General features: G+C 50.3%; 12 protein-coding genes and 1 long non-coding RNA gene across 38 annotated transcripts; 7 read left to right on the top strand and 6 right to left on the bottom strand.

Moving 5' to 3' along the window:
* The first annotated feature begins 118 nt into the window (after positions 1-118).
* Positions 119-6,133, top strand: Kiaa2013 (KIAA2013 ortholog). The gene is made up of 3 exons (XM_034503252.2): positions 119-1,284; positions 3,403-4,256; positions 5,418-6,133. The coding sequence occupies exons 1-3, from the start codon at positions 252-254 to the stop codon at positions 5,433-5,435; spliced, it is 1,905 nt and encodes a 634-aa protein (XP_034359143.1). The 5' UTR covers positions 119-251; the 3' UTR covers positions 5,436-6,133.
* Positions 6,134-44,604: 38,471 nt separating this feature from the next.
* Positions 44,605-46,049, top strand: Nppb (natriuretic peptide B). The gene is made up of 3 exons (XM_034503982.2): positions 44,605-44,842; positions 45,069-45,291; positions 45,813-46,049. Exons 1-3 carry the CDS (start codon positions 44,717-44,719, stop codon positions 45,827-45,829), a joined length of 366 nt encoding a protein of 121 aa, XP_034359873.1. The 5' UTR covers positions 44,605-44,716; the 3' UTR covers positions 45,830-46,049.
* Positions 46,050-59,706: 13,657 nt separating this feature from the next.
* On the top strand, positions 59,707-61,034 carry Nppa (natriuretic peptide A). Its single transcript, XM_034503570.2, has 3 exons — positions 59,707-59,917; positions 60,026-60,352; positions 60,740-61,034. The coding sequence occupies exons 1-3, from the start codon at positions 59,798-59,800 to the stop codon at positions 60,749-60,751; spliced, it is 459 nt and encodes a 152-aa protein (XP_034359461.1). The 5' UTR covers positions 59,707-59,797; the 3' UTR covers positions 60,752-61,034.
* Positions 61,035-63,083: 2,049 nt separating this feature from the next.
* Clcn6 (chloride voltage-gated channel 6) lies at positions 63,084-94,564 on the bottom strand. Of its 2 annotated transcripts, XM_034503037.2 has the most exons (23): positions 94,407-94,564; positions 93,606-93,665; positions 87,909-87,974; positions 87,251-87,316; positions 85,474-85,540; positions 83,136-83,242; positions 82,269-82,395; positions 80,270-80,337; positions 79,074-79,132; positions 78,174-78,306; positions 77,246-77,359; positions 76,839-77,005; positions 76,182-76,308; positions 73,746-73,872; positions 73,387-73,540; positions 73,126-73,285; positions 72,935-73,041; positions 71,495-71,681; positions 69,868-70,025; positions 69,549-69,705; positions 67,851-67,958; positions 67,634-67,759; positions 63,084-65,715 (listed from the first exon to the last, which is right to left on the bottom strand). In XM_034503037.2, the coding sequence occupies exons 1-23, from the start codon at positions 94,494-94,496 to the stop codon at positions 65,635-65,637; spliced, it is 2,616 nt and encodes an 871-aa protein (XP_034358928.1). In that variant the 5' UTR covers positions 94,497-94,564; the 3' UTR covers positions 63,084-65,634. The 2 variants fall into 2 exon arrangements, 1 of the variants encoding a protein (XP_034358928.1); XR_013110326.1 differs by lacking the exons at positions 63,084-65,715; positions 67,634-67,759 and having other exon boundaries at positions 69,549-69,671.
* Positions 94,565-94,782: 218 nt separating this feature from the next.
* Mthfr (methylenetetrahydrofolate reductase) lies at positions 94,783-114,080 on the top strand. 7 transcript variants are annotated; one of them, XM_076933766.1, is made up of 12 exons: positions 94,783-94,965; positions 97,120-97,359; positions 98,987-99,225; positions 99,988-100,098; positions 102,921-103,114; positions 106,363-106,613; positions 106,853-106,987; positions 107,086-107,266; positions 107,468-107,650; positions 108,537-108,638; positions 109,939-110,058; positions 110,299-114,080. In XM_076933766.1, exons 2-12 carry the CDS (start codon positions 97,130-97,132, stop codon positions 110,512-110,514), a joined length of 1,962 nt encoding a protein of 653 aa, XP_076789881.1. In that variant the 5' UTR covers positions 94,783-94,965; positions 97,120-97,129; the 3' UTR covers positions 110,515-114,080. The 7 variants fall into 7 exon arrangements, with proteins under 7 accessions (XP_076789881.1, XP_076789879.1, XP_076789880.1 ...); XM_076933764.1 differs by having other exon boundaries at positions 94,783-95,168; XM_076933765.1 differs by having other exon boundaries at positions 94,784-94,965; positions 97,117-97,359.
* Positions 114,081-115,233: 1,153 nt separating this feature from the next.
* On the bottom strand, positions 115,234-126,575 carry C5H1orf167 (chromosome 5 C1orf167 homolog). The gene is made up of 8 exons (XM_076933761.1): positions 126,393-126,575; positions 124,825-124,965; positions 122,369-123,694; positions 122,215-122,258; positions 121,660-121,867; positions 121,159-121,286; positions 119,654-119,823; positions 115,234-115,482 (listed from the first exon to the last, which is right to left on the bottom strand). Exons 3-7 carry the CDS (start codon positions 123,452-123,454, stop codon positions 119,682-119,684), a joined length of 1,608 nt encoding a protein of 535 aa, XP_076789876.1. The 5' UTR covers positions 123,455-123,694; positions 124,825-124,965; positions 126,393-126,575; the 3' UTR covers positions 115,234-115,482; positions 119,654-119,681.
* A 1,542-nt stretch (positions 126,576-128,117) lies between these two features.
* On the bottom strand, positions 128,118-140,509 carry Agtrap (angiotensin II receptor associated protein). 2 transcript variants are annotated; one of them, XM_034503358.2, is made up of 5 exons: positions 140,349-140,509; positions 134,856-134,890; positions 133,239-133,344; positions 132,533-132,728; positions 128,118-131,554 (listed from the first exon to the last, which is right to left on the bottom strand). In XM_034503358.2, exons 1-5 carry the CDS (start codon positions 140,373-140,375, stop codon positions 131,436-131,438), a joined length of 483 nt encoding a protein of 160 aa, XP_034359249.1. In that variant the 5' UTR covers positions 140,376-140,509; the 3' UTR covers positions 128,118-131,435. The 2 variants fall into 2 exon arrangements, with proteins under 2 accessions (XP_034359249.1, XP_076789875.1); XM_076933760.1 differs by having other exon boundaries at positions 140,396-140,462.
* A 28-nt stretch (positions 140,510-140,537) lies between these two features.
* Positions 140,538-155,119, top strand: LOC143442284 (uncharacterized). Of its 2 annotated transcripts, XR_013110324.1 has the most exons (5): positions 140,538-140,674; positions 140,920-141,038; positions 145,361-145,496; positions 152,645-152,849; positions 154,980-155,119. It is a non-coding gene; the product is annotated as an uncharacterized LOC143442284 (long non-coding RNA). The 2 variants fall into 2 exon arrangements; XR_013110325.1 differs by lacking the exon at positions 145,361-145,496 and having other exon boundaries at positions 140,539-140,674.
* Positions 155,120-155,678: 559 nt separating this feature from the next.
* Positions 155,679-182,374, bottom strand: Draxin (dorsal inhibitory axon guidance protein). 3 transcript variants are annotated; one of them, XM_034501772.2, is made up of 8 exons: positions 182,270-182,374; positions 170,590-170,688; positions 168,469-168,910; positions 165,591-165,784; positions 163,560-163,671; positions 163,147-163,236; positions 161,440-161,529; positions 155,679-155,815 (listed from the first exon to the last, which is right to left on the bottom strand). In XM_034501772.2, exons 3-8 carry the CDS (start codon positions 168,899-168,901, stop codon positions 155,703-155,705), a joined length of 1,032 nt encoding a protein of 343 aa, XP_034357663.1. In that variant the 5' UTR covers positions 168,902-168,910; positions 170,590-170,688; positions 182,270-182,374; the 3' UTR covers positions 155,679-155,702. The 3 variants fall into 3 exon arrangements, with proteins under 3 accessions (XP_034357663.1, XP_076789874.1, XP_076789873.1); XM_076933759.1 differs by lacking the exon at positions 182,270-182,374 and adding an exon at positions 171,714-171,865; XM_076933758.1 differs by lacking the exons at positions 170,590-170,688; positions 182,270-182,374 and adding an exon at positions 171,714-171,873.
* A 145-nt stretch (positions 182,375-182,519) lies between these two features.
* On the top strand, positions 182,520-196,385 carry Mad2l2 (mitotic arrest deficient 2 like 2). 5 transcript variants are annotated; one of them, XM_076933756.1, is made up of 11 exons: positions 182,520-182,663; positions 189,507-189,616; positions 190,505-190,685; positions 191,449-191,498; positions 191,577-191,695; positions 193,643-193,714; positions 194,194-194,294; positions 194,946-195,040; positions 195,346-195,419; positions 195,783-195,875; positions 196,039-196,385. In XM_076933756.1, the coding sequence occupies exons 4-11, from the start codon at positions 191,459-191,461 to the stop codon at positions 196,078-196,080; spliced, it is 636 nt and encodes a 211-aa protein (XP_076789871.1). In that variant the 5' UTR covers positions 182,520-182,663; positions 189,507-189,616; positions 190,505-190,685; positions 191,449-191,458; the 3' UTR covers positions 196,081-196,385. The 5 variants fall into 5 exon arrangements, with proteins under 5 accessions (XP_076789871.1, XP_034358206.1, XP_034358205.1 ...); XM_034502315.2 differs by having other exon boundaries at positions 190,496-190,685; XM_034502314.2 differs by having other exon boundaries at positions 190,291-190,685.
* Positions 196,386-196,479: 94 nt separating this feature from the next.
* Positions 196,480-203,319, bottom strand: LOC117708538 (F-box only protein 6). 5 transcript variants are annotated; one of them, XM_076933753.1, is made up of 6 exons: positions 203,145-203,319; positions 200,459-200,746; positions 198,360-198,486; positions 197,885-197,980; positions 196,948-197,083; positions 196,480-196,839 (listed from the first exon to the last, which is right to left on the bottom strand). In XM_076933753.1, the coding sequence occupies exons 2-6, from the start codon at positions 200,715-200,717 to the stop codon at positions 196,588-196,590; spliced, it is 870 nt and encodes a 289-aa protein (XP_076789868.1). In that variant the 5' UTR covers positions 200,718-200,746; positions 203,145-203,319; the 3' UTR covers positions 196,480-196,587. The 5 variants fall into 5 exon arrangements, with proteins under 5 accessions (XP_076789868.1, XP_034358203.1, XP_034358201.1 ...); XM_034502312.1 differs by having other exon boundaries at positions 200,459-200,913; positions 203,033-203,150; XM_034502310.2 differs by lacking the exon at positions 203,145-203,319 and adding an exon at positions 202,735-202,960 and having other exon boundaries at positions 200,459-200,913.
* A 733-nt stretch (positions 203,320-204,052) lies between these two features.
* On the bottom strand, positions 204,053-212,830 carry LOC117708783 (F-box only protein 44). 7 transcript variants are annotated; one of them, XM_034502635.2, is made up of 6 exons: positions 212,670-212,825; positions 211,206-211,492; positions 209,343-209,469; positions 209,157-209,252; positions 208,913-209,048; positions 204,053-204,858 (listed from the first exon to the last, which is right to left on the bottom strand). In XM_034502635.2, the coding sequence occupies exons 2-6, from the start codon at positions 211,468-211,470 to the stop codon at positions 204,715-204,717; spliced, it is 768 nt and encodes a 255-aa protein (XP_034358526.1). In that variant the 5' UTR covers positions 211,471-211,492; positions 212,670-212,825; the 3' UTR covers positions 204,053-204,714. The 7 variants fall into 7 exon arrangements, with proteins under 7 accessions (XP_034358526.1, XP_034358524.1, XP_034358521.1 ...); XM_034502633.1 differs by having other exon boundaries at positions 212,388-212,680; XM_034502630.2 differs by lacking the exon at positions 212,670-212,825 and adding an exon at positions 212,388-212,604 and having other exon boundaries at positions 211,206-211,557.
* A 7-nt stretch (positions 212,831-212,837) lies between these two features.
* Positions 212,838-218,895, top strand: Fbxo2 (F-box protein 2). Its single transcript, XM_034502640.2, has 7 exons — positions 212,838-212,945; positions 213,303-213,334; positions 216,485-216,862; positions 217,218-217,347; positions 217,427-217,522; positions 218,070-218,199; positions 218,431-218,895. The coding sequence occupies exons 2-7, from the start codon at positions 213,313-213,315 to the stop codon at positions 218,563-218,565; spliced, it is 891 nt and encodes a 296-aa protein (XP_034358531.1). The 5' UTR covers positions 212,838-212,945; positions 213,303-213,312; the 3' UTR covers positions 218,566-218,895.
* Positions 218,896-247,025: the final 28,130 nt, after the last annotated feature.

Here is a 247,025-nt window from a genome sequence, read left to right as displayed (position 1 = left end):
CCGACCACGCCCCCAAAGAGACCCCGCCTCCTCTCCAAATCCCGCCCCTGGCCGCTTTTCCACATCGTCGCAAAAGACTCAGCGACGCTTTACGGCCGGCGGCATTTGACGTCTAGGAGACAACCAAGAAGAAGGAGGAAGCGGTGAAGGTGGCTGCTGGAGTGGCTGCGGTGGGCGTCGAGGTGGGCGCGGCGACGCGGCCCGGGGAGTGAGCGGCGGCGGCCGGGCGGGCGGGCTGGGCGGCGGGCCCGATGTGGCTGCAGCAGCGCCTGAAGGGGCTGCCGGGGCTGCTGTCGAGCAGCTGGGCCCGCCGCCTCCTCTGCCTGCTCGGCCTCTTGCTGCTGCTCCTGTGGTTCGCGAGCTCCGGGGCGCGGCGGGCGGCGGGTGGCCTGCACCTGCCGTCCTGGGCCCGCAGCGAACCGGGCGCCGCTGAGCCGTCCGCCTGCCTGGAGGCGGCCACCCGCGCGTGGCGCGGCCTGCGTGATCGCGGCGAGGCGGTGCCGCTTGGCCCCGGGGTGCCAGCCCTGGTGGCCAACGGCTTTCTGGCTCTGGACGCCTCCAACAACCGGCTGTGGGTGACGCCCGGAGAGCGGGAGCCTGCCGTGACGCCGGACTTCGTGCCCTTCGTGCAGCTACGCCCGCTGAATGTGGTGGCTGAGGCTGGAGAGGCGGTGCTCCTGCTGCGGGAGGGCCTGCTGCGCCGAGTGCGCTGCCTGCAGCTGGGGACCCCGGGCTCGGGCCCTGCCGCTGGTGTCCCGGGGCCCGCCTCAGCCTCCGGGCTGTCCGCGGGGTCGGGCCGTGACTGCGTGCTACTGCAGGAGGACTTCCTGGCGCACCGAGGCCGACCCCACGTCTATCTGCAGCGCATCCAGCTCAACAATCCCACGGAGCGCGTGGCCGCGCTGCAGACTGTGGGGCCCACCGCGGGCCCAGTCCCCAAGTCCTTCACCAGCACTCTGGAGAAGGTCGGAGATCACCAGTTTCTCCTCTACTCGGGCCGGTCCACACCCCTTCCATCGGGGCTGGTGCACTTGGTAGTGGTGACCTCTAAGAAGTTAGTGAACAGGCTCCAGGTGGCTCCCAAGACACAGCTGGACGAGACGGTGCTGTGGGTGGTGCATGTCTCTGGTCCCATTCACCCCCAGGTGCTCAAAAGCAAAGGAACCAAGGAGCTCAAGGCGCTGCAGGACTTGGCAAGGAAGGAAATGCTGGAGCTACTGGAGATGCCGGCCTCGGAGCTGCTTCAGGATCACCAGTATCTCTGGGCTCAGCTGTTCAGTCCCGGTGAGGCCTTGGTGTGGGCTTGGTGCACAGTCACCACTTGGCACCAGTGTGCACACGGTCCACTTTAGAGATGTCCCCCATGCTCGGTGGTGGTCACACAGAGGGTTGCAACTTGTCTTGGATGTTGAAGGGTTGAGTCTTCTTAACCACTTTGAAGCTGTATGATCTTAGCTCTGTGGTCTTAGCTTTTTGAGCCTTAACAGTAAGTTTTAAGGGGTTTGAATGCAGATTTGAGGGTAAAGGTTCAGTTCTATTGTCTGTTCTTGGCCCTGAGGCCTGACCTGAGCAGGTGGAGGGTTTTGTTTTGTGAGGGGTAGGTGCACAGACTCTGCTTCAGTACAACCTGCTTGGGGCTGGCGTCAGCGTCCGACATTTGAGGCTGAGATTCATCTGCCATTGTGGCTGCAGCTCCTGTACCAGAAGCTGGAGGCTTCTTCCAGTGGGTTGGAATGTGCAGGCCAAACGAAAACTTTCCTTTTTAAAAAAACAAAAACCAAACAACAACAACAAAAAAACCCTTTTATTATTCTTTGGAAATGAAAACCTTTCCTGTCAGCTGTTGAAGAAAAGAAATGCAATCCACAGTACTGAGTTTTGGTTTTCAGGGTTACTGATACCAGCGCTCCTGTGTGGTTGTGCAGAGAGAGTTTAGTTCATTCAAGAGGTATCTATCCGTTCATCAAGTGCATTTGCCAGAGGCTGGTAGACAAGTGGGCAGATGAGTTTTGTCCACGCAGTGCTTGCTTTAGTCTGGTTTGGGGAAGCCAGCAACGTGAACATTTTTAGTGCTGTGGAAAAGACTGAATTGTGGAGCGCTGGTGAGGTATGGAGTGAGAGGGCCACCCCTCTGCTCCCTGGATGGAGAGCCACTTAGGTCTGAGTGGCAAGAAGCAGACAGTCATGTGACCAGTAAGAGGGCATTCAAGGCTGGAGACTGCCCTAAGCAGGTTAAGCCTGGTGATGAGCAGGAACGGGGCAGTGTGAACTTGAAGCCTTGAGGAAGGACAAAGAGTTTTATTCTGAGATGGGAAAATGGGAATGAGCAGAGTATAGACTAAGGGGACAAGTGGGGGTATAGACAGGGTAAGAGGTTCTTGGGGAGCCCAAGGGCAGGAGGAGACATCGTGACATGGATATAGGAGTGGTGAGTCTTGGTGTTTTTGCAGGGAGGACTGTTGGGCTGTGGGAAGTGAGACCTGGAGGGCAGCTCCCTGATTTGGGGTTGTGAACAGTTCACACTGGGTCAGTTGTGCCTGTCAGTGCCCAGGGGGAGATGCTGAGAGGGGTGGTTGGCCATGTGAGTCTAGAATCATTTTAATAGGAGGCTGTGTCATTTAAAGCCACAGTACTGAACCAGGTTAGGGTGCTTTTAGGCTATAATGTAGCTCTCCAGAAGAGTGAGGCAGAAGGATGACTGAGTTCAAGGCCAGCCTGTGCTACATAGAGATAGACTGCCTCCAAAAAGAAGAAAAAAAGTTGAATAAAATCCAATATGAAGATAGTTATAGTAGGGACTGGAGAAATAGCTCAGTGGTTGAGAGCACTTGCTCCTCTTCCACAGGATCTGGGTTTAATTCCCAGCATCCACGCGGTGGCACACAGTTAGATGTCCCGTTAACTCGTCATTGCTGTGTCATCAAAAGCAGTTTCCTGAAGAAAGTTTCTTTTGACTTAGAGTTCACAAAGGTGCAGCTCATCATGGTGGGAAAGACACAGTAGCAGAAGTCGGAGGTGGCTGGTCACACGGCATCTGCAAGTCAGGAAGTAGGGAGAGATGGATGCTGGTCCCCAGCCTGATGTTCCTTGTAATTGTCTTGGAACCCAGTCCACCAACATTTAAGGTGGATCTTCCCACCTCAATCTAATGTAGAAAATCTTTTATAGACATGTCCAGAGGTATATTTCTGTGGTGATTTAAGTCCTACCACATTGAATCAAGATTGGCCATCTCAGGAAGTAAGGATCGCTCTACCACACCCAGGGCACCAAACCACTGTCTTTTACTACTGGACCCAAAGCTCCACCTTCTGTAGCCCTCACCTTTGTTCTGTCTCCTCTGGTCTCCTCTGCCTCCAGCCAGGCCTTCCTCCCCAATGTGCAACCTTTGTGGTGTTACAGGTGTGGAGATGAAGAGGATCACAGATGCTCACACGCCGTCTGGCCTGACCGTGAACCTGACCCTGTACTACATGCTCTCCTGCTCACCAGCCCCACTGCTTAGCCCTTCTCTGAGCCACAGGGAACGCGAACAGATGGAGGCAACACTCAACTATGAAGATCACTGCTTCAGCGGCCATGCCACCATGCACGCCGAGAACCTGTGGCCTGGCCAGCTCTCCTCGGTGCAGCAGATCCTGCAGCTGGCTGACCTGTGGAAGTTGACCCTCCAGAAGCGCGGCTGCAAGGGGCTGGTGAAGGTTGGAGCTCCGGGCATCCTGCAAGGCATGGTGCTCAGCTTTGGCGGGCTACAGTTCACAGAAAACCACCTGCAGTTCCAGGCCGACCCCGAGGTGCTCCATAACAGCTATGCACTTCATGGCATTCGCTACAAGAACGACCACATCAACCTGGCTGTGCTGGTGGATGCTGAGGGCAAGCCCTACCTGCATGTGTCCTTGGAGTCCCGAGGCCAACCTGTCAAGATCTACGCCTGTGAGGCAGGCTGTCTCCATGACCCGGTGGAGCTGACCTCAGAGCCTGGGGGCCACACCTTCTCTGTGATGGTGACACAGCCTATCACACCACTGTTGTACATCTCCACTGACCTCACACATCTCCAGGACCTGCGACACACGCTGCACCTTAAGGCCATCCTGGCCCATGATGAGCACATGGCCCAGCAGGATCCTGGCCTGCCCTTCCTCTTCTGGTTCAGCGTGGCCTCCCTCATCGCCCTCTTCCACTTGTTCCTCTTTAAGCTCATCTATAATGAGTACTGCGGGCCTGGAGCCAAGCCCCTCTTCAGGAGCAAGGTAGGCACCTCAGCTCCTAAAGCCCCGAGCCACTCTGTCCAAAAGGTAGCCTGGCCAGGAGACAATCTGGGCAGTAATGAGAAACCCTTCCAGGCCAGTGCTCTCAATGTATTCTCCATTATATCAATATCAAGTATCAGTATCAAATGTCTGTTTGACAGCAAGCTGGTTGTAGTAGTGTACTGTTAACCCAGCACTGACAGTGCTGAAGCAGGAAGGTGGTGAGCTACATATCAAAAACATTCTAAAAAAACAAACAAAACCCATGCCCTTGGAGGTCAGGCCATCAGTGTGTTAGGGCGATACAGTTAATCTTGTCAGCCTGCAACAGCAGGAGAGCCAGCTCCTCCCTGACCCTCCTCTCTTCCCAAGCCATGGAGCTGCAGAGGTAGACTAGACAGTAGATCTGTGCCCCAGGATTTAGGAAGCCCTGATCCCACGCAGGGGATAGGCCCATCCCCTCCACCAAGAAGCTCTGTGGCATCTGGTTTCTGGTTCAAGGCCAGGCTCTCAGGGAAAGCAGTCCTTGGCCCTCAGGAGCAGGCAGCAGACAGAGGCAGGTCTGAGTTCCTCACGATGGGGGAACCAGTGGAGACTTGGGTCGGAAAGCAGTGTGGAGAAGGCCTTCCAAGTAGCCAGCTTTTGGCCAGCTATATAGAAAAGGTGGGTCCTGCAGCCTCTAGAGCCAGGAGGCTCTTCCCCATACTGGCCACTGCCCTCCTGCCCTTGCACTTGTTTGTCATGTATGTTCCTATATGTCCAGCGTACAACTGGGAAGACAATTCAAACGGCCTCCCAGAGGAACCGCCCATGCCCCTCACCGCAATGCCAGAGAGAGCCCAGCCAACATGGCACATCAACCCAAGGCCCTGGGCCAGGAGCTGTCTGTTTGGCTAGATCTAAGACATTATCCCTGTGGTCTGGTTCCCTGCCAGTGTGTATATTTGTCTATTTTGAGATGGCCTCATGTAGCCTAGGCTGGCCATGAACTTGCTATGTAGTAGAGGCTGGTATGAACTCTGATCCTCCTGCCTCTACTTCCCAAGTGCTGGTATTGTGGGGGGTGTTCACCACCATGCGTGGCTCCCCTGCCTCCCCCTAGCTTTCTGCAGCTTGCCTGTGGGTTGGTGGTAAACAGTGTTCTCTTGTTTCATTGAGCAGGAAGATCCCAGTGTCTGAGTGAACCTCGAGTCCTGCTCTCGGCCACCGTTTGCACAAGACACCCAGCACTGAGCATCCTGCTGCCGCATGAACAGGGAGCCTTTGGAAGCACCAACCCTTTGTGCCTTGTGGGGGAGTGACTCAGGAGCGCTTGTGGGTACAAGAGTTTGCACTGGAGGGGAAGGAGGGCCGAGGACTTGTATAAGTTTTCCAGTCAATAAAACAAACCCGTAGGGAGAATACTTGAAGTTGAGCGCACCCCCTCCACTTCCCCCATTTCTTCTATCCCAGGAAATAGATCCTCTTTAAAGACGTGTTTAGGAAAAATTGTGTTCTTTTCCTAATTTAATGTGTTCTTTCTCGAATGGATTTCTAATTTATTTTTGTTGAAGTTTTGCTGGGTGGCTTTTCTTCCACCTTAGATCAGGACTGTTGGTGACAACAACCGATCCCTGCCACCTCATTGGCACCCAGAGCCCCACAAAGTCTGAAGGCTGGGCCTGAGCCCCAGATGGCCACCCAGCCTGGGGAAGGCATGGTTCCCTGCCCTCCGCTGGTTTGCACATTGCCTCTTTCTTACTTTGAGCCAGCGGGGTCTGTGCTTTTGTACTTTGGGTCCCTGGGAGAGGTGTTTAACTTTCTAGTGATGATGGTTGTTGGGTTTTGAAATACCAAAGCTTTTTTGTTCTTTTTTAAATAAATATCTTTCAAACTTCCATGACTGGTTTGTGTGTGGTTAAACCCTTGGGCACATTCATCACATTCTTGCCTTCACTAGATTTTTGGGGTGGTCTCCTGTGGTACACTCGACCTCAGCAAGCTGCTTTCTCTTGTGGCTGTGAGATGCACTGCTTCAAGGCCTGGAACATCTCCCCTGCTTTGCCGCAGGCATCTCCTCCCTTACAAGGGATCTGAACCCTCCAGCCCTGGGCTTTTCTAGCTAGAGAGATGAGGCAACAGGTAGTGATGGGCAGGCTTTTGCTCATGGGAGGACAGGGAAGTGTCTACCCCAGGGGTCAGAAAGGGACTCAATGGGAGCTGTCACCCTTGGAGGTTGGTGTCTCCAAACACCCCACCCCACCCCCTCCTCGGGTTCCCTGACTTTGTAACTCACCAGGAAGCCTGGCCTGATTTCCAAGGATTTGTGTGTCTGTACCACAACAGGTGTTCAAGAGTAAACATGGAGATAGGACTTTGTTATAGGCAGCCCTGGTTCTTATTGCTTTACTCTACAGCACTGCTTGTGTGTCATGTCAGGAGCCATCGAGGAAAGGCTAATGCTAGCAGGTGACCTTCCTGGAGGTGACCTACCTTTTTGCATGGACTAAGATGGGTGAGCTCTGGGAGGCAAGGCCTCAAGAGGCTTCATCCCAGGATTGTTTCCTGCTATTGATATGCCTTTCCGGTCATTATTAAATTAATATAACAACTCCTGGGCATTAGTCCACCCTATTGGGCAGATTTTCTGCAGATCAAGAGAGATGTACTGTCTTGTTGTGATGCTGTGTGGATAAACGATTTCTTAATTGCTAACACTAATTCTATAGAATTCCTAAGTTTACACTGGTAATTATTGAACCCTTTACAGAAAGGGTTGCAATTAAGGTTCGGCAACTCAGTACAAGTCACAGGCTAATTGCACTAAGATAGAAAGCAGGCATGTTACGATTTACAATCAAAATTTCTTTCTGGGCTGGTTGTTAAAGTATTATCTGGTAACCAAAGGTAGTAAAAGGGAATAAATTACTGTAGGTGCGAGGACAGAAAATAAAATATTGACTGGATTTATCCATATAAAACTTCAGTACTAATGAACCACTAGGCAGATGATTTGTTAACTTAGACCTAAGAATTATAGTTTTAATCTCAGTGAACCTGTGGAGCTAGTGGCAGAAAATGAATGCTTAGTTAGATAGCTAGTCTTAATGGAAACGTGTAAACATCTTAATAGTTACTTCTTATTCAATTTATGATTTGAGTTTATGTTTGAACGTAATGGACTTTTGTAAAAAGAGGTTTGGAATACCATGTGATCTCTTCTAAGAAAGTACAAAACCTGTTGATGACGACATTAAATAAGCAGAAGGAGAGTAGACGAGAGGCAGCAGAAAATAGCAGCAGAAGAGACAGCAGAGTATGATAGAGCTGACCAGAAAGAAAAGAGACAAACGAAGAATTTAACAGCTAAAGAGCTAGGAGAAAACAGCAAGCCAGGATAGAACACAGCAGAGGCTGCAGAGAACAGACAGCAGGCTTCTCCTTAACATGGGACAGGTTTTTCTTAACAGCAAGGCAGGCTTCTCCTTACTAAAAAGGACAAAGCCTGTTCCTTACAGTCTTGGGTTTCATCATTTAGCAAAGGAAAGGTAGGAGCTTTTTCTTTCTCTATGCAATAAAGGTTGGAGCTTATTTTTCATCCGGAATGAGTGAGTTCTTTCTGTGCTGGCACTTGGACTTTTGCCCCATCCACCTAATATATATGCGTATGTAAGTATAGGTGTGTCTGTTTAAGTATGTAAGTTGATGAGACAGATTGTTGGGCCCAACAAAAAGGTGAATGTGTTAAAAAAAAAAAAAAAAAGTATGTGTGTTTCTGTATGTGTGTTGCTGTATGTGTGTTTCTATGCACATTTGCTTGTGCAAAAGTGCTTCATTCTGGAAGCCTGACTCTTTCTAGTTCAATAAGTTTAATTGTTCTAAGCCTCCCTCTAGAGGGTAGAGAAAGGAGACCTAGCAATAAATCTGCTGACCCCCCGCTGCTGTACAGCAGATGCCAACTGCCAGAGAATTGTACAGTAAGTCTGTAAAGTAAGAGTTCATTTTTCAAATGTTTAATGAAGCACAAAACAGCAATAAACAGTTATGTTTTTAGCACAGAATGGTAAGAAAGAATTAAAAAGCCAGAGATCATCAGAGTTTGGGCCAGCAATCCATGCTGTGTCCTGCTTCAACCCATTTCCAGGTCTGTCTCTGTCTCTCTGTCTCTCTGTCTCTCTCTCTCTCTCTCTCTCTCTCTCTCTCTCTGTGTGTGTGTGTGTGTGTGTGTAAGAGAGACATAATATATATATATATATGACATATATATATAATATAGGCCAGCTTGCTTCGTCCAGAAGGTAAGGAATGCTTAGTAAGGGTATCATTTATAGTGTGACAAATCCTGCAGTTTTATTGAACTGGAGGCTGCTCGTAGCTAGGTATAGCATGCAAGCCTGTAATCCCAGCCTTTGGGAAGCGGTGGCAGGAAACCCAGGAGCTCAAAGTGTTCCTGATGATAGAGTGAGGTTGAGGCCTGCAAACATTGTGACCTACGTTTAACCTCACTATGGAAAGAGAGAACCAACTCCCAAAAGTTACCCTCTGACCCCCAAGTATATACTGTGGCCCATCCAAACCATCACACACATGTAATACACACTACAAATCTTAAACTGGCCTCAAATTAAAATAGAACCTCTAAATTACAGCTTTCATTTCCAAACTTGTATGCCAGGTACAGTGCGTATGCCTGTAACTGCATCTGCATCCTCAATGGCTGTAACTGCAGCATTCTGAGGATGCAGATTTCTGCAGGATTGAAGCAAGGTTGAAGCCAGCCTCAATACCAGGCCAGCCACAGCTACAGAGGAAGACACTATCAATGGCCCCACACCTACAGCCCTTCACTAACTGTGTCAGGTATTTTATATCAGTGTGGCTTCATGTGGGAAGAGGTTACTGGCAGGTTCAGATCTCAAATGCAAGCCAGGTTTGGTAGTGCACACCTGTAATCTTGGCACTCAGATACTGAGACAAGGAGTGTGGACGGTAGTTCAAGTCTAGTGTGGGCTATGTAGCAAGATGGTCTTAAAACTCAGTTGCAGCCTGGTCTACATATTGAGTTCCAGGACAGCTAGGACTGTAATTAGCTAAGGGTGGCCGGGCAGGTTGTGGAGAATGCTTTTAATTCCAGCACTCAGGAGGCAGAGGTAGGCAGATCTTTCAATTTGAGGCCAGCATGGTCTACAGAGTGAGTTCCAGGGCAGCCAGGGCTACACAGAGAAACCTTGTCTCAGGGTGTGTTGGGGGGAACAAAACAAACCCTCAATTGTCTAGATAAGGAATTGGGCCTCAGACAGTAAAAATGCAAGTCCATGCGGCTTTCTAGTGTCAGGTTGAAAACAAAGGGGTTGAGGCTATCTCTCTATCCCTCCTCCCCAGGGCACCCTCAATGGCTTCAGTGGCATAGATTCTGCAGTGCACCCTCCAACTGTCACCAAGGGAGCCACCCCTCTGAAGGGTCTCTGTGGGATTGGGTTTATTAGTGTATTGGGAGTGGGTGGGTGTTTATATGTGTAGGTACATGCAGAGACCAGAAGAGACATTAGCTGTCTGCCTCATCACTCTTTGCTTGTTCCTCTCAGTCAGTGTCTCTTCCCAACCCTGGAACTTGCATCATCACATGGAAACTAGAAGCCAGCAAGCCTGTCTCCACCACCCTCAGAGCTGGGGTTGTCTGCTGCTTCCTTGGACATGCAGTTTGCTGGGATCTGAAATCCAGTCCTCACTGGCTGGAAAGCAAGCATTTAAATCACTGCACTATCATCTCTCCAGCCCATATTTCTTCCTTTTTTTCTTTCTTTCTTTCTTTCTTTCTTTCTTTCTTTCTTTTTCTTTTTTTTTTTTTTTGACATGTTCCATGTGTCTCAAACCTTGAATTTGGTATGTAGCCAAGGATGGCTTTTAGATTTATAATCCTGCTCATACCGCCCAAGTGCTGAGATCATAGGCATATGACATTATGCCTAGCTTGACTTGTGATTTTAAATATTTTTTATTTTTTTAAATTATTAAATTTATTTTCTTAAATTCTTTTTATTTTCTTAAATTATGCCTATATCCACACACCAGTATGTGGATATATGCATGTAAGAATAAGTGTCCTCAGAGACCAGAGGCATCTCTGGAGCTCTCTGGAGCTGAAGTTGAGCTAAAGTTACTACAGTTATAACTCAACTCATGTAGGTGCTGGGAATCAAACCTGGGCCCTCTGCAAAAGTAGCATGTGCTTTCAACTGCTGAGCCATCGCCTGAGCCGATCAGAAGATGGGGGGTGGGGGAGGGTCGGGAGGGGGTTTGTTTTGTTTAAATGATCTTTCTATGTAGCTCAGGCTACTCTCCCACTCTTGCTGGTTGTTTTGAAAGGTCTCAGACTCCCCAGAAGGGGACCCCACTCAAGTCTCAGGACAGCACGCACCCAAAGACCGACTTGATGCAAGTACATGAGGCGGTTTAATCAGAGCTCTGGGCCAGTCCATATCTCCATATCTCACATAGGGGATAGAGGGACAGACCCCTCAGCTCAGGGGTCTAGGGTTTATATATGGGCGGGGTGGGGAAAAGGGGGAACTTTCGCATGGGTGCACATGATTGGTTGTTTTACTTTTTTGAACATCAGCAGGCTATACCGGTCCATGGGGGCAGGGTGTAGTTCCTCTCTTGGCCAGTCAGTTTCTGGGATGTTTTAACAGGCCTTTGTCTTGTAACTCCACCTCCTCTGTATCTAATTAACTGGGCCCAAACCTGCTGGCAGTCACTTTTAACTATTTAGGTTAGGGAAAAGGAATGGAATCACAGGGCCCTGTTCTTTTTATTAGTTTGGGCCTATTTCAAAATTCTCTTTCAGTTTCTGGTCCCAGCCCAGGCCTAGGACAGGAGAAATGTTAATCACCCCACCCCCATCACAATCATTAAAACAGTTTTAACCAATCTTCACAGTTCCCTCCAAAGCCAAAGGAAGAAAACCCCACCCCCAATCCCACCCGGGAAAGATTGAGACCAAAGGAAAGAGAGTGACTTGCTAAAGGTCACAGAGAGGCCAGCAAGAAAGCCTGGCCCGGGCTGGAAGACAGGCGCTCTCCCACTCAGCCTCACATTAATGATTGTCTTGCTCTTTATGAAGAATACTGTAAACCCTGACTCCCAGATGCCCCGGAGCCACAGGGATCAATGTGACCACTGGGGAGAGGGGACAGCAAACAGGACTGGCCAGCAGCTGGGAAAGGAGCCTGAGGTCACTAGGCTGCATTCCCAGGGAACTGTGTGGGGGAGGGCAGTGGGCTGGTGGAGTGGGGCATGGATCCACTTCCCAAGTCTGTCATTAGGTAACCTTATACATGTGACCACACAGTGTGAGTTTAGCTTTTACACTCTACACACACCCCCAGCCCCCATAAAATGGGTCTAATAGCATCTCCCCACTTGTAAGATGGCTGGGAAGCGCTGCTGAATAAATGACCATGGAGGAATGGGCGTGCTATGATGAACATCCACCCAGTCGGGGTAATCCTTACATACCATGGGGGCAGGTCAGCACTATTTTACTCCAAGTCCAAGGACAGAGCTCAGGAGTTCTGTGAACTCGAGTCTGAGAACCATCTTTTGTTGTATTAATTAACTTCCAACTGAAAACTAACATCTCCTCCGATTCTTTATATTTTATTATTGCCTTTATTTTTGATACTACAGGATCTCATGTATACTAGATTGGCTTCAAACACACAAGCAAACGGTGAGCTTGAAGTAAACAGTTATCTTACGGTTTTTATTTAATGTGTACGTGTGTGGAGCTGAGTATATGTTTAAGCACCACATGTATGCAGAGGCCACAAAGAGGGCATTAGGTCCCCCTGGAACTGCAGTTAACAGGCAGTTATAGCCAACCCAGGCCTCTGTCCAAAGGAACCCAAGAAGTCCAAAGGGTTTCTTACATGTTTGGCAGGCACTCTGTTGACTGAGCTATATATCCCCAGCCATAAATAGGGATATTTTTTTCTTTTTCTTTCTCTCCTTTCTTTTTTTTTGTTTTTTGTTTTTTGTTTTTTTTTTTTTTGTTTTTGTTTTTTGTTTGTTTGTTTTTTGAGACAGGGTTTCTCTGTGTAGTCCTAGCTGCCCTGGAACTCACTCTGTAGACCAGGCTGGCCTCAAACTCAGAAATCCACCTGCCTCTGCCTCCCAAGTGCTGGGATTAAAGGCATGAGCCACCACTGCCCGTCCAGCATCTTTCTCCCCTTTCATGGTGGTTTGAATGAGAATTCCCTCAGGGGCTCAGATGTTGTTTGGATTCTGTCTGGTTGGTGACATTGTTTGGTTAGGTTTAGGAGGAAGTATGTCACTAGGGGGCAGTCTCTGAGAGCTTATGGCCTCACCCCACTCCTCGTTCACTTCTGAGCCCCTAGCTACAGCTCCAGCCACCAAGCCCACTGCTTGCTGTCATGATTCCCTGGCGTGACAGAACTTCTTTAGGAGGCCATGTTCTGAGACAGGGTTTCTCTCTGTAGCCTTGACTGTCCTAGACTGGCTTTGTAGACCAGGCTGGCTTCAAACTCACAGAGCTCCACCTGCCTCTGCCTCTGAGTGCTAGGATTAAAGGTGTCCACCACTATGTCTGGCCTCCATGACAGATTTTTATCCCAATAGAAAAGTACTATACAGCCAGAACACAGCTGACTCTCTTCCTCAGCACTCAACTTCTCCCTCACAGAATCTCCTGTTGACGTAGGGCTCATGGCCTCCCTGAGAAGCACAACCTTCCCAACCCTCCATGCAGCTCTGTGGACTACACTCTGGCCACCTGACCTTGGTGCTGGGCAACCAAACTCCAGCCGTCCTAAAGTGCTCCTAACCACGGAGCTATTTCTCTAGCCTAAGAGCTAGTGAATTCTACTTTTTCTTGGATAAGTCTAAAATAGAATTCTTTAAAATTGTATTTATTTGTCTGTTTATGTGTGTGTTGGCCCCCAGATGCCATAACGCATACATGGAGGTCAGAGGACCACATGGAGTTAGTTCTTTCCTTCTGTCACGTGGTCCTGGGGATCAGTCTCAGCCATCCGGCTCAGGGATAAGCACCACCATACTGGTTCTTGTTTTTACTGTTGGGGTGTTGGGGGCCATTTGAGACAGTTTCATGCAGCCTATGCTGGTCTCACGCTCATGGCAATCCTTCTTCTTGAGTCCTGGGATTATAATAAGTGCCAGCCACCACACCTGGCTCAACAGTTTTTGTTTCATTTATTTGTTTGAGGAGAAATCTTACATTGAAGCCCAGGATGTCCTAAAGTCACAGTGATCCTCCTGCCTCAAACTCTCAAGTACTGGGATTCAGGCATGAGCCATTACACCCACATAAATAGTTTGTTTTAAGATCTATCTATCTATCTATCTATCTATCTATCTATCTATCTATCTATCTGTAGATGAGTGCTCTACTTTCACATGTCTCCATGCCAGAAGAGGGCATCAGATCCCAGTATAGACGGTTGTGAGCCACCATGTGGGTGCTGGGAATTGAACTCAGGACCTCTAGAAGAACAGCCAGCACTCTTAACCACTGAGTCATCTCTCCAGACCCTGAACAGTTATTTTTATAGAAGGAGAACAATTACACTGACAGTGGAGAGAAATGAGGATATAAGGAGATGTGGAGACCAGGGAACTCACGTCAGAGTCAAGAGAGCTGAGAGCTTAGAGGAGAAGAAGACCAGATGGAGAGCATGATACTCCTGGGCCCTCAGATACAGTGATCTTGTAGTTACTGGGGAGGAAGGAGATGCCTCAACCCCAGAGCACCACACCTCACAGTTCTCTTCTCTCCCATGGCTGTTAGCTACTTCTGTTCCCTCATGAGATCCTGCCAGATGTGGGCCATTGCAGTGACACTCACCAACCTCAGTAGCTGGTTCTCAAAAGAAAAGTAAGGAGTGAGAGAGAAAAGGGAGAGTTTTCCAGAAACAGTTGAGGGTAAAAGTCAGGAATTCTGAAATGTGTTGAGGGTGGGAACAGATCGATCACTTTAAAAATAATACAGTGGGATTCAGAGTCTAAGCATAAGATTTGGGGACGCACAGTGACCAAATGGGCCGTCCTACAGGCCGAGAGTGGTGGCATGTACCTTGAATCCAGTGCTTTGGAGGTAGTAGCAGAAAGATCTGTGGATTAGACAGTAAAACAAAAGACAAAACAAACAAACAAACAAAACAGCCTTTGTTGTCTACTCAAGGAAGCATCCAGAATGCATTCGAGACAGTTTTGTGGGGCAGAAGGCAGTATTTGAACATGCAAGTACAGAGGCTAAAGGAAGAGATATTTGCCCATTGAGCCACTGAAACAAATCCTTCCAAGAGGAAGCTTCTTGTAGAGGGTGTTTCTCCCAGAGCTGGGAGCTGAGCACCAGTGTGAACAACGATTTTCAGCACCACGGACAGGGCTGTTCTCCCATCCAGTGTATCCTCCAAATTGTCTTCATCTGGAGCATGTGAGGCCTGCACTACCAGTGAACCACACCCTTAGCCTCAGCCGCTATACACACACGAACTACATCAGGCTCATAAGCCAGACTGGAGAACTGTCAAGATGAGTTTGTGGCTGCACACCCAGTCATGCAGCTCCCAGAGAGATGCATCTCGAAGGCTCTTGGGTTCTCTGTGGCCCTGGGTCATTCTGCCTTTTGTTTCTATGCAGGATGGAGATTACTAAGTGCCCAATAAGTTTACTCATTGATTCCAGAAATACATCCCTAATGTTGACTCCATCATGATCCCTGAAATACCTCAGGATCTCCACTCTCAGGAGTAGGTAGCATGGGCTTCCTCTTCTCCAATCGCAAAGAAACCAGGAAAACATTCTGGCTCCTTGAGAGCAGGCACTCTGGGATCCAAAGGACAGCCTTGTGTGCTGCAGGTGACCAGTCCAAGCCTACACTCCATCCCTTGCGGGGCACTCACTAATTGGTCAGCAAATCAGGATAGGTGGCCAGGGAAGCCCAGGAGGGAGAGCTAGGAGCTGCCGCCATGAAACAGACTGAAGGTGGAGAGGTGTAGAAGCTGCCTTTGACACCGAGGAAGAGAAGCAAGCATGCACACATTAATGTAAGACACATCCCAATCCTGGGTTGTGGACAGGAAGGGGTGGTACCATTTATAGGCTGTCGGGAGCCATAATGGGACAAGCTAATAATGAGCAGATGATCATCCTGAAATGCTTGCCTCGGATTATTATATAATCTGCGACGAGTGTGCCCCATTAGCAAGGCTGTGGTGGACGTGATTTTAGGAAAGATTCCTGCTATTAATATGCTTTTCCCATTATTACTATTATTAGACATACGCTACTATCACCAAGCAATAGCACACCCCTTTGTAGCAGATCTCTGCAGATCCACGAAGATGTACTGCCTTGTAGTGATGCTATATAGACAAATAGATGACTTCTTAAGTCTTAATGATGATCCTATAAGAATTCCTAAAATTATATCAGTGATTACTAAGCTCTTTTATATTGGGACTGCTATTAAGTCCCTTAGGCATAGTCAAACTGCAATGAGAACTCTGCCAGTCTCCTGAGTGTTATCAGTTAATTGCCCCAAGAGAGATAGTAACTGGACCTTCTCCTGCCCAGAGCACATTCCAAGAGGTCATAAAACCATTAGCCTAGGTTACTAGAGGGAATCCACAATTTATTATAGGTACCAGGACAGAAGAGAAAATATTGCCTGGGTTTATCTATACAAAACCTCACTAATTTCTTAAGTTATAGTTTCAAACTTTCTGCGAACCTGTGGAGCTAGACAGGTGATGAATGTCTAGCTAGATAATTACTCCTAATGGATATTCATGTAAACATTCTGTGTTGTAAACTTCTATTTCAATTTATGACTTGAAATTTGATGTGAACTTGTGATGAACCTTGTAACATGTGACCATGTACTCTGAAAGATGTATAAGTTCTGAGGACAAAGAGATGAGAGAGTTAGTTAGAATGGTGAGTTAGACTAGTCAGTTAGTTAGGACCCCATCGCCCTTTCCTTTCCCCCTGCCTAGAATTTTTCTCCCTTAGAATTTTACTTTGTTAGAATCTTTTCTTCTTCCCCACTCAGGACCTTTCCACGTTTTCCCCTCAGATAGCTTTCATAGGATACTTTTTACACTTAATAAACTCTATAGTAACTTTTCTAAAGTGTCTTTTCTTCCTACAGTTAGAGCCCAGCAGTTCCTGCTGAGATAGAACAAAGGCCATGTTACCTAATCCTCTGCTGTAAGGCTACAGGTGTTAATCACCCTAGCCTGCAGTCCCATTATCCTCAGAAGTTTTTAGGATAGTACAAGGCTATTTACTTAACTCCTTGCTGGTCTTAGGGCCAGGATGCTGACTGCAGGTCAGCTACAGTAGCATAGGGGCTGCCTCGGAGAAGAACCTGACGGTGGGAGGAGGAGAAGAAAGAAGAAGCAGCTGCATCTCTCTCTCCCCTTCTCTCACCCCCCAGCTGGGGGCGAGGGGGTTGGCTCCCGGCAATAGGCACCACAGTTCTAGTCAGAACCCCAGTTCAGTGTGGCATAAGCAGAAAAGAGGATATCTTAGCTCCTGCTCCTGAAAAATGCTATGCAGCTCCGGGCATGACTGGATCTCAAATGCTATCATTGGGAGTCCATTTCTCTCCCTCCACCTCAGAGATACACTTCCATCCTACAGGTTCCTCCACAACAGAGGAGAATGGCTTCCAGAGAGCCTTTGATCCCACGTATTGCAGAAGAAAGAAAACATGTATTGCTATGATATGGATGGGGCCACACACTTAAACCACGGAGACAGGAGCCGGGATATGGATAGGACCACACACTTAAACCACGGAGACAGGAGCCGGGATATGGATGGGGCCACCACGGAGACAGGAGCCGGGATATGGATAGGGCCACACACTTAAACCACGGAGACAGGAGCCGGGATATGGATGGGGCCACACACTTAAACCACGGAGACAGGAGCCGGGATATGGATGGGGCCACACACTTAAACCACGGAGACAGGAGCCGGGATATGGATGGGGCCACACACTTAAACCACGGAGACAGGAGCCGGGATATGGATGGGGCCACACACTTAAACCACGGAGACAGGAGCCAGGATATGGATGGGGCCACCACGGAGACAGGAGCCAGGATATGGATGGGGCCACACACTTAAACCACGGAGACAGGAGCCGGGATATGGATAGGGCCACACACTTAAACCACAGAGACAGGAGCTGGGATGGAGGGGTGAGCTCCTTGGAGGAAAAGTAAAGTATAGCTTTATCTTTTAATGATTTAATTTTTTATGGGTATGAGTGGTGTGTGCGTGTGCGTGTGTGTGTTATGAGGTGGGGTTTCTCTGTGTAGCTCTAGCTGTCCTGAAATTCACTTCATAGACTCAGCTGGTCTCTAAGCTAATATTTTTCAAATGATGATCAGTAAACAGTGGCAAAGTGAATCAATACCACACAGTGCCGTCCACTGTCTGCTGGGTTACACCTTTTCCAAACATCACCTGTTCTCTCAAGCATCTGCTCTAGTGAAACATCACATGCCCTTTCTTCCAGGCAGCTTCCAGAAAACACACCATGTGTCTGTTCTCAGCAAAACACCCTCTCATAAGACAGTCTTCAGGAAAACATCACATGACACAACTGAGTCTCCAAAGAAACCAGAAATTTCCACTTCAGAGATCCACCTGTCTCTGCCTCCCAATGCTGGTAGTAAAGGTGTGTGCTACAAGCATGGGCATGTATGAGTGTTTGCCTGCATGTATACCTATGCATCACATGCATGCCTGGTATCTGCAGAGTCCAGAAAAGGGTGTCAGACCCTGGAATTGGGGTTATGGGTTATGGATGGTTTTAAGCCATAATGTGGGTACAGGGAATTGAACCGGAGTCTTCTGTAGAGAGTAGAAATCTTCCTGTCATATGAAGCAAAGAGGTTGTACCTGGTGGTCTCCAGTTCCAGGGTATGTTTGTTAGTCGTTAACTAAACTAATTTGACACAACCTAAAACCACTTGGGCACAGATTCTCAGTGAGGGATTGTCTAGATCAGGTTGGCCTGTGGGCACTGCAGTCTTGACTGCCTTACCTGACGCGGGAGGACAGAGCTTGAAAGTGGGCAGCACAATTCCATGGTTTGAGGCCCTGGGTTGTGTGTATAAGGAACTATGCCTCTATTTCTCTCTGTTCTGGACTGTGAATGTGACAGGGCTAGCTGGTTCACCTTTCTAGATGTCCCTGTTACAGTGGGCTGCAAGCTGGAACTGTCAGCCAAGACTAGCCCTTTCTCCACCGAAGTGGTTTTTGTCTGATTACTTTTTCACAGTAACAGAAATGAAGCTAGGACATAGACTTCCCACATGCCGGCTACCAACTAACTATATCTTCATCCTTATAATAATTTTTATAATAAAAAGTCTAGGGATGCAGATGATTGTGGCACATGGCCTGCCATGATCCCTTGTACAGTCTTAGCCCAGTAAATTTACTGACATATTTAAAACAAGTCATGGGATCTAAGTTTGTATATACTGCCACCAAAGATTTAATTTTTTGTATTTATTTGTCTTATATGTATGTGTGTTTTGCCTTCATGTATGTCTGTGCACCTAGTGTCCTCAGAGGCTAGAAGAATATGTCAGATCCCTTGGGACTGAACTTACAAGCAGTGATGAGCCACCATGTGGTTGTTGGGAATTAAACTCAGGTCCTCTGGAAGAATGGCCAGTACTCTTAACTGCCACATGGTGGCTCACAACTGTCCATAAGCCCACTTCTAGGAAATCCTACATCCTCTCTCACCTCCACAGGCACCAGGCATGTACCTGATGCACATACATATGTGCAGGCAAAACACTCATGCACATAAAAAATAAAATAAAAATAGATTTTAAAGTTATGGCTGCAAGCACACAGCCCAGTCTCCAGAGCAAACTAACAATGGCTGTTATTTGGCTTGAGCAATATGTTACCAGCCCATACCACAGATGAGGAGACTAGTCCGTTCTTCCATCTGTCCATCTAACCATGCCTACATCCACCTGTCCATCCAACCATGCATCCATCCATCTTACCCACCTATCCTTGTAAGGCCAGGCTCAGGCTTTGAGCTTTCCAGCTTCAGATTCCCGAGGTTACTACAAGAAGGATGTTCATGCCTATTTATTGTCAAGTATAGGCCTTCAGAGAGGCCCCTGATAACCTCCTTATCCCTACCCAAATCTTGCTTCAGTCTCACAAGACATCCTTGGGATGTCCCCTATAGAATGCTGCTACTATATCTCCAGCAGGTGGCGCTGAAGGCCTTTTCCTTACCTTGATGACATGACCAGTTTCCCTGCTGGATGGCACTGAACAGATAGAGGTCGCACAGCTTCCCGGGTATGCCGGTATGCGGAAGTGAGATCCTGCCTCAGCCCATGGCCAAGTGGGCAAAGGCTGTGTTTGGTTCCACTGAGCTTCTTTGGGGGCTACATTAAAGGGTCCATTTGGCTCCCAGAGTCTGCAACAAGCCAGATTACTGTCCAGGAAGAAAGGAATCTGATTGGAGGCCTCTGAGCTGTCCTTCCTCTGTGGGAAGTCCCATGTATCAGGACCCTTGGGGCAGTGGTGACACTGTGGTTTAGAGGGTTAGGAATCTCATGGATGGGGTGAGGGGCCACAGGAAGCTTGTGAATGGGGTATGATCTCAGAGGCAGGCAGTCTCAGCTTGGACACTGGAATCCACCCATCACTGACACCTGCTGGCCATTCCTTTCTGCATTCCACAGTGGCCCTGCAGGGTGGGAACCATCTGCAGAGCTACAGAGATGTCTGTCACGAGCCCCATCAGCACCTCAGACACTTAATCTCCACTCTTTTTTTTTTTTTTTTTTTTTTTGTGAGGATGCTGAGAGCAGGGAGTATGGATGATGGGGGTGGGTCAGCACTCCTGGGAAAAGTAGGTCTTGGTACTGTTGGCCCACCCGCCCCTCTGCTTGACCCCATAGCTTTGGCAGAGTAGATGGGAGGGAGCACCCACTTTGGAATAAATGACATCATAACTTAAATCTCAACTCCGCTGATGCTGCATGACACTTTCCAAGTGCTTCAGTTAGCAGGCCTCGGTGTCCCTAGTCAGATGGATTCCATCTAGTTAGGTTGTGAGGCTGACATATCCAGGCTAGCTTACAAGGTCAGAGTGACAGATAAGACAATATGATTTCTTTGAGGGATAAGGGAGCAGAATCCTGTATACCAGGCTGGTCTCAAACTTACTGTGTGGTTGAGAATAACCTTGAACTTCTGATCCTCCTGTTTCCACCTATTAAGTCATGGGTTACAAGTTTGCACCACCATGCTGCCTGGTTTATGTAGAGTTGGGACTGAACCCAGTGTAGTCATGCACACTAGGCAAGGACTCTATTAACTGTGCCATATCCCAAACCCAGGACAATGTACTTTTTTTTGGGGGGGGGGGTGTTTCAAGACAGGGTTTCTCTGTGTAGCCCTGGCAGTCCTGTGTAGTCCTGGCAGCTGTAGACCAGGCTGGCCTCGAACTCAGAAATCCACCTGCCTCTGCCTCCCAAGTACTGGGATTAAAGGCGTGTGCCACCACTGCCCAGCAAAAATGTACTTTTAAAAAAATATTATATATATATATATATATATATATATATATATATATATATATGTTTATATTTATGTGAATGAGTACACTGTAGATGTCTTCAGACACACCAAAAGAGGACATCAGTGAGCCACCATGTGGTTGCTGGGAATTGAACTCAGGACCTCTGAAAGAGCAATCAGCGCTCTTAACCTCTGAGCCATCTCTCCAGCCCAACAATATACTTTTTTTTTTTAAATGTTTATATCATGTATGCTAAATCCTTTAGTAGTGTTGTTTTTTTTTCAAAGATTTTATTTACTTATTTTATATACATGATGAATACACTGTAGCTGTCTTCAGACACACCAGAAGAGATCATCAGATCCCATGACAGATGGTTGTGAGCCACCATGTGGTTGCTGGGAATTGAACTCAGGACCTCTGGAAGAGCAGTCAGCGCTCTTAACTTCTGAGCCATCTCTCCAGCTCAACAATATACTTTTTAAACAAGAAAAGTGTAACTTTCATTTGCGCTGCCCCCCATTGCTTGCCACAGCTGGGCACAGTTGCAGACCTCTTTATTTGGAAAATTTAACATTTAAATTTCTGCCGTTGCTTTCATCGTCCTAGTGGTGGAGAGGGAACCTAGGGCCTTGTATGCTAGGTTAAGTGTTCTCCCATAGAGCCACACCCAGACCTCAACCTTTTAGTATCATTTCAAAATCAGAATTTTTCCAGAAAACCATTTTAAGTGTTCCATAATATCTAGTTCTGCTTCTGTATCTGGCACAACAGCCCCATTCCCCTGAGAGACACTCCTCCTGGCTTCTGAGCACTCTGGGCCCCAGTGTCCTGTTATGCCTGCAATATCCCCAGCCGGCTGTCAGGTGCTATTTGTCACTGGCTGGCATCACTCACTGCAGGATCCCTGCAGGTATGTTTGGGCTGCAGTCTCATAGAGCTAGGCTCTTGCCTTGCCATGGTTCCCAGGTCACCCCCCCCCCACACACACACACACACCTCTGTGCTTCAGTGTTTGCTTGCTTTCTTTGACCCTCCTGGTGCCGAGATCCAGCTCAGGAGACTGGGAAGCACTGTGGATTGACTGGGCTCTGACTTCTTGCAAAAGAGCCATTATCCTCTCTAATAATACACTTCATGGTCTGTCCTGGGGGCCAAAAGCCAATGGCTTGAAATGAAGGAGCATCCTAAAGGCTAGAGTCATACTTTTCTCTGGTGAAGTAAAATGGGCCAGCAGGCCAGCAGGGACAGGATAGTGACTTTCCTAGCCCTCTCCTCTCATTCTCTTCCAGTCTGTCTTTCCATACTCTGTTTATCATGACCCTGAGGTCAGTCTCCTGGGTGGCAAGGCGGGAGCCTTACTGCAGGGGCCCCAGGAGGGTGCTCCACTGCCCACTGTCTACTGGGGAGCCCTTCCAAGTGGGATTTGGCCTCTGATTGCAGAAGAAGAACATGCAAGGCCTGGTCTAGCTTTTCTTCTTTGTAATGTATCCACTGCCTAGAAGAACTTGAGTCCTACGTAATCCTAGGCTGTGATCCTGGGAGCTGCTGAATCACGTTTCCAGCAGCCAATGATTGGATTCAGGGAGCTTTTCCTGGGCTACACATGTGTCTCGGTGGTGAAGCGTTTGTCTCGCCTGCTCACGGTGTCTGTTTCTATTCCCAGGACTGTAAAAGCGGGGGTGGGGAGGTGGGTGGGGTTCTTGATTACCTGGGGATCAGGGCCGCTCCCCACTAGCCACCTCCTGGAAGCACCTCCTTTGCCTGGATGTGACTGGCCTTGCACATGACTATCTCTCAGATCTGTCACTTCCTGGCTAAGCCACTCCTTTCTTCTGGAAATGCCACTTTAGCTTATAACTGTGCAGCTGAGTGTCTGGGCTATGACCTCAGGCCACCCTTCTGGGCAGCTTTGTGCTATAGAGTGCTCTGTGGAGGGGCTGAGACAAAGACAGCTGGAAGAAAATTGCAAGGATTAAAAAAAACAAAATCGGTCCCACGTGACCCACAAATGGCTGGGAGCCATATTTCCTGAATTTAGATCCATCCCTTGGCTTCTGGATGACCTTGGGGACAATTTTAAGTGCTTGAGAGAATTGAACTAAATCATATACAGGAAGCAATTGGCACCTTAGCAAGGACCCAGGCTAGGTGAACCACTGTGTGGGAGATAGAAAAAAAAAGCACAGAAAAAGACAGAGAAGGGGCAGGATGCCTTCTCCCTAGTTCAAGTGGTCCATTCACCCCCAACTCCTACAGGCTGATATGGGTTTGTTTAGGCAGCCCTGTTGTCTAGGGTCCGGGGACCTGAATTTGTGTCTTGCCTGACCGTGGAGATTGGCAGGGAGGAAGGAGGTCGGGAGGCGCACTCACTGAGGCCAGGCCAAGATGGCTGGAGGAGATCTTCTTATGGTGCCAGTTGCTGCCCTTGGCCAAAGACAGGTCCTCTTCATCCAGCTTCATAAACACAGCAGGGACAGAACCTGCTACACCAAAACCCATACAAGGTCTGGAGATTGCACACCAGCTGGATCACGGGGATGCAGGGGGTTCACATCCTCCAAGGAAGAGGCAGGGATGGGAGTGAAACCAGGGAGCTATTTTGAGAAGGTGTCAAAGGCCGGAACACTAAAATTAGAGCCTTGGTTCCTAAAAAGACATTGGCGCCAACCAAGGTCTGAGAGAGGGGCTCTTCAGCGCGGAATGTGACCCCAGGAAGCGCTCCGGCGATCCTGGGCAATGAGGTCAGCAGGACCAATGGGACCCTCCACCTCCCTTATGGTCACGTGGTGGTCACGGGGCCCTCTCCCCTGGCCAGCTCTGGGGCTGTTTCCAACCACTTCCCGTGTACGCCAAGCCAGGAAAGGCGAGCGAGCGGGCAGAGCTGCTGTCGGTGTAGGACTGACCTTCTGGGCTATGACTTTCCTTTTTTGACTGTCCTCTGTGCTTTCTGTTCCATTCTCGGTTTCCCAGTAGAAGAGGCAGATGCTTGGAAGAGGCAGCCATTTTGGAACCTGGTTATTTGACCAGGGAGGTAAACCAGGAAGGGCTTAGGATCCCTAGCCTGTCTGGCCTAGGTCTTCACCTCTGTCACACAAGAGTCCTTAGTTCATCTCTTCTCCATTCAGGTTCACGGTACAGACACCCCAGAGATCTGGCTGCAGAAGAGGACGGTGCAGAAGTCCTTATGAGGGCTGGAGAGATGGCTCAGCGGTTAAGAGCACTGACTGCTCTTCCAGAAGTCTTGAGTTCAATTCCCAGCAACCACTTGATGACTCACAACCATCTGTAATGGGGTCTGATGGCCTCTTCTGGTGTGTCTGAAGACAGCAACAGTGTACTTATATACATTAAATTTTTTTTTTTAAAGAAGTCCTTATGAAGCCACCTTCCACCTGAAACCGCTCTTCTCAGCCTACCCAGGCCCAGAACCATAGACAGTTCTGATTACCAGCCCACCTTTGATCAGGGAATGTCTGTAACTCTCCACTTCCCATCTTACCCTGTTTTACTCAACTAAAATATAACATCAGCTCATAATTGTCCTTAACTCTAGTTTTATGCAGTTCCAGAGATCTAGGGTACTCTGCTGGCCTCTATGACCACTAAAAGTATGTGGTACCCATACATACATGCAGGCAAAACACTCATACCCATAAAACAAGTAAATATATACTTTTAAAGTTCAACCTCCTTTTTCAGTACAATCACTAGAAGGCAGCTCTCTGTAGCCAGCTAGTAGCCTGCCTCTTCTAGAGACAACTTTTTGTTTTCTTTGTGACATGCCTTAGGGCTTTTTACTTTACTGCTTTTGGGGTTATTTTTATTTTCTACCACTGGTTTCTGGGTTTTGGGTGGTCGGGTGTGAGAGCCAATCTTTACCGTCATCATAGTAACAAAACACCACCAACAAGAATTATTGGTCTTTTCTGTGTGTACATGGGGGGGGGGTTGTAAATAATCCATGCCTGAACTCACTCTATAGCTCAAGCTGACCAGCCACTTCTCTTTATACTCTTGAGTGCAGGGATCACCACATACCTTGTGGTCTTTCCTGACTTAGAGATTCCTGGAGAGCAGGGACCTCTTGAGTCCCCTTCTTCCCATAGGGTACAGAACTCCTGTGGGTGTCTGTAGTTTCTGCTCAGCTCAGCCCTCAGAGCAGGGACAAGCCCTTGCCTAGCATCTCCCAGGGACCCTCACCCCCAGGGGCACGATTTACCTACCAGGGCTGGCAAACACAGTGACTTTGCCCTGCGCTGCAACGTGGGGTGGGTTGAGGACTACTCCAGGCTCCATGGGTGGTGTTTGCCTAAGCAGGACATGGGGGAGTGGCAATGCCAGTGTGAGCACGTACCTGTCCCCAGCACGGAGCAGTTTGCCTGTTCGTCTTTCCTCCCTGCCTGCCTGTGGCTGCAGCGCTGGCTTTTGTCCAAGCACTTGCAGGCTCCACATGGGTAGTGGGCTGAAGAATTCCAAGAACTTGTTACAGCTGCCGACAACACTTCAGTCTCTGCCTGTGACCTGTCCATGTGACTTCCTCCAGAACTATGTGTTGAGGAGCATTGAGGGTGGGCAGCAGCACCCTGACTGAGTATCTAAAGACTCCTGGATGCCAGCTATGCTCCTGAGAAGCAAAATAATAAAGGAGCTCGGGGTGGATCCACAGATGAAAGCCAGTGGTCACGGCTGGCTATCAGTAACCAAGCCCCTTAGGCTTCCAGTGGCCAGTAAAGACATCCACATAGGAATGCCCCATATAGGAGGATGTTCCCAGAAGTTCACGTTTCATCTCATTTAACCATGACTGGGAGCTGGGAGTGCAGCTCAGTGGGCAGAGTGCTTGCCTACCACACACAAAGCTCTGTGTTCCAGCCTCGGCACTTCAGTGTAAGACTGAACGTGATGATGGTACATGCCTGTGACCCCAGTGCTTGGAATGTAGAAGCAGTAGGATCTGAAGTTCAAGGTCAGCATCAGCTACATTATGAGTTTGAGACAAGCCTGGGCTACATGAACTCTTGTCTCGGAAACAGAATCCAAAAAAATCCATAGCTTTTATTTTCATCTTACCGAGTGGGATGCTCTAAACAAGAAGCCCCCGAGGGATCTACCCCAAAGCACACAGCTGTTGGGCGGTAGAGGCAGGGTCTGAATCCAGGTTTGCTCAGAGTCTGAATCCTATCTCCAACCACGCACTTGTCAGACTCTATTGACTGCAGGGCCACGCAAGTTCCCTTTCCTCTGTCGGTGACTGGTGTGTGCTGCACCTGCCTGGCTTGCGGTTGAGCAGATTTGTGTGGGCGCAGGAGGGAGGCCTCGGCTATGCACAGTGACCTTAGCAGGACATAGCCTTGCCTGAAGGGAGCTCCTGCACCGAAAGAATGAGAGATCCCTGCGGAGCCTGAGCTCCTGAACCAGGCAGATCTGGTTCTGCCCTGGCCCACCCTGGTAGCTGTTCAGTTGTATTGTTAATAGGAGCATTGTGATGAAGTCTGAGGGCCTGGCTGAAGTCTGTCTGTCCCAGTGAGGGAGTATTTACTATTTCAGATGCTCTGATACCTCAGCCTGACCTGGTCACAGGCCTGACCTGGTCACAGGCCTGACCTCGGTCACAGGCTTGTTTCCTGTTTACTTGCATTTCTTTCTGTCCAAATGTCCCTTTTAAGTTAGTTTATTGTTGCCTTTAATAGCCTTGTTGTTTAAATATTTATTTTAATTTTTGTTAAGTGTATTAGGGGGGCAGTTCTGTACATGTGTGAATGCAGTTGCCCTTGGAGGCCAGAGGAGAACACCAGATCCCCCTGGATTGGAGGTACACACAGTTGTGAGGTACCATGTGGGAGCTAGGAATTGAACCTGGGTCTTCTGGAAGAGCAGCCAGTGCTTTTAACCAGTGAGCCAGCCCCTTGTTTGTCAGTGTCTCATGTAGGCTAAGCTTGCCTCAAACTGCCTATGGTAGCAGAGGCTGGCCTTGAACTCCTAATCTTCCCAGCTCTACCTCCTGAGTGTTGATATGTCAAGTACGCAAAACTATTCAGTGTGACAAGTTATCGTGCATGCACATATATGTGTGCACATGTCTGTGTGCCTGCCGGCCTGAGCCCATGCATGTACACATGGAGACTGTAAGGCTATCTTTCTCTATAATCCTCCACCTTTGGGATCTTTCACTGAAACAGGAGTTCATAGATTGGCTAGACTTTCAGGCCAGCATTCTTGGAGATCCTCTTGCCCCAGCTTCCTCAGCTCTGGGGTTATAAGCACACACTGCCATGCCTGGACTTTTATATTCATTCAGTGCACCCAAACTCCGGCCCTTGTGTGGTAAGCACGGTACACACTTAACTATTTCCCTAGCCCTGAAGCCACGGGTTTTTTTTGGTTTGGTTTTGTGTTTGTTTGTTTGTTTAAATAAACTCCTTTTAAAAAAAAAGATTTATTTATGTTATGTATGTGAGTAAACTGTTATTGTCTTCAGACACATCAGAAGAGAATATCAGATCCTATTACAGATGGTTATGAGCCACCATGTGGTTGCTGGGAATTGAACTCAGGACCTCTGGAAGATCAGTCAGTGAGTGCTCTTAACCACTGAGCCATCTCTCCAGCCCCTGCCCTGTTTGTTTGTTTGTTTGTTTGTTTTTAATGAAAGTTAAATGAGTCAAAAACTGCAAATTGTTTGGCACAATTCTTGCTACTCTGAAGTCCCACAGGGGCTTGCTGGCCTTTTGTGATCTCTGGAAGGCTGAGGAACAGCTTTCGAGTCCAGGTGTGTGTCATTACACCCAGGACCCAAATGCTCGTCTCATAGAATGCTGGTCACATTGGGTTGGGTCACCTCTAATGATTTCACTCTACTTTAATGATTCTTTAGAGACTCTGTTTCTAGATGAGGTCACATCCTATGGCCCTGGAGCTTGGAACTTCAACAAGCTCCTTTTCTAAGGGACATGGTTCAACCTGTAGCAGGGACTACAGGAACCAGGCAACAGCCCCGAGAATCACTCTCCTGTCCTCCCAGGATGCTAAGTAGGAATACCCCCAAAACCTGCACTGTACTCAGGAAGGGACTGGCACCTTTCCTACAATGGTCATGGTCTTGAGGCAGCAAGGTTAGGAAGCTCCTGTACTTGCTACTAAAGGTGGGAAAGGAGCTGGCCCTGGTCCATGCCAGGCTCCCTTGTGTGGACTGGCATCTTTAGCCCAGGCATTTTCTATCAGAGGAGAGTGGAGAGTTGGGACTGATTAGTCATTTTGTAGTGGAGGGTTACCCTGTACACAGTAGGTTGTTTAGTAATTTCTTTTGCCTCTACCTACTAGGTGTAGGTGGCACCCCCTCTTCCATAGTGATAGGAAAAAGCCTGGGTGTGCTGCCCTGAAGCTGCTGAGCCTCCCCTCCCCCAACAGTCAGCAAAAGTACCTGCTAAGAACAGAGGGAATGGGTGGGTGGGCTCTCCATGTTGGGGTCTCTACCATCGTGGACCCCTTGCGAGAAGCGCCAAAGAAAATCCCCCACTCCTTTTTCCTGCTCTTGTGACTGGCTCACCCGGGTCACCTCAAGGTGTCCAGCAGTGGCCATAAACAGGCAGCCTGGAGCCCAGAATGGATGCCAAGGGAGGCTGCAAGAACACAGAAGTATGGACATTTGCTGACACTTGCTGACAACCGGGACTTATCAGGGTGGGAGGCCCCGGCTCCAGACCTGCAGGCTGTGGGGCTTTATCAGCTGCTAAAGTGATAGAGTTCACAGCAACACTGTGGCTTCCACAGGCGCTGACAGCCGGTAGCTCTGGGAAGGCAACTTCTCCACACCACCAGCTCCCAGCCACCAAGGAGGCAAGGCAAGCCAGGCCCAAGAGGGAGGTGTATACCCCCAGGGACACAAGAGGAGAAGAGCTAGTGTTCACCAACTGGGGGTGGGGGGGGGCAGAGGCTGTGAGCATGAGCTGAGGGACTGATTTTTCTCTTGTTTCCTTTTCAGAGATTTTATAATATGATCACAGTCTCACAAAGCTATAAAATTTAAGCCATGGAAGTAGGAGGTTATCCTGGACTACCCTAGGTAGTTCAAGGCCAACCTGGGCTATATGAGACACTTTCCTATGAGCAAACAAATCACAGAGGGATGAGGAATGCTTGCCAGCAGCTGTGGAGCAGAGGAAAAAAGTGTGGCTAGACAGGTAAAGAAATAAAACTCTCTTTCTTCCCCTGATCCTATGTACACACACACACACACACACACACACACACACACACACACACACAAACCCCTCACTGCCTTCTCCATGTTCCTCTCCATTGCTGTCTCCTCCAACCCTCTGGATTAGTGTCTTACAGCTGATATGGTTAATTGACCAAGTGTGGTGGCTGGAGATATCACAAATATTTATTAAGTGCCCATCTATTTATTTAGAGACAGTGTCTCAATGTATATCTAGGGTGGTCTCGAACTTGCAGTGATCCTCTTGTCTCAACATCCCTGAGTGCTGGGACCGTTGGAATGGTTTTTGCCCCAGTCACCCAGAGAGAAGGGCTTTTTTTTTTTTTATTTTTTATTTTTTATTTTTTATTTTTTTCTTTTTTAAAGATTTATTGCCGGGCAGTGGTGGCACACACCTTTAATCCCAGCACTTGGGAGGCAGAGGCAGGCGGATTTCTGAGTTTGAGGCCAGCCTGGTCTACAGAGTGAGTTCCAGGACAGCCAGGGCTACACAGAGAGACCCTGTCTCCAAAAACCAAAAACCAAAATAAATAAATAAATAAATAAATAAATAAATAAATAAATAAATAAAAATAAAAAAAAATAAAGATTTTTTTTTTATATGAATACACTGGAACCCTCTGCAGACACACCAGAAGAGGGCATCTTATCCTGTAACAGATGGTTGTAAGCTACCATGTGGTTGCGGGGAATTGAACTCAGGACCTCTGGAAGAGCAGTTAGTGCTCTTAACCGCTGAGCCACCGCTACAACCCAAGAACTTCTTTTTCTTGCCATGTCTCTTTAATCTTCCTTCTCTCCCTTCTGTCTCCACATGGCTACCCATTACTAAGAAAATATCTTACATGCTAGGAGAGGGACCTCACAGCCAAGTTAATAACACATCTGGGGCCCCTTATGAGTCAAGATCAATATCCCACTGTGTACTTAGCCTGTTTGTTTAACCTGCCTTTAAAACAATGTAACAGTCAACCTTACTTGCCTTGTTTCCCCACACAGTCAGCATAACAAAATGCATAGCTTTAATCTTAAGTTGTATATTCTTCCATGCCCTGACCCAGAGTAATGCACATGTCTATACATGTGTTATGCCAATAATTTCCTGAAAATATGAAATGAGTTGAAAGCAATCTTGTACAATAAATACCCACCATGGATGTTGAGAGCAGCGTGGAGTTTGTCGTCTGGGTCAGTTGGAGTTAGTAAATTTCATCCATCCTAATACTGCTAAAGATTTCTATAAAGTATCGCCCATTCTTTCCTCATGTAATGCTTTCTGGGCTGTTCAATAAAAATAGAGAGCAAAGCCCTTTGTAAGGGACAGACAGCATTCAGGTGGGCACAGATTCAGACGCATACAACAGACAGACTACAGATGAGCCAGACGCCAGATGTTCTAAACAAACTGAAGACTCAGGAAGAGAAGTGGAGAATTCAGTGTGCCTAGCTCTTGGTCAAACTATTCCATGAGAAAATGTGTGGTTTCTTTTCTTCTGTAATGCCCATGGAGTGTGGTGCCTTTGTGGCTATCTTTAATGTATCTACCCAATGATGCTTAGAATATAAGACCCTTCTGAACTCCTGCCAGGTTTGAGGGGATTCTGGACTTCCTTCCATGCTCAGAGTCCTTTGTTGCCTTTAAGCTTCCACATCTGGACAGATGGCCTCCAGCTCTTAAGACACCAATGATACATTGTTTGTGTGACCAGAGGGCAAGGTATATGCCTGTCTTGATGTCTCTCTAGGGAAACAGATCTGGCCTTTTCTCTACGAAAGCCAGAGACTGGGTGTCTAGACAGAGAGGTGAGAGATTAATCAGGGTCATATGTGTCTTAGTTACTTTTCTATCATTGTGAAGAGACACTATGATACAAGCCAATTTATAAAACAGCTGGGCAGTAGTGGCATACACCTCTAATCCTAGCACTTGGAATGCAGAGGCAGGTAGATCTCTGTGAGTTTGAGGCCAACTTGGTCTACAGAGCAAGTTTCAGGACAACCAGAGCTATACAGAGAAACCCTGTCTCAAAAAAACAAAGAACAGGAGGAGGAGGAAGAAGAAGAGGAAGAAGAGAAGGAAAAAGGGAAGAGAAAGACAGACAAATAGACAGACAGATAGATAATAGAGATATATAGGTAGGTAGGTAAGTAGATAGATAGATAGATAGATAGATAGATAGATAGATAGATAGATAGATAGATAGATAGACAGACAGACAGACAGTTTACTGAGAACTTGCTTAGTTTCAGGGGGCTTGTCCAAGACCTTCTTGTGGGGAGCATGGCAGGCGGCAGGCAAGCATGGTGCTGGAGTCGTAGCTGAGAGCTTACACTTTGAGATGAAAATAGCAACAAGGCATAGAGAAAGAGAGTGAGGGAGGGGAGGGGAGGGGAGGGGGAGAGAGGAGGCAAGGGGGGAGAGAAAGAGAGAGAGAAAGAGAAAAAGAAGAAAGGAGGGAGGGAGGGAGGGAGGGAGGGAGGGAGGGAGGGAGAGTCTATAAGACTATTTGGGAATGCTTTGGACTTTTGAAAACTCAAAGCCCACTCCCACTGACACACCTCCTCCAAGAGGTCCACATCTACTAATCCTTCCCAGTTTCACCCGTTTTAAACCAAACATTTGAACATATTCACTCCCGAACTCCCATAGGCTTGTAGCTATAATGTCCCCATGGTCTTTCAAAAATTGTTTATCAATCTTCAAAGTCTCTTCTGAGCTTGCTTTTTTTTTTTTTTTTTAAACAGGGTCTTTCTACATAGCCCTGGCTTTTCCGGAGCTATGTAGACCAGGGTGGCCTCAACTTATAGAGATTCACTTGCCTTTGCCTCCTCAGTGCTGGAGCTAAAGGTGTGAGCCACCACGTTTGGCTCAAGGCAGTCTCTTAACTGTGACCCATGTAAAAGCAAAAAGCAAATTACATACTTCTAACATATAGTAGCACAGAATATACATTACCATCCCAAAGTGGGGTAGATGGGGCAGAGTGAGGAGATACTGGATCAAAAGTGCAGCAGGGAAACTCCAAATCCTGTGGTAGTTCTGTGCCTGATGTCCAAGGGCTTAGATGGCTCTCCCCTTCCAGCTTTGCTGACTGCAGTGCACTTCTCTCTCTTGGGGTGGCTCCACTCTGTGTCTGCAGTTCTCCTTGGCAAGTATTCGGCACCTCCAACACCCTGGGGTGGCCAACACAATCCAGGCTTCACAACTTTCACAACTTCATGCAATGGCCTTTCGGGGCCTTGAAGCAAGGACTCCCCTGCCACACACCTGGTGGCAGCATCTTTCTTTAACCACAGCCCCTTTCCTCTTATATCCTTCATGAATCTCAATCAGATCCACATGGATGCTGCTGCCAAGGTCTCCACCCGTTAAGATGGAACCTGGCCCTCCCCTTGACTTCCTGACTGTACCCCTTCTCCCCTGCTTTAGGATGGTGATGTATATTCTGTGCCACTGTATGTTAGAAGTATGCAATTTGCTTTCTGACTCTACATAAGCTTTGCTTGGCTGACACTTTGCCTTTGTTGATTACGTTTTCTTTTTAAAAGTTAGAAGCTCGAGATATTCCGCTGAGGGTGCCGTTCCCTTGTTCCATCTCACATGAGACCTTTCTTTAAATTTCTCCTTTCTCTAAGTATGAAACTTCACGCTAACACTCATTTCATGGTGCTTTTTTTTTTCTCCTCAAACTGTACATTTTCTATTTCCTTTTGCTCTACTTGCTCAGTTTCATTGTAGGTCAGCATAAGACTGATGACTAACAGCCACAAGACAGAGTCAACACTGGGCTGTTTTTGAAACCCAAGAAAATGAGTCCAAAACACGTCAATTTAGCTCCAGGCAGATTCTTAGGACAAGGACAAAAACCAGCCACATTCTTTTCCAAAATGTCATCAGAATGGTCTCTAACTCAGTTGCTTATATGTTTTGTCCTCTTTTAAGTTGGGCCTCCATAGTCCACATTGCTCTCAGAGCCATTGTCTTTTAAGACCCAACTATAATGGTTCATTAATACCCATTTACAGATTTCAATAGCTTTTCTAGTCCAGAGTCCCAAAGTCTTTCACATTTCTTCAAAACCCAGCACGGTCAGACCTGCCACAACAAAACCCCACTCCTGGTACCAATTTCTTAACTACTTTTATATTGCTATGAAGAGACACTGTGACCAAGGCAACTTACAAGATGAAGAGTTTAATGAGAGTTTGTTTACAGTTCCAGAGAGTTAGTCTATATGACCTTTTTGATGGAAAGAATGGCAGCAGGCAGGCAGAAATGGTGCTGGAACAGTAGCTGAAAATATACTTGTTGAGACAACAACCATGAGGTGGAAGGAGAGAGAGAATTAACTGGGAATAGTTTGGATTTTTGAAACCTCAAAGCCCACTTCCAGTGATGTACCTTCTCCAAGAGGTCCACATCTCCCAATCCTTCCCAACCAGTTCTACCAACATTGGCTCAAGGATTCAAATATAAGAGCCTAAGGGGGCATTTCTCACTCAAACCATCTGTCCAGGCTTCACTGAATGCCTGGAGAGGAGACATCACCAAATGCTCCTGTCAGCAGGACCTACTAGCCCAGGGTCCTCTGCCTGACATGTCCCAGCAACTCTGAGGATCAATATTGGGCCAGAGTGCCAAGCCACCTGTTGGAGGCCTTAGACAAAGGAACTGCTTTACTCTGTCCTAATATAATAAAAAATAAGAATGATTTCTGGGTACTGATCCTTCAATCCTCATAGGAAGTGAGTGCTCACAGCTATCATGTGCATTAGCTAGTTTCTGGGGTCTTTCCAAGTATTCTTGCTGTGGATCTGCACCAGAGGAAGATGGAAACGAAGTGCAGAGAAAGAGAAGCTTTGCATACTGTGGGAGAGACGTTCACCTCCCTGGGTTTTAAAAGGCTTTTGTTCTGAATGAATTTTAAAATCCCCTTCACTTTTTTGTTTGTTTGCTTTTGTCTCTTATTTTTCTTTCTTTTTTTTTTTTTTTAAAGATTTATTTATTTATTTTATTTATGAGTACACTGTAGCTGTCTTTAGACACTCAAGAAGAGGGCATCAGATCCCATTACAGATGGTTGTGAGCTACCATGTGGTTGCTGGGAATTGAACTCAGGACCTCTGGAAGAGCAGTCAGTGCTCCTAACCGCTGAGCCATCTCACCAGCCCCTTATTTTTCATTTTATATAAAAAATGTATAAATAGGGGAATAAAGAATAGACTTAGCAGCTAATTCCCAATTCCTAGTGTCCTCCCAGTGGCAGCTCACAACTGGGTAACTCTTGTCCCAGGGGTCCAGTGCTCTCCCCAGCCTCTATGGGCACCAGACACTCACATGGTCTACGTATATATGTACAGACATACACATAAACGGGGTTGTGTGGGTACAGTCAGTACATTGTTAGAAGGGAGAACAAATAAGGATAACTCCAGGTGATTTGGGAGAGTGGAGCATGGGCAAAAGGTCTGAGTCATAAAAACATATATAAAGCTAATTGTTTTTGTAATTTCAACTCCTGTCAGTGTTGTGTAATGGATAGGTGAATAAAGACATAATTAATAGTGTAAGTGTTGACCCTAAGTGAAGGTCACTGAAATATATTCATTCAGTTTATGATTGTACAAGGGTTCGAATGGCTTCCTTAATCTGTGTGATGATTGATTGTCACAGCCACAGGTAAATACGTCTTTCAATCCTCACCAGAGATGCTCCTATTTGCAGCAGACGATGATGATTAATACACAGACCCGCAGCCAGTCAAGGTACGGCAAATAAGACACTGCAGAACGCTCAGTCCTAAACGGGACATCTGTATTGTGCTTCCTCCTTCCAAGGCTCGGATTATTGTAGAAAAGGAGACTGGAAGAGTGCACACCCCAGAGGCTAAAGTTCAAGGAAAGTATTTTCCAGTTGCAACAGGGCAGCTGCACATATAGGCCCATTGTAGTTATGACTGCATGTAAAAGGCCTGTACAAGCTCAAGCCAAATGACATCCCAGGCAGGCTGGTGAGGATGGGCAGGCATGAAGTCCCGCCCCAACTGAGGAACCTCTAGTAATTGATAGCTGCTGGGAGAGAAAGAGTCGGTTTTGTTTGATAGTGAATCTCCTGATAAGTTGGCCATACCCTATTGGAAAATCGTATATCCAAGAATATATAGGCACACATATATTGGACGTGCCGGGCATTAAAAAAAGAAAAGGAAAAGGAGAGAGACAGACAGACATACATACAGACAGAGAGAGACAGAGACAGAGACAGAGACAGAGACAGAGACAGAGACAGAGACAGAGAGAGAGAGAGAGAGAGAGAGAGAGAGAGAGGAAGAGAGGGAGAGAGAGAGAGAGAACACACAGTGGAATGGCTAAAAAGGAATGGTGGTCTGGAGGGGTTGGGGGAGGGGTAACCATGCTCAATTCACACTGCACAAAGCTCTCACTAATCATGCTGTTTTAAAGATCTACTGTTCAGATGTGTGTATGTATGCTGTGCAGGTGTCCCAGGAAGCGATATGGGAACATCTAATCCCTTGGAACTAGAGTTACAAGTGGTTGTGAACTGTCTGGTATAGGTGCTGGGAACCGAACTTGGGTCCTCTGCCAGAGTGGTGTTTGTTCTTAACCACTGAGCCATCTTTCCAGCACTCAAAATAACATCCTTTAAACACTAGCCATGATGATGGCTTAAGCCTTCATTGAAGGTTGTATACAACCTTCTTTAAAAGAATAGACCTGGGGCCTGGAGAGATTGCTCAGTGGTTAAGAGTACTGTCTGCTTTTTCCAGAGGTTCTGAGTTCAATTCCCAGCAACCATATGGTGGCTCACAGCTGTCTCTAATGGGATCTGATGCCTTCTTCTGGTGTGGCTGAAGACAGCTACAGTGTACTCATATGCATAAAATAAATAAATAAATCTTTAAAAAGAATAGATCTCTCTTCAGGGAGACTCAGAAACGAAACAGACCCCTGTGTGCTATAACTGTTACGTCAGCTTGATACAAACTAGAGTCATCCGAGAGGAGGCAGCCCCAAGTGAGAAACTGTCTCTATGACATTGGGCTATAGGCAAGTCTGTAGGGCATTTCCCTAACTAGTGATTGATGAGGTAGGTCACAGATCACTGTGGGTGGTGCCACTGTGGGTGATCCTGGGTGCTATAAGAAAGCAGGCTGAGCAAACTATGGGGAGCAAGCCAGTAAGCAGCACCCCTCCATGGCCTCTGCTTTAGTTCCTGCCTCCAGGGCCCTGCCCTGACTTCCTTACCATGATGTGAAAGTGCAAGTGAAATACTTTTTTTCTCCCCAAGTTCATTTTGGTCATGGTGTTTTATTGCAGCTGTAGAAATTTAACTAAGACACCCACTTTGGCATTCACAATGCAAAAGGGATACTACTGTAAGCCTTGATTTTTTATTTTATTTTATTTTTTTTACTTATAAAGTTGCATAGTTGTCTCCCTAACTCTGTGCTTATACCTTTAAAATGTTCACAGTGATTTCCAGGAGAGCATTCTGGATCCTATCACAAAGACATGTTTAACCCCCTTAGAGCCCTGTAGGTACTGTTGCTGTGTTTTTTGTTTTTGTTTGGTTTAGCTCATCTCAAGAGGACATTAGGTATCCCAGTAAAACCCCATGAAGTCTGCCAGTGTCCACTCCTCATGTAGAGTTTGATCTTTTTCTGAACTTCTTGATATAAAGGTAAATAATCCAGGAGTTTGGGACAAGTGGTTCTGGTACAGGCTGTTTTGTAGGAAAGCCAACAACAGTGTCAACTGTGGGTCCTCAGAACCTCTAAGCACTGTCACCGAAGAGCATGGTCATGTTTATTATGTCCCATCCACCTTTTTCTTTCAATCTGTTTTCTTACAAGGACGCCAGTCTGATTGGCCTTAGGGGCCACTCACATTCTTCTGAAAGAACTTAAGGTCACTCATGGTCATGTGACAGGATGGAAGGGTCACTCACATTCATCTGACCGGACTGAGGTCAGTCATGGTCTTCTGACAGGTAGGACAACTCACATTGAGTAGGACTTCATCTTAACTAATGGCAGAGATCTGATTTCTGAGCAAGGCAGTATTCTGAGATTCTGGGTGGACATGAATTGGGGGGAGGCATTACTTTTCTCCATATGATACCCCTTTCTTTTCTTCCAATGGTGTTTCTTCATTCTTCCCGACTGTGTGCATGTGTACATGTGGAACACAGAGGACAACTCGTGTTAGTCGGTTCTCTTCATCCTCCCTGTGAGTCCTGGGGATCAAACCTTTCTTATTAGGCTTCACAGTCAGCACTTTTACCCACTCGTCCATCTCACCAGCTCCACCCCTTTCTGGTCTCATATTCCTCCTGGCTTTCCCAGCCCCTTACATTGTCCCACACGGCCTTTTAAATGAGAAGTGGACAGGGCCACCCCCTGGATATCAAGTGCTCAGGAAGATGGAGCTAGCTTGGTACTCTGGGTGTGAACCATGAGTCCTGCCTTCACAGGGGAATAGGTTGTGGGAAAAGAGGCAGCTGAAAGGTCTTTGGAGCCTTGCCATCACCTCCCCTGTCACAGGGCTCCTTTTGGTACAGCAGCCCTATTCCGATGTCATCTCTCTCCAGCACAGTGTGTTCTCACTCCAAGGACTCTATCAATATACCTCATGTGTAAGCCACTCAGCATCTCTGTCCTCACACGTTCTCCCAGTCCAAGTGATTCATGAATGTGGCTCCTCCAGTGTGGCTCACACTCTCCTTCTCTGCCATACCGCCTCTCTGCTTTTCTCCTTCCCTCCAACACCCATGGTTGGCTTGCCATCGTGGACCTCACACTTGCATTGGGTGGTAGCCTCCAAGGAGATACAGTCGTGTTTTTAACTGATGGGACTCAAACATAGTACTTAACTGTATTTGAAAGAAATGTCCTCACAGACACAATGAAATACATTACAAGATAAGGTCACCCTGGATATAAGGTGGGCCCTAAACTCAATGAAGATTATTGTGCCTTGCCATCACCTCCCCTTCCTGTGATGGAGCTGTCACAGGGCTCCTTTTGGTACAGCAGCCCTATTCTGATGTCATCTCTCTCCAGCACAGTATGCTCTCACTCCAAGGACTCTATCAATATACCTCATATGTAACTCCTGGGATTATCTCGCTAGGGACCAAACCCAGTGCCTCATGTATTCAGCAAGGACCCTGCTAACTAAGCTACAACACCAGGCTTTATGGGGAGACGAGGTTGAGATAGTCTCACTATGTAGACCAGGACGACCTTGAACTTGCTTTGCAGACCAAGTTGGCCTTAGCCTCCTGAGTGTTGAGATTGTAGACATGTGCCTCTATACTTATCTCAATGATGAGTGTGCTTATGAAAGAAACAGGGCGTTTTGAGACACAGACAGAGAATGCTACCTGAAGACAAAGAGGGGAGTGAGGTGTCTACAAGCCAAAGACAACCTGGAGCCACCAGTGCCTGGAAGAGGCAAAGAAGTGTTCTCTAGAGCTGGACAGGTGGTGACAGCTGAACATCTTGAATTTGGGTTTTTGGCACAGCACAGAACCTTTGCACTGGCCATTTCCTTTGCCCGAGACACTATCTGCTCATCCCCACCAAGTGTTGGTTCAATACCACCCTAGTCAGCTGTTGCTCTAGCCTCCGGCTTATATCTCCTCAGCCCCCAGCAGCCCCCTCTTCTCTGCTTTATCATATCTAATACCTGAACCGATTTCAGTATTTGGCCAATCACTACCTCCTCCATCCCGGAAGGAAAGTCACTCTGAGACCAGGATTTCATCTCTTTTGTACACAACCATCTTCACAGCCCAGACAACAGAGCGGGCATTGATACATGTTTGTTGAATGAAAAAATGAGAGCCTTTCTAGTATAAGTACAGTTATTACGCAGACATCCGTTGGGGTGCTCATTTCTGAGTGACCATGTCTGCCCTTTTTGTCCCTGTAGGGAGACAAGCTGCTGGGGTTTTGAACTGGAGGGACCTGGAGGCCAGCTAGTCACTTCCTGACCAAGATCCTTTTACAGCCCCCAGGTCCCCTCTGACCTCTCCAGTGGGAAGAGATTGTGGACTCCTCATGGCCACAGCCAGACTCTTCAGGCCAGGGGCAAGAGACAGTCACATGTGAGTCATCTCTTATGCTCCTGGCTGCTATGTCCTAGAGTTCTCCACAGAGATAGTAGCCAGGGATGTATGATGCCCTAAGATAAACGCCTAGCTGGATCACATGACTCCCTTGGCTCTTTCTTGCCCCATTTCTGTGCCCCAAAGCACTGTCTTATTTCCTAAGTAGAGGGCCATCTCAGCTACCCTGTCCTGGAGTCAGTGAGAGAATTGTCTCGGGGCAGGCATGGCAGCTGCAACAAGAGAGACATTGACGTTCAAAAGCGGTATGGCTGGCTTAAGGATGTGGCTCGGTTGGCAGAGTGCTTACTTGGTATACGTCAGGCTCTTGGAATGGAACCCAGGACTTTTACAGGCTAAGCAGACAGTCTGTTAATTTAGCTATAGCCCCAGCTTGTCAAATGCAGGGCCTCAGATCCCCTAGAACAGGAAATACAGATGCTTGTATCAGGTCCTCAGCATCATATAAACCAAGAGGAATGGTGCATGGTTGTGACAGCACTGGGAAGGTAGAGTCTAAAGATCAGGCAGCCAAGGTCATCTTTGACTACACAGGGAATTCAAGGCCAGCCTGGGTACTTCCCTATGGGAAAGAAGGAAGTGGGGGGGGCATATTAAATGAAGCTTTTTATTAACTTCTAGGATAAGGGTATCCTGTTTGAATGTGTTCCCATATATTAGAGGCTTAGTCCTAAATGCACCTGTGAATGGAGGGAAAGCTTTGGGAGGTTAATTCATTCATAGATTCATTGGTGAATGCCTTATCTCTGCAGAAGTTTGATCTTAAGACTAAGTTTTCAGCTGGACACAGTGGTGCATGTTTTTAATCTCAGCACTTGGAAGGCAGAGACAGATGAATCTCTATGAGTTTGAGTCCAGCCTGGTCTACAGAGCTAGTTCCAGAACAGCCATGAAGAACAGGGAAATCCTGTCTTAGAAGAAGAAGAAGAAGAAGAAGAAGAAGAAGAAGAAGAAGAAGAAGAAGAAGAAGAAGAAGAAGAAGAAGAAGAAAAGATGGCTCAGTGGTTAAGAGCACTGGCTGCTCCTCCAAAGGACCCTGGTTCAATTCCCAGCACCCACAAGGCAGCTCACAGCTGCCCATAACTCCTGTTCTGGGGAATCTCACTGACATACATGCAGGTAAAACACCAATGCACATAAAAATAAATTTAAAAAAATATTAAAACAGAAAAAGAAAGAAGAAAGAAAGAAGAAAGTGATGTTCTTTATCCTCCACACACCATAGTACAGGGAGAAGCCTCCCCTCAGATGCAAACACCATGGTCTTCAATGCCCAGTCTCCAGAACTGCAAGAAGTATCCTGCCTCTGACATTTTGCTATAGCAACCAACAGAAAACAGGATACCATGCTAGGAGGCAGAGAAAACAACAGCGAGTGTTGCTTGGAGACTGTCTGCTGTCACTGCAGGTATATGAATAAAAGACAGTCAGGGAAGGCAAGCTTAAGATTCAGTGGAAGGCAGGAGAGGTGCCTCAGCAGTTAAGAACACTGGTTGTTCTTCTTGAGGACCCAGGTTCAATTCCCAGCACCACATCATGGCTTACAACTGCCTGTAACTCCTGTTCCAGGGGACTTGGTGCCCTCTCTGACTTCTGGGGGCACACAGTATACATGTGGTGCACAGACATACACACAGGCATTCACACACACACACACACACACACACACACACACACACACACACACACACACGACTCAAGTGGAAAGGCCAGAGGGGTGGCTCACTGGCAGTGTGCAGCCAGTGTGAGTCCCTGAATTCGACATTTAGGCTGGGGCTAGAGTTCAGTGGATAGAGTGCTTGCTGAGCATGAGAAAGTCTTGGGTTCCATCCCCAGCGCTGCTACCCTGCGTTAAAATGAGTTTAGTGTTACACACCTGTAATCTCAACACTTGGGAGATAGAGGCAAGTGGGTAAGAAGTAAAGGTTATCCTCAGCTACACAGCGAGTTCAAGGCCAGCCTGGGCTACATGAGACCCTGTCTTAAAAAAAAAAAAAGAGAAAAAAGAAAGAAATTTCACCATGTGGCACACACACAGCACACATAGATGTACATAAAAAATAACACTAAATACATCTTTACAAACAAAGATAACAAAGGGGACAGAGTTCATAGGCAAGACAGACAAAGTTGAGAACCCAGACTCTCCAGGTGCTGCTGAAAGTAGGTTAGGAACACAACCAGCCCCCCCTTGCTGCCCAGGGTTCACAGTAGTCTGACTGCATCACAGATCACACAAGCCCCACCCATTGGCTTGTCTCATGTAGTTCAAAGTCTCCTTCCCCTACTTCTGTTACAAAGCATAGGCCATGTGTTAACTAAGCCTGCTTCCTAGAGGTCTCAGACTGGCCCATCCTTCAGAAACCTTGAAGTCCGGATGCCTTGCTTGGTCTAGGAAGAATGAAATACTCTGCTTTCAGACCCCTGCCCCTGCACACTTGGCATTTCCAAAGGCTTTTTGCCTAAAAAGATGACCTAACTAGTGTGTCCCTCTCAGACTGGATTTTTTAAACACAGCCTGGGATTTGACAACACCAGCTGCAGGAAGGGCTTGAAGGCAAGTGGTCAAAAATGAGGAGGTCAGAGGCCATCTCCGTAAACTGCTTTGTCTGAAGATCTAATGTCTAGACAAAGACACTGAAGACTCCTTTCTGGTCAGCTTCCATGGCTGCACAGAGGTGGGATCTACTTCTAGTTTCTTTGGAGTCACCGGGGTCTGTTTTAAACAATGGAAAAGGGTGGAGCAGACCCCACATTGGTGCTAAGCCCAGACCATACAGCTGTGAGCTGCCTTGTTGGTGTTAGAAGCTGAACCTTGATCTGCACTTGTCACCACAGACAACTGTCCTAACAGCCTGCCACCTCTGCACAGAGAGTGCCAAAAAAATGTCTTCAAGAGATTCCAGAAGCTGGCACCAGGCTACACTCTGAGGAGGGACACCAAGTAAGAGTCCCACAGCAGAGGTCTGCCAATCACCATGACTGGAGGATGCAGCTGAAAGATGGTCGCTATAAGCCACCAAACTATGTGGGCCTCATGGTACCGTGAGTATGTCTCATGGACAGAGCTTGTGGTACAGTGTTTGCCCAACATGCACAAAGCCCGGCGTTCATTTTTCAGCCAGCATAAAACAGGCATGGTGGTACACACCTGTAATCTAGGTGCTTGAGAAGTACAGGCAGGAAGATTTGGTAGTTTAGGCTAGCCTGGGCTGTGAGATAATATGTCTCAAAATATGTACAGTCCATTAAACACAGTATTCAGGAGGCAGGGACAGGCAGATCTCTGTGAGTTCAAGGTCAGCCTGACCTATAAAGTGAGTTCCAGGTCAGCTAAGGACCACACAGTAAAACCCTGTCTCAAACAAGCAACAACAAAATAAGTAGATGCTGAAAGAAGTTGTCAGATCCCCTGGAACTGGAGTTATAAGTAGTTGTGAGCCACCATGTGGGCCCAGGAACTGAACCTGGGTCCTCTGGAAGAGTGGCCCGTGCTCTAAAGCACCTCAGCCACCTCTCCAGCACAGAGGATTATTTTTATTGTGTTAGTTGAGGTGAGAAGACCCACTGTGGGTGGGCCCATTTCATGGTTGGAGTCCTGGACCATATAAGAGAGAGAGAGAGAGAGAGAGAGAGAGAGAGAGAGAGAGAGAGAGAGAGAGGAATTCACTGCTCTCTGCTTCCTGATTGTGGATGTTACGTGACCAATGGCTTCAAGCTCCTTCCATATGCACACTGGGTGACAAGAATGCTGATGGAAATGTGGATAGTGGCTATCTCAGAGGAGCTGTCGGCTCTATCAGGAACTTGGCTGGGAGCCATTTGTATGACACATTGGCCAAGAATCTGGCTTTATTCTGCCTGTGTCCTGAGAATTTACTGAAGCTGAGTGTGGGGATGGTAGACTAATTTCGTTCTCAGAGGGCAACTGTGTGAGAAGGATTAGGGACCGTGTGCGTTGCACTCGGACAGTAGGAGGGATGCCTTGAGGTTAAAGACTCCAACCCTTAAAAATGTAAATTTGTGTACAAGGAGAAGACTTGAACTAAGAATGGCGCTGGAGGGGTTCTCTGCCCCCTAAAAACAATTGCTTAGGAGAGAGAGTGTTTCCCTTGGGTCAGAACACAGAAACACAGGCAAACATGGGTCCACGAGGCCCAGAAGCTTGCAGAAGAACCTGACAGCTTTCTCTAAATGTGACTGGTTTTGAACTTATGGTCTATCCCCTTTCTTCATCTCTGCCTTAACCCACTGCCTGGTCATTGTCCTCAACCAACCTGACATTTGTTAACACACATTCTGCAGAAGGGATAGTGACATTGGACACACACCTGGGTGTATAGCCCATGGCTTCATTTCCTCAGAGTCTTATTTCTCATCTGAGTGGGAGGCTGGGTGTGTGATGGAGAAGTCACTCGTGACTGATCAGGTAAGAGAGCTGGGAAGAGGCCCTTCCCACACGGCTAGTGTCTAGACACCCTTTCTCTTCCACTCATGGTGAAGGAGGAGACCTTGGCACCCAGAGATGCCCCAGAAGACATTGCTACGTGACCTAATCTTTGGGTCATGCTCAAAACCCTATCCTAATCAGTTCTCCTTGTTAAGGGGCAGAAAGGAGGGCTGAAATTCCAGAAGTTCCTTGTCATTACCCAGCTTTTAATCAGTTGACATTGGAGATTGAGCATCCTCGAGCTGAAATCTCCACAAGGTTTTGAGGCACGGGGTGGGGGTGGGGTTGTTGGAAGGTGGGGCCGGGTATCAGAGCAGTTGTGTGAGCCACATAGCTCCTTCTGGCCTGGAAATCAGTTGAGGAGAGAACTTGAAAGTTTGTGTGACGTTCACATGTGGCGATCAGAACCACGGACAGCTACCAGAGTGCCCGGAAGTGGTGCAGCCCAGCCTTCCAGCTAGGTGCTTGGAAGCTAGGCAGGGCCTGGATTACAGGTTCGGAGGACACTCTCTCCCCGAGGCTGGTGATGGTGGGTGTAGTCTGGGAGTGTTTTCGATGAGTCACTCCATAAGCCCCAGACTTGCCGCAGGCTGGGAAAGCTGGGGTTCTCCTTGCCGTTTCCAACAGGGGTGGGGCAGGATGTTAAAGGCCCTCTCAGGTTTTGCATGAAAGAAGGGAGCAGGAAACAAGGACAAGTTAGTGTCCCCCCGCACACTCCCACCATAGCCCAGCCCATTTCTATACAAGGCCTGCTCTCCACAGCCTCCACCCACAGCGAGTACTCCACACAGGCACAGAGGGGTGAATTCTCAGGTCCTGAGCTCAGCAGGCAGGAATGTGGTTGATAAATCAGAGATAACCCCACCCCTACTCCGTAAGAAGGGTTGGCTGGACACCCAGCCCCGGGGATAAAAGGCAGAGGCACCGCTGCTGAAGACACCAGTGCACAAGCTGCTTGAGGAGGGGAGACAAGAGAGAACAAGGCAGGCACCACTGCAGCAGCCTGACCCATCGCTTCTGCAGCATGGATCTCCAGAAGGTGATGTCCCAGATGATTCTGCTCCTGCTTTTCCTTTATCTGTCGCCGCTGGGAGGTCGCTCTCATCCTCTGGGAAGTCCTAGCCAGTCTCCAGAACAATTCAAGATGCAGGTGAGCACGGGGGGGGGGGGGGGGGGGGGTCTGCATAGAGAGGTGGAGTCTGCCTGAAGGGTTTGGGCAGAGGCAATGGAAAGACCTTGTGTCCTTTGGGAATTAGCCATGTGAGAGTCAGAAAACCGAAAGATTGGGCAGCAGATCCCTTAACCGATGAGCACCACGGAAGGGCAGGGAAGTCAGGTGCATGTGTCTGAGGTCTGGGCTCCTCAATCCATCACAGAAGCTACTGGAGCTGATAAGTGAAAAGTCAGAGGAAATGGCTCAGAGACAGCTCTCCACGGACCACGGCCTCACAAAAGAACCTCTCAAAAGAGTCCTTCGGTCTCAAGACAGCACCCTCCGGGTCCAGCAGAGACCTCGAAATTCCAAGGCGATGCATACTTCAAGCTGCTTTGGGCACAGGATAGACCGGATCGGCTCTGTCAGTCGTTTGGGCTGTAATGGTGAGCACCTACCCTGCCACTTCCCTGTAAAACTGCACACCCATCCCCCACCCCCACCTCCACCCCCATGTATGCTGCCCTCAGAGGCCCCTAGGTTTGCTGTCTGGCATACTTGTACAGCATGTCTCCACCTTGCTGACAGTCTTCAAGGCAACCTGTCAGGAAATATCATATGGGTACTTCATGACATCCTCACAGGTCAGCACCTACCTTCCATCAAAGGGGTCACATGCTCTTCAGGGAGCAGATTGCCTGATAGCTGACCACCCCTTCACAGGGCAGAAAGGGTTCTGACCATTTCTCTTCCCTCTTCTCCAAGCTGAATTATCAAAGGCAAAAGGCATGTTTTGTTTCCACTTTACAGTAGAAACAGAGGCCCACTGAGATAGCCTTTCCCAGAGCCTTAGGCTTCGTCATCATCTGGGGACTGCAGATGGGGGTGTGGTGTGGCAGGGGGAAGCTCAGCTCCTGCCTCAGTTTCACTCCCAAGTCTTACATTGCCCTGTCTCTCCTCCCCACAGTGCTGAAGTTTTATTAGGAAGACCTCCTGACTGCAGGAAAACCTCGTGGCTGCAGACTCCGGCTTCTGACTCTACCTGGGGCTCTTTTCCCCAGCTCTGGGACCACCTTGAAGTGATCCTATTTATTTATTTATTTATTTATTTATTTATTTTTATTTATTTTGTTGTTTTTCTGCAAGACTGTTTCTTATCTCGGAGCACAAAATCGCCACAGTGTAATAAACAGTGTTGTTGCTTTTGAAAAGGATTTGTGTGTCCATGAGTTTAAATCCAACCTTAATCTCTTTACTTTGCTTTTTGTTTATTTCGGTTTAAGACAGGACCTTTCTACATAGACCTGGCTGTCCTGGTAACTTACTCTGTAGACCAGGCTGGCCTCAGACTCACAGAGACCCACTTGCCTCTCCCATCTGAGTGCAGGGATTAAGGGCATGTGCTGCTGCTGCCATGTATTGAATGCCATGTATTATCTAAGCTTAGCTGAGGGCCAAAGGTCCTCGTGACCAGCAATGCCGTGATTATCACCGCTCCCGTTGTATGGGTGAGAAAACTGAAATTCAGAAAAGCCAGGCATCCTGGGACATGAGGGGAGAGCTGAATGGCTGGCACATCTGCCCTGGCTGGCTTGAACAGAGCTCTGGAGAGTGTCTAATGGAGTGGGAGGGGACCGAGAGGTAGCTCTTTGTGTGATTTGTCATTTCAATCCCATGTGCACTCAAGGTTGTGGATATCTAATGACAGCAATGAAGTTTTTTTTTTTTTAAAGTGAGGTTTAAAGAGTAGTCTTTTTCCCCCCAAGCATCCATGAGTCATCTTCTGATGCTTCTGATGCAGAGACGACGAGCAGCTAGAACAGTTGGTGTAGACAAAGCCCTCGTTAACAAGGCAGGCAGAGTTCCTGCAACCTGGACAGTCCCTCGTGACTCTGAGAAGAAGCTGAGCACCCTCCTTTGGCGGGCAGGGAAAACAAGGCACAGAGAGGTCCTGTGATTTGCTCAGGGTCATGAAGTTAGCAAGCAGGAGAGTCATGCTCTGACCCAGGCTCTCTTCCAAGCCGGGGACTTAGGCTTACCGCTGGAGTAGACACTCTAACCCACTCATGAGCCATCCTACAGATCCACATATGGGCCATCACCTGCTTGCAGCCTGCTCCTCTCTTCAGGGGAGAGTACACACCCATTTCACCAGGAGACCAGGTACATCTATCTGTAAATAGGAGTCTGTTGCTTGGGTGTGGCTCATGCTGTACCCAGTACTTGGCTTTCTTTCTCCAAGCAAAGTCCTGGAAAGGCAGCCCAGAGGGACACCTCGCTGGGCTCCCAGGAGGATATTGCTAGCAGAAAGCACTGCAGGGCACATCCCTTAAAACCAGTCTCCTGGCTGGGCATGAGGCTCAGTCTCAGAGCACTTGCCTTGCATGGGTCTCATGCCCAACACTCCCCACTCTCCCACCAATAACACTAAATACACTTTTAGAATCAAATTTAAAAAGATCTGGGTGATGGTGGCACATGCCTTTAATCCCAGCATTTGAGAAGCAGGGGCAGGAGATCTATGAGTTCCAGGTCAGCCTGGTGTTCAGAGTAAGTTCTAGGAAAGCCAAGGCTACACAGAGAAACCCTGTTTTGAAAAACAAAAAAATTATAAAGAAATCATAAAAGGAAGGCTGAGGCAATATATAGCTTAGTTGGGAAAGTGCCTGTCATATTAATATAAGGACCTGGGTTTGGATTCTCAGCATCCACATGAAAGCTGGGCACAGCAGCACGGATCTGTAATCCTAGCTTTGAGGTGGCAGAGACAGAAGGCTTAGTTCTCTGCAGCCAGCATAGCTGAATCGGTGAGCTCCAGGTTCAGCAAGAGAGCACTGGAGGAAGGCACATGGATCTCTGGTCTTCACATGCATGTTCATACATGCAAACACACACACACACATATATATGTTTTATATATATATATATATATATATATATATATATATATATATATATATATATATCACTCATAAAAATAACATACAAATAATTGGAGCAGAGCCTGTGATGTAGCTGTTACTGAAGAGCTTGTCTAGTGTGCAGAAGCCCTGAGTTCCATCCCTGGTACCACATAAACCTGGCTTGCTACATGTGCTTATAACTTCAGAACCTAGGAGGTAGAGGACCAGTTATGGGCCTTCCTCAGCTACATGCTAAGTACGCTGGTTAGGTCTTTTTGTTTGTTTGTTTGGTTAGTTGGGTTGGTTGGCTTTTGTTTTCAATTTTGGGTTTTGTTTTGTTTTGTTTTGACAAGGGGCAGGGTCATCTGGGAAAAAGGACTTCAAGGGAGGGGAGTATGCCTCTATCAGATGATTGACTTGCAGGAAAGTCTGTGGAGAATTTTCTTGATTCATAATTGATGTGGGAATGCCTAAGCCACTGTAGGCAGTGCCACTCTGGGCAGGTAGTCTTGAGTGTTGTTATAAGAAAGCAGGAGGCAGGCAAACCATGGGAAGCAAGGCAATTAGCAGGGTTCCTCTATGGCCTCTGCTTCAGTTCCTACCTTGAATTCCTGCCCTGATTTCCCCTCAGTGATGGAGGGCAACCTGAGAGTTTTATTTATTTATTTATTTATTTATTTATTTATTTATTTATATTTTTTTGAGGTTTCGAGACAGGGTTTCTCTGTATAGCCCTGGCTGTCCTGGAACTCACTCTGTAGACCAGGCTGGCCTCGAACTCAGAAATCCGCCTGCCTCTGCCTCCCAAGTGCTGGGATTAAAGGCGTGCGCCACCACCGCCTGGCGACCTGAGAGTTGTAAGACGAAATAAACCCTTTCCTCTTCATGCTGGTTTTGGTCATGGTGTTTATCACAGCAGTAAACAGCAAACTAGGATAGAAGCTAGTGACCCACCATGACAGTGGGCTAGGCCCTTCCCCATCGACGATTAACTAAGAAAATATTCCACAGACTTGCCTGCGAGTCAACCTGATGGAGGCAGTTTCTAGACTGAAGTTCTTCTTCCCAGATGACCCTGCCCCATGTCAAGTTGACAAGAAAAACCCTAGCCAACATTCTCACCATGCTGTTTTGGGGGAGGCTGTTCAAGCATTTGCAACTTTTTGGCTGGAAAAGTCATTATAAGTGTTGTGGATGGCTCGGCCAGAGAAATGGAGGTCCCCAAGCCCTTTGGAACCTAGAAAATCATGAGCGAGTCCCAGATATCACATATGGAGTTGTTTACACTGTTGGATTTTTTTTTTTTTAGCTCAGCTTTGATCTGCTTGTAACCATCCCCTGGGTTTTTGTTGTTGTTTGTTTGTTTTCTGTTGTTTCTTTTGTTTAAACAGGAGCCCATAGTTGAGAGACTTTGGGATTTTAAAGAGAATAGATGGTTTAAAAAAAAAAAAAAAAAAAAGGTCGAACTTTCAAAGTATTTGAAAGATTGGGGCTTTTAAAGTTATACCTTGCTTTGTACTAACCGCTAACACAATCTTGAGGATAAACCAGAAAAGAAAGGTTATAATTTAATAATGATGTATTTGGGTGTCAAGTTGACAAAGGGCCAGTTTTGACAGTGTTTGGTGATGGTTTTTTGGTTCTTTGTACTTGCAGTTTGAGATGGGCTCAAGTTGATTTGGGAGAGAGAACTTGAATTGAGAAAACTCATCAATCCAGTTGTTCTGTAGCAAAGCGGGGGCATTTTCCTAACTAGTTAGTGTGTGATGTGGAAAGCTTAGCCCACTGTGGGTGGAGCTAACCCTTAGGTCGGTGGTTCTGGGTTGAATGAGAAAGCTGACTAAGTAAGCCATGAAGAGCAGGCCAGTAAGCAACACTCCTCCATGGTCTCCACTGCAGTTTCTGCCTCCAGGTTCCTGCCTTCATTAAGTTCTTGCTTTGGCTTCCCACAGAGATGAACTATGACTGGGATATGTCAGATAAGCTCTTCTCTCCCCTCCCCCCAAGTTGCTTTCAATCATGGTGAGTTAGCACAGCAATAGAAAACAAACTAAGACTGAGTTCAAGGCCAGCCTGAGGTAGTGACTCTTTCTCAAAAATGAATAAAAGAACAGAGTGAGCAAATAAAAAGCTTCCTAATCAGGGGCACACTTAATTGCACACACACACACACCATGTACACTCACACACACACATATGCATACGAACACCACACACACACACACACACACACACACACACACACACACACACACACACCTCCAGCCTCCCTAATGCTTCCTCTTGGAGCCACAGCAGACCTGTTTCTCAGGATGCTTGTCATTAACAATGGTCCCCTCAAAAAGCTGCCATGACCTCTATCTCCACAAATGCTTATCATTTGAATCCCTCCTGTCTTTGGAGGAGAACTGTCTTTAGAACAGACCAGAGGAGGCTCGGTCCACAGCGTCAGAGCTGAATATCCTTAAAGAGGATGTGCAAGGCAAGCCAGCTTTGTCCAGCTTTGAGTGCTAAGGGTACAGAGCATTGGCTGTATGCGCTGGTTATATCAGCCATTTGGCATTTGTGACTCTCAAGGACACAGAGTCCCTTTCTGTGTCCCCTTGTGGCAGCTTCATCTGAGGATGAGAGTGGCAAAGAAAAATATGTGTTTCTCTCCTAACCAAGTCAGCTCTGAACTAATAACTTGGCGTCTGGTCTCCATTCATGGTGGGACTCTTGCTTTCCATCTTCTAAGTCTTTCCATCCACTGACTTACTTTAGCCCATCAGTCCCATCCACTTGTGATTCACCATCCTATGGAGATGGATGTCAGAAATGCTTAAAATCAAATCCTAGTCTGTGTACATCACTGAGTTCCCTGTCTCTCTTCCTTGACACTGCTGTGTGTGCTGGGAGCTGACCCTAAGCTTGTGGTGTGTGTGTGGTGTGTGTGTGGTGTGTGTGTGGTGTGTGTGTGGTGTGTGTGTATGATGTGTCAATGTGTGTGCATGTATGTAGTATGAGTGTGTTGTGGTATGTGTGTTGTGGTGTGTGTGTATGTGGTGTGTGTGCATGATATGTGAGTGTGTGTGCACATGTGCGTTGTGTATGTGGCATTGTATGTGTGTTGTATGTGGTATGTGTGTGTTGTGTGTGTGGTATGTGTATTTTGCGTGTAGTATGTGTGTATTGTGTGTGGTATATGTGTGTTGTGTGTGGTATGTGTGTGTTGTATGTATGTATGTGGGGTGTGTGTGTGTGGTATATGGTATGTGTGTGTGTATACAGGCTTAGATTTTTCAAAACCTACTTTAAGAAGGGTTCTCATACTCTTTGACCCCCCGATTCTAGCCCATTTTCCAAAGGTAGGAGAGAAAGATGGTAAATAGGACAGTGGAGATGTAGGCCTGTTTACAAGTAGGTCTTTGGGGCGATTCCAGTCTCTGTTGTCAGGCTACCAGCAGTCCATTCTAAAAAGTGTCACCAAACATGAATGAGTTTGTGAGTTGTGAGCAGCAGCGGCACAATCAGGCAAAGCCAGCCAAGCCTCCACCAAATTGGCACGTCAGCCGGAACGTACAGAGCCAGGTAGAACACCAGGAGCGTTTCTCTGCCATGCCTCTCTCAGCGAAGTGAAGATGAGAGACCAACAAAGCATTGCACAGCCAGCTACGCAAGCGCACTGTCACTGTCCGTTGGCTCCAACTTATACTCTCTCCAAACATCACATGCGTCTGCTTCAGGAAAGGATGACATGACACAACCAGAAACTTCCACTTCGGTGGTATGTGTGTGGTGTGCATGCGGTGTGTGGTGTGTGTGTGCTGCATCTGTGTTTTGTGTTTGGGGGGTATGGGGGGTGTGGTGTGCCTGTGTTCTATGTGTGTATGTATGTGTGGTGTGTGTGGTGTGTGTATGTGTGTGTGGTGTGGGATGTGTATGGTATGCATGTGGTGTATGTGCAGTGTATGTGGTATGTGTGTGTGTATGTGGTGTGTGTCATGTATCTGTGTGTTGTGTATATGTGTGTGATGTGTGTATATGTAGATTTGTGGAATGTGGGGTATATGCAGTGTGCATGTGGTATATGTACATGTTGTATGTGTGGTGTATGTGTATGCGGTGTGTGTGTGTGTGCTGGAGGTCAATGTTAGGTACCTTCCTCTATCACTCAGTTCTATTTGTTTTAGACAGGGTTGTTGATGAACCAGAAGCTTGCTGACTCAGTCAGACTGGCCAGCCAGTACCTACCGGAAGTCCTTCTTCTCCATTCCCTTTCTAGTGTGTAGAAGTGTTTTGCCTGTAGATATGTTTGTGTAATGCTTGCAAGCCTGGTTCTCATGGAGTCTAAAGAAGGCATCATGTCCTTTAATACTGGAGTTATGGATGGTTATGAGTCACTAAGTAGCTGCTGGGAACCAAACCCAGGTCCTCTGCAAATATTCATAACTACTGGACCCATTCCAGCCCTGAACCCGTTCTTTAGTGTGGGTATCTCCTCAGGCTCTGCCCACAAGCACTTTTACCATCTGATGTTCTGTCCAAACCCCATTTGGGGAAAGCTACAGGGTCTCATGTAGCCCAGGCAGGGTTCAAGTTCCCTATGCAGTTGAGGATGATTTTGAAATCCCAATTTACTTATTTATTTATTTTTTGCCTCTGCCTGTTTGAGTGTGGTGGTTATAGACATGTGTCGTCCGGCCTGGTTTATGTTGCAGTGGAGACTGAACCAGGATTTTGTGCTCGCTAGACGGACAGTCCACCAACTGAGTTGTATCCCTAACCCCAGCCTTGCACTTCTTGTAGGAGGATTCCCTGGTGTTCAGAGCACACAGGGCTCCCCAGAAGTGACAGGAATCACAGGGCAGCAGACGTACTAGGAGCTGAGCTCATCAGAGGCAGCACCGTTTTCCTGTGCTGGTGTCTACGGTTCTCTGTGGGAAGGGGGCTGGAGCAGCCGCTGTCCTCCGCAGTCTTTGGCTGTGCTTTCCCTCTGGTACAACCTTCCTCTCCTGTTGCTGTTGCCTGTGCTCATCTCCAAAATAAAGCACTTGCGTTTGAGTCCGTTTCCTGTTTGGGAAAGCCTAAGTGGGATTCTCCCTAATGACTAAGCCTTTGCCCAGGACCACACCCTGGATGAGGCAATCCTTAGAATCCTTCTTGGCTGGACCACCTAAGCAGGTATCACACCCACTGGTTCTCTCCTTCCTCCTTCCAGGACCTTTTGGTTCTGTCCCTGGTTCATGTACTAGGACCAGTTAGCTGGACCAGTTTCCTACATATCCTGCCCTTCCTACGTTCCCAGGCATCAGGGTGTAGGTCATAACTTTCATGCTCCATCCAAAAGTGACTTCACCTCTAGGGAGGCATTGGAGGATATATGGGGTGGGGCCTGGATAGGGGAGTTAAACAGCAAGCACATTGACCCAGTCATCCCAAAAGTATTTTTCTAAAGAATCAGTGTATATCTACATAGTGGTGTCCTGAAGCTGAATTCTACCGGCTTCATCTGCCCAAACTTCTGGTTTTCCAGCAAATGCTGAGACTGATTGATGATACTCAGGCTGCTATGTCAAAATCCTGCATTACCCAAAAGATCTGCTCAGTTAGCTCTGCCTGGTGAGAAGAAATCCACAAACCGGCTCACAAAAAGACGAGACCCAGCCACCACCTGGACGACACAGACCAGGATATGGAAACATTCATGGCCATAGGTAGAGATGAGGCACCTACCAGCAAGAGACACAAGATGGGAAAGGCCCTCTTTATCCAGTGTCCATTGGGGGTCAATTGTGCCCCCTAAAAGACACATAGCCTAATACTCTGAGCCTCTGAATGTGACCATACCAGGCAAAGAACTAGTGGCATAGGGTGGGGTCCCGATGTGCAACTGATCGTGACGGCCTGAGCCTGTGACTGAGCACTGAGGTGGCACAGGCAAGGGGGTAAGGAGTGCAGGAGCTCAAGGTCGTCCTTAGCTACATCATGAGCGCAAAGGCCAACCTGGGCTAGATAGAAGACACAGAGGGATGGTGGCAGCGTCAGAGGCTGGCCCAATACAGCCAGAAGCCAGGAAATACCCAGTGTGTCCACAGAGCCGCTAAGGATATTTTTCAAAGCCACGGCCAGCTGGATCACATGTGATTGTTACATTAACTCTTCCTTCTTCATCCCCGAGGCGCTCCCCTCCCCCAGGATCCTTCTCCTTCTGGCCAGGCCTTGCAGTTCCTCTTCCCTTAGCGGGTAAGCAGGACCTAGGGACATCGATGGAACACAGCCCAAGGTGACAGGCACCACTTCCGGGACGAGGTGGCAAAGGGGTTGTGTCTTCCATGACTCATTTCTCCCTCATCTTTTCTCTCTCTTGGTTGACGTAAACAGAGTCCATTGCTTCTCTACAGAGAGGCCTCAGGAAGCAGGGAGCTGATACCTCCTGGCCACTGCCAGAGGACGGCAAGGAGCTGAGGCCTCAAAAGCCACAGGCCAGAGTTTGAGAAAAGACATTCCCCCAGCAGGCTTGCAGTGACAGCAGCCTGAGTCAGTGCCTCCACTCATTGCAACTATGCAGTACTAAGCCAGTGACACCCAGCCATCCAGAGCAGACTCAGCTCCTTGTCGCAGTTACGTAACAATGACGAACTTGCTCACGATGTACTTCTTCCTCTCACCCCCTCACTCCTGCTTCATGTAAATAGTGCTGCTATGAAGTCATCTCAAGTCAACTCCTGCCTTGGGAAACTGTCCCTACTGCCAACTTCCAGTTACCTGAATATTCTAACAAAGAGATAAAATATTGTCTTCCTTCCTTCCTTCCTTCCTTCCTTCCATCCATCCATCCATCCATCCATATTGTGTGTGTGCTCCTGTGCGCACGAATGAACATATGAACATGTGTGTGGAGGTCAGAGGTTGACATGATTACTGTCCATTTCACTTACTTTTAAATATTATTGCTTCTGTGCGTGGTGGTACATTCCCCTACCCCTTTTGGTGTTTTCAAGACACTACGGAGCAGTGGCTGTCCTGGAACTCAGTAGACCAGGCTGGCCTTGAACTCATAGAGAACCACCTGCCTCTGCCTTCCGAGTGCTGAGGTTAAAGACACCTGTCACAATCCCCCACTAATGGTGGTGGCGCACACCTTTAATCCCAGTACTTGGAAGGTAGAGGCAGGCAGATCTCTATGGGTTCAAGTCCAACCTGGTCTACATAGTGATTCAGGCTAACCAGGGCTATAGAGTGAGGCCTTGTCTCAAAAAGACAAAACAAACAACCTTGAATTAAATAATATTTTAAAAAAGATGTATTGATTTATTTAATGTATGAGCACTCTATCTGCGTGAATGCCTGTGTACCAGAAGAGAGCATCAGACCCCATTGCAGATGGTTGTGAGCCACCATGTGGTTGCTGGGAATTGAACTCAGGACCCCTGGAAGAGCAGCCAGTGCTCTTAACTGCTGAGCCATCTATCTAGCCCTGAATAAAATAACCTTTGTGTATGCATCATATGTATATGCATGTCCTGATGCTTGAATAGAGGTCAAGGGACAACTTTGTGGCTTCACTTCTCTCCTTCCACTTTTCTGTGGATTTCACGGATCAAACTCATGCTGTCAGGCTTCTGTAGCAAGCACACTTACTGACTGAGCCATCTCACCAGCCTCTGCTTGCTTGCTTGCTTTCTTTTTTTTTTTTGGTTTTTCAAGACAGGGTTTCTCTGTATAGCCTTGGCTGTCCTGGAACTCACTCGGTAGACCAGGCTGGCCTCGAACTCAGAAATCCGCCTGCCTCTGCCTCCCAAGTGCTGGGATTAAAGGCGTGCACCACCACTGCCCGGCTCTTTCTTTCTTTCTTGAGACAAGGTCTGTTGGAGTTGGTTTAGTGTTGCTATGTGCTCAAATGCTAAATACTGACCCCCGCAAGATCTGGTTACACCTGACAAGGAAAGCCTCACATACACCAAGTGATGCTATGTAACCTTGCTTCCCAAATTACTCGGTCAAGAAAAGGCTATAAAGCCTGTGACTGGGCAGTAGATAGAGGTAAGCAGGTTTTCAGTACCTGGCTTGATGTTGGGGGGGGGAGGAGCTAAGAAGAAAGGACACAGAGAGAGGAGGAAGCTGCCATGAGAGGAGGTGGACCGTGAGCACGTGGCCAGGAGAAATCACAAGTATCGAGGGTCATATGGCTGGGATGTAAGTTAGAATACTTTAAATCTGCCCAATCTAGGCTTCCAGCTTGTAAATAAAATATCCAAATTGTGTGTCTTTTTATATGAGCTTGCTAGAATAAGTAAGTCCTTTTACAAACATCTCTCGATCAATCTCACTTTTATGTAGATGCTGGGGACCCAAACTCAAGTTCTCATACTTTCAAAGTAGGCATTTCACTGACTGAGATCTCTCTCCAGCCCTGGTTCTTTTTATTTTGGAGACAGGGTCTCATATAGCCTGGGCTGGCTTTGAACTTGATATGTAGCTGCTTAAACTCCTGATTCTTCTAGCTGAGCTTCAAAGAGTTAGTATCACTAAGGCCAAACAAGACATTGATTCCTTGTTTGAAACAGCCATGCCTGAATGTTCCACAATATCTTATCTGCCCAGCCTGAGAGTCATACTGCTGCTATGCCAGCCTTTTGGATGTGTGGCTTTAGGGACATCAAGCCTCCCTGCAGCAGCACACAGTGTCCCCAGGGATAGTTATGAAATCAAATCCGAGACTACAAACTGTACAGACCAAAATTGTAGACTCTGGATTCCCATACAGAAGGTTCGTTCTGCCCACCATTGGCTGAGGTGACTTCTTCCCTGAGGTGAGCATGGAGAGGCTTTGGGCCCGAGAGGGTGGGCCTTCCCATGTCTTTTATTTTTCTTTTTTAATATAATTTTTATTTCTTGTGTGTATGTGTACATGATGTATGTGCACATGTGTGTACACCCAACACACAGGGAGGCCAGAAAAGGACATTAAGTGTCCTGTTCTAACACTCTGCAATGTCCTCATAAGGCCATGGGCCAACCCCTTTGATGTCATGACCCCTTTGATCAATGGGTTGAATGACCCTTTCACAGGGATCACATGTCAGATATCCTACATATCAGCTATTTATGTTGTGACTCACAACAGTAGCAAAGTTAGTGGTGAAGTAGCAGCAAGGTAATTTTGAGGTTGGGGGGAGGGGTCACCGCAACCCGAGGAACTGTATTGAAGGCTGAGAACCATTGCTAAGAGGTGAGGTCTCACTGAACTTGAAGTTAGTTTTTTGTTTGTTGTTTGTTTGTTTGGGCTAAGCTGGCAGCCAGCAAGTTCCGGAGAGCTTCATGTCTCCATCTCCATCACCCAGCACCATGTACCATGCATCCCTGCTTGGGTGTGTGAATGATGCTAAGGATGGGAGATCAAGCACATACCCAGGCCTACCTATTGCTTTTCTTTTTATCATTCCTAAAGCTAAGGCTGGCTGGCTTCTGGACATCTCAAGGAGTATTAGCCCCTCTGCACCCCAAAGCATAGCAGAGCTAGAGATACAGAAAGAAACTACACATTGGGCTGCCTTCCAATTGGCGCTCAAATCAAAGGCTTCTTAAGGACTGGGCTCAGTGTGTGATGGGCTCCACCACTTGTCAGACACAGAGTATACACAGTGTTGGACAGGGGGGCATTGAGGCATGGAGAGAGAGCACGCAGAACATCAGAGCAGGGCATTCTTTGCCCCTGCCCCTCAATGTAACCCTGAGGTCCCAGAGTCTCAGTAGATGACACTCATGCCCCCTTCAGTTCCACTCTGCAAAGTTGACTCTAACCAAAGTTGACTCAAACCTTTAAATTGTCCTCCTGGGGCACTGGTCAGGACCATAGCTCTCCCAGGGCCACCTATAGATTTCAGATGTGGCTCAGGACAGAAAAGCAGTCATCCGAGGCCACCTGCCATAACTGTTCTTCAAGTCTATGCTTGATTTAAAGACCATCTCCAGGCGATAGACCATGTGACACACACAGCAAGGTGTTGTAGTAATTATTTTAAAAAGTGGCCACCAGTCAAGCAACTGTCTAGGCTGCAGCAGCTCTGGCTAGCTCAGCCGCCATGTTCAGTGGCCGGAGGCCACGTGGGCGCTGCAGCTAGAAACAGCCAGCTAGAGACACCAGCCCTGCCACCCACAAGACGCCAGCGTGGGAGATGGCTCTGCCAATCTTCTACACTGTCTCCGCAAGGTTGGACAGTGCCCGAACCATCCTGCCAACCACATGGGCTCAGTACAGATGAGATTCTAATGCTCAGATTAACCAAAGGCTTATATATTTAGTAATGATCAATAATAAGATGGATACTTTTACAATCAGAGGTGTAACCCAATACCCAACCTAGATATACCAACTACCTTTGACTGCTACAGACAAGTGGACATCAGCCTCCATGTCCACTTCTCTCCTTCTCCCTCTCCCCTAGCTCCTCCTCTTCCTCTCCTTAGCTCCTCCCACCTCCTTAGCTCCTCCTACAGCAAGGAGCCTGAGCTCCCCCAGTAGGGCTGCTCGCTGAGGCCTCTTTGCTAATAATCGCGGCCATGCAATTAAGCAGTCAGCACATGCCAGGGACTCCTCTGGAGGTGACTTTAGATTTCAAGTAGAGATTGGCCAACCCAATTTGGTTGCCTACAACCCCTAGCTTTCTCAAAGGGCTCTTTTTTCTTCTATGTTAGAGAAAACATCATCACAGACCCCTTTTGTGACTTCCAGCCAGCCACGTGACAATTTCACTAGGCAGCCACAGGTTCGGCACAGCTGAGGATGGGACTAGCCATCCGGAAACAGCCATCCAATACAAGAATGCCAGAGTGGACTGATGTATGTGGGTGTGGAAGTCTTCCAATAGTCCATAGACAGTCAGAAAAGAGAGAGCAGCAGAAAGTGCACACACTTACAAGACACACAAAGCATACATGTGTTGAATATGGTGATGCTGAGGAATGAAGACCACTCATTAAAGGTGGACTGCCCGTTCCTGCTCCCGAGGATGCCAGAGGAATCCTGGCCTTCATGACTCACTTCCTTGGTCTCAGAGGTCATGAAGGACATTACGGAGAATGGTCTATGCCCCCTTCAATCCCTTCCCTCCTTCCTCTATTTCCCTGGGAAGGGTGGGACCACCACACATTTCACACTCAGAGTCTGAGCTTCTGAAAGCAGCAAGGCCAAGAGAGAAAAGTGGTTTCATCCTCCAGGTCTGTTCCGTCGGCACCTTGGACATGGGAGACGGTAAAAATAAGCTTCAGAGGAAACATGCTCCTCTAACGTCCCTTGGTGTTTACACGTGTAGCTGAATTCCTTAGAGCCTGTATCATGTTGGCTTCCTGGCTGACTTCATACTCTAAAAAAAAAATAATAGCTCTTTCACCTGACTGCTACCAGGAACATCTAGGGCGGGGGTGGGCTGTCTGGGGCAGAGGTCTACCCACGAGCCGATGAATCAGGTGTGAAGCCAGCTTCAGCATGCGCAGTCCCCAGCCAGCCTAGCTGGCCTCACAGCTGCCTGTCATTGCCTCCTCTCCCGCCCTTATTTGGAGCCCCTGACAGCTGAGCTGCAAGCAGGGGGAGCTGGGTGCAGGCCAGCCGCCACCCTCTGCTTCCCTGCATGGGTCCCGTTGCCAGGGAGAAAGAATCCTGAGGCGAGCGCCCAGGAAGATAACCAAGGACTCTTTTCTGCTCTTCTCACACCTTTGAAGTGGGGGCCTCTTGAGGCAAATCAGCAAGAATGTGACTCTTGCAGCTGAGGGTCTGGGGAGGGGGGGCTACTGGAGCTGCTCAAGGCAAAGGGGCTGTGACAAGCTTTGCCGAACTGATAACTTTAAAAGGGCATCTTCTGCTGGCTCCTCACTCCATTGCTTTATCGCTGCGAGTGACAGAATGGGGAGGGTTCCAGCCCTCCTGCGTTCTCAGAGAGCTGGGGGGCTATAAAAACAGGAGATGCTGGGCAGCTGGGAGACAGTGACAGACAAAGGCTGAGAGAGGAGAAACCAGAGAGTGAGCAGAAGGCAGCAAACATCAGAGCATTCCCTGACCCACGCCAGCATGGGCTCCTTCTCCATCACCATGGGCTTCTTCCTCTTCCTGGCCTTTTGGCTTCCAGGCCATATTGGAGCAAATCCTGTGTACAGTGCGGTGTCCAACACAGATCTGATGGATTTCAAGGTAGGGCCAGGAAGTGGGACACAGATTGGGACTGGGGTCTATTTGGTGCTGGGTCCACTCCTGAGACGCCCCCCCCCCCTTCTCTGCATTTATTTTCCCTTTATAAAGAACCTGCTAGACCATCTGGAGGAGAAGATGCCTGTAGAAGATGAAGTCATGCCCCCACAGGCCCTGAGTGAGCAGACTGATGAAGCAGGGGCGGCACTTAGCTCCCTCCCTGAGGTGCCTCCCTGGACTGGGGAGGTCAACCCACCTCAGAGAGATGGCAACGCTCTGGGGCGCAGCCCCTGGGACCCCTCTGATAGATCTGCCCTCTTGAAAAGCAAACTGAGGGCTCTGCTCGCTGGCCCTCGGAGTCTACGAAGGTCCAGTTGCTTCGGGGGTAGGATTGACAGGATTGGAGCCCAGAGTGGACTAGGCTGCAACAGCTTCCGGGTAAGAGGAGCTGTGGGTGGAAATGGGTAGAGGTCACGTGGGGTCTTGTTAGGGCTCAAAGTTTGCCAAGGAATAGTGACCAGGAAGCATCTTTGGCAGTAGAGAGTCCAGTGCATGTATCTGTTTCCTCTGAGAGTTCTACCTCATTATGATGGATGTCCCTTGAGTTTCAAGACAATGACAACAGCTGCTACAAGGTCTGAGCCACGAGCTCTAGGAAATTAGAACACAGGGCCAAGACTTTCCACATTAATGCTTACCAGTGTCTTGCTTGCGAGTTTATCACAGAGGCTGGACCGTATCTGGTGGGAAATAGTCACTGGTCAAGTTGAGCAGTTTAGCCCAGTAAAGGCAGATTATCAAGACAGTATATTTTTCTCTTTGTAGTACCGGAGATAACAGCCAAGGAGGAAAAGGCATCCAAACCTGCTTGAGCAGATCTCAAAAGACCCTAAGCCCTGGAGGTGCGTCACGCAGCCCGGTTACACTGCTGCTGAGGTGTGGTGAACACCCTCCTGGAGCTCCGGCTTCCTGTCTTCATCTATCACGGTTGATATTAAATGTAGATGAATGGTTTAGTGGGGCCTCGCCTCTCCCACTCTGCATAGTAAAGTAGATCCTCACCCCTTTCAGAAAGCAGTTGGAAAAAAAAATTGAATAAACTTCAGCACCAAGGACAGATGCTGAGGCCTGGATGTGCTTCTTTGGCTTCTGCCCCCAGTTCCTTGCTGTCCCCAACCTTGGTCTTTCATCTTTCCCTCCGTCTTCCTGCTGAGTGTGTGGGGGCTTCACGCCATGGTCCTCAACATGCTTTGCCTCCATCACAGAACCCGGGAAAGCCCGCCCAGACTGAAAGGGGCATTTATTTTTAATTCATGAAAAAGGAACACAAACACACCTTTTCCTGAGGACAGGTGGCTTTAAGGGGCATTTAGAGAACCAGAGACTGTCTAGATCTATCAGAGTGCTGGCTGCTGCAACCATGTGGATTACACTCTGAGTTTGGACAAGCCTGAGAGGAGGGTGGGTTCCGCAGCTGGGAAGAGGGAGGTTTCCAGGCCAATGGGTGGCAAGTGCAAACGCTTTGTGAACTACCTCACTGGTGCATCACCACCTACCCGTGTCTATCAGTCAGTGTTCAAGATCAAATTCAGGGAGCCAAACGCATTTAAAAACAGCCACAATCTCCCTAACCCAGGGCGGTAGAGCTTGAACTTGTATGTTGCCTAGGAGAGAGCCAACAGGAAACATGCAGTACTTTATTTCATTTTGGTCTCACTATGTAGCTTTGGCTGGCCTCGAACTTAGGGAGATCTGCCTGCCTCTGCCTCACTGCATTACCAAATCTGTAAGGTGCAGTATTTTTATATCTGCTTGTGAAAGGACTCAAACTTCCTTTTAAATGAGGGACTCTTTTTCTTACCTGTGGCCCTGTCCATCCACCAGACTCAGTCTCACACCCTCTGCCACCCACACACTCACCTTGCTGCGGTCAGGTCTGCTGCCTCCATGCTGAGATACCACCATCCTGTGCTCTCCATACCCTACACATTCAAGGCTGATACTGAACACTGCTTCCTCCAAGATCACAGAGGCCATCTTGTAACTCCAATAGGACATAGTTTGCCACACCTTCCTGTCTATGTGTGTGTGTGTACACAACATGCGTATGTGTGCGTGCACACCTGTGTGCTTCTGTCCCTAACCTGTACTGGGCATGTTGTACAAAATGGGGAGAAGATACCAAGTAGTATTGTGCATACCTGTTGAGGGGTGGCAAGGCCAGGAGCAGACAGTGATGGGCTGGAGGGGGAGGAAGAACTTCAACCACTTCCAATCAGAATGTTCCTATCTGAGCCATGATCACATATGCCTTAGCCCCAGCACTGGGGACAAGGGGTAGGCAGATCACTGTGAGGTCAAGGCTAGCCTGGTCTACACAGAGTGTTCCAGAACAGCCAGTGCTTTGCAGTGAGACGCTGGTTCAATTTAAAAAAGAAACAAAACAAAAAACCCACTTCCTGTCTGGATCTCAGATTAGAAGGTGCGGAGAGCCAGTCAATGCACACAGAGTATGAATGGGACAAGCACCAGGCCTGCACCAGCAGTCCTAATTGCTAAGGAAAGAATGAGTTGCTGGGGGTATCCCCCAGATGTCATGGTAACAAAGAGACAGAAGGGTGACAGAGTAGGAGCCTGGCAGGCTGTCTGTGACTGGTGGCATGCCAGCACAGCCATGGACACAGCAAGTGGTATTCCTTGTAAAACAAGTGAACAGAGAGCAGACAGATGTGCATGTGCACGTGCACCAGGAGAGCTGAGGGTTTGCTCTCTTCTGGCTGCTGTTAGGCTCTTGTCTGTGGGGTGAGTCCCCAGACAGGCAGCTGAGAACCCACTGTCCACTGTTGCCCTGGTGCAGCTGGCAGGAAGAAAGATCAACAGACCAAATGGACCCCTGTACACAGGTGACAGGTGCCACATAAGAAAGAGCTTACAAAAACAGTAGACAGACAGGGGTGGGGCCAGCAGACTACTTTTCCTGGCTGGGTCTGATGGCACAGACCTAGAATCCCAGCACATGAAAGGTAGGGGCAGGGCAGCTCAGGTCATCTTTGGTTAAAGTGAGTCTGAAGATCGCCTGGGTTACATCAGACCTTGTCTCAGAAACAGACTGCTTTCCTCTAGCACCTTAACTTTCCCTACTTGAGAAGAGCATCATGGAGAAAAGCTCTACAGAGAAGGTGCGAACATTTTATTCTGACTTAAGAGTGACCACAAGAGTGTCCACCTTCCAAAGGACCAAATAAAAATAGATTTTTACAAATTAAAAAAGATACCATTTATGTACACAGTGGAATCAGCTATTGTTATCATATAAACAGACAGTATGAACAAAAGGCAGAAGGAAGCTGCAGCTGGACAGTCACCGAGGTCCACAGGGCAACACGCCACATCATCAACACGGCTGGGCCAGGAGGGCTGTGCTGGCCTCTCCGGAAGCTTTCTTGTCACCAAGGTCTGCATCACCCTGTCACATGACTGAGTCAAGCTAATGTCCATTCCAGCTGGAACTGCTTTAACAAGGTCACATGCAGACATGTCATAAAGTACCACCAAACTCCCACAGCAGTACCGGGGAGCCACACGAAAGCCAAGGCGTAGGAGCCAGCCAGGAAAACTGCCTCAAGCCAACCTCAGTGTCCCTCCATGGAGCTGTGTTTGACAAGGTGCTATGGCATTGGGGGTGGGGGGGACCAAGTCACCAGTTCCAAGGGACTGCCATGGGAGGAGGGTGCAGGGCTTACAGGTCTGGTTCACAGGGGAAAGGCTGTTGTCTTTGGGCTTCTCTGGAAAGGCAGGTTCAGTGGGGAGGGACAGAGAGAACTGGGTGTCCTAGAGGAGCATGGGCTCATGGGTCCAGGGTGGAAATGTCTGGACCCTGTTTATTCTGGGCTAAACTGATGGACACATACATGATGCACAAACCACAATAGGTCCCTAGGACTGGCTGGGAGGCAGGAAACTGTGGACTAAGGTCCCCTACAGGCTACAATTCTGCAAACCCTCCAGGCTAGGAAGACAGTTCTGTGATGTGTCACACTTTCTTAGTGTGAGCAACTGGTTTTCTTCTTGATGGAGCACACAGCAGGGCAGGCACTGCAATCAGCCATAAAATGAAGCTGGCAGCAGGCCAAACACAACCCTGCTTAGCAATTTTCCCAAGTACGTGTGGGGTGTTTCAACCCTCACCCCATCCCCATCCCCCCCCCCCTCCAAGTCAGAAGCTGGAAACAGATTAAATCAAGCTCATTCTGGTAAAAAGATAAGCAAATGGGGAAAACAGGGTGAGGGTCACTGTCAGCCCTAAAGATCCAAGGTAGCTCCCCCAAGACTGTGGAACAATTTCCCAAATGCTGGTCAGAGGACTCTGCCAGGCCGGGCAGCCTCACTACTAGAAGCCAGGCCCAGCACAGATGCCCTCCAGCAAGTTCCATGATTTTAAAAGTATCTAACACAAACGAATGCCACCTATATCCAAACAACAACTACCACAGGGGCTGTGGGTTGCCGGAGGATGAGTGCAAATATCCCTACCCAGATGTTCACTGAGGTGCCGACTCAGAGAGGACCAGCAGCCGGGCGAGAAAGAAGCCATGAGGCAGAGAGGCACAAGCACAGGAGCCTCCTGCTCCCTTCCCGCCCCGAGACCAGCAGCTGCACAGGTTCCTCGCCAAGTCCTGGGGAAGAGGGCCGAGTCTGGAGTGGACTGGAAAGCCAGGCTCCAGCAGTGACCCTGACAGGAGCCAGTGGCTTCCTCCTAAGGTCGTACCTTTGATAGGCCCTGGCTCATGACAGCTTGCTTACTAGTTTGTAGAGTAACCCCAAATTCATTAGGGCTCTGAATAGTAGTTTCTGTCTAGGGGTTCCTCAATTTTGGTTGACTTAGGGAATGAATCGAAGATGAAGCTGTGGCAGCCACACCAGGAAGACAGATGAAGGCTTAGAAAGTTGAGCAGTTGTGGAGAGGAAAGGAATGACAATGGGAGGAGAGCATGTGTCACTGGGAGAACAGATGTAATCAGTGAGTGGGGACTACTGAATGTTCACAGAGGAGAGAAGCTGTAGTTCGACCCCCTACGGTGGAATTTAATGCTTCTAAGACTGTTAGCTGGAATTTTAGTGCATCAGGGTCTGGTCAGGAATGACTCTAAGGACAATCAAGCCACAGGGTCAAGAGCATGAACTCACTCCTAGGAAACAGAATAAGAAAAATGGACCAATGAAGAGGCAGAGTGTATCTCAGGTCCTGGTTCTGATCCCAGGACTCCCCAAACATGGGGAGCAGTTCTTGGCGCCCAAACATGGGGAGCAGTTCCTGGCGCCCAATCCTAAACTTGGTAATGAACATGGTATGTAAATAACATCCTCAGTGTTTGCCTCGGTCCAACTTCTTTCTAGAAGGGTCTGGGCGACAGCTGGGCTCTCCAAGAAACAGCAACAGGGAGTTACCAAGCGTCCACCTAGGATCCAGCCTGACAGCACCCTGATGTCTCTCCAAGGGAGCTGGGGAATGGAAGATTCTTACAGAGGAAGCTAGTAAAACCCCAACTTCCTGCTCAACACATCCCCAAAAACCTCTGACCCCCATCTTCCAGGACTCCAGGCATCTGAGCAAATGGGTGGCTGGGAGCCTTCGGGCCGGCTGTGGGGGCCAGCAAGTGTGCGGGCCACCTGCAGAGGCACCTCTGGGAGAGTGGGCTGGCTTCAGCAGGGCTCAACTGTCAGAGGGTCTGGTAATGCTGTCGTAGCCGGGCCTGCAGGAACTCATTCGTCAGGTTGTGTCGTGTAATGATCCCCACGATCTAGGACAAGGAGAAAACACACAAGTCACCACAGGGTTAAACCCAGCAGTAAGACTGTGAAAAGAGAGCTGGTCTCGTCAATGTACCACAGGATGTAGAAAGAGAAAGACAGAATCATGACCTGGACAGTGTAAGGCAATGACAGGAGTTTTGTGCTCATGGCACAGACTTCCTCCTCTCAGCAGGTTAGGCGTCCAAAGCTGAAGACCTGAGGACAGATGGACAAACAGAGCTGCACCAGAGGAATCAGTGGGCCCTGAATTGAGAGTAAACTGGGGGCAGGGAGAGGGAGAGGGACTAGAAGGGGACTCTGAGCCACCTGCTTTCTCCCAACACAGATCTCTGTGTGGCCCAGGCATTCTTTTATTGTTTTTGGTTTAGGTACGGACAGGGTTTCATTCACAACACAGCCCAGGCTAGCCTTGAACTTTCCTGTGTGCTGGGATCACAGGTGTGTGCCACATGCCTGGCATAACTAGCCTGTGTTTTATCTTGTGTACTTGTTTATGAAGAAACCTAGGCTCATGGTCTATCATCTAGCTACACCCCAAGTCAAGCCATGTCGTGTGTCAGGTTTCTACTGCTGTGATGGAGCACCATGACCAAAAGCAACTTGGGGAGAAGATTTATGTCAGTACTTCATAGTCTATCACTAAGCAAAGTCAGGCAGGAGCCCAAACAGGGCAGGAACCTGGAGGCAGAGCTGATGCACAGGCCATGGAGGGTGCTGCTGACTGGCTTGCTCTTCCTGAGTTGCTTAGCCTGCTTTGGTATAGCGTCCAAGACCACCAGCTCAGGGATGGCGCTCTGGGCCCTTCCACACCAACCACTAATCACAAACTGTGCTTCAGCTCTGCTCGCGGCCTTTTCTTGACAACCCTTGTTCCCAAACGACTCCAGCTTGTGTCGAGCTGACATAAAACTGGCTAGAGTATGTCCTTAAACAGGGCACACGCTACCTACATATACCAGCAGTTGGGAGGCTGAGTCAAGAGGACTGCTCAAGTTCAAGGCCAGTCTGGGCTACTTAATGAGTATCGGGCCAGCAAGGGAGGATGCAGGGAAGGCAGGCTGTCCCTTAATCGGGAACCACTTCCTGAAGCGTCATTCTGGTGAAAAAGGACTGGTTCAAAAGGGAACTGAAAAGTAACTAACTGAGAAAGGTGGGGAAATGGACCACGCAGCCATGCTGCTCGGCTGTCAGAGGAGGGGTGGGGTGTCGTAGCTTAGTGGGAGAGCCTGCCTAGCATGCCTAAGACTAAACGACACCCCGCAGAGATGGGTACCTGCAAGAAAATCCACTATGAGTGCCACCTCGGGGCATGCAGAACCTGCACAGCAGAGCTGACAAGGTGATGCTCTCAGCAGAGCAGGAGTCAGGGCTTATTTTTGTTTATTTGTATTTTCTTATTTTGCTACAATATAGTAAGATAGTACAGCAATAACTGTATAATAAAAAATTAAGTTGGGCTGCCAACGTGGCCCAGTGGATAAATACGCTTGCCATGCAAGCTTGGTGACCAGAGTAGAAGACCCAGAACTCACTCAAGTGGAAGGAGAGAACCAACTCCACAGAGCTGGGCTCACACAGCACACACAAACAGCTTTTTTAAAAAAGTAACCCTGAACTGATGGGAAAGCCTACAAAAATAATTACTGGGGTGCTGTCTTAAAGCCCTCTGAGCATCCTACCTTACCTGCTACTAGTGCTACAAATGCCCGTAAGCGGCAGAGCCAAGAGACACAGGGTGGGGGAGTGAGGAGACACCTGGAGCCAGGACAAGAACAGGCATGAAGAATGGAAGGCAGGACACGGGCGCCCCCTGCTGGACGGATGAGTGCATGGACAAGCAGCATCCAAAGGGTAGACAGATGAGAGGCCGCCAGGGCCACTGCTTCCTCCACCCAACCCACTCACCTCGCCCACTGCATTCACCACTGGCAAGTGGCGCAGGCCCATGGTTCTGAACAGGTTGAACACTTGAGAAACATGGGTGTTGGGGGAGACAGTAAATGGTGAAGGATTCATATACGGGGTGACATCCTGCAGCAGAAAATCAAGAATCATCCACAGCCTGGGATAAACATGGCACACAGCAGCATATGCAACAGCCCCAAGGAACAGCCCTGCTCACCACAATCATTCGGGGATTCAGCAGTGTGAGGTCCAGGTCATGGATGTCTGGATAGCGCGGGTAGTCCTCGGCCATCTCAGCATATGAAAGACGCGGTTGGCTGGCACTCTGCAATTCCCACCAAGACAATGTCCTTGCAACAAACTGCAGCTGCTTAGAGGGTCACTCTGACAGCCCCCTCCCCAGTTATGACAGTATCTTCCAGTCACAAGCTACTAGGGGTGGGGGTGACAGTACAGGAGCCATAGCAGGTACTGAGGAGGGAGACAACCTGATACCAAACCAGTTCTAATGAAAGATAAGACTGCTAATAGGGGTTATGGGTTGTGTCCCCCCAAAAGAGAGCCAACTTGTAAATCCTAGTACCTATCAAGTGCCTTTGCTGAAAACAGGGCTCTGCAGATTTACTTACAGTGAGCTCATACTGGACTAGGGGCCTAATTCCAACATCAGGCATCCTTACAAAGTGAAGAGAGGAAGCAGAGTGAGCACTGTGTGTCAACAGAAGTAATACGGAAGTGATGTTACAATCAGCAAGGCCTGGAACTATTGGCAACTGTTGGGACTAAGAGGAGGGCAGGAAGGACCCCTCCTAGCTCCTTCAGAGAGCCAGCCTGTGCACCCTGGATCTTGTACTTATGGTCTTGAACTATGGAAGACCCTGCTTCAAACTCCCAGGCCGATGGCAATCTGCAACAATGGCTACAGACAGTGTCACAGGAGTGTTGTCACTGTCCCTCAGATGTCACTGCAGTGTGACAGGTCAGGGAGGCCAGTGCAAGGGCTCACAAGACAGCACAGTGGCTACAAGTGCTAGCCAGGAACTGCTATCTGAATGGGCTCCTGCACCCTAACTGCACTCTGTGCACCTCACCTGCTGGCCCACTGCCAGACAGCCCCAGAATCAACCTGCTCTGTCAGGGCAGGCCAGGTACTTCAGGATCTAAGTTGTCATCACTCCAATGTCCTTTCCCCTAAACTCCCCATCAGTCTCTAACCACTCCAACCAGGCTGGTCACCTACACTCCACACAGGTCCCTGTGCCAGGGCAACTGTTCTTCTGCAGGCTTATCAGACCACAGATGGGCTCAGGGGTCTACAATGGGAGAAACCTGCAGCTGCTGACATCAGCAGATTCTGCTAAAAAGCAGGGATCTGGGTGATTTGCTGAGTCTCTTGCCAAAAAGGTATGAGGGGTATGGCCTTGGGTGCCATGTGGACACCCTAAAACCAAATGGAAGAGAAAAGGTGTCTTCAGTGGAGCTGGCGGGGGAGGGGCACTTCTTCCACTAACACATGCGGAAGAGTCCACTTGCACCAGAACTCAAATCCTGCAGTATTAAAGTCAAGCATGGTGGCCAAGGCCTGGGATGCCTGGGATCTCAGCACATGAGCGCTGGAGACAGCAGGATCAGGCATTCAGCCTCAGCTATCCAGTGAGGTAAAGACCAGCTTGGGCTACACGAGACCCTGTCTCAACAACAGAAGAAAAAAAAAGGAATCCCCCCTACCCCCCCAGGATATGAAAAGCTCACAGGCCAGCAGGCAGGAGACACTGGACAAAATGTGGCAGAGGATAGACAAGGGACAGGTGGAGTCAGCTTGCCCTCACCTCCCTCATGACCTGGGGTCTCCCGAACAATAGGGTCTGTCCCTGGCACCGTCCTGCCTTCCAGAACACCAGAACCCAAGACTTACGGACTGACTTTCTGAGTAACACACTCCTCGGACAAGCAGGGTGACGAGCTGAGAGCGCAGGACGAGGCCGTGGAAGGTCAGCGGACGGAAACGTTCCTCCATGGTCCAGTCTTCACTCGGGGACTGGTCAGGGTATAGGTTGGGGTAGGGAGTGTATCTGTTACACAAAAACCAGACGCTGCCTCGTATCCCGCCAGCAGGGCCACTCTCACATTCCCACTGCCTCCTGTAATCTCCAGCACACAAGGCCTCCCTCACATCCTGTGTGCAGGGCGCTCTGCTGGCCGGCCGCTGCAGGCAGCCAGTGTGAGGCCCTCACCTCCTCTCCAGCATCTGCTGTAGCAAGTCCTCCTTCTCTGCTGGCTCCTCAGAAGCCACGTGCTCATCACACACGTTTCGTAGCTCGCTGGAAGGGTAAGACTTCATGGACTGGCCCCGCTTGCGCTGCTCACCAGCACGGGTGAGGATACTGGATTTCTATGGATGGAGGTGGGGGCAATGAGAGTCTGTACAAGTGCCAAGATGGTGGTGCTGGGCATACAGATACAGGCGCATCTCTAGTGCTGTGGGGATGGGAACAGTACTTTCTATGGAGGTCTGCAAGACACTCAGAGTGCAGGCCAGTCAGGCCTTAGACTTGAACATGAATCTGAGGCCTCGCCCAAGAGAGGTATGACTCTACCGCTACACTACATCTCGTGACCCTGCCCAGCCCAAGTGTGTCACTTGATTTTGATGGTGAGTTTGACTGGGTGATACTGAAGCAGTCTGGGTGTCTGTCTGTTTTCATAGGACCAGAACCCAAGGGTTTGACCTCAGACAGATGAAGAGAAGGAGCTGGGGTCTAGATGGGGAAGTCGGTCACAGCTGTATGTGCACACACGTGTGCTGTGTCCTCAGGGACTTTATCTTGCCCTGACCCCTTCCTGGACTCTTTTGTGTGCTTTCTCCCTCCGTGCTTCGAGATATTCCGCTCTGTATATTTTTGGCCCTGATGGATGGGAGTTACATCTGAAACACAGGACAAAAGAAATCCTTCTTCTAAGTGCTAATTTTTGTTATTTTTCCTCTGTGTAGCAGGGCTGTCTACCTCTGCCTCCTGAGTGCAGGGGCTAATGGCTAGCGTCACCACCGCCCAGCTTGGTTTGTCTAAGTGCGCTCACACCACATATTTTGTCACAGTGATGTGAAGTTATCTGCTACAACAAATCTCATGTTTTTACTGGCCTAAGACTTTACTTGCTCTCATCTGGGGAGCTACACCTCAATTCTGCAGAGGGAAAACAACCTTTCTCTTACATCCTGTCTTGGAGGGACTGTCAGTGTTTATGTCTGCTCTTCCCAAAGCCACCAAAGCCAACTGGTGGCCACATAGCCTGTGTGAGGTGATGGACCTACCCTCCCTGGACTGAGAGTTGGGAGCTACCCAAAGTCAGAGACCAGTCAATGCCCATCCCACCTGTGTATATCACATGGCATCATGAGGCCAGTGTCTGCATCCCTAGAACTCGCAGCCGGCCCGGGTCTGCAGCTTCTACTCAATTTCTTCCAGCCCCCTCCCCCCCAATCTGTGGTTTCTTAAGACAAAAGTTTCTCTATGGAGCGCAAGCTAGCTCAGAGCTCACAGTGATCCTCCTGCCTGGGCCCCCACTTTCCTAAGTTGGCCACAATCTATTTGTGTCAGCAATTCTAGAATCCTCCCTGATGCCTGTATATGGTAAATAGTTAATACCAAGTCTGCTGAGTTTTCCAAAAGGACCCATCCACCCCCTTCCTGCTGCCCAGATGAGCACACATTCTCCATGAAACCCACTGAGCCATGCGGGAAGATTCTGCAGACTTTCCCTAGTGCAGCCCAGCTTCAGAGGCAGCATTATACAGCCTGAGTGTTGGGCCAGAGGGTCCTGCCTGCCTCACCAGCCTCCCTTTTGGGCTATTTTCTTTACCTTGAACTTGATGTTGTTGCTTATGAGCTGGTTGCCCTTCATGAACTCCTTCTCGTTGCCCCTGTTCTCTGTGACCACGGGGAAGGCGTGGTGGACCGTAGTGCGCAGGATGCTCACCAGAGACTGGATGCGAGTGTGCGGGTACACATACGTCAAGTTGGGCTCCATGATGTCACTGGCTCTCAGCCTGCAGAGGGGGAAGCTGTAACAGCCTCAACGACACCACAGCCACTGGGGACAGGCTAGGTTGGGCAACAGTGCTCATCTCCATCTGGGTCACTGGAGCCTCTTTTCTGAATCATCCCCAGCAACTCCTCCAACTTCTACACTGTGCCTGCTACACTGCTCCTTACTTTATCATGCTAGGGGCTGCTGTGACCTCCCCACAAACCCCACCACCTGCCTTCCCAAGGGTTGGCCAGCCACTCCTTGACACACCACATCACATGCTATGATCGATCACCACTAATCACTAGTTATCTGGAAATTAAAGGGCAATTCTGGAGCCCTGGCTTAGACCAGGATGGCAAGCCAGAGCCCGCAGATCAATCCCAGCCTTGCCCACTCCTTCACGCCTGTTTTCCTGCTGCAGTGGCAGGGCTGTGGGTTGATAGGCTGCTGACCCTGCATTAACTCATAAGGCCTGCCTGATACACAGAGGCTGGACACCTGTGGCTGGTCCCAGCCAAGGGTGGTGCTTGGTTGGAGGTGTGAGTGGGCTGGTGTATTGCCAGGGCTGTGCATGTTCTCAGTGTGAGCATCTAGCAATGTTAAAAGCCTGAAGCAGCTCTCACAGCTGACTTGGCCAGCATGCTAAGGAGCCAACTAACCACAGCAGCCCTGCCTCCCTGTGCCCCACCAGGCTACCCAGTCCTGGGACCTGCTCTCCAGAGTCCTAGCCAACTCAAGCGGCTCAACATCCCTAAACACACAGGGACACAGTGTACCTTCTAATCGGAACAGGGTGGCCTACTGTACCCCACCCGACAGGCCCTGCAGCTTAGAAAGTGGTGCAGAGATGTGGGAGGAGGGAGGTGCGGGAGGAGGGAGGTGCGGGAGGAGGGAGATGCGGGAGGAGGGAGTTGCAGGAGGAGGGAGGTGTGGGAGGAGGGAGTTGCAGGAGGAGGGAGGTGTGGGAGGAGGGAGGTGCAGGAGGAGGGAGGTGCGGGAGGAGGGAGGTACAGGAGGAGGAAGGTGCGGGAGGAGGGAGATGCGGGAGGAGGGAGATGCGGGAGGAGGGAGATGCGGGAGGAGGGAGGTGCGGGAGGAGGGAGATGCGGGAGGAGGGAGGTGCGGGAGGAGGGAGGTACGGGAGGAGGAAGGTGCGGGAGGAGGGAGGTGCGGGAGGAGGGAGGTGCGGGAGGAGGGAGGTGCGGGAGGAGGGAGGTGCGGGAGGAGGGAGATGCGGGAGGAGGGAGATGCGGGAGGAGGCCAGCTTACTTGTCCATCTCCACCTCTGCCTCCCACTCCAGAAGAGGCACGCCTCTCAGCCCAATGTGGATGTCATAAATGCCCTGATTGAAAAAGTCTCCAGTCCACTTGGCCACCTGGAACATAAAGCAGAGGCCTGAAGACAGCCCTTGAAGGGAGCCTGGCCCTCAGCCTGCCGGCAACCAGAGGGACGTGCTCACCATCAAAGTGATCATGATAGGAAGTCCATAGGTGATCTCATTTGTAGACTCAATCAGGATGACCGTGAGGCTGATGGTCATTCTTACAACTCCACCCAAGAAAGCTGCCGCACCAATCAGGGCAAAGGTCCCAGAATAGAGGTGGCCCAGTCCAATGTAGCTGGTGAAGAGAGAAACAGAGTCAGGCTTAGACTCGAAATGGTAGCATGGGCTCACACACTTGTAAACACATGGGCACATGTGCACTCAAGTCCACACTACCTTTTCAGGACATTGGCAACTAAACGTCCAAAAGCTGCTCCACAAAGCAGGGAAGGCACAAAGAGGCCACTGGGGACAGACGTGCCGAAAGTCCAGCATGCGAGCAGGAAATAGAGGATGAAGAATAAGGCCAGGGTGATGGGGCTGAAAGTCCCTGCAGGGTGAGAAGAGACCTGAGTCACACCAGCAGATGCCTAAACTGTGTTGGGTCCTATAGGGTAGCTTTTGCACACCAGCCTGGCCACCAGCCAACACTAGAGGCAGAAATATGAGCCTCTGGCATGAACACTGTGGCAGGGAGATGCCCCAGTGGGAGCTGGCATTGACCCTGGCCGGGGGTGTGCAGCACAGATACTCACCGTCCTGATGGAAGAGCTGCAGGATGGCAGACTCCTGGGAGTTGAAGAAGAGTGTGGCCATGTCATTGTAGGTGTCATTGGGACAAAAAAAAGTCTTGATCGTTGAATTTACATCTTCTGATGTGACCTGAAGAAAGGGGATCAAAAAGTCACCACAAAGGCACCTGATTGGGACATACAGGCCTTCAGTGTCTGGCTGCACAGCTCTGCCTGTGGGAGGAGCTGGGGTCTAGCTGGAGGAGGAAGCAGGCACACATCTGCCATGGGCACTAGATGGCAGCTGACTAATGCCTGTTCCTGCACTTTGACGATGGAGTGAGACAGTATGGGTGAGGGTGAAGCCTCTGCTTATCCACTTTTTATAAAGCATCTGCGTCTGTCTCAGTAGGTACACAACTGCTGTAGCATGAATGCCAAGGTCACATGACATTGAGCTGGGCGATTTAGTCACCACCACACATGCCAGACTGGCCGGCCCTACAAACTGCCCATCTCTACCTCTCATCTTGCCACGGCAGCACGACAATTTCAGACATGAGCTGCCATGTTTAACTTCATAAGGGTCCTAGGGACCTGACTCAGGTCCCAGTCCTCGTCTGGCAAACGCTTTACCTGCTGCGCCGTCTCCTCAGCCCTCACTCCCACTCATCACTGAGCAGAACTACAGCAGGGTTTGCCGTGGACCTGGTTTTCCTCCTTGGTGCAGATTCTGAAGTAACACAGCTAAGGCTCAGTGTGAGAGCCCCAAGGACTACGGGATGATAATGCAGATCAGACATCAGCTGAAACCCCAACTTTGGTTGCAAATGAAACCAACCAAGAAACCAACCTTTCTTTAGTCTGGATTTTCTACAAAAGAAACCAACCTTAACATGAGGCCCAACAGCAAGATCATGCTCTGGGCCACCTTCCTTCCAATCCCACTAGGAGAACACGAGCCAAATGAGAAAGAAAAGCCTCTTTACAGCAAACGAGTGGTGGCGCATGGCTTCGGCGCCCGCCGCCAGTTCGAATTCCCCATGTAACTCTGCCCGAGTCTCATGGGGGGGGGGGGGGGCGGGGGCGGGGGAAGAAAAGCCTCTTTACATTCTCAAAACCCTGTGTGAGTACGGGATTCTGATGCCAGCTGAAGGGCATCTGCAGAGGGGTGGTTCTGGATTTCTGCCTGGCGGTGTACAATGACTGAGCTTCACCGCACTGCTGTCTCTGTGACTATGGACAGTAAGGAGATGGACAGCGCCACCTGTTGGCAGAGAGATGTGAGTGCAGGGGAACAGTGGACAAACTGTTGGCCATGTCAATAACTGACACATGCAGGGTTTCCCAGAAAATGTCTGGAGGAAAGTCGGTCCCACAGAGTCTCTGGGAAAGGCCTTGAGGTCAGCTGCACTACTGAGAGACCACCCGTCTGCTGGCAGAGAACAGACTACAAGTTCAGATGGCTTCATCACTAACTCTGCACTCTCTGGGAAGAACTTTTCCTTTGTAAACTCTGACTTTTCCTTCTCTACAAAATGAAGTAGTACCTTCCCCTTTATGCTACACGTTACCAGCTAAGGGATCTTGGGAAAGTCTTCACTTTGCCTCTGTTTTCTTTCCTGAAAAATGGGGATACTGTTATCAGCCATCACAGTACAAGAAAAAGAATGGAAGTTGTGTGAAGTACTTGTGAAAGATCCGAGACACTGAGAGCCTGAGCGTCTCCTATCAAGGGTCCAGGAGTCCTATAGCCCAGAAAGCCAATCCAGCCCAGAACAGCCACCTTTGTCTGGTTTTAGTTAAATTTTTTTTAAGTTAGTCAACTTGAGCACAGAATGTTTTATGTTTTTTATATTATTAGTGTTCCACAACAAAATACATTTTGAAAACTTTGGTCTGAAAAATAAAGTGGCCTTGGGAATAACAAGGTGTCAGTAAACTTCTACTCTGTGTGATACCTTCTTTTGTCCCAGGCACCCTCTTGCCTGAGGGTTACACAAAAGGTGGCTGCAAGGGCCAGATGTAATGGCTATGGCTGGTTGACCTTTCATCTAAAACACCCTGGACATCACAGTCTGCTTCCCTCCCAAACAAGCTCCTTCCGGCTCTGAGAGCTCTCAGTTACTACTTCGAAACAAGAAAACATGCTAAGGAGAGCAGCCCAGCATGGGACTCTCACATCACAGAAGTGAGGTGGTGGGGCCCCAAGTCAGTGTGCCCCGCAGGCCTGAAGAGGGACAGGGTAAATGGGCCTGGAGAGAGTCGAGCAGTAGGCCAGTGAGCAATGCTTCCCATGTCTACAGCCTGAGCTTTAGACAGTGCAGGAAGGATGCAGGCAAGTGTGCTCATCCTCCCAGGGAAAGGACACAGCACACTCAGCTGCAGGCAGGAGCAGCATGGTTCTAAACAGATACACTGTTCTGGTTGGAGGATAGACACCAAGTTCGCGAGGGTTACCTGGAGCTGGAATGAGCCATTCCCAGTTTGACTCGTGGAAGACATCTGTCGGCATTCTCCTAATACCATGGAGGCCACAAACACCACCACCGTGGTCACCAGGGACACCAAGAGGCTCTCTAAGACTCTGGAAAGCAGAGCACAGCTGTGACAGGGCAATGCAAAGATGCTTAGGCCTCAGCACACACCAGCACTACACCTGCCCCAACACCCCTCCCCCACAGGACAAGCCCAGCAGCCCTGGTCAGAACACACACATCCAGGATTCACTCCCGACTTGCTGTCTAGCTGGCTGCAATGAAGGGCAGGCAGCTGATGAAGGAGGCTGTTGTACACACATCATCTCTTTCTAAAGAGCTAAATGGTTTTTCCTTGCTAAGGCCAGGGCAAGGGTAACTCCTGACAGACAGAATCTGCTGACCCTCCTGACCTTTGGCCATGTGTGCTAGCAACAGGTCAGCAGAAGAGGTGAGCCACCTAGCCACTCAGATATAACTCCGCCTCAGCTTCTCTGGCCTCCATGGGGTACACTTCTGAGTTTGTTTATATGCTTAGTCTCAAAGGAGAAATCACAGTGGGTGTGGGAAGCAGGGTCTATTCACAGGACCATCTTCCTTGGGAGAGACGGCCCGCCCACAAGGGGCTCACTGCAGATACCTGACGAGCTTAGGTTTCGGGTGCACGGTGCGCATACGGTACTTTGCAAGCCTCTTGTTCAGACAGTTGAATGTGGCTCCCAGGAGGCCCCCAATGACCCCCATCACGATGAAGAAACCCAAATCCATAGCTGTCCAGAGATGACATTTTTTATCAGAGTCAGAGCACTGAGAGAAGGGGGAAGGGAGGGAGAGAGAAAAACCAGAGTGGCCATGAGAACAGGAAGGGAAGAAACAGAGACAGAACAAGAGCGGGATGCTTTCCTTCCTTCCCTGACAAGGGTTCAGACTGCCCAGCTCACTGCTCATGGGACCAAGTGTGTGCAGGAGCACGGCCATCTACCCCGCTGCTCTTTTACAAGTTTCATGGGTACAGTGAAATATCCTGGGAGGAAGGATAAGACATACCTTAAATTCACCAAAGTTCAGCAATCCAGGCAGCTGGAAGGAACCCCAACTTCCAAACTGAATCCCAGAGCGGAAGAAGTTGAGGGTGAAGGTGGCAGACATGGAACAGAAGAGCTAGAAGATAGGTAACAAGGACACCGGTGACATCACCCTCTCCTTCACTCCCTCTTACACTTATTCATTCATTTATGCATTTATTTTGTGCATATGTGGTAGTCAAAGGAGAAGTTGCAGGAGTCAGTTCTCTCCTTCCACCATGTAGGGCCAAGGGTTCAACTGGGGTCTGGGGGCATCAAGTGCCTCTGTCCAGAGCCATCTTGGCAGCCTGACAGTCCCCAGGTATGGTGGCACAGCACTCAGGAGGCAGACAGGTAGACTCTGTGAGTTGAGGCTAGCTCCGTCTACATAGTGAGATCTTGTCTCAAAACCGAACCAAACAGTAACAACAATAAACAAAGAAATAAAAACCCACGGCTCCAGAAGAAGCCTTCAGAAGTGGCTGCCTTCAGGACCCCCCCTTGGGGAAAGCAACTGAAGGCAGGCTCTGAGCCAGTGTCTCTCTATGGTCCTCCATAGTGCCTGATGCTGAGAGCTCCTTATGGAGCAGGCCCTGTGCCCAACACAAAGGAGGACAACAGGAGATGATTTCAAGTCACAATCCTGTCATTGAGACTTACACATTCTTCAGGCAGAGGGTTCACAAAGAGAGAGCAGCAGCTGTTTGGCATGGGTGTATAGTTTGGGGTGGGGGTGGGCTCACAGGAAGAGAACAAAAACCTACTGTTTGGAGGCTATGGCTGCTATGATGGGAAGTTCCTTGGAGCCAGTTTGTCAGCTCCAACAAAAGGACAGTTACATGTTTCAAGTTGGGTGCATTCTGGATTCATGCTTGGGTCTAAGAGGTGGTATCCACAGATAGTCTCCTTACCACTTTCCATGTGAGCCCCTGGTTCCAGAAGGATGAGCCTTCCTCCAGACTGAACAAAGTTCCCCCTATAGGGGCCCCAAAAGCTGCAGCAACGCCAGCAGCTGCCCCCGCTGATACAAAGTCACGCTTGTCTCTGTGGAAGAGGAGGGAAGGGAGAGAGGTTTGTTTATTAAGAAAAAGCCTTCAGACTAAAGAGCCAGTTTCTAACTTTACCTATGGCCCTTCTCCCTCACAGCTAGGAGTACCATGCTCCTGGACAGTAGTCGCAGCTGCCTCTGAGCCACACAGACTCCCTCCATGCTTGAGTGTGGATGTGAACTATCCTCCAGGCGCTGCTGGAAGGTGGGAGACCCTGAGCAGTAGGGCCTAGGAGGGGAACTCAGACATTTGGAGTATATTTGTAAAGAGGGTACTGGGAACCATCCCAAGCCACTCCATGAAGGACACTAAAACCTTCAACACTGTGAGGAGAAGACTCTTTTCATTTCAGCTGCCTGCCCCATGTATGTGTTACTGTAACGAAAGCCAACATACTACATCCCATTCACTCGGAGGTAACAGCTCTTCACCTGAAATAAGGAGCTCCCTGACCTGACATGGTTCAGTCTAGGAACATGGAATCAGGCTGGGAGCAGTGCAGGACAGCAACACACAAGCCCACAAGGCTAGAGTCTGCCCAGCAGGGCACCCTTCTCTGGCTGGATTTTCAGTTTGGGACCATCATCAGTGCCTGCAATGGCTCTTACAAGTAGATATTAAAGTCAGGACAACAGCTAGGTTCTTTTGCTTCTCACTCTCAGGAGAAAAGCATAGCATGCTCTATTTTCAGACAGCTTTTGGTCAAAAGAAGTCAGGTTAGTGTGCAGTGAGGCTGGGCTGCGCCGTTCACCACTCCCATACCTGTCGCTGCGAAAGTAGGGGAAGTTAAACTGGATCTTCCGTAAGGAGATGCTCTGAAACTGAAAAAGGAGGAAAACAGTGTCAGAGAAGCCATGAGGGCACAAGACCTCACAGCCCCACTGAGGCCCTGTTCATCTGCACAACTGTCCCAGTGGGCTGCAGAAAGAAAGTCACCTGGGGTGGCAAGCTTCAGGGTTTACCCTGTATAGTGTCAACAAGTCAGGAAAAGAAGGAAAGCAGAGCTAGGGGCTGGAAGGGATGTAGATCTGCTAATATGATGTCACTAGCTGTTTCAGGGGATGTCACTGGCATCCTAGATGCTCACCCAGGCCCCCATGCCATGCTGGCCTCTTTCCTCTTCCAGACTCGTTTCTGGGAGACCCAGCAGTTGAGCAAGACAGCAAGCAAGACAAGCAGATGGGCCTGGAGCAAAGAGCTTTTATCCCTCATCCCAACAACTCACACTCCACCTAAGTCTCCTCCTCGCAACAGGGAACAGGTCCAAAGTGAGTGTTCTTCTGGAACTAAGACTTCTCAAGTGGAAGCCCAGGTATCCAGAGGAGCCTTTAAGCCTAGGAGCTTTGCCCAGGTGTGATGGCCTAGATGTAGGAGGCTGATGGCCTAAGAAGGGTGCTGAGTTCAAAGCCAGCAAAGATATATAGTGACACCCTATCTCTGCCAATCATCAGTGAAGTCTCATTTGTAAAGGAGAATTGAGTTTTGAGCTAGCTCTTTAATATCCTCATCTACACTTAGGGGTCTAATCAGTTCATGACTACAGAGAAGAAAGGAGGTGGGACACACAGTCTAGTGCACAGGGGACACTTGCCTGGCCTGTGACTATCACTGTATCACCTAATGTGGACTGAGCAGAGGTGGGCCTCAGATTGTGCCAGCCAACTCTTCCAGACACATGGCACTTGGTAGCATGTGATAACCTGTCAGCCACACTGACTGGTTTTCCTCTGCTTCCTGTTTCTGTTCCACAGACTCAGCAGCAACACTGTCTTTGAGGAGCAATAGTTATATGCTTTGCTGGGACAGACCACATGGTTTTCACCTCAACTCCAAAAGGCAACAGGTTCTGAAAGTTTATCAGGGATATCACAAAGGATTTTTCCAGCTCTATCCAAAAGATTTTTCCTATCTAAGAGGCCCATTCTGAGGGATGCATCCCCTGGCCCATCAACCCTTACCTGAGGGAGGCCAGCTCCTACCACAGCACCACTGTGGATCATGGGGCCTTCTTTTCCCACAAAGAGCCCTGAGAATGGGGAGAAAGGAAGGGCACAGTCAGCAGAGGGCCTCTGGCCTAGATTTTGCTATGTAAAACTTTCAGCAACTAAAAAAATGCAGGCAAGCATATGACTGACTTTCTAAGGTAAAGACTGAGCCAGGGCTGGGGAGACACTCAGTAAAGAACTTCCTGAACAGATATGAGGATCCAAGATCCATCCTCAGCCCCAACATGGAGAACCCAGAAAAAGTGTCCACCTGTCATCCGGCACTGGGGAACTAGAGGCAGGATTCCTGAGGCTCTGGTCAGCCAGCCTAGCCTAACTGACAAAGTTCCAGGCCAGTGAGAGAGCCCATCTCAAAAAACAAGATGGGTAACTCCTAAAAAGTGACATCTAAAGGTCGCCGTGTGGTTTCCTCTGTGTCTCAGCGCATGCCCCCACACATGGGCTGGGGCAAATTCTCTTCACACAAGCTCCAGTTGTTATCAGAGATAATAGTTCTTATTTTCAAATTCCAGTGTTGGGAAACCACAGGCTGTGGGGCGGGACCACGTTGCCTGTTTCTGTACATCCTGAGAACTAAACTCGTACTCCCTTACTTATTAATGGTGTTGGGAATCAAACCAGGAGCCTTGCATATTCTCAGCAGGTGCTCTACCCATACTCCCAGCCCTTTACCTGTTTAATGTTGGCTTGTGAGGCAGCATCTTACTATGTAGCCACGGCTGTCCTGGAACTTGCTATGTAAAACCAGGCTGGGCTCAAACTTGAAGCTACTCTGCTGCCTTTGCTGGGATTACAGTTATGTGCCAATGTATGGTATGGTTTTATTTATAGGGGCTTACTAAGTTGCCAATGAAGCCCTTGAACTCACTCTGTACCCTAGGCAAGTCTTGAACTTGAAATCTTCCTGCCTCAACCTCAAAAGAAGTAAGGATTACATGCCTGTGCTACTAGGCCCAGTATTTTGTCTCTCCTTCTCTCTTTCTCTTTCTCTCTCCCCCCCCCCTTCTTTCTTTTCCGCCTTTCTACCCTTTTGCTAAGACAGCTCAAGCTGGCCTAGAACTATACATACAGCCCAGGCTGCCTCCAACCTCTGTGATCCCGCTTCCTGAGCCTCCCAAGAGCTGGGATCCTTAAATGTACGGCATGTTGCACGATCCCAAAGTTCCTACACCATGTCCTCAATTATCTCTCCTGGCCTGCAAAGGCTAAACCATCTGCTATTTATACAAAATATGGGCTGACATGTGCCAGAGCCAACCCTACAAACCAACTGCATGACCGTTCCTCTTCAAACAGAATGGTAGTGTCACTGGGCATAACGGAATGACAGTGTACTAACAATGTCTGCATTTGAAAGCCCACAGACCAGTCACCCTGGGCTATATAATGAGACACTATCTCAGGAGGGGGTGGGGGGGCAAGAGAGGAGGACAGGAAAGAAGACAGGTTGGAGAAAGAAACGAGAAAGGTAAGGCAAGGACTAAAGGACAGACTTTGTGGTCATGACCTGCACTGGGACTTGAATCTGAGCTTCTTCCACCTGGCTCATGTTCTGAAGCCCGCAGTGTGTAGAGCTGTTTTGAAGGCTGTGGAACCTCAGGATATGGGGCCTGGCTAGCAAAAGTGGGTTACTTCGAGGTGGTCTTCAAAGGTTATATATCAGCCCTGGTTTCTGCTTCCTGGTGCCCACAACATACCCCCTCCCTCCATCATGAAGTGTCCCTCGTCTTTCCAGGAATGATGGACTGAAACCCTTCTGAAACTGTGAGTACAAGCAAACCTCTTCTCCCTCAAGCTGTTTCTGCCATGTATGCTGTGACAGAGACACAGAGCTAACACAGACAAAACATCATTACCAGATGAGGAGCAGCCATAGCCCAAATCTAATGAATGCACAGGGTGCCTTCAACCCCCCATCCCCCCGTGGGAAGAGTGGAAGGCCTCTCCTCACCTCCAGCCACACTGAACAGCACCCCGAAGACTTTGCAGAGCAGGGTCCGGAGCCGGACGACTCCTGGCACTTTCACACCATTCAGATAGCACTTGATCTCGGGGATTCCAGAACCTGCTGCCACTGGCTGTTGGGGGGAAGGGGGAACACACAAATCAATTGAAAATCCACTCTGCAGCTTCCACACAACAAGCCTGAAAACTAAGCAGGGACGCCCAAATCTTCCTTCCTGAGGACTTGTTCACCCACAGACGCTGGAGCCCAGCCCGAGTCCTAACTCGGCATCTAAGGAGCTCGCTCCTCACTGCATGTGGAGTCTGGTCACATGGGACCATTCAGCATCCCTGCAGAACCACCGGCTCCACATTCTGATGACACACTCTCCAGGCAACTCCAAGGTGTAAGGACGATAAAAAGCACCTTTTCCATCCATATATTCCTCATTAACCTCACCACATCCTGCAGGCTTTACTTCTAGAAAGATCTTCAGGTGAACCATGTAGAGAATTTCTGCAATAACCTACAAGCCTCGTGTACCTGTTTCCCAACACATACAAAGCCGAAGAACATTAAGTTCTTCTGGCTGGGCAGTGGTGGTGCACATCTTTAATCCCGGCAGTCAGGAGGCAGGGGCAGGTGGATCTCTATGAGTTCAAGGCCAGCAAGATGAGTTCCAAGACATCCAGAGCTACACAGAGAAACCCTGTCTCAAAAAACCACACACACACACACACACACACACACACACACACACACACACACACACACACACACACGGGGGTGGGGGGAGGGACACAGACAGGCAGACAGACACACAGACACAGACAGACACACAGACACACACAGTGAGTACTAAAACCACCTTACCTCTATCAAGACAAGAAGGCTTGCCAGGAAGACAAAGGTCAAGTTAAAACCCAGGAGTTCCAGGAGGGACAGGGCAAGGCAGCCTTTCTGACTGCATTCCTCCACCGCTGCAGAGGCCGAGTCAAGGAAAAGGGCTCTCAGCCCCTTGAAATGGGGTAGCCATGGTGGCTGCTCAGTGCCTATCTCCCTGTGTTCCACATACAACAGCTTTTTATAGTGGTTTTTCAAGACAGGGTTGTTCTCTGTAGCCTTGGCTGTCCTGGAACTCACTCTGTAGACCAGGCTAGCCTCAAACTCAGCAATTCACCTGCCTCTGCCTCCCAAGTGCTGGGATTAAAGACATGTATACATCAGCTGGCTACATATAACATCTTTTAAACATTTTATTTGGATGTGTGTGTGTGTGTGTGTGTGTGTGTGTGTATGTATGTGTGTGTGTGTGTGTGTGTGTGTATGTATGTGTGTGTGTGTGTGTGTGTGTGTGTGTGTGTGTGTGTGTGTATGTGTGAAGATAGGTGTATATACACTTGTGTGCTAGGGCCCACAGAAGCCAGGAGAAGGTACTGGGTCCTTGGGGCTGGAGGTCCAGGCAGTGGTGAAGCTGTGAGACTGTGGGCACTGCGAACAAAACTCAGGTCCTCTGGAGGAACAGCGGGGGCTTTTAACTGTTCAGCCATCTTTCCAGCCCCACAATTGCTTTAGTTGGGTGTGGCAGTTCGTATCTCTAGTTCAAGTAAAGGCAGGTGGGTCTCTGTGAGTCCAAGGTCCGTCTGTCTACACAGGATCATTCCAGGTAGTCAGGCCTATAAGAGACTGTCTCTCAAAACAAATGAACAAAAAAGGAGCCACTTTAGGGGCTGGCCAGACAGCTCCATGGGTAAAGGTTCTTGTTGCCATGCCCAACAGCCTAGTTTATCCCTGAGACTCACAGAATGGTAGGAGATGACACGTTGTCCTCTGTCTTCCACACACACTGTGACATGTGCCACACCACCCTCCACACACACACAAAATAAGTAAATTTAAAAAGAACTACTTTAAATTTACAGGATTTCCCACCCCAAACATTACAAAAGTGACCAAAGCACCTTTCGAAGCCCCACCCAGACAAACCTGTACACTGTGCCCTGTACAGTGCCCCGTTTGCTGTACCTCATGTCCCTACAGCTCTACTGTATCATCGCACAGCATCTCTCGGCGCTACCCCGTCTGAGCGTTAGCCGTGTGGATACACACAGCTGTGCTACACGTCCACACACATTACAGTGCTGTGACGGAACCATACTGTCTCCATTCCCTCACCTGCCAACTCAGCCTTCTGCTGTCACAAACTGTCACAACAGCTGCCTTTAATACACCTGAAGTCCATCTGAGAAGGAACTTAAAAGCCACATACAGCGGATGTGCACACTCCTGTTTCTTGCCAGAGCTTTCGAGCCTCTCCATGATTTCCTGAGAACTCAAGGGGTTTGATATTGTTCTGATAAGATGTAGGCATTCTTTCTAGATGCGTGAGGTGAACTGTCTGTCTGTCTCTCTTGTGTGGTAGTAGGGATCGAAAAGATGGCCTCCTATGCTGCAGAGTGCTCTAACACTGTGTTACATCCACAGGCCTATTTTGCTTTTCATTTTGAGACATGGTCTTTGTTGCCCAGGCTGGCCTGGGACTCACTTTGTAGCCCACGTAGGCCTGGAGCTTGCTCATCTCCGGCCTCAGGCTCCCTGGCAGACCACCGAGAGGCCTAGGTTTGTTTTTTAAATACAGGGCAAACCTATCCCAGGCTGTGAACTCAGATTTCCCTTTATTTGTAGAATTTTCTTGTTGTTGTTTGGGTTTCTATTTGTCTTCATAAATGGAGTGTTTACTTAAATGTGGTCAAGCTTTAATAATCAAAGGTCCAGGATGAATGAATGTCTTTGCCTCCAACCCATGTCTCTGGAGTTTCAAGAACTTATACAGTACTCCTGCCGTCATCCACTCTCTCAGTTTTTATATCTTCATCCCAAACCCAGGAGAGGTGATGTAGATTCATAATCCCAGCATTTGGGAGGCTGAGACAGGTCTATCATGAGTTTCAGGCCAGTCTCTGCCACACAATGAGTTTGAGGCCAGCTTGGGCTACATAGCTACTTGTAGGACAACCAAGGCTAGCTTATAGACAGAATCTCAAAAGAAAAAAAAAAGTCTTGCTTTACCATCCTTCAGTGACAATTTACAACCTCTTGCCTGAGTGGCTAACAAATACCCTTTCAAACACCACATTTACTGATAAATTTCTCAATAAGAAAGAGCCTGAGAATCCAAGGGTCTGAAACAAGGGAGCCGTAGAAAGGATACATGTTTGAACCACTCCGAACTTGAGTTGGGTGAAGAGTCGCACAGAGAAGTCCACAAAGAGACCCACCTGCAGAGGATAAGAGAGCGGGCATCTTCATCTCAGGTGAGGTCAGGTCTCTCAGAAGCCTTACCTGACCTCGCTGCACTCCAGTGGTCGCTCGAGGCTGCAGCAGCACAGCAGACAGTGAGCTCTGCTAGTCACGCTGCCTTCGAGAGATCCTGCCCCAGAATGGCCCCACTGACTCTCCAAAGAAAAGAGGAAATGAAGCAGAATAAAGAAAGAAAAAGACGGGAAGAGTCTTGCGGTGAGAGAGGGTGAGACTGAGTCACGTGGGGAGCCACTCAGCAATTTCCAGTTTCCAAAGGAGGATTCACAAGAATGGCCACAATGTCTTCAGTGGTGTCCAGCTGAACAAGCATTCGCCTTAGAATGCTACTTTAAAAGGCATTTAGGTGGGTACTAGTGGTCTCTGGGTTTGGTATTAGCCCTTTTTATTTTCTAAGTCATTATTTCAGTGAGAACCACACCATCGGTTGCTGGCTACCTGGGAATCTACAAGCCACTGTTGCACTCCACAGAGTTTATGGGAGGCCCAGGAAGCCCCCTAATGTGGCAGAGTGGTGATCAAAGGCCTTGCTTTAACTCCAGACTCCCTCTGGCTAATGCCTAGAAGCCTTTTAACTGAAGCAGAAAGTGGAGACAGATCAAAGGGCAGAAAGAAGAGCTAGGACTGTAGCAGCTACGTAAGCAAGGAGGCTGCCTCCTCAGCATGGATGGGATGACGCCATTGATGAGGCCGTTACACACAGAGACACTAACAACTGCATGCAATGATGCTTATTACAGAGCCACAACCAGAAAGACACAGGACAGGTGCTTGTGTTTTTAGTCCCTGGTCCCACCATGGATGCTGAAATTATATAACACAATTAAACCAACTCAAGTTCATTCCCCGATGTCCTCAGAATATTAGCAAATAGGCCTCCTGCCTGCATTACTGCCACCAGATGTTCCCTGTGAATTTACCACAGTGAAACTCTCATGAGTATAATGTGAATGGAAAATGGTTGTCACTTGGGGCTGTGTGACATGAAATATATGTATACACTACCTAGATCTGCCACCAAGAGTTAAGTCTAAGACTTGTGGCCAAGTCCCGAGAAAGGCAGTAAGGAGGCTGAGCCACTCTCTGCCATTTTATTGACAGAAATCAGACTTGGCATGTGTCTTCCAGTTGGGTGCTGACTTTCCCAGCTTCTCTTCTTTGGTTTCAGTGACGTTAAGGCCATAGTTATGGTAGCAGACCCAATTGCTATCATAGTCTTTGGTGATGTGTCCAGCTTTCCCTGTGTGTGATCCATCTGTGAACCTGGGGAATCCAGGAGCCCTGTGCACTCTGGCACACTGCTTCAGTGTGAGCAGGACAGTGTGACCTCAGCATCCACTGGGCTCTGTCTGCTGTGTAACCGGCCACCACAGAGGACTGGCTCGCTCTTCAGAGTTCTGGCCAAGCAAGCCTGGCGTGCTGGGAGAGCTCAGTCTGCAACTCACTCCCTTCTGCAGTACCCAAAGCAAACGCAAAGTCATGTGAGAAACCGGGTCAGAATAATTCATTTTCAAAAGAAGGAGGAAAAAGAAAAGGCAGTCTTGAACACAGTGACAACTAACCCAATGCTCAAATGTCACAGCGGCAAATGACAAGCATCATTCAGCAGGCAAGTCTTTCCCTCTAATCTCAACCCATCCAGCTTCATCTCCCCAGGTTCTATTACTCACCAGCCCCGTACAGACGCCAATGGCAAACACCACCATCCACTTCACCGCCTCATATCTTCGCCCTTTCTGTTCACAAGGGAAAAGAATGGGTCCATTTGTGACAGGGGAAAAAAAAAACGTATCTTGGCTAACCAGTTCTGTGTGATGAGGAGGGACAGCTGCAGGCGTCCCACAATGACACTGATGAACCCTAAAAGACTGAGCTGGGTATAGTGAGCAGGGGCACACTGAATGGCAAGGGGAAGTCTAAGAATTCTGTATATATGGGTGGCATTGCATGTACCAAAACTGTGTGTGTGATAGTGTCCATGTGTCTGTAAGTGAATCTGGATATGTGTTGTCTATGTATGTGTGTGTGTGTGTGTGTGTGTGTGTGTGTGTGTGTGTGTGTGTGTATGTGTGTGTAGGGCAGAGAACAACTTTTGAAGTTAGTTCTCTCCTTTCACCATCTGGGTACAGGGAATCAATTTCATGTTGATATGTCTGGCATCAGATTCCTTTTCCTGCTGAGACATCTCAGCAATAGGGTTTTGGGATTTAAATGCCACTCTTTCATGAAAAGGTTTAAACACAGAAGTGGACACTTATGGAGTCACATGAGGATAGAAAACAAGCTGTTAAGAGTTCAGTGCTAACAGACCAAGAGCTGTGGGCTCACCTTATTATCCATGGTCTCCAATACCTCCAGGTAAGGGTCGTTGATACAGCGGTCATAGTCCAGACTCTGAGAGAACACAGAGTGGTAAGGGTACACATAGAACCTCAACAAAACCTAACCCAAGAAAAGCTCCAGTTTCCTCCTGTTCAGTAGGAGGTGGGCATCAGCAGTGCCCGGGAAAGTTCGGTGCAAATGCAGACTCCGACCCTGTGGCCAGTGGCTTCTGAACCTGTGCATGAATAGGACCCCCAGGTGAATCCTACTTGCAGAAAGAACCAGCAGCACTGCTTGTGAGAAGCCTCATGCTTAGGAAAAAGCTTTTGCTAGCAAATGCTTAGGGTCTGGGAAGTAATGTTCAGTGGGAGGATATCATACCCAGGCCCTGTGTCAAATCCTAGCACTGGCTAAAAATAAGAGACAGATTTTCCTGTTTCTACAAAATAGTTAAAGATCTTCGGCTGTCACCAGTCTTGCCAAACTTACTCCCTTACATGTGAACAAACCTTCAATTAACCAGAACCAAGTTAACCCAGATCAACTAATTGTAATTCTCTTTATAGGAGACCTCCATGAAAATGAGGTTAGCCACAAGACAGACCCAGACGGACTCTATTTTTAAAAGCAATTTCTCATGTCTGTCAGAAGAGGCACAGCTTGAGCCCAGCTCCTCTCGTTCCTATCCCTCAGGCAGTATCACTTCAGCCAGGCTCCAGAGATCACAGACATCCTGCAGGCTGTGTGCAGGTGCACCACGAACAGTCAGTCAAAAGAAATCATCTAAATTCTAGGTCTCCTGAGGGAAGGAGCAGTCTGTCAACAAAGAAAAGGTCCAACCTATGCTCTCCCTTCCCCATAACCAGCTCCACTGCCACGTCTGTTGATAAGCAAGCTGGACATTGGCCTGTGGCCTTATTCCCAAGCACAGGTTTTAAGTCAGTCAAATATACGTGTGACGTGTGACAATTTAATCTACCCATGACTGCTGAGAGCAAGTCCAAATTCCTTTTGTATAAAAGTCCTGGAGTAAATCAGTTATCATATATCTCAACACAATACTAGGTAACAACCAGACTGTTATAGTAAAATCTTTATCACCAGACATAAAAAATGTTCAGATTCATTAAGGGGGAAAAAAATGATACAAAACAAGATGCAGGGGCCAGAGGGATGGCTCAGCAGTTAAGAGTACTTGCTGTTCCTGCAAGGACCTGAGTTCAACTCCCAGTACCCACATCAAGTAGCTCACAACTGCCTCAAGCGGTACTGCTGTCACGTACACAAAGCCCTAATTACACACACACATCACAAAGCCACACTCATACACACACATCACAAATCCACACTCACACATCACAAATCCACACTTACACACACATCACAAATCCATACTCACACACACGTGAATCCACACTTACACACATACACATCTAATTTTTATTTTTATGTAAATTTTTTAGATTTATTTTTATGCATATGCATGTTTTACTTGCCTGTATATATATGCATCACACGTGTGCCTGGTGTGTATGGATGTTGGAAGTTTCAGACGGTTCTGAATCACCATGAGGACATTTAGAACAGAACTTATGTCCTCTGTAAGAGCAACAAGTGCTGTTAACCACTGAGCCATCTCTCCGGCTCCATACACATAATTTAAAAAAAATCTTAAAGCAAGATGCAAGCCAGGTTTGGTAGCACACACCTTTAATCCCAGCACTTGAGAGACAGAGGCAGGCCTGTGAGTTACAGGCCAGCCTGGTCCATATTGTAAGTTCCAGGCCGGCTGGAGCTACACAGTGAGACTCTCTCAAATGACAAAATGAGAAAGCCTGATGCAGAGTAAAATGTATAATGAGGGGCCAAGGATGTACACTAACCTAGCACCACAGATCCCTCTTCTGTGCCTCAGCAGGCACCTGAATTCATGTGTATTCATGCCTACCCACACAGAAACCCACACATATATTAATGAAATTATATTATATATATTATATATAATACATTATATATATAATGTAATATATATATATATATAATCAACAAGCAGAACACAGGGAGAAAATCGAACTCACTGAGTGACTAGACATATAAACACAGATTTCTACACACACACACTCTTTAGAAAGTCAATCAGAGTAACTACTTTCTAGGAACAAACTAGGAAAATGAAAATACTGCAATCTATTGATCTCTTTTTGTGTTTTAAAGAAAAATGAGAAAGGGTACTTATTGAGTCACATGACAACAAACTGTTGTGACTTCTTCAGTCTAAGAGACCAAGAGTTATGGGCTCCTTATTATCTGTGGTCTCTAATACCTCCAGGTGAAGGTCCTTGATGCAGCAGTCATAGTCCAGACTCTAGACTATGGGAATTAAAGGGATTGAAGACATGTGCCACCACATAAGGCTGGTATCTTGCTTTAAGAATTTTTTTTTCTAATTTCTTAAATGGTATGCATCTTTCTATTGCCTGAAAGCCAATTCTTTCAGCGCCTTGGCTCTCCAGGCATGAAGAAAACCTTCTGTATGTTATTGCAATGAGTAGGCTGAGGGCTCCACCACTAAACAGAATCAGGATGTGGTTGGCCACCAGACAGTGATTAGAAAGTTCAATTTTCACTCAGGCGTATGCCTATCACACAACACTCAGAAGAATCTTGAGTTAAAGGCTAACAAGACCCAGACAATCTTTTGTTTAGTTTTCCATTTTTCTCCCTATCCTTCCTCCTTCCTTTGTTGTGCTGGACCTTCCACCTGCTAGAAAAGTGTCCTGCCACTGAGATATAGTCCCAGGTCCTGGACACTGAGTCTCAAACAGAAAAAGTGAAGGAGGGGAAAGAAATTTATTTGTAACTTCTGACCTCTGAGAAGAGAGACAGAAGACTAAGCTGTTCACCAATGGCCAAGGATGCCATCAGTCATACCTATGTAACAAAGCCTGTAAGAAGCTGAGAGGACTAGGTCCCAAGAGCTTCCAGACTGCTGACACAAGAGGGTACTGGAAGGATGGCTTCCCCAGGAGATCAGGGAAGCTCCCACAAACCTTACCTGCATACCTCTATTTGCCTGTACAGCTATACCCTTTAGTAAATGCCTTAGTAATAAACGGGGTACCCCAAATCATGTTTCCCTGAGTGCTGGGAATGGCTCTACCAATGTAGGCAGACTAAGGTGGCAGGACAACCTATCTCTTTCTTTCTTTCTTTCTTTTTTATTTTTATTTTTTGGTTTTTCAAGGCAGGGTCTTACTATGTAGCTCTGGCTGTTCTAAAACTCACTACATAGACCAAGCTGGCCTCAGAGATCTGCCTGCCTCTGTCTCCAAAGTGCTGAGATTGAAGGTGTGTGCAACCACACTCAGCTTCCTACCACTTTCAGCAGGCAAATGCACACCTCAACCTGTACGATCTGTTGGTACCTCCAAATAACCAGCCAGTGTCTGCTGGAGATCTCCTTGGGGTGTGGATAAATAAGCCTCCTGCACTGGTATCAAAAATGGGGTACAGACTGGGGTGAGAGTGAGAGAAAGTGTTTTCTCTAAAGCCTCTGTCTACCTAAGGTCAGGATTTGCCACAGGACAGTCAAATGCTGGGAATCCCTTTCCAGACTTCCTGTCAACAGGGGAAAATAATGGAGACAGAATCCCAAGGCAGGACGGAGATCTAGCAGACAGCCCAAACTCTGTCCCAGGCAACTATTTGTTCCTTAAACTCATTCATCTGTCCACCCTAAAATCCACGTAAAATCCAATAAATATGCCTCTATTTTAAAAGTCAAATTTTTAAAGAGTAAAACCAAGTTCTCTCTTCTGAAGTTGCCTATGCCCATCTGCCCTGAGAAGAATGCTATCCTATCTATCTCTCCTGCCATGCCTGGCTCACAGGTATGTACCTGCCTCTGTTGTCTTAATCCAGCCATGGCTAGTTTATTTCCCATCAGAAAGAAATGGGAATGGTCTTTGTCCCACACCAGGGCTCCACAAACAAGTTTCAGTTGTCCAGAAGAAGCAAATCTACAGAGGCAGAAGGATTAAGGGCTGCCTGCACGGGTGTGGTGCTGATACTAATGCACTGGAGGCCACCTAGGGCTACAGAGAGTTACCCTGTCTTCAAAAACAAAAACAAAAACAAAACAACAACAAAAACTAACTAGATGGGAGAACTGGCCCCACAGAGTTGTTCTCTGACCTCTACATGTGACCCCTTGACAATAACAATAGATTTTATTTTTAACATGCTGTTTTGCCTGCATGCATGTATGTGTGTGTATCATACGCGTGCCTATTTCCCACAAAGGCCAGAAAGGGACACTTAATATCCTGGAATGGAATCGAATCCAGGACCCCTGGAAAAAGCAATCAATGCTCTTAATGGCTGAGCCATCTTTCCAGCCCCTAATAATAAATTTTAAAATTAAAAAAAGAAAAATGTCCTTACCTACTCCCCCATCCCAAATAAATTAAAAAAAAAAAAAAAAAGAGTAAAGAGTCAGGGTCGAAAGGAATGATGTTCAGTGATTGCTAATGAGCATGGGTTTCCTGGAATGAAGGGAATGTTCTAGTATTGATTGGTGGCTGTTGTGTGCTTCTGTAGATATACATGTACGATAATCTACTTGTACTGGGTGAGCTGCACAATCCTGCACCTCGGCCAGGCTGCTGAAGAAGGCATGCAGCAAGGCAACACCAAGGATCCCTATTTGGTTCACATGTGCCAGGTGCTCGGTTACCTTGTCAACCATCCGTTTCCTCTCTTCCACTAAGACAGACCTGTTATTTCTGCTGTATATACTGTTCTTTGGTTTGGGGGATGAGCAACTCCACCCTAACCTCCACAGTTGAAACCTTTGGTATTTTCTAATTTTCACTCATGAAATACAGTTGAAACCTTTAAAATTTTGTAATTTTCATTCATGAAATGTGCCACTCTACCCAACATCTCAACAGAAGGGTTTTCTGGTTGGTCCTTAGATATAAGCTGAGTGTCTTGAATATAATCCTGATTAAGCATCTGAATTAATTTGCTCTTATGAACATAAAACAAACTGCTTTCCACAAGCTTGTATGTGAAGATGGCTAAGTGGAAAATACTAAAGATTTGAATGAAAAGACATTCATAGTTCACATGAACATGCTATCAGCCTAAAGCATGTGGGCTACAAATAGGAGTGATGGAGTTACCCGAAAAGTTGGGTAGGGAGGCTGAGGAGATGGCTCAGCGGTTAAGCACACTGACTGCTCTTGCAGAGGTCCTGAGTTCAAGTCCCAGCAACCACATGGTGGCCCACAACCATTCGTAATGGGAACCAGTGTCTGAAGAGACACAGCACGTGGCCCCCACACTCTTAAAAGTCCCATATCTGAAACTGGAAACTACAAGGCCTCCTAACAGCTCGTGAGCATGGCTGCTGTGAGCACTCACAGCAGAGAGCTTCGACCCTGGGTCTCTGTGAAGGATAAAAGGTCAATATCAAACATGCTCTCTATCTACACAGAACTGGAATGCGTCACCACCAGACCAGACTGTGTCCGGGTTAAGGTGAAGAAAGGACTTCCTACACAGCACTTCCCAAGTCACTTATCTCCCTCCACCCCCATTCCCTGGGGCAGAAGGTCAAAGGGCATCTCTAGTTGGAGGCCTGAAGCATCCAGGCCTCTCACTACTTCAGTTACCCAAGACAGCATCCGAACACCTCACCTCATAGTCTTTCCTTGGAAGGATCTCATCCTCCTCTTCCTGTGTCTCCCCAAGGATGGTCTAGAAAAAGAGATTCGCACAATGGAGAGTTTATTTATTGGTTAAGGGTGGAAGGGGGTAGTATTATTAAAGGCGAAATTAGCTGGAGCCATCTTCAAAGAGGAACAAAATTTCAAAACCACGTTGGGATGGGTATTTAGTCACCAGCTAAGCTCTACATTTCTATTGATCAACGAATTCTCTAAATCATAACGCTCATCTTCGGGACCCCTGAACGACGTCTGATGGCAGCTTAGCCGAGGAGAAAATTCGCGTTTCGTTTGACAACAGACTGAATATGAAATCAGAGGGAATGTAGCAACTCTGAGAACACAACTCAAGTTTTCCCAGGTTGCTTTGCAGGGGGGAGCTGGATCATCAGTGACCCAGAAAGTGTGAAGGGTAGCCTAAGAAAGGACTGGAGAAACTAAACCAACTGCATGAGCATCAAGTCCTGCGAAAGGGCTCGTTCTAAAACGCTTGCTTCATTCAAAACTCCTTTCCGATAGAAGAGACTGTGGATGGCATTAACCCAAGCTGGCCGACATCCTCCCTCAGAGTCCAGAGAGAGGTTATGAGAATAGAACTCCGACTTGGGCACGCCAAGAAAGACGGATGCTTCCAGAGCCCAGGCAGCGGTCCCCAGGCCCCACCCGCAGCCACCTGCAGGCGCAGTTCGGCGCGGCCCCACCCCCGGCAACGCCTCTTGTCATCCTGTCATCCCTCGGCAACTGCCCCTTCCCCAGCCCGGCCGCCGCTCACCAGCTCCTCGGGGGTGCGGCTCTCGCGTTCACCGCAGCAGCAACACCACCTGCAGCAGCAGCAGCACACAGACCCCCTGCACCCCGCCATCTTCCTCCTTTCCTGCCACTCCGGACCACCTAGGCCAACCCCCCTCCCACCCGGGATCCGCGCCTCACGTGACTGGCCCCGGGAGGGTCACGTGGCCCGCTCGAGCTTTGGGTCCGGAGACAGGGAGTGGCTGCAGACGGGTGGGGCGAGAGCTCGCGTCACATGACGCAGTACTCGGCTGGCCTCCCGAGAGACCTCCGGGCGCGACCATGTTGGGGCGGGACTTCCGGACATCGTCTTTTGTGGCTTCCGCCTGTCGCTCGTCCTTGTTTCCCTTAGCAACCGACAGCTACGCCCCGCCTTCTCTGCATGCTCTAGGAAGGTGGCACCGCCGCCGCCAGCGACCGGACGCCGGAGGTAACGCAAGAGGCTTGGGACGCCGCGGAAGGATTCGCGGAGGCCGGAACACCCCCACCGCAGGCTAGACCTCCTGTGGGCGGGCAGTTGGGGGCTGGCCCGCCCTCTGCAGGTGAAGGCTCGGTCGCTCCTAGGGCCTATGAACTCATGGTGGCTGTCACCCCAGCCCCACTACCTGCACGGAGGTATCCCAAAGTTAAAGGAGTCCTGGATTTGGGGCAGAGATCCAGCCCCTGCAGCCGTCTGGGACCCGCATCCCCGCCCCGGCCTGTGACCCATTGACCAGGTGACCCGATTCCCATCCCTCAGACCAAGGTGGCTGCCTGCCATAGAATCTGTCTGTCTAGCTCTCTCGCTCGCTCTCTGGGATTTTGTTTGGTTGTTTTGTTTTTCGAGACAGTATCTCTGTGTAGCCCTAGCTGTTCTGGAACTCTCTGTAGAGCAGGCCTCTAACTCAGAGATCCATTGCTTCTTGAGAGCTGGGATTAAATGTGTGCGCTGTCATGCCTGGGAGCCATAGTCTCTTAAACCTGCCTCCCTGACAAGCATCTGGAAAGGAACAGAAGACCATTAGTTTCAACGCCCAGGTGCCCATGGCTTCCTGCTGTCTACATACACCTGTCGCAATGCTTCTGGGCTCGGTGTTTGCCACAGTCTTAATTAAATGATCAGTAGGTGGCAGCGGGGCATTTTGAGACTGCTCCGGAGGTCTTGGCAGTTTGGGGTCCAGTGAGTACTGCCTGTTACTACACTGCCAGGCGCTGGGGATGCCACGCCTAAGACTAGTCTCTTGTCAGTTCACAGGCTCAACCTTGTGTGATAGGGAGCACAATAATGCATAGGCTGTGAGCGCTGGTTGATGTATAGCACGTGTTAGAAATGATTAAACCTTGGGGCACTGTGCTGTGCCTGAGCCAGCTCCTCAGGTTTTGTTCCAGCGGTGAAAATGAGGCATCTCCCTTGGATGGAGGAGGAAGGTCTTTTCTCACTCTCCATGAGAACCTGGCAGGTTTAGGTCAGAATAGAAGTGGCACAGATAGATTGGGAATAACACTGGCACTGAGTCTGGAATCTGGGAGGGGAAGGAGCAATGGATTTCTTCTGATTCTTGAGGGTGAGACCCAAAATGGTACGTTGACTTAGAGGTGGAAGTTTCTAGAAAGAAATGAACCTGACGCGGCTGTTCCTCTATTGCTCCGCGTCACCACACAGATAGCCACTACTGTGTTTGCCCATCACTGTGCAGTGGTAGTGTTTGCTTGTCTTCTTCTCCAGACTAGACTGCAATATGGCCCTATGCCACGTTAGCCAGGCTGTGGTTGCCGTAACCGGGACTGCATATGTGGTAGACTGTGGTCACTGATCCTTTGGACTTAATTAGCGTGTCTAGGGAGAATGGCTAGCAGGGCAGGCACAGAGGGGACAACCTTTGTTCAGAGTTGGACATAAATCTCTACCCTTGGTGACTTCAGTCCACCCGCTTCTGCAAGCCCAGTCTCCCCCCCAGCCCCCCCCCCCCCCCCCCCCCCCCCCCCCGTCAAGTTCTAGCTCATGACACAACAGTCTTTTTGAAGTAGTGTGGTCTCAGGAGATCAGGCTGCCTAGCCATGCTGCAAAAAGCCTATACTATGTTCCAGGCGGGGCCAGCCACAGTGCGCTATTCTTTCTTTGGAGGGAAAAATCTAGTGATCTACTAGACTAATCTCCACCAACCCCTGCAGTCCTGCCTACTCCTCCCCTCCCCCATTCGTCTTCCTTCTTCACTTGCGCCTGAGCCTTCTCCAGCCTGGAAACCTTACTCCCGCCCCTTTGCGAGGCCCCAGCTTCAGCTCTTTGTCACAGCTCCGCCCAGTTGGACACACCCTCTAGGAAAGGTTCCTTCCCTACTCTGGGTCTAAGCAGATCGGGATGAACCATCAAAAAGCCAAGGTCTTTCCAGCTGGGCACTGCTACCCATCCCTGGGGATGTGGGCCTCAGAGGCTGGCCTCTTGAGGCTTTCTGTGCCACCCTCTATCAGGTAGCTGTCACCAAGGACCCGAGAGCTGAAGGTCCCGAGAGCAGCTCAGTGCTTAGTGGGAGGTGGTCTTACAAAGAGCCAGACGACAGCAGGGGGGCAAAGCGCGGAGCCTCTGGGTAGGAGCTGCAACAACCGTGCTGGCTGACGAAGCAGTGATCGCCACCAGAGCTGCCTACTCAGGTGTTGGGTGTGCGTGGGGTTTGGCTACCAGCCCTCTGATACCCCTGGCCCCCCACCCTCTACAGCAGGAATCCAGCCATGGTGAATGAGGCCAGAGGAAGTGGCAGCCCCAACCCCCGATCTGAGGGCAGCAGCGGCAGTGAGAGCTCCAAGGACAGTTCGAGATGTTCCACCCCCAGCCTGGACCCAGACCGGCACGAGAGACTCCGGGAGAAGATGAGGCGCAGAATGGACTCTGGTGACAAGTGGTTCTCCCTGGAATTCTTCCCTCCTCGGACTGCTGAGGGAGCTGTTAACCTCATCTCAAGGTGAGTAGGGAGATTAATAGTGGGGGTCGGTGCAGGGGAATGCAAGCTGCCCTTTAACCCGGCAGGAAAAGGCATTGGGGAGGGGAGGCAGGAGGAAGCAGAGCGAGGCGGGGACTTTAGTCTGCGACTTAAAACTTCTTGTCTGTGAAAGTCCCTCTAAAGCAGCCGTAGATATGTCTGGGCGCACTCTCAGTAAGCCAAAAACGTTCACTCTCAGGCTGCATTCTTTGGCAGAGCTTGGGGCTGGCTCATGAGGACCTTAGGAAGTCAACAAACCGCACACTCGCAGCTCAGGGAATGTGTTGAGCTAGCTGGACACAGAAAGCGTGCTTTTCCAAATCAGGAAACACCACATGCTTTGTGGTAGCACTTTCTGAATTCCAGTTCCTTTTCGTCAAGTCGGAGAGTGATTTGCTAGACCACAAGACCCCTGTGCTACGTCCTGCAGCAAAGATGAGAGAAAGGAAAGTCAGGCATACTGGTAACGCCTTAATCCCAACACTCAGAGGCAGGAGGATAACTGTGAGTTCAAAGCCAGCCTAGGCTACCTTGAATCCAGGCCAGCCAGCCAGGGTTATGTAATGACACCCTGTCTTAAAAGGGGGGGAGTATAGCCAAGTTGATGGAGTGAGTATATAGCTTATCAGAAACCCTAAATTTGGGAACATGCCTGTAATCCCAGCACTTGGAAACAAAAGCAAGCAGATCTGAGGTCAAGGATAGCCTGGTGGACAGCCACACACCTTTATTCCCAGCACTTGGTAGGCAGAGGTAGGCACTTCTGTGTGTTTGAGGACAGCCTGGTCTACAGAGTGAGTTCTAGGACAGCCAGGGCTACATAGTGGGACCCTTGTCTCGAAAACAAACAGCAAAGAAAGAGCATTCTCAGCAACATAGGGAGTTTGAGGTCAGTCTGGGCTACGTGAGACAGAAACGTTGTCTCAGAAACAACCGCAAACACGAATGCTTTTCAATCTGTATCTGCCATGTGCTGCTCCCTCGGTCCTGACATCAAGGCCCGGATGTGTAAACACACCATGATAGCTTTAACACAGTGCTGGTGCCTGCAGGAGCTTTTGAATGGAGTTCAGGAGCTCAGCCTTCCTCTGCAGGACTGCTGCATGGCTGCTGCAAGAAGGCCATGAGAGCAGTACAAGCCTCTGTTGATTTCTTTCTGCCTTTCCTGAAGTGAGGCTCTCTGCCCACCATTGCTGAGATTCCCAAGCCCTCAGCTGTCAATACTCTTAAAAAAAAAAAAAAAAAAAAAACTAGTGTGCTTGCATTCTGAGAAGCACAGAGCGCTGTTCACATGAAATAGCAGCATTGTCATACATCAGTGTGGTGGTAATCGTAGCGGTACACACTGAGCTCAGGCCCTGCTCCCAGGGCTGCACAATCATCTGACCCAGACCCTTGATGGATGCCGAGTAGGTACTGATATCTGCCGCATCTCACAAACAAGGATACTGCGGCTCAGAGAGACACTTAGGTAAAGCGTCTGGGGAGTGAACACAGTGCTCTGCTACCAACTTGCATTCTCTGCTGCTCCAGCTCCCTTGCCCCAGGGAGGATGAGTGAGCAGGCCGTTTCCCCCAGGAGCACCACTTAAGGAAGAAATCCCTTACAGGTTTGACCGGATGGCAGCAGGGGGCCCCCTCTTCGTAGATGTTACCTGGCACCCAGCTGGAGACCCTGGCTCAGACAAAGAGACCTCCTCCATGATGATTGCCAGCACAGCAGTAAACTACTGTGGCTTAGAAACCATCCTGCACATGACCTGCTGCCAGCAGCGCCAGGAGGAGATTACAGGCCATCTGCACAGAGCCAAGCAGCTCGGCCTGAAGAACATAATGGCGCTCAGGGGAGGTGTGGTGCCAGCACCCCTCCTCTTTGGGTTCTTGCTTTCCTGAAGGCTTTCCTGTCCCCAGAAAAGTCAGGGTCAGCTTGCTGCAGGAGGATCAGTGGCCATTGTGGGTAATGAGTCTGTTGTGGGTTTCACACAGGCGGGATGGCCGCTTCTACAGCTTGACCTGTATACAGTTCAGCTGGGATGTGGCTTGTGCCTGATAACCCTCTTACAATTACACAGGGCCGTCAGTCTGTTGTGGCACTGTCTGACCTAGTCATAGAATCCTGTGTTGGAATTTCCCAGGAGCAACTGAGCGCCTACTATCTTCAGGGCACTTAAGGGTGGGAGGTGGGAGCCTGATGGGGAGGGGGCGGTTTGTGGCTTCTGCTCCCACCACAGAAATCCTTCTCAGGATGAGTAGAAAATACACCCAGAATCCAGGAGCTCTGAGAGAGCAGAGGGTGTCTGACCGCACCCATGGCATCAGGGCGAGGCGAGGCTCAGTGGAAAGCCATGCCTTCCAATACTCCACGCTCAGTGGAGAGCTACACCTTCTCTGGTCCCATCACCAATGGGGCACCTGCAGAGTGAGCCATAGTAGACATCCGACAACTGACCACTGCCCTGCATCTCCTGCTCAGGTGTCAGGCTAGACTCACGTGATAGGAAGTCTCTGCCTTTGAGGGGCCCACAGCCCAGTGTAGGGGTAGGTAGAGGGAACAAGAAGACTCTGGAGGTCAGGGGACACCCAGTGACCATGACCTCCAGCAACCCTGCAGACCCTGTAGGTGACCACTGGGAAGCAGAGGAAGGAGGCTTCAGCTATGCCACAGACCTGGTGAAGCACATCCGGAACGAGTTCGGCGACTATTTTGACATCTGTGTGGCAGGTGAGTGAGGACAGGGAAGGGACAGGATGAGAGGATAGCTAGCGAGCCTTCAGTTCAGGATGTGTTCATTAGGTGGGTACACAGTAGGGGACATAGAGGGGACCTGAATGGCACCAGTCCTGGCCTCCTGCCACCTGCTGCTCTCCCCCACCCCGCACTCCTCCCACTCCCAAAGCTTCCCTCCTCTGCCTGCTGTGCCCCATCTTCTCATGAGAGAGGGAGGGAGAGAGGGAGAGGCTGTGTTATGAAAGACTCTAGGGACAGGACTCACTGGGCCCTGAAAGGCGTCAGGAATTGAGGTCCTTCACTCCCTCTGTACCCACAGGGTCCTGTGTATCTGCTGAATGAGAGGCCCTCGCAGATGTACTGTCTGTGCCTGAGTCCTGTTTCTGTGTGTATATAGTATCAGCTCCAGACAGCCTCTAACTGCTCTCAGTGTTAGCTCTTGGTTTCTAGGAAATGAGACTCACACTGGCTTAGCTCTAGTCCTTGCTCTAAGGAATGAGGAGGTGGGTAGAAGAGAAGGTTACAAGTTCAAAGCCAGCCTGAACTTGTCTTGGAAATCCAGAGCTGGAGTGGGAAGGTAGTAGTGCTGCAAGCCTTTAGTCCCAGCACTCCAGGCCGATCTCTCTTGAGTTTAAGGCCAGCCTGGTCTACTTAGCTAGTTCCAGGACAGCCAAGGCTACACAGGGAAACCCTGTCCAGGAAAAAATTAAAAAATAGAAAAAAATCCAGAGCTGTAATTTGGTGCTAGAGAGATTATGTGTGCCAGGTCCCAGGTTCCATCTCCATCACTGACAAAATAGATAAATGGATAAATGCCTAAGCGGGCGCGCACGTTAACACAAAGTGGAGGTCAGAGGTCAACTTTCAGGAATCAGTTCTCTTTCTACTCTGTCAGTCCTTAACCGCAAGCACCTTTACCTACTGAGAGACTCACTTAAAAAACAAAGTTTGCAGCTGACTTTGGGCTTTCTCCAACGTCCATGTGCATGCATTCTCCTCTCAGCAGGCTATATAACTGGCTAAGACTGGGGAACACTGCTAAGGAACTGGAGGAGCAGGCATAGCTGGCCGCTTTGATTGTCGCTGCTCCTGCTGGCCTGGATGCAGCAATGGGGACTGTGTTCACAGGGCTCTGGCTGTGGGTGTGAGAAGGCGGTAAGGCGAGCCTAGCAGAGCCCTGAGCTCACAGTTGTCAAGTGGCTCTGTGCGTTGCCTGTTGTAAAGTGGATGGTAAAGCTGTGTGGTTAAAGTATCCAGGAGGTAGAGCAATGGTTCAGTGGCTCAGAGTACTTGCTGCTCCACAGAGAACCCTTCTAGCACTCTAGCACTCGTACCCTCAGGCACCCATACCCTGTGGCTCACAAACATCTGTAGCTCCAGCTCTAGGGACCCAGTACCTCTATAGGTACCAGCACACACATATACACAGACACATACGCATAAGACTAAAAGTAAACAAAAAAATAAACTACCAAGCTGGTCATGGCAGAAAAAGATCATAGCAAAAAGATCGAAGCCCAACTGTGGGCACATATGAATTTGCCTGGCAATGCTCAAACTGCTTAGCTGTGTGGTTTCAGAAATTTCCCATTGGAAAGAGCTTTGCTGTTCAAAGTTGAAGTTCTGGTGCCTAATCTCCACACAATAGTTTTTTCTATCATCTATCCTTGGTGACTGTGGTTTTTTAAGAACCAAATGACCTTATCACAGTAAAGCAGCTTGGCTTCCAGACTGCTCTGGCTTCAGGTTGGCTCTCTGCTTCGCTCTGCTCCTGGTGGAGCTCAGGCAGGGGATTATCTCTCCTTCTCTCCCACCCCTCTCTCTCCTTTCCCTCTCCCCCATACCGAGCTTGCCTCAAAGCTGTGACTTCCTACCTTTCTGCCTTCTAATGAGTTTGGTCATTGAGAGGACAAGTTGTAGTTCACAAGCCACCAATGGGATCAGACAGCCTCTGGTCCCAGTCTCTGGATTTGGAAACCCCATCTTCTGCATGGTCAGTTTAAGATTATCCCACTGTCCCCACCCCCACCCCCTTGTGTAATCAGACTGCAATGAAAAAAAATACTTTGTGCCTCGTGTGTGTGTGTGTGTGTGTGTGTGTGTGTGAGTGATTATAAAAGAGTAAGCACTCCTAACTACTGAGCTGTCTCTCCAGCCTCTATTCATTTCTTGAAGCAAAATTTCATTCTTCATGTCTTCATATAGTATGATTTTATATGTATGTTTGTCCTGCCTGCATGTATGTCTGTGTCACATGTACATGCCTGGTGCCCACAGAGGCCAGAAGGGGGTGGTCTGTAAAAGTAGTGAGTGCTCTACCAGCTGAGCTATCTCTCTAGCCCTAATGTGATTCCCAGCCTTTCGGTGTTCAGAGGGATTTTGGTGTCATATGTACTTTAAAATTTTTTTTTAAAAAAATACTGTTAAGATTGGGTGTAGTGCTATTTTAAGCATAGCATTTGGGAGGCAGAAACTGATAATCTCTTTGAATTCAGGTTAGCTTGGTATCCAGAGTTCTAAGCCAGTCAAGGCTACATAGCTATATAATGAGACACTGTCTCAAACGCGCGCGCGCGCACACACACACACACACACACAAGAATGCTTGCCTAACATGGGTAAGATGTTGGGTTCAATCCTCATCCAAAACCAAGAACTCACATGAACCAGCTCCTTAGGTCCAGTGCCCACTGCTTCTGGGAAGAACACTTGCAGTGCCTGAGCTGAGGACTGCTCAGGCCCCCGGCTCTCTGATGTCTTCACTCCTTGAGCAGGTAGGTTAAGACCAGCCTCCCTACTCTCTTCTCCCCTGGTAGGTTACCCAAGAGGCCACCCCGATGCGGAGAGCTTCGAGGATGATCTGAAGCATTTGAAGGAGAAGGTATCCGCAGGCGCCGACTTCATCATCACTCAGCTCTTCTTTGAGGCGAGCACCTTCTTCAGTTTTGTGAAGGCCTGCACAGAGATAGGCATCTCTTGCCCTATCCTGCCTGGGATCTTCCCTATTCAGGTGAGGGGCTCTGGAGGACCTGATTCCCTCATTCCAGTGCACTGTCCTGGGCCAGGGCTCAGGCCCCCGGGTTATGCATAAGTTCTTCCTCGGTGGTGCTCGATGCCCATCGGGAATTCTCCACATGCTGCATTTGGTCACCTCATTTGTCACCCTTGAGACACCAGTGGTGTCTATAAAGGGCTTGTACAGAGAGGGATTATTAACTCTCATCAGAAGTTTGGTTAAGCTTAACCTGATGGCATACACTTGTAATCCCAGCATTCTGGATCTAGAGGGCAAGGAGCAGGAGTTTGAGGCAGCCTTGGCTCCATGAGACTCTTAATCTCAAAGTCAATAAGATTAGTGTTTTCCAGCCTTGACTCTCACCAGATACATTTAATAAGGTAGTCCCACAACTGAGTCTCCAGTCCTCACTTCTAGGGATTTTGATGTGACAACCTGTGATGATTTGTATGCGCTTGGCCCAGAGAATGGCACTATTTGGAGATGTGGCCTTGTTGTAGTAGGTGTGGCCTGATGGAGTAGGTGTGTCACTGTGGATGTGGGCTTAAGACCCTCATCCTAGCTGCCTGGAAGTGAGTATTCTGCTAGCAGCCTTCAGATGAAGATGTAGGACACTCAGTTCCTCCTGCACCATGCCTGCCTGGATACTGCCATGTTCCCACATTGATGATAATGGACTGAACCTCTGAACCTTTATAAGTCTTGCCTTGGTCATGGTGTCTCTTCACAGCATTGGAAACTCTCTCTAAAACAGAAGTTGGTGCCAGGAGTAGGGTACTGCTGTGATAGGCCTGACCATGCTTTTGTTTGGAAGAATGTGGATTTGGGGACTTTGGATTTGGAAAGCAGTGGAATGCTTTAAGCAGAACTTAATGGACTATGCTAGTAGGAATATGGAAGACTTTGTTGCTGAGAGTGATTTCAGTTGTGTGGACCCAAGAGGTTTCAGTGGAGAATTTCAGTGGCCTAGAGACTGCTTTTGTGGTATTTTGGTGGAAAATGTGGCTACTTTTTGCCCTTGTCCAAAGAGTCTGCCTGAGACCAAGGTGAAGAAACTCAGATTAATTGCATTGACAAAGGAAGTCACAAAAATGCCCAACAGAGACTTTGTTCTCTGGTTAAGTCTAATGAAGAGCATTTTAAACAAACACAGAAAGTGGAGAAAGGAAAAATACAAATTATATAGTTTGAGTATTAAAGGGACACCAGGACGTAAAATGGAGCTGAATCCTGTGTTAAAGATATTAAATTGAATTAAGGAAGAAGTGACTTTGGAGCAAGATTCCACGCAGTTAAGTTTAGGTCCAGACATGGTAGTATAAGCCTTTAATCCCAGAAGGCAAAGACAAGCAGATCTTTGAGTTCAAGGCCAGCCTAGTACAGAGCAAGTTATAGGTGAAGAAAGACTTAAATCCAGGGTTGGTGGATCACACCTTTAATCACAGTGCACAGGAGACAGGCATGCAGATCTCTGAGTTCAAAGTCGGTCTATGAAGCTTAGGCAGTGAAGGAGCTGGAAAACAGAAAGCTGGTGATGATGTAATTGAACAAGGGGCCGTGTTCCAGCCCCAGCAAGCAGCAGAACTCGGCAGCTTTGGACACATGGCTCTGCCTTTAGAGTCCAGAATAGAGGGACTACAGGAACAGTTGATGCTGCTTAGCTGGGGCTGAGAAATTAGTGGTGATTAAAAAGAGACCAGCACCACCGAGGTGAAATCTTCTGGGAAGCCTTTTCTGAGAGCACAAAGAAGCTGTGTTCCTAAGGTAGCCAAGGTTGTACCTCGTGCTGCAGCTGGTCTGGGTAATGTGTAAGAGTCACCGAGGTGGTAATGGTTTAAAGGCATGAAGGGGTCATGGAGAGCAGCTGAGGCTTGGCACTGTGAGGGGTCATGGAAGGCCAATGGTGAAGGTGCAGCTTCAGCTGCAGTTGACAGCCCAGGACTGAAGGGGTCATGCAAAGGAGCTGAGGCAGCCTGAAAGGCTATGTGTGAAGCCTAGTTGCAGCAAAAGACCACAGTGTATTGGAGATTCCAGTACCATAGGATGACCATCAAGAACAGTAGCAGCAGTGGAGTGGATCAACCTGAGCTTATTACAGAGGGCAGACTGGAGAAGTGATGCCAGCCATTAGAAGGAGCCTAGAAGATCATGTGTGAATCCCAGACATTGAAAGAAGAAGCTGTAACATTGAAGTTGCATTGGAGACTCCAAGATGTTCGAGATCCTGGAGCCGTGGATACCTGCCAAGGAAAGCTGCTCACAGGCAGTGGAACCAGCCCAGCAGAAAGATGTTTGTTGCAGTCAACAAAGATGAAAAAGAAGTGGAGATCTGAAGACCACTTTGACCAAATCAGACATGGAGATGCAGAGTTTGGAGTTTGCCCAGCTGGTTTCCTGTCTTGCCATGAGGATTACAGTTAAGTGATTGGATGGATCTCAGAAGAGACTTTGAACTGTAGACTTTTAACATTGTTGAGACTGCTATAGACTTTGTGGACTTTGGAAGTTGGACTGAATGTACTTTTTTATTATCCTATATTTAGGTATGGCCCCCATAGACTCATGTGTTTGAACAAGCCTATGGGGGCCAGGGAGTGGAATGTGATGGTTTGTATATGCTTGGCCCAGGGAGTGGCACTATTTGGAGGTGTGGCCTTGTTGAAGTAGGCGTGACCTGGTTGGAGTAAGTGTGTCACTGCGGGCATGGGCTTAAGACCCTACTCTTAGCTGCCTGGAAGTGAGTATTCTGCTAGCAACCTTCAGATGAAGATGTAGAACTCTCAGCTCCTCCTGCACCATGCCTGCCTGGATCCTGCCGTGCTCCCACCTTGATGATAATGGACTGAACCTCTGAACCTGTAAGCCAGCCCCAATTAAACATTGTCCTTTATAAGAGTTGCCTTGGTCATGGTGTCTGTTCACATCAAGTAAAACCCTAAGACACAACCTGAGGTGGGATCTATTATTTAAACCTTAAGTTTGGCAGACAACTGGCTGGTGAGGCTTAGGGGTGACTGAGTTAGATGACTGCTGTGTTGAGCTCAAGGCCTGGCTTGCGCTGCTGGCAGGAACGCAGCAGGCCGCTCCCAGACTCTACAAATGAGAAAGTAGGGTGGGCCAAGCACTGCTTTGCAATACCACCTGCCTTTCTCAGGCCCTTCCTGTGACACTGACTAGCCAAGAGACCAGGAAGGCGATAAAGCGGAACAGAGATGACCACATTCCCCTTGTGTCTTGGACAGGGCTACTCTTCCCTTCGGCAGCTTGTAAAACTGTCCAAGCTGGAGGTGCCACAGAAGATCAAGGATGTAATTGAGCCGATCAAAGACAATGATGCAGCCATCCGAAACTACGGCATTGAGCTGGCTGTGAGCTTGTGCCGGGAGCTGCTGGACAGTGGTTTGGTGCCAGGCCTCCACTTCTATACCCTCAACCGCGAGGTGGCCACCATGGAGGTGCTAAAGCAACTGGGCATGTGGACTGAGGACCCCAGGTGAGAAGTGGAAGCTGGAGCAATATCCCATGGGAGTCAGAGCAGCAGAGGTGCAGTACCAATCCCACACTAAGGATGCCCTTAGGTGCCACAGGCAGCAGGGTCACCCAATTCCACTCTCCACCTAAGAGAGCTTCTACATGCAGTAATGTTCAGAGAGGTTGCAGTAGCCAGGCTTGGTGAGTTACTCTAGCTCAGTCCACCTAAGCCCTTGGCTTTTCCCTCTTCCTTCTCACCAGGCGCCCCCTGCCCTGGGCTGTCAGTGCGCACCCCAAGCGCCGGGAGGAAGATGTGCGTCCCATCTTCTGGGCCTCCAGACCAAAAAGCTACATCTACCGCACACAGGGCTGGGATGAGTTTCCTAACGGCCGATGGTGAGGAGAAAAGCCACTCCCTGTTAGGAACTCTGGTGCCTGGGTGGAATTAGGGGCAGGATTTACAGCAAAGTGCCTTGTGCCCTCTACTCTGACAGGGGTAACTCTTCCTCGCCAGCCTTTGGGGAGCTGAAAGACTACTACCTCTTCTACCTGAAGAGCAAGTCCCCCCGGGAGGAGCTACTGAAGATGTGGGGTGAGGAGCTCACCAGCGAAGAGAGTGTCTTTGAAGTCTTTGAGCACTACCTCTCAGGAGAGCCGAATCGCTATGGCTACAGAGTGAGTGGGGTGAGGAGGAAACCGCACAGCCTCATCTCAGCCTTGGGCTGGACATGGGGCTGAGCTGTTTCCCCTCCTGGAGATGTGCACCTCAGTTGAGGGAAGGGGTAAGAGATCCCACTGAGGAGCCCGTGGAGACAGAGACAGACTGGGTCAGTCCCAACTCAGTGCTGCCCTAGCTCAGCTCAGCGTGGCCTGCAGGTGACCTGCCTGCCCTGGAACGATGAGCCGCTGGCCGCGGAGACCAGCCTGATGAAGGAGGAGCTGCTTCGGGTGAACAGGCTGGGCATCCTCACCATCAACTCCCAGCCCAACATCAACGCAAAGCCATCCTCGGACCCTGTCGTGGGCTGGGGCCCCAGTGGGGGCTATGTCTTCCAGAAGGTACGTCAGGATGCTTGAAGCTCCTCAGCCTCTCCAGGACTCTCCATGTCCCGGAAACTGACATAGACCCCAGGGCCTTCCCCCCCAGCCCTGCATTCTGAATGACTGTAGAGCAGAGCAAATTAACAGGCTCTGTGCATACCAGTTTGGTTGGGGCCAGGGGATATTTTACATTCTGGGGCAAAATATAATAGAGAATATGGCAAGATCTGCCTGGAGGAAGAACAAGGAAACAGTCAGCTCTCAGGAGCTCTGACTGCTAACGAGATTGACTTTAATCCCAGCCCTGCTGGAGCTAAATTACTCTGGAGCAAGGCCTGAGCCTTGGACTTGTAAGTCCTGGATTTAGGTGCCACCCCTGCTGTTCCCCCTGGTATATCCCCAAACCTGGCTTCCTCCTCTGGGTTTTTGTACCCACCCTGCAGTATTCTGAACCTTCTAAAGAATGAAGGCAGAGGCCCTCTGCAGACAGAAGTGCCTTGCCCGGCCCTATGGGTGTTGTTCTCATCCAATAGCTGGGGAGGCTGGCCTGTGCCAGGCTCCTCCCTCATCCTAAGCTTGTCAGAGTGGAGGCCTCTATTTAGCTCCTCACAGGCTTCTCTTTAGTGGCTGGAGAGGTGGCTTTTACCCCCACTTGGACCACTCCACACAGATAAGCCTCTTTCCTTCTGCATTCACCCAACTCCATGGTTCATCCTGGTCCACAGTGCCACCTCTGATCCCGCACTTTTTACGGTCCTCTCCCTGGATGGCTAGGAGGACAGGCATCTGGCTGAAAGACGGAGTGGGCAGATTTAATCAGATGTGGAGCTAGATTGGAGCAGGCTGAGAAGGCAGAGAACCTAGCAAGGAGCAGGGTTGACATGATGGGTGTGTTCTCCCTCAGGCTTACCTAGAGTTCTTCACCTCCCGTGAGACCGTGGAGGCTCTTCTGCAAGTGCTGAAAACGTATGAGCATCGAGTCAACTACCACATCGTGGATGTGAAGGTAAGCCAGCTCCCTGCTCAGATGGCAGCGAGGCTTGAGAAGACCTACATTTATTCTGACAGTCCTCAAATGCCCAGCCCAAACCAGGCATATTGCACAAAACAGACAGACCAGATGGAGGCAGGCCCCCAGACTGTGAGGTAGATGAATATATACCGTGAATCTGTGTAAGTAGGAAAGGCAGCTTCAGTGTAGGATGCCACAGGCTCCAGAGGAGAGATGTCGCTCTGGAGATGTTCAGGGATCTAGAAGGGATCCTGTGTGAGCTGAATCTATGTGCAGGTTGTGTGTGTGTGTGTGTGTGTGTGTGTGTGCGTGTGCGCGCGCGCGTGCGCACATGCATGTGCCCTCACCTGGAGGCCAGAGGAGGATGTCTGATGCCCTGCTGTGTTTCTCTCTGCTTTATTCCCTTGAGAAGGTATCTCTCACTGAACCGGGAGCACTGTTGACAGACAGCGCCCAGCAATCTGCCCATCTACCCCATGCAGTAGAGTGGTGGGCACATGCATAGCCATGCACAGCTTTTTATATGGGTGCTAGGATCCAAACGTGTGTAGCAGGCATCTTACCTACTGTGCCACGTCCCCAGGCCCTGTCTGAATCATTTTAAAGACAAAGACCAAGTAAAGGGCATTCTGGGGAGAAGGCAGAAGGAAAGAAAGGCTCTGCACTGCACTGCACTGCCTGTGGGGAAACTGCAGACTGCCTAAAGCAAAGGGAGCCTTTCTCCCTGGGCAGAGCGGCTTGCCTCTATTTCTTTTTCCTATTTATTTATTTATTTATTTGTTATTTTTTGCTCTTGTTTTTGTGAAACAGGGTTTTTCTGTGTAGCCCTGGTTGTCCTGGAACTCACTCTGCAGACCAAGGTAGCCTTGAACTCAGAGATCTACCTGCCTCTGGGACTAACGGTGTGCACCCCCACTGCCCAGCGCCTCCATTTCTTTTTACAAAGATCACAGCAGTCAACTGTGGGAGTGGCAAGGACCACAGAACCTAGTGGGGACCCTTGTGGCCCAGGTAGAAAGCCGGGCTGCTACTGTAGGTCTAGATAAGAAGCAACTGAAAAGCCGGGGAATGCCAGCTTTGCTCAGCCACTTGCTAGAGAATGTTTGAGGCCAGCCTGGATTATAAGCAAATCCTTGTTTGGTTTTGTTTAAAGAAAAAGTGCAAGGCAGAATAGAAGTCCAGTCAGGATGCCTCTAGGGCTCTGGTTTAAGTAGAGGGTGATGCTGTTTGTGGTGGCAGGCCAGGAGGACATGCAAGCAGGGTGAGGTTGCTGATGCCCTGCCTCTGTTCTCAGGGAGAGAACATCACTAATGCCCCTGAGTTGCAGCCCAACGCTGTGACATGGGGCATCTTCCCTGGTCGAGAGATCATCCAGCCGACTGTGGTGGATCCCATCAGCTTCATGTTCTGGAAGGTACTGAGTGGGAGGGCGTGCACCCTGGCTACCTTGAGAGCCCTGGGCAGAGAATGGTCCCAAACACAAGGCTGAAAACCATACCCCCAGGCACGATAGAGTTGGACTAGGAGGTCCTGTGTTAGTTAGCACATGGTGTTTATTTCTGGGCTGGCTGGAGTGGCACTGTCTTGCTCTTCCAGGGAGACCTGGAAGTCGCAGCCCTGCTGACCCTGCTCGTGTGTCTCTGCCCACACATAGGATGAGGCCTTTGCCCTGTGGATCGAGCAGTGGGGCAAGTTATACGAGGAGGGGTCCCCTTCGCGCATGGTCATCCAGTACATCCATGACAACTACTTCCTGGTCAACCTGGTGGACAACGAGTTCCCGCTGGACAGCTGCCTGTGGCAGGTGGTAGAAGACACGTTCAAGCTGCTCAACAGGCTCACCACGGAGAAAGAGGCACAAGCCCCGTGAGGCTGCATCCCAGGGTCCTCCTCTCCCGGAGCCCATCTCCCTCATCTCTCCATACAGGGTAATGGCAGCTAGACTGGCAGGAAGCATCCAGGCTCTGGCTGGACCTGAGATGCCCCATTGCCTCAGGAGGCTGATGCTCTCTGCTCAAGCCCACAGCCCATGTTCTTACAGTGGCAGGTGCCTCCATCCTCAACACCGGTGCACCAAGGCAGCCAGTAGGAAGTGAACTTTGACCTGGGGCCTATGTGAGACTGGCAGTAGGCACTCGTCCTGAAGGACATAGGAAGAGATGTGGCAAATGAGGGTACAGAAACCTCCTCCCTACTCAGCAGGCTTACACACCAGCTCCCCAGGAGAGGCCTGGCTGCTAACACAAGCTTTCTTGCCATCTTAGGCCAAAGAGTGCAGGAGTTCCATGTCTTCCACGGGGCTTCGGAAGGTTGTGTCTGTTCTGTAGCTGGGAAGAAAGTGCCCCTTAAGGGTTAAAGGCATTCTGGCCTCAGTGGAGGTTTACTCTTGGCCTTGTTTTCTGTCCTCGTAACCAGATTCACTTGGGCAGGGCTGTGTGCAGCCCACTCTCTGCTTCTGAGCAGACTCTCCTGCCAGCTGCTGTCTTCTCTGTTGGGCCTAGACTAGGAGCTGTCTCTGGCACTGCTCCCCAGTCAGCCCTCAGGACTGGCTGCTGGGGCAGTGACTGGCAGCTGCAGATGGCTGCTCCTGATGCCTGCCTCCCAGTCTGCTGGGCTTGCTTGAGTCAGGGAATGGGAGGAAGCTGTCCATAGAGCCACTTAGGTGGAGCAGGCCTAGATGACTGCAGGGGAGAGCAACCTTGGAGGGACTGAGCAGAAGCAGCCAGGATGGGGAGGACCTTTTATTGTCCCAGAGCTCCAGGCGCTGGCTCCTCCAACCGTAGCGGGCCTGTTCCCTCCTCGGAAGGCTGGGCTTGGTTCTGCTTATTTTTCAGGAACATTTCATAGCTGCTGCTGGGCCCTGCTCACTCCATGCCTGCTACATCTGAGCCACCGTCAACTGTTTCCAGGGTCATAGGCTGCTGCTAGTTCTTCTTGTAGGTTCTTGGCTACCAGGCACTGGTGCCACTTTTCAAAGGTCTGGAAGCAGGGCATCAGAAGAAAAGCCACTTGTCTCGGGCTCCCTCCAGGGCCTGTACTGGGCCTGTCAGACTGACACCTAAGCCTTGTTCTGTGTGTCTCAACCAGAGGCCCTTTCCTCTGCCCTGGCAGCCAGCCCACCCTGTCTCTGCCCAAACATCCAGGCTCAGAATAGACTGGACTTGTGACCTAGGAAGCTATGCCCAGTGACCTGCAAATAAGACGGCTGTGCTGGACCCAGGCCCTGCAGGGACCAGCATGAGGAGCCACTGCCACAAACAGCCTGGTTCTCAGACTGAGTGAACTTGACACTGCACTGTACTTAAGGCCACTAGTCAAGAGCTGTAATGTCCCGGCTGTGTGCTCTGTAACCAGTGACCAACTCAGCTGAATGAGGAGAGCCCACAGTGGTGAGCAGGGACACCCCTTCCTCTCCCTGACTCAGCCTGTAGGTGGCACTGGTTTTGGAAGGCAGGCTGGGTGACATGAGGTAAAGTCACCTGGGAAAGGACCCAGCTGTCTTCTCTGTGGCGTAGCTGTTGAGCCACCGGAAGCTGAAGGAACTTTGTCCACCATGTCCTCTGCGCCTGTTCCAGGTGCCATTGTCTGAGCTACAGAGCCCATCCCTACGGCTTTGTATGTGAGATGCAGTTAGTGTCTCCAGTTAGCCGAGGGATCGATAGGATGAATGGGAAGTTGCTCCCAGGGCCTCTGCTTGGTAGAGAGGAAGTAAGCCACCTACCAGGGTCCAAGACCCTGGCTCCACCCAGTGAACATCTACCCAGCGCTGCCGTGCCCTTGCCAGGCAAAACCCGGCTTTGCCAACACTGTAGGTGCCTATTCCTGCAGGCCAAGAGCATCATAGCCTCTTCAGGGGTGAAGAGCAAGAGCCCCAGGCTTGGCCATCCTGCCAGAGTTGAAAAGCCCCTGGCCTGAGCGGGCTGAGCACTCCTCTCCATGCACAGCTGACCCTTCCCTAGCCATCTTTGAGGAGCCTCGCCTGGTCTCAGAGCTGCAGAGCTCACCTGGTCCTGTAGGAGGCCAGCAGAGGGCCATGCAGCCAGTGGTAGCCAGAACTGGAGGATTGGGCAGAGGGTTCTCCCTGTGTCACCTGGAAAGGAGAATTGGGTCGGGAAAAGATGATATGTCGATTTAGAAGAAGCCACCCCTCAAGTCTCCAGACGATGGTCTGGCCCAAGGCTCTAATGAAAAAAGAAGGGGATTCTCCAAACAGCTGGGACACTCAAGAAGAGATGAACAGCAGCATTGTTTCACAGGGCTTGGCCTGAGGGCTGAGACCCAAGCACCCAGCTCCTTAATCAAAGCCCAGGATGTGGTCCTCTGTATGCCTCCTCTGGGTGGCCATGTCAGGCTGGGCAGCAGACTCTAGAACAGGTGACCAGCAGCTGTGAGTCTGAGGGAACAGCAGGGCAAGGGTCAACTGCAGTGGCTTGAGCCTGCTGACCAAAAGCACGCTCCCACCTGTATGCAGAAAGGGGTTCACCTGATACTCGGGAGTCCCAAGACTCCCCCCTAGCAAGGCGAGCCATCAGTACGTGGCACTACTACTCTTGACCATCCTCCCCGTTGGCTGACGACATCTGAGCAGAGGCTGGTCCAATAATAGCTGCTCTGTGGTGGAAGTCAAGCTCAGGAGGCCAGCCCTGAGATTGACATTATGCTCCTGAATTACGCTTTAGGGTGTTGCTGAAGCCTTGTTTCTCCCATGTGGTCTCACACCTAATGCAACATGCCTAGGGACTCCTAGCACCACAGAACAGCTCACCACCTGCACCTGTTGCCAAGGGAAGGTCACCTGGACGTGCAAGTACCTGTGGTAAAGAGCAGGAGCCAGAGTGCCATTCTCAGTGTCTGCTGTGTTTCTAGAAACCTTGGTTTATCAGCGTACCAGCCTTGTCTTCACTAACAAGAGAATGAAAGCATATATACTTGAAATTTCACGATGTTGAGGCAAGACAACCAGAGGCTGCCTCATGAGCTTGAAGCCACCTGGGATATACAAGCTGGGTCTACAAAGCCTATAACATCAACAAGTCAAACAGCATGAGACCCCATGGTGTGCTATCACCCTGAGCCCACACAGAAATTCTAAAACCCAGCAACGCTAGTCTTGCTATTCCATTTCAAAGGCAAAGCCACTTTGATGGTTAACTTTGATGGTTAAGTTAATTCTGTTCTTCCTGGCAATCTGAAGCAAAACTCTTGGTGATGCCAAATCGTCCTTAGGAACAGTGTCTAGCCTGTCAGGAACTTGGGCTGGGTCCCCTAGTTACATCTCCAGACCTGTAGGCAGTGCTGTTTCTTGCACCTGGCATCTGTGATTATCTCTTCCGTCCTGATAGGCCATCAGCCTCTTGCTGTTATGTCAGAGCTAAGGACTTCTGGTCTGAAGATGACATTTTGGTACAAAAAAAAAAAAAAAAAAAAAAAAAAAAAACAAACCTACTTTCTATTTTATTTTCTATAATAAAAACATTTCTTTTTCCAAAAAAAATTAAAAAGTTGCTGTCTTTATATAGCTGTTTTTAAAGACTTGACATGATTTATTTTTGTGTGCCTCTGTGTGTGGACGTGTACATATGTGTGCCCCTGTGGAAGCCAGAACAGGTCACTGAGTCAACAGATCCCCTGGAGCTGGACCTTCACAGGGTTGTAAGCCACCCATGTGAATGTGGGTGCTGGGAACTGAACTCGGGTCCCTCTAGAAAGAGCAGCTAGTTACCATAGAACTATCTCTCCAGCCCCCAGATTGTGGTATAACTGAATTTAAGATCTGGGGTGTAGCTTAGTGAACACTTGTCTATTTTAGTGTTTGTGGTCTATGTGTAGGCAGGGGCATGCATGCCTTGGTACACCCAGCAGCCAGAGGATGACTCTGGGGATTATAATCTCCTTCCACCTTTCCGTAAATTCTGATGATCAAGTCATCGGGTTGGCATGGCAAGCGCCTTTGCCCGCCCAGATACCCTGCTGACCCACAAACACTTTTTTTTTTTTTTTTTTTTTTTTTTTTTGAGATCATTAGGCAGTCCTAGCTAGCTTCAAACTCACAAAGCTCTGTCTTCTGTCTGCCTTCCTAGTACTGGGATTAAAGGCATGTAACACCATGCCCAGCCACAAACACTTAAACAATGTTCATTTCCTTAATAGAGACCCTTTGAAGCCGGGCGGTGGTGGCGCATGCCTTTAATCCCAGCACTTGGGAGGCAGAGGCAGGTGGATTTCTGAGTTCGAGGCCAGCCTGGTCAACAGAGTGAGTTCCAGGACAGCCGGGACTACACAGAGAAACCCTGTCTCAAAACAAAAAAAAAAAAAAAAAAAAAAAGAAAGAAAGAAAGAAAGAAAGAAAGAAAGAGACCCTTTGACACCTGCACGCACAGGGCTGTCACTCAAGAGGTTTGCTGATGGGTCCTCCCTGCCTCTGCCATGTTGGCCACCCTGAGCTGGTTTGTGTGGTGTCTGTCAGTTTGCCTCTGGAGAAGTGTCTAGCCATGATCCCATTGTGGGCAGAAACCAACTGATTTTAAGACTGGGAAAGTTGACTCCCTCAGTACACACAGACACACACACACACACACACACAACTCACCTGCATCCAAAGGTTTAGGGTGTCCATCAGTAGCAGGAGGTGCCTGCCCTCTACTGGCCAGCCTCAGCCAGCGCCCTAAGTCCATTCCCTGTGCCTGGGTCTGTAGCTCCAGCTTCTGTTCCAACAGAGTTGACTGAGACTGAACCAGTTGGGTCCTTAAAGAGACACCAAAGCCTCTGCCAGCATTGGGCGATACCAGCTTGTTGGACATAAGCCTGGGCCGCTAACTGCATCCAGACCCCTGGGACCCTAGAGAAAAAGGAGGAGCCTGTTAGAGCCAAGATTCAAGGGCTCTGCAAAAGGCAAATGCTCAGGCCTGGGCCCCTCCCATCCCGATTCCAGATAATCCACTAAATATGCCTGGGAAGTACCAGAAAGGGAAAAAATATCACACAGCAGAGGCAACCATCCTGTTTCAAGGGACAGAGAGGACAGTCCTAACAGCTACATCCTGTCTCCTCCCCTGGCAAATGTCAGTGCATTGCCCACTTCTGTTGAGTGCATGCATAGACTTGCCCAGACTACAATGCAAGGCTGTTGAAGTCAGGAGCTTTTTCAAGGATGGGTCACACTAGAAAGTGAGAATTGGGATCCACTCCAAAGATCAGGATGTCTCTGTCCTCCTGACAGTCAGACACTCAGACAGGCACCACTAAGCCACCCAATGGGCTCCCCATGACCAAAATCTCAAGTTCAAAACCTAAGCTGGCAGCATGGTGTGAGGCTGCCCGCCAGCCTCAGGCACTCACTGGGTTGTCAGCTCCAGCCCTGAGTGACCCCTCATTGGCAGCCCAATGGGAGAGAAAGAAACAGAGGGGCCTCCCCAAGCCATCGGACTCCCTCTTGCTCCGTTGACACCATGAGATACTAAAAATCTGTGGTTTAAAAGTATAACCTGGCATCCTGAGTTCAATCCCCAGGACTCGTGATGGAGAGACCTGACTTCCACACGAGAGCTATGGCACACACACAACACACTAATTAACTAATTAATTAAAACAAAGCCAGAACAGGGGCTGGGAGTGTGGTAGCCCCAGAACTGAAGTTAATCAGTTACATAAAATGTAATGAGTTAACTATTTGTTGCTCAGGAAGCCGTGGGAACCTCTTGGAGATGTGACTACAACTTGGCTGGTGTCAAACTGAGGACAGAGAAAAGGCTCCTCTTTGTGCTGAGCTGGGGTTCTGGGAAGCTAAAGGGGAGTCATCCCCTTCCTTCCTTCCGTACACAGTACACAGGCTGCTTGCTCAGCAAGCCTCTTTCTTCTACAGCACTCCCACCCCCCACTGCCTAACTTGCATCATGGCCCTGAGAGCACCAGGACTCTGCCTTCCTGGAACTTAGAGCTTAGGCCAGCAACATCTGGAGGCCAGGCAAGGCAAAGGTGACGGGAGAAGAGGGAGGTGCCGATATTCCGGCCCAGAGTTTGCTGTGGACCAGACCATCTGACTGGATCCCCACAGGCACTTAGTACTTAGTGAATCGTGCACCACACCATCTTATTCCTGGTTTACAGATGGCTGAGCACAGACTGAGTGCTTAAGTGGCTTATTCAAGATCCACACAGCAGAAAATGAGAAAGCAGAGACCCGGTCCTGGGTGTACCCTCCGGGATCCAGTCCTGGGCTCTGAGATGGCTCTGGAACTCAGAGCATCACCAAGGGACCCTCCTCTCCCAGGTGTCCCCACCAAGTCCTTGGCTCCCTCTGTTAGCAGGAGAGCTGGTGGCTCAGGGCCACTCACACCAGTCCCTGGCCTCGCTCCCGGACGCTCCTGCACTGTCCACCACCCCGCCAGCCCCTGCCTCCACAAACCCATCACAGTCCTGCAGCTCCGATCCCGGGTCTGGTGAGCAGTTAGCTCTCCCCAGGCCCTTTGAGCTGCAGTTCAGTAGCTCCAGCTGAGGAGGACACTGGGGAAGAAGAGGAATATCCACTCTGAGCACAGCCATGGGCCATCTGCCCCTCTTTCTTCCTCCCCTCAGCAACAGGTAAGGCCTGGGTGGATCTTTTCCTGGCTCTGATGAACAGATTAGAGGGGTCTGGGGCCCTTCCAACAATGACAAGTGACAGGACTACAAAAGGGCCCTCAACTTCCGAGGCCCAGTGCTCAGCCCTCAGGGTTGGTGCTGTAATTGTCCTCATTTTACAGATGGGAAAGCAGAGGCACAGAGAAGTTAGGTAACTTGCCCCAAATCACACAGCCAGAGGAAACAGACACTGCAGACTGCCTTGCCAGACTCACAGCAGGAGAGTGCATGAGATTCTGGGGACCATGCTGACTGGGCTGTGAGCAGGGAGCCCCCTGAATATGCAGACTCTGAGGTGCTGTTGCTAGGAAGACCAAGGATGGGTCAGAGTTGCTGTCAGGAAGGAATGACTCCACTACTCAATGGACAATGGGGTTCCTTCCTTCCTGGGGAGGGGTTCCGTACACCGGTAAAACCTCACGGCATCCAGAGTCTGGTGGAGATGCACCTGCTAGGGAAGAGGTCACAGCCCCTGCTCTGCCACCTGGCTACTCTCAGGATACCCACCAGAAAGGCCTCCAGGAGGGTGGGGGCCTAGGAAACTGGGGAGGAAGGGTCTCCACATCTCCACCCCACTCCAGCCTCTCACCTCCAGCGCCCCTCCTGATATTCTACAGCCCAGCCAGGCCTCCTCCCATCTTGGGCTTCTGCCCCATGCCTCCAGGGATAACATGGTCTTCATGTCGCCTGAGGGACTGTGCCACTGGCTCAGGATGTGCTGCAGAACCCGCTTCTGCATGCCCTGAAAGAAGGAGCTAGGGGAGGGAGGCAGGTGGGTCCCTGGAGCTTCTAGCACCTATGACTGGGACAGGCCTGCAGTGAGAGACTTCAGCTGGCAGACTGTAGCCAGTGGAAACCACGGGATAACTCAGTCATGGACACATGCTTAGGGGATGAGTCTGAGGATCTGATGCCCAGCCCCACAAAAGACACAAACAAGTCCCTCTAGTGACTGCCCATCTCACTGCCCCCTTGTGGGGGACTCAGTTAAAACAAAACAAAACAACTTTTCCTAAAGACAATGCAAAGCAAAACAAAACAAACCCAGAAACAATCAAAACACAAGCCAGGCATTGTAGCTCGTGATTGTAATTCCTCCACTCAGGAAGCTGAGGCAGGAGCGTTGCCAAGAGTGTGTAGTTTTCCTGAACTATGTGCCACAATGCTTGCTAAAACGGAATTGAATTCTTTTTTTTTTTTCACTTTTCCTTTTTTTTCTCTTTCTTGTTTTTTTTTTTTTTTTTTTTTTTTTTTACATTTTTCCCAATCTGCTTTTATACCATTTTAATTACATGCAAGTATTAAAGTCAGTTCTAGGTTGAGGAACTAGCAATACAATAGATACAAATAGTCAAGGAACAAGCAAGGCAATAAAGTCCTGTGATCACTCCCTAGAACAGAATTCTTAACTCAGAAACTGCTGGCTTATTCTCCATGACAGCCTAGTCGAAAAGCTGACCTCTGATGACCCCAGCCTCTCCAGAGCTGACAATCAGCCTGGTCTCAAAAACCTTGCGATGGCAGCTGAGGGAAAGTGGCCCCAGGACCTTTCTGCTTGGTCACTGTCTCAAGGTCCCATGCCACCTCCCAGAGCCTGATATCTGCTGGGCCACACAATGTATCATATCAGGCCCCCTGTCAAGGCCATGGGAAGGTTGGGATTGTTGACCAGGCTCTAAAGGACATGGATCATGGACCCACCATGCCCCAGGCTGACCTTGGGTCATCAGCTTCCAGACATTTACATAGTTTGCTGGTGCTGGTAGAATCGTGACCTCCAGAGCAACAGGGTCTGGTACAGGGCCTACTTTTGGCAGAGTTCTCGTGGGGAGCATTGATCTGGACCCTTGGATAGCTGTTGGGCCTGGGCCTCTCTGTCCCCTGGCAATGAACCATGACAGTTCCTGGGACTAAGCTGCTGAGAACCTCATTCCCTGGGAAGAAGGCAGGAAGTGGTTAAGTTCCTGGTCACAAACATACAGCTGCAGCCTCAGGCCTCCTGGGCCTCCCCATTATGGGCACTACCTTCCTGTGTCCTCCACATGCATCCCACAAAGTTGCCTCAAGACCCCACTTTCCCCAGCCCAGGAAGGGACTGTATGTGTCCTACCTCACACCAGAGGCTTTCTGGAGCAGAGAGCCACACGCGTGACAACCCAGTGCTAAGCCAGAATAGCCCCTGCCCGGAACAGCGTACGTGGAGACAGGAATGCAGCCCAGCCACGGTTTGCTCCCTCTGGCAGCTCCTCTTAGATCTCCAGTACAGGCAAGGTTCCTCCCACCCCCAAAAGGCCCAGCTCAGCAAAGTCCTCTCCCACTGTACTATTTTCCTCCGAGTATCATTGGGCTCTGGTTGGAGAGAAGGGACCCTGTGTTTGCCACAGGCTCACCTGCCCTCTGCCAACCGAGTCACCCTTGTCACATCTGAGGCCCGGAGCGGAGCTGCTTCATCTCCATCCACTGTGCCAGGCATACCCTTAAGGTCCTCAGTCTCCGGTGGGCCAGGTGTCCTCTGTACTGGGCCCCTCTTTGCACCAACTGTTGCCAGGCCCTAAAGCACCTACAGAGTGGAGGGAGACAGCCCTTGGCAGCAGCGGCAGCCAGCTGCCCCTGCCACACACACACTTCAGGAGCCCTGGGCTTTGCCTTTCTCAGCCTCCATTTCCCCTCTATAAGGTGGAAGGAAGGCTGTGAGAGACGGTGGCTCAGGCCACAGATGTCATCCCCGAGTGCCTGGAGGAGTCCAGCATCCACCTGCCCAGCCTCCCACACCCACTCTAGCTTGACTCATTCTGTTGGTTCTGACTCAAAGACCACTGGCATGTTTCCTTCATCTTGAGTCCAGTCGACTTAAGTACCTGCTCAGCCTCGGGGACGTTGTCTCCTCTGCTCCTACAAACTCAGTTCCTCCCCATGGTCCCCAAGGCTAGGTGGAGCCTGACCCCAAACACCTTTCCCAGTCATCTCAGGACATTTCCAGGCCCTTTGAGATGCTCGTATATTTTCTCCTTAATGTCGTTGGTCTTCCTACGTTGCCTAAGATGACCTTGAATTCCTGGACTCAAGCAATGCCCCTGCCTCCACCTCCTTAGTAGCTGGGACTATGAGCTTTTACTACTACACTGGCTCCTGGAGTCACTATGCTCCTGCTGAGGCCTTTGCGCCACTCTGTTCCCTTCCTGTGGTACCCAGGTCCCTTCATCCCCCATGTCACTCATCATATCTAGGTCACTGGGTCACTTCCAGTGTTAAATGTTCTTGCTGGAGGCAGGGGATTAACATGAGGGTATAAAATTAAAAAAAAAAAAAAAATCCCACAGATGTATAGGATCTGGAAAGATGGCTCGGTAGTTAAGAACACTGGCTGCTCTTGTGGTGGACCCAGGTTCAGTTACCAACACTCACATCTATAGGCACACAAACCACCTGGAACTCCAGTTCCCCGGGGATCCACTGCCTCCTTCTGGACTCTGTGGGAATCTGCATGCATGTGGTGTACATACAACCATTCAAGTACACACATAGATAAAAATAAGTATAAAACATAAATAAATAAATAAAACATTATATTGGCTGGGAACACAACAGCTTACCATGTGGTTAGGCAGGCCCTGACTTACTTACTTACTCTTTCTTTCTTTCTTTCTTTCTTTCTTTCTTTCTTTCTTTCTTCCTTCCTTCCTTCCTTCCTTCCTTCCTTCCTTCCTTTCTTTCTTTCTAATTATAAATTGGTGTTGTGACTGGCATATTTTTGTCCAACTCTTTGTCCTCATCCTGGTTCTAGGTGGAAGAAGCTGGTGGGCAGGGGCAGGGGCAGGGCAGACGGCAGCGAGGAAGGCAGGCTACCACATTGCTGCCTAAGACCACATTGTCCAGATTTGGTGTCCAAGCTTACCTGCATCTCCAGGCAAGATCTGCAGCTGCTTTTCTTTCCAAGGAAAGGCTTCCCCTAGAAGCCAGGGATGTTGGCGAAGCCTGGCTATGAGGTTGCCCCAGTCTCTGCTGCAAAGTGACATGTCTCCACTGGGTCAAAAGACAAGGGGCAAAAGGATGCTGGCTGAGGCTTGGAATGAGGTTCCCAAGAGAGCAACAGGGAGGGGCAACTGGGAGTCACAATCCTGTACCAAAGCTCTGTCCTAAACCACACGGCTACCCCATTTCCTTGGGAATGAATGAATGAATGGGTCCCAAGAGGTAGAGCTTTCCTTTGGAGCCAAACCTTCCACCCTTCTAGCTAGCAAATAACCAACAAAAACTAGCAGACAAGGGGGTGGCGAGCTCAGTTGTGAATGGCAACCTCGGCCCGGCAGGCACCCCCTCTCAGTAGAAGTGGTCTCCTCTCAGACATACCAGAGCCATGTCATTCCACCCAAACCACAACCTGGAGAACCCAGACCTCTCGGAAGCTCTGGGCTAGAAGGGCCTTTGCATGCTGGCCCCAAGCTGCCTCCAGTTGGGCCTCCTGGAGCCATAGGACCCAGCGCAGTTCTCTGAGGCTCTTTCGAATCAGCTGCCTGTGTCTCACAGCTGTGGCCTTAGCCATTGCCTGGTGCCTCTGTGACAAGTGCCTCCAGACTCCGAAACTGTTGGACAGCAGCGTCCAGCTGGGGACACAACAGGGCAGATGAGGGGGTGGGGAGTAGGCACAATTCTCAGTTCCCCAAGAGCAAGAGACTCTCAGAGAGAGGTTAAGTTCCCCACTACACTGGTGTCTACAATTCCCAGTGACCCAAACCCAGGGGCAGAGAAATTCTGGGCCTATAATTCTTGGACCCTGGAGGCCCCTGATTTCCCATGAGGGTCAGTGTGAAGATAGTTCTGTCCCCTTGAAATCCTGTCAAGGCTCTGCCATCAAATGCCCAACTTCCTCAGGTTCCTATGATACAGGTGGATGGGTCAGAGGCTGAAGTGGCCCCAACTCTACCCCCACTCCCACAGACCAGGGCCTCACCAAGCTGCCTGGGAGTCCAGCTTCGCAATGCTTTGAGCCTTGTTCTATAGAAACAAAAGCCATGACAGGTCTCAAGCCAAAGAGTAGGAGTGACAACTTCAACCAAGCTCATCTGCTGGGAGTGCCCTGTCCCCCAGCCTCTGGAGGCCTCTACCTGCAGAGTGCTCGGAGCCAGAGCTGTATTTGACAGGCAGGAGGCCTTCCTTTCCCCATCCCTGTCTGTTTGTTCCTGTAGGGCCTTCTCTCTTCCTATCTGCCCAGGCAGGATACTGTTGACAGCTGTAGATTCAAGTCTGGTCTCTTTGCTGCCTGCCTCACATGTGACGCTGAAGTGGCCTCTGTGCCTCTTGTTATATAAAAGGCCTGAGGGATGCCTTTCTCTTGCCCCAAGGTGCTGGGTAGAAGGAACCTCTTGGTCTGAGTCAGAGAAATCCCCATCCAGTGTTCCCAGAGTATCCTCAAGTGACAGGGGCTCATATATAGGGGACTCAGAGAGTCTAGCGTGGACCTCCAGGGTCTCCAGAAAGCTTATACTTTCCCTAGAGTGGCTAGGCCAAGGTTGGGCAGGAGTTGACTGGCTACCACAGGTGTGGGGTCCCCTCTGGGTAAAGCCTGGGTGCTCCCAGGATGTCTGGCTCTGTAAATGGGTTGCCTCAGGTTCTAGTTGTTGGATGGAGTCCAGCAGCCTGGTGGCAGCACTGCAGAAGGAAAGGGTTGGGGCCTGAGACTGATAGTGGGCAGAGACAGACAGGTCCTCCAAGGTGAGGGGCTCCCCCACAAGCCTTGGTGACCAGCTTCCTGAACTACACCAGGGCCTGGGGCCAGGCCATGTGCACCCATCAAGAGGTGCCAAACTCCTAGAGAGTCTCAAGTCCAAGCAGAGGGTGTCTGCGACCTGGAGTGTCTGCTTCTGGTGGGAAGATAGGCCAGTTGGTGGCAGGCAGCTGTTCCGCCGATGGGGGCTACTGGTCCCTCGGAAGCACAGGTTACTCTGCTGTTCAAAGGGCTCTCGGGTCCTCCCCTGGGATCTCCATGCTGGCAGCTGTAGGTTACTCTGTTGCCAGAGCCCTGTGTCACCTAGTCGGCTAGCTATGTCCTTCAGAGCAAGGGCCAGGTGGGGACGTGGGCTGGCCAGGTTACTTTGCACTTGGTAGGGCTTCGGGCATAGCACTGGGCCTTGGGAGTATGTGGTGATCTGGCAAATGGGCATCCTCTGGCCTCCTCCACTACCCAGGTTCATGTCCAGGTTTCTCCAGGGTTTCTTCAGCTCTGTAAGGAACAGAGACAGCAACACCCTGGTGCAAGAACCAGGTGATGTCTTCTCCGGTAGGACAAGCGGGTATGCAGGCCTCAGAGCTGGGGAATGGCAGGGCTCCTGGTAGGAGGAGTCACGACTTCAGCCCTACAAGCCGAAGAGGACCAATGTGCAGACCACAGGGCCTTGGAGCCAGGCAGTGACAAGGTTTGACTTGAGGCCTGGCTACGTGGAACACGGAAGGGGAGGGAACAGAAGGGAACTGGTGAGAGGGTTATCTGTAGGTAGGACCAAGGTACATAGAGGGTTGTGGAAATGGGGGTAACTGGCCGAGATAAAGGGTAAAGAAAGAAAAGGGAAGAGTGAAGGGTGACCAGCTTACAGTTTGCACAGTGGTCTCAGAACACTTCCACCTCTTAACAGCACCCTCTGGCTGCCCTCCAGTGACCCCAACTGTTCCAAGCAGAAAGAATCAGAATCTGAATTTGTTCTTGGGCTCTCTGTAACCTCAGCTGAATCAGCTCTGCAGCCTTTTGTTTGTTTGTTTGTTTTTAAATGTTATGTGCTGTGATGGTTTGTATATGTTTGGCCTAGGGAGTGGCACTATTAGGAGGCGTGGCCTCGTTGGAGTAGGTGTGTCTCTGTGGGTGTGGTCTTTAAGACCCTTACCCTAGCTACCTGAAAGTCACTAGTCTGGTAGCAGCCTTCAGATGAAGATGTAGAACTCTCAGCTCCTCCTGCCCCATGCCTAACTGCATGCTGCCATGTTCCTGCCTTGATGATACTGGAACGAACCTCTGAGCCTGTGAGCCAGCCCCAGTTAAATGTTGTCCTTCTAAGAGTTGCCTTGTTTGTTCACAGCAGTAAAACCCTAACTAAGACATGTGCATTGGTGTTTTGCTTACATGGATATCTCTGTGAGTGTGTCAGAGCCCCCGGAACTGGAGTTACAAGACAGTTGTGAGCTGGCACATGGTTGTTGGGAATTTGAACCAGGATCCTCTGGAAGAGCAGCCAGTGCTCTTAACCTCTGAGCCCTCTCTCCAGCCTTCTGGAACCCTCACTCCCAGAAGCTCACCCTCCAGAGACTCTGGCCCAGAGACTTACATTTCTAAGGCCCTATTCTCCAGGAACTCCACCCTCCAGAGATGCCCCCTCAAGACCCTTCCCTTTGGGACCACTCTGCCTCCCGAGGTCTCAATTTCCATCCTTCTCAAGAGTGCTTCCTTTGGGTGGGTGGTGCTGTACCAATCAAGCCAACCTTAGGAAGCAAAGCTCCAGAGCTACAAAGGTGCTAGGTGGGTGACTGGAAAGTACCTGCTGCCACCGCCGTACAGGCTCAGCGAGCGTCTTACCTGGTCTCAGGACAGCCACCGTCTTTGGGGGTACATTTTCCTTATATCTGGTGGCAGGCCTTGGTTCCATGGGTTTTTGGGACTGCTGTGCATTCAGTTAGATGGGGTGTGCTGAGGTGTAGCTCTGGGTGAAGCACTGACCTGCATATGTGAAGCCCTGGGTTAGATTCTCAGCATAGAAACAGGGAAAGGGCACTGTGGAGAAAGAACAGGATGCCCTGGCCACAGGGCCCTGTTGCCTCTACTACCGTTGGGCCACACCCTCAGCTATTCTGCGCACAGCCCCCTTTGCATAGGTCTCTTGGGGGTCTCTGCTTACTGCTCCACATAGCTTTTCCCCTTTCTGTTTTTCTTCTTCTTGTAGTATTTTCTTCTTTTTTGATTGTTTTGTTTTGTTTGGGGCAGTATTTGTGTGACTGACCCTCATTGCCCTGGAACTATGTAGACTAGGCTAGCCTTAAACTCATAAAAGTTCACCTGCTACTCCTCCCAAGTGCTTAGTTTGCTTAGATTAAAGGCATACACCACCATGACCATCTAAGGATACCAGATCCTCAGAAACTGGAGTTACAGATGCTTATGAGACATCATGTGGGGACTGGGAACCAGAGCTCGGTCCTGGGTTAGCAGCAAGCAGCAATAGAATACTCCTAACCAGTGAGTTGTATCTCTCCAGTCTCTCTTTTGTTTTGAGAGTGTTTTGTTTTCGGTTTTTTTTTTTTTTTTTTTTTTTTTTTTTTTTTTTTTTTTGGTTTTTCGAGACAGGGTTTCTCTGTGTAGCCCTGGCTGTCCTGGAACTGACTTTGTAGACCAGGCTGGCCTCGAACTCAGAAATCCGCCTGCCTCTGCCTCCCAAGTGCTGGGATTAAAGGCGTGCGCCACCACCGCCCGGCATTTGAGAGTGTTTTATGTAGGTCGGGCTGTCCCCAAACTCACTATGTATAGCCAAGGATGATACTGAACTCCCCAAATTCTGGGATTACAGGCTGTGCCGCCACACCTTCTTTGTGCAGCGCTGGAGCTCAAACCCACCACTTTCTTTGTGCCAGACAAAGCACACTACAAACCGAGTTCCAACACCAGCCTTTTTAGTTTACTGTTTTCTCCCACCCTCCTTCCCTCTTCCTCCCTTCCTGTCTTTAAGTCCTGCCTCAGACATCACAGTAAGCTCTTCTATCATCAGTGGCAGCATGCTGCCCACCCTTACTCTCTGTGCCCTGCATGAGCTCCACCTGGCGGGTACCCTAACCGTATCTACTGAAGAGATGATGGTTTCACCTGTACACATACAGCATACAGAACAGCCTGGCACACGGCTGGGCCTTAGACACGTGGTAAGTGACTGAACCACGCTAAACACCAGCTCAGCCATCAGAGGCACTCTGCACCTCGGTCAGTTCTAAGAGTTTGGTTTACTGGTTCTAGAAATGAGGCAGTTGAGGCTTGGAAAGGCCATCAGCTTGCTGGGCAGCTCTGCTGAGAAAGCTGATTTGTAAGCATGGGTCCCTTGCCACTCCCGTATTAAGTCCAGCCCTCTCAACCCCACGTCCACATAAAAACACTCAGACCTCCACTTTCCCACCATGGAAACCTGGGGCCAGTTTCCTGCCCTTTACGACCTGCTCTCACAGGCTTCAGTCTTCCTTGGGATCTTTCCTTTAACCAATCAGGCTTGGGGAACCGCTAACGTTTAGGATAAGTGTGAGGTAAAAGAATTTCAAACACAAGCGCGCGCGTGCTCGCCTAGCTCTGGCCCCATCCCCAGGGTGCCTTGCGCGGTCCCAAGTAAAAGTTGCAGACGTCTGCGCATGCCCAGGTCCGAAAAAGAGGGGGGGGGGGGACAAAAAAACAAACAAAAAACAAAAACAAAACAAAAAAAAAAGTGAGCTGTACTGCTCGGTGCTAAGGTTCAGGCCCTGGACCTGCATCTCACTTATAAGGCATGTGGCTGCCGGCAGACTTATCCCCGCCTGCCCCACCACCACATTGTCTATGGTCTCCAGACCTCAGGTCTCCCCAGAAGATCTGGAAATCACCCAGTCTTTTCCTTGCATGCTTTGATGTTGGTCTATTCACGCTCCCCTCCAAACCTCACACATTTCCCACATTTCATGCCATTGCCTGGGTTGTTCCTTGGTGCACCTTGCCATGTGTGCTCTTCCTGACATCCGTAGGAAGATGAAAAAGCCTGGGCTCAAGTCACAAGGCTCGTGCTGTTGGATGGCTTTAGCCAAATCCCAGACCCGTGACAACTCCCCCCCCCCCCCCCAATCCCGCCAACTCCACTCCCATCCCATTTTTAAAAGTGGTGCTGGGGATTGAACCCTCGACCTGTGCATGCTAGGCAAAATCTTTTCCATTGATTGAGATCTCTAGCCTTCCTCCCACCTCTTTAAAGTCTGTGTCAAGCCAGGTGTGTGGTAGCCCTATGGAGGTAGAGACAGGCAGATCTGTGTGAGTGCCAGGCCAACCTGGTCTACATAAGTGAGTTCCAAGCAGGGCAGCACTGCATAGTGAGCCTGGTCTCAAAAACAAGTTAAAAAAAAAAAAATCCTTGTCGAATATCTTCCTAAACCTGGTGGGTGGGACCTTCGGTCACCTTTCCCCAACCTCAGCTTGTAAACCACACTGAATCTTACATCATCCCTTGGCTGCTCCTCTGAGGGAGTCCTTCAAACCTGTCTTGGGCAGGCTACCAGTCTTCAGGTCTATCTGCTGCACTGAGTTTCTGCTTTAAACTATGCTTGTCATCTGTAGAATGATTGCCCTCTTAAAATTCCCAGTCAGCCCAGCTCCGAGATCAGCTCTACATGTTCCCTTGTCCAAGGATCCTCTGTCCGAGTTGGTGTGTCCCCAGAGCAGTTTCCCCTTAGGGAGCTAGGGAACCCTATGCTCCCTGGTTGTATGTGTAGGGCGGCTGGGGGGGGGGGGTGCGGGGGGTGCGGGAGAGTGCTCCAAAAGACTGGCTCTCTTTCATATTCTGAATCATAGGAAATTCTATTATGTAAAGAATTTAAAATGAAGCCCATTTTCAAGGCACCGGGGCAGGAAAGTGCTTAGCTCTCTCCAAACTCAAATCTGGGATTCTGAGATCCAGTCTCAGGGATGACACTGATTCTGCAGATGGTCTCTGTTTCACATATGTGCTTCACAGAACAAGGCCTCAGAGGACACTTGCAGGCTTCTGATACTGGGTAGAGGTGCCCCATGATGTCTACACTATTGGCAAATAAGAGGTATCTGGATGGGCAGGCTGCTCACCCTTCCCCTGTGATTAATCACACAGCAATGCATACAATAAGCTTTAACATTTATTGACCATTGAGGTTGCACTATTCTCAACCTGCACTAGTCCCTGAGTTGCACGATTCTTATCCTCACTTTAATTTACATTTTTATCGTGTGTGTGTGTGTGTGTGTGTGTGTGTGTGTGTGCCCTGTCATGGTGTTCATATGGAGGCGAGAAGATAGCTTTCAGAAGCTTCTCTTCTTATACATGACCTAGGAATCAAACCCAAGTCTGATATCAGACTTGGCAGTATATATGTACCCTTACCCACTGAGCTATCTCAATAGCCCATCTTATTCCCACTTTTCAGATCAAGAAACTGAGGCACAGTGAGATTTTAAAAACAATTGTTATACAGAAATCTCAGGGTACCTTTAGGATTTAATTACATTTATTTGTGGGGGCATGTGCCACCACACAAACATGGATGGTTCTCCCCTTGGGGCCCAGGGATCAAACTCATATTTTAGTGGCAAAGCCCTGCCCTGGCAGGCCATCTCACTGGCCCACTTTTGAGATTTAAAACAAGGATGTCTGGTTGAAGAGAGGGCTGGACCTGCAGCGTTATTCTGGAGACTGAGGTCAGCTCTGAGTAGGGGCAGACCAGCAGTTTGGCAGGCAAGAACACTGAGTGCCTCTGGGGCAGTTTCTCAGGAAGACTCAACTTAGTACAAACAAGCAATAGATTTACAAACTGGACAAGCAGTTTCAGCTCTGCAGACAACCAAAAAGAGACCTCCCTGAAATGACAGACTCTAGACTAAAACCTGGGGACCAGCCTGTTTCCAAATCACCATCGGAACTTGTGGCACAAAGGCCGGTGCCGGTGAATGACACCTGGTTGAAGACTGTCATTCCACAAGCACAGCCTTCCTGGCCTCCTCTTTGCCCTCCAGTCCGTGTCTACTACAGGGTCCAGCCCCAACCCTGCTGCTAGTGATTCCTGGCTTCTCCCTCTTCAGTGCATCCGCAGATTCTGCTGGCCCACCTTCGGAGTGTGTCCGGGAGTTGACAGCTTGTCACATTCCCACAGTCTGCAAATACAAACTATCCTTCTAAGGTGTGTCAAATTGAGATTCTGATGGCAACGCATGCTCTCTTGAGCTCTCGTGCAGCGGATTCAGATTCCGACACATGCTCTAACACTCTCAATGGAAGCCAGTCCCCACGGTGACTCCCAACCTGCTCTTCTGCTGACACCCAGCGCTCCAGCAACGCCTGTGTCCTAACCACAGGCAGGCCAGTGTTCCAGGTCAGGCTTCCTGGGGGCTGCCCTCCACTTAGACCTTCTCTAGTGCACTACTGCCTCTAGGGCAGGTCTCCTCTCCACCCACCTATTCTGGCCCCATGTTCCTCTTCATGGAGCTATTTTGTAAGGCAGGTGGTCAGCACTGGGCCCCTCCATGCTTGTTTGCCTCAGGGCCTTCCCTCCATCAGCTGGAAGTATGTCACCCACTGTGGAACAGCCTCCGACCAATGAGAAAGCCCAGCCCCCCTCTCTAGTCTGCTTTGAGAGATCTTCCAGAGACTCCTCCTCTACCCTTCCCTAAAGTCAGTCAGACTGGGGGAGGAAGCAGGCTCTGTGACCTGTCTTAGCTACTTAGGCCAAGCCCCTTCCTCACCTTATTAGTCTCTGCCAGCATGACCTATTCCAAGACACACAGGCACTGATACTCCAGGCCTTCCTTCTGCCAAGAATCCTTCCAGAAACAGGAGAAAACACCTTGGGTTTTTCATCTTCTTTGCCTCAGGCCATATTCTCAGGAACTTCTCAAGTGTCCCAGAGCTTTTTGTTTTGTTTTTGTAGATAGGATTTCTCTATGTAACAGCCCTAGCTGTCCTGGATCTCAATCTATAGACCAGGCTGGCCTTGAATTGGGAGATTGACCTGCCTCTGCCTCCCGAGTGCTGGGATTTAACCACCCACCAGGCATGTTTTTAATATTCTGGGTTGTATGCATTTGTTTTTAATGTGTGTGTGTGGGGGGGTGCGCACATGTGCACGTGTGTAAAACCTCATACCATGACAACTTTCTCAAGTTTGTCACGCTCAGTAGTAGACTCCCATTACCTGCTGCTGAGCTGTTTCTCTGGGCCGCAGCTCATGCTTTATACTGTCCTGCACACAGCCTAAACAAAGCTACCACTACCGCCCTCTAGTGGTACATGCTGCTCCTCACTCTGCTCACACTGGGCTCAGGATGCTAACAGGTCTGGGTTATGTGCTGATTATATGGATTGGGATGGTGTTCCACACAGCCGATGGCCCACAGTGACCCCACACAGAAAGGGGGGTGGGATTCACTTTTCACAGATGCTGTCACTCAGCCTCCCTGCCTGTCTACAGGCATGTAGACAATTCTGAGGTGAGGACTCTCACCTCAGCCTGTGGTTCCCCATAAGTCTTCAAGTATCTGTCCCCAGAGATCTGGCAGTAAGAGGGGGAGCCCTGGCACCTCGGGATGCAGTTAACTGTGGTCAGAACGCAGGGGCTAGAGGAAGCCACTCATGCCCTGCCTCATGGCTCAGGATCAGAGGCAGTGAAATTAAGTCACTTAGATTCAGAGGACAGATGTCTGTCTACATGCCACACTGACCAGCACTTCCTCGGTCACCGTGTCTGGCTGGAGCCAGGCTCCTCCAGGTAGGCTCAAAGGGGCCCTTCCTTCTACCAGGCTTGATACAATGGGTGGCTCAGACCATGTTCCACCTGTAACTGATGCAAAGGTGAAATCGCACCAAGACTGCAGGCAGGTCCGAGCCTGGAGCTCAAATATGGCTCAGACACAGTGCAGCCACAGAACCCCTGAATTTTAATGTCAGGGCTCTGAGAGGGGCCTCTGCAGACCTACTGCACATCCAGGCCTGGGGTTCTCAGGTGCCAAGTCATGAGGCAGTGAGAAGCAACAGAACTTTGCTCCTATGCAGAACAGGCTGAGCAGGACCAGAAGCTCACAGCTCACAGAGCTTCCAGGAAGGGCTGGGTCATCTTGGAATAGCCTGAGAGGCACTGACCATTGACCTATAAGGCCTGGCTGGCCCTGAGCACTCGGCATAGCTCGGCAGGAGTGTGTTATAGTTACAGGGTAAGAAGGGAAGAAACCAACTACAGTTCTAGCTCAGGGGTTAACAGGTGTCTTGAAGAAAGGGGCAGGGCAGCCTGGAGAGTTAGAACTCGGCTCCTCTCAGCTGGAAGCAAGGGCCTCTTGACCTCCAAGGGCACATGACTCAGGCCACCTCTGTAGTGGAGGGTGCCCCATTGTAGTCCAGGTAAAGAGGGTGACAAGCATCCTGCTGGGCACTAGGATGGCCAGGGACAGCTTCAGTACCCCCGGGGGACAGCTTGGCCCTTGTTCTCCAGGCTTGCAAAGGGGTCTGCAGGTGAATCTGATGAGTCAATTGTCTGGTAGGCACTATGCTCCTGAGACGGTCCGAAGAAATCTAGACAGGGAACATGTGGATAGAGAAAATGAGATCGGCCGTGGGGCCTTTTGCTAAGCACAGATGAATCTAGTGTCTGCCATGGCTGGTGTTCAGCATCATGATACCACGGGCAGCAGCGGAAGCCCAGACACCAAGTCTTAGGTACGCAGCATCCACTCAATCCTAGCATCTGTATGGGTGGATTTGCAGATGAGAGAAATCTGAGGGTCAGAGAGACAGGCTGATTTGGTGGCTTGAAGCAGACGACACTGGGTTCCAACCTAAACAGCAGGTCCTATGGACAATGGCTCCTGGCTCCTGTGCCATCTCTGCCCCCAGCAGCACACGCTCAGGTATCTGACGAGGGGTGGTTAGTCCTGGGCTCACAGGCTCTCTGCCAGGCACCAGGACCCATATAAATCACCACTTCTAGAAGCCACAGAGCCTGGCACAGTTGCTGTACCCAGAAGGCTGGGGCTGGAGGTACAGGGCAGGACAGAAGGCACCTGTCTCTCACATTTCTTCCTCTGTACATTTGTCCTGAGACCATGAACAAGTCCCAAGGGCAGTGGACCTTCCTTCCTTCCCCCATCTGATCCCCTCACACCCGGGCAGGTCTAGGTTATCAGTGAGCTAAACCAGAGTGCACAGCCATAGCACTGGCTCGGTACTCTCTCATGGGATCCCCAGGCTACCTGGGGTCCATACCCAGCTCCCACAGGAGAACGGGGTCAGAGAGGGCAGGAAAATGGCTTGCCCCACCACCAGAGAGGACAGTGTGGGATGGGCCAGAGGCTAGAAGGCTGGCACACAGGGTTCCCTGGCCTGCCTGCCCAGAAAGGGGTATGCCCCACATGGCAGGAGAGCACACCTCCAGAGCCAGGGCTGGGCGGAAACAGAAGGAAGGCGTTGTCCCTACAGCCCCATCTTCAGGCCCGCAGCAGAGGCTCCCGGCTGCAGCTGGGCCAGGGGGAGGCAGGGTTGGGTGGGACTTACCCGGGCGGAGGGGGAGCTCACCCCCTCGCTCACGGTGCATGTGGTAGACGAGGCAGCAAGAGAAGGGCTTCAGCAGCAAGCTGAGGATGGCCATGCCAGCACTGAAGCGGCCAGTGTCCCCAGTGGCAACACTTGAGTAGAAGATGCTAATGTAGATAATGTCCAGGAAGATGGTGGCCACCAAGCCACCAAGGAACTGCAAGGAACACCATCACAGGATCATGGTCACTGACACCCCACAGACCCCAAGCTTCCCTCACACACACCAGCCTGGTGACTGGCATCTTGTGACTGGCACCAGCATGGCCTAGGATAGGAGTAGGACACAGGAGTCTGGCTCTAGCCTGTTGCCCCAGGATTCCCCACCCCCATCTCCTGCCATTGAAGGGCATGAGGGGTCATGAGGGGCCTGTCTCCAGAATTTCTGAGAGGGAATCCCTTGGAGTCCAGACCATCTGTTTCCACTGCAAGAAAACAAGGGGAAATCCCTTTGCAGCTCTCCTAAGGAGCCATTGGGGTTCTGTGACCTGCCCCCATGTCTGTCTTTGGAGGGACAACAGCAGAGGTGGATTGCTGTGCAGGTGGCCTAGCTAGGCTTGCCATGTGCAGGGCTTTAGAACAGAAAAGGGCGGGGTGTGAGGAAGAGAGAAAACTGGGTCAGATGAGGGGCACACGGATGGGGACAGTCCCCTCCCCCCCAACTCACCATGCCTATGGCATCAATAGAGTCCCGCTGGGCCACAGCCCACACACCCAGGGCCAGGATAGTGAAGTTGCCCCAAGCATAGGAGCCTGAGAACACCAAGCAGCCCCTGCATAGAGAGACACTATCAATCAGCTAGTCACCCCCTTGAGCTGCCCACCCCTCCCACAGTTCCTTCCCCCTGCTCCAGGGTCTTAGCCTCCTCTGAGGATAGAGTCACTCCTGCCCCACTGCAGGCAGTTCTTGAAGTAGTAAGCAGTGTGTGAACCAGATCATGTGACTCCTCAACACCAACCTTTCTAATGGTTTGGAATAAGATACTTTTTTTTTTTTTTTCTGTAGTCTATGGGGTTCCAGTGAGAGCCCCACCCTTACCTCCCGGCTGCTACACCCTGGAGGCTTTTCCTGAGCACACAGACATTTCTTGCCATTTTAGAGCTCAAACGTAGCCTGGGAGATCCACTCCCACATCGACCTGACCAAGGCCTTCCTTGCTGAAGTTTTCATATTATTTCTTATCAACTGACATTACCTACTAATTTGCTTGCTGAGCCGGCTTATCACAGTTAACACAGGGCACTTCCTGGGACCAGGCTCTGCCCAACATGCTCTAAATTCATTCGTTCACAGCTGCTCTTGAAGGGAGGTGTTGTCAATGAACCTCGTTTTACACACTCAAAGTCACAGACTTAATAGGTGACTAGCCAGGTCACACAGCCGCACAGTGAATGAACGTGAGTCCTGACCGCTCCCGGTACGGCTGAGGAGGTTTTATTGTAGATATGAGGAGAGACAGCGGAGGCATCTGCAAGGGTGCAGACTGAGTATGGCCAACAAACTGAACAGGGCCGTGAGAGGTGTGGGGGAGAGCATCAGAGGAAGAGAAAGAGAGAGGAAAGAGGTGAGGGGGCAAAGAGAGGTCCAGGAGAGGAGCCAAGGGCAGAACCAAGCGAGCAGGTAACCTAAACGAATCAGAAGCCAGCCGGGTAAGGGAAGCCCAGCCCGGATCGTTGGCTGGAGAGGTTTAGGCTAGGGGGCGGAGTGAGAAGTGCTGGGCGGGGCCACGGGTACTGTGTGATGCTGGGAGAGCTGGGCGGGGCCACGGATACGGAGGCAATTCGCCTGGTTTCCTTGGGACCCAACCATCAGTAGGGCTGGGGCTGGAACACTGGAATTAGCCATTAGGCCAAGAGGCCCAATGTTTTCCTGTCCTCCTTTCCTCTGTCTCAGGAAAGCAGGTGTGAGCTCAACCTTGTCACCAAAGTGGAGCTTCAGGGAAAGTGACATCCCTCCCCCTGCTGTTTACATTGTTCACAGCTGTTGGACTGCCCTTCAAAGCCCGCAAAGCACACGTGATCTCAGTGGTTTCCTGACTTGTTTTTGGTAGCTCCAGACACATGACTGAAGTGACAGTGAGGTCAAGCTTGGTTGGTGCGCACTGCCACAGGGGCCAATCCAGATCCCGCTGTGCAGAACGGACTGCTAAATGTGATGGGCTGAAACACTGCAGAACAGGGTCAGACCAGGCTGACAGAACCCGGGAGCTCGCACACTGACCCCAGGTGACACAACACACAGCCAGGAGACTGTGAACACAGCCAGACATCCAGAGTCACTTACCAGGTTGTTAACAGCCAGTGAACCAGGAGAATAACCTGTAGTACAAGGATAGGGGTTGGGTAAGTCTGCGAATGCAATGTCACAGGTGGTGCAACGCTTCTGAAACACACGGGAGGCTCCTGCCTGGCACCTACAAGGGTCTCACAAGTGTCTTAAACTCCAGCAACGGTAAAGAGTCTGTGGTAAAGAAAGAGGAGCCTGGCCAGCTGCAGGCACCACTCTCCCTTCCTGTTTCCAAGGGCTGGGGTTCCTCTAGGGAGCCCAGACCTTGAGCCCAGGAATCATTCCCGGATGGGAAAATGGGAGGGGCCTCCAACAAGGGGAGAGTTCCTAGGACCAGGCCAGAGCTATGGGCCAATGGGAAGGCAGCCACAGTGGCTGAGGGTTGCAGGTTGGGGAGCAAGGAGGTGGGGCTGGGACTCAGTTGGTTGACTGCTTGTCTAGGGAGCTTGAAGCCCTGAGTTCAATCCCCAAGTCGAATAAACTGCATAAATCAAGCAGAGTTGTGCATGCCTGGAGTCTCAGCACTAGGAGTGGGTGGGGTGTGGAGGAATTCAAGACTTCCCTCAGCTACATAATGAGTTCAAGACTAACCTAAGCCTGTTTCAAAACACATAAAAACAGTAAGGGGGAAGGTGAGAGGCAGCAGGGGAGGCCCAAAAGCAGCTCGGATTTCAAGTTTAATGACCGAGGGGAGCTTGAGACATCACATGACTCATGTTAAGGACAAAATCCCTCTACCCTGCATGGGTTTCTACACTATCCTTTTACTGTGTCTGACATCCTTGAAATCACATTCCTGGTCTTGGATCTGCCTCGACGGGTAATCCAGAGTGCACTGCCTGGCACCTAAGATAGGAAGGGCGGATGCCCTGAGATCTGGGCACTGTCAGCTACAGTGGGTTACAGGCTTCCAGGACTAGTGCTGAGGGCAACTAAGAAATCAGTCAAGCCAAGGCAGGGAGCCAGGACCAGCCCTCTGAGTGGGAGGAGGGTGTGGCCCAGGCAGAGGCCCCAGTGGGGGCACAGACTTCCTGGGAGACCAAGAACTTCGGGTTAAGCTGAGAGCAGGCAGTGTACTCTACCAGGACAGGCAGGAAGGAAAGGGCCCAGGCGCTGTCAAACCTGCCTACAGGAAGGACCCCTGCAGGAGGATCCCTGTCTCACTGACCAGTTAGTCTAGCCAAAGCAGTTAGCTCCAGGTTCAGTGAGAGCGCCTGTCTCAGGGGCAAATTGCAGAGAGATAGTACAGGACACTAGTGCAAAGAACTATCAAGAAACTGCTTCTGGGCTGGGCATGAGGGCATACACCTTTAATCCCAGCACTCAGGAAGAAGAGGCAGGTGGGTCTCTTTGAGTTTGGGGCCAGCCTGATCTATAGAGTTCCAGGACAGCCAGGGCTGTTACACAGAGAAACCCAGTCTCAAACAACAAACAAACAAAACCAAAACAACAAAACCAAAGAAAAAAAGAAAAGAGACTAAGCTTCTAATACCTCAGTTTCCCTATCTTTGTAATGGGAATATAATCAGTCCTCAGTGATATGACTTCCAAGTAAGCTTCAGGGAGAAACAGCCAAAGGGCCCAGTCCTTCCTGGAAATGCACAGGTAGGGACCAGTGGCCAGGGGTCTGCTAGCTCCTATTCAGGGAAACAGGAGTCTGAGGCTTCTCAGAGAGAAACTGGGAAGGGGCCAGGCCACAGATGGAAGGGTGTTGGGAGCCGACTTTAGTAGAAAGCGGCTAGATCAACTTTGCAGCCATCTGGAACCATATACCCTGATGAAAGACTTGGTTGTCAAAAGCCTATAACAGCTGAAGCACACTCTGATAAATATATTGTTTATCCCACATAGCTTGTTTTGCTGTTTAGTGACCTCAGCTGTATGGTGCACGTGGTAAAGTGTTTTCACCTGTGTTCTCCTGCTTGTGTATATAAATACCTCAGAATTCCCTTCAAAGGAGAGACTTGATAAAAGAGAGACTTGATCACACCCTGTCTTGTCTCCATTCTTCGAGTCACTTGCCCCAAGAGCCCCATTCTCTCTCTTGACCAGAGCACTTAGCCCCAAAAGTGTTGAGGCAAAGTGTTGAGGCAGAATGTGGGCCTCAACAGAAGGGAGCAGAGCCAGAGCTGGGGGACTCTCTTCTCCAAACAAGGCCAACAGGCCAGGGCAGCAGGGGTCACTGGTGCGGGACAGAAAATACAGGACCATCTCTATGGTGGGGATGGTGTGTATCACACAGGGGGCATCTATCCCAATGGGGATCTTGGCTTCAGGGGAAGCAGGTGCTTGCCAGTTCTTGTCATTTGATGTCCCTATGCTTGTCCACCTCATTCCTGGGGGGATCCTCGCTCTGCAGTAATTCCGTCAAAGCCCTACTTCTGGAGCACACTCCACAGAACCTTCTGCCTACGCTGTCTCCAGGGCCAACTGGAGCAGAACTTACTGGGGACTCAGCACACCAGGTCCGATCCGAAAGCCAAAGGACAGCTCAGACGCAAAGCCCAATCAACCACCCCTGTTCTGAGCTTGCTGTCTGCCTGGCTTTGTTTCAGGGGCTTGCAAAGGTAGACCTGTTTTTCTGGTCTGAGGGTTGTTTTTTGTTTGCTTGTTTGACCACGCTGGCTTCGAACTCACAAAGATCCTCGTCTCTTCATACACCATCACTACCCGACATGTGGTCTGAGTTTTTAATCCCCTCATCACCCTAGAAGGCACAGTTTGTTGTCTACAGTTTGTTGTCCACCTCTTGTTACAGGGAGCAAACTGATACACTGAGAGGTCAAGAAACCTCCTCAATGTCACACAGATAACTCTGTCAAAGCCTGGCCTTAAAACCTGGCCTTAAAGCCTGCACTCTCTCCAGTCAGGACCTACAAGGTCAAAGGCAGGACAGAGGAAGTGAAGTTTAACTTAGAAAAGGATGGGCCAGCAGACATCTATAGGCCCTGAGGATTAATTAACCCTTTGTTTGGGGCTATGGACTGTGGTACAGTGGCAGAAAACTTGCCTGGCTTGTAGTACCCAACCACAAGAAAATAAAACAAGCCTTTGTTCACCAATCCCTAAGGAGGAGGGGTTGGGGATGTCCCAGACCTCAACTTAATACATTCCTGTGTGTCCTGTGCAAATATTTGGTTGCTTATTAGACGAGGCGGTAGGATGCCCCCAGGACTGCTAAATTCCAGGTCTACCCAGGAGGAGAGGCAGGTCCTGCCCTGGTCATTTGGTAGACTTTGGAGTCAAACCATGGAACAGATCCTAGCTCCACACATGAACTTGGGCAAGTCTCCTGACATACGATGGTCACCTGCTCTTCAGTGCAGCAGGGACTCCTTGACTCTGGAGGACAGTGTGGTAGAGGTAAATCAAACACCACAGCAGGCCTCACTGCTGGCTGGCTCTGCTGCCCCCCCCCCCCCAAGGGCTTCACAAGTCTAGTCCAACCTGAGCTGCTTCAAGCTTAGCTCCTGCTTAAGACAAGCATGGGTGAAGCCCAATTAGTGACCGACTTCTTTCACAGAGCCTGGGCTACGTGCTGAGAATAGCGGATGTCTTTTTAAAAGACAGAGAGGGTGGACTGAAAGGGGCGGCCATGGCATCCCAGCTGCCCTCCATAGGGTTACCAGATCTTGCAGACAAAACAACAGAACACCCAGGCTCATTCTGAATTTCAGACTGTGAATAATTCAGTGTGTCCCCAATACGGAGGCACATAGTAAAACTTGGTCATTGATGAGAAGCCCAAAAGTGACTGGATGTCTTTCCAAGTTACTTCACAGCCCCTAGCCTCACTTGTTTCTGACAGGCCACCGCTAAGATCCAAGGAGCTTGTCCATCAGACCAAGGGAGGGCCTAGTCTTTGCATTCGGGGCCGAAAAGCCTGCTAGCTCACATTTGTGATGGAGACACTACCTGTCAGGTTTTAAAAGTTGATGTAGGCGATCAAAACGAAAGTTAGCCCTAAGCAACTGATACCAGGAAACACAAAGCACCGGAGCTGCGTCTTCAGGGGTTCAAATCCTGACTGTACCACTTACTTCTTGGGGGAACTCTGGCGATTTACTTGTATGATCTAAGCTGAAGTTTGCACCCCAATAAAAGAACATAACTTCTCTGGTCAGGTATGGTGGTGCACGCCTTTAATCACGGCACTCAGGAGGCAAAAGCAAGCGGATCTCTTGTGAATTCAAAGACAGTCTGATTTATACAGTGAATGCCAGGTCAGCCAGAGCTAGATAACAAGACCCCCACTCTAAACAAAACAACAGAGGACAGCTTCAAGTTTCTCAGTGGAGGGCTGGGATTAATAAAAGCAAAACAAGCTGGGGACATGGCTCAGTTGGTCGAGCGTTTCCTTATCCTGCAAGAAGCCCTGGGTTTCATCCCCAATACTGTACAGTGCTAGCACTGGAGAGGTGGAGGCAGGTGGATCAGAAGTTTGAGGCTATCCTCAGCTACACAATAAGTTCAAGGCTAGCCTGTACCACATGAGACCCTAACTCAAATGAATACAATATATCAGCCTGTGAATACCACATTTTCCTCACCTGTTCCTACGTTTTATTATTATTTGTTAGTGTGCGGTACTGGAATGGAACCCTGATCCCGGTGTGAGTTGCTCATAATTATTTGAGCAGAATAAGGCAGAGCCTGACCTCTAGGCTGCCTCACACCAAGCCCTGCAGTCCCTGTGAATCTCTCCCTAGATAATGGATCCACTCAAGCCCATTCCTTTGATCCAATCTCCTTCCAGCTGCTAGCCAGCAGCTCAGGAATGGGAAACCGGCCAGAGCAAGTCACAGCCCAGCCCATGTGTAAATCACTTAACTGCTCCAAAGCCACCTCTATCTTCAGTCCCTTCGTCTCAGACACCGAAGGGTGGTGCTAAATGGTTTAACACCTGGGAATCTCAGGGTTTCAAGGAGCTTGCACCAAAGGCCCAAGATGGCCGGTTTACTTCCAGGCCCACACCGCTCTGGCCGAAGCTAAGTGGCCAGCACCTCTGTTGCAAATGAGGAGGGCTGAGGGAGAAAAATAACTTAGGAAATGAAGACACCGAAGCACGCCCTGCTGCCCAGAGCCCAGCATAGGCTCTGGGGTTTTTTGCTTTTAGGAAACCTCTGCAGTTTCTACTTAATTACGAAATAAGGACGCTGCATGCGGAAATTAGGGAGAAGCAATTGTTTGGGGACACAGGATTTCTCCTAACTTGTACCAGCACACAGAAGAACCCGCACGGACCGCACTGACCTCTCAGGAGGAAAGGTGTCCCTGTCCTGCTGTAGGGGACACCAGGAGCACAGGCCCGGGCGGTCCGGGACCTATGCCAGCCTGGGTCTATCCGGGAGGGGCGGCCCTATCCGTCTCTGTCCCCAGGTGTCCCTCTCGGTGTCCGCCGCCTCCTCCCCGGGGCTCTGCGCCTTCCCTGCTGCTCCGACTCCGTTCCCTAGGTTCCTGAACCCCCGCCCGCCCTGACCGCGCGGCCACCTTCAAGTTCACGGCAGGCAGCTCCATCCCGACCCGGCGGAAGGCACCTGAGCGACGGCCACGGGGACTCCTGGGCTCCGAACTCGGGAACAAACTTCCTGGCCCCGCCCGTCGCGTTGCGCCAGCTCCAACGGCGTGAGGCCAATCCGCGCGGCCACGTGACTGCAGCCGGTTGCTAGGAGACGGCGTCTAGCAGCTGGCTCTTGTTGCAAGGCTCAGGCTCCTGCTACCACGACTGCCTAGGCCTCACCCAGCTGCCGAGCTTCAAGCAGAAGGTCGGGATTTCTGCAGCCTAGGGCCCAACGGGCTGCCCAGGTGGGATCGAGGTGAGGTGGTGGAACCACCTGCAGCCATAAGAGCCTGGGGCAAACAGGTTGAAACTGTTGGTGTGATAACAGTTGGTTATCGGCGCAGGACATCCTCTCTCCTCCCTTCTTCCCTTGCACAAGAATTAGTACAGTACCTACCTCATCATCTTTGTGAAGCTCAGTGAATTAATTCATGTCCATAAAGAAAAAAGTGAGGGCTGGAGAGGTGATTCCGTGATTAAGAGCACTTGTTACTTTTCCAGATGATCCGGGTTCGGGTCCCAGCAGCCGCGTGGGTGCTCATAATGATATACATGTGATCCAACCACCCTCTTTTGTCCTCAGCAGGCGCCGGACACACAGTGCACACACATACAGGCAGGTAAGGCATTCATATGCATAAGATAAAATAAACAGATCTGAAAAAATTCGAAGCTCGGTTCTTACTGTGTTTGAATTTCCACTTCAAGCTTATTGGATTGCAAGAGAATTTCATAAAATACATTAAGAAAGAAAGAAAGAAAGAAAGAAAGAAAGAAAGAAAGAAAGAAAGAAAGAAAGAAAGAAAGAAAGAAAGAAAGAAAGAAAAGAAAGAAAGGGGCTGGAGAGACGGCTCAGTGGTTAAGAGCACTGACTGCTCTTCCAGAGGTCCTGAGTTCAAGTCTCAGCAATCACATGGTGACTCGCAATCATCTGCAATGGGGTCTTGATGCCCTCTTCTGGTGAGTCTGAAGAGAGCAATGGTGAACACATTAAATAAATACATAAATAAATAAATAAATAAATAAATCTTGAAAAAGAAAGAGGTAAAAGGAGGTGTGGCAGACCAACCCTATAAATAGCAGTTCTTGGGAAGTCAAGGCAAAGGAATACCACAAGATCAAAGCCTGCCTGGCTTATAAAGTGAGAGCATGTTTATTTCTTATTTATCTATTTAGTGGGGTGGGTGGATGCATGCCACACCATGAGTGTGGAGGGGAGAGTGTGGCTGGTTTTCTCTCCTTCCATCCAGGGTTCTGAAGCCTGGGTAAGGAAACGGAGACAGGACCTGAAGTCAAGGAAAGGGCTTTGCAGCTGATGGTTGAATAGCCTCCACTACAAGAGAAGCAGAGGCTGGAGGACTCTAGAGTCCAGCAGTTCAAAGCCAACCTGGGCAACAGAGTGAGAGAAACCTTGTTCAAAAAAGAGGGGGTCAGGGTTCAGTGTTATAGCATCTGTTTACCACAGTATGGACGAGGGACAGTATCATCATAGCCTAAGGAAAGTTCCAAACGATGAGAGCTGTGTCTGGCGGAAGTGGTCAGTGCACACAAGCTTTTGGACCATCAATACACGAGGAGACAGCCACTCAGCATAGCAAAAGTTGGAGAACATTCTGTCTGGACAGTTAGCAGAAACTCTGCCCTGCTAAGCCTTCAGTCCTGCTGAGAGCTCTCAGGAGGAGGAAGCTGCCCTGCCTGGGCTCTTGGGCGTGAATCCTGTCAGGGCACAACTGCAAGAATAGAAGCCATATGGGGACCCTTGAAACTGCCTGAGTGGACACATGATGACATCCAGACCACAGATCCCCAGATAGGATTTTTTTCTAAGTAGATGAGGGGAGTTCTGGGGGGAGGGGGAAGGCCTAGTTTCATACCTCATTTGAAAGGACAACCCTCAGCCCAGAAGGAAGGCCAACTACAAGTCTACCATTGTAATGGACAGCTATTCTGTTTTTGTTTCTAGACAGAGTATTTGTGTGTAGTCCAGGCTGGCCGTGAACTTGAGAGTGCCCTGTTCTATTCTCCTAAGGGCTAGGATCACAGGCATGTGCCTTTACCTGGGTCTAATTATGGTTTATTATATAAGTTTATTTAACTGACATAAAAATTATACACATTAGCCAGGTTGTTGCCACACATGTCTGGCAATACATCCTGTAATATTTATTTCTTAATCATGTTTATTTAGTTTGTATGTTGATATGTAGGCGTGCATGCCATGCCCCAATGTGGAAGAGGACCAACTTCCTTGAGTTGATCTTCACCTTTCTACCTTGTTTTTGAGACAAGGTCTCTCCTTGTTTCTGCCATTCTGAGCATACTATGCTAGAATCTGCGTGGTCCTCCAGTCTCCATCTCCCACTTTCTGTAAGGATGCTAGAATTACAGATGCATGTTACTACATCTGGCATCTTACATGGGTCCTGGGGATCAAACATCAGGCTTGTGTGACAAGTGCCTTTAACCACATAGCCATTTCCCTGGCCCTTTACCCCAAGCTTTTTGAAATATTTATTTATTTAAATATTTCTGGTGTGTGTGTGTGTGTGTGTGTGTGTGCCCGAGTGTATTTATGTGGACATGTAGGAGTCTGCAGAGGTCAGAAGAGGCACTGATCCTCTGGAATCAGAGTTGCAGATGGCTGTGAGCTGCCATGTGGATTCTGGGAACTAAATCCAGGTCCTCTGCAAAATTGCTGAAGCATCTCTCCTGCCCTCTGTACTGTTTTTGATTTTGGTTTTTGTTTTTTGGGTTTTTGTTTGTTTGTGTTTGTTTTTGTTTTTCGAGACAGGGTTTCTCTGTATAGCCCTGGCTGTCCTGGAACTCACTCTGTAGACCAGGCTGGCCTCAAACTCAGAAATCCACCTGCCTCTGCCTCCCAAGTGCTGGGATTAAAGGCGTGCACCACCACCGCCTGGCATCTGTACTGTTTTTAAGGGTTAGGGTGTATAGCTCAGTGGTAGTGCATTTGCCCAGTATGTGTATGTGTGTAGCCATGACTTTTAACAGCACACACACACACACACACACACACACACACACACACACACACACAGAGAGAGAGAGAGAGAGAGAGAGAGAGAGAGAGAGAGAATTGATTTGTTGATTTTGTTCATTTTGTTCCTCTGGTAGAATGCTTGCTCAGCCATGAGGCTCTGGGTGGGATGTCTAGAACTGTATAAACAGGGTGGTAGCATGCATCTATAATCCCAGCACTCACCCAAGGGTAGAAGCAGGAGGATACAGGAGTTCAAGGCCAGCCTAGGCCAAATGAAACCCTGCTCCCTTGAGGTGGTTTGAATGAGAACGGCCCCATAGGCTCATAGGTTTGAATGCTTGGATGCCAGTTGGTGAAACTGTTTGGGGAGGATTAGAAGGCGTGGCCTGGTTGGAAGAGGTGTCACTAGGGCAGGCTTTGATGTTTCAAAGCCTACACCATTCCCAGTTATCTGTCTCTCTGCTTCCAACTAGTCGGTCAAGATATGAGCTCTCAGCTACTGCAGGCTACTGCTATGCTTCCCACTGTAATAATCATGGACTCTTACTCTCTGGAACCATGAGCCCCATTAAACATTTTCTTTTATAAGTTACTGTAGTGGTTTGAATAAAATAGTCCCCACAGGGCCATAGGGAATAGTACTATTCGGAGGTGTGGCTTTCCTGGGGTAGGTGTGGTCTTGTTGGAGGAAGTGTGTCACTCTCTCTTCCTGCTGCCTTCGGGTCAAGAAGCAGGACTCTCAGCTCCTCCTCTAACACCGTGTTTGCCTGTGGACCCTCATTTTTCCCCGCCATGACGATAATGGACTAAACCTTTGAACTGTAAGCCAGCCCCAATTAAATGCTTTTCTTTATAAGATTTGCTGTGGTCATGGTGCTCTTTATAGCAATAGAAAAAGAAATTAGACACCACTCCCCACAAACAAAGCTCCAATGTACTCACAGGGTCCTGCCCCACACTCAGAAGGAACAATGTTGTAGAGAGGTCAAGAAGCATCTAAGCAGATAGACCCTGTAAGGCCTGCTTAGTTTGTAGTCACTAGATCAGATCCTCACACTTCTATATGACTGTGTGCTTTCAAGGTACCTAAGCATAAAAACAGGCAGCTCCCCGGGGTCTTTGGGTCTTTGTTCCTGAAAGCTCCCATGTCATATAGATTTTCTATATATGTCATGCTTTTTCTATGAAATGAAAACATGGTCACTCTATAAAGAGAACAGAACCCAGGCCAAGATGGAAGGGATAGAGCCAGGGCAGGACTGTAGACAGCTGCTGTGGCTCTCCTGGGGACTGTCTTCATCCCAGCAAGCTGGGGCCAGAGGTGGGAGAGGACACATGAAGAACCAGCTAGCTGGGCAGGCTGGGCTGGTGTGCAGTGAGTCCACAGAAGAACAAAGGAGAAAGAAGCTAACTGTTCTCAGAGGAGCCAGGGTTCCTGCCATGACCTGCTCCAGGCAGTGGGAGGATAAAAGGCCCCACATACTGTAAGGTTTCAGAGCCGGCCACTTAGGGAATGTACTTTTGGAATTTAAGTTAAAATTTGTTTTTCTTTCTTTCCTTCTCGCTTTCTTCCTTCTTTCCTTCCTGAGACAGAGTTTCAGGTTGACCTCAAACTCAATATGATGAATTTAAGATTTGTTTTTATTGCATTATATCTATTTATTTATTTATTTGTGTGTGTGTGTGTGTGTGTGTGTGTGTGTATGTGTTGATGTGTCTCTGTGTGTGTGTGTTTAAACACTGGAGCACAGGTGTGTGTGGAGGGGACAACTTGCAGAGGTAATTTCTCTCCTACCATGTGGGTTCCAGGGATTAAGCTCCGGTCTGAGCCTGTCAACAAGGACCTTTCCTCAGAGAGCCGTTTTGCTGGCCCTGAACATCGACCCTCCCGAGTGATGCTAAGCCCCAGGAGTGTTCACAGGATCCCATGTGCTTATTATGCAGGGTTCCCAGCCACACAGCTCTTGGCTTGCAGTAACGGCTCTGTACGGCTGTCCCTCGGCTGTAAGGGAAGCATGCTGTCCATCAGCATCTCAGCAGCCCTGCCACACTGCAACGGCCAGTGAATAGAAGAGGAAGGGTGAGTACCTTCTGGGTGGAGAAGTAGTGCCCAGAGGCTCTTCTATTGGTGAGCCAGGAGGCTGGACTGCCCTGCGGTGGGACCCTGTCGCACTGCAGACTTGTAATTTCTTTTTCTTTTTTCTTTTTTTAAAGATTTATTTATTTATTATATATGAGTACACTGTAGCTGTCTTCAGACACACCAGAAGAGGGCATCAGATCTCATTACAGATGGTTGTGAGCCACCATGTGGTTGCTGGGATTTAAACTCAGGACCTCTGGAAGTGCAGTCAGTGCTCTTAACCACTGAGCCATCTCTCCAGCCCAGACTTGTAATTTCTTAAATTATTGTTTGATAGTTTCATAAGTTTACACAACAAACTTCATTTTTAAAGATTTAGTCTTATTTATATGCATGCATGTGTGTGGTTCGTGTGTGTGTGTGTGTGTGTGTGTGTGTGTGTATGCGTGCGAAAGATGCCGTGTGTGTGCCCACAGAGGCTAGAAGAGGGCATTGGATCCCCTAGAGCGGGAGTTACAGGTCACTGTGAGCCATCTGATATGGATGCTGGAAACTGAACTAAGGTCTTCTGGAAGAGCAGGGTGTGCCCCCAATTTTAGTCATGTCACCCCCTATTCCCTTACCCCACCTCTTCCTTCTCTCAATGAAACCCTTCTTCCCAGCTAGTTCCCCTCCTACTTTCAAGCCTTCTCTTTGTGTGGGACTCTCGCTGGGTTTAATTCAAGTTTCTCACCAGAGCGTGGGTGGGAGATGGTTTCCTGGGGCAGAGCCAGTTATCAGAGGCTACACTTAAGAAGAAAATGAGACCTCCTCCCCCTACAACTGCAAACTGCCAGTGGTCCCTCCTGGAGGGGTGTGGCCTTGCAGATCCTTCCTCCACCCCTGGTGAAATGTCGAGCCCCCCCCCCCCCCACCTCATGTGCAGGTCTTATGCAGATAACCACACCTGCAGTGTGTTCAAAAGTGCAATGGCAGTGTCATATCCAGACCCATACTCTGTCTCTTGCATGCTGCTTGTTGCTTCCTCCCCAGCCCCATTCTGCAGTGCTCCCTGAGCCCAGGAGGGAGTGATCAAGCTGTCTCATTAGTGTCCTCGAGACACTTTGGGTTATTCAGAGGCTTCTGCACTAACTGGCTAACCTCAAGGAGCTTCTCTTGTGGGCTGGGGACAGCACCAGTGAATGGCAAACAAAGGCTGTGTAAAGTGTATCCGAAGACTCTTCTGCACTGGGAATTTTAAGGCCCGAATCCCTGCCAGTTTCCCCAACCTCCACCTCCCCTGCCCCTCTGTCACTGGGTGTCTGTGTCCCTGAGTGAGTCACTGGTCCTAGATGGGGCAGTGACATCAGATCTGAGACATTGTGGGGCTCACAGAAGGCTCGGAATGGGAAAGGACTTTAGAGTGACTCTGTCTGTCCTGTGCTTCCAGAGGTGGGAGATAGCAGTTTTGATGTGAGTCCCAGCCACTTCCTTCCCTAAGAGGACAAGCCACGCTGAAAGAAACAGGACAGAGAATATAGACCCAAACTCTATCTGAAGGGCACACTCTCCTGTGAGGAAGTGAAGACCAGGAAGCCTTTCAGAGATAGGCCTTGAGGGCAGAGCCCTGACCCCTCAACACCTCAGGAAATGTCTTCCGTTTAATTCAATTTGCTCTCCTATGATGCTGATCTTCAGAGATACACTGGCTCTGGGTTTCTTGGCCTTGGGTCTGGCAGGACTGGAGACAGCCTTGATTGCTGGGCAGAGATGTTCTTTGGGTTTTTTGTTTGTTTGTTTGTTTTGTTTTGTTTTGTTTTGTTTTTCGAGACAGGGTTTCTCTGTGTAGCCCTGGCTGTCCTGGAACTCACTCTGTAGACCAGGCTGGCCTCAAACTCAGAAATCCGCCTGCCTCTGCCTCCCAAGCACTGGGATTAAAGGCATGCGCCATCACTGCCCGGCTTTGTTGTTGTTTTTAAGATTTTATTGTTATTTTATGTATGGATGTTTGCCTGCATGTATGTCTGTGTACCATGTATGTGAAGTGCCCAAGAATGCCAGAAGAGGGAGTCAGGTCCCCTAGATGAGACCATTTTTTAGATGCCTTTTAGAGAATCTGGAACAGGACAAAAAGCATAAAAACAGCATAAAAAGCTGGTAGTAGGCCAGCGATGGTCACACACACCTTTAATCCTAGCACTCGGGAGGCAGAGGCAGGTGGATCTCTGAATTGGATGCCAAACTGGTCTACAGAGACAGTTCCAGGATAACTAGGACTACACAGAGAAACACTGTCTTGGGAAGAAAAAAAAAAAAAACTGACTGTCAGGGGCTGGAGAGATGGTCTGGTGGTTAAGAACCTATGTCAGAGAACATAGGTTCAGTGCCCAGCACCCACAAGATAATTTACAACCATCTGTAACTGTAATTCTAAAGGATTCTTTTCTGACTTCCCTGGGCACCAGGCATCCATGCAGTGTATGCACATGTGTGTAGACAAAACACCCAAACACATAAAAGAAAATAAAAGCAGACAAGATACCTGGGTTACTCTTGTCTTCGTGCCATAAGGGAATGAGAGAGATAGGATATCCTGGTATGATTTATGTGCCTTGGGGCAGAAGCAAGCAGGTGAGCCACAGAGAGGAGACATGCAATGTGAAGATGGAAAGGCCAGGCGTTCATCCTGGTGTTAGTTACATTGTGGGTTCAAGTGTGGAGTCAGTGCAGTTTAGGGAAGGCAGTTTCAAATTGCCAGCGGGCAAGGCTTACACTAGTGGGACCTGTCCAGTCACTTAGTGCTAAGACTGGAGTTCCTGGGACTGGAGCATTCAAGTCAGGCAGTGAGGGACCCACCCAAAGGCCTGGAGGAAAAGAAAGGCAGATGGGAAATTGCTTCTATCCTTCTGTGTCTTAGGAAAGTGGCCAGAAGGAAAGCAGACATAGAGACCATTTCCTGGAGAAAGGAGGCCTGCTCTCCAGATCTCTGTTCTGTGGTGCTCCCTTTCACTGTGATGCTCCCTTTCACTGTAGTGCTCCCTTTCATTGTGGTGCTACCTTTCATTAAGTGTGTATGTGTGTGTGTGGGGGGGGGGTAGGTGTTTGTGTGTGACTGCATATGTGCCTGCACATATGTGTGTGAGTACTTGTGTACATGAATATACGCATGTGCTCAGATGTCCTGTTCTCCCTGTGTTTTGTGCTGAACATCTTGTCCAATTGCATTCCTGCGCCTGTGCCAAGCCCTCCCTGAAGGCCTGTTACTGCTCCAACCTCCCATAGCCCATCAAGGCTTCAGGACCTCAGGCCCCAGCCTTCCTTGTATCCGGCTTCCCATCTTTCTGCATGGATGGTGTTGGAATTTCCATTTCTGGGAGCATCTAGGAGCTCTGTCTGTGTACACACAAGAGTAGCTGTGGCCCGGTCCTGCCACCCCCAAGATGCCCATTGGTTACCAGTTTCTCTGGGTGTTTGCTTTTCTTGTATCTGATCCAACAGTCTCTAGGAGGATCACTTCCCTTGCACAGTGTGGTAAGATGATGGAGCCTGAATCTGTACCCAGGCGGCTGTAGCCAGATATAAGAGAGGAATGAAAAGGGGGGGAAGGAGGCATCCATATTTCACCAGGTGGGAAGCACCTTCCGGGAGGCATCCTCATGGTGCAGCCTGTTGGGAAAGATGGGACTCCAGGTGACTGGGGAGAGATGGGTGTGTGTCAATCATCTGATCCTAGTAGGTGCTCTGTGAATTGGTATTATTTGAGAGGGCCAAGGCCTTATGGACACAGGGTCTCGTTTTAGAGTCAGTCATCAGTAGAGCCCCAAGGTCCACCACCAGCTAGCTTAGCAACACTCTGGTGAAGAGATGGGTATTTCTCTGTGTCTTAATTTCTCTTCTCTGTAAAGAAGATCCAAGCATTTTTAGTTACAAGGAGGATGGGGGCTTCTTTCAATAAACAGAAGCCATGGCTGAGTTTGCAAGAATCCTTCCCCTCTCTGTATCAGGGTAATAGGCTAAGGTTGAGGTCACAGGAAGACAGTCAGGACATCATGTACAAGGCTGCACTGGTCAGTCACAAGAACCCAAAGAGCCCAGGCATCCTGTTTCCAGTTCCCTGTGTGCACCTGGGAGCTTCAGGGCATTCTGTTTGTATGTGCAGGAGATAAAGATGGAAAAGGAACAAAATGTTTACTCCTGTCCTACTCACTCGCTCTGCCCTCTCCCCACACCAGCCCTGACTGGGAGTCATGTCCAGGGTGCTCCAGGCACAGGAGAAGCCACCGCTGTCACCCAAAGCTCGGGATGTCCGACAGAGCAAAGAATCCCAGAACTGCACAGGAACTTTGCCCCATGACCAGATGTTGTGATGGGCCAGGGAGCTAAGCAACAGAGCCTCTGAGCTGTGGTGGGCAGTTTTATGTGTTGAAGGCTTTAAGAGCAAAAATGGAGGCCTTGGAGAAGAAATCTTGCCTCGGGCAACAATTTCTGCCTCAGTTTCTGGCCTGCCAGCCTGTTCTGCCGACTGTGGACTTGCTAGTCCACACAGCCTAGACAGCCAAATGCTTGAAATAAAGCAAAGCTGTGTGTGTTGATAGGTACACACAGATACACACATGCACGGTACATAAACACAGAGCTATTTAAAGTAGATGACTATAAATACCTGTTGGGTTTTTTTTTTTCTCTCTTGATTTTTTGTTCTGAGACAGGGTCATTATCTAGCCGAAGGTGACCTCGACCTTCTGGGATTGCAGGCATTGGGCCTCCAGGTCTAGTTTTGCTTCTGTGGCTTTGGCAAGCCAACAGATCTGCCCCCATTGACACTACCTGACCTCTGAGGTCTGTACCCAGGCTACTGACACTCTGCGACCTTGGAATTGTCTGGCCGTGGCCCTTTATCTCAGGACCACTAATACCTAGAAACATATTTTTAAGTTAGCATGCCAGGATGGAAAGGTTATGAGGAAACCACAGGCCTTCGTGCGGCCATTCTCCAGAGGTCAGCTATCCGTCAATAAACTATAACCCACAGATGAAGTCCAGCCCCTTGCTCTTTTATGGCAATACAATTTTACCCAACATCTGCTTCCATGCCACCGAATGGCAGAACTTCACAGTTGGGACAGAGAGGGCATGACCTTTGATGTCTGTAGGAAGGGGACATTCTGGGTTTGGGCTCCTAGAACCACCCTCAGCTGGAGTGCCTTGGTTCACCAGGCAGGGGCACAGGAAGAGAAGTTTGGTGCAGGACTCTACAGTCCTGAAATCAAACAGCCCAAGTCCCAGGAGCACAGAGACAGTGGCCCCCTGGGTTTGGAAACCCAAGACTCTTGGAGGATGCTGGAGCTAGATGAAAGGGTCCATGATTAAGAAACCCCAGGTTTGGAAAGGCTGGTCCCCACCCACTCTGTCCAGCTGGGCAGGGAAGTCTTGCAGGGACACCAGGCTCCAAAGGTGTCTGGCTCTGCCGTGGCTTTGAAACATCAAAGCCATTGCCACCAGGGCCAGGGCTGCTCTCATTAGCTAGATCTGAGGGGACCTGGTAAGCAGACAGGGGTGGTACTGGCAGGAACAGTACCGAGATAAGAGCTGTTCCCTCAGGTGCCAAACCAGGCCACCACAAGCAGTTCACAAGCTTTTGCAAGATGGCATTCGAGCCTTCCCAGACCCTGCCAGGAGTGACAGAGCTTTGTTCGGCACCACATCAAAGCAAGTGGCTGCTGCAGCTGCTGGTGGCCAGCCTGCTGTGACCAGGCCCCCAATCTCTCTGGGGAGCCCAGCTGCTCCAACTCTGCAGACCTAGATACCCAACTGTAAAGAACTATGGGTGAGGTCTAGTCTGGGTGAAGTTTGCCTTACTCGCTCAGAGCAGACCTCAGTCAAACGTGTGGAGTCAATAAACAGGAAATGACAAGAGAAAGAGGGTCCCCTCTCAGGTTCTGGCAATGCTCTCTGCCAGTCAAACGGACTACCTCCTGGAAGAACAGGGTCAAGAAATGGCTTAGCAACTGTCACCTCTTTATTTACAGCTCTGAGAATCCATGCAAGGAGGCATTATAAACCAAGGCGTAACACCCCTTCCCTACAGTGCTCCATTTCAAGGAAGAGCTACAGCCCTCCAAGGAATTATTCAAGACTCCAGAAGTCCAACCATAGAGGCTCCAGTCTAGGAGCCCTACCTGGTGTCCTCTAAAATGTTATTTTATTTTTTATTTTATGTGTGTTGATGTTTTGCCTGTGTGTATGTCTGGGTGAGGGTGTCAGATTATAGACAGTCTACTGAAATTATAGACAGTTGTGAGACCACGTGGGTGCTGGGAATTGAACACGGGTCCTCTGGTAGAGCAGTCAGTGCTCTTAACCACTGAGCCATCTCTCCAGCCCCACCAGTGTCCTCTAAGCAGAGCCAATAGCCCAGGAGGCAGGCCTTGGATGGTAGAGTCTGTCCTCGCTGCTAAGTTGCCTGGAAACAGACCTCAGAGTTGCCAAGCCATAGTGAATGCAAGAGTGCTGAATTGTCCAAATGCCCCAGCCTCAGCATCTGTCCTCCATCTATGTCCTGGACCTGTGATACCTCATCACACCCAAGAGCAACCTGGAGATTTTATTAGAAGCCAGATGCCGTGAGTGGGGGAGGGCCCCCGCCCCCCGTGACTGTGCTTCAGTAGGTGTGGAGTAGGACCCACATTCTTGGCACCAGGGCTCCTGATCCTTTGCTTTCTAAACATAAATTTTTTTTTTTTTTGCGGGATATGTAGATGGTCCTTGTTGGTACCTGCAGAGATAGCCTAGGGCAGGCTGTAGGAGGCTCTGTGATTCCACCAGACACCCAGGTGATGCTGGGCCTTTGCCACAAGAAGGGGCTTGGCCATGGATCTGTCCCAGCTCACCTGCTCTTCCTTGAGATCGGGAAACCACACTCCCTGCAGTATAAACCCTTTGTCCTTCGTGCAGCCAGCTCACCTTGACCTCCTGTTTTCTGTGTCCCAACAGTTGCCATGGCCTGTAAGCATACACTCACTACAGTCTGTCATGGAGGGCCAGAATTAATGTAGTCCAGATCCAAGAATGCTCAAAAAAGAGCCTCAGCTGTTGGCCTCTCAAGACCCCACTTTTCTGGAATCCAGGGCTCCTGGTTCCTTAGTTTCTAAACACGTATCTTGCAGGTTCCATGGATGCTCATTGCAGGAGCTGCAGAGGGAGCCTGGAGAAGACCGGAGGAGGCTTGGGGAAGGACTCCAGTGCAGCTCCTCAGCAGGAGAAGGGGTGTGGCTTTGGAATTTGACCTCCTCAAAGGGCAGGCTAAGCTGTCATTTTTCCTTTGAAGTTTGCACCTGAGGTCACAGGACGGTCAGCTGTTTTCCACCAACGGTGAGAACCACCCTTCTAATCACCAGACAAAGCCCAGAAAAATAGTTCCTGTCTGGAGACAATGGGGATCTGTCAGTGTTCTTGAGGCTTCAGTTCACGTGTCTGTCTAGGCAGCTATTACCCTCCTTTCGCCCCACTCAGTTCTCTCTCCACCAGGGTCCCCTTTTACACACACAAACCCGTTCCTGCATAGCCACAAGCTCCTCCACCCCTGCCTCAGCACGGGAATCTAAATGCTTCTCCAGCACAGCGACTTTGTTTTGTGACATATACTTTGTTTTCTTTTTGTTAGTTTGGTTTTTGGTTTGTTTTTTTGTTTGTTTGTTTTGTTTTGTTTTGTTTTCTTGTTTTTTGTTTTTTTTGAGACAGAATCTCTCTACATAGCCCTGGCTGTCCTGGAACTCTCTATGTAGACCAGCCTGGCTTTGAACTCACAGAGATTCACCTACCTCTGCCTCCCGAGTGCTGGGATTAATTCACTTTGGAGAAACCAAAGAAAGCATCTTGAACTGTGCCTGACGGTGCACATCTTTAACCCCTGCACAGGAAAGGCAGAGGCAGGCAGATCTCTGTGAGTTCCAGGCCAAGCCGAGCCGGTCTCCATTATGAGTTTCAGATCAGCCAGGGCTGTAGAGTGAGACACCATTAAAATAAAATCACTGGCTATGTGATGGGTCACTGTGGCGGGGAAGGCTTGTTGGAGTTTGTTAGCTGGTACTCTAGGTGTGTGTGTTATGGGCCACTGTACTAAACACCTGGTAAGAATCAGGCATTTACATTTCAAAGATGAAAAGTCAAGGCACAGAGACCTTAAGGAACTTCCGTATGGTCAGCAAAGTGTGACGGAGTGAAAGGCAAAGGCGAACAGGCTGCTTACTGCAGCAGGTGAACAGACAGGTGACCAGTGTTATTGGCCTTGGCTGCCAAGGCAGCTCCCTAGAGAGCTTTGGAGACTTTGAAGCCCAGACCAGTTAGCATGTACCTCAGTAGTCAGGGTCGGCACTCGCCTGGACTGTGCAAGGCCCTGGTACTACAAAAAGGAAAAAAACCTCTGCCTTTCCTGTGCAGGGGTCAAAGGTGTGCACCGTCAGGCACAGTTCAAGATGCTTTCTTTGGTTTCTCCAAAGTGAATTAATCCCAGCACTCGGGAGGCAGAGGTAGGTGAATCTCTGTGAGTTCAAAGCCAGGCTGGTCTACATAGAAAGTTCCAGGACAGTCAGGGCTATGTAGAGAGACCCTGTACCAGGACCTGCTTCTCCATTGCTGCCTTGATCCTTCCAGCTCCTGGCCCTGCCTCTCATTCCCAGGCCTATCAGACCCAACTTGGAAAGAAGAACAAGCATATTTGATTTCTTCTAGATCTGCCTGCTTTCCTTGGTGCCTGACCCCTGGATCAGACTGGTTACCCCACAGCAGTCAACAGCCCTGGCATCCCACGGATGTGGTCCAGGCTGGGGAGGGCTTGACCTGGGAATGCTTTTGTCCTTTGCAAAAGTTGAGCAGGAGGGAGATGCCAGGTTCAGGGATCTAAAGGTTTTTTCCTCAAGCCAGATCTGCTGAAACATGTTCTGGGTGGCGACAGAACTGGTGGGCTTGTCACCATGGTTCTAACGTGTCGGGGTGCTTCACCCTGTACCCCAGTCTCAGAGATGGCCCCACTTTTCAAGGAGTATTGCTGTTGACGTGGAGGGATGGAGAGTCAGGGATGATGGGAATCACTAAACAGTATGTGTGGTGAGCACATGGGGACATATATGTATGCCTTTACCGCGGAGTAGAAACTGAGGACAGCTTAGGAGGGAGTGGCCCGGCATCCCAGGATGACCTGGATGATCAGGGCTATGGATGGGCACAGGAGGAAAGTTACTGTTTCCCCTATTCATGACTGTGATTAGCACCTGTCACATGGTAGAACCCAGCCACGGGGAAAGGACATGGAATGGGTCATCCCCGGGGCCTTGTGCACGTTAGGCAAGTAGCTTACTTTGTTTTGCTTGAGATACAGTCTTCTGTAGCCTGGCTTCACACTTACTAATCGGAAGAAGCCCAGCCCAGGCAGGCACTCAGGCATTCGAGGCAAGCATGTTACAAACTTAGCCTCATCCCCGGCCCTGCTGTTTTGTTTTTAAGGAAGAGACACCTCCCAAATATGCTGACCCATGCCTATAATTCCAGCATTTGGAAGACTGAGGAAGGAGGATTGTCTGAGTTGCCAGCTCAGCCAAAGAGTGAGACTCGGTCCATCAAAAAGACGTCTCTCTTGGGGAAAGGCTGAGGGCAGTCAAGTCAAGCTGTATCTGCTGCCAAAACTGGAGGATCATGGATGACGTGAGACCCTGCATGAGGGATCACGCACCTCAAGTGCACATCAGTGGTCCCTTACCACGGTCTCTGTGGGAATTCAGTAAAATACACGTGGTGCTTGGCGTCTGCCTGGGACACAGCATTCCAGATCCACCCCTGTCAGGTGTCCCCTCTGTTTCCAATCCTTTCCAGTGAACCCTGCTGCAATGCTGGTGTCGAGCAGAAGAGGGTGCGCTCCACACAGCCACCGCGTCGAACAGGATCAGTAAGCTGGATGGGATCCCCCGGGGTCCCGCCCTGGTCCTGCCCCTGGTTGCGGGCTGCGGGCTGCGGGCGGGCTGCGGGCTGCGGGCTGCGGGCAGGCGCAGGCGCACTGCTTTCAGCCAAGCAGCCCTCCAGCTTGGCGGTGAGTGTACTGGGCCTGACCTGCAGCCTCAGCTATTGGTTCCCCACTCAGCCCCCAAGCTGAGCTAGTTACTAACACGGTCCTGTTTGTCCTAAACCTTCCTGGCTCAGACCCCGGGCCGGTGGGGAGGCGTCACTAGGGCGCTAGATGTTGATGAAAGATCCCTGGTCCTCGTTGGCTGTCTCAGGTTCCACGCAGCGCCCCTTCCTCCGAGTGACCCTGCGGTTCCGGTGGAATTTGGCATAGCAACGCAGCCCTGAGTGGAAAGAGGCAAGGGAGTCAGAACTGAGGGTGACTGTCCCCTCCCTTTTCTTCCCCTCCAGCCTTCCCGGGCTTCTCATCCTACAGCCCCTACACACACCGAGTCTGAAAAGATTTAAGAAACTGGGCTGGTCCCACAGGTCTGTACAGTATCCCAACACTAAGGAGGCTGAGGCAGTCTAGTCTGAGACTCGCCAGGGCTACACAGCAGACTCAAAGCAAACCAAAACCAAAACATAAATGTTGACTGTGGGGCTTGTGGATATTAAGCGCACACTCATCACTGAACTACACACAACCTCATAAATTTAGAAAAAAAAAGTTGAGCATGATGGCCCATTCTTTAATCCCAGCATTTGGGAGGCAGAGGCAGGCAGATCTCTGATCCTGAGGCTAGCCTTGTGTACAGGCTAGCCAAAACTACACAGTGAGACCCTGTCTCAAAAACAAAACAAAACAAAACAAAACAACCCAAAATACTAAATGAACAAATGAAAGACCAAAGCTGCAGGCCAGTTGTAGAGTACTTCCTGGAAAGCAATAGGTCCAGGAGTCAAGAAAGAAAACCCAGGCTGGAGAGATGGTTCACTGGTTAAGAGCACTGGATGCCCTTCAAGAGGTCATGAGTTCAATTCCTAGCAACCACATGGTGGCTCACAACCATCTGTAATGGGATATAATGCCCTCTTCTGGTGTGTCTGAAGACAGCTACAGTGTACTCACATACATAAAATAAATAAATAAATCTTAAAAAAAAAAAAAAAAGGAAACCCCTCACGATCTGCGCCCTAGTGGGTAAACTGATTGCCCTACAAACATTAGGACCCGTGTTCAGAACCCCTGTAAAGCCAACAGGAACTGCAAAGTTTCCACTGCAAGATGGGAATGCTGGCCAAGACGGCACACACAGCCAGGAGGTGGTGGTGCACACCTCAGTCCGAGCACTCTGGAGCCTGGTCTACAGAGTGAGTTCCAGGACAGCTAGGGATGCACAGAGAAACCTTGTCTCAGGAAAGAGGAAAGGAAAGAGGAAAGGAAAAAGGAAAAAGGGAAAAGGAGAAAAGGAAAGGGAAAAGGCACGCACAGTAGCAAACGAGACACCCTGTCTCCAGCAAGGTAGAAGGCAGGGGACCCTGCCATCTAGGATTGTCCTCTGACTTAACACATGGGCCTGGCACATGCACACCTACACTCATATACAAACACACACATAATCACACATATGTCACATACAAATACCTCAAACATACATCACTCAATCACACAAGCACTCCATACTCACAAACACATGAAGACTCTCCCAAACACCCTAATTAACTTGTGTGGCCCTGCTGACCCCAGTGGGTAGGTGTCCTACCCTGGCTCTGCTTATCAGGGCTTCACTCTGAGATGTGAATACATATTTTTTTTTCATCTAAGATCATAGTACGTCCCATCCTCCTGATAACAAGAAAAATGTCTCTGTGGCCCAAGAACCCCTGGATTTCAGGGTGGGAGTGACCGTAGGGTGAGAGGATACCTCTGCTTTAAGAGCCATTTATGTCATCAGCTGGAGGGCGAAGGGGCTGCTGGGAAGTTTGTGATCAGAAGCCTAGCGTTTGTTATGGTTCTAAGACAAGGTCTCATGTAACCCAGGCTGGCTTCCCACTTTCTACGTAGCTGGGGATAGCCTTGACCTCTTGATCCTCTTGTCCCCATTTCTAAAGCACAGGGGCCACAGGTGTGCACCACCAAGCTTAGTTTTCTGTGGCGCTGGGTGAGTGACCCAAGGCTACTTTGTGCAACTAAGCAAGCACTCTGCTAGCTAAGCCAGATCCTTAGCCACAAAGCCCAGTACTTGGCCAAAGTGACACTAGAGAGCCAGTTGCAGGAGCAGGAATGTTAGGTGGCTACAGAAGCCCTTAGGAGCATCCATACTCTGCTGACCTGGCCTACTCTGGTCCCCCTCAGGTCCTCCCTGTGTGGCATCCGGGTGAACCCCCTTACTTTCTGACCATGTTTCATGTTTAAACAGCTGTCCAGGCTTCCGTTCTCCCCTTTGTCCCTGGAACCTGAGTCTCCAGGAAGAAGCAGGGATTTGGGTGGAACCAATCAATCAGTACAAGGGGACACAATCAGGCTCTGGCTGCAGACACCTTGAGGATCCCTAGAAAGTAGTGTGAGCGGCTTACCATCTGAGGCCCACAGGAGGAGGCTTTCCCCCTCAGAGCCTCCCACAGCCCCCTCACCAGGCCAACACCAAGGACTCAATGGCTCGGCTTTACACTGTGTCCTGTCTGCTCCTCTGTGAACTAGCCCATGTTCTGAACACAACAGCAGCTTACATCTCCTCACTCTGGTCTGCCTCTACCCTCTCTAACCTTCCAGCCTGTCCCCTGTCCTCAGCTGTCTCCAGTCCTGCAACCAGAGATAACTTTTTTTTTTGGGGGGGGGGACACAGGTTCCCCAGCATCCCAGGCTGGCCAACTGAGGATGGAGTTGAGATCCCAATTGCCCTCTATCTCCCAAGTGCTTAGATTGTACCTACATCCAGTCTTCACTGGCAATAGAACCCAGGCCCTATGCTGGGCAGGCTAAACTGGGTCACAGCCACAGAGCTATCTTTTAAATACAGCGGCTAGACCATGTGACCTCTCTGCATAAGTGTGGGCATCACTTCCGATCACTAATCAAACAAAATCTAAACAAGAACAACACAGTGTGGTTCTTCTGGAAACGTCTCTCATCCTTCCCCAGGGGTCACTATATGCCACGACAGGCCAGGCTGTTCCTGCCCAAGGTCCCTCCCTTTACCTTCTGCCTCTAACGAGCCCTCCCTCCGGCCATTTTCAACCTCCATCACTCACTCTTTCGGATCATCCTAAGGACTCTACATAACACCCTGTGAGACGACCTACCAACCTTCCAGGAAGAAGCAGCCTTTACAGAACTTACGACTTTCCAAGGACCTTTTCTTTCTCTTTTTCTTCTTGGGGGTGGGTGTAGCCTGGTTGGAATGGATACAGGGTCCTCTATAGCCCGGGCTGCCCTGGATGAAACTCCATAGGTGCCTGCGGATGACCTCAAAGCCACGAGTCTCCTATCTCTACCTCTGGATGCTGAGATCACAGGCCCGTGCCACCGTGCCTGGCTCCAGGGACAGCTTATCTATGGATTTTTTTTTCTTGTTATCTCATTTCACTGGACTGGATCTCAGCAATGGAGAAGGCACAGGCTCTTCAGTTGCTGTGAACTAGACTTGGAGCATGGCTCAGGTTCACACAGCAGCTGGGAAAGGAGTTTGCCCTCAGAACCTGGAATGCAGGGTGAATTCCGTTGGCCTGTGCATCTTGGCACCTTGGTTTTGAAAAGGTGCTTATCTCTCAGAGCTGTGTGCTGAAATAAATACTGTGTAAATAAATAAAGATCATATTGTAACAAGAGAAGCCTGTGGCAGAGACAGCCCCATCCAGGATGGCCACGCTGGCCTTTAATGAATCTCAGTGACGGGAACCAGGTGCTCATGATGCAATGGCTAATTTAGAGTAGGCCTGAAGATTCTCTGAAGATACAATTAGAATTATTTAATTATCCACCTTTTTCCTTCATCCATCTCTATTTAAAAATTTTCTTTAAGATTTGTCTTGAAGTCAGCCAGTGATGGCACACACCTTTAATTCCAGCACTCAGGAAGCAGAGAGAGAAGGGTCTCTGTGAGTTCAAGACTAGCCTGCTCTACAAAGCAACTCCCAGACCAGCCTGGGCTATTACACCATGAGACCCTGTCTCAAACAAACAAACAAAGAAGATTTATTTTGAGTCTGATTGTTTTGTCTGTTCCTATGTACGTGTACCAATATGCATGCTTGGTGTCTGAAGGTCAGAGGGGACATTAGATCCCCTGGCACTGGAGTGTTGGATGGTAGTGAGCTGCCATATAACCCTGGGGAACTGAACCTAGGTAACAGCAGCAAGTGCTCTTAACCACTGAGCCACCTCTCCAGCCCATCCCTGGCTCTGCCTTTCATATGGGTAGGGGATGGGACTCAAGGCCTTAAAAGAGCCCTATCCCTGAGCTATACCTTCAGCTACTTATGCATTTATTTAGAGACTAGACCTTACTATGTAGACGAGGCTGGCCCTGAACTCACAGAGATCCACCTGCCTCTGCCTCCTGAGAGATTTTATCTCCAAAAAAATATTTTTTTTTTTTCCTGAAGCAGAGTTATGGTGAGTTGCAGAGCAGGCAGGCCTCAAAGTCATGATCCTCCTGCCTCAGCCTCTCAAACAGCTGGAATTACAGGTCAATGGCATCATTGTGCATTCTCTCTCTCTCTCTCTCTCTCTCTCTATCTCTCTCTCTCTCGGTGTGCGAGCTCGTGTGTCTCCTCTCCTCTCCCCCTCCCCTCCCCCCTCCCCTCCCCTCCCCCCCTCCCCTCCCCTCCCCTCCCCTCTCCTCTCCTCTCCTCCTCTCCCTTCCCCTTATCCCCGTTCTTCCTTTTTTAGTTCATTTTCATTTAATTTTGTTTATTGATGTGCATGTGTGATGGGAGGGGCGGTGCACACATACTGCAGTGTGCAGGTGAAGGTCAAAAGCCACCTGTCGTTGGCTCTCTCCTTCCAGCTCTATACAGGTTCCAGGCATTGAATACAGGGCATCGGGACGGCAGGGCACACCCCTTTCCATGCCAGACCAATTGCCAGTCCTGGTTTGTTTTTTCCAAGCCAGTTGTCACTGTGCACCCTAACCTGGACTCAAACTTAGGATGTCCCTGTCTCAGCCTCTCAAGTGCTGAGATTCCAAGTGTTGTACCAACATAGCCAAGTTTTTTTCTCTTCTTTTTCATTTATTTCCCTCTGCCTTTTCCCTCTTCTCCTCTCCTTCCCTCTCTCCTCCCCAATCCTTTCTTTCTTCCTGTGATAAAAAAAAAAGAAGGAAGAGAAGAAGGGAGGAGAAAGAGAGAGCCAGCAATGGTGCCGTAGACTTGTAATCCAGCTGCTTGAGAAGCTGAGGCAGGAGGATTGTGACTTTGAGAACTGCCTAAGCAGCTCAGCACAACTCTGCCTCAGAACATTTCCGGGAAAGGAAGAACTCAGTATAGATGAGGCACCAACCGGCACACGTGAGCACTGGGCACACACTTCCTCTTGAGGCTGGTGCTCAGGGCAATCAGTAGTTCAGTGAAGCCCTCCCAGTGGCTGCCCAGAAACCCACCCAGCTCCCGGCTCCCCACTATCGCACCTGGAAAGCCTCCTATCTAGAATTCTACCGAGAAGCGCCAGCCTTCTCAGGCTGGATCTTATTTAAAGAAATACGTTCTTGTCTCCTCCCTTCTCCCCTACCTGATCACGAGTGATCACGCCAGCTTGGATTTCAAGAGGTGAGAAATACAAATCTGGGAACCAGTGCCAGGGATGGAAGCGCACGGAGCTGACAGATTGGAAGGCCCCAGCAAAGCTGTTCCTACCAGAGCCTTCAGCTCCCAGGGGCTTCTCCAACCCACTCCCTCTTCCCTGGCCCCTCCATCCACATCCACCCTCTGCCAGGAAACCCCGCGCCCCACTCAGTGCAGAGCTGGCTGGACAACAAAGGCTTCATGGTTCTGGGAGCAGAGCTGATGGGGGAGGGTCCAGACTGACCTTCCATGCACATGCAGTCATCGAAACATTTGTTGTTGAGGCCGCGGTTGTGGGGTGTGCAGAGATGTTCCCGGGGGTCACAGCAAGTTCCTGGCAACATAGCAAGCACATGCGGTCAGCCAAGCTGAGCGGCTCCTCCCCGCCCGCCGCCCTACAGAGTCCCACTGGACAGGAGATCCATCATATGCGTGGCAGGCCATGCCCTAGTAGGCCATCTGGTGTGCAAGGCTCGGGCCGGAACTGCTGCTGGATGTCATGGATGGCGATCCCAGAGGCAGGTGGCAGAGACTTGAGCCTCCCCAGATGGGCCACTTGATTGATCATGGGAGGATCAAAGGTGGCGTGAGGTTCACATCCCAAGGATGGGGTTGTAATAGCTAGGGGTGCCAGAGGTAGAGCCTGCTGAGAGCTTCGAGGGGCCTCAGGGATCATGGACCAACAACATCCTCTTGCACAGATGGGGAAACTGAAGCCTCAGGGGTGGGGGTGGGGTTCAGGGCAAATCTAGGCAGGGCTGAGACATCTCTTTGCCCATTACAAAGCTAGCTTCCAAGTTCCGTCCTGTTGGCCCTGATTCCCGCCTTTTTTTTTTTTTTTTCACACTGAGGGTGCAGACAGTCTGTCTGCACTGTGTGTCTTCTGCAATGCCGAATGGCTACGATTTTGCAGACTATCCTGTGGACGTGGTACCATGGAGATGGCCCCTTGGGTCTGCCCAGCCCCCGTCTCCCAAAGCATTTATTTGGTGGCAAGAAGGGACATCAGTCACTGGTCTTCTGCTGTGTGAAGTTTCAGGGGCCACCTTGGCTCATGTCCCAACCACCCCTTCCTTCCTCAGCAGCTCCAGACAACAGCCAGCCAGCATGACAGAAACCAGGGCCACCACTCTGCCCAGCACAGGAAGGCTTTTCTCTACAGCCCTCGCTGAGCTAGCGTGACACCAGGTCCTTGGAGGATTCTCTGTCAACTTGTTTCTTCTCTTACCTTTAATAAATATAACCACCAATGCCCTCGATAAGCACCCAAGACAGGGTCTGGCCTGGAACCCGTATGTACTCCAAGGTGACCTTGAACTCTTGATCTTCCTGCCTTGACCCCGAAAGTGCTGTGATGACAGGTGTTACCCCTCCACAGCTTCTAATTAAGCCTCAGTGTGCTCTGAGGAGGTGACTCTAATCAAACAGTGGGGCCCCTTGCTCCGATAGGTCGAGCTGTTGAGCAGGCAACAGAGTCATTGAAACTATCCCCAGAAAGCCAGTTGGTGCCATGATGAGGGGACTGAATTAACCCCGGTGGGTGTTCAGAGGACAAGGTCAGGAGCAGAGCATCTGACTCCGGGCAGCATGGGATAGGGGTACGAAGCTCAGGAACCAAGTTGGCCCGGGCTGTGTGATCTGTCTTGGAAAGGGCCCTTAACCTCTCTGGAGCTTAATTGCTTTGCTTTGTCTGAAAACTAAGTCAGTCAGTCAGTCAGTCCCTCCCACCCCAATGTCATTCATTCCATGAGTCAGGGTATGGTAGTGACTCTCAGGAAACTGGTGGCTGCTGATAAGGACTCTCCGAAACCTGGTGGGTATTGTAGCTTCTAAGTATTGCAGATAAAGGATCCTGACTCTCAGGCCTGCTCCCAAGCCCCATCTCAATGACCTTGCTGGTATTTCCTCCCAGCCTGGTGCCTCAAGGGTGGGTGATGGGGTACCAAAGTACCTGGCAAGCAATCCTGGTGATGGTCACATGGTTCCCCCTCAGCTGGCGATGTCTCGTTACCATCACTGGTAAAGTGACTCCAGTGTTTCTCTGGGGACAAGAACATTTGTGGTCAGATTAGGCACAAGACTTGGGTGTCATGATACCAGACGGCCACCTCATGGTGTGGCTTGGACAAGACCCTCTGCCTCCGTTTGCTTCACTCTCTTCTCTAAAGAGACATTGGACCCGAGTAGTGGACAGTGAGCGAAGGGTACTGTTTGTCACAGCGAGTGTCAGGTCCAGCTTAGATCGATGAATTCCAGCCCACTTTTGGACACCTGTAGTTCATTCTGGACTCAGCAAATGTCTTCCACCAATAGATGCTGAAGAGAGGGGTCTAAGCATGGGATTGGGTGGCAAAGTGGTCATACCTTTCTTCTTTGCAGAAGGCCAGACCTCTGGCTTTAAGTCTTCATAATCCGTCCAGTCAAACAAGGCCATGTCCAGTGTGGGCATCACCTCCCCATCAGACCTGGGCTGTGTCTGCAGAAGATGAGACAGAAGAGGGGACCTGGAGTCTTCCAAGTAAAGGGAGTGGGGACCTGGGGTCTCAGGGCTGGAGAACAGAGGACAAGGCCACCTTGTTCTCTGCTTAGGTTCTGCAGTCCGTGCTGAAGATGTCAAGATAATGGCTAGAGAGGCTGTTCTGGCTGCTCGGCACTTCTAAACACACCAGGGAGGGAGCCAGAAGCGGTCCACTGCTCACTTCTCTGTCCCTTCCTCTGAAGGTCCTGTAGAGACCGTGCACAGGCCTCAATTCCATTCACAGCTCGAACCAAAATTCTGGAGATTACCAGAGCCTCCACCTCCTGAATGCTGGGATAACTTTCACGTAGCCCCATGTCTGTTTTATATAGTGCTAGGAATCGAACCTGGGACTTCATGCATGCTAAAGAAGCATTTTACCAACAGAGTTACATATTGTACTCTATGTCATCAGTATATACTATATTTTACATATATATATACATATGATTTTACATATATATGCATATATATGCATATACATATATATATGTATATATATATGGTTCGTTTCAATGGTGTTACTTCATTTTGAAAACAAAATGTTTTAGTTTGTTTTGAGACAGGGTCCCACTTCGTAGCTCAGGTTGGCCTAGAGCTCTTGGTGTAGCCCAAGATGGCCTCAATCCTGTACCTGATGCTACTGCCTCTGTCCTCTGTCTCCCAAGTGTTGGGATTGTAGATGTGAGATGCCACATCTGGCGTTGAATGATTTTGTTTTGAAAACAAAACAAAAATATAACAAAATTTTCTAAGTCACGGGCAAGAACGACCTGGTGAATGCCTGTCCCCTTCTATAGTCACCAGCTATCAGATTTGTGTGAGTCCCAACCCCACCGCCCTGTTCCCTCTGTCTCCCCTGTTTGCTTTCCATTTACTTTTCCAGAGTTGGGGAGTACACAAGTCAACCCCCTGACTGACTACACCATACTAGATCTGCTTTTTTTTTTTTTTTAAGATTTATTTATTTTATGTATGTGAGTACACTGTCACTGTCTTCAGACACATCAGAAGAGGGCATCGGATCCCATTACAGATGGTTGTGAGTCACCATGTGGTTGCTGGGAATTGAACTCAGGACCTCTGGAAGAGCAGTCAGTGCTCTTAACCTCTGATCCATCTCTCCAAGCCCTAGATCTGTGCTTCCAATCACTGTGGCTACTTTCTGAACTCTTCCAGACTTTAAAGGACCTCCACAACAGTCCCACCTCTACGTGCACAGACAGCAGCATGCTGAGTTGAAATTGGCCTCCTGGTTGTCCCCAGCCTGAGCCCCAACCATGTTCTCTAGGTGCTAGCAGCCCCTCTACAGACAGACTACCCTGGTAGAGTCAAAACTTAATGGTTTCCACTACCACCCCGCTGTGCCTCAGTCTACCTAAGTAGAACAGGAGGTGAATCAACTAACACTCAAGCAGCTGGGCACACCTGTGAAGAATTTTTCTTGATTGGATGGATGAGCAAGAACACCCACCTTAAGTGTGGGCCACGCCTTCTTGTGGCAGCCTCCATGAAAAAACATGGAAGAAGGAAGCTTTTGCTTTTTGCCTGCTTGTTCTCACTCTTGCTGGCAGATACATCTATCCTGCAGCTGAAGCATTCCTTTGCTGGTATTGAATGAAACCTGCTTCTTCAGAATTCCTACACTGCCCGAAGACACCCCCCCCCCCCGAGATAGCCAGCCCTGGAGTCTTGCCTTTCCATCGGGAGACAGCTGCTTTTGGACTAGCTGAACCACACAGCCTGTAAGCCACTCCAATAAATCCTCTTAGCTATATGCATTCACACTATCAGTTCTGTTCATCTAGGGAACCCCGACAGGCAGTTTGTGTGAAGCCAAAGGTACGTTCAGATTCAAGGCCATGTGGGACCCCTACCTGGGGCCGCAGAGAGGTGACAGGCAGGATCCCGGACTCTTCTGTAGTAGGCGTGGCACCGTCTGCGGTGGTTAGGAAGAACATGGTAGGGGCCAGGCTAGTGGAAGACTCCTCCATGGTACCCTCCAGCATCCGGTCTTCAGAGGGTTCCATCTTCTTCATTAGAGAGCTGGGGCCACGGATAGCAGCTCGGCCTGAGACAAGGCAAGCACAGGCTGACCCACCTGCTGCTCACTGCCTACCTACAGGGCATCCTGTCTTCTGCTGTAAGCCAAGGGCTGCTGGGTGTCACGAACCTTTGACCTATCCGACATCCTTGCTGTCTACCCTGCTAGAGACCTGGAAACAGGGCAGTCACTGGGGAGGGGACAGTGTATGAACAGAGGATTCACCCCTAGAAGCTGCATTCTAGCTCTGGATCCAGGGTGCCTGAGGGTATCCAGGGACATAAAACCCTAGAAGGCTTCCTGGAGGAGGTGAGGTTTATGGAGGTTGAGGGACACTACTTAGGGAGAAGTCTTTGAGACATCTGGCAGGAGAGCCACTGCTTACACACACATGCACGCACGCGCGCACGCACGCATTCTTGAGAATGCACCTGGTATGCTGCGTTCCCAATGAACCACTTCACGCTAATGACTTCAGGAACTCTTGAGAAGTAGCTGCTGCTCACATACAGGGGAGGAACCTGAGCCAGAGAGGTTAGGCAATTTCACCAAGGACACACAGAGCGTAGATTTGAACCTCAATCCTGAGTGCAAGGCTGATGCTTTTAACTCCTGGGGCCATCGTGAAAGACACTTGGGTGTGGGATACTGAGAGTGGCAGGGTCAGCACAGGGTCATGAACAGTGGGACCAGGACAGAGGTGCGTGGGGGTTGGGGGCGGGGGTGGAGATCATTGACACTCATCCTTACAAGACACAGCTGTAAGAAATGTAAGAACCCCACCTTGCAGAAATGAACCCCCAGTCAGTCTGAGGCTTCCCAAGTGCTGATAAACTGGCCTGGCCTGTGGACTTCATCTGCCCTCTGCCACCATGTCACTCTCCTGCAGGACATCCCTGCTGCTTCCCTGAAGCCAAGGAGCTTCGTGGAAACTAGGGGCCCCATGCCGGCCCTCAGGGCATCAGCATCTTCCAAACTGGCACAGGGGACCCCGAGAATGGGAGGGTGTGTGTTGAAGCCATGTAGGGGTCTCAGTTGACCTGGCAGGGAGGCCGGTGACCCCCACCCCTGTTGCTATCTGCAGGAGAAGCAGGCTGTGGCCGCTCCAGTTTCTTCCCGCACAAACCCCACCAGCCCATCTGTGGCTGTGGCTCTGCCCCCTCGAGGCAGTCCCATGAAAAAACTTGGTAGCCAGGTGGCCCATGCAGGCTCAGGGCCAGGTGAGGCTGGGGAGGGGCCAGCTGGATGGAGATGCTCACGTTTGCTGGAGACTGCTCATGTTTACTGGGCCCAGCAAGGCTCAGCCTGGGTGACTGCAGCAGCACGGGGGATGGAGGCAGAGAACATAGAACGTGTTAAGGAAGCTGAACACAGGCAGACATGGGAGGGTGACTTCTCTCTCGAGACACTCAAGTTTATGTCTTGGATGTTGCTCGAGGACCTGGGGCTTGGTATTGGGGCTGCAGAGATGATGCAGCAGTTAAGAGATGCCCTGCGCGTTCTCTCTCTCTCTCTCTCTCTCTCTCTCTCTCTCTCTCTCTCGCAGAGGACCTGAGTTCAATTCCCAGCACCCATGTCAGCTCCAGGGGATCTAATGACTCTGGTCCTCTGATGGCACCTGTACTCAAACACGCGCGCGCGCACACACACACACACACACACGCACGCACACACAAACACACATAATTAAAAATAAATCTTTAAAAACTTGATTCTCCAGTCAGCAGCTCTCCTTGGAAACAATAGGGCCTCTGGGAGAAGGGGCCTAGTGGAGGCAGCTTGAGTCATTTGGGTGCCTTTGAAGGGGATATGGGGACCCAGGTGTTCCTGCGCTGTCTCTCCCTTCCTCCCTCTCTCATCCCTCCTCTCTGTCTGTGTGTCTTTCTCCTCCTTCTCTGGGACACCAGGCACCATGAGCCGAGCAGTTCCATGCTTCTGTGATGCTTTGTCTCACACCCAAGCAACCGTAGGCTGGGACGTTCTGAATTCTCTCCATCCCGAACGAACCTCTCTCTCTCCTGCTTTGTGCCGAATTTGCCGGTGACCGTGACAGACAGCTGACCGCCACACGGTGTCACTGGTGTTCAGGGTTGGAGGATGCTGACTAGGGAGCAGTGGGTTTAGTAGCAACTTCTCTGATGAAGGCGGACCCTAAGCTTCCTGGGCATCAGGTCCCTCCTACACTAAGGTTGGGTGGCATCCTCACAGCAGGACACACGGAGGCTTAGGAGGTGACTCGCCCAAGGCACAGACTAGCTAGTGTTGGAGTCAGACTCCGATCTCAGCAGATCTGGCCTCAGAGCCCGAGCTCTCTGCCCCCTTCTGTTCCAGAGCTCACTAAGGGATGTGCTTGGAGGACTCCCAGTCGTTCTGTCTGTGTGCAGGGAGGCTGTGAGTAGGGTGGATTTAGGTCAGATGCAAGGTAGGTCTTCCCGACTTAGGAGGAGGGTGATTACTTGCCTAGAGGGGCAGAATTTCTTTGTGAGTTCCCTCTGTCTCTCCCCTCAGCCTCTCCCCGTTCTTCTCCCTGCCGGACCACTCTGACTTTAGTAAGACGCCTCTGGGAATCCCCTTCTGCCCTGGGTGAAGGAGACTTCTCAGTGGTCTCTTCGGGGCCTTAAAACACTGACTTTATGACCACTTCCTCCTCTTAGCACTGGATTAGAGCCTTCCCCCAGCGCGGTTCCCCTTCCCCCCAGGTCTCCAGCTACCTCGGTGCAGTCGCAGACGGTCCCTGCGCCTCTTGTGTTCTCTGCCACGTTTCTTCACCCTCTCCCAACCGGGAGACCGGGTCTCCTTCTCGGGGTTCGGCAATGACAGCCCCAGAAGCAGCTCCTTGTTCTTCAGAAGGCCAGCAGGGGGCTGTCCAAGTGTCATCTGGGAAGCCTGTCTGGTGTCGGTGACCACAGCTCCCTCCTGGGCCCGGCTAGGCCTGCCTGGGCCCTTGTCCCTCTTTCCCAGGCCCCTACGGCCATGATGGCTTGCCTGAGGCACCCTCAGTGCAGAGCCGGGAAGGTGGGAGTGGGTTTCCGGCAGGTTCCGGGCAGAGGATCCAGATGCAAGGGTGCCTGCCGTGTGGAGCTCTGGAAAAAGCAGGAGGATCAGGAACAGCATGGGGACCCTGAGGACGGTGCACGCTGCCATTGGCTCTCCCTAAAAGAAAACCAGCATCATGAGTGCTGTACACAGCTTCCCCCACCCCCGACATCCCTTCCCAAGGCTCCATATCTGCACTCCATTATCCAAACTGTTTTTCCCTCATGGGTGGAGGAGACTCTGCTCCCTGGACACATTTCTGATTTTTAACTTTTAAAATGTTTTTGGATTGTTGTTTTTAATTGAGGTTTTATGTTGTTTTTGAGACGGTCTCATGTAGCTCCGTATGACAGGAAGAGAACTGACCCTCCTGCCTCCATCCCTCAGGCGTCAGAATTGTAGACATGAACCACCACGCCCAGCGTCTTCCCTTTTGGGGGAAGATTAAAATATTTATTAGTTTACATTTATTTATTTGTTGTGTATGGTGTGTGTGTGTGTGTGTGTGTGTGTGTGTGCATGTGGGAGTCAGAGGAGAATGTGAGGGGCTCAGTTCTCTCCATGGGTCAAGGACCCCAGCTTCAAAGCAAATTCCTTTACCTACTTTCTCCATTTTAAAATTGTGTCACATAAGTGCAATACCTGGGGAGGCCAGAAGAGGGCACCAGATCCCCTGGAGCTGGGTTATGAATTGTCTGATACAGGTGCTGGGAGCCAAATTCAGGTCTTTTGCAAGAGCACAACAAGCACTCTTAACCTAACAGAACCATCTCTCCAGCTTTTGTTCCCTCTTTGAGACAAGGTCTTGCTGTGTGGACCTTGCTGGCCTGGAACTTGTTATGTAGACCAGGCTAGCCTCAAATTCACAGAGACTCACCTTCCTCTGCCTCCTGAGTACTGGGATTGAAGGGATATGCCACCCCATCTGGCTTGCTTTCTTTCCCCCTTTAAACTAAACAATAATAATAATAATAATGATAATAATAATAATAATAATAATAAATATCATCATTTTTATCTTGAGACAGGATCATGTTATGTATCTCGGGCTGGCCTTGAACTCATGTTGCTCCATCTGCCTCAGCCTCCTGCATGTTGGGATGATAGGTGTGAATCACCATGTGCTGCTGGGGTCGTTGCCACATGTCAAAACGGAGTGATGCAAATGGTTTCTGATGGGAGGAGGCCAAGACAGCAGGTGAACACACCAGGATGCAGACTTTGGTTCTCCGACAAAGGATAGTCCTTGAGGGTCTAGGAAGATGGCTCAGCGGTTACGGCACTTGTTGCTTTGTTCCCAGCACCCACATGGCAGCTCACAACCATCTATAACTCCAATTCTGGAATACTAACGCCCTCTTCTGGCCTCCATGGGTACTGCATGCACATGGTGCACAGACAGGCATGCAGGCAAAACACCCATACACATAAAATAAAATAAAATAAAATAAAATAAAATAAAATAAAAAATTTAAATCACCTGAGGCTGAGGATCATCCTTCACTTCCAGACTAGTCTAGAAGACCTTTTTCTGCCTCTGCCCTTGGCCAAGCCCTCTGAGACATAGCTGAGTCCCTCAGAGCCCAGAACATACCCCTTGCCTCTGAGGTTTGACCCGTGTCTCTCATCACAGGTTGGCCTGGAACTCAACGTGTACTGGTTTTTCAGTTCCCATGAGCTTTGAGATCCCCAGTTTGGGTACTGTCCCATGGAGCTGAGGGCTTTGCAAATGGCTGTGCAGAAATGACTGTGACCATCCCCCTCTGCCACATACACATGAAGTAGAGCAAGCCAACCTGATCTTGTAGGTGTCTCAGCCAAAGCAGAGCCTCTTGGAGATTCAGTGTCCAAGGAGGAGGCTGACCCCAGTGGTCCGGAGGACTGTTTCAGAGGGCCTGGACATAGCGGGTTGATGGGAGATATCTGTCAGTCAGTCCCTGAGGATTCCCCTGCCTCACCGCCTCAGCCAGGCTCATACCAGGTCAGCTGGCTGATTGAATTTTTATGGCTCAGGATTCCATTAGGGTCCCCAAGGTGCTGATGCCACCATTTCTTTGTGATTTGTGGCTTTATAATTGCCCAGGGCAAGAAAAAGTTGTCAGGTCTGGAAGATTCCCTGGTTCCCAGCATCCCTCTCTCTAGCTGGCTCAGCTTCTGAAGCCCTCAGGCCTACCCTAGTCAGTCTCTTCATCAACAAGCACAAAGCAGGGACTGCCATGCCCAGCCTTGGAGTCACCACTAGGCTGACCCACTGAGGCTAAGAAAGAACCACATTCCTCTTCATCCTGGGGCTCTGGGCTCTTCTGGGGTTGGGGGGGGGGGAAGGCAGAGAAAGGAGAGAGAGAGAGAGAGAGAGAGAGAGAGAGAGAGAGAGAGAGAGAGAGCTTGCTCTTTGAGAGAGAAATTAAACAACAGGGCCTATGAGATGGTTCAACAGGTAAAGGAGCTTTCTGCCAAGCCTGAAGACCTGAGTTCAAATCCTGTGATTCACATGTTGGAAAGAACTGATTTCTGCAAGTTGTTCTTTGACCTGTATTTGAACACTGTGCCCCCACCCACCCCATGTGTCTGTCTGTCTGTCTGTCTGCCTGTCTGTCTCTGTCTCTGTCTCTCACGCAGGCACACACACACACACACACACACACACACACACACTAAAAAATGCAACATTTTTTTTTAAAGGCATAGGACTGGAGAGATAGCTCAGCAGTTAGCAGCATTTGTTGCTCTTACAGAGGACCCAGGTTCAGCTCCCAGCACACACATGGCTGCTGCTCATAAGAACAGTTTCAGGGAATACAGTGTCTTTTTCTGACTTCCATGGGCAACTGCTTATACACGGTGTAGAAATGTGCATGCAAACGCATAAATAAAATTTAAAAAATTAAAAAATAAATCTTTAAAAACACCCCAAACCTACCCATATACGAAGAGCTCCAGACAAGCCACGCCCCTTCTCCCACTGGCAGACATCGATCATTATCGCGTTCTGTGTGGTGGCGGGCTCATCCGTTGCGTGTGGGAACCCCAATTCCGCGCCGGTTTCCTGTTCCCTCCCTCCCTTTTCTCCAGATTAATCACACACGCAGCCATGCTGGGCAGAAGGCAGGATTTCAATGCACCAATGCCAACGCACCCACACGGCCCCGCCCTCTTCTCCAACCTTAACAGCATCCTGCCCGGTCTCTGTGGGCAGCTGCCAGGCCCTCCCACCACGACTTTCAACTGCTAAAAACTGCCCATGGCGCTCTTATCTTCCCATTTAACCTGTCTCTTTCCTTTAACATTCAAACACTTTGTATAACACGGGTCCAGCATCCCCTTGGCACCTGTTTTCTCCCCTTCGGAGCCTGTGGGGACATTTCAGACACACTCTATTCCCTGGAACAATGTGTCCCCTCCAGGTCACCTTTTTTTGACAAACCCATCCATTCCAAATGCTCCTTCCTTTATAGGGCTTCAATCAGCCCCACCTCAATGATGCTGGGTGTGATGTTCCCCTCCAGGGTGATGTTCCCCCTCCATTCTAGTGCTCCCCCTCCATGGTAATGCTCCCCTACCCATGTTGATGTTCCCCCTCCATTCTAGTGCTCCCTCTAGTGCTCCCCCTCCATGCTAATGCTCCCCCCCCCCATGATGATGGTTCTCCTCCGTGCTGGTGGCTCCTTATGGCTTTGAGATCTCATGTGCCATATTGGTTTGGGATTATCCACTCTTAGGGAAGCGCCTGACTTCCCTGGCACAGTGAGAGGAGAGAGGGTGTGCCCAAGCCACCCTCCGCCCTGCAGTGCATCTAGGATTCTGTATGTGTAAGTACAGGTGACCAGGTTTGTGGATGGATGTAAATCTCTGGTGCGTGTGTATGCACACACGTGCATGTGAGTGCACAGGAGCTGGCAGACTTCAGAGAGCCCCCTCTCCAAACTCCAGGGATTTGTAAGAAGATCTTGGCAGAGCTCAGCAATCAGGATGCCAGCCTGGCAGACAGCCACTTGGGAAACATGGGCCACCACAGAAACCGTGCCAAGGATCCCCAGTGAAGATGGGCTCTGATCCATTCCTGTCACTCTGAAAGCCAGTTGGAGGGTTGTGTCACAAAGTGCCAAGCATTTGCGCACAAAGCAAGGCAGGTGCTCCCCTCCTCTGGCCCTGTGGGCTCTGCCTGTAGCTTGTTCCCAAAGTCTGAGATGGGCTCAGAACTTCTCCTTCCCACACTGAGGATGGTCCCCAAGGATGGCCCAGTCTCCTCCAGTGAGGCCCCGGGAGCGAATCATCAAGACCAAACCAGATGTGAGTGTAGTCCATTCTGTGGTGTTTAATCTCAACTTGGTGACCTCTCCACATTTAAAAAATGAGGATACTAGTCAGGCAAGGTGGCTCATAGCTGCCATCCCAGCATTTGGGAAACTGAGGCAGGAAGATTACCATTCATGTGAGGTCAACCTAGGCTAGATAGTGAATTCTGCGCAGCCTGAGCTAGAGTGAGAGACTCTGTCTCAAAACAATAACAACAAAAATGAGAGTAAGAAGAGACTGAGGCTCTCTGACAATGAACACGGTTTCCAGCCGGGGCTGTCTGGCACCCTGTGCACAGGGGACATGGTGCTTATCCCCAGAGCTGTGTTCAGTGCCAGGGATTATCTGTCTGATGTCATCCTTGCCTGTATTTGCTGTGACCAGTATCTCTACTGGTGAGGACAGTGGCTGAGGAGTAAGAGCCAGAAGTTGGCAAGAAAAAAAAAAAAGAACCTGAGGAAGGAGGGGAGGAGGAAGGGGGGAAAGAGAGGGCTTGAATTCAGGCTCTGTCTGGCCTGGCACAGTGGGGAGAGAGTTCTCTAGTAGCCCTGTCTCCATCCAGGAGGCAGCAGGAGGCAGTGTCATATGCAAATGAGGCATCCATCCAGCTGAAACAAGCTTTAATTCCCGAGACCTCTCCCACTAACAGCCCTGCATGGGATGGGGCACACAACACTGATGAGGGAGGGGGCTCCCGCAATACCAGCCTGGCGGACAACTGTGGAGTCTGACCACCTGGCCTCCCACAGCAGCTGCCGGGCCTGCATTCCTGCCTTGCTGACTGGCTCTGCCCACTGGTTGCTCAGCAGGCTGGGGTGGATGCTGGCTGAAGCATCTTGTGGGAAGGCTGCACTGCTGGGCCTAAGGACTGGGTAGCTTGATCCAAGTTCACTCAGAGACCTCAATATAACACCAGGTCCCTAACCCCAGCCTCCTCCTCCTCTTCCTCCTCCTCCTCCTCCTCCCCTTCTTCCTCCTCCTCCTCCTCCTCTTCCTCCTCCTCCTCCTCCCCTTCTTCCTCCTCCTCCTCCTCTCCTTCCTCCTCCTCCTCCCCCTTCCTTCCCTTCCTTCTCCCCTTCCTCTTCCTCATCTTCCTCCTCCTCTTCCTCCTCTTCCTCCTCCTCCTTCGATAAAGCTGAGCCACAGTATTTGATGGAAATACTTTGACAGCTCAGAAGCATTTGAGTCTAATTAGGTGGTGTTTTTGTTTGCTGGTTAGTCTGTTTATTGGACAGGGATTGGGGGAGGTGGTGGTAATAGAGATAGGGTCTCATTATGTAGGCCTGGTTTCCCTGAAACTCCTAGGCCACACTGGCCTCCAACTCAGAGATTTCCCTGCCTCTACCTCACTAGTGCTGGAATTAAATGGGTGTGTCACCACACCCAAACAACTGGGTTTTTAAAGTCTATTGCAGGAATACAGTACTGGGGATATGGCTCAGTGGTTGACGTCTGGCCTACCTACCTCACACGGAGAAGGCCCTCGGTTACAGCCCCCAGCACTACAAAATGTATACATTTAATTTAAAATTTTAATCTATTTTAAAAACAAATAAAAGATGATAAATGTTCTCAAATATGATCTCTACTAAGTGTGTGTGTGTGTGTGTGTGTGTGTGTGTGTGTGAGAGAGAGAGAGAGAGAGAGAGAGAGAGAGAGAGAGAGAGAGAGAGAGAGAGAGTCCAAGACAAGGTTTCTTTGTGGCTGTCCTGGAACTCTCTCCATAGACCAGGCTGGTCTAGAACTCATGGATGCACCTGCCTTTTGTCTCTCCAATGCTGTGATTAAAGGCATGTACTACCACAGCCAGCTGAAACGGGGCTTCATGTTTAACGTAGCTCATGTTGGTGTCTAAGTCGACAAGTAGCCAAGGATAATCTTGAACTTTTGATCCTCCTGTCTCCACCCCCCAAAGAAAGTTCTGAGACTGTTGGGGAACACCACCACACCTGGTTATCTGTGATTCTGGGGATAGGCCCAGAGCTTCATGTATTGCAAACATTGTACCTACTAAGTCCTGTCCCCAGGACATTTACCCAGTTTAAACACAAGGGAAGCTCACCATGACCTGGTTTTTTTGTTGTTGTTGTTGTTGTTTTTGTTTTCCCCTTCTGGTTCTCTGAGGAATGCTATGGCAGTACCCACAGAGAACTCTGCCACAAACTCCAGGACACTCTGGCATGGAGGACAACGTGAAAACCAGCCTGAATTCATGTCTGGTGTACTGGTTAATTTTATGTCAACTTGACACAGGGTAAAGTCACCTGAGAGGAGGGAACCCCAGTTCAGAAAAATGCCTCCATCAAACATTGTAGGCAAGCCTGCAGGACATTTTCTTAACTATGGATTGATAGGGGGAGGGGGACAGCCAATTGCGAGTGGTGTCATCCCTGGGCTGCTAGTCCTGAGTTCTCATAAAAAAGCAGGGTGAAACAAGCCAGTAAATAGCATCCTCCATGGCCTCTGCATCAGCTCCTGCCTCTGGGTTCCTGCCCTGCTGGATTCCTGGCTTCCTTCAGTGATGTGGACATGTAACCCTTTCTTCCCCAAGCTGCTATGGTCGTGGTGTTTCACTACAGCAACCAAAACCATACCTGGGACACCTGCTATCTACTGTCTGACTTTATAACTGTCCAAACAGGCAGTGGGTACCCCTCCCCATCACCAATTCACCAGAAGGAGAGATTCCATAATTGCACAGATGTCCCTCAGTGAGGCTGAAGCTTGCATGCAGGGCTTTAAGTTGTGTGTGCCTAAGTCAGGGTGAATCTTTTTGGGAATGAGTTACTGGTGTGTGTAGGTACTATACTACTCATAAAATACCACTTTTGTTTGAACATTACTGGGATCACGGGTTAGATTTTAAAGATTTGCGTTGCTCCAAAGATTTTGGGGCTAGGAACGGTGGTGTCTTTATAATGTCAGCACCCAGGAAGCAGAGGCAGAAGGATCTGTCAGTGAGTTGGAGGGCAGCCTGATTTACATAGTGAGTTCCAGGCTAGACCTAGAGGGAGCTAGAATTCTAGGTTATAGAGTGAGACTCTGTCTTAACAAAAACAAACAAACAAAAAACGGAGGGGAGAGAACCAATCCCATAAGAGTTTCTTTTGAACTATACAGGCACACCATGGCCTGTGCCCCTATCCCTACTGGGTCTGGGGTTTGCTCAGTGGTCGAATGCTTGATTAACGTGTGCCATTAGTGCCTGGCCTTCATCCCCAAGACATCAGTACAAAAAGAACTTTGGAGAATAGGTATCATGGTTCCCAGAGTCCTATCTACAAGGGAGCCTGGGAATTCATGATCTATAGTGAAGCGTGTCGTGCATCTGTCTGTCCTGACTGCCAGCTCCCTAGAGGGGGAGGTAACAGATTCACTCCCCTGGGAGCTTGGGGGTCGGGAGAGACAGCAGGTACTGGGGACACCCCTGCATGTGTTCAAGGGATAACTTGTGAAGGTTACAAGTGGAGACCCAGAACTCTACTTCTGACAGCCTATGCCTGCTCTTACCTCTCTCCAGGTCTTCAAGGAGCCCCACTTTGCTCTCCCCAGTGACTGATGATCTTTGGCACAAGTGAGACATTTATGACTTGGCTATGGAATGGCACCTGGAGACCAGTATGGGGCCTTGTTAGGGCTGCTGCTCTTGTCAGGGGGTGTTTAGAATGGAGTTCAGGTTATCAGAGGAAAATAGCTGGATGTGGAGAGTCCTGATGCTGGCAGTTCCCCTGGGATACATCTCAAATGCCCCTCCCCCATGGAAACAAAAGTCATCCTGGGCTTGGAAGAAATCTGAGGCAATTGCATCCTGTTAAAAGTGGCTAGGAAGAACCTCTGGACCCCTCAGAGACCAAACAGAGTCTCTTAGGAGACCTAGCTCTGGAAATGACCATCTGTTTTTCTTTTAGAGACTGGGTCTCATGTAGCCCAGGCTAGGCTCAAACTCATGTTGCTAAGGATGACTCTGAGTTTCTGGTTCTCCTGCCTCCACCTCCTGAGTGCTGGGATTAGAGGTGTAATTACCTGGTTTGTGTGGTACTGGGATTCAAACCCATTGCTTCATCATGATAGACAAGTATTTCACCAGTTGAGCTACACCCAGCCCCGGAAGCGCCCATCAGAACCCATCCCAGATGCTGTCTCCTCTGGGACTACCAGGGTCAGCAGTCCTGGATCCATGAGATAATTTTTCTGACTTACTGGACCTGGGTCAGGGGTTCTAGCCCATAGTCCATGGCAGGCCAACTTCTCCTTTGGGGATCCTGGGACCAAAAACTGAATTCTCTCCTTAGAATTGACAGTCACAGACAAGATGGACCTCTGTGCAGTTACTCCTCCTGGCGCCCAGTCCTGCTATGTTTCTTGTTCAACTACCTGCTCCTCAGCCTGCCCTGTTTCTGCTGAAGGATTCTCTACTCAAACACATGAGCTCTCTGACAGCCATACTGTTTCCAGATCCATCTTTGTCAGGCAGATGATGTTGCTTGGTTTTTGTTTGTTTGCTTGTTTTGAGACAAAGTATTACTATGTAGCTCTAACCAGTCTGGAACTTGCTACATAGACTGGGCTATCCTTGAACTCAGAGATTTGCTGACCTCTGCCTTCCCAGGGCTGGAATTAAAGGCGGGTGCTACCATGCCCAGTCAGAAAACGTTTCTTGCCGGGCGTGGTGGCGCGTGCCTTTAATCCCAGCACTTGGGAGGCAGAGACAGGCAGATTTCTGAGTTTGAGGCCAGCCTGGTCTACAGAGTGAGTTCCAGGACAGCCAGGACTACACAGAGAAACCCTGTCTCGGAAAAAAAAAAAAAAAAAGAAAAGAAAACGTTTCTTGTGGGAACCGTTTCTGATGGGGCATCTCTTTGTACTTTAACAAAGACACCAAGGATGAGTTAACTCGGGGTTGAATTGCCTGACCCTGCTTCCCCCTTCCATCTCCTTTCACAGGAGAGGGAGTACCCCCAGAATGGCATCTCTAAGTTCCTGCTTGCAACTAAACAGCAAGCTTGAGGACAGTCAGCCTAGGATAGGAATCTTGCCTCCAACAAAGAAAAAAAATAAGTTAAACACACCATACACTTGCACATCCCAAACCAAAACGAGCTCTGGGCAAGCTTCACTGAGCACAGTGAAAGAAGTCTGGGCAAATCTGTTAACTACTCTAAACCTCTATTTTTCCTCTTGTAACACGCTGGGAATTGTAAGACTCAAAGGAGGCAGGGTTTACAGAAACAGTAATATTGTTGCTTCCACTGAGGGGAGGGGAAACACAGGGAGCCAGTCAGGGTAGTCTGGGTATGGGAGGTTCCTAAGTTCGTGCAAGCCTTCTGCTCTCCTAGGGTGATCAGTGGGGGAATCCGGATGGTTCTGACAGTTCCAGGTTAGCCTAAAGGGGCCATTGTCTTGGTAAATGAATTTTGGCTTCCTTGTAGGTGGTTCTGCCTGTGTTTATTGTGTTCATAACTAGCCCTGAGTTACCCCCACACACACACCCTGCACATATAACACACACACACCCTGCTCTCACAACACCCTACACATACAACACACACCCTACACACACACATCCTGTACATACCACCCCTGTTCATAAACACACCATGCACACATAACACACAACACCCTACACACACCACACACACACCCTGCACACACAACACACAACACCTTGCACACATAACACATACACCCCACACACCTAATACACAACACTTTGAACACATAGCACACACACACACATACCCTGTACACATAACACACATACATCTTGCTTACACACACACCTCTGTGTGTGTGTGTGTGTGTGTGTGTGTGTGTGTGTGTGTGTAAGCGGAGGTTGTTTTGTTTTGTTTCGTTTTGTTTTTGCTTAGTTGGTTTTTGGTTTTTCAAGACAGGGTTTCTATGTGTAGCTTTGGCCATCCTGGAACTTTCTGTGTAGACCAGGCTAGGAATAATGTTATATCTGCTAGGAATAATGTTATACACCACCACCGCCCAATGTTTATTAGTGTTCTGCTTACATGTATGTTTGTGCACCACATGTATGCCTGGTGCCCACTGAAGTCAGAGGAGGGCATCAAATCCTCTGGAACTGGCGCTGACAAATGTAAGTGGCCATGTGGGTGCTGAGAATCAAACATGGGTCCTCCACAAGAACACAAGAACAAGTACTCCTAACCGCTGAGCCATCCGATAGCCCCCTGACGCTACCATTCTTAAGCAGTTCCAATACAGCTGCTGTGATTATTAGGAATCAGCACCCAGCACAGAGATAGCATCTAAAACACCCTCCTCACCCACTCCATCCTCATCAAGATCCTCCTACCCTCACCCTAGCAAGGGAGGGTACCAGATGGCGAATGCCAGGCCAAGATATGACAAGGGTTGTCAAAGGTGGACCCAGGAAACTTGTCCCCTAGCAGCAAGTACTTGGCTACCCTCCGGTGACCTTGCAGGAAAGTAGATCTGTCCCTAGGCCACAGCTATAGAGGAAGGTCTGGGATGGGACCAGCAAAGGAGGAAGCCAGACAAGACAAATGGGCTAGAACAAGGATACTAACGTGAACGGTTGCCAGGGACCATCCATGCCCATGGCTACTACTGGAGGAAGCCAATAGTTCTTTTCAAAGGTCAAGGAGGTCTGGGTGTATAACCCCTCCTATCTCTGTTATGTTGCTCCAGCTGGCATAGTAGCTAGTGGCCAGCTGGATGCAAAGGCAGGGTGCATGGTGAATCTCTCTCCTGTGATTATCAGGCACGAAAGGAGGACAGGCTTATTTTCCAGAGCCCAGCCCAGCTCCAGAAACGCAGGGACTTCCCGGCCACTTGCTCTGTCTCCAAACAAAGTTCTTGCCCTGGAGTCAGCTCTGCCTCCAGTCTGGCCAGCACAACCCCAGCAGAACACAGGGAGAAGCTACGGCCTGCAGTCTCCCATTAATCCCTATCCTCTTGACCAGGGACGGGTGAATGTGTGCATCACACTTAGCGGGTGCCAGGCTCTGGGACCACACTGAAAGGAGACCCAGCTCCCATGTAGGGAAACGAGACTCACACCAAGCCTGGGATCATGAGAGACACAGAGGCCGAGAAGAGCGGGAAGGGGCCACTTGATCTTAGCCTGAATAGATAGGCAGGCTCAGTCGGAACGCAGGGCTGACAGACAACATAGATGAAGGGATGGCCCGTAGCTAAAGCTCAAAGTCAGGGGACAGAGACACTTATGCTTTCCACTGCTACTGAATCCTAAGAAGAGACAGTGGGGGGTGTAGTAAAAGGCAGAGGAGGAGACTGGGCCAGCAGAGCTTTCTGTGGTTAATTTAGTGGCTACACTCAGAGCCAAGAAGACAGAAGAGGAGTCTTCATCTTCATTTAGCGAGGCAAGAAGGGTCTGAGTAAGCGTCCCAGGATTATAGAAACTGCTGAGCTGGCTTCCTGCATAAGGCTGCGACCAGAGGATGCAGGAACAGAGATGGTGGGGAGACCAGAATGGTTAAAGCTGCATTTGTGTGCCAGGCAGGAGCAGGGGCCTGAATGGGGCAGGGGAGGGGAAGGCTTCCATTTTCATTGTTGCCTCATGGCAAGAAAACACAGGCTGCAGCTCAAACAAAAACAACAGCCTCTCCCCCCCCACCCCCCCCCCACCCCGCCCCTGGCCTACTGAGCAAAGGCTGCATCTCCAGAAGCTGCCCTCGTTGTCCTGTGTGCCACATCACTGTTGGACTCCTGGGCCAGCCTCATACCACGGATGATGGATGGGGGAGGGATGAGGGATTAAAAAGCAGGTTTAGGGCTTGGCAAGTCAATCTGCCAGAAGAAGGGAAATGGCTCAGAGCTAGCACCATGGACCAAGTAGGCTTGGGGACCAGACAGAGGTCCACAGCTGGGGACAAGTGCCTCAGACACCTCCAATGCACTTCCGGTAGTGGTAGCACCTATAGAGTCACAACACCTTGCTCGCAGGGGAAGAGGTCACTGTCAGCGTGGCTGGTTGTGTGCACAGGCAGGGGATGTGTGTGAATGTGATGATGTAACAGGGAAGTGCAGAGAATAGGGTTCTGGACAGTGGCAAAGTCTCTAGGCCTGGACTTTGTGACAGGCTGTGGGCCTCCACCCCCGCCCCACCCAGGGACTACAGAGTCCCTCTCCTGTCACCGCCAGCACCGCGCAGGTAACTAGGAGGGTTCTCTCATTCCTACAGGTAGATCCTATTGTCCCTGTTTTATGACGAAGACAATAAGGATCATACCTACACTCCTTTGTGTAGGACTGCTTACTTCCAGAACCCCAAGCCCAGAGTGACAGCAACAAACCAGTTGAGAACATCTTGTCTGTTACCAGACTGAGGTGATGGACTAGAGGGACAACCAGCAGCAGCAAGGGTCACTGCCTGAAAGAGTGTAGGCCAAGAGACTGCCCAGCTGAGATGTTCAAACAAAACTTGTTAGGGAAACCCCAGCACACACACACACACACACACACACACACACACACACACACACACACGCTCTGGCTCCAGAAGGCAACTGAGCCCGTGGGTCTGATGGAGAAAGCCTCGTGGTGGGAAAGGACCAAGCCATCCCAGAGAAGGGAGCCAGGTACCCTTGAGGCAGTAAAGCAAACATTAGTCTAGCCCAGGGTGGGAAAGTGTGGGGCCAGGCTATGCTAGCTTAGCGTCTGTCTGAACACACCCAGCCTAGGCGGGGAGGGAGGGGGCGTCTTCGAAAGGGACAGAGGCGCCCTGGTCAGCTTTGCCCCCACTCAGGGAGCCTCTGGAGACTTCGTCCAACGGTGACGAACCAGTCCCCGAACTGAGATATCCCCCAGAGTCAGAGACAAAAAGATACCGAGTCCCAAAGGTAGAAGGCTAGTGTGGAGGACCGGGTACACCGAGAGGGTAGCAAGGGCGCACGCGAGGCAGAGTGCCACAAAGCTCGAAAAAGTGAGTGTCCAATCCGGTGCCAGGGAGCAGATCAGACAGAGGGACACAGAGCCGGGAGCCAAGGGGACACAAGGTGCGAAGTGGAGACAAGAGTTAGACGGACAGACAGACAGACGCGCCGGTCGGAGGGCAAAGAGGAAAGCAGAGCATCCTCCCTTCGAGCAGGTTGCGGACCGCGGTCAGGACGCTCCACCAGGTGAGCGATGGGCGGGGCCGGGGGCGGGCCGAGCCGAGCCGAGCCTTACCTGTCGGGCGGACGGGGAGGGGACCGAGGGCGCAGGGCCGAGCGCCTGCGGGAGCCGAGCGCAGCCGAGGGCGGAGGGAGAGGTGCACGGGTGGCGGGAGGCTGCTCGATCTGTGAAGGAGGGAGTGAGCGAGGGGCGGGGACGACGCGCGGGGAGGGGACGTAGGAGGGGCCGCCGGGCTCGGCGACCTCCCGCCGAGGGCCAGCCCCTGGCCGGGCCGAGCCCGGTGCGCTGCGGGCGCTGCGCCCTAGCCAGCTGCGCTCGCCGATCGCCGCCAGCTCCCCCGAGGCCTTGGCGCCGCCGCCAGGGCGCGGGGCAGACAAAGGAGGCAGACAAAGGCGAGCGCAGCCCCGCGGCCGTGTGGGCACCGGGCGAGGCGGGCCCGCTCTTCCCGGTGCGTAAAACCCACCTCGGCGAGGCCCCCGGGCGCGTGGGACGGGAGGGGCGCCGGGCTGCGGTGGCGCATCTGGAGTGGCCCCGCGGGGGAGCGGGCGACAAAGGGCAGCGGCAGGGCGTCCCTGGCAGACCCCCTCCCCCCAACAATAGATCTAGGCTGTACGTTCAGCTGCGTTCGCGTCTGGCGGGGCAGGAGCCGGCGGGGTCCCCAAAAGGATTATTCCGCCCAGGCTGTCAAATGGGACGGAAGAAATGCCCGCGGCAGAAAAGGCGGGACCGACAGCGGCAAGGTCTTTGTAGCCTAAGAAAGTGCGCGGAGTGGGGGAGGTTCTCAGAGAAGTCCGTTTACCAAGGGAGGTGTGCGCAAGAACCTCAAAGAGTGATCGGACCTCACCTAGGTACCTATAACACACTTATGCCTTCTTTTCACCTCCTTCCCTCCGTCTCTCCCTCCCAACACACACACACACACACACACACACACACACACACACACACACACACTGGGGGGGGGGGAGAGAGAGAGAGAGAGAGAGAGAGAGAGAGAGAGAGAGAGAGAGAGAGAGAGAGAGAGAGAGAGATTGATTATTCGCCACTCTCGTGTCCCTAACCGGCCTTGCGCGCTACCCAGCCCGGCCCAATCCGGACAAAGCCAGTCCGCCCTCGGGGCGGCTCATCCATCACTGCGCGGGGCGCCGTGTCCTGCCGACCCTGGGAGTCCGGGAATGCTGGGTTACGGGTCCCACGGCCCCCATAACTCACGACGGGGTCAATGGGGCCGCCGACATTGCAAAGATCAAAGAGTAATGGGGCGGACCTGGCACGTGGGAAGAGGGGGAGGCTTCCATTTCCAGCGTGACAAACTGTGGCTTAGAGGTTTAGAAGTGCGGTTCCGCGTCAGGCAAGATTCCTGAAGGAGAGCCCTCTGCAAATGAATTTCTTCGAGGGGGTCATTGTAGGCAGCTCCGATTTTAAGTCTTAATGGCAGAGGTCTGTCTGTGTAAGAAAAATGTTCTGAATCTCCCAGCTCACAGAGGAGGCTCCAGGGAAATTAACCCATTGCTATTGTTGAGGATATCACATGACCACGGCGGGCACAGAAGGGCTCCGTGAGAAGCTAGGTGCTTACTGGCCGGAAGGTTAAGACCACTGCCTCTGTGAGTACCTACTGGACACAGCTTCACTGAGAACAGATTGCAGTAGAGTAAAAGCAAAGTCAGTTAGTTTAGCTCCTAGCACTGACTTCCAGGACTTGAGAGAGATCTTATCTCAAAAAACAAACAAACAAAAATACAGGCAGAACAGTTAGAAACTGTAGCAGAGAAGAGGATGGATTTAGAGGAGGAAGGAAGTAGTTACGCAGGGAGTGGAACGCCCTAAGGATCAGGCAGTAGCCTGGTGTGCATGGACAGTAGATGCCCCTTTGGAGGCAGTTGCTCTGCCTGTTGCCTCAGTGTGGGACTCTGTTCCTCAGGTTCTTCCAGAGTTACTTAGGAGAAGACTAGGTTCCCACCCCATCCAGATTATGGTGACTTGGGGCCTCGGTTTCTCTATCTGTAAAATAGGCCAGTTGATTGGCCAAAGCAGATCCGAATGTCCATCAGCAAACACAGTGAGGGTCAGGAGAGGGGCACACACAGTGTGGTCAGGAGAAGGGGATGTTAACTGGCCCTAAAAAGGAATTCGAGAACAGCAGAGAGGCTTCACATGTAAAAATGCCCCATGCTAAGTCTGACCACCTGCATTTGAACCCCCAAGGCTCACATGAAAGGAACGAAGTGACTCCCCCAAATTGTCCTTCGACCGTTACACATGTGCAGTGGTGCGTGCCTCCCAATAAATATGATTTACTAATTAATTGGTTAATTGAAGGAACTGAAGTAGGGCTGGGGATGTAGCTCAGTGATAGAGCACTTGCCTAACAAACACAAGGACCAGGGTTCGGTTCTCAGTACCCCAAACCAAAATAACAACAACAACAAACCCAGCAATAACATCAAACAAGAGCCGGGCAGTGGTGGCACACGCCTTTAATCCCTGCACTTGGGAGGCAGAGGCAGGCGGATTTCTGAGTTCGAGGCCAGCCTGGTCTACAGAGTGAGTTCCAAGACAGACAATGCTACACAGAGAAACCCTGTCTTGCAAAAACAGAAGAAGAAAAAAAAAAAAAAACCAAACAAGAAATACATACATATATGTGTGTGCATATACATGTGTATATACATATGTGTGTGTATATATATATATATGCATACACACACATCACAACCTGGATAAACTTATCATCTTTAAGTCAAACAAGCCAGATATAAGATGTCACAGGAGTCCAATTCCATTTTTGTTTTGTTTTGTTTCTTGAGGCAGGGTTCCTCTGTTTAGGCCTGTCTGTCCTGGAACTCATTTTATAGAGCAGGCTGGCCTTGAGCACAGAGATCCTCCTGCCTCTGGCTCCTGAGTGCTGGGGTCGTGTGCTACCACGACCTGTGTTCGTTTCTTTTCTAAGTGTCTGAGTGTTTTGCATGTTTGTGTGCCATGCGAATGTCGTACCCAGGGAGGCAAGAGAGGGCCTTGGATCTCCTGCAACTGTGGGTGCTTGACACCAACCTGGGGTCTTCTGCAAGAGCAACAAATGCTCTTAATTGCTGAGCCATCTCTCCAGTCCCCCCCCCCTTTTTTTTTAAATAACATTTGTTATTATTATGTGAGTGTGTGTGTGTGCACTCAAATATATGCATATGTGTGCTGTGTGCCACCATGAGTGTGTTACAGGTCACAGAACAGCTTTCTGGAGTTGATTCTCTCTTCCCACCATATGTGTCTCAGGGACCCAATCCAGGTTTTCCGGTTTGGTGGCAAGCATCTTTATGAACTCTGAGAGTTTGCTGGCCTGACCTTTTTTCGCTATAATTGATGAGAATGTTCTAGAATTGGATCGTGGACCGCTCAGCTCTTCATCTTTCCTAGAATCCACTGAAGTACATATGAAAAAATGCAAGCTTTACGATTTATTAATTATTTTTCAGTGAAGTTATTCATTAAAAAGTAGCAGCTAAACCAGGTGGTGGAGGCACACACCTTTAATCCCAGCACTTGGGAGGCAGAGGCAGGCAGATCTCTGTGAGTTCAAGGCCAGCCTGGTCTAGAGTGATGTCCAGGATAGCCAGGGCTACACAGAGAAACTCTGGCTTAAAAAGGAGGAGGAAGAGGAAAAAGAGAAGGAGGAAGAGGAAGAAGGAGAAGCAGAAGCAGAAGCAGAAGCAGAGAAAGGGACTAACTACCCTTTCCAGGTCTCTTTCCTATAGAATGGTGCGTCACCTACATCCAGGGCAAATCTTCCCTGCTTTAATTAATCCTCTCCAGAAATATCCTGCTTAATTCAGGTACTTCCAAAGCTAGCCTCCTAGCCCACCACAGTTGGTGGTGTGCTGTTGGCCCCTGCGACCAGTGAAGCCAGCACCCCCAGGGAGGGAATCTCATGTGTAGGCTGTGTTCTAATTGAAGGGGTTGGAAGCTATCCAGTGTCCTGGGCCTGAGGAGGAAGCGTTGGTTGTAAGTCAGCAGGGCAGCCTAGGACCTGAGGCAGCTGTGTATGCCAGGCCCTGCTCCAGAAAGCCAAGTGAGATTAGAGGATTGCCTGCTGGTCACCACCACTTTGTGCACTGCATGGATGAGAATATGTCTGTCTCCCCCCAGGGCACCCAGGGGAACCATCTGTTGCATCGAGAAATGGAAAAGAGGAAGGTCGATAGGGATAGACAAGATAGCTCTTGTTTGAGACAGAGGTTTGTGTATACTAGGCTGGCTTTGAACGCCCAACGTAGCTAAAGATAACCTTGAGGTGCTGACCCTTCCACCTTCACCTCCTGAGTGGTGAGATTAGAGGTGTATTCTACCAGCAGACCTAGTTCAGGAGATGCTGGGGACCCCACAGAGGGGTCCATGCTTCCTGATTATCCGGCGTAGTCCTCCTGAGGGCTTAATGAGTCTATATAGGTTGGTTGTTTTTGAGACAGTTTCACTGAATTGCTTTGGTTGGCCTGGAACTGTATGTAGTAGACCACGATGGCCTGAAACTCACAGGGCCCTTCTTGCCTCTGCCTCACCAGTGCTGTGATCTGAGGTCTGCACCACCCTGCCTGATGATGGTCTTCTATTTTTAATATCTTTGTTTTAATGCATTTATGTGTTTGCTTGGTTTTGTGTGTGTGTGTATCGGAGGACAGCTGGGTGGGAGTGGGTTCTCATCTTTCCTCATGGGGGCTGAACTCATGTCAGGATCAGTCCTGTGTAGATCTTATTTTTTTTTAAAGATACACACACACACACACACACACACACACACACACACACACACACTATAGCTGTCTTCAGACACACCAGAAGAGGGCATCGGATCCCATCACAGATGGTTGTGAGCCACCATGTGGTTGCTGGGAATTGAACTCAGGACCTCTGGAAGAGAGATCAGTGCTCTTAACCATTGAGCCATCTCTCTAGCCCCCTTGTGTAGATCTTAATACTATGGTCATAAGGCCAGTAACTGACCAGTACAAATGTTATGTATTTATATTTTATTTATTCAATAGTATATAGAATTTTATTTTGTTTTTCGTTGGAGAGAGGGCTCAGTGGATTGAGCTTTGTTGTTCTCACAGAATCCTAGGTTTGATCCCAAGCATCCATGTATGTATGTCACAACCGCCCATAACTCCAGTTCCAGATTATCTGGTACTATCTTCTGACCTCTGCGGGCACCAGACACATGTGAGAGGCACACACACACACACACACACACACACACAGAGGCAGGCAAAACATTCATACATAAAATAAATAAATCTAAAACAGAATTTTATCTTAGTTATTAATTAATTTTGGAGGAGAACTCCTATTGTGTAACTCTGGCTAGCCAGAAATTTGTGGCAGTCTTCCTGCCTCTGCCTCCTACGTGCTAGGACTCAAAGTGTAAGCCACCATATGTGCTCAGATAACCCTTTGGGAATGGAACTAGAAGTTCCCATTTCACAGATGAGCAAGCTGAGGCTGAAAGAAGGAAAAGGGTCTTGTGGCTGGAGGAGCATCAGGGTGGTGGAAAGAAGCTGAAAGTGGACACACAAGGGGGCTGTAGGTGTGGTGGGCTCCCGGAGGACCAGCCCACAGTCTGGCTTGGCTTGCATCACAAGTGCTAGCTAGCATTGGAAGTTTTAGCTTAATCTTAGCTGGGCTGCAGATCAGGCCCCTGGGCAGGAGTTCCTGCCATTGCGCCCTCTTTCTACCTTCCTTTCCTTCATTCACTTAACACACATTCTGTATTTTGTGGGAACCTGAGCTAGCCAGGCATTAAGTGGGGTGTTAAGCCTCCCCAAATGAACCAGACAGATCAAGTCCCTTCTCAAGGAGCAGGCCAAGCAGCTGGGTGAAGCTTCAGGGTACACTAGGACTGATACCAGGCTTCCTGTGGTGGGTTCCTTTTCTCTCCTTCCCTGCCCCCATGTGTTCGTTGTTCTGGGAACCGGAGACAGATGGGAAAGATGCTGATTCTTTATTAATTAATTAAATTTATTTTTTACATTTACTTATTTATTTATTTATTTATTTAGGGGGTGGGTAGCATGTGTGCACTTGCAGAAGTCAGTTTTCTCCTTCCACTATGTGGGTCCTGGGGATTTGAACTCAAGGTTGTCAGCCTTGGCAGCAAGCCTCTTTTACCCTCTGATCCCTCTCGCCCGCCCAGATGATGCTTTTGTGGTCCCCTCTGTGGACCGGAACTTGGCTGTAGGAGCATCATGCAGGTCTGCATGCTTTGTTGACAAGTGTTTCATTCAATTCATTCGTGTGTTTGTTCAGCGCACCCCAAGAACCCTTTAGCACATTGGCGGAGGCTTAGTCTTTGCTGGACTGGGGCTTACAAGGGCTTTTTTTGGTTTTGTTTTTGTGAGTTTTTTTGTTGTTGTTTTGTAGTTTGCCCTCTCTGTTTCTATATCTCTTGGGAGTGATTTTCCCTCCATCCCTACTGCTGGCCCCTGGGGAACTGCTCTAGTCGGCATACACACTTTCTCTTCTCCTTAACATGCAACTTTCCTTCTCAGTCCCGAATTACATGTTGTCTCTGTGGTGAAAACATGCAAATAACATTGAAAAAGTCTCCTGCCAAATGGGGATTCAAGAAACAATGAGTTGCCTCATAATGCAATCTCAGCCTTACAGCCATTCATCACGCTAATGCAGCTAACATGAAAACCCAGGCACCGTAGAGCCAAAGACAGAGGTCCCCAGCTGGTCCCATGTTACCTTAACCCCCCCCCCCCCCATGCCCTTGTTCTATCCCTGAGGAATCTCCCCCACCCCCATCTCCACTCCTGCATTGGTGATGAAAATGCTATTCAGCAGCTGGGGGTGGGGTGGATAAAGGACTCTGGAGTTTCCCACCCCACCATGATGAAATCTCACTGCCCTAAGGTCTACAAGGCAGTGAGGTGTCCCAGCCAGCCCTTCTTAGAAAGGGCTCTGTGGAACATGGTGTAATGTGGGCAGGGTCCCCGAGCCTTCAGAGTTGCTGTGCCCACTGATGGGTGCATCAATCCCTAATGCCAAACCAACATTCTACCGGGTTAAGCATGGGCATGTTACAGGATGCAGGCGAGCTCCACTGGCAGCTCCCACATTTTCTAGGGCACACAAGTTCCCTGGGGAGCTTGTTAAAGAGCAGAGCCCCGCTGCTAGCCTGCCCTGGTCAGGTAAGTCAGGGCAGCTGGACAGCCAGGGTTTAATAGGGTCCCTGGGGGCTGAGATGAAGACTTTCAAGGTCTGCATTTTGAGAACTGCTTTGCTCATACTCCAGGTTAATCCCCCCTCTGGCTTGCTCTTTATTCTGTCCCATGAGAAGAAGGATGTGAATATGGAATTGACAGCTTCTGGAGGCCTGGCGGGAGAGCACACCACGTTTTAGGGGTGAGCTTCAAAGCAACATTTCCTATAGAGACAGAGGACAAGACAACTTTTACATCCCTGTAGAGTCTAAATCAGTGGGTCTCAACCTTCCCAGTGCTGCAACCCTTCAATACAGTTAGTTCCTCATGTGGTGACCCCCCAACCTTAAAATTATTTTCATTGCTACTTCATAACTGTAATCTCACGACAGTTAGGAATTGTAATGTAAATATCTGATATGCCACCCCTGGGAAAGAGTCGTTTTGACCCCAGAGGGGTCGAGGCCCACACATTGAACCACTTCTTTAAATTCTCTTGGCTTCTAGGCCTGCCATGTCACCCCTAACTCCAGGCCACTCCTCTAACCTCGGATTTTCTATCAGTTAAATAGAAGGGTGTGAGTTAAGCTGAATTCTCACCTAGTGTCAGAACATGTTTTACCTGTGTGGTTTTGGTGAATGAAGGAACGAACATTCCTGAGTCTATTGTACATCTATAACGTTGGGCTGTAAAGGTAATACTTAGCTCCTACGGCTAATGAAGGAATTAGTATAAATCAGAATTTAGGGAGGTGGAGAGATGGTTTAGTGGTTAAGACCACTTTCCAAGGGACGGGGGCGGCATGGGGGTTGGGTGGGGTGGGTGCTGGGGCTTGCAGCACCTATATAGCGGTTCACAATCATCTATAATTCTAGTTTCAGGAGACCTGACGCCCTCTTTTGGCTTTCACCTGTACCAAACAGTCACGTACTGCCCAGACATACATGCAGAGAAAACACCTACGCACATTGAATAAATAGAATTCAGGGTTTGTAAGATAAAAGGGTTCCATATAATAGATGTAATTCTCGTACTATTAAAATGATCTGAGGCCCTTTCGGCTTCTCTGAAATTGAGAAGCCACTGCAGGAAGGTCCCTGGAGCAGCACTGAGGCCCGCCCCCTCCGCTTGCTGCACGACACAGACAAGTCCTCATTAGGCTCGTCGGCAGAAAAAAGATAGCCGGGAACCCACACGTATTCTGAAGATTTATTGAGTCAACCCACAGACACCCAGCCCAGCGCCTACCATTCGGCTGCAGCTTCCAAAGGTCAGCAGCTACTGTGAAGAAACCATGGGACACTTAATTCCCTAGGGAGGTCAAGCCCCGATGCACTTGGGTTCCGGGTGGGGGTGAAGCGTCTCGGGTGCTTCTCACCCTTCCCTGTCCCCGCCCCCAAGCCTGCGGATTCGCTTTCGGTTGGGCAAGCTAAGAGTCCGGGGACGTTGACTCTGGACTAGCAGCAGATGTCGCTGCCCTCCCCTGGTACCCAGCTGTGCTTGCAGCTGGTTCTCACTTGCAACTACTAAAGAGAAATGCCCGGGAGGAGAAAACACGTCGATCGTGTGCAGAGGCCACCGAAACCTCTTTATCGCTCCCACCTGAAGTCCAAAGGCGGCTTAGCTTGCTCGTTGGAGAGTCCTGTCGTTCAGGCGGAGCTCCGCCCCTAAGCTACATCCCCGAGGTTGCCCCGCCTCTCCCAGCAAGGCGAGGTCCGGATTGGACAACTCCGGGGTGGGCGTGACTTATGGCTGCGCTGGGACCGCGGGAGTACCGGGGTGGTTACTGAGGCCAGGGGATTCTGGAGTAGTGCTGGGGGTCCTAGTCGGTGGCTCCTGTAGCCCGGTCATAGATTCGAACCTGAGGTCGGAGCCGGAGGCGGCGAGTCGGGGAGGAGCTCAGAGAGGGCGGGATTTCCGCCGAGAGGGATCCGGCCGCTCGGGGGGTGGGGCTTCCCCGACCGGGCTGCGTTTCCCGCGTGCGGGGCTGGGTGCTGTGAGCCCCTGCAGACACCCTCCGCGTCCTCCCCCAGGCGGCCAAGGATGACCACCCTCACGCGCCAAGACCTCAACTTTGGCCAAGGTAGGGATCTGGGCCTGCTGGGGGGAGGGGGTGCGGTCCCGGTTGGAGTCCTGCTCATCCGCTGTGTCCCCTCCACAGTGGTGGCCGACGTGCTCTCCGAGTTCCTGGAGGTGGCCGTGCACCTGATCCTCTATGTGCGCGAGGTCTACCCGGTGGGCATCTTCCAGAAGCGCAAGAAGTACAACGTGCCGGTTCAGGTGAGCCCCGGTGGCTGGCTGGATTTAAAAACCTTTATTCTACCTACAAGCTTCCTCACTCCTCAACAGAGGCTGATAGCGAGCAGCCTCCTGCCTCTCACTGACCAGCCCTTACCGCCCTGGGGTGGAATTCTCTGCGTTAGATTAGGGGCCCTGGATGAGAGGTGTTCCAAGCTTGCATTTTAAAGGGGTTTCTGAGGCTGGGAACCTTGGTTTGGATAGAGAACATTCCCACAGTGTCCAGCACCTTCTTTCTCTCCCCATTCTTCCTAAACTCTAAAGATTAAAAAAAAAAAATTATTATTTAAGATAGGTCTCATTGTTTAGTCTTGGCTGGTGTGGATTCCCCAATATGTAGGCCAGGCTAGCCTGAAACTCAAAGAAATTCTCCTGTCGTCTCTGTCTCTCAAGAGCTGGGAACAAAGGTGTGAACCACCATTCCTAGCTTTTTGTTGTTGTTGTTTTTTGTTTTTCGAGACAGGGTTTCTCTGTGTAGCCCTGGCTGTCCTGGAACTCACTCTGTAGACCAGGCTGGCCTCGAACTCAGAAATCCGCCTGCCTCTGCCTCCCAAGTGCTGGGATTAAAGGCGTGTGCCACCACTGCCCGGCCATTCCTAGCTTTTTACTTTTTAAGATTTATATTAATTATGTGTGTATGTGCATGTGTCTGTCTATGTGTATGTGTGTTGGGGGGGTGTCCACTGAGGTTGAAAGAAGGCATGGGGACTATTGGCATTTGGAAGATGGGGATCTGGCGCCGATGGTCCCGTGGCTCTTAGTTCCTGAGCTATCTCTCCAGCCCCTGTTTTATTTTGCATTTTAAGAAATCCAGACTTCCTGTAGCCTGGCCTGGCTCACAGTTGTTAGGAAGCCGGGGGTGGCCTTGAACTCCTGATCCTCCTTCATCCACAGCCGAAGTATTAGGATTACTGGAGAACATGGCCAAGCTTCCTGTGTTTTATTTTCCAAGACAGGATTTTTCAGTATGGCTCTGGGTGTCTTGAACTCTATGTAAACCAGGCTAACCTCAAACTCAGAGATCCGCCCGCCTCCCAAATGCTTCCCAAAGACCGGGTTTCTTTGTATAGCCCTACCTCCATAGATAAGGCTGGCCTCCTTCAACTTTAGAGACCCTCCTGAGTGCCGAGATTAAAGGTGTGTGCCACCACACTTGGTGTGCCACTGAAGACCCCCATACTCGAGAGACCCTTCCTCAAGCCTCCGGAATCGCGACCACCCAAAAATCACAAGAAACCATACCTGGATGCAATCAGCAGAGGTTTATTAGGGGAGGAGCTGGCGGTCAAAAACGATAAGCTTTTATGCTCCAAGAGCAGGGTTTTTGGCCCTGAGTGATGGGTACCGGGGTCTTTTAAAGAGCAAAACCACAAACCAGGGGAGTTGGGAGGGGGTAAGAGGTTGCCAAGGATACATAACATGAGAATAGTGATACATTCCAAAGAAACCCACCCTAAAAGGTTAATGGCCATGGAAATTACCCAGTACAATCATTTTCTCAAAAATGTGGTTTCACCAAGTCACTGCCCTACCTTGTATTCTCACTAGCTCCAGCTGTAAAGCCACAGTCCTGTCATTGTGTTTTTACCACCTGAATGACTTTCACTCCTTACAGCCAGTTCCTGGAACTGGCCTGGCTTGTTTCAGAGAAAATTTTCCATGTCCCTAAAAGAACTTGAAAGGCATCTATATATGTATATATTCTATAAAAATGATTTTTATAATTTTTCATTCTTCACCACCATACTTGGTCTCACAGAGTGTCTGTCTTTGAGTATCTCTTCAGGGAGAAGTTAGTGATAAGCTGGGTCTCTCAGGCAGGGAGACCTAGGAATGGCTGTCCTTTGTCTGAAGGTGTATGCTTTGGAGTTATTGGTGTTTCTCTTATTTGTGCTTTGGGCTTCAATGGCCCTGTGGGGTTGTGTGCAGATGTCCTGTCACCCGGAGCTGAACCAGTACATCCAGGATACACTTCACTGCGTGAAACCACTCCTGGAGAAGGTGAGGGGGGTCCCCCTGGTCCTAACGGACACTCTGCACCCAATCTGTTCCTCCTTGTTTCTGGGCTGAGTCTGTGGGAAGTACTCATGTCTTTTAACAACCAGAAGCCTCAGTCTGAAGACCACCCCCAGCTAGCAACAGGCCCCAGGGCATGTAGGTCACATCTAGGATGTATCAGTTGGGCCAGATCTGGGTGGGACCTGTCCTGAAAGATCTGGTTCTTCTCATGTCCCCGTGGCCTGTTCCATCCCTGCTGGGCTGGGCCCCTTGGGGTTTTTTTCTCTCTTGTCCTGGTGTGAAACTTATTGGGGAACCTCCATGGGAACCAGACATCTCCTCCTGGCCTGTACCTTTCGGGAATTGGGAGCCAGCTTGCACTTCTCAATTGCTGGGCTCCTGGGTAGCTTCAGTTAATGCCCTGTCCCACCTCTCCCTGGGCCTTGTGCATAGCTCTGGAGCAGGGGTTCCTGTGCTTACAGAACGATGTGGAGAAGGTGGTGGTGGTGATTTTGGATAAGGAACACCGCCCAGTGGAGAAGTTTGTCTTTGAGATCACTCAGCCACCCTTGCTGTCCATCAAGTAAGCTGTCACCCTCCCTCAGTTGGTTGCTGCAGTCTCTCACAGGGATGCCTTGACCAGCTCCACATTACCTTAGTAAAGACCCTGAAGTGGTGATACATACTGCTAGCATCGGAGACACACTGGCCACAGAAATTTTGTGAATCATACAGAAGTGACAGTCACCCCTGTGTCACTTCTGGAACATCCTAGGAAGTGATGAATTTTAGTCCCTAGCCTTACTGTGTAGATGGAGAAACCAAGGTCCAGAGAATAGACCCTATTGGCATCACCCAGTGGTTGCAGAGCCCAGGATGCTGACCAAGTTGACTGGTTACCATGGCATCTCTTGTAGCTACTCAGCTAGTGTTCTCTGTGCTGAGGTAAAGGCACTAGAATCAGAAATCAGCTGTCCCCTGGCTAGGTGGCCTCAAACAAACCCTTTCTCTTCCTGTCTTGGGGTCCTGGAGGCATGCAGACCTGAGTGGTATCCTGGGTGTCCTCTAGCTAGCTGAATATTAGAGCTACCTAAGGGACCTTTGAGCCCTTCCTCCATTCTGTCAGGTGGGTGGGACTGAGCTGGACCTCTCCAGCACCAAAGGGGTTTGTCCCAGAGTGCACTGGGTGCTGTGGGTAGCACGGTCAATGGGTGCCCTCTTTTCCCATCCCCAGTTCAGACTCCCTCCTGTCTCACGTGGAGCAGCTGCTTCGAGCCTTCATCCTTAAGATCAGTGTGTGTGATGCTGTCCTGGATCACAACCCTCCAGGTGAGATGCCCCACTCCCCCACTGTTGCCTTGGTTACTGTGGCATGCAGTCTTCTTCCTAATTGGCTGCCCTGAGCCACCCTCCTCCTCTCTGTCCTTCAGCACCTGAGAGTGTCCTCTCTAGGACTGACAGACCCTCCATTTCAGCCCCCCCCCACACACTTAACTGTGTCTTTCTTCACATTTGGCTACAGTTTCCAGCCTGTGGGTGGCGATGCCCAGTCAGTAAGGGAGGAGGGAAGCAGCCTAGTCCAGTGGGATCTGAGGCTGCTTAGCTTTGACCTTGACCAGTCGTTTCCTCTGCAGGCTGCACATTCACAGTCCTTGTGCACACAAGAGAAGCTGCCACTCGGAACATGGAGAAGATACAGGTCATCAAGGTATGTGTGCGTGGGGGGGGTGTGTGTAATAATTTCCAGGGTGCTGCCTGTGGCTGGCGCTGTTGTTTACTGCACTGCCTGTGCATTCTCACCTGACCACATCCATGTGCACCCAAGGGTGAGAAGAACCACGGTGGAGCAAGGTGTTGAGCTCACCCTGGCTCTCCTCTGAATGGAGTCCTCCAGAGCGAGAGCTTATCCTTTGGTTTCAGAATCATTTTAAAACAACTCTGGACCCGTTGGATAATAGTGGAGCTTGTGTTCTAGCTCTCCACATTAACCCTAGTGGAGTATGGGCCCTGGAGTGGAGGGTTAGCAGATTGACGACAGACTGAGGTGTAGCCCCTTCTAACCCTCACCTAGGACTTCCCATGGATCCTGGCAGATGAACAGGATGTCCACATGCATGACCCCCGCTTGATACCCCTAAAAACCATGACATCGGACATTTTAAAGGTAAGCTGTCGGGATGGAGAAAGCCTCGTATAGGAGGCAGAGCCCAGAGCTGCTTCCAGGCTAGAATTTGCTGCCTGAGGTTGGGGGGTGGGGTGGTTTTACCCCTTCCCTCTGAGTCTTCCCAGCAGGCACCTCATGGTCTGACCAGCCACTTCTCTACTAGATGCAGCTCTACGTTGAAGAGCGAGCTCACAAAAACAGCTGAGGGCATGCCTGCCACCAGATGCCCAGCTGTCCCACTCTGGGGACTAGGCCCAGGGCGGTGCTGCAGGGCCCCAGACTCCAAGTGCTCTTACTGCCTTGACATGTGGCCGCCCCTCTGGTCAGAATGCTCAGCCCTGCTTGCCTTTGTGAGGCAGCCTTCCCCGGAGCCCAGGGGAAGGACGCCAGGACAGATGCCACTTCTCAGCAGCCTCCTGGGCTCAGCTGGCTGACACTGTCCATCTGAAAACACTGTGCTGTGCGTTGTTGTTAATAAAGTGGCCCCAAGGGCTGACTGCATTGTCATTAGCCAAACAGGATGAACACGTGTATGGAAGCTGCCCCGAGAAGGGGAGTTTCTCATCAGAGCGCCAGCAACCCACCTGCAAGCCCCAAACCAAGCTGGATTACTGAAAACATTTATTACAACAGAATGTCAGAGCTGTGTGACTAAATCACTGCCCAAGGTTGTGTAGGGCAGGCACTCATGGGACAAGGATCTGACTGCCCACTAAGGGCTGAGGTCTTCCCAACAGCTCATGATTTCTGGAGCCAAAGCTGTCTGTATTCCTCCCATTACTATAGTGTCTTCCGGTAGCGTTCTGGCAGGGGCGGGGTTTTTGGCCGTCCTGTGGCTGATAATGATGCTGCTGTTAGTGACCCGGGGCCCGTACCAGCCTTTCCAGAACTGAGTGTCCATGCCCCCATGTTGAAAAAGGATGTGACGGACGCCTGGAGGGTAATCAGAGAAGGTGTGGGAGATCTGGAGAGGAGAGAGGAAGAGACTATTGAGACTTGTAGAACAATCGGTTCCTTAAGACCGACTGGCCCTGGGAAGAGTGAGTGGCGGGGCAAGCAGACAGGGTCTCACCTCTTGCCATTTGGCGTCATTCCACTGTTCGATGGTCACAGGTGGAGGCTCAAAAGAGGCCAAGACAATGTAGTCTGCAGAGGTCAGCTGTACCCGGAGGTGATAGGTACAGCCACAGTCTGCTCTGGCGGCAAACCTAGAGAGGATAGAGAAGGTTGTGACCTTAAAACCAAATGGCTTTCTACAGAGACAAAGCCTGTCACCGGATGGCACATCGGACGAGAACCGTGCTGATAACTGTGTGCACAGAGGGGGAACTTAGGAAAGGGCCTTAGGGTGGGGCTGAGATTGGGGCATAGCAGAGAGTGTATGCAGCCCTGAGGGAGACTTCAGGGGTGATGAGATTGTTTTTGGCTAGGGCTTCTTTGGGCTCAGATTTCCAGGGTCGTGTGTGGATACCAAAGGGTTAATCAGGTCCTAGACTCCATCCTTAGCACCAAAGAAATAAACTCAAGCAGCATGGGATAACCAGAGGGAAGGGGTGGGAGGCACTATGTAAGAAGGCATGAGTTGCCGGGCGGTGGTGGCGCACGCCTTTAATCCCAGCACTTGGGAGGCAGAGGCAGGCGGATTTCTGAGTTCGAGGCCAGCCTGGTCTACAGAGTGAGTTCCAGGATGGCCAGGGCTACACAGAGAAACCCTGTCTCGAAAAACCAAAAAAAAAAAAAAAAAAAAAAAAAAAAAAAAAACATGAGTTTCCATCCAGGGCAGCTAGCTCCTTGGGAGGCCTCGCTGTCCATCTATAAACACGGCTCAGGTTCTGTGTGACTGTCAGGAAGTGGGAACCCTTGGAGGGAATAAGGCAGAGGGGTGGGGTTGACCTGTGACTCTTAGGGGGGCTTGGCCCTTACCTCAAGACACTGGGGGAAAGTGAGCCCTTCCTGGGAGTTCTCTCTTGGCAGGAGGAAGACAGAGGATGGGGACATAGGCCGCTTACCAGTCCTTAACCACAATGTCAGGCCGAAAGGTGTCCAGCAGCTCCTCCCAGTAGCCCTCTGCTTTGAGGTCCACCATCTGGGATTTGAGGCACATCCTGGGGGCAGAGGACAGGGTTATATTGCCAGCATGCTAAACAGAGCCCTTCCTTGCCAGGCAGATGGCTCAGGAACCCAGGTGACTTCCAGTACAGACCCTGGCTGGAGCTCCTTGGGTCTATCCTGAGGGAAATGGAGAGTTTGCTTTTCCCTGGGGAGTATTTGGTCTCATGGGACATCATGGAGTGTTGCTGACTCTTGCCCCTGATGTTATGTTAAGTGGGCTCCTGTCACCTGAAATCCAAGTTGACTGCTCCTGGATGCTTGTCTGGGAACCCCTCCTTGAGCTTCCAGAGGCCCTCACCTATCCCACCAGTTGGTAGAGTCTCCCAGACTCTGCCCTCAGCACAGGCTCCGCCCACCCCAGTCATCGCTTACCCATAAGAGGTGACAAAATACTTCTTGACCTTGGTGTCAGGAAAGCTTGTGCCATGGTCCCCAGGGAGGTTCTCCACCTTCCACTCATCCCCCTGGTTGGCATCTATTCGCCATGATCTCAGGTTCTCTGGGGAAAGCAGAAGCATAGGTGAGAGCCCCTTGCGCTCCGCCAGCAGCTGCAGCCAGCCTGGGGTGCAGCTTGGAACTTTGAGGCCTTTTCTGGTCCTGGGAGACTTCAGGGGTGATGAGAGTTTTTTAGCTAGGACTTATTAGGGCTCAGATTTCTAGGGTTGTGGATACCAAAGGATTAATCAGTTTGTGTCTGTAGTGATTACACAGCCAAGTTTAGCACCTCACCAGACCAAGGGCATGATCTCATATGGCCATGGAGTCCCCACAATCATCATGTTTCAATCCTTAAGAGAATATGATCATAAAGGCCTGTGATGGAGCAGACCTTATGCCTGATGGGAGTTCTTCCCAACATGGCCGCTTACCTGGCCACTGGCTTTTCCAGGTTTCAGGGGGGTAGAGGCTCTAGTTAACTGTGACCCAGATTCTAGGGGACAAAAAGACCCACTGTTCCCACAAGATCAGATGCACTTTTCCTGGGCAAATGCCAAGAGGGCACATCCATGTCCCCTGGGCTGGTGGCTGCGGGAGTCCTGTGGTATAAGGGACCTACAGGAATAGGGTCAGATCCAGGGGTTCACCCCCTTCAGATCGAGCATACCAGACCTAGGAAAACACTAGTATTACTTTATGGCTGCCCAGAACCATGACCAGGAGAACTCTGCCAGTCCAGTCACTATTCACTCCCAAGAGCCCACACTATTTTCATGTGTTCTAGGACACTCCCTAGTAGAGAACCAAAGGAATAGAATTCTGGGAGCTGGGCTGGCTTGAGTTGAAGCCATGGAGGTTTGAGCAAGGCTAGGCTGGCCACAGTCTGAGCTGCAGGGTAGCTCCGTAAAAATGTCCTGAGATGAGCCGGTGGCCTGGCTGGGCAGCTTCTGAGTGGAATCTAGGGCAGGTAGAGAGATCAAGTATCTGAGGCGCTGCCTGTGGGTCCTCTGCCTGACCTGAGCCTTGGCAGGAAGGCCCTCAGTGGATGGCTGTCCTGAGCGCTAAGCCAAGTGACAAACCTCAGGGTCCAAAGGACTCTGATGTAGAGTCAGCCACTTATGGTTTGGCTGTATTCCAGAATCAAAACGAGGAGAGAAAAGATGGCAGATATCTGAAGTGAAGACAAGGCCCTTGTTTTTGTTTTGTTTTGTTTTAGTCAGGGTCTCATTATGGCTGTCCTGGAACTCACTCTGTAGACCAGGCTGGAACCCAGAGACCCACCTGCCTCCCGCCTCCCAAGTGCTGGAATTAAAGGTGTGAGTCACTATGCCGGGCTTAGACAGGCCTTCCTAATGGCCACTGTGGTGAATGAAGCATAGTTACTGAACAAGAGAAAAAGCCCAACAAAGACAAGAGTATTATGGGAAAAATAGCCTCAGGTCAAGACTGCTATGCTGTCAATCCTTCCTTTGTAACAGGAGGCTGAGTGGCCACATCTGTAAAGCCCCAGAGAGTCCTTGGACAGACAGCAGGAAGCCTGGAAGGAGTCACAAGGGACAGGTGCCCCGCCAGGTGATACACAGGGTCCATTAGACCATTACACTGTAGCAAAGGATAAAGGTTCTGAAAAGTGTCACAGAGCCATGCCCAGTTGGTGACTACGGAGAAACTTATCAATCAGGTGTCAACCCAGAGGGTCAGAAAGGCTAGGCAGGTAAGGTGCTTGCTGTCAAGCCCGATAACCTGAGTTGGATCCTGGGACCCACTTGACGGAAGAATAGAACCAACTTCAGGGTGTTCTCTTTCCACGTGCACACTGTGGCACGTGTATGTCCCCATCCCCCAAACATGCATACAAAACAATGTAACAGATGAAGACTCTAGGCAGGTCCGGAACCCAAAGAACAAGGAACCAAAGTGTAGGATGTGTTAGGGACATGGGGACATTGTAATCAGAGTGGAAAAGCAAGCACCAAGGCCCTGAGGTTCAAGGAAGTAGAGAACAGGCTCCCAGGGCGCACCCCCCAGCCCACCTTCGGCACACGGGTTCCGAAGGAGGTTCCTCTGCAGGCTGCACAGAATATAGAAGATCTTCCAGTCATCCACGGGCTCATCCCAGTCTTTGGTGATGAAGCCGTCTCGAAGGCTCTTGCACTTCCATAGGGTCACCACATCGATGAGGTCTCGCCAGAGGCTACAGACCAGGCGGCAGCTGCGGAGCAGCTGTCGGGCTGGGATGTGGGCGAACAGTTCCAGTAGAATGTTCTCCGGCAGCTCGTTGATGTTGACCATGGTGACAATGGAGAGCTACGCTCCCAGGCCTGGGAGTGGTAGGGTCCTAAGGCCTGGGCTGAGGACTTGAAACGGCAGACTCCTCCCCTCCCTTCAGGTTCTGGATCACGTTAGGCAGGTCCACCCCTGACCGGAAACCCTGCCAGGAAGCACTTACTGGGTGGGGGTGGGGTATGGTCCTTGAAATCCGCTGGGGCTGTTTTACGTGGAAAAGAGCAATGCAAGTAAGGTGTGGCACGTGAAGGCTTTTGCTCCTAGCACTAAGGAGCCTAAAGCAGGAGGATTGCTCAGGCCAGCCTAGGTTGGTTTTCAAAAACCACAAGAACAAAATTAAGCTTTTAAAAATTCCTTTTAGGGGCTGGAGAGATGGCTCAGTGTTTAAGAGCACTGACTGCTCTTCCAGAGGTCCTGAGTTAAATTCCCAGCAACCACATGGTGGCTCACAGCCACCTGTAACGGGATCTGATGCCCTCTTCTGGTGTGTCTGAAGACAGCGACAGTGTACTCACGTATATAAAATAAATCTTTAAAAAAAAAAATTCTTTGTAGTGCTAGCGATGGAACCTAAAGCCTCGTGTATCCTGGGCAAACACTCTACCTCTGAACGGCATCCCAGGACTTTTAGCTAAAGCCCTTAGGGTAGAGGTGGGTGCCATGGTAACTGCCCGAAGTCTCAGTTTCTCAGAAAGCCAAGGATGGAAACTTGCTTGAGCCCAGCCGTTCTGGGCTAGTCTGGGCAGCAGAACAAGACCACTGCCTCTCAAAAAAAAAAAAAAAAAAAACAAAAAAAAAAAAAAAAAAAAACAAAAAACAAAAAACAAAAACAACAACAACAACAACAACAAAAACAAAACAGACAAGAATTTTAAAGACATACTTCCCTCCACTGAAAAATAATTGTTTAGAAGCCGGGTGTGGTAGCCCATTGCTTGTAATCAAGCATTGGGAGGTGGGGGGAAAGAGAATCAAGTTTTCTAAGTCAGCCTGGGCTACAGGAAATTCTGTCTCAAGATCCACCCCTCACTCCCAAACTGCTTTGTTTTGAAGCCAGTTGACCCTGTGACCTGGAAAGAGGCAGGGCCAATGTGCTGTCTCTAAGTTCTGGGTGTCTAGCCCTGCTATGACATCATCGCAGTAAAACATCCTTCAAGGCTCACTTTACTGACCCAGAGATGTTGCCTTGGGCCGGGCAGGAGTGTTTGACTGTCTGCAAGCTCTAGGTTACCCGGGGGAATTGCCCCAGGTATCGGGTGGGACACTATGTTGTCACTCAAAGGAGAACACCAGCCTACGCCTGGGCGGAAACTCTTTTCCACCCACTTTCAGGGAAACAGAAACTGTTGCTTTCTCTGAATTTTCAGAGGCTTTCCTGGAAGTTGGTGGTCTGTTGAGGACTCCAGTCCCTGAACACAGGAGGGTGGATACAGTCTGGCCCTCCTTTCCTGGAGGCATATTTACCAGGGAAGGAAAGAGATCACAAAGGATCTGTTTAAACGCTTAGCTACGGAGGGCAGGGTCTTCCAAAAGCTTACAGTTTGTTTTTTAAACGTCTTGTGTGTCGAAATACAAAATTATCACAGTAATTTTTTAAAAATCGGGAGGCACATCCCCACAGTTCCAGATATTCGGCGGAAAGTTTGAAATCTTTAGCTCAGCCTAATCATTTTAGCCCCTGTCTCAAAATGCAAAGTAAAAGTAAACAGGGCTGGGAACGACTCCTTCAGCCGGACGGAGCTTAGCGGGCGCTGCGTACTTCGCGGCAGGGGGGAGGCAGGAGGGACGGGAAGGTCTCCTCCTCAAGCGGGCGGGGGTACCGCGGGGTGGGAATAAGCTTATCTACCAGTTGGGAGGCCTTGGGTTCCATCCCCAGGAACAATCAACAAAAAATTTAAACTATGCTCATTAAAAATATATCGGCAACTCCCAAAAGTCACTGGACCCCGAGTTGGGGGTCTGCCCCTGCCGTGGCCCCGATGGCATTCCACTCCAGTGACACGCTCCCCCACAACCAAGCTACCTTGCAAAGGAGACTACAGTGGCCCTGGTGTGCCTTAGTGGGAAAATCCACTCCAGGCTCCGGCCGGGTCACGAGCGGACGTTCTACTCCAGCGCCTGAAGCCCCGTGACCCAAGGAGAAGCCGGTGTCGCCACCGTCCGGGACCCTCGCGTACCCACAGCAGGCCCGGCGTCCCCGCGTCCCGGAGCCGGACTCACCCCGCCCGAGTCACCCCCCACGAACGCGTGACCTGCGCCCCGCTCCCAGCCCCGCCCTCCCGCCGGCCACCCGCGGTCCCCGCTGCCCTAGCGGCCGCGACCTGGGCACCGGGCAGCCTCAGCTCTCCTGGGCCTTGAGCCTGGACCTTGGCGACGCGGTCTTGTCGCCTCGCCCCGCCCCGTCCTGCCCATCCTCCCACTGGCGTCACGCACCGACTAGCGGCCTTCCGCATCAGGGCGAAGACGACGAGCTTGGAGATCTAGAATCCCCCCTCGCCAAGCTGCTGCAGCCAGGGCTCCCCCGGCAGGGTTTCCCGGACTTCCGTCTCCCCCTCCAGGCGACAAGCGGCTCAGCAACCTGCTCCCAACCTCCGGCCTGCTTCCTCATCCTGCGAAGGAAGCGCTACCAAGAATCTAGTCCCTACCAGACACACTGCGTGATCTGCCCCACCCACCGGGAGGGGCAGAGTTGTACCTTCTGGCTTTTTGTTTGTTTGATTGTTTTTTGTTTTGTTTGTTTGTTTTGAGACTAGGTCTTTCGGTTTATCCAGGAGCTCACTCTTTAGACCAGGCTGGCCTTGAACACACAGAGATCACCAGCCTCTGTCTCCTGAGTGCTGGGATTAAATGCCCCAGCCACCACCTGGTGTCTAGCTTCTTTCTGGGTTTTTCTGAGGAGAAAAACCTTTTCTGGTCCTAGTGAAAATTATTAATTAATTAATTAATTAATTAACTAAAACATTCTTCAAGTGCAAGCCGAGGATAGCTCGAGGGGAGTTCAGTAATTCTGGTCAAGACAGGTGAACTCTGGCCCATCCTAGTGTACCCCCATCTGTTTTATTTTTGAGTGAGATAGTTAACTTTTACAAGTATTGAGCACCTGTTGTGTACTGGGCTCAACCTAAAGTCTGAAGGTTCTGGGCAAGGAGACAGTGGAGCTTGGCATGGCCCCTTGGGTTGCACTCCAGGGCTCTGCCCCTTGAGCTGGGGGATGCCACGGAAACACTCCTGAAACGTTCAACCCCTCTTTATAGCATGGAAAACAGCCACACCCCTACCTCTCTAGGGCCTGGCAGGATTGTCCTTGAATCAACCCTCCCCTCCAAAAGCTACAGGGCACAAAGAGGCTAGAAACATTTTATTTGGCTATGTAACAGGAAGGACGAGTGGTGCTGGGGTCAGGGGGTAGTGTGTCAACTGAAGCTCCTACAGATGGGGCTGGGACATTTCCAAGCCACAAAGAACCTGGCCAGGTCCTTCTACTGTTTTCCTATCCCAGCTCTCAGAATCTCGGTCCATCCTGCCTCTCGTCCTGCGTCCTCTGGGGAGTCCTGCACTCATTGGTACCCACCTTGGCTTTGGGGCTTTGCTGATGACAAGGACAGTCTGATCCTACCTATCTGGTACCAGGCCTGACTTGAAGGCCAAAGATGAGAGCATACAGTGGCTGACAACCAGGCTAAGACCTGGCCAGCGGAGCCTTCTATCCCAGGTCTGCCTTATGACATCTGCATCATTAAAGGCAGTCCCCAAACCTGTCAGATATGTTGTCTGTCCCCGATCTAAGGGCCCTTAAGGAGAACGAGGAGAGAGGTCAGGGGTAGAAACAGGTCTGGGCAAGCATACAACCTGGGGACCTCTCTCTTGTGTCCACACAGAGGTAGCTGGGGGCAAAGACTAGCAGTGAGGTCTGGGAGTGACTGACTTCCACCTCCTCTTCCCAAGCCTGGCCCTTTTCTACTCTTTACCAATTAGGGCTCCGAGGATTGGGGCTCAGGAGGCATCAGGGCAGCGGGGGCCCAATGACAATGCTGCTGTTGGTGACTCTCGGGCCGTACCAGCCGGCCCAGTAGTGAGTGTCCACGCCTCCGTGCTGAAACCAGATGTAGCGGACGCCGGGCGGATAGTTGGAGAATGTGTGTGAAACCTGAGGTGGGAGCAGACAGAGGGGAGCAGTCAGGGTCTACTACATAAGACCTGTCTCCAAAAACAAAGCCAGGGGGACTGCAGAGACGACTCCATGTCTAGGAGCATTGACGGCTCTTGTAGAGGACCAGGGTTCTATTCCCAGCACCTGCATGGCAGCTCACAACCATCTGTTACTCCAGTTCCAGGAGAGCCGAAGCCCTCTTCTGGCCTTCTAGGCACACAGGAAAAACACTTATACACATAAAATAAAAAATAAATCTTTTGCCAGAACAGTGGAACAGAGCTGGGGGAGCAGATTCATCAAGAGTGTTTTTGTAGCACACTGGAAGCCCCAGCTTTCATCCCCAGTACCACGGTGGTGCTCGCCTTTAATTCTAGCACTCAGGAAGGTCAGAAGTTCAAGGTCATCCCTGGCTATGTATTACGGTAGAGGGACCCTGAACAGACAACAGCAGATCTGTAATTCAGTAAGGTACTTGTCCTGTAGAGCAGCGTGCACTCAGCCCTGTGTTCAATCCTCAGCGCCACATAAACCAAGCATGGTGGTGAACACCTGTGATCTTATTAGCACTTGGAGGTTAGAGGCAGGAGGAGCATGAGCTCAAAGTGACCTCCACTATGTAGCAAGCTGGGGACCAGCCTGAGCTACATGAGACCCTGTATCAGAAAAATCGAAACAGAAATAAAAAACAAATTAAAAGAGAGCCACGTTACTCAGCCTTAGATTCAACTCACCCTGGGGCAGTTGACTGACGACTTATTTGCATCAGGGCTTGACTCATTGATACATCTATTAATAAAGTTTTGCTGGAACAGGGCTACTTTGTTGTCTGAAGCTGCAGACAGAACACAGCAGCAGCAGAACTGAGAGGCTAGTCCTCAGACGGGAAGTTTGGAGCTGCGTGTTTATGCAAGTGAGTGCAGTACCAATTTCTTCCAGAAGGCGGCCCAGGTGTTGGAGTTGCCTGTTCCAAATGTTTTATTTATTTGCCTATTTATTTAAGGTTTATTTTATGTATGTGAGTACACTATCATTTTCTTCAGACACACCAGAAGAGGGCATCGGAACCCGTTAAGGATGGTTGTGAGCCACCATGTGGTTGCTGGGAATTGAACTCGGGATCTCTGGAAGAGAGATCAGTGCTCTTAACCACTGAGCTGTCTCTCCAGCCCCACATATTTATTTTTAACATCAGGTCTCTGTAGCCTAAATAGTCCCGGGATGCACTACAAAACTCAAGCTGGCCAGGTGTGATGACACACGCCTTTAATTCCAGCACCCAGGAGGCAGAGGCAGAAGGATCTCTGTGAGTTCTAGGTTACCCTGGTCTATATACTGAGTTCTACAGCAGCCAGGACTACACAAAGATACCCCATCTCAAAACAACAATAAAACTTCAAACTGGCTGGGCAGTGGTGGCGCAAGCCTTTAATCCCAGCACTTGGGAGGCAGAGGCAGGCAGATTTCTGAGTTCGAGGCCAGCCTGGTCTACAAACCCTGGCTTGAAAAAACAAAACAAAAAACAAAACAAAACAAAACACTTCAAACTGTTCTGTCAGCGGTGGTACTCTAGCACTTGAGAGGCAGAGGCAGGCAGATTTCTGGAGTTTGAGGCCAGCCTGGTCTACAGAATGAGATCCAGGACAGCCAGGGCTACACAGAGAAACCCTGCCTTGAAAAACAAAACAAACAAACAAAACAACAACAACAACACCCAAAAAAAACCAAACAAACGGATTTGGAATGTACAGTGATGCCCCTGCCCCAGACTCTTCAGTAGTGCAGGCGTGAGTCACCACAACGGGCTTTGTATCTGGCCTCAGTGGTAAAACACGTGCTTAGCCTGTGTCCTGAGGTCTTAGGCTCAGTCTAACCCCACCAAATAAATAAAGAGAAGAAAGACAACAAGGGTGACCACGATGCAGATAACACAGCTGCTTCTCAACTGACGGTGGGCAGGCCCAGACAGACTCACCACAGGCTGACCTCCAGCTAAACTGAAGATTTGATAAACCCACCACCCATTAGAAAAAATCCTGCTGGGTGGTGGTACACGCCTTTAATCCCAGCACTCAGGAGGCAGAGGCAAGTAGATCTCTGAGTTCTGAGATTGAGGCCAGCCTGATCTACAGACCTGAGTTCCAGGATAGCCAGGGCTACACAGAGAAACCTTCTCTCAAAAAACAAACAAACAAACAGAAAAAATATTCTAAGTAGAATGCTGGTTAAGTCCACATTCTCCTACACTTCCAGTGGGGTCACATTCCCATTGTAAAGTGTAATCTGAGTTGAGCAGGGGAGCTCTGGACTGATGGCTCAGTGGTTAAGAGCACTAGTTACTCTTGCAGAGGATCAGGGTTCAATTCCCAGCACCTGCATGGCAACTCCCAACCTCCTGTAACTCCAGTTTCATGGGATTTGACGCCTTCTTCTCGTCTCCTCGGGTACTGCATGAATGTGGTCCACATACATGCAGGCAAACCACCCGTACACATAAAATACAAATAAATAAATCATGAAAATAAGTTTGGGGCACTTTGTCTAAATGATAGATACTAGTTTTTAGTAGCAGTCACACATGCTGAAAACTCTCTCTCTCTCTCTCTCTCTCTCTCTCTCTCTCTCTCTCCCTCCCTCCCTCCCTCCCTCCTTCCCTCCCTCCCTCCGTCCCTCCCTCCCTCCCGCCCTCCCTCCCTCCCTCCCTCCCTCAGACAGGCTCAGACAGGGTTTTAGGTGGTACATGTTGTTCTGGAAGTTGCTATAGAGGGCCTCCTAATCCTCCTGCATCATCATCATCATCATCATCATCTTCTTCTTCTTCTTCTTCTTCTTCTTCTTCTTCTTCTTCTTCTTCTTCTTCTTCAAGAATTATTTATTTTACGTATATGAGTACACAAGTACACTGTAGCTGTCTTCAGACACACCAGAAGGGGAATTGGATCTCATTACAGATGGTTGTGAGCCACCATGTGGTTGTGTGGAATCTGAGAATTGAACTCAGAACCTCTGGAAGAGCAGTCAGTGCTCTTAACCTCTGAGCCATCTCTCCATCCCCCTGCATTTACTTCTTAAGTGTTGGGATTACAGGCATGAACCACCATATGTGGCCCTGACCACTTACTTTAATTAAATTTAATTAATCAGTCAATTAATTAATTTTCTAGTTTTTTGAGACAGAGTTTCTCTGTATAGTTTCACTTGACCTGGAACTTGCTATAGACCAGGCTGGCTTTGAACTCAGAGATCCACCTGCCTCTGTCTCCCCAGTGTTGGGATTAAAAGTGTGCACCACCACCTCTGCCACTGCCACCACCACCCAGCTGTCCTTGTGTGTTTTTATTTTATTTCTCTGTGATACTGGAGTTGAACCAGTTCATGCTAGGCAGGCACTCAGCCACTGAATGTTATTTCCAGCCCCCTCTTTTTCACTGATTCTAATTTCGAGACAGGGTCTCCCTAAGTTGCCAGGCTAGCCTTTGCCCATTGCTGCCTCAGTTTCCCAACACCGGCATTTCTGGTTGCACACACACACACACACACACACACACACACGGTCTCATTTTATTCTAAATATATGAATGCTTTGCCAGCATATATGTATATGTGCTATATATGTGCCTGGCATCTGCAAAGAACTGAAGAGGGGATTTGAATCCCTTGGAACTGGAATGACAGGTGGCTGTGAGCCACCATGTGGGTGGTAGGATTTGAACCTACCTTTTGCAAGAGCAAAGGTGTTGTGAAGTGCTGAGGGCCTGTCTTTAAGTCCAATTGTTTATTTACGTTTTAGTATTGGGGGTGGAACTACAGGGCTTTGTGTATTCTGGGCAATCAGTCCACCATGGAGACATCCTTTTTGGAAAGTTTTTCTGGTGGTTGGGGCTCCCCTCCCCCCCCCCCCCCCCCCCCCCCCCCCCCCCCCCCGTCTCCCACCTCTGATGTCTAAGCTGGAAGCTTATTCCTCTTCTTCTACTACAGCAAGTGAGGCCCAGGTGAGGGAGGGCAGAGTTTGGGTTGAGCACAGGTCCCTGTGGGGACCTTGTCCACGTACCTCCCTCCACTTGGCATCGCTTTTCTGCTGGATCATCACCGGGTCCGGCTGGAAGGTTCCCAGTGGTGCGTGGGCTGATGACAGGAGCTGGACGCACAGCTGGTACTTGGACCCGCAGTCTGGCCTGGCTGCAAACCTGCAGACAGAAGGAAGGGCCCATGAAGACCTGGGAGATGGGGGGCAGGGCAGGGGTGGGGCGCCTGGATGGCAGGCCCCCTCCCCAGACCCTCGCCCCAGCACTCACCAGTCCTTGACCTCGATGTCCGGCCGGGTGGTGTCCATCAGCTCCTCCCAATACCCTTCAGCCTTGAGGTCCACCACCTGGGACTTGAGGCAGGTGCTGGGGGAGGGGGGAGGAGGAGCTGGAGTTCAGCACTGGACCCTGATGTTAAGATGCGGGCTCCCCCCACCCCAAGGCCCTAGATCTTACTAATAAGAAGTCACGAAGTATTTCTTGACCTGGTCATTGGGGAACTCCTTCCGCTGGTCTCTGGGGAGACCCTCCACCTTCCATTCATCCCCTCCGTTCACATCCAGGCTCCAGAACTCAAATCCCTCTGTGGGGAGAGCAGAGTCTACCATGGAGGAGGCCCCTCAGGACACCTTCTCCAAGCACCCCTTCCTCCTGCTCAGAGCTGGGACCTCCAAGCTGCTCTCCAGCCCGCGTGTTGTAGGTAGCACACTGGGTGCTTCCTGTGTAGGTAAGAGACTCCCATTGAGAATGCTGGCTGACCGAACTCCCTCTCTTAATGGAGAGTGTTCTGGCAGACAGATTGGAGTCTCATTCAACTTCAGTAGTAATGGGTTGTGTGGCTATAGACATGTTACTTTCCTTCTCTGAACCTTGGTCCCTTTGCCAGCTACTGTCAAGCATAGAGGTTAAATTGTGGTTGCACACGCCTGCCATCCCAGCAGGCTGAGGCAGGAGGATTGCTGTGAGTTCAAGGTCAATCTAGGCCACATAGTGAGTACCAGGTCAGACAGGGCAAGACAGCAAGACCCTATTTCAAAACAAAAGAAAACCCAAGGCCAGCAAATGCCTCATCAGGGGTGTCTGAGGATCCCACACGGTAGAAGGAGAAACCCGACTCTCACAAGCTGTCCTCTGACTTCCACATGTGTGCAGTAGCATGCACAACTGCCCCGCCACACTACCTAACATAAATAAATGTCCAAAAAAAAAAAAAGCCACTCTGCAGAGTGCCATGATATCGTAGGTTTTGGGGCTCCGTGCTATCTCTACCATATAGTCTTTTCTTTTTATTTTTATAATCCTTTAAAAACTTAAAACTCAGCTGGTCATGGTGGTGCATTCCTTAATGCCAGTGTTTGGGAGGCAGAGACAGGTGGGTCACTATGAGTTCAAGGTCAGCTTGGTCTACATGGTGAGTTCCAGGACAGCCAGGGCTACCTTTATTGTAATAATAGAGAGACCCTGCGTCATCCCACTCACCAAACAAAGCAAATCAAGCCATAAAACTCTTCTCAGTTTGTTGGCTTGGTTTGGGATGTGGTCTGCCCAGCAATGTATAACAGCATGGCTGGGGAGAGGGGGGATGGTTAAAGGACACAGACAGGCAGCTGGAGGCTCTGGGCTGCTTGGACTAATGCCCTCACCACTTTTCTTGATGTTTGAGCAGGTAACAGAAAGCATGGTCCTTCCCATACTGTAGTGTAACCTCAGGCTGCAGCACAGCCTGGGCTGGAGGGAATCCGGATGACCAGAAGATGACCTGTTCTTGAACGAGAAGGCAAAGGAGACTTCATCACTCCTTCATCCATAGGCAAGGCCCCTTCTGGAACAGTCTGTAGGTTTAACCTGGGGTCTGTGAGGCCTCATTTATTTTCCTAGGAAAGATTTTAGGGGAGGCTAGCCTCAGACTCACAATCCTCCTGCCTCAGTCTCCCTAGTGGTGGGATTCCAGGTATTAGCGCCATTACCAACTGAGAAGTAACTGGTTTGCTTTGAGACAGAGTCAAGTAGCCCAGACTGGCCTCTGACAGCTGGCCTTGAACTCCCTATCCTCTTGTGTCTGCTTCCCAAGTGCTGGGATTACAGGTGTGTGCCCTCATACCCAGCTGAGAAATCATCTATAGTAGACAGTACCGTGACCTCAGTCTACCCATTTGGAAAGTGGGTGTGTCAGTAGTAGTACCTGCATCTAAGAATTGTTCTGAGAGGAATAAAGGCTATAATGTAGCTAAAGGGCTCACAGCCTGTAGTGTTTAGGACACATACTGTGGTCACCTAACAGAGCATGTGTCCTGTTGGAGGCATACCCTAGGCACCCACCTTCAGCACAAGGGTTGTGAAGGAGATTCCTCTGCAGGCTGCGCAGGAAGTAGAAGATCTTCCAGTCAGCCACAGGCTGGTCCCAGTCCTCGGTGATGAAGCCCTCTTGAAGGCATTTGCGCTTCCAGAGTGTAACCAGGTCAATGAGGTCTCTCCAGAGGCTGCAGACAGGTCGGCAGCGCAGCAGCAGCTGGCGGGCCGGGACGTGGGTGAACAGTTCCAGTAGAATGTTCTCGGGCAGCTCGTTGATGTTGCCTACAGCCATGGTGGCGGCTCCTAGCCTGCTCCTGTGGGTATTGGAGAGCTGTTCTATGCACCCAGCCTTCTCCCTGGCCAGTGACAATCCCAGCACCTAGGGATAGAGAGATTCCGGACCCAACTGCCAGTGACGTTCTCCAGAGTCACTGTGCTGTTCTGACCTTCAGTTTCCACGGTAAACAGGGCCGGGGAATGGTACTTTCCTCCAGGGTCACCAGCAGCTCAAGGTGCATGGGCTGGGGAGTTACTTAATAAGCAATGAGATCTGGTTTCCCCCAACCCGGGCACCTAAGAACAGCCTCTAAGGAGGCCCAGGGAGCTTCCCAAGGTCACACAAACAGGAGAGGAGGGGAGGCAGCCCCGGCCCTCACTGAATATAGAGCCAGCCATTTTCAATAGGCCAGCAGTCTTTTAAGAGGAGGGTAACAATGGGAAGCCTTGTGAGCACTCCGGCTTGCCACTCTTCATTTCCTTCCATCCCCCACACGGGGAAAGGGGGAGAGCTGGAGATCGAGGGTTATCACTGGCCCTCAGGACCGGTCACGGAGTACAAAAGGCTCAGTGACGTTCTCAAGATCTCGGAGAATTTGACCCGTTTACCTGAACCCGAGGAAAGGTGTAAGACTGGAAAAGAGCCTTCCTAACTCCCTCCCTCACCCGCGCCCAGGGCCCATCGAGTCTTTCATTTATGCGTGGCCCTAAAATGGGCTACCCTGATCAAGACCAGATTCAGATCTCTGAGCACCGATGGCATCCATAGCCCAGTTCTTCGAAGCCTCACAGTACAGTTGGGGCAAAGCTTGAGGCCTGGGTCTTAAAGGTGCTAGGCCCTGAGGATCGCAGAGCGCGTGCCCCTCCTCCCCGCTAGGTCTCTGCCCACTGCGTCTCAGTCCCGGCGCTGGGCGCTTCCCCTCCCGCAGTCACCTGGGATCCGCCGCCCCGAGGGATCCTGCTAGGCCTTGGGGTTGCACAGCCCGAGCCTGCGTGGCCAGGAATGCAGACTTGCCTACTACTCGCCAAACGTCTTCCTGCTGGGGCGCTCACTGCTCCCTTCCTGCGGTTACCTGCTCTTAGCGGGGTTGCGCGTTGGAGAACAGCACCCACGACACAGCCCCGCCTACTTCTCATCAGACCCCGCCCCACAACACTGGCCCCTCTCCCTCCCCATTCTCCTTGTCACCCACGTTTGGTCGCGCTGCGCCATACCCTTGGTTCTTGGGGGTGAGCCATCCGGGCCAATGGTGGCCCGGGGTGCGACCCGCCTACTGTTTGTCAGACCACGCCTCCAGCCCCACCCCGTTTTCTCTGTCACCGGCTCTCTGTCCGGCTGCCCCACAACGAACGCTGGGTCTTGGAACTGCGGCTTTCAGTCAGTGTTGGCTCAGGATAAGGCCCCGCCCACGGTCCTCAAGACCCCGCCCACCACTAGTCCTCCAGGCCCCGCCTCATCCGCTCACTCCCGGGACTCGCCCCCACCACAGCGTAGGAAAATTACCTGGGGGGTGGGGGGCAAGAAGGCTCCGATACCCCCAATTCCATTGGGCTCGGCGCTCGCACCCTCTACTCCCTAGCCGTCTGACCCCAGATATCCTCCTGCACCCATCCTCCAAGCACACTTGGAGTCCCCCCATCCTGTAGCTGTCCCTGTTCCTCTCCAGTTCCCGGGTCCTTCCGGAAGCTGTACCTTGGGTTACGCGGGGTGCAGGACTCCCTGCCTCAGCCCGGGCCAGAGGCGGGGCGCACGGGGCCTTTAAGAGGCGCGGCGGCGCGGGCCCGGCTGACGCGGGCAGCTCCAGGACTCGCCACCCGCAGCGCTCAGGCTCCTCTCTCTCTCGACAGCGCCGCAGCGATGGATGGAGATGGTGATCCAGGTATCCGCTGCTGGCCCCCGCTAGATACGGACCCGGGAGACAGGGCGGACCAGCGCCGCAGACGGCGCTCAAACTTCCGCGCCAGGAAAACCCTGAAGACAGTCTAGGGAGCAGGTTTCTGCCTGGTGTTGCGATGTGGAGGGAGGAGGACGCCTGGGTCTCCAAATTGGCATCGGAGGACTCTGGCATCTCAGGCTCCAGACTTCCTGGGGTTTGAGATCCGGGTTCCCGCAAGCTTTTGCTTCCAGAACTTCTTCCATTTGCTAGCGCTGCCTCTGGAGTCCCCGCGGGGTCCTAGGGTTTACAAACCTCACCCTGCATCCATCCTAGCTTCCTGGGGGGACGCCCTTCTCTGGAAGAGCCGCTTGTATTGGAGTAACTGGCTGTTCCGTGGGGACCAGGCTAGGGGTGAGGAAGGCTGCTTTTGGCAGAAGCTCTGGGTCCTCAAGGATTGCCCAGTCATCTTTTTCTGGCACCAAAGACCCCACCCCTTCTGCCCTCCAGCTCCCTGCTGGGCCTGTGGGGGGTTCCTTGCTGAGTCAGACTGGGGAGCAGACCTGCCTGCCATGACCCTTACCCCTATCTCACTAACCACACTCGAGCGTTCACTCTTTGGGGAGGGGCAGATGAACTCTAAGGTGGCCAGGCTTCCCTCCATCCCTGACCCTCCACCCCCCTCCCCCCCCCCGACTCCTAGTCCCAAAGCCTCACTCTCAGACAGTGTCCCGCTTCAACATCATCTACAGGGCCCCAGAATAGGCTCCCGTTTTCTCCCTGGGCCCAGGAAGTCCCTGGACTCCGGGGCCCAATCCAGGTGAGTGAGTCAGCTTGGGGTCAGCACCCAGGTCTAGATAACTTTCCTACGGCAACAAAGTGGCAAGCTGTGTTCAAGGGGGGGCGGGGGGGCTGTAATCCGATATGGGTAACCTCAATGCCAGACCCAGGGGCCAGGAGAGAGGACTGGGTGAGGTACACCTTTCCGGGGAGCATCAGGTATCTGCTGGGGCCAGGGCAGGGCTGGGGTGATGGTGAACAGGTGAGGACATTGGGCCCACCCCTCCAGAGCTGTTGGAAGCAAGAAGGAGAATTGTTTTGCTTTCTCTTTGCTACTGTCCTGGGGTGGAACCGTTTCCTCATTGCCAACGGAGGAGTAAACACCTACATATGACAACGTGACCAAAACACGTTAGAAATGCAGGGAAAGTGGTCTCTCTCTCTCCCTCCCTCCCTCCATCTCTGTCTCTCTCTGTCTCTCTGTCTCTGTCTCTCTCTCCCTCCCTCCATCTCTGTCTCTCTGTCTGTCTGTCTCTGTCTGTCTGTCTGTCTCTCCCTCCATCCGTCTGTCTCTCTCTCCCTCTATCCATCTCTGTCTCTCTCTCTCTCTCTCTCTCTCTCTCTCTCTCTCTCTCTCTCTCTGTGTGTGTGTGTGTGTGTGTGTTCTCGATTCACCATGGCTGGTGAAGGACTCACTGCTCTAAAGAAAGCAGAAATTCTGATTCAGCTCTCCAGTGCTGCCGGTGTCGGCAATACTGGTCCCTGCAAGCTTTTGCTTGGTATCACCTTAGAAGAGGGTTAGGGAATAGGCCACCTGTCCCTCCCCTGACACAGAGCCTGTTCCCTTATTTCCTTGGCTTCTCAGGGTCAGTCCAGTCTTCAGAAACTCTGAGAGAAGTGGCCTCCATTACCCAGGGTGTCTGGATCCCCTCCCCACTGGCCCTCTCTCCTTTACAGATACCGGGCACTCAGTGTCTGCTTACTCAAGGCTTCTTTGGTGGCCCAGATGAGGCGGGCTGAGATCCAAGAGATACACAGCTGCCCACGCCATCCTGGGTATTCAGTGGACTGACCTCAAGAACCCAGCCTGGAGACAGTGCTTTTTTTTCTCCCCTGGTGCCTAGTCCTCACTATGGGGTCAAGAGTTCCCACTGACTTAGCAAGAGTATCTGTCCCTATTGTCTTGCTCCTCTGTGGGAAGGGGATGAATTTCAGCATAAATCTGATGGTCTGACACAACGATGGCCCCATTTCACAGATGAGGAGACTGAGGGCGAGGGATGGAAAAAGAGAGGAGACTCTTCCCAAATCACCTAGTACCTCTCTTTGTCTGTTTCCCTTCTCCACCTTATACAACAGTGGCTGGCTGGGGATAGCTGAATCTGTAGCCCATTCTCCTCACCCAGAACCCTTGAGTTCCTTGAGTGCCAGCCGGACCTACACCAATCACTTCGTATCCACAGTTGACCATCCACAGCATCAAAACCAAGACCAGACTGTCAATTCAACCAATTCTTTTGGTGGCTGGTTAAGCTGGCTTCTGTGTTGGACTGAAGGTGTTCAAATCCAGGCTCCAAGTTGTGTGACCCTGGACCTTGTCACCTCTCTGTCCTTCCATGAAGCGGACTTGGGTGCAGCCTGAAGGAGATGGTTTGAGGAATGAGGGAGTAATTCCAATAGTCAGAGCGGTACCTTGCTCTTGATAAGCGCTGGTAAAACACAGTAGCTCCTCACTCCACACAGGGACAAAAGTGGTGGTTCCCCGGGCCACATCCTCGCGGTCAGTCCATCGTACACAAAGGTTGTTAACAAACAACCAGAGCACGGACAGGAGCTAGGAGGCCCTTGAATGCGTATGACCTCGAGCCGTGAGGGGTTATGCTAAAGGCATCTCCAGGAAGGCTTCCCGGAGGAGGCCAGGGACCCAGAGGTCTGAGAGGGTGCTTAGGAGAACTGACCCATCAGTACAAGGCCATCAGTAATCCCAGATCCCTGTGAGTGTCTACTAGCCCTGCAGGGGGACACAGCACTTGAAGCAATTCTTCTGGCTTCCGGGGGAGCTCTGTACCCTTGGGTGGGCTTCCTCCCTGTGCACATTTTAGGGCTGCAGAACTTGTGTGTGTGTGTATGTGTGTGTGTGTGTGTGTGTGTGTGTGTGTGTGACAGAGACTGATTCACAGTACTCTTTCTGGAACTCAGTATCCTGTGTTGGCCTCACGCTCACAGAGATGTGCATGTCTCTGCTTCACGAGTGCTGGCCTTATGGGTGAATGCCAGCAAGTCCTGGTCAAAAACCTCTGGCCCCCTGCTGTGGTTTACTCAAAGTGGGACTTGGAAGGGTACAGTTTGGGAATCACAGCTTTCCCTTACTCACAGAGTGTGTGAGCCACCCCGAAGAGGCTAGCCCAGAGGAGCAGCCAGAGGAGACGGGCGCCGAGGCGAGTGCGGAGGAGGAGCAGCCCCGGGAGGAGGAGGAGGAAGAGGCGGAGGCCGCGGAGTACCTGGCGGAGTTGCCCGAGCCACTGCTGCTGCGCGTGCTGGTCGAGCTGCCGGCTACGGAGCTGGTGCAGGTCTGCCGTCTGGTGTGCCAGCGCTGGAAGGAGCTGGTGGACAGCGCCCCACTGTGGCTGCTCAAGTGTCAGCAGGAGGGGCTGGTGCCCGAGGGCAGCGCTGACGACGAGCGGGACCACTGGCAACAGTTCTACTTTCTGAGCAAGAGGAGGCGCAACCTGCTGCGGAACCCGTGCGGGGAAGGTGAGGGACACATAGTTGGATGCCCACTGTCCCTTCTAGAAAACGGCCCTCGGTGCCAGCCCGCCTCAAGGTTAAATGAGATGAAGCGCTTGGTGCAATGTCTTGCCCAGAACATCCCTCTGCTCCCTGGAGAGTCTCTTCTCAGGGCATCCACTCTCAGTGAACTGGGGCGGGACAGGTCCTGTGGACACTGAGCCTGGGGTAGGCTGAAAGCGTCTACATTCCCGTCACTCGTCTGCCCATTGAGACCTTGGGAAAGTATCCATGTCCACTCTGCCTCCCACTACTAGGGCAAGAGCCAGGGCTTCAAGCAAGGGGGCTGTGTGACCAGGGTGGGGCTGTCGTATTCCCACAGAGGACTTGGAGGGCTGGAGCGACGTGGAGCACGGTGGCGACGGCTGGAGGGTGGAGGAACTGCCCGGAGACAGTGGGGTGGAATTTACCCAAGATGACAGCGTTAAGAAGTACTTCGCCTCCTCCTTCGAGTAAGTAGAAGGGACAAGGGGGAAAGGGAGGGGAAAGCGGGGGGTGGGGGGCACCGGGTCCTGACGCCTGTTCCCCCAGGTGGTGTCGCAAAGCGCAGGTCGTTGATCTGCCGGCCGAGGGCTACTGGGAGGAGCTACTGGACACCACCCAGCCTGCCATCGTGGTGAAGGACTGGTGAGCAGCTGTTGGGGGGAGGGTTCGGGACTGGAGGGGAAGGAGAAAGGGTGGTGGTGGAGGGATTAGCTGTTTGCCACACATTCAGTGTTGTGGTCACGTGGGACACGGGCCTGCAAGGATTGGCACCGGGTGGAAAGCTATTCCTGTGTTGAGTTTAAAATGTTGGCGAATGGGTGTGCACATGCCCGCGCTTAAGGCAAGTCAAGAATACTACTAATAAGGCTTGCTTACCTCCTACATGTACACACACACACAGACACACACACACACACACACACACACACACACACACACACACACACACACACCACATATCCATTTCTGTACCCCCTAGGATGGCTTTGGTTCCAAGGTTGGATCTGGCACATTTTGAGTTTGTCTCTGGGGGCCTAGTCTCCCCTTCTCTGTGGCCGTAGCTTCTTTATCTGTGAAATGGGGACACTGGGGGACACTGGCCCGGCAGAGATGCTGGGCCGGGCAGAAGAGATCTCTGGCCGAGTGAGGGTCTCAGCAGGTGAGACCTGTGCCCCGCACTCCCCTGCAGGTACTCGGGCCGCACGGATGCGGGCAGCCTGTACGAGCTCATTGTGAGGCTGCTGTCGGAGCACGAGGACGTGCTGGCGGAGTTCAGTACGGGACCGGTGGCTGTACCAGAGGATGGCAGCTGGATGGAGGTGAGCCGGCTGGGCCGAGGGGGCAGGGCGGGGAGCTCCCGGGTGGAGCCTGTGAAAACCCCGTCCATGGCGCTTGGGCGCTGAGAGTGTGGTCGGTCCCCGGCTTGTGGAGCCTGTACAAGTTCAACCCACAGTCAGAGCTGAGGTCGGGATGCTGCGTCCGAGTGGGACGGCAGGGACAGCCTGAGACCCCTGAGGCTGACGCCTGACGCTATACCCTTTCACCTCCAGGTCTCCCACACCTTCACAGACTACGGGCCAGGCGTCCGCTTCGTCCGCTTCGAGCACGGAGGGCAGGACTCGGTCTACTGGAAGGGCTGGTTCGGGGCCCGGGTGACCAACAGTAGCGTGTGGGTGGAACCCTGAGCGACCTCCTCCACCCCCACCATCCGCCCTCTAGGGCAGAATTCTGGGGTAGAAAGGCCTTAATTTAGTTGGTAGCATCCTCACCTGTCTCATCCACGCCTCTTTCCCGCCCCTTCATCCAGTCTGGTTCACCCCCCACCCCCACCCCCAGGGGAGAGAAGGATTTGTTGCTTTACTGTGGGATGACTTCCATTTGCATCTCCACGGGCAGTCGCTTCTAGAATGTACGGTCCGAGGGGGGTATGGGGCTGCTGCTGGATCCCGCGCACCTAGCATTGTGCCTGCCTCAAAGTGGGCACTCAATAAATATTTGTCCAAAGACGGCAACAATGGACGCGCAGATGAATGGACATCTCCCCCTCCCCATGGCTCTCTGTCTCCCCAGGGCCCCTGGCCCGGCCTGGAAAAGTACTTGGTGGCAGTCCAGCTGCTCGGGTTTCCAGGGGCTCCTGGGTTGGTGTGGGGCCAGCTGGGCCTGAGCAGGCCAGCGGACAAAGGCTAGGATTGTGAGTCTAAGGAGGGGCTGGCTGAGCCTGGCGCCTGAGGACATCCAAGCTGCCCAGAATCCGTAACAGGCCTTGGTAAGGGAGTGTGGGGTGCCTGCCCAACTGGCCCTCTTGGCCCAGTAGTTAGGCTGTATCTTGCTGCGTTGTTCCTACCGTCTCTGGAACAGTTTGGCAGTGACCCCACCAGATCTGAATACACACTCTCTTGGGCTTAGAGATGAAGGCTGTGGGGTGGCGCGCGCGCGCGCGCGCGCACACACACACACACACACACACACACACACAGAGAGAGAGAGAGAGAGAGAGAGAGAGAGAGAGAGAGAGAGAGAGAGATCACACTGGGAGGAAGAATCTTGGCTACTGCTTCATACTGACCTTCCTGGCCCTGGGCAGGATTGGTTTTATCTACAAGCTGGCTCCCTGTGCCATCCTGGGGGGCGGCGGGGGGAGGGAGGGAGGCTGTGGGAAGGGTGTGTTAGGCTGTAGATTTAGGCCTCTTGCTTTCTGGCATGTCAGCTCCTTCCCAGAATACTCCATGGCTGACTGGGGCGTGAGGAGAAGTCTTGTTGCTGTTGTCCTAACAGAGCCACTACGATCCACCCCCACTCTCCCCACCCCCAAGCTCTGCTTTCATCTTTTAGTCTGAGGTTTGGTGCCACCTGCTGGTGAGGTGGGATAGCCGCCTGAGCTGGGGCTTGCTTGCCTTGGTACCTTGACCCTTTTAATTGCTGCTGCTAAGTCTCAGTCTTGGGTGTGTGTGTGTGTGTGTGTGTGTGTGTGTGTGTGTGTGTGTGTAATTAGAGGTGGTTGTGAGCCCGACATGACTGCTGGGATCTGAACATGATTCCTCTGGAAGGAAGCAAGGGCTCCTAACCTCCAAGCCATCTCTCCAGTCACACTCCAAACTCTCCAGTTCCCCTGTTCACCCCAGTCCTTTCTAAGGGGACCCTGAGTCTGGGGGGGAGGCAAGGTCCACACCCACCTTAGTTGCTAAACATAAGAGGATCGATTGGTGGCCTTGGGCCCAGCATAATGGAAGGAAGTGTGAACTCATGAGGTCCTGGGTTGAAATGGATATTAAGTAAAGTGGAGCTTTAGGGTAACGGACTGACTGCGATGTGTGTGTGGAGCCTACCTGACTAGAGGAGGGAGCACAAAGCACTGAGGTGAGCCTTTCTGCCTCTAGGCAAAAAAAAAAAAAAAAAAAAAAAAAAGGCTTCTCAAGGGTTAGGAACCCACCAAAGAGACCTGAGGAGTTGGTTGAAGGGTGGAGTGACAGTTAAACTCAGTAGTTCGGGGAGACCAGCTGGCTGACTGAGATGTGGCGGTCAGGGGGTGTTGCAAGGAGAAGTGGAGCACAGGGTTCTGGGGCACAGGGTGCTTGCCGTTCACTCAGAGATGAACAGAGACTGTCATCAGGCTAACATGAACAGAATAAGGTGGTAAGTGGCACCCAGAATCAACATAGAAATAAAGTCCCCATTGGGGACCTGATCCAAGTTCAGTCTTAATCTTCAACTGGGCTGAGCCCACCCAGGAGGGCAGAGCGGAGCCTCATGGGGAAGCCTAGGTCAGCGTTCCTCAAGGAAAATTCCACGTGTCAGCCAGCAGGTGGCACTCAGGGGCTCTCTCTCTCTCTCTCTCTCTCTCTCTCTCTCTCTCGCTCGCTCGCTCTCTCTCGCTCTCTCTCGCTCGCTCTCTCTCGCTCTCTCTCGCTCTCTCTCGCTCTCTCTCGCTCTCTCGCTCTTGCTCTCTCTGTAACAAGTTGAATGTGTATCGAGTTCCTACTACGTGTCAGGCAGAGCTCACAGTCAGCCTCTGCTGGCATACCTACTGTAGAGGGAGAGACACGACTACAGTCAAATGAAACCAGCGGCCAACACGAGGTGGCGCTCTCCCTACACAGTAGGCGCCTTTTAAGAGCTGTGCTCCTGTCAAAGGCTCACAATAGCCAGAGGGTGGACAACTATTAACTTACTTTTGTTTTGTTTTTCTGTGACAAGGTCTCTCTGTGTAACTTTGACTGTCCTGGAACTCACTCTGTAGAGCAGGCTGACCTCAAACTCCCAGAAATCCACCTGCCTCTCTCTGCCTCTCTAGTGCTGGCCGTAAAGGCATGAGCCACCCACCGATGCCGAGTGACAATTAGTTGTTTTTTTTTTTTTTTTTTTTTTTTTTAATGTCTGGGCATGGTGGTGCATGTCTTTAAACCCAACACCCTGGAGGCAGAGGCAGGTGGATTTCTAGGAGTTTAAGACCAATGTGGTCTCTACACAGTGAGCTCCAGGCCAGTGAGAGTTACACAATGAGACTCTGTCTCAAAACTAAACAAAACAGAAAACCACAACCCCCTCCACACAGAAAACCCCAAATCAAAAACAATAGCAAAAAAAAAAGATAAAAATTATTTTAAACATCAGTTTTTATTTCCCGTATATGTATATGTCTGTCTGTGTGTAAGCCACATATGTGTGGATGTCCGAGGACAGCACCAGATCCTCTGGGGTGGAAGTGACCATTAGTTGTGAGCCTCCGGTGTGGGTTCTGGGAACTGAGCCTGAGTCCTCTGGAAGAACATCAAGTGCTCTTAAGTACTGAGCCATCTCTCCAGTCCCTGTTATTATTATTATTTTTTAATGAATGAGACAAAGCACAGACAAGCCAGGCAATTTCCCTGAGGTCACACAGCCCTCTAGTCCTTCACAGAAGTATCTACCCAGCTACTCAGGGTCCTGGTCTCTACAGCACTGCCAACAAAGAAGGACTGCGGACGACAGGGTTGCATGGCCAAGGGCACCTGGGAAGGGACCTTTGAAGACGATGGGGAGGACCCAGCCATACAGAGGTCCGAGAGAACACCACCACAGGGGCAGCAAACACAAAGGCCCTGGGTTGAGAACACCACCACAGGGGCAGCAAACACAAAGGCCCTGGGTTGGGAGTGAACTTACGTATGCACCATGAAAGCAGCCAGCATGCCTGAAGCAGTGGGCACACAATTTGATGTGAGCTTAGAGATCCCGCAGGTGCTAACCCAGAGTCTCCTGAGAACACACTGTGCACTGTGCTACGTGGTGTGAATACTCCAGGGATGACACGAGCTTCCTGTAGGGACAGGAAGTTGCTGGGGATGAGGGAATTAGATACCAGCAGTTTACGTCTTGCCCATGAAATCACATTTACAGAGAACACTGAATGACCGAACCGTAGCAGTGTCTGCAGCGGCAACAGACACAGGCTGAAGGGCTCCTCTGCTGGTTTTCATTGTTAAGAGCTCAGGTTCAGGCTGGATGTGGTGGTGCCCACCTTGAATCCCAGTGCTCGGGAGGCAGAGGCAGGCAGATCGTTGTGAGTTCCAGGCCAGCCTGATCTATAAAGCGAGTCCAGGATAGCCAGGGTTCTGCCACACAGAGAAACCCTGTCTCGAACCCGCCTCCCCAAAGGAGCTCAAGCTCATCCCGCCTGCTCACCAGCCGTTTCTGGGAGACACCCACGCGTCACGTGGGAGACACCCACGCGTCACGTGTATCAGTTACTGTTCTGTTGCTGTAACAAAAGACCTGACAAAAGCCACTTAAGGAGAGGAAGGGTTTGTTCAGGTTCACAATAGGAGGATACAGTCTTCCAAGGCATGGAGCAATCCAGCATGGAGTCTAGAGGCAGGAGGGTACGAAGCTCTGCTTGCCTTCTCCTTTTCTCCCCATCAGGACTCCCAGGCTGTGGGATGCCGCTGCCCACGTTCAGGGTGGATCTACCCACCTCATTTAACCCAATCAAGAAACTCCCTCATGGACAAGCACAGAGACCCGTCCCCTACGTGACTGTAGGAGCAGTTGACAGTATTAACTTGTCATAGGTGGGAGAGGCCATAGATGCAGTGGCTGCTCATGAAGACGGGGGGGGGGGGGGCGGCGGTAATTTCCAGCTCAGGGATGATCTAAGTCATTGGGGTACAGAATCAGACATGGGGTACAGGATTCAACTGGAGCCAGGACAAAGATGAGCTAGGGGCTGAAATGGTCACGACATGGAAGGTGACATCAGGGTTCCGGCAGATCGAGTGAGCATTAGGGGTTCCAAGACATTTTAATTAAGCTGTCATAGGATGTAAAATGGAGTTCCTTGTAGATTCCTGGTGGTTATCTCTGTTTAGCAGCTTTGTAATGGAAAGGTCTCTTTTTAATTGATTAATTAATTAAGTAAGTATATGTGCATGGGTATTTTGCCTGCATGTATGTCCATGTCTTTCTAAGAAGACCTGAAGAGGGTATGAGATCCCCTGGAGTTGGAGTTTGCAGATGGTTGTGAGCTACCATGTGGATGCCGAGAACTGAACCCAGATCCTCCGGAAAGAGTCAGTGCTCTCAGCCGCTGATCTTTCCAGATTCTCTTTCTTTTTCTAATCTGTCTTGTAGAAAATTTTAGAAGCCGGGCGGTGGTGGCGCACGCCTTTAATCCCAGCATTTGGGAGGCAGAGGCAGGTGGATTTCTGAGTTCGAGGCCAGCCTGGTCTACAAAGTGAGTTCCAGGACAGCCAGGACCACACAGAGAAACCCTGTCTCGAAAAACCAAAAAAAGAAAAAGAAAAAGAAAAAGAAAAAGAAAGAAAGAAAGAAAGAAAAGAAAAGAAAAGAAAAGAAAAGAAAAGAAAAGAAAAGAAAAGAAAATTTTAGAAGGGAGTAAAAGGAAGTTCCTCTTACCACCACCAGATGGCAGCATCATCAAGGCAGTCCTCAGCCTGGCGTCCTCAGACCTGAGATTTGAATCCAACGCCCAATCAGGCTCCTTGTTGAGGGCTGAGTCCCCATCCTCAGGGGCTTTGAAGAGGCTCAACCTTGGGGTCCCTCCATGCAACTTGTCTTTTGTTGTTTTGAGACAGACTTTCAAGTATCCCAGGCTGGCCTGAGGCTGACATTGAATGCTTCTCCTGTATCTGCTCTCTGGGCCTGGGATTGCACGCGTGTACCACCATGCCTGGCTTAGTTTCAGGCCCGAGTCTTACAGGACCTAAAGGACCCTGAGGGGCTTGGAGGTGGTCTTTAGGAGCTCCCGTGCTTCTACCTTTGTTGAGCCCCCCTTGCCAGCAGAAAGCATAGGCTACCCAGACAGACCGGATCTAATCTCCTCGTGAGTAATGAGTCCACTGTTCCCCTTCCCCCAAATTAAACCTAATCTTGTGTTGACTCTGCTGAGCAGGGAGAATAATGCAGAAGATTAAGACAAGATGGTATTCATTCTCCTCCAACAAAAGCCAATTAATTGCTGGTAGGATTATCTCGCTGAGTTAAAGCTGCTGTCAGCTCAGCAGACAACTAGGGTACCTCAGCTTTAGGTCTGTGCTGACACAGCAGGAGAGATTCAGGGAGATATAAGGAAGGACTGTCTGGATGGGGAAGGGGGGCGTGAGGATGGTGGAAGCAACCATGTGGTGATGTGGTCAGAGGAGAGCTCTGTGGAGCCCCCTATTTCCAAATGCTCACCCCTAATTTGCTTCCTGAGGTCAAGTCACATGACCACATCTGTCCCATGCCATCTGGGCCACCTTCCATCAGTAAATGTGGGGGTCAACCTCCTCCTCTCCCCTGACTTCGCCCTCCCTGCCTCTCCCAGGAGTAAGGAGAGCCACCATCAGACTATTTAGTTTAGGCCTGTAATCCTAGCTACTGGGAAGGCTGAGACAGAAGGATAGCAAGTTTAAGGCTAGCCTGGGCTACAGAGTGAGTTCATTGTTAGCCTGGGCTACAGAATGAGGCAAACTTAGTCTCAAAAATAAGAAATGAAAAGAGGGCTGGGGATATAGGTTAGCAATAGAGCACTTGTCCAATGTGTGTGGGGCTCCGGGTTTCACCCCCAACACAGGGAGAAGAAAAGGAGTGGGGGTTTGCAAACAGACACACTAGGGCCTCCTCTGGATTCGCCGCTTCTCTTTATAGATCTTTATAGAAACAAAGGTGCAATCTGGACCTTGAAGGTCCTGCCATGATGTTGCTCAGGCTAGCCCGCCCGAGGTATACCACACACTATGGGCTGCAGGGGGCGGGGCTGCCCACACTCATGGGTATCCCATACTACCTGTCCGAATTGCTGTCCGTTTCCCCACACAGCCCTCCCAGCGGCTTCCCTTTGTCACCATGACTCATACAGAAAGAAGCTGGAGTTCAAAGAGGCCTTCCCCCCCACCCCACCCCACCCCCACTGGGGTCTAAGGGTCCTCCAAGGAACACGTCCTCCCCACAGGGCTGTGGTATATGTCTCATGGATGAACGAAGCCCTATTTTTGGCTGATGGGAGGCTGTGGCAGACACATCCCTTCTCTCTGGCCCTCAGTGGGACATGCGGCTCCTCACAGCCCCGAGGCTCACCTTCTCCTTCCGCTCTGTGAGAAGCCCACTACCCCATTGGAGAGCACAGCTTCATTGACTCTGATCCATGAGTCATTGATCTTTTCCGAACACAACAAGAGTGTCCCTGAAGTGCAGCTTAACAGTCTAGGATATGTCACAGCTGTGTGCCGAGTGTGCTAAGCACCGTTCATCGCTGGTCACATTTAATCCACTCAGTGAACGTCTGCACTAGGCCATCCCATCTGGAGGCTCAGAGAGGGGCAGCCCGGCTCTGTGTCACACAGCACACAGCAGCATGCTGGACTCAAGCCAAGGGGTTTCCTGCACCCCACAGACTACACTTAGTTCTGGCCTGGGGGATACACCTGCTCATAGGTGGCCTCACTGAGCACCCAAGCACTTATTAAGCCCCTTCTGTATGACAGACATCTTGTTATGCTCCAAGGAGACAACAATGACCCAAAGGATCCTCATCCCTGGAAACTCAGATTGTGTGAAAGAATTTTTTTTTTTTTTTAAAGGGGATTTACCCACTCTGTGACTCATCTCCTCTGTCATAGACAGGTGTGGAACTGTGAACAAGCTGTGAGGAAACAGCCTCTTTGGTTTGGATGGTCAGTCAGGGAGGGCTTCCTGGAGAAGGTGAGTGCGTCCTTAGCCTCTGAATGCCAGGGACAAAGAACTTCCCTCTTAGGGAACACTGGCTCCCTGGTCCTTTCCTGGCCACAGGGTCTTCCCTATCCTTCAGTGTTTTATGGTGGGACAGGGATGTTTGTAGATTTTTTTTCTGTCCTTAGGAGGTGACTGACTATGGGAGGAGATGGCTTCAGGTAATGGGCTGTGTGTGAGGACATAAAACCTTGTCTGGAGACCCTCGAAGCTTCTTAAGGATAGATATCTCAGAAAAGGAAAAAAGAAAAAAAGAAAAAAGAAAGGAAAACAAGAAAGAGGGGGGATCAGGCGGGGAAAATGATTTTCTCGGCTGGTGATTCCAGGGGAATTAAATCCTCTTTCTCGTCACCAGCGAGTGGAATAATCCAATCTATGAGGCAGAAGCCCCCTCCTATTTATTGCAGAGCCTTTGACCTAACAGTATCGGGCTGCGTTTGAAATCAGACCATCCCGGGGAGGGAGCGCCGGAGGGAGGGAGCGCCAGCCCCCGGACCAATTACTCTGCTCGCCGACACCAGAAAAATGAATTATTCCCCGAAAGCAGCCTCCTCGGCTGATGAATTCTGCACTGCAGAGCTGCGGAGTTCTCCCAAATTGAATCGAAGCTTTGAGAGATGTTTAAAACCAGGTGGAGTGTGTATCGGTGGAGAGGGGGGTCCGACAGCCTTAGGGGCTTCTGCTGCTGGCAGGGGTCCAGGGAGGGAGCGAAGGATAACCCACTTTCCTGCTGCAAAGGTCCCCTGTGCTCAGCTGGGGCGAAATGCTTTGTTCCCAGCCCGAGGCTCAGAGAGGCCAGGTTGTCTGTCTGAGGCCACACAGTGAGCAGGTAACCATGGCAACCTGGTACCTTTCCGTCCCTGTCCTCTGGGCCTTGCTAGAAACGCCTCCTCATCCCTCTCCCTCCCCGGGAAGTCCAGATTGAACACGTTGGCTCTGAGCAAGTGCTTCCTTCCTACTAGGAATCTCGGAATCTATAAGCTGTGTGACCTGGGGCACGGAGCTCCATCTCTCTGGGCCTCGACTTCCTGACCCCGCTCCCGGAGATGCTAGATAAAACCCTGGACTGCCACCCTGGCAGCTACAAATGACAGAAACATTTGTCACTCCAAGTGGCCAACTAAAGCAAACTTGGCATATTAGTCAGAGTCGCCTACAGGCGCAGAACTGATCGGATCGGCATCTGCAGCGAAAGGGGATGGATTAGTCTGCTTTATAAGCGGTGTTCTGGATAGTTCAATAGCGTTGCCTCTTGATTAAAAGACCGAGAATCCGGCAGGTGTTCAGGCCAGGAGGCTGGATGTCTCGGCATTCCCAATCTGGTGTTGCTTTTCTGGAGGACTCTCGGAGACCCACTGATTGTTAGTTTACGTTGAAGCCTTGGCGATATTGACTCTAATACAGGCGAAGGAATGCCTCAGCCACAGGATAGGTGAACTTGCCAGCAGGAGTGAGGCAAGAAGCCCAAAAGCAAAGAACCCTTCCATGTCTTTTAAGGTGGGCTGCCACCAGAAGGCATGGCCCAGATTTAGGATGGGTCTTTCTGCTTCAAATAATCTAAGAAAAAATCCCTCACAGGAATGTCCAGAGGCTTGGGTTCTAGCTGGTTCCAGAGGGAGTCAGGTTGACAACCAAGGTTAGCCATCACACCTGGTTCACATAATGAAGTTATGCTGGAATGTTTGCTTGTTTCTGTTTGTATACTTGTGTGTGCGCACGTGTGCATGCACACGCACATACACACACATGCCAGGGCATGCAGCCAGGAGTCAGAGGGTAACTTTCAGGAGTCAGTTCTCTGTACAGAAGCTTCCAGAATAGAGCTCGGTTGGTCAGATCTGTGGGGCAGGTATACTGCTCTCTCATCGTCCTTCTCATGAACAGCGGAGAACCGAGGTTCAACAGAGCAAACAGGGCTACACACACCATCATATAGCTAGTTAGTATAAAGCCATGCTTCCATCTGAGTTTCTGTAATCTGATGGGGAGGCATGGCCTCTGCACCCAGTGGACACTGAAGCCCTAAGGATGCTCTGATCCACCTGAGAGATTGGATCTTGGATCCCCTAGCACTCCTGGGTACACATGCACGGAGGCAGAGGAAAGGGATCACAGTGTGCCAGGTCACAGGAAGTCACATGAATCCCCATGGGAGCTAGGACATGTGATTGCTGTGTCCCCATTTCCAGCTTCTAGAAAGAGACCTAGAATCCACTATTGGTCTCCCCACCCACCCCCTTTAAGCACTTAAAGAACAGACCAGAACTGATAGCTAAATTAAACCTGCTGAGAGCGCCTGTTTAATTGAAAATGCCATCTGTAATTTAAATGTCAGAATCAGGGATGGTTATTGCAGCCGCCTTGAAGACTGGGTCTCATTTCACAGTTTCAAAACAGACCAAGAGAAACAGCAAATGGACCGTGGCCTGCGGCATCGTGGAGCGATTAATAACTCCTCGGGTCCTACCGAGCTCCAGCTTCCATGGGGCCCAGTACAGAAGGCTCTGGACAAGGGGCTGGGAGCTTTCAGCTTGGGCTCAGCCCCTGCCTCACCTCCACACACTTCAGCTCCCTCTCCACTCAGCATCAGGGCAGCCTTGCCAACTGCAGGGGGTCTCTTTTGGCTTCCAGGGGTGAAAGCCCTGCCTCCTAACTTTTTTTTTTCTAGGAGTGTCACACACCCACAATTCCTATGACCAAAGACAGCCAGAGAACTTCAGCCATTGGGGGGGGGGGACTTTTTTCATATTCTCTGCTTGTTAGAGGAAATCTCGGATGACAGACGGACTTAGGAGAAAGTCTGACCATGGGCAGTCATGCTGCCTCCTGCTGACTTTGCAGGAGATTTGGATGTGGGACTTTTACTCTTCCCAAGTTCAGGGTTCTTTTCCGTACAAAGATACCTACACACACGAGTCCTTAGAATCCTGTTCCTCCATGAGGTTTCCAGGTAACCAGAAAGCCCACTAGCCCTCAGACTACCTCTTCTCCTTCTTCTGCATCTGGAAGCCTGGCCAAGAGCTATTTTGTGGTGACTTCTGGGGCGTGGGAAGACATGCTGCTGCCCTGGAGGTCAGAGGACTCAAGAGTCACCTTGCTGCTGCTGCTGCTGCTGCCTGTCATCTACAGTGGGGGAGGGACTTTAGGGTAGGATCATTTTGACAGTGGGAGGAAAGAAAAAAGAAAAAGGAAAACAAAACAAAACAAAACAAAACCCCAAAGCTATGCTTGACTCTAGGTGCTGGGAATCTGTGTGACCCAGGTGAGTTCTGAGTCACAATGGCCTCTAAGAGGAAACATGATGGGGGGGGGGGGCATCTTTGAAGAGGTTAGGGACAGGATGAGGCAGAGAGAGCTGAGGAATCTGTTTCTGCCCTCCTCACTTCCTCCTCTTCCTCTGCTCCTTCTTCTAAAACAGGGTCTCATGCAGGTCACTCTGGCCTCAAACTCTCACATAGCCAAGGATTATCTAGAACAACTGACTGTCCTGCTTCCACCTTCCCAATGCTGGGATTGTAGGCAGGCTGCATACCTGGTTATGGATTATCAGGGTTCTAACCCAGGATTTCATGCATGCTGGGCCGCTGTACTTACTACATCCCAGAAGCCGTCCTTCACTCTTTGTTCGTCCAGTAGGTAGCTACTAAAGGGGTATTATATGTTGGCCAATAGGAAGGGACTACGTAAGAAGATTGGGAGATGTCAATATAATCAGGTGTGGGGTTGACTTCTGTCACCCCAGTCCAGAAGGGCAGGAAAGTCTGGGATTTGGGATCTGAAGGGGCAGAGGGCAGGTTCTGGAAAGAACGGTGTCCGGCGGACCATGAGGTGCCAGGTTTGATTTATGCCTCTCTGTGTGCTTCACCTGCAGGCTGATTCTGTCCCAGGAAGATGACTGACAGCATCTGAGTACAGACATTCCCATCCAGGGATCATGCTGTGATTATAGGCGTGTACCACCTTAGCCAGTTTTATGTGGATCTGAAGATGGAACACAGAGCCTGGGGCAACGTGGAATGCCGAGGAGGGGGAGGTGGTAAAAGCATCTCCTCACACTTTCCCTGCCCCCACTCCTGCCCACGTGACCCCCACATCGTGGCTGGCTCAGGAGCTCTGACTGGCTGCCTCAGGGAGCAATCTCTTGCCCTGATTAACTTTCTGTCACCTCAGAACTGAGTATCAGAGGCCTCTGTCCCAGGGAGGGATGCTGGGAACTGAGGAGAGAGGATGAGGGAGGCCAAGCATCTATTTCCTGGGCCTTTGCCACCATGAATCATAGGAGCCCCAGACACTTCCCTGCATCCCAAGGGGTGGCATGCCAGGTGAAATGTTCCAGGGTTGAGTCATGATTTAGGCTGTGCCCTGGGGCTGTTGGGAGCTTGTGAGGGGATGGGAGCGTGAGGTGGGTGAAGGGTGGGAGGGAGCAGCCACCCTCTGCTTCCAGGGTGCTGTGATTCCTCATTTATCCAGGAGCACTAACTGGGTTCCAGCATCTCCTGCTGTGCCCTTGGCTGGGGGCTGGGTACTGTGAGGAGTCAGCCCAGCCTGGTCCCTACCCTTCCCTACCCTTTCTGAGCACTGCCTGAGACACTTAGATCTCTCTCTTGCCCTTATCCCTCTGCCTCTGCCCAGATTTTCAGGGGCTGGGGTTGTAGCTCTTTTGGGGGGAATGTCTGCCTAACGTTCCCAAGGTCCTGGGTTCAATCCCTAGAATCCTATAGAACTGGGAATGGTGGTGCACACCTGTCATCCCAGGTCTTGATGGGTGGAGGCAGAAGAATTAAAATTCTAGTTCATCCTCAGTTATCAGCTACGTAGTGAGTTCAAGGCCAGCTTGTTTCAAAGATAGGGTGCTGGGAAAATTGCTCAGTGGATAAGAGTACTTGCTTCAAAAGCATGAGGTCTTGAGTTTGAATCCCCAGCACACACTTAAAAAGTCAGCCATGGTCGAGGCGTGGTCCCATGCAGCTCTAGCTCTGTTGGAGGCAGAAACAGGAGGGTCCCTGGGGCTTGCTGGCTGCAAGTCTAGTTCCAGGGTCAGTGGGAGACCCTGTGTCAAGAGAATGGGATAGGAAGTGACAGAGTGGGATATCCACTGTATCCTGCTTTATACACGTGTGTGTGTGTGTGTGTGTGTGTGTGTGTGTGCGCGCGCGCGCGCGCGCGCTCGTGCGCATGCCCAGGTACACTTACCTGCACTGCCTTGTGCACATATACCATACCCCGTATACGTGTATACACAAAACATGAATGGACAAACAACAGAATATTTAAATCCTAAATTAGAAGTTCTCTCCATGGACGCTCCTCTGCCAGGATGTTCCCCTTCCAGGACCTTCTCTGCCAGGACCCTCCTCTTCTAGGAACCTCCCTTTCCAGGACCCTCCCTTCCAAGACCCTCCTCTGCCAGGACTCTCCCTTCCAGGACCCTACTCTGCCAGGACTCTCCCTTCCAGGACCCTATTCTGCCAGGACCCTCCTCTGTTAGGACCTTCCCTTCCAAGCCTCTCTCTTCTAGGACCTTCCCTTATGGGACTTCCCTTCCAGGACCCTCCTCTGCCAGGACCCTCCCTTCCAGGACCTTCTGCTAGAACCCTTTCTTCCAGGACCTTCCTTGTCAGGACCCTCCCTTCCAGGACCTTCCTCTGTCAGGACCTCTCTTCCAGGACCGTTGTCTCATGGGCAAACACAGAAGACCCTTGTCTCCAGAGCACTGCCCTTGGAGACCTCTTTGTCTTCCTCCCCATCTGTTATTCTCGCTGCCCAGATGAGAGCTGTGTCCAGCCACTCCTCCATCACCAGTCTCTTCTCGAGTCTGTTTCACTGAAGCCAGGTTCGTGGCCTTGAAATTTAACACCGTGGGCAAAGAGCAGATGCCAGGAATCAGGGCATTTCCACTTTAGGGAGCTAGTCAGGATTCGCCCATAGGCTTCTGTGTCCTATGCTTGGACCAGGACTCATGTAGAGAGGCAGTCAAGAATGGTGTCTCCTTGGGGCATTCAGCGATGCCCCACTTACTGGTGAGGGCCTGCTCCCAGTAGGAGCTGGTGCGTCTGTCTCTGCAGACCCACCTTCAGCATCGCAGGTGGTTTGAAGATCGGGAATGGGACTTCCGGCCACCCTTCCCTCCTACGGCCAGGTTAACGATGGAGATAAGACCTTGAGCTAATTGAGGTCTTGCTCAAGGTTAACTGGTGCTTTCATGGGTGTGAATGATAGCTGCTTCTGGGTCTGAGACGGAGGCAGGGATATGATGATGCAGAGCCCAGAGGCTCCTTCCCAGAGGGAACCGAGACTCCTAGATACTCTAGAGCTGCCATTTCCCCCTTCTCCGATCACCTCAAGAGCAGCCTGGGCAACCTATCTGCGGCAGGCTGCTCTCTCCACCCCCACAATGTCCTCATTAGTTTATTTTCTACTTATTTACTTCTGTTTTAGTGTGTGTGTGTGTGTGTGTGTGTGTGTGTGTGTGTGTGTGTGTGTTGGCTGGCCAGCAAGACCCGGAGACCCACTTGTCTCTCCCTGTCCAGAGATGGCATTACAAATGAGAGCCACAAGGTTCAGATTTTTAAAATTAAGATTTAATCAATTTATTTAATGTGTGTGAGTGTTTGTCCTGCTTGAGTGTCTGGGCACCATGTGTGCACCTGGTATCCGTGGAAGCCAGCAGAGGGCATTGTTTCTCCTGGAACTGGAGTTAACAGGTTGTTGAGCCACCCTGTGGGCGCTGGGTATTGAACCTGGTTCTTTTGGAAGGGCATCCAGTGCTCTCGACTGCCGAGCCACCTCTCCGGCCAGATTGGTAAGAGGGTGCTAGGGGATCAAACTCAGATCTTCATGCTCTTGCAAAAAGCAGTTTACTAAGCCTTCTCCTTTGCCTGGTTGATTTCCTTCCTTGCCTGTTCTGCAAGATGGGGAGCCAAGGGTAGAGGCTTTGCAAGCTGCTTCCCACCCCGCAGCTGCCCGCTTTGCTCCTCTTACCCTCAGTTCTTCGATGGTGCCTCCTCGTCCTGACGCTCATTCAGCTGTGTGTGCCTATTTACTTGTTTGCTGTGAGACGAGGTCTCCTCTCCCTCTGCAGTTCAGTCTGGCTTCAGACTTGTGGTTCTCTGCCTTGGCCTCCCTCCTTCTGGGATTGTAGGCTCCCTCACCTGGCTTTGGATGTGGTGTTAAGTGTGTCCTGGAAAGTCACAGCTGGGTGGAAGCTTGGTCCCTACATGCTGGTTCAGACGTGTAGAGATTTTTAACATGTGGGACTGAATGGGACATCAAGGTCATGGGGTATTTATCACCTCTTAGCTCAGCTCATACATTACTCAAGACTGGATTGGGTCTCCTGAGAAGAAAGTGCTGTTGTTGTTATTGTTATATTATTATTATTTTAAATAATAGCTAAGTGTGGTGGTTTACATCTGTAATCCCAGATTTTGGGAAGCTGAGGCAGGAGGATTTTTTTTTTTTTTTTAATAGCCTGGCCCTCCGTTTCTTTCACCGGAACTCTGCACACACCACACCTAGCTCTTAGCTCTCCAGAACTGTGAGTCAAATAAGCACCCCCTTTCTCCACCAAGCACCCACTGGTGCCTGGAGCAGGGGCTACAGGCTGTTGAGAACTACCCAACATGGGTCCTGGGACTGAATGCGAGCTCTCTGGAGGAGTAGCTGTCAAACATTGTTAAGTATTTTTTTCATAGTAATAGGAAGAGAAAAAGACCGTGTGTGATCTTGGGAAGCTCCTGCTGTCTCCTGCAGGCCAGCAAACCACAGTGCAGAAGGAGGCCAAGGTGAGCTAACATTAGTTCCTCAGACTCTGAATCCAACAGTTTGTCTGCTTGGTTTTTCCAGACAGGGGCTGCCTGCATAGACCTGGTTGTCCTGAAACTTGATATGTAGATCAGGCTGGCCTTGAACTTAGAACTCTGCCTACCTCTGTCTCCCAAGTCTTGAGATTAAAGATGTGCACCTCCATTGCTTGACCAGAATCCTGATTTCAATCTTTCAGTGTCCTTTAGCTTTGGGACCACAGGGAGGGAGCAGACAGGAGAGCCTGGCACAGACTGACAGAAGCAATAGACTCCACTTTCCCTGACCTATAACCTGCCACTGCCTGATCTCACTCATTCAAGGACAGTGTTTCTATTCTGCTGTGAGAAAAAAAAACTTACATTTGTTCTAATAAAAAAAAAAAATAGTGGTTTTTGTTGGAGAAAATTTCGGAGAGCTCAAACAGTGTTAGAGCAGAGCCCCCAGCCTGGGCTCCTTCCTTTTCCAGAGTAAGCCCCTCACATCCGAGCCCAAGACCCGCCCCCTCCGGTAATTATAAGTAACATTAAAACTGCCTCCCGGAGCAAGTTATTACTTCCAAGAATAATAGTCTGTTACTACAAGAAACTAATTAACAGCATGCAATGAGGGAGAAAAATTCAATTAATTAGTGGTTTAATAAGCGCTCCCAATGACTCAGGCCCAGCTTGGGCCTTAGGGTGGGAGAGAGGAGAGACTCAAGGGCTGGGTTGGGGATGGGGTGAGTATGGGGCGGGGCTCAGTATTCTGTGGAAGCCAGGGTGACTCCTGAGGCCCATGAGGCTAGGAGGAGAGCTCCCCTGTTGGGTTCAGTTCTGGTTTTGCAGAGTCCCTGCTGGCTGAAGCATTCATTAGCCCCCCTTGTTACCCTGCAAGGTTCTCTTAGGGTAGGATTGTCCCAGTGTGGTGGCTTCTTAGCTTTGAGGAGGTGAGAGAGATTTTCTCTTCTTGTGTCCTGTGTGCTTGAGCACATGTGTAGAGTTCAGAAGATGACTGGCAGGCCTTGGATCTCTCCTTCCACCTTGTGGGTGTTGGGGATTGACCTCAAGTTGTCAGGCTTGGCAGCAAGTGTCCATATCTGCCAAGTCATCTCATTGGCCCCTCCCCTCTTTATATAATGACAGGGATTGAATCTGGAGCTTGCTGATTGGCTAGACTGGAGTGCCCAGCCTGGGATCTTCCTTTTCCACACCTCTTAATGCTGGGGTTCCAGCCTGTGCTACAGCCCTGGCTTATTACATGGGTTCTGGGAATTGAACTCAGGTCCTCATGTGCAGCTAGCAGTTTCTCACTGAGGTGGCTCCCTTATCTCTGAATTATTTAAAAATACAAGTCCTAATATCTCTTCCCCTACACTGATGTCAGTTCCTACTAACCTAACATTCTGTCCGGTCCACCCCAGAGCCTACTCATGGACTCTTCCCCGTGTTGAGAGTTCTTTCCACTTCTCCAACCTCTTTTTTCCTTTAAAAAAAATATTTTATTTTAATTATATGTGTGTGTGTGAGAGAAAGGGGGAGGGTAGGGAAAGACAGACAGAGAGTCAGAGACAGAGAGACAGAGGGAAAGAGAGAGAAACAGAGACAGAGAGACAGAGAGAAAGTAAGTGTTTGTGTGCAGTGCCTGAGGAGGCCATGATGACAGGTCTCCTGGAGCAGGAGCAGCTGAGAACTACCCAACGTGGGTCCTGGGACTGAACATGGGTTCTTTGGAAGAGTAGCTGTCAAGCCTGGAAGGTCCTTCAGTTCTTTTTGTTTGCGATTGCATCTCACTGTGTAATCGTGGCCTAGAACTTGATATGTATCAGGCTGGCCCCGAACTCACAGTGATCCACCTGCCTCTGCAGGGCACACCCAGCTTTTCATACCCTCTTTTTGTTCTCCTTTAGAACTAGGCTTGAAGTTGAGTTCTTTATAAATATCTCTTCCGGACTTAAGCCCTGTCCCCCTCCCCACCACCACTGTCACCACAACCACCACGTGGGTGACTCTCTTGACTTTCCCTTTGTGAATGTGAATTACTCTCTGTAATGACAGCTACCTATGAAATTGCCTGTGTCCTCTGCTCCATGTCAACTGTGACTTCACCCGCCTTGTAGAGACGGGTATTCTCTAAGCGCTCAATAAGTACACAGTAGCATGGGAAGATAAACAGAGGGGTTTGTGTGGTGCTCCCAGGGTGGGAAAAGGACGGTGCTCCTGAATACGGTTGCCTATAGAGGTCATATTGCTCAGAAGTGGGATATGAGCCACACCACACATAGGAAAGCAAAGGCCATTTCATGGGTGCCCAGACAGTGGGTGGCAGAGTGTGTGTCATGAAATCCCAAGGCAGGAAGTTGCTGAAGAGGCAGGCTGGACTAAATTGTGGTGTAGTGGGGAGCTACCTCCTGGTCCTGGAGCACCATTTGATGCCACCCTCACTCAGTGTCACAGCTTACGCTTGATGAAGTCTTCCCACCTGGCTGCAGTCGACCTGGGGAAGCAGTTAAACTTGGTGCCTGCTGGGGGTGGGTGGCCCTGACCCGTCTTCTCCAGCCCCTGTGTGTCACCTATCAAAGCAGCTGCTGTGGGCCAGCCGTTTCCAGAGGGAGGCCAACAGGCGCTTATTGAATGTATGGTTTTAATTTATGACAATTCTAATCCCATTACGGGTTCCCTTTTGTCCGCAGCCTGCACAGCGGCAGAGTTTAATTACGGCCAACCTAGAATTCCCCCACACAGGGGACCTTGCCTGCCAGCCTCCACCCTCCCCAGTTGTCTGAGGGAATCTGGTGGCCCTACAGAGGGATGTCCACAGAGGAGAGGGGGGCTCCCTGGCCGTGCGGTCCTGGCATCAGATCAGTTCCTGGGGCTACAGCTGCACCCCACAGGATGCGTGGTGTTGGCTGCTGGATAACAATGAGGGGCTGCAGTGTATGCTGGGCCAGGCATCAGTGTGCAGCCTATATAACTACTGAGACAGAGGTGGGGTAACCTGGGATAACAAGAGTGTGGGCAGTTCAGAGACCTGCTGAAAGGCAGTGAGATGAACCTTTGTAGGCAGTGCTTTCTGAGCATGCACGAAGCTCTGGGCTCCCCCGTGCCGCATCAAACCAAATGGAAGCAGGAAGACCGGAAGTTCAAGGTCATCGTCAGGAAGAGCGAGGTTTCAGCTAACCTGGATTTTATGAGATTCTGTCTTAAAAAAAATGAAAGAGGACAACTCTCCTGGGATGGCCTGTGCCCCCACTGCCCACTCTAGAGACAGATGCCTCCCAGGATGCCAAAGGAGGCAAACTCCAGCCAGGCTCAAGACATGGTGATGCTGTTACACTGTGGTGTTGATGGAGGTCACCGCAGAGTGGATTGTAAAGCACTGCAGTGCAGGGGTCAGGGGTCAGGAGTCAGGGGTCAGGGAGTCCCTGCCTGACTCTAGATCACAGCTCTTTTCTCTAGTCTTAGGGGCATGTCTTAGTTAGGGTTTTACTGATGTCAACAGACACCATGACCAAAGCAACTCTTGCAAAAATAACATTTAATTGGGGCTGGCTCACAGGTTCAGAGGTTCAGTCCATTATCAACAAGGCAGGAGCATGGCAGCATCCAGGCAGGCATGGTGCAGGAGGAGCTGAGAGTTCTCCATCTTCACCTGAAGGCTGCTAGCAGAATACTGGCTTCCAGAAAGCTAGGGTGAGGGTCTTAAAGCCCACACCCACAGGGACACACCCACTCCAATGGGGCCACACCTCCTAATAGTGCCACCCCCTGGTCTGAGCATATACAAACCACCACAGGGCAGAACTGAGACCCATCTAGTTCTGAAGGAAGATGTTGCCAGGATAGCTGAGATGGAAGAACAAGGAGGTGCTGCAAGCAGTCCGAGGAGATAGCAGTGCCAGATGAGATTCCCACATCCTGTGCCCAGTGAAGGCAAGGGGGCCAAACCTGGCCCTAGTGCCTAGAGACCTACAGGAGGAAACAGCGCCACCATGTGGTCAGAAGGACCAACAGCACTAGGAGAGGAACAGCCCTGTGTGCAGAGACCCAAGCCGTAGCCCACTTCCCACATTGGTACAAAACACAGAGAGCAGTCCAGAGCTGCTCGCTGCAGGTCAGGGAGTGGAGACCGCTAGGCAAAGGTGCAGGGCTCCAGAGCATCCTGTGGGGCAAACACCCACAGGGCTACGCACGGACAGATTCTGAAGAGAGGTTTGAAGGAAGCCGAAGATGTATGGGGCTATTGGGGCTATTGCAAGTTGCAGCCCGTATCTTGGTTCCTTCCAAACCAGATATGTGTGTGGATTAGTGTGCGATTTAGACTGGAAACCCAGACTCCTGGGAGGTTGAGACAGTAGCGTAAGTGAATGAACAAGCAGACAAGGAGAATAGTAGGGTGTGGTAGGGACTGGGGCCAATTGGAACACCTAGGGAGCAGCTACCTCTTTACCCAACCATCGTTAACATGATGGAATGCTGACCTTGCACTGTCTGATGGGCTCAGTCTTCCCATGTTTACATCTGTAAAATGGGCATCTGTCCCAGTGTCTTGAGATGCAATTTTTAGTGGGTAAACACAGTGCTTGGCATGGTATCTGGCATACAGTAAGAGGCAATTATTGCGGTGGTGTCTGTCATTCTCTAATGACACAAGAGACTGTCTTCCCTCTCACAATCAGCACAGTGAGTGGGAGATGGGCAGGAATTGGCAGTTTGGGGGGGTGGTCTTTGAGGTTCCATGACTGTTGGTCATGGTCTGGATGGTGACTGCACCGGGGACATGTTTTGATCTGCACAGGAAGCAGACGCCAGAAGGATGGCTGAATTGCCTGGAATCACTTTATCCCAGATACAAACATTGGCAGACAAGATTTGTCAGGCTTCACTGGTCCGAGAGATGGAAGGGCTGGGGGAGCCAGGCGTCACATGGTGTGGGGTGAGACAATGTCAGTAGAAGGAGAGACTCGTGAACTTGAGGTGTGGGATTCTGTTCAAGGACAGGAAAGGGAGAGACCTGGGGCTTCGAGTATGCCAGGCAAGCACTCTAACCACTGGGCTACATCCCCCTGCCCTGGCCATATTCTCAGGCTGTCTCATCAGCACTGTTTGGGTGAGCCAGCCACAGACAGGTTATGTCCGTCCCTAATCCAGGGGTCATCTTCTACTCCAGGACTTTCTGTCCTTTCGAAGGGAACAGTGATTAGATTCCTATGTGGGGCATCTGGGCTAGCCTCCTTTGCTAGTCTGAAGCCAGCGGGATACGTGTTTCATCTAGTTGCCACAAGATAGCTGCTGAGCCCAGGCTGGACCACAAACGTCCTGGTGGTAATCGCCCCAAGTCATCTTGTGGCTGATAGCTCATGTAGGAGTTGGGTCTCCCAGCTGGTGGATCATCTCGGAGCTGAGACCTCTTCCTGGGAGTGTCAGTACTTCCCAGGATAAGGCCCATGGAAGATGAAGTTGACAGTTTGGCCATCATCGGGAGGCTGTGACCAGGCTGCCTTGGTCCAGCAGGTAGTGAGAGCAGCAGATGGCTCTGTGCAGATTAGGTGAGCCTCTTTGGGCCTTAGTCTTCCCTTCTGCAAAATGGGTGTAGAGTTGATATGATGACTAAGACTGTAGGGCATTGTGATCCAGCCCAGCCCTTAGCAGGGCATGAAGTGGGCAGTAGAGCTCATTTGGAGAGGGGCTTCTGGGAGAGCTTTAAGAAGGAAGTGGGGAGGCAGAAGCTGTTGGGGTGGGAAGGGGCAGCTGACAGGAGCCACTCAGGAACCAATGGCCTTGTCTCCCACCAGGACCCAAACATCAGGGGAACTGGTGGCTCCGCTGAAGCCCATGAAGTTATCATATGAACCCTGGAACTGGGTGTGGGCCTGGGGTCTGCGAGCCTTTCACCCTGGGAGTTCACATCTGGCAGGAAAGGCTGGAGAAGCAAGGCCTCCAGGGAACTGGGGGGAGGATGACAGCGATGGAAGCCACAGGATGATGTGAGTCACACTGTGATCACCCAAGGGTGAGACAACCGATGTCCAGACCCTGACACTGTTCTCTCTGGGTTCAAATCCCCAGTTCTGTGACTTTGGGTGAGACTTGCTTTCCCTGTGCCTCAGTTTCTGAAAAGGCTAGGCTTCCATGACAGACTTCAAATTGGCAGTTCAGGAGTGTCTTAGTTAGGGTTTTACTGCTGTGAACAGACACCATGACCAAGGCAAGTCTTACAAAAACAACATTTAATTGGGGCTGGCTTACAGGTTCAGAGGCTCAGTCCATTATCATCAAGGCGGGAGCATGGCAGTATCCAGGCAGGCATGGTGCAGGAGGAGCTGAGAGTTCTGCATCTTCATCTGAAGGCTGCTAGCAGAATACTCACTTCCATCTGACCTTAAGCAAAGACAATGGGTCAGCAGTTTCCAGTCCCCACGCCCCCGTAATGGAAAGTCCTTAGAGATAGACAAAGCCCACCTAGTCTGGAATTCCTAATGTGCTGTAAATTGGGCCTGCGAGCTCACTTTGGGGTCTCTCTATTTTGGTAGTGGGAGACCTCAGCATGCTGGACTTCTTCAGGATAAAGCACTCTTTGCATTTACATACTATTCGAGTCCAGGGTGGGGTATCATTCTTCCACGAATCATGGACCCTTATATTTCCTCACCTACAAAGCAGGGGAGATGACAGCACTTCTTGGCTTCCTCCTGAGGACAAGGGGCTTTGGATCATACAAGGAGGGTGCTCATCTCACTGCTACTGACGGTGGCATCTGCAGTGGACACAGGGCAAGACTGTGGAGGCTGAGCCTCTGGTAGGTAATGTTCTCACTGTCTGACTTCCTCGTGCCTCAGTTTCCCAACTTCTGAAAGGAGAATTGTGTGATGCCCAGCATGTGAAGCACCATAACAAACCACAGTGACCCTGGCAATGTTTCTTGGAAGGTTGACTGGCATGGATAAGGTCAATGTTGTGTCTGGGGGCAGGGCTGGAGAGGTCACTGGACCCTCCTCGTGCCCATTGGGGTTGGAGTGAGAGAGACAGAAGACCCTTGGAGCCAGGCAGTAGAGCCTGCGTGGAAGACTTGAAGGTCCACATTCCATCTCCAGTGAAACCACAGGCTCCTTTGATTGTGTCCTTGTAGGAGATGTGTACTAGCCTTTGGGTCTCTCTAGTGAGGTCCCCAGCAAGGCCTAGCCAGGACTTCTGCTAATCCAAGCTTTGGCTCCAAATCTATGAAGCACAATGGTAAGTCCGTGTTGCTGGCGTGCTGGAGGTTTATAAGGGAAGGTTTACAAGGGTTTACAAGCTAGAGGTGACAGTGATTCCAGCACAGCCACCTGCACCACTGGAGAGACTTACAGAGACACAAACCTAAGTTTGTTCTTTGACTCCATCACTCACTGACTAGGTGACTCCAGGCAATGGCCTCAACTTGGTTGAGTCCCAGGCAAAAATATGGCTCGAAGGTTTTATATTAGTCTGGGTTTGACATGAGACTCCGTAAGCCATGTGTCTAGCAGAAGGATGAAGTGACCAGAAGAGAGTGTACCATGGGGCAGGTGCCATCAGGATCGAAGCTCCCTCTTCCCCCTCCCTCCTCCCCTCCCTCCTCCCCTCCCTCCTCCTCTCCCTCCTCCCCTCCCTCCTCCCCTCCCTCCTCTATCCAGCCTGTGATATGTGTGGTTCTCTGTTAGCCTCCTTGCTTGATACACAGGCCACACAGACCCACAGTGACATGGGAGAAGGTTTTTTTTTTTTTTTTTGTTGTTGTTGTTGTTTTTCTCCTTTCATCTGTACTTTTTGACTCCTGGTCCCTGGTGCTGCACACAGTCCCCCCTTTCCTGTGATGTTCGCCATTCTAATTAAGTGGGAAAGGCTTTTTACTCCATACAATTCTCCAGTTATGAATAATGATACTGGCTCATAAATGAAAATCGCTTTTCTATTTAAATTCTCTGTGTAATTTTTTTTTTCTGATTTGAAAAAAAAAAAAAAAGGAATTAGGAACCCAGAGCTCTTGGGTCATTTGCAAGTTATTCATTTTAAGCAGAGCCCTTAGCTAGCTCATTAATGGTGAGTGTGGGGCCCCAGTTAAACGCAAGGATGTTAATTACCTTGCAGGCTTCGGTGGGAATAGATGGCTGGCTCATAGGTTAGTAGAGGTTTGGTAGGGAAACTTAATTCTCTTCTGAAATCCATGAGGAAGGGAGCCTGGCTAAAAGAGATCTTATGGAGACATATATGGGGTCCCCAGACTTAACCAGGAGGCCATTTTCCCAGAACCTGAGGACTCTGGGATGAGGTGAGGGGGTGGGTTACGGTCCTGAGTGAAATGGCCAGTGGGCATAATGAGGATGTGCTAACTGTCTGAGAAATGGGCACACATTTTGGGACTTGGTCATTGCATGTCTATAGCCTGTGGCTATGTCCAGCTATGAACAGCACAGATTGGACTTGGCAGGTTATTTAAAAGGGGGTACGAGAGAGATAGGTCAATGGTTAAGAGCACTGGCTGCTCTTGCTGAAGATCTGGGTTCAGTTCCCAGCACCCATGTGGTGGCTCACAGTCATTTATATCTCCAGTCCCAAGGAATTTGGTGCCCTCTCTGGCCTCTTTGGGCAACACACACACACACACACACACACACACACACACACGCACAGATACACATGCAGGCAAAAATTCTCATATATAGAGAATTAAGAATAATTTTTTTAAAAGGAGGGCTGGAGAAATGGGTCAGATGTTATGAGTATTAGCTGCTTTTCTGGAGGATCTAGGTTTGATTTCCAGCACCCACACGGTGGCTTGCAACTGTTTATAGCTCTAGTGGTGGAGTGGTGGAGATCTGACGCTCTCCTCCAGCCTGTGGCACCAGGCATTCATGCGGTATAGACACACACACACACACATTAAATAAAAATAAGTAACTTTTAAAAGATTCATTTATTTATTTCATATATCTGAGTGCTCTGTCTTCATGCACACAAGAAGAGAACATCAGATCTCATTGCAGATGGTTGTGAGCCATCGTGAGGTTGCTGGGAATTGAACTCAGGACCTTTGGAAGAGCAGCCAGTGCTCTTAACTTCTGAGCCGTCTCTCCAGCCCCCAATAAATAACTCTTAATAGAAAAAGACACAATGTTGAGAGTGGGGGGTGGGAGAAGGGAGGTGGGTCTAGGAGTTAGGAAGAGGTGTGGGCGTGAAATTGATCAAAATACATATTCTGTATGAAATTCTTATTCATTTTTTTTTTTTTTTTTTTTTTTTTTTTTTTTTGGTTTTTTGAGACATGGTTTTTCTCTGTGTAGTCCTGGCTATCCTGGAACTCACTCTGTAGACCAGGCTGGCCTCAAACTCAGAAATCCACCTGTTTCTGCCTCCCAAGTGCTGGGATTAAAGGCGTGTGCCACCACACCCGGCCTGTATGAAATTCTTATTTTGTCTTTTTTTTTTTTTTTTTTTTATTTCAGAGCTGAGGACCGAACCCAGGGCCTTGCGCTTGCTAGGCTAGCGCTCTACCACTGACCTAAATCCCCAACCCCCTGTATGAAATTCTTAAAGATTGATGAACATATTAAATAAAGCCGGAGGGGTATAGACAAAGACACCCCATGTTGACCTCTAGTTTCTACACATATGCACCTGCACACATGTATATACCCACATACACATGGGCACACAAACACAAGAAGTCAGACACAAGGCACGACCCTTGACTTTGGCCTCCAATGGCAGATGACAGTTGGGTGGAGGAGGGTTGACTGGGCAGTGTCAGACATTGTGGTGAGTCCAGCGTTTCTAACTGCCTCCCACCATCTCCGTCTCTGCTGTATCGACGCACAGCCTTCTCTATTATTTATTTACTGCTTTTATTTCCATTGACTTATTTTTTAAAAACTGAAATTTAGTTTAAAGGGGAACGTTATATTTCAGCAGTAAAAGGGAAACTGGCACCCCAGTCATAACTTCAAAGAAACATAAAAATGAATACATGACTATTAAAATAAATAATGTCCGTTCCTGTGTCCTCTGAAAGCGACTCCAACACAGCACAAGCTGCATCCACTGTGCCATGGAGATCCCAGGATGGAGTAGAGAAAGCACAGTTTGCCCTTGTGGTCTGACAGAGTGCAGGGGACAGGTGACCTACCCAGGGACCTGACTCTCTACTGTGGGGTAGTTGAAGCTAAGAACCTGCAGCGGCAAAGTCAGACCTGGGGAATTTCCTGGCATTTTGGACTTCCGGGAGTACCATGCAAATGATATGCAAATCTCACATATGTAAATTCCACACTAGCCAGTCTGAGGTGCTCTGGGGATGGGCGGCTCAGTGGTATGGCCAGAACTCCTAGCCTGACTTGTCCTCCTGGGGCCAAGGATTTACAGCGAGAGCCAGAGGGCTGTGCAGGGAGCGTTGGTCTGGGAGCCTGGATGGAAACCACTAAGCTCTGCTGCTACTCAACCAGGTGACCTTGGATGGCCCCTGTAGCCTCCCTGGATCTCAGCTTCTTTTTCTACAGGTAAAAAGGCGGAGAAAGCAGCATCGAGAGATGAGAGGATCGTCAAGTTTGTGGGCCACGGTGCTCCAAGGTGTAGGTCAACATCCCCCAGACATTTGGATGAGATTAACATCCAGCTCTACTGACAGTAGAGAAGGTGCCCGCTGTCACGGGGGTGGGTCTTGTCTAGTCAGTAGAAACCATGAATACTTCCAGTCGGCATCCGAGGGACTGAGACCAGGTTGTCATTTGATCTGTAGACATTTAAGTGTCATATGGGCAGATAAGGGTGTTCTCCTTCCTAAGAAATAAACTTTAAGCTGGGCGGTGGTGGCACACGCCTTTAATCCCAGCACTTGGGAGGCAGAGGCAGGCGGATTTCTGAGTTCGAGGCCAGCCTGGACTACCGAGTGAGTTCCAGGACAGCCAGGGCTATACAGAGAAACCCTGTCTCGAAAAACCAAAAAAGAAAAAAAAAGAAATAAACTTTAAGCCAGGCAGTGGTAGTGCATGACTTTAATCCCAGAACTGGGAGGCAGAGGCAGATGGATCTGGGAGTTCAAGACCAGTCTGGTCTACAGAGTGAGTTCCAGGAGAGCCAGAGATACACAGAGAAACTCTGAAATTCCCCATTGCATGTGGAAGTCAGAGGAAGTTAGTTCTTTCTTGTGGGTCCTGGGTATCAAACTCAGGGGCTACCAAAGTATTCACTCCACAAGATGGGGATCTAGGTGCTGGGCCTAGAGATCAGGGAGGGAGGCAGAAGCAGCAGACTCCTGGGCAGGGTGGCGGAACTGACCCAGGGCACCATCTTTGAGGCCCAGCTTTTTATCCTTTTTAAAATGCAAATCCTGGGAGAGCTGACAAGTCCCAGCCTCTCATTTTTCTGAGATGTGGAAGATTTGAGGCTCTGCAAGCTGACATGGGAGACTTAGATTCACTCCATCAGCTCTCCCTTCATCCCCTGTGGTGTGTAGCTGCCGGGGCTTAGTTCCCTTCCCTTGTCCACTGTAGGCAGCCTCTGTCCTGAAGGTACTGTCACCCCCTTCCTCATTCCCTCAGAGCTGTCTCCTCCAGGAAGTCTTCCCTAATCATCCAGCCCCTGTCCAAGGAGGGGACCCACCCTGTGCATTGTGTATGTGTGCCTTCTGGACCTGGTGTGACTAACGCAGACAGACTGCTGCTTTGCTCTCCAGCACTGACTTCCTGTCCACCCAGGCCCTGACTGGAACCTGCCTGCGGTGAAGGATGCAGAAATGGAGAGAAACTCCGGATTCCCATTCACTTTGCAGCCAGGCCTCAGTGAGGGCAGCTAGGCGCTGGAGGTAGAGTTCAGGGAAGAGAAGGCAGGTGTTTGCCTGCTAAAGTCCTTGCCATCCCTGACTGTGACAATGTGGTTGGGGACATGAGACTCCTGGGACTGAGAGTCAGGCAGACAATGAAGGTCTTTGTGCCCAGAGGCTGAGGCCTTGGGTTCTAGTCTCCTCAGTAGCCTCAGGAGTAGGACAAGGTTGAGGAATGGAATGGAGTTGTGTATATGTATGTGTGTATGTGGTGTGTGTCTGTGTGTGTGGTGTGTGTCTGTGTGTGTGGTGTGTGTCTGTGTATGTGTATATATCTGTGTGTGTATGTGTCTCTTTGTGTGTGGTGTGTAGTGTGTGTCTGTGTATGTGTTTATGTGTGGTGTGTAGTGTGTGTCTTTGTGTGTGGTGTGTGTGTCTCTGTGTGTGTCTGTGTATATCTGTATGTGTCTGTGTGTGTCTGTGTATGGTGTATGTGTATATATCTATCTGTGTGTATGTGTGTGGTGTGTGTGTATGTGTGTAGATGTGTGTGTCTGTGTGTGTCTGTGTATGTCTGTGTGTGTCTGTGTGTGTGGTGTGTATGTGGTGTGTGTATGTGTATATATGTGTGTGTGTGTGTCTGTGTGTGGTGTGTGTGTGTCTTTGTGTGTGTCTGTGTATGTCTGTGTGTCTCTGTGTGTGTGGTGTGTATGTGGTGTGTGTATGTGTGTGGTGTGTGTGTCTATGTGTGTGTCTGTGTGTATGTGTCTGTGTGGTGTGTGTCTGTGTATGTGTGTATATCTGTGTGTGTGTCTGTGTGTCTTTGTGTGTGGTGTGTGTATCTCTGTGTGTGTCTGTTTGTGTATGTCTGTGTGTGTCTGTGTGTGTCTGTGTATGGTGTATGTGTGTATATCTATCTGTGTGTATGGTGTGTGTGTCTGTGTATGTCTGTGTGTGTCTGTGTGTGTATGTGTGGTATCTGTGTCTCTGTGTGTCTATGTATGTCTGTGTGTGTCTCTGTATGTCTGTGTGTGTCTGTGTGTGTATGTGTGGTGTCTGTGTGTGTGTGGTGTGTATGTGGTGTATGTGTATATATGTGTGTGTGTCTGTGTGTGGTGTGTGTGTAACTAGATCCTGCTATGCATAATTGAGAACAATTGGGTGGACAGATACAATAGGGGCTCCCCTTCTCTCTTCCCCAGGGTATGTCCCCACCTCTCTTGCTCCCCCCCCACCCACTTAATCAGGTAGAGGGTATGGCCAGCAAGGAGCTCCAAGCCTAGTGGAAGAAGGTGGTGGGGATGGGGTCACCAAGTCACTGGACCAGAACACTCTTGAAGAGACTACAGGGCGTGTTTCTATCCCTTTGACCCATACGCCAAGC

The sequence above is a fragment of the Arvicanthis niloticus genome, chromosome 5 (assembly GCF_011762505.2).
Source record: "Arvicanthis niloticus isolate mArvNil1 chromosome 5, mArvNil1.pat.X, whole genome shotgun sequence".
NCBI lineage: Eukaryota > Metazoa > Chordata > Mammalia > Rodentia > Muridae > Arvicanthis > Arvicanthis niloticus.
Note: the sequence above shows the minus strand (reverse complement) of the source record. Positions and strands in the feature narration are given on the sequence as shown.

Bases quoted from the DNA above. Each gene is read 5' to 3' on its own strand.
- Draxin (XM_076933758.1), bottom strand. From the start codon at position 171,773: ATGATCGATGTCTGCCAGTGGGAGAAGGGGCGTGGCTTGTCTGGAGCT. The intron at 161,530-163,146 runs GTACTTTGGTAC...CTATGTTGCCAG, and splicing joins TCACCAGGATTGCTTGCCAG to GAACTTGCTGTGACCCCCGG. The intron at 155,816-161,439 runs GTCAGTCTGGAC...CTTTCCACTCAG, and splicing joins TGACTGCATGTGCATGGAAG to GGCTGCGTTGCTATGCCAAA.
- LOC117708538 (XM_076933753.1), bottom strand. From the start codon at position 200,717: ATGGTCAACATCAACGAGCTGCCGGAGAACATTCTACTGGAACTGTTC. The intron at 198,487-200,458 runs GTGGGCTGGGGG...TGCTTTCCCCAG, and splicing joins TCGGAACCCGTGTGCCGAAG to AGAACCTGAGATCATGGCGA. The intron at 197,084-197,884 runs GTAAGCGGCCTA...TATCCTCTCTAG, and splicing joins GACATTGTGGTTAAGGACTG to GTTTGCCGCCAGAGCAGACT.
- Agtrap (XM_034503358.2), bottom strand. From the start codon at position 140,375: ATGGAGCTGCCTGCCGTGAACTTGAAG. The intron at 133,345-134,855 runs GTAAGTGACTCT...CTCTCTATGCAG, and splicing joins CACTGGCTGTTAACAACCTG to GGGCTGCTTGGTGTTCTCAG. The intron at 132,729-133,238 runs GTGAGTTGGGGG...TGTTCCTTGCAG, and splicing joins CTATTGATGCCATAGGCATG to TTCCTTGGTGGCTTGGTGGC.
- Nppa (XM_034503570.2), top strand. From the start codon at position 59,798: ATGGGCTCCTTCTCCATCACCATGGGCTTCTTCCTCTTCCTGGCCTTT. The intron at 59,918-60,025 runs GTAGGGCCAGGA...CCCTTTATAAAG, and splicing joins CAGATCTGATGGATTTCAAG to AACCTGCTAGACCATCTGGA.
- Clcn6 (XM_034503037.2), bottom strand. From the start codon at position 94,496: ATGGCGGGGTGCAGGGGGTCTGTGTGCTGCTGCTGCTGCAGGTGGTGT. The intron at 85,541-87,250 runs GTGAGTAATAGA...TATCCTCTGCAG, and splicing joins TTGGCGTCTGTACGGGGCTG to GTGGGTCTCTTTGTGGACTT. The intron at 73,541-73,745 runs GTGAGTATCTGT...CTCACCCTGCAG, and splicing joins GCAGCTCTTCCATCAGGACG to GGACTTTCAGCCCCATCACC.
- Kiaa2013 (XM_034503252.2), top strand. From the start codon at position 252: ATGTGGCTGCAGCAGCGCCTGAAGGGGCTGCCGGGGCTGCTGTCGAGC. The intron at 1,285-3,402 runs GTGAGGCCTTGG...GTGGTGTTACAG, and splicing joins GGCTCAGCTGTTCAGTCCCG to GTGTGGAGATGAAGAGGATC.
- Fbxo2 (XM_034502640.2), top strand. From the start codon at position 213,313: ATGGATGGAGATGGTGATCCAG. The intron at 213,335-216,484 runs GTATCCGCTGCT...CCTTACTCACAG, and splicing joins GGATGGAGATGGTGATCCAG to AGTGTGTGAGCCACCCCGAA. The intron at 217,523-218,069 runs GTGAGCAGCTGT...ACTCCCCTGCAG, and splicing joins GCCATCGTGGTGAAGGACTG to GTACTCGGGCCGCACGGATG.
- Nppb (XM_034503982.2), top strand. From the start codon at position 44,717: ATGGATCTCCAGAAGGTGATGTCCCAGATGATTCTGCTCCTGCTTTTC. The intron at 44,843-45,068 runs GTGAGCACGGGG...AATCCATCACAG, and splicing joins CAGAACAATTCAAGATGCAG to AAGCTACTGGAGCTGATAAG.
- Mthfr (XM_034503038.2), top strand. From the start codon at position 96,762: ATGAACCATCAAAAAGCCAAGGTCTTTCCAGCTGGGCACTGCTACCCA. The intron at 103,115-106,362 runs GTGAGGGGCTCT...TGTCTTGGACAG, and splicing joins CTGGGATCTTCCCTATTCAG to GGCTACTCTTCCCTTCGGCA. The intron at 110,059-110,298 runs GTACTGAGTGGG...GCCCACACATAG, and splicing joins TCAGCTTCATGTTCTGGAAG to GATGAGGCCTTTGCCCTGTG.
- C5H1orf167 (XM_076933761.1), bottom strand. From the start codon at position 123,454: ATGAACCTGGGTAGTGGAGGAGGCCAGAGGATGCCCATTTGCCAGATC. The intron at 122,259-122,368 runs GTAGAGGCCTCC...TTGTTTCTATAG, and splicing joins TGGCTCCGAGCACTCTGCAG to AACAAGGCTCAAAGCATTGC. The intron at 121,868-122,214 runs GTGAGGCCCTGG...TTGTGTCCCCAG, and splicing joins CTGGACTCCCAGGCAGCTTG to CTGGACGCTGCTGTCCAACA.
- Mad2l2 (XM_076933756.1), top strand. From the start codon at position 191,459: ATGACCACCCTCACGCGCCAAGACCTCAACTTTGGCCAAG. The intron at 194,295-194,945 runs GTAAGCTGTCAC...TCCCATCCCCAG, and splicing joins CCACCCTTGCTGTCCATCAA to TTCAGACTCCCTCCTGTCTC. The intron at 195,876-196,038 runs GTAAGCTGTCGG...CTTCTCTACTAG, and splicing joins TGACATCGGACATTTTAAAG to ATGCAGCTCTACGTTGAAGA.
- LOC117708783 (XM_034502630.2), bottom strand. From the start codon at position 212,591: ATGAGAAGTAGGCGGGGCTGTGTCGTGGGTGCTGTTCTCCAACGCGCA. The intron at 209,049-209,156 runs GTGAGTGCTGGG...TTCTGTCTGCAG, and splicing joins GACATCGAGGTCAAGGACTG to GTTTGCAGCCAGGCCAGACT. The intron at 204,859-208,912 runs GTACGTGGACAA...CTCCCACCTCAG, and splicing joins GCGATGCCAAGTGGAGGGAG to GTTTCACACACATTCTCCAA.